The sequence below is a fragment of the Parasteatoda tepidariorum genome, chromosome 10 (assembly GCF_982258835.1).
Source record: "Parasteatoda tepidariorum strain Cologne lab strain chromosome 10, Ptep-v5.0, whole genome shotgun sequence".
In the NCBI taxonomy this organism is placed as follows: Eukaryota; Metazoa; Arthropoda; class Arachnida; order Araneae; family Theridiidae; genus Parasteatoda; species Parasteatoda tepidariorum.
The window spans coordinates 90,199,878-90,425,807 of NC_141764.1; the positions used below are offsets into that span (position 1 = coordinate 90,199,878).

Below are 225,930 nucleotides of genomic sequence, written 5' to 3' on the forward strand. Positions count from 1 at the left end.
TGTACAAAGTATTTTATGAATGAATTTGGTGCCTGTTACAGATGTGCATTTTTATGATAGATACCGAGGAAATAGGCTTTTTACGGCCCCTCGCAAAGATAAGTACAGGAGAAGTAGCTTCATTGTGGTAAATTTTAAATAACATGAGTTGTCTCGAGTAATAGCATTATGCTAGATGATACTGAATACAGTTTATCTTTATTTTGATGGGATTAACAGCTAAATACGTGTTTTGCCTATTCTAATAACGTAAAGCTATTGGGAAGGGCAGCAAATAATAGTAACAATAATAATTATAATAAAAAAACTGGAATTATTTAATTTTTTAACTTGTGTCGATATTTGTCTTGCAGTTTTGTGTATTGTTTTGTAGTGTTATTCAGTACTGATTTATTGATTCTTTTTTTAACCCCGTATAAGGAACAGTTATTCAGTCAGTATTATATAAAATGAAGCTAGGTAAATGTATATATTGTATAAAGGAAATAAGTTAAATAAATTTTAATATAGTATGTAAGGTTAGGTAAATATTAATATCTAATGCAACATTTAACTTATACAGTAGGAGATATTTTTCACGCAGAGGGGCATACGCGAAAAATATTTTTGGATACTATCAATAGAAAGCCATGTTATTTTTTTCCTACAATAAAATGTCATAACAGGTTCTCAAAGAAATTTTTTAACAGGTTTCTAAGCCGTTTGCTAGGGATTGTACATGGTACAGGTGTTGACGTGTTGCCTTCCAAATTAGACAAACAGGCTTGTTATTTCCTCAATTTGATAAAATGTTTGTTTTGAGCACTTTCAGCGACGCAGTTTCGTCGAAAGAGAAGATTTTTTTCCCTGTAAGTACTTGATGCAATGATAATAGAATTCCAAATAGTTATTATATAAGAAAAAAATTTGAAATTCGTTGTTTTTAAGCAGAAATTCTTTTCTGTAAAGAGGTTGTTTGGTGACATTTTTGATAATATTTGAGAAATGTATTAAAAAAGGAAAGAAATTTTTTAAAAGAGCTTTTATTCTTATTAATTACTTTAATATGCCCGAAATAAATTAAAGAAACATACACAAACATACATATAATAATAATATATATATATTATTATTCAAATTTCATTTTTATCTACCCATTTAACGATCTTATCATTGGTTTAATATTTATCTTGCTAAGAGTGTTTAAGTTATATTCGGGAATATATATATACGTATATATATATATATATATATATATATATATATATATATATATATATATATATATATATATATGGGGTAAAAAAGTTCGGAACCACAGATGTAAACATGAAAACTAAGGTAACCTGTCCAAGATGACCATTTGTGGTTCTTTGATGGCACAATTAGAACCTTGTCACCTTGGTGCCCAGCCTAGAAAGTAAAGGCACTATTTTGCCTTTACTTTTCAAATAAGTTGACACATAACGATCTGAAGTTGGAAGGGCATCAAACCACTTCCGGAGATAGAACCCTTGTCCTATATACAGTGATTGCTGAGTGCCTTGGACACAAAAATTTATTTAAAATGTTGATTGCATATGATTAACTCGAAAAAAGTTAAATAGATTGCCATCGATAACAGTAAATAAATGAAATTTAAGGCATTTTTTTATAATTTAAATTATTCTGAAATTATCCTTAACATTTTAGCCTTACCACTAAACCTTAAAGTTGGCCTTTACACTCGTTAAGGGTAATCTGAAAAGATCCTCTACATTGAGTATCGTCATTATTATGTAAAACTTGTTATTATGTAACACTTGGTACGCCAGCTATTAATAACCTAAACAATTTTCTTAGTATTTTAGTCTTAACATTTAGAGTGGAGAATAACCACGGATGGTAACACCAAACAGCTTAATACTTTTTACCGAAACGCTTTGGTAATGATTTTGGTAAAATTAGCAATATTGGATAATAAAACCATATTTAATATATGGTTTTATAATCCATAATGAAATTTGGAAATTTTTAATTACACCTTAGAGCATGGCAAAAAATCCAGTTATTTGGTTAAATTTATCTTTCAGTATTGTATTTTTTACTAAATGCGTGGTAATAAAAGCTATAATTTTGAAAACCGAAATATCAGGGAAAGCGTTACCATAAGAACGGAAAAATTATCAAATGAATAGGTTAAGTTCAGTCAATTTTGGTTTTATTAACCAAAAGTATGTTTTTTTAAATTTTTTTATGTACCAGAAATGTCATTACTATACAGTATGGTAATTTTAACAGAATTTTTTTTCTTAGTGCACGAATTCAAGTTCTTCTGAAATTAGCGTTTCTTATTTCCTTCATTATGGTATAACACTTGACAATAGGAAAACTATTAACTCTAAAATTTAATTTACACTTAAATTCATGATGTGTGAAACATGTAAGTAACTTAGTTAAAAACTGTTCCTTGTTTTTAGTTTAAATTCACTGCCATAAAATTATAGTTAATGTTAGTTTTATTCTGCAGCATTCTTTTCTATGTTTTAATGTTAGACTATACTTAGCTCCTGTGATATACTCTAAAATAATTGGTTCAAAGTTGAGTCGTAATATTTGTACTTTGAACTATATGCTATAAATTTTATTTAACTTTATTAAGGTTTTAAAATGAATTATGCTGTCATTCGTGTTGAATAAGGAAATTGTGCAATCTAATTTTAAATGTACGATAATTCTACTGAACATGCTCCAAAATATATAATTAAGTGTGACTCTAAATGTTCGAAATGGGGAAGAAAGAAAACGCTTACGAAATGTTTCGTATCAGAGTAAAGAAGGCTCGGAAAAAACAACAACGTGAAAACCAATTAAAATGCATGAATCTTTTTAACTTCAAATGGATAATCAAACATGTTTTTGGTTTACAGTCCAGTCTTAGTAGTGACTCGTATGTTTTTGATAACGCTGTTTTTTCCTTGCATAAATATTAACGTTTCTGACTCTTAATGTGCAAATGTTTTTTTTACACCATTTTTGAGAAAAGGTAATTGTATTAATTTGAATTGTATTAATTGAAGGCAATGCAAATTCAAGGTGAAGATTTCGGAGCTTGCATGTTTTATTAACAAATAGAATAAGGTGAAAAATTAATCTAGTGAAAAAAACTTCGGGTCTTTAATTGGTACTTTATTGGGATAATTTTTATTCGACTCTATATATCATAAGTTATTATTCAAATTATTAATGAAATTTATCTATTTTATCACTCTTTTATTGGAGCTAAAATGATGTTTAATTAGGATATTCACATGAACCTTGTTTAACATATTTATATGTTTATTAACAACATCAAAATAATTTTTTTTCGAATAGGTCTCTATGTATTTTCTGTAATTAAAATTTTTTTCATAACATCCGATTTCTATGATACACGGAGAAAAAATTCTGGTAAAATTACCATACTGTAATGACATTTCTGGTAAAAAAAAAAACGTAATTTTTTTAATGAAACCAAAATATTTGGTATTTGAACTGTTCATTTAGTAATTTTTCTTTTTATATGGTAAGGGTTTACCGGAAATTCTGTTTTTCAAAATTTCAGTTCTTATTATTATTTAGTAAGAAATATAAAACTGCAAAGTAAATTTAATTGAATAAATAGTTTTTATCCCATGCTATAACGTATCATGATAAAATTACCAAATTTGACCACACTTACTAAATTTTATCACATATTATAATAATATTTCTTGTTTATTTTACCAAAGCAGATTGTTAAAAATTAGTTTAATTTTGATGAGCTTATTAGTGTTTTCATTAAAACCAGAAACATGGCAACTTCAACACTATTCTTTTAGTTTTAACCATATTTTGTTTTCCGTGTTGGACATAGAAATTCAGTTAAGAGTGTTTTTCAGCATAGTACTTATCATTCTTTTGCAAAATTGTTGAAAACAATGTTTTCTTTCATGTTAAAATAAAAAATTCGAATGTTGGTTTTTTTTCACTCAAAAGCTGACAACGTGTTATTTTTTCATTCCTCTGAAATTTCAATTTTCTTACCCTTTTTTTTAAATAAAATAAAGTGATAAAAATTTATTTATGGAATATTTTTATTTTTATTTAATGTCATGCGAAGAGTGTTGTTTAAAAGTAGTTTTTTTAAAAAAATAATAAGTGAAAGTAAATACTTTGGAAATAATTTTTTCTGCGTGTTTCACTTTTGCCGTAAATTACAATAATCGATATTTTTCGGTTGGCCAAGGGCAAAGAAATTCAATTATTTTTATTATTCTATTTTATTTATTTATTTAACTTTTTTTTAAAAATTTTTTTATTTAATTAAATTTTTTAAATAAAAAAAAGTGAAAAAATTTTTGAAACAAGTAGGCGGAGGTTAATATTATCGACGATTTTTCGCTTACGCCCTGCTAACCGGAAAATTCTAAATATTCTATCTTGAATCTATTTTATAATTATTGTTTATGATATAGTAATTATTTAATGTGTTAAAGTAATTACTTAATGAGTGCAAAACGTTAAATACATTAGGATTTTCTTATTCGAGGTAAATGTAAATCAAATTTAAATTTGAGAAATTTATGGAGTATAATTTTAGAAAGATAGCATTGTAAATTTTACAAAACTATTGATTATTGTTTGCATGTATTTTATGATTCATGTCTGTGATGCAGTGATTATCTAGAGTGTTAATGTCATAAAACACACATTTTATTAAAATTGTTAGTTATTTATTACTTTTATTCATTCTAAGATGTTGTGTTTGTGACTTAATGATTATTTAACGTGTTTAAGTCACAAAATGCACTCAATTTAATGTCTTTTTCATCGTCCTTTAAATTAAAATAAAATTGAAATCTTTGAAACTTCATTAACTATTTATCACTCGCATGAATCTTATGATTTATGTTTTTAGTTTAATTATTATCTCAATAATGATTAGAGTGCAGTTTTTGAAAGATTGTATTTCAATTTCATCAACATAATTGAAATTTATCACTTGTATGAAATTTATTACTTGTGTTTGTGGTGCAATTATTATGTATTGTATTAAAGTCACAAAAACACACACAAAGGTTTTAAAAAAAGTGTATTTTATAACTAGGCAAATGGCTCAAACAAACAATAATAAGTATCCATTCCATAGAGATTTTAGATCATACTACTCAAACTGTATAGATAAATAAAAAATCTTTGTCTCACAATATTATAATGTACAATAACATGCAAATAATGAGGAAAAAATCAAATTCAATCAACGAACCTCGCTTAATAACTTAATATTAACAAGTTGAGAGTTTTAATAATAGTTAGATAAATAGTTATTACAGCATGGGTGCAAAAGTTCACAGTTAGAAAATATCAAATAATACGTATAATAAATTAACAAGGTGAAAATCACGTCTATTAAATTGAAAGGTATGTTGATTTCTTTAGCAAAAATAATGTTGGAAGCATGCTTGAAAATGAAACATTTAAAAATATCTGAAAAATAGAGTTATAAAAATATTAATGAATTTAACACTGATGAAATATTTTCAACGTTCATATTACTGAGTAACAAATGCTTACAAAACCTTAAATTTATTAATAATTAATAGACAGATAAGAAATATATAAAAAGGAAAACAATATTTTTAAACTCACAATAGAAAATAAATACTGATTTTTTCAAAAATAATTTAATTATTCTGAGTGAAAAAAAAGTTACAAATTTAAATAATTTTTGTGAAGAGTTATATAACAAACAAATAATTGATTTTGGTGTTGAAGTATAATTTAATCCAAATGAATGAAGTAACTTTAATAAATTAAAAGAAATATAATAAAATATTGAAAAAACTCAAAAATTCAAAAAATTTATGTTAGAATTCAACATAATTATTTAATATAATTAATGTTGGTTCTAATAATTATAGATAATTTATAAAATATTTAATATATTACTTTTTGAATTTGTGGAGAATTACATTTGAATTTCTTTATGGTCTAGAAATTGATTTAAAATTAAAGTGAAAAATATTTATTTCAATTAAGGTAAAATATAAATTATTTTTAACTAAAAGGAAATTAATCTATAATATAAACAATTATAAACTGAATTTTGAAAGTGTTATATTGAAGTTTAAAATTTTCAGAGATTTTTTCTGAATAATATATACACAAATTTAAAGTATTAGAATTTTCTGCATTTTTCCATTTCTTAGAAATACATAAAAGATTTTGTTATTACATTAACTAACAACTCTTTTTGTCTATTTTTTATTGGAGATTAGTAAAAATAAGCGCGTTTATTATTATTTATTTACTTTTCCTGAGTTTAAATACAAAAAAAAAAATAATAACTTTGAGGTACTGATTAAATAATTTATTAAAAACTGTTGATTGACTTAAAAGTATTAATAAAAACGGCTCATTGCGCTTAAAAACATGCATAAAGTGCAGATAAATGTACAATGTCAAGATAAATTTCTAAATTTCCATAAGATTAAACCAGAAAATTTAACATTGGTATTAAAATACAGGGAATAGATAAAACATATATTTGAACACATCACATATATTTGACTGCAACCATATCAACCAAATTTAAATGATAATTTTCCATGAAGTTACCACTTCAAAATTCTAATTTACATATTGCACATTTTTAGAAATTTTTCTAGTCAAATCAAGGCGAAATTTCTAAGATTCAAACCCCAAATCAATCAAGAACTCTAACAAAGTAGTAACCACAATGGAAGATCTAGGATAAACAACAGCATAATAAAGAAAAAGGTTTTAAAACTGGTAATAGAACAAAGAACAAGCATTCAATAAATTGAATTCTAATATACAAAATTTGCTGTTTTTTTAAAGCATAGTGTTAACGTTAACATTTGTTACCCAGCTCTTAAAATTGACTCATTTTCTTTTTCACTAATAGATGGCGCTGTAGCCCAGTTTGGCACAATGATTTGTAAAATTTTTCTTGAGTTCGTTTTGTTTCTATAATAAATTAAAGATTCTAGATGTTAACACTATGCTTTAAATTCAACACAGGAATTAATTAAATCTTCAATAAAGAAAGTCAGTAAAATGCGTGTTTCTAAACGATTTGAGCAACTTCATCAGGAATTATTTGGAACCATAGTTTTTATTCTTTGACGTCAGAAACGAACAATTCAACTTTTTACATTAGGTAAAAATTTGGTGTCAGTGAAATTATTGACAGAAAAATCACATTTAAATGCATCTGTACAGGACAGCGAATAATTCTTTTTTACACATTCGACACATTCAGTATGAAACACACCACACACGAAGAATTTCGCTTATTTGTTTTCTTTAAATTGGCAACAATAGTGCTAGATATTTACTTCATCAAAGATATTCCATCTAAGTACTTCGAAACGTGCAGTAAAAATAGATAGTAAACCATAAGAAATTAGACCATACACCATTATTATTTATAGATTGTTTAAAGAGGTAGGTTATATTAGTTTTAGCTGCTCTAAAGCACAGAGCAAACTTCTTTCAATGAGGTCCGAAATAGGAAACATAGAGTACACCAGCACGTTTTACTAGTTCACATTCACAAAATTCTAATTTTTGAAATCCGAATGTGATTTGAAAACGCAAAGTTTTATCTTTTTTATTAAAGTTAAGTCTCAGTCATTGTCGTTTGAAAATAGTTAAAAATTATTGTTTTCAAAATTTTAATTTAACTCAAACTACTGGGTTCATATGTTTTATAAAGATACATTTAAAATTACCCATTCTCGGGGAGATTTCATTTTAGTATATGATTCTTACTCTTTAATTGAGAATTTGAACTATATAGAAGTTTAAATTCTGTTGTAATTAACGTTAAAAATATTAGAATAGACAGTTTCGGGTATAATAAAATGGTCAAAATCTATAATTGAAATCAATGATTCAGGCACTGTAAAATATTTCAAGATTTGGATATTTAGCAATTGACAGGCATTTAGACGATCAAATACATCGAAAATTTCCAAAATTAGTTAAGATTTGTTTGTTATTTATTTCCACTAATGTTGCTGTAATGAAATGCTACACCATGTTATTATTTTTATTCACGATTTTATTTGTATTTTATAAATTAAAAGCTTATATTTTTAAATAGAGTTTAATTTTTAACTTTTGTACTTGAATTTCTCATAACCTATTAGCCCTTTTTTTTGCTTTCTTTTTAGATAAGTTATAATTTTAAATGTTGAAATGCTTGGTAAGAAGTAGTTAAATCTTGGCAAAACGTTTTGTAAAATCAATTTATTTAAGTTAAGATTCAATGTGATATTTTCAGTTTATATAAATTATTATTTTTATTAAAGATTTATTTCCGATTTTGTTGAAATAAAAGAAATTTTTTAAAATTTTAAAGCAAATAATATTTTAAGCATTTAATTAGAACAAATATTTACCACTGTTGACCTCATTTAAATGTGTTCCTAGATTAGTTTTTTAGTTTAATATTACAATGTTAGATATAAAACTATTATTTTTCAAACCACATTCGTTTTCTCCTCCATAGAAATAGGTGTACTCTTGTACATACCAGATAATAGGAATCTTTTGTCATATTCTAGACTCCAAGATGCAGCGAATGACCAACACCATGGCAACCTAGAACAGCAGAGGCAAAATTCCAAGAAGCATTCAAAAGGTAAACTGTATGAAACATATTTTTGTGATATCTAAATAATTTTTAATATTAGTTTATTGCATGAGAATTCTTTTTTTTCATTACTTATTTTTAACTTTCCTTCATTTCTGTAATACGAGAATTCAAAATTAATAATCTAAATTATGCTCATGCTGATTAATGTTAATTAATTTAAAAAAGTCATTGAAAATTCATGTATAAATAAGCATAACATCACAATATTTAATAAAATATAAGTTAACGAAATACATATTACGACGTAAATGTTATGTGACAGCATAAATTAAATTATAACAACATCAATAACACTAATTAATGAAATAAAATGAATGATTAATAATGTTACTTAGTAAAAATTACTTTATCTTAAATAATATTGTTATCAAAATCAAAATTATCTAAGTTTTTAAGAAATCAAATGTGATTATAACACATTTGATAAACTTTTTTAAACAAAAAAAAATCAATAAAAAAATTATTAATGATTATAAGAAAATCTTATACAACACATTAATATAGATGAAAAACTAAGATTAAACTTCTTTTATTTCTACTATTATCCGTCTCTTTGTGTAAACTCTTATATATGGAAAATAAAATTAAGAAAATTATGTTATCTACTTAAAATGTTAATATATTTTAATTTCCAAGATCAAAATATTTGAAATTAATGTTTCAAATTTACCATAAGCAAACCTTTTGCTAATCGGAATCTTGTCTAATTATAGGAATTAAAAGAGGTATTTGCGGTTTATAGTTATACCCAAAGAAACTGTAACCGTATACATGAAACTGTTAACAATGTTATTCCCACATTGTTTACACATCAGATTGAAATGTTGACAGAAGTTCAAAACACTGAAATATAAATATTTTAAAGAACTTGAAAAACCCACGAGTTCCTAAAATATTTCCTGAAAACATTTTCAGTATAATTTTTTTTTATCTCCTTCAGTAGGAGATATACAAACTGGTATTAATTTGCCTTCTTTTCTTGGAAAGCACGGTTATTGAAATTGTAAAAAGAATTATGTTCAACTCTTTCTTAATAGTTCTTAACTTTTAAACTCAAAATTTTTGAGTTAAAAGCACAAAACTATTTTGTTTCAAGCCGAACATATAAAATTTAAGGAAATATTTTTTTCAAAAAAGATATTCATTTTTTTTTTAGATTCCAAAAAACTGTTTTCTTCAAATTACATCATACAGCATGGCGTTTCATTCAAAATATATTTTACCACAAATGGCTATAGACACAACTGAAATAGATTCGTCGAATAAATATAAAAGAAAAGTGTTTAAAATGTAACCACCTCAAAACACGGTAACATCGGGCATTTAGTATTTAACTACAAAAAATATTTAACAGTTCTTTTTTCAATATTTAAAAATGTTTTTTAGACGAAGAATATAAAAGCATACTGATATGAAATTGTTTGATATGAAACAGAAAAAGAATAAACAAAAGGCAAAGAAGCGCTAAATGAAAAAGTTAAAAAGCCGCTTGGTCCATAGCTTTTGAAAAGAATAAAGCAAGAAAGGAAAATAAGCCCTTGTTAGAGATGTTAGTTTTGTTTCAAACTACAACCTGAATTTTTTATATCAAAACTCTAAAAAGACATTTTTCAAAAACTTTCTATAGCCTATATCTAACGAATCATCAAACTTATTTCATACAACTAAATACTCTTTACTTTTTTAAAGTTGAGTTTCAGTCACACACATAAAAAATGTGGTCATTATGCAACAGTGAGGGAAGGCTTTTTCTTAAATTTATATTTCTCTTCAAATATTCATAGGAGAGTGTGTGTGATTTAAAATTTAAAACCATCACACTAAGAACACATGCACACATAATTTTTCCAAATTACCAATGTATGGGCTAAAGTTTCAAGGGCCATCAGCCACATAAAAAGAAAATTCCACATCACAGAGAAATTGAAAAATAATATATATTTATATATTTATTTTTGTTCAATAAATTCTTGGAAACACATTAGACGTGAAGTATTTGTTTCATGTCAAGTCTTTTGAGTCTGAGTCTCTGTCCATGTAGGTTACACCGGTTGCATTTTGGTTCACGACACACTTCCTCATGTGTTTTTCCAAAGTACTCGGCACAGAGAACGGCATGTCGCAGAACCGGCATCGGTATACGTCTTTGCCAAGACGCCCATGCGTCTTCATGTGTCGTGTCAACTTTGAACTCTGAGCGCATGCGTAACTGCAAAGTTCACACTTGTACGGTTTTTCGCCAGTGTGTGATCTGCGATGCACGGTGAGGTTACTACAGTTCTTGAACACTTTGCCGCAATATTCACAGGTGTCGTTGCGGCGTTGTTCCTTGGTACTTGCGCCACTCTTAGAGGAATTGACCAGGATACCGGGAATAGGAGTGACGGATGCTCCACCTCCACTGGTACCTGGACGTGGACTCATCGATCTACTGCTCATATTAGTTGGGGTGACTGACTTCAAGGCACTTTCAGAAGAGGAAGATTTGATGTGGCGGGAATATTCCGTATCATATATTTCTCTGCTCGAGGATCCATGCACAGATGGTAACCATAAACCTGCGTATAACGGATCTCTGTCATTGCTATTCCTTATATGATCAGTAAAATCAAGTTTTAAACGTTTAGTCGCTTCAAATGTATTATTATGGTGATGATGATGATAATCGAAGGCACCAAATATACTATGCCCGAAATCCATAGAGTGTGGAGGCAGGGGCATTGATTTGTTACTTCCTCCGTGGCTATTGATGTTGTTATTGCCATCTTCTTTGTTGTTCAGTCGTTCAGGTCCATTCTCGGTGGCAAAATTACGTTTCTGGCTTGATATTTCTGTATCATCTTTCAGTGAATTTTTCAACGAACTCTCTTCTAAAGCTTTTTGATAAGCTTCGTTGTATTGTTGAATATTGCTTAACCCAATCTTGTCCATTACTTCACTCAAAAGAGAATGTCTTGGTTCAGGCTTAGAATTTTCTTTATCTCGACTATTGCTTCCATTCTCACCATTGCTAACACTTATTGTATTACTACTATTATCGTTATTCGTTGTAATATCAACTGTGGAAGGTTTAGATGTTTTATTTTGTTCAGAAGAAGGAGATTCTCTTGGAATAGGAGTTGAATTCGAAGGCCCTCTCGTACTTAGATCTTCTGCCATCATAATTTCATTGCTATCATCTAGATCTTCTTCGTCATCTAATTCATCTTCCTCTTCTTCATCTTCATCATCTAAATCTTCTTCGTCTTCCTCATTATCGGCTGTCTGACCATCTGATGCATCTTCCTCATCATCGAGGCTTCTCCCAACTTGTCTGTCTCTCTCTTTGCCTGTCTCAGAAGTTGAATCAGGAGTTGATCGAGGTGATTCAAGACTATTATTTTCAGAAGCATTTGTCATTTTCCCGTTACTACCTTGGTGCGTTTTCATGTGCCTTTTCAGTTTGCTAGCTTGACTGCAGGTATGTTTGCAAATTAGACATTTATAAGGTTTTTCCCCTGTATGGGATCGTCTATGCACAGTCAGGCTGCTTTGGAATCTGAAAGCTTTTCCACAGAATTCACATGACCAAGATTTGAGCAACTTAGGGGAGCCATCAGCAGCATCTGTAGCGCCACCACCTTTGCTACTTGTTGAAGAAGCGGAAGATCCCGAATGAGCTTGATTATTATTGTGCTGATGACTTGGAGCAGGAGTGATATTGCCACTGGAAGAATTGTGAAGGTTTAGCGCCGGTTGAGGCGTAGAAGTAGGAGTTGAAGGTTGTGATGAGGAAGACATTGTAGGATGTGTGAAAGGTGGGGTTAATTTTCTAGGGGAGGCTGCCACTGTTGTCGGACTTGTGGCTCCCGCTAGTTGCCTTAGTCTTTGCGAGTAAAAGTCCATTTGTGGCTCAAAGCCTAAGCTCATTGGAGGTGGTCTGTGTCTGGTATCAATACCAAGAGGACCCCTATCAATAAAAGGATTGTGTGGTTCAAAGTTACCAATGCCTAAACCCGGTAAAGAAGGAGCAGAATGTGGTGGTGGATGTGGTTGATGATGGTTTAGACGATGGAATTGTTGATTACCATCAGGGTTGTTACTGTTCCCACTTGTGGATGATGATGTGGCTAAAATATCAACTCGGAAGTCTTGACTAGAAGGTCGAGCAAATATATTCGGCGGATTGAGCGATGTAGGAGGAAATTGTCTTTCTCCGAGAGGCATTCTCAAGAGTTGTAAAGCTGGATGATTTTCTAACGATAGTGCTTGTTGAGGTAAAACATTATGATGGTGGGCATTATGATGGTGACTGGGGCCGTTCATGGTTGAACATGGAGGTAACACCGGGGGAAGAGGAATTCCAAGAGAACTACTGCTATTGATGAGGGAAGGTGGTGGACCAGTAGGTTGAACGGAAGATGAAGATGAATTGCGACTGCCATGGTAAGGAGTAACAAGGTAAATCTTCATTCCATGCATGTGTTGGGCATGCTGTACTAGCACCCACGCTGAAGTAAAGGTTTGCTTGCATGTACTGCAGGTGTAGGTACTTGGCTCTAAAAGAGAAGAGTAAGCGATTAGAAAAATTCTGAAAATTCATATTTTCTAATAATTACAACAGAATTGTTTGAAATTCTTTGTATCAAATTTGCATTTTGATCTGTATTTTGCATCAAACTATATATATATATATATATATATATATATATATATATATATATATATATATATATATATATATATATATATATATATATATATATATATATATATATATATATATATATATATGTGTGTTGTTTTATGCTGTTTTAAAATTAGCACACTTCCAGGTTATTTATGTTGCTAAGCAGAGATTATCACAAATCATGCAAGATAGAAGAAACAACAATTTCATTTGATTTTCTAGGCTTTATATCTCAAAATGAATCGATATGAAGTTAATGGCCGCTATTCAAATGATTCAACCATTGGTTACAGTAACAGTTAGCTAAAACAATAGAATATTGTGGATATTAAAAGAGAAATACCGTGAAATTGCTAAATATAATATTGTATATTATATGTTATTTTTTAACATATAATAAATAGACTATCAAACATTCTATTCTATTAATATAATTAGATTAATATTAATAATGTATATTAATAGAAATTTTCATCTCTTATACTTGTTTCAAAGTTCCTTATTGTAGCATTTTGACTTGCTCAATAAAAATAATTTCAATTCGAGAAGGATGAAATGTGGCTTTAAATTTATATTTTTCTATAATATACCATATTTTACTATAATATAGTAATAGTTTACTATAATATAATAAAGTACTATACTATTATATTGTAAAAACTATACTGTAATACACTATATTATAACAATATTATAAATATATATATATATATAAAAATGATTGGTAAATATATATATATATAAATGATTGGTAAATATATATATATATATAAAAATGATCGTATATGAAAGGAAATTTACATTTCTTTTACTTGTTTCAAAGTTCTTTATAATAACATTTTGACTAGTTCACTGAAAATAATTTCAATTCACGAAGGCTGAAGCGCGGTTTTCAATTTTCTCTTATTTTGCTCCCATCTCTCTTAATCTAGTTTCATCAGCAAAGTCGTGCATTTACTGGGCTATGGAATAGTGGGAGGCATCAATCAGATTGTAAGTATGAGCTAGAAGCTAGAGAAAGAACGAAGGGGGATAGCTTGTCCTTCTTTATAGAAGCAGCGAGCAACTTTGGATGCAAAAACGCTGGGACGAGTTTGAAAAAAGAGAAGCAGCATGTTGTAGGACCTTGTCCAGTACAGAAGGGGTAGCGCACAGGAAATTAAAATATTCTTCAGATCGCGCAGTGTACATCAATCACTGTCAGGTCGAGTCAGCTCCGTATTTGATCGCAGAAATAGTTTAAACGTACAAAATTGAGCACAGGCAAGCTTTTTTTTTCCAGTTGTTCGCCTCCTAAAAAATTTTTTTTTGGAAAATTTTTATCGCATTTCAAAGGAACTGTCCAGAGAAAATTATTTTTAAAATTTTCTGGACGTGTATAACGTTAGCGTAGTAATTTAAATAATATAACAACGATTCTTGCAAAATCTAGAAAAAAATTATTTCAGGTTAATTTTGAGTATGATCTAAATTAATCAATTAAAAATCAGAATCTTGTTAGGTTTTAAGATGATGTGGTTAATTTTTAGTAGTTCTGAAGAAAAAGTACAGCAAATATGACTGATAGATTTAGTGAATTATGACAATTTTGTGAAGTATGTAATTTCAAATTGTGTATGAATTTGATGGATGTTCTTTCTTAATCGAATAATTTCTTTCATTTTCTGAAGACGAAGAGAATGACCGTAAATGAATTGAATTAATAATTTAATATGATGCTTATTTAGCACACATTAGATAATGTTTTACAGAAAAAGAAAATGAATTTTGTAATTTATACTTTTATGAATAAATTTTATTTTATATGATCTATTTTTGTGAATTTATAAGTAATCATGTGAATTATTTTATAATAAAATAATTGTTTCCATAATTTCACCCAGATAATTAATAAATTTATGATATTTTTTAGATTTTCTTTCACATTTTAGATTCCCAGATAAAAATTTTATGTCGGGGAGGTTTTTCTGTGGTTAGAAATAGTACGCATTTATTAGTTTAACTGTAAGGATACACTGTAAAAAATTTCGAATTAAATTACGGTATTAAGTATCGGGGCTTTGGGTGCATCATCCGTAAAACTAAATAGTTTTACGGTGAAATTCATTTTTACCGTAAAATATTATCCGTAATTTTTTCAGCAATATTTATTTAATTAGAGCGATTCAGTACTTTTACTGTAATAATTACTGCATATCATATTTTTTGTTCCACAACATGTTCCGGTAAAATTGGATTTTACAGTAAAATGGAAACTTGGTGATGTTACTTTTACCGTAATTGGATTCGGAATTTTTTACAGTGTAGGTCACACGTTTAAAGTCTGTGATGAAATACATATCTTGATGCAAGTTTATTGGAAATAGATGTTCTCTTTTCTTTTGCGAATCAATAAACTCTAGATTATCTTGGTTTAAAAATCTTTTTAAGAATCTTGAAGAAGAATCTTAGAATCTTTCTTGGATGAAGAATCTTGTTTTAGCAATTTCTTATGCAATTGCATTATTTTATGCCTAGCCTTCCTTCATATTACATGTATGGCAAAAAGTAGTTAGTAATAGTTTCTTTGGAAGCAATAGAATTACTATGACCCTCTTTCAACCATGATTGAAGAAATAACTTAATTTATTGTATTGATTTATAATAAAGAATTTGGTTCAATCTCATTAAGATGAATTCAATAATGAATTCAGCAAATTTATTAACTAATTAAGTGCAATAATTAGAGCATTCGTTATATGCTTTTCAATCTTAATTCTTGTAAATTAGGTAAGATAATCTAGCTCAGCGGTTCCAAAATGGTGTTCCGCTAAGCCATAGGGTTCCGTGGAAGGGTAAAAGGGGTTCCGATAGTTAAGACTTTTTCTATATCACAGCGAATTTTTGAAATTTTATTTACATTTAAATCTAAATAATAATTTATTAGTTATTTAATATTTCGGTTGTTTTATGAAATTATTTAAAGTAAAATGGCAATGAAAAAAGGGCAAAACTTTTTGTTTAACTTATATGATTTTTCGGACAACAATATCTTGAATGTATTATAAAAAAGAAACTGCATTCATTAAAAATTGCATTGATATTTCCTATCGTGCTTTTCAAGTCAAAAAAGAAAAAAAGAAAAAAAAAAAAGACTAAATTCGTTAATGATACGTTTTCCTGGTGACCATTTTCAACGCTTATAACAGCTTTTTTCAGCTTTCGTTTCCACAAAAAATCCTCATATGGATTATTTGTTTCCTTTTCGCTTATGTACATGACCCAAAAACTAATTTAAAACTAAATTAGATATATTATCAGGATTGGGAATTCAACTGTCGGTATAAAGCATAATTTAAGATTATTAATGAAAAAAAAAAAACGATGAAAAAATTTCTTTCCGTTTTTCAAATATTTTCAAAACAAAGTAGTCTTTTATTGGTTAATACGCTCACAATTGCTTATACATATTTTAATATTTATAAATTAGAGGTTCCACCAAAAAAAGTTCTATCATTTAGGGTTCCATAGATGAAAAAATTTGGATACCGCTGATCCAGCTTATTGCATTAAGAAATATAGTATTCATACCAATTAATACAGTCAACTTATAACTCAAATACGTCATTGTTTATGGTTAATTTTAATGCCGTGAAAAAGTTGAGTCATTTGCAGTTTGCTAAAAACAACCCAAGTGTTCTCCATCTGTCCTTCAGAATTGTGGGCAGATCCATTTTGAGCTCTCGTCTCAGTCGCTGTTTATTTTTCATTATACGGGCACCCTCTTCTCTTGCATTAAACAGCTGCAGATCCATCGTAGAAGAGACAGTGATATGCTGGACAACAAATTGTCACACTTCACAACCAAAGGCAAAAGATTTCTCTTCCGGGCTGTTTTATTGGGGATCGTTTAAATATTGATGTATGGGTCCGTTACCGTTATCGGTATTACCATTTCTTGCTAAAGTGAACAAAAAACTAGAGTTTAAATACTAATTATTTAACGCTTTATGCTAAAAAATATTAGTCTTCATTTATTTGGGCAAACAATTTGTTTTCTCCAATTAAAATTACTTGTGGAGAAACAGCGCGAAAATCATATCTTGGCATCAGGTGACATGTATTTTTAAATTTTAATTATTATTATCTTATTTGATTTTACTTGAAAAGTAAGGAGGAGAAAAATAAAAATAATTGTTAATTAATTTAATAAATACAATCAGACCCATAAGCTACTTTTGAATTCAAAACACGTTAATTAATGTGAATAATATAATTGTGCATAATAATGTAAAAATCATAATTATAATGCGAAATGTAGAAAGCATAAAAAGCATAATTATGAAAATCAATTTTTTTAAAACAAAAATACGCCATTACATTAGCCTTTTAAATTTGAAATAAATATAAAAAATGATAGTTTAGAAGACAAATAAATTAAACTTAAGATTTAACCATATCGCTACTCTCAATCAGTGAAAGCATGAATTTATATGATCTCCCTATTAAATATATTTGACATAAATTTGTTTTATAAATTTTAGACGCACTTAAATATAGCTAAATGCATGCTTGTAAGGTTCATATTAAATTGCATTTAGCACTATATCGCTTATATCTTTTTTCAATTTTTTTTAATAATTTCTTTTTTAGTTGAAAGAAGAACGCGAAAATTCTTTTTCGAATAAAAAAATGTGCTAAATGTGCTAAAAAAATGTAAAAAACTAAACTTTAAACTCCGTTACTGATATTTAAAAACTGAAACAATTTTTACTGAATCTCTTACAGATGAAAATAAATTCAAAACATATCGCAGTTAACATTTGATATTTAATAATTTTTATAGGTGTTTTTTGTGTTCTGAACCCTAGAATTGCTTTTTTTATTATTATTCTAAAGGTTATCGGAAAAGCGTATCTCAAAATAGAAATAGAGTGTTTGACACAGTATGTCGGCTTTCGTCTCTGGCTCCACTAAGCTCTTTATTCTTCTTCTATTATTCTACATTTGAAGCAAATATTTATAATTTATAAAACTTTATATCAACTCAAACACGTTCAAAATGAGTTGAATGAAACAATTACTATCAACCTCATTGAACTTCAAATTGATGTTCCTCAAAACGTTCAAACTGATGTTCATATTTTTTAAATATCTAATAATCACCTTGATATTAGTTTGCGCAATAATGGAATCTTTTATCCTATTTTTATGTTTAGAAATTATTAATACTTGCTAAAGAAATATGCTATTCTGCGAAGAATGAAATTTTAATATTTTTTGATACTTTTTTATATTTTGCTTACAATTTTTTTTAAGTATATTAAATCAGAAGCAAGATTGGAATAATGTTTATAATTTCCAAAAACATTTCATGACTTATAGGGAAATAAATAAATAAGCCATTGCAATTCCCTTCCTTATAGTAGTACAAACATAGAAATAATTAGCTGTATTTTATATTGCAATTACTTTTCTCTTTAACAGTCTTAAACTCAGTACAAAGTAAAAAAAAAAAACTGTGAATACAATTTGGAGAAGCCCCATACATAACAAATCAGCACCCTAAAGGTGCAGGAACAAATATCCATTGCGTTAGGCATTTCTTTCCAATGATGCATGAACTTCAAGGTGCAGTACCATGTCCTTTTCGCATTTCAGACACCCCCGCCACCAATGTGGGCCATAGGTGATATATGGACAAAGTGATGGATAGAATGGTCGGGCCAGTTGCCCCCTCCTCTTCTCTATGCAGATTAATGATTTTGCCTTTTTGGCATTTGAATATAAAAAACACAAAGATTGGACAGCAGATGCTGTGGTTCTGGAGGATGGTTTGAATAGAGTGGGTAAGGAGATGTTGATGTTTTGGTGATGGATCTCTGTGATGATCAGACCGTTACAAATATCAATTGTTGGTCATGTCATACAAATGAGATGTTTAGAACCCTCTCCCGTGTTTATTAGTAGATTTGAAAATGTTGATTTGCTTATAAAAATCATTTTAGTGCATATAAGCAAGCGAATGGTCAATTTTGTAATGTACTGTAATGAGTGCGGCATTAACAATACAAATTTGATTTTGATACATTTTTAATTTCTTTTAGTTATTAATGCGTAAATAAATTTTTTCTTAAGCACTTGCGGAAGAAATTCAGAATTTTTATTGGAGGGGTATATTACATGATTAACACAGATTTAATCATTCTTCAAACATTTTTTTGAAGTTATGCCTTTTCTGCTGAAGGTTTATGCTATTCTTTATGCAACGGTCGTTCCTTCAAATGATAAAAATAATTACTATTCTTAACATAGGGGTTAGAACAATATTTTGTGCTGCGTAGAACTCATTATACTGCATGGAATGTTTTGTGGAAATAAAAAAGAAATTGAGTCGCATGCAATCTTGTATTAAATTTAAATATACTTCAAATTTGCTGCACAAGATGTAAAATGAATTATGCTTGTGTTTGGGTTTGATTTTGCAGTGAAATTTTACAGCAATTCGGGTCAAACTGAGTAATTTTTATAAAATTAATACAGCATCTAGTATGTTGCAAAGTGGTCTTATGTTTTTTAAGAAAAAAGATAATTAACATCTGAGTGACACTATTTAATTATGGAGGAACTCATAACATGACTATAGTAAATCATAGCTCTTTTGTACATTCTCATATAAATCGATTCGGAAGTGGAATAAAAAAATTGACTCTTAGAGCCTTTTAGGCTCTAAGAGTCAAGCGAAAACTTTAATGGGTCGAAATATATTTCAATTCAATTTGAACTCTAATAACGTGTAATCTAGTTTAAGAAGGATAAAACCTGCACTGTAAATTAAGAGAGTCATTGTGGCTCAGGGGATAGAGCATTGACCTTTCAATGAGGTGAACTGGATTCGAATCCCAGTGATAGCTGGTCGATACGAATTCCGCACCCGGCTCGCACTGTCCACAGTGCTGACGTGAAATATCCTCAGATGTAGACGGATTATGGGCTGAAGTCCCCTTGCCGTTAGAATAATCATAGGAGGTTTTCGTGGTTTTCCTCACGATGTAACGCAAATGCGGGTTGCTTCTATCAAAAGGTCCTCCCCGAATTAAAATTTCTCCCAATACTTTAGACAGGAGATCTCTTGTCTTCCAAATAGCTCTCAAAGTTACAAGAATACGGAGTTGAACATTAGTAGTCTTAAACCCAAAAATTGGGTCTGCTGTTCAACGACGGTTATAAAATGAAATGAGACGCAGATTTCGAAAATTGAAGTGAATTCGCGCAACATTATGACTCAATATTATTCTCACTATTGTTATTCTTATGCGAAACTATTTTTAAGTGTGTATATAAAATACGAAATTACAAATTTGTGTTACGCATAATTTACTATTGTACATTTTAAAGGACAGGATTATTTCGATTTATTGCATTGTAAATATCTTCAACTGAAACTGAAAGATTACTAATAGTGTAATATTTCTCACAACTCTTCAAGAATCTAACGCTGAACAAATTTGACAAGGGTGTGGAAGTATGGAAATAAAGATGTTCTTGAAAACTGTCCTACATAGCTACTGAAGCCGGACAAATGACCGACAGATTATTATATTCTCGTGACATTTGTCTGAGTGACCGGACATTCGGACTTTAAAAAGGCAGGAAGATGTCCAGAACGGACATCAAAGGGTGATCAGCCGTCTGTGAATGAAGGGTTGACAAAAGAGTGCCTTTTCTTCGATCGTTACTTGTGTGGCTCTCTTCTCCCTCTTTATATCGTTATCGTTATTTTCATGCAGTCTTTTCTGTGATTTTGGAATAAATTTCAGACATAAACTGAAAATAACGGGCGTTGACCTTATTTAAGTACGTTGTTTTGCTACTCAAATTTGCCATTGGTGCAAAATGGAAGTGTGAACAGTTTTAACACTAGAAAGACTGAAATGTAATATATACCTATATTGCCCAAAAGCAGTCAAAATGACTGGATTGTAAAAGAATAAATAATGTGTAAAGAAATTTGTTTAAAATTAATTTTCAATACTTTTTACATTATTTACAGTTATATGACAAGTTATTAGTAAATGTTAACAATAAAAAAATTAAATATTTTGCAAAATTCTAAGAAATTGTGTCATTATATACATCATTGTTTTTCTAATTGAAATTAAAAGCAATCGAAATGACTTCCTTAGGCAATTTAGTGTTAAGAAAAATACATGGATAAAAAAACGTATTGTCATAACTATGGTAAAATTTACCATGTTTCTGGCTTTTTGGAAATACCGCTCCATAATTTTTATCAAGGCGCCTTGATAATGATTTTGGTAAAATTAACAATTAAGTATGGTTTTATAATATGTGATGAAATTTGGCAAATTTATGATGATACCTTAGAACATGGCATAATTTTTTTTTCTTTCAGTTTTGTACTTTTTAATAAATGTGTGGTAATAAGAAGTATAATTTTAAGACTAGAATTTCTGGAACCGTTACCATATAGACTGAAAAATTCTCAAATATATGGTTTAAATACCGTATATTTTGGTTTTAATTACCAGAAAAAAAAATTTTTTTACTAAAAATATCATTATTCAATTCCGTAATTTTACATGATATTTAAATGGTCTACAACAAATACTTAGCTATTTATTCACTTGATTTTTAAAACATAATTTTATTTTAAAAATATCTGAGAGATTTTTTTCTTTCAAGTCACTACATGTTTTAAAAATATTTTACCGAGTCAATATTTTTATGATATTGGTGGTCGACATTTTAAAAGTAAATTGTGGGTGGAGGCAATTTCTAAGAGTTATTTTGGAATGTTTGTTTTTACTTCATCCTTTAAATTATCTATTTGTGGATTTGCTTATGCGTATTTTGTTGAGACAGAATTTTTATTCTAGCCTAATAAATTACTTTTGCTTAAACATATTGTTATTTATTTACTTTTCATAAAAAAAATCATTTATTGATTTTTATACAATAGAGAATTTCCACTGAGATGTCCAAAACGAGTTGCTTGAAATCAATATATTTGTCCAAAATAAGTTAAAAATATAAGTACAAAATATGAATACATAAAATTAGTTTTATTCATATTCATAAAATGAAATTCCTTAAAATTATAATTTCTGATTGCCCGTTCCCCGTGGAACCACCATGCATAATTTTAAATTATGTTATGGTTCTATATTGTTTCAAGAAATATTATCTATATTTCATCATGTATGGTTTTAAGTATTAGTTACGAGAAATATCTTTCCAATTTTTTCAATTATTGTAATGCCCGTAACACATAAAAGCTCCAAAAAAGGAAACTTTTAAAATACATATAAGTGTAGAATAGTCTTTTAATACCATGCGATAATTTAGATGTAATTTGTAATTTATATACGATGTAATAATAAGATGAATGGATACATATCGTATTTTCGTGGAATAATTTTGCCGAAAGAATCCTGTCCCGCAGTGGGCTGATCGTTAAGACACGGTTCCCAGCAGATCACCGAAGTCAAGCATCACTGGCTGCGGTCAGTGTGCGGGTGGGTGACCACTTGGATCAGCCTGCATAGGGAGCGAGGGTGTGCAGTATTGGTCCTCGTTAAACTGTTCTACCGTAAAGTGCTCGACTTCGCGTGCAGGTCGTCGGGCTATCGAAGCGGGGGTGCCATCCCCTCCGCAGAGAATCAAAATTGTGATGGCATGTCGTCGGATCATCCTCAGGGATGTTTCCCAGACCGTCGCCAATAGCCCATTGTGCAGCTCTAGTACGACGTAAATGGACAACAGCAACGGCCGAAAGAATCCTTTAAAAAATAAAATTTCCTTTCAAAGATTACAAACTAATCAAAAATGTTAAACTACTTGCTTCTAAACGTTTTCTTATTTTTAGAAACCACTTCGCTTGAAACAAGACAGGAAGTATATCAATTCACTTAAAATGTATTATCAACGGACGTGACATTTTACTAAAATAATCATTTGCGATGTTAGAAAAGGTTCAAAGGCAAAATAATTTCAATTTTGCTAAAAGAATGACGCTTCTCTGATTTTTAGCTTCTCTCTGAGCCTTATTCGACCATAAAATAATTTTTATTTACCATATTTTTATAGATAAAAAAAGCATTTTGAAAAGCAAATAGTCATGACTTACTTTGTCTTTTGTACATCAAATCAACAAATAATATTTAAGCTTTCTCATGAAATTAGAAATCAGCAATGTTTAGATTCACTTAAAAAGATTAATTTAATCTTGATTTAGACTGAAACTTCAAGTCAGTCATTTCAATTCGTTGCTTCAAAACAAACTTTCCATAGCCTTTAAGTCTCCCATATTCCATCTCAATTTAAAATTTATGCGTACAAACCCAATAGGAGATGTAATCCTTAAGGTATTTAGCATTCGATACGCTTTTTAATTGAATTATCACTTCATTTAATTAGTACTAAATTTAGTTTGAAGCTGACGTTCAAAGTACTTCAAAGTTACGTCTCACACTTTATTTTACTTAGGGAAATCAAATTAAAAAATTCCCAACAGAACTGAAAATTAAATTCTTATTTAACCGGCACCGTGTTTCACTTATGGAGAATGCTTTAATCTCCGATTCAAGTGATATGATGACAAAATTGATTTCGAATCCATCCCAAACACTTAACTATTTCAAACAATTTCATTGCCAAGAAGATTCAGAGGGGGAAAAAAACAACCAAAAACAATTAAACTCTTGTCTCGAATTGTATTTAATTTAAGAAATGTTTTAGAAAAGTTAATCAAACCATTAAATCTAGCTCTCAAGTTCGTCAAAGCATTGAAATTTTTTTTTTTGAAATCGGAGACATGTTTGATCAAAAGGATGCGAAAACTAAATATCTCTTTCAAAACATCCAATCTGGATGAATACTAATTTGAATGAAATACATTTGTACACAGTTAGACCAGGATCCAAACGTCAACTTAACATTTTGATTTTGAGAAGGCAGAAACCAACTTCACAGGTAAGAAAAATGCAGAAGATTCAAAATCGTTTTAAAAGCTTCTTAAGATTAAAGAGAATTTACTTCGATAATTGTCAAAGGATTGGAGACTAGATTAAATCACAGCCTTTATTTATTTTTTTTCTTCTCCATCTTGTCCCCTTCTAATTCCCATTCTCTTCCTATGCTAACAATACCGGCGAAACTAATTTCGCTTATTTAATGAAATTCACCCGAAAGCCTTTTCCTCAGCTAATTAAGTTTTCTCGTTTGGCTTATGATAAAACACGATTGAACGTTAATTAATAAAAATTCGAAGTACTTAATTATTTTTCACTAGAAGCTTCTTCTGTTTAAGGAAGAGCAACAGCAACTGGAAAAGAAAGACAAACCCGATAGATGGCGCTGATGATGTCCCGTTTTGCAATGTTGCCTACAGTGTTCGCTTCACTGTCAAGTCAAAGAAGGCTGGAAATGTTTTTAGTTTTGCTATTGCTCGAATACGTAATTAATTTTTCCAGCAGTTTGATACGTTCTAGAACAACAGGTAAATAATAATAACACAAAACGAAATGGAGAAAAAAGAATTGCGAATTATTTCATTTATTGTCTCCTATGCTTTAATTTTCGGGAGGCGTTGAAATTTTCTGTGTTTCGTGAAGAAAAGATTGTGCATTTCGCGTGAAAAGACGCAGAAAATAATGAATTCTTTATCTTCTTGAACTGAATAGGAAACAAAGATATTAAACACAGTTCTTTCATAGCATATTAAATATTCTATTTCTTTCTTTCTTAATATTCAAGACGAGAAAGAGCGAATTGAATTTTAATTCTTTAGGTATATCATGTCAAATACAGAAGTAAAAAAAAATAGTGATTTAACAGAAAAAATATACAATGCATTTCTACAAATTACATGCAACACATGCAAAAAGGAAACAGCATACATCTTTGATTGCATAAATGCTGCTCTTTCCAAAATTGCCTATAACCCTTTTTCTTAATTTGACTGTCGTTCTAATTACAATGGAATAAAAAAAAAATCTCATCCAATTTATAGTATCATAATTGGAGCGGATTGCTTCAGAAGCTATAGTGTCCAGAAATGGACACTGTTTATTGCGATTCGTATTCTCGTTATCATTGGTGGTTTTTATGTATTATTCTCCCTACTCGTAGCATTCTCAACCGGATGGACATTAACCTGGGGTGACTATCATAACTATTAATCGAAGGACTCTAATCAGATGTTGGTTAAAATCATACTGTGTTGGGTAAAATGAGGAATAGTTTTGCTGTTATCTTTGAATATCTGTTAATATCATGGAAAAAGTTTCTGACAAAAAAAGGTTTGGCCGGACACTTAACTTTATACTTCGTTTTTTCCTCTGAAATGGTTTCATATTTAAAAGAATTCTGAGGCAATTGTTTCTTGTCTTAAACTTATTTCAAAGACAATCTATTTATCGGCAGCAATAAATGAAATGGAATTAAAGTCTTCATAGATTTTAGTGCGGTAAAATTGGAAATCATGGTCATGGTTATATTTTTCCTACAACTGAACCAAAAGCTATAGCTAATATTGATTACGCTATGTATTTGCAGTTATCTCAAAACTCCTTTTCGTTGTAAAAGGCATATCACATTAAGTTGTGAAATTGAAACCAAAAGGTAGTCATAGTGGTTAAGGCTTTTTCAGATATCTCAAAACTCATTTTCATGGTAAGAGATTTATCGCAATTAGCTGTGAAATTGAAACCAAAAGGTAGTCATAGTGGTTAAAGCTTTTGCAGATATACCAAAACTCATTTTCATGCTAAGGGATTTTTCGCATTCAGTTGTGAATTTGAAACCAAAGGTAGTCATGATGATTAATGCTGCTACAAATTAATGCTGCTCTCAAAACTCCTTTTCAGTTAAGATCACTTTTTACTGTGCAAACTGAACCAGAAGCTAGTTTTATTGACAAAGTAATGTTAGTGTTGTAATTTCAAAAATCATTTTCAGAGTTTCATTTGTTACAAAAACCGTTTGTTACAAAAAAAGTCAAGTATTGGCTTACTAATTTGGTTTTCGGTTCATATAAAAAACGGTTTTGATGAGTATATGAACAAATAAAAACTTAAATTTGTTATCGGATGAAATTTATTTGAGTGTTTGTTTTAAACACGAAATAGAATTTTTATTAAAAATTTTTGACGCAATTTTTTTTTTAAATCAGCGTTTTCCTAAAATAAAAGAACTAAGTCTTTTGCTTTCTTGAACTAACACACTTACTTAATATAACCGTACTTAATATAATTCTTCGTGTTAATAGCTAAATGCACAGTAAAATAATACGAATAAAAATCAATAAATTTGTAATTAAATGGTTTTTAAAACTTAAAATTATTTAGTAGAACTTAATTTTTATAGAAAGCAAATCTGAAGTATTTCAGATACTTTAACTTTAAAGCCAAATCCTTTAAAATCGCTTTTAAAAGTTCGAATAAATGCCAATATGTAGCCTAATAGACTGATTCAAGTTAAATTTGAAGTATAATCGATACAAACTCTTGAGTCAGAGACAGTTTTTCCAATTTTCAAAAATAAAATGTGAAAGTGTCATTTGAGAGTGTTTAGTTATAAGGGGGATCACTCTGCATCAGGATAAAGGAATAGGTAATTAATGACATTTTATTCATGGATGATTGAAATTATTTTTTCATAACTTTTTATACTACATAATACACTGATATGGCGTGAAATTAATTAATACATATTTCCATTGTAACAGCAAGAAAAAATGTTTATTTTTAAACCTCATAATACATTCATTTTGCATGTCAAGTGCAAATTAAAGCGAAAATAAGTTGGTTTGATTAAGAAAATATTATGTATTTTATAAATTTTATTTTAAGTTCCATTCAGAAATAGCTAAAACAATAAATATGATAATAATAAGCATAATAACAATGAGTATGATAATAAATAAGAGAACAAAAAAAATTAATAATAATAATTATAAAAAATAACATTAATAATACTTAAACAGTTTGCAAAGCAAGCAAAATTTAATGCATATATTTATTTAAAATTATTTTTGATATTTTCTAAAATTGTCACCTGCTGGTATTATTTTGGTTATTGGGATAACTTTGACTATTTTCTAAAAACAAATTTGGGCTTCAAAAAGCAGTTACTCATTAGTTTTTGAATCTCAGTAAAACTCGGGACTTTTTGTAAGTATTTAAGGCAGAAGTATTTCTATTTCGTGACAGTTCAGTTCTTAATAGGTATTAAGAAAAAAAACACTAAACGATGCAAACAAAACAATTGATTCCGTTTTAAATTAACTAAAAGATTTAACTATTAGATAAACTATTTTTTATTACATTGAAATACTTGCTCAATAATTACTAAAAAAATTATAATGGATATTTAAAACTTTATAAAACTGCAGTTATTGTTGCAATGTTAACGTTTGATTATTTATGTTCTCATAAAAGAGACTAGTTCGTAAAAAAACTCGAAGCTCATAATTCTATTTCGTAATGTATTATTTTAAAGTGAGCTTTGAAGAAAAGAACTTAACAACTACCCATCACCACCTACCCCTCAAAATCCCATACCAAACCCATATCTCAGGTTTGTGTTTTGAGCTCGCATTAGGACTTAAGCAATGGCGAGAAGTATATATAAGAGTTAGGCTTTCACTTAATGCTCTCAAAAATAAAAAATAAAATAACAGCAAAATAGGTACGGGAAGAAATAAAACGGGAAACGATGTTTAAAATTGGAAAAGCCCGTTACAAATGCCGCAGCTGTCTTGTATTTTTTTTTATATAAACTAAGAAAAAAAAATGTTTAGAACCGGCTGGAGTGGACAAAACTGAAAAACTTTTTTTTTCTATATATCTGTCCATTTTTTTGTTGAACTTTTAGAATTTTTATTTTGTATCATCATTCCTTTTTCTGGACAAGGGGGGTAGGGAGAAAAAAAAATCTTGAAAAGCAGTCTTTGGAAACACCGAAAATCAATACATCATTGAAATTTTAAACACTTGTTAAATGGACATTTCTGTTGTCGGAAAAACTTGGGAGTACTTCCACAATGGGAGAAGAGGAAATAGAGGGGGGGGGGGAGGAAATAAGGGACTGTTGAAAAGGGGGGTGGAGAGGGAGAGTTAAGTAGAAGTATCCTACGGTTGGAGTTACGATCAAAAACAGTAATTCAATTTTATTTTTTTTATATTTGATCAAAACAGACACTCAGACAAACAAAAGTTTACTTTTTTACGTAAAAGCAAATCAGTTGTAAACTAAGGTGATTTAGTTAAAATAAACAAGTAAATAATTAAATAAATAAAACTGTGAATGCTGCGTTTTGCTAAAAAGTTTAATTTTACACCATCAATTCTCATAAAAATGGTTCTTTAAACCATAAAAGGTAGCAGAAAATTTTATGCAACCTTAAGAAGGCCATAAACTAAAACAATCTTTTTGTTAAATTTCTATACATACCTATATATATATATATATATATATATATATATATATATATATATATATATATATATATATGTGTGTGTGTTGTTTTATGCTGTTTTAAAATTAGCACACCTCCAGGTTATTTATGTTGCTAAGATATATATATCTATATATATTTATATATATATATATATATATATATATATATATATATATATATATATATATATATATATATATATATATATATATATATATAAATGACATCAAATTAAGAAATCTTAACAATAGTGTCAAATTAATATAATTTTCTTGGTGCTAGGTTTTTTGTTAAGCGATGGGCATTGAAGTTAGGAGGGGTTGAGTTGTGTCTAGTCAAATAAACCGTGGCATGTGGTTTATTTAGTTTATCTGGTTGTTTTGCCTATCTTAAGAAATGGGAAATACTACACATTTTTGTAAATGCTATACTGTTTTGTAATTTTGTTTCACGTGTAGGGGCCGCTTTATAGTGCTGCAGATCTATGCGTGAATAAGAGTATCGTATTATAATAGTCCAGGGTCACTAATTGGGGAATTCAGGAGGCTGGAAACTCTTTATGTGTTGAAAAGAATAAAGGAAAATTGTGTTTTCAACGATGGGACTGGAACTCACGAACAGTCGGCCATGAGACTGACGGATTAGCCCTCTCGGTTTATAATACATATCCAGCTGCAAGGAACTAAGTAGCTTCATTAGATGAACCTAGTTGGTGCGATAAAATTCTGGTTGTTTTATAGACCGTATTTAGTGAAATCAATTAGTAAAATATTTTTTTCACAGTTAACAGTTTAAATACCATCTTATTTACGGTCATTTCCCTGGTTTGTTTGAATATGGTAAAATAACAATTAAATAAATTGTTACCTAACCATTTTCTGAGTGATTTCTAACAATGTACCAAAATAATCTTTGCTTCTTTATTTTATTTAACTGAAGTTTTGATTATTAAAGAGTTTGCAAAGATTATTAAAGAGTATTTATTTAATTCAATTATTATTTGAATTAAATAAATTGTTACCTAACCATTTTCTGAGTGATTTCTAACAGTGTACGAAAATAATCTTTGCTTCTTTATTTTATTTAACTTGATTATTAAAGAGGAACTCTTCAGATTATGCAATAAAAATAATTTAATTCATTAAATGATTGTAACAGATAATGAAATACTTATGAATAATTTCAAAAGTGAAATCATCTTCAAAAATCATAAAAATTGTATCCTCAGATAGATAAAATATTAAGATAGCCAAGACTTTAAGCTTATGTTCAGATGTTTTAAAGCGAGTTGATTAATAAGTGTTTGATTCAGGTATCAATTTTACAATAACTACGGTTGCTTTATTTTTCTGTCATTTAAGTTTGGAGTTATATCGGATTCAATAAGTTATCTTTACGAAATTTATACATTTCCGTAGGAATACTGTTATGAGAATACAGTTCCGCATTAGTTTAAAACAGGTTTCATTGAAAAGTTGACTACATAACGAGGTTTGAATTTGAAATGCTGTAGAATTTACAAAAGTTTTAAGCAACTCGATATTCCAATTCGGTAATAATGACTTTTAATCAGAATTAAATCATTTCATTTCAATTTACTCTAAAAATTCATAATTTAATTTTACCCCTTTCTAAGTTAGAATTTCAAAAGAGCGATTTAAATTCTAATGTCAACATGTTCATTCAGAAATTATCGAATCTGGCTTTTAATATTTAAAGAAGCATTACTGCGGACAATTTCAACTCCCACATGATTATATTTAGTCATTTGAGAAGATGAAGTATTAATAATATCTGAATTATTTATTTACTAAAGGTTTCATGTCTGCATATTTTTTACTTGCTTAAAACTAATATTTTTGTTTAAATAAATGTTTTAAATAAGAACAATTTGATGATTTTAAATTAATAAAATTAAAAACGGATTGCATGCAATATTTTGCAAAACAGGAGAAACTGAATTCAAATTAAAAATCAAAGCTCTAAACTAATTTTGAAAGAAAACAAAAGTGATTTCCTTAACTTGATATTTTAGGTTTATTGTTTGCCTTAAGATACTTGTTTCGTATTTTCAAACATCTTATTATTATAACTAATTTAAATGAAGTAATTTGCGCCATATTCACTAGAATCCTGGGGTTTTTTTGTTAAGAAATCAATAGTGACTTTGGTCAGGAAGCCGAAATTTTTTGTCAAAATTTAACATTTCAGTAACAAAAATTTCTTTAATTAAAAACATTGTTATTTAAATCCAAAAACATTGTTGTCTTCAAGTTTACTTGATAAACACAGTTAAAAATGTACTAAGTTTATTTTCATGGCATATGATTTGCATTTTATTACTTTGCTGGTGGAAGTTATTATATAAATTTAATGTAAACTGGTTAAAATCTCAATTATTAAAATATTAATAATTGAGATAATTTCAAAAATCAGGGAATTCTGTGCTGGTTTGTCTTGGAAGGTTACTTAGATTTGAACCTCGTTAATGACTGATACTGCTCACATTAAATGACTGATCCGATATATTTCGTGTCGCAGAAGAATAATAGGTTAGAAGTTAGAATTCCCTTCTTATCGGAAAACCGTGAGAGATTTTCGTAGTTTTCTTCTTCATGTATCCAAAATGTGAATTTACTTTACTCAGAAAATCCCCAGTATCGACGAAATTATTTAAATAACGATTTTTCTTGTGGTTAGGTTAAGAATTACAGCTGCTATAGAGTAAAACAAATGTCACTAAGCCGTTATACGCCAAAGTCGTTAAACGTTCGCGATAAAATAGAAGTTCTTTCCCCCATTAGAATTCTTTGCTAGAAAATGCTTCTTAGCCGAGATTCATCACGTGATTGGAAAGTGAGAAAAACTTTAAAAGAATAATAAACGTTTAAAGGAATAAGGTGTTCTGTTCCATTTTGTTGTGAGCAATGCCTTATGCAAAAACGAAACTGAAAAAGGGACAAATATCAATAGATTACTTAGGGGTTGTGGAATCTGTGTTTGCATGAAGAATGCAAGCTCTCTAAAGGTGGTTTGTTCCATCTGAGAGTGTGATAAGTATAACTTTATTTGAAAATAAGCTTTCAGATTTTAGCTTGTTTTTGTAAGAAATTGTTAAAAGAAAATTTATTTCATAATTTAATTTACTAGCTTCAATATTTAAAAAAATAAAATTCAAAACATCATCGCTTCATTAAAAAATTTCTGACATAAAAATAAATAATAACAAAAAGAAAATGATTCTATATTTTGAACTTATCAGTCTACCCTAAATAAAAAATTAGCAAAATGTATAGAACAACTATATTTAAGAATGGTGTTAATTTATTTTGAAGACATTCTAATAAGTCAGAACCTAACGACAGCTTCAGTCTTTCTTGGACTTATCTTCTCCCTTGATAACAGGATTAAAATGAGAACCAACACTACACATTTGCACTACAAAACGCACTTCTTTCCTTTTTCTTAATTAATTCACTAACGAAGAAACCTTTTGATATTTTCCCCCAAAATAAAGAAAACGCTACTTCACTTGTCTCTTCTTTAAATCGATTACGATGAAATTCTGACTGCTTTTCATCGAACGTGAATATCTGCCACCAGTTGCAGGGCGGGCGGGAATTTCCAAGAAGGAAAAGAGAGAAAATGTCAGTAAGAGGCGGCATACAGTTGAAGTTTTACCAAGACTTAATCATTTTATCATTAGCGTAAAGGGGGCGCTGCGTGTGTGCCTATTTCTTTTGCTTTTAACATACACACCTCTTATGTTGATGCCAACTTCTCGTTCCAATAAACAAATAATAAAATGTTTGAGGGAAGTGCACCAGGGCCCTCTCGATTTCGCTTGGGTGTGTGCATAGGCGCCTTCTGTTTCTATAATCCTCTTAAAAGTTACTTCTCTACTAAATGTCTTTCTGAAAAACAACTCGCATTTTCCGAGTTGCGCCTCTTTCCTTAATTATTTTAATGATGTTTCTCTCAACTAGTTCACTCCCCTCGATCGCCAAGTCACAAACAAGTTTAGTGGCATTACCATCCCTGTCATTACAATAACATTACCAATGTTTTAATCGCGCCATACTTGTTCCCTTTTCAGAAGTTGGTGCGTATCTTTTGCACACATGTTGCTAAAAAGGGTGGGGGGTGGGGAAGTGAAAAATCTTTTGATCCACGCTCTTATAATTATTGCCAAGAATTGAGAAGAGGAATACATTTTCCAGACACTGTATTTTTCGTTAAAGAGATTAACAGACTTTTGTTTCCTCCGGTCGAGAAGGTTTTCTCTCATTGTTTAGAAATGCAAGGCAATAAAGTGTGTTTTTTTTTCCCTCTCCCCTTTCCTATAATTTCAGAAGCCATTCTGGCAATATCTCCAGACATTGACACAAATGAATTCGTAGTTCACCATAAGAAGAAATCCTCCTAACTTTTAGATTCCATCGGTAAATATAGAGTATAAGGGGATTTTTCACTCGTGGGTGAAGTTTTATTTCTGAGACAAAAGAGGTGCAAATTTCATTTTTGAAGAATTGTACTGCTGTAAGAAAACCTCACACTCTCCTAATAGTTCGCGGGAAGTTTGTATAACGACGAATTTTACAACTCTTTTGCTTTGTTAAAATAGAATAAAGAATGAGTTGTAATAATGTAGTTCTTAGGTGGGTAGGTACAGTTTTTAAGTAAACTTTAATTTTAAATGTTAAACACAGCAGATGGTAGTAGAGAGTTACAAGTATGTTTCTCACTCATAAATTTATCGTGAAGTTGACTCACCCGTACGCTTCTTTAAATAATATTCTAAGCCGATCTTTCGTTAAGTATTAAAAAGTGATAGTCTATTTGAAAAATATTTATCAGGCAATACAAAGTATTAAATTATATGAAATTATACATTAATTTAGTATTATTATTTAACTCATGAGTTTTCAATGGTTATAATTATGATGATAATTTATGCATTCAGACCAAAGTTCTTGACAACAGGATCACTTAAGAAAAATACTACATGTTTTAAATTTCATTTTAATGGTAAATTAGAGTAGCTGCCTACTTAATGAGACAAAAATTTCTGAGATCGATTATCTACAAATTTAGCATAACTTCATATTTTTTGATTTCACTTTAATTGTATATTAGAATAGAAGCCTATTTACTAAGACTGTAATTTCTGCGATCGATCTACCAATTTGGCAATGCACCCTATGATTCGCTTTCATTTTATGGGCATATTAGAATAGCAGTCTGCAAATTTCGAGATCGAGATCTACCATTTGCGCAAAGCGCCATATGTTTCGTTTTCATTTCAATGGTGTGTTAGAATATCCGATACAATAAGACTACAATTTCTGAAATCGAGATCTACCAATTCAGCAAATCGCCATATGTTTCAGATTTCATTTCGGTGTTATATTAGAATAACAACCTGTTTAACCATGCCTAATTTCTTGAAATCACTAATTTAGAGGAGTTTAATATGTTATCGATTTCATTTTAAAATTTTATTTAATGGTATATTAGAATAGTAGCCTATTTAATTAGATAATAATTTCTGAGATGAAAATTTGTAAGGGTTTCTAATGAACCACACTTGTTCTAATACTTGTACTTTTTCAGTAAGACTGTGTATTATTCCTACAGGATAATCTGTAAAGGAAATATACAAGTTGATCCACATTCTTCTAATCATTGTCAATAGATGAGCAAAAGAATGTACTTTATAGAAATTGAGTTATTCATTAAAGAGACTAGCAGACTTTTCATTATACTTTAAAATTAATTTTGTCAACTTAAATGTTTAGAATTAAAAGGATATATTACGAAGCACAATGTTTAAATTCTAATACTTTCTCCAATATATATCCACTTCATCTTGGAGAAATTAAATTCACAAATTTTAAAATCCCACTTATAACTATGCAATGATAGAATGTATATTTAATATTTAGTGGTTTAATTATTTTCGTTTGCGATACGTTTGAGAGGAAAAGTAATGATAGTATTGTAAAATGGGTTAACAATTTAACTTTACAGTAAATCTAAAAAAAATATTTTTTTAAAAAATAATAAAAATAAAAATTTGAACTTTCCATTCAGATGAAAAAGTAGACGTTTGTGTTGTCACTGGTAAAACGTTCGAAATCTATCTGAAATTGTTTTTGTAGCCGTAAATCTCCTCAGTGTTATGAATTCAACAGGTGTTTTGGTTCTTTTATAAAACAGAGCTCTTGTCAAATACAAGAAATGTGGAAACGAAAAAATAAAAATAAAATGAGTTTTATGTTCTTTTAAAGTTTGAATCTTTTAGAAGTTTTGATATTTACCTCAGTACTGAATTTGACTTAAAGTTTTCTTTAAATGGTGGACAATGTCTTAATTTCAACATTCTTGAACCTTATTAAAACAGTAATCTCTATATACAGCACAAATCAATTTCAAAATCAATCAGTGGGATTGGATTACCATTATTACTGTAACATTAGATAACTGTAAAAACTATGTAAAATAATTTAGTCAGTTGATAAATTATAACGATAAGTCTTATCTCAAAAGATAGTAAAAATCACGATCTGAGCCTTTAAACCTTTCGACGTTGTTAAAATTGCATTAATAAACCAATTTTAAATTCATATTGAAACTAATTATAGAAGTCTGATCTAACATCAATTAAATGTAAAACAATTACTACTACCTTTTTTTTTAACTCTTGCCATCTTTTTTATACAATCTATACATTTTGCGTTCAACAACTTTTCAAATAAAATCTGTACCACTGCTACTTATACCACCAGCATGTGTGTATTGATTTTTTTTGGGTAATTTGAAGCAAAAATTATTCGACAAAACATCAGGGATTTAAAAATTGTCTTTCTTTTTCAAAAACTTTTTGAGGGGAGGAAACTTTAAAAGCCTTCTCCCGCTGAGTTTAATTTTAAATTCCAGATTTTTTTTCCCTTCTTTTTTTTGTCTCTAGGACTGACCAGAAGTTTTCCCCCTCCTTATCCCCCTTCAAATGCATTCTGTTGAACAACCCCCGAAGAGTACATCCTTTTATTTATTTTTTTAAAGTTATCTCTCTCTCTCTCTCTTTTTTTAAGAATTTTCTCTCACTGTTAAAGGAATTACTGATCCTTCTCTAAAATTCGTTAATTTAAAATTCGTTAACTACGTTTTTATGTTTATAGTAGTAGCCACTTTAAATATAATGTCCATAATCTATACAAAAAAAATACGTGAAAAATTGGGAACGTATTATAAAAATGTAAATCATTTAAAAATATAAATTTAGTTTGGAGCAAATTTTACAACAAAATTCCTCAAAATATTACAATTTCAAATTATAACTATTATTTTATTTCAGAATATTTAATTTCTTTAAAATACGAATCCTTTGTAGAAATATTGTAACTCAATTTAAACTTAGGAAGTTCTGAGTTGATATAATCTAAAATTAATAGAATTTTAATGTAAAACCTTTTAAAAATTTTAAGAGCTTCAGTTTCAACGTACTTTGATATTTTTTAAGCAAGTTCTGAAACTTATAAAAAAATATAATTGTTATTTTTTTACTCTAAATGATTGATATATATATTTTTAATTTTTTTTTCGATGTATTTTTAATAAAGTTTCAAATTGTCTTTATTATTTTATTAAATAAAACTAATCTGAAATCGAAAGAGTTTACTTTCTCACAGAAATATCGTTATTTTAAGTAAATAATAAATTATTCACTTCAAATTAAATAATAAGTATTTTTTCAAGTGTTGATTAATATGGAAGTAATCAAACCGTATTATTTCAAACATAAAACCGTATTATTTCAAAGACGCTTTTGTAATAGAAGGTATTTTTTGAGCAAGTATGTATTTAATACTATCATTCATTTTTTGCCAGAATTGAATAAAAATTTTAAAATAATTTATTAGATTTACTGTGCGTTCATGTGTTTTATCATGTGTAAAGTCGATAGGAAATTGTTAAGCAATAAGTTCTAAAATTTATTAAAAAATATGAATATTATTTTTTTTACTTTGAATGATTATTATGTAGATTTATAATTTCTATTCGATTTATTTTTAATGAATTTCTAAATGATGCTTAGAATTTTATTAAGTAATGCTGATTCGAAATCTAAAGACTTTACTTGAAATAGTAAGTAAATAATAAATAATTTGCATAAAATTGAATAATAAGTATTTTTTTCATTTATTGATTTATTTAAAAAAAAAAACTTTTAATTCAAGACTCATTTATTGCCAAAAGTAAATAAAATTTTAAAATAATTTGCTAGATTTACTGTGCGTTTTTAGTAAAGTCTATAGAAATTTTTGAAGCAAGCTCTAACATTTATTAAAAAATATCATTATTGTTTTTTTTTTTACTTTGAATGATTATTATATATATTTATAATTTTTTATTCGATTTATTTTTAATGAACTTCAAATTATATTCATGATTGTATTAGATAATTCTAATCATAATAAGTAAATAATAAAAAGTTTGCATAAAATTAAATGATAAACATTTTTTTCAGTTATTGATTGAAAAAGAAAAAAGAAAAAAAAAGATAAAAAAGAAGAAAAAAGACCTTCTAATTCAGGATTCATTCACTGCCTAAAGTAAATAATAAATGTTTTAAAATAATTTACTGTTGTCGATTCTTAAAAATTATACATTAGTTCGTTTACTATTATTTTTTTAAATTTGATTAATAACTGTACATTTGAATTCTTGCAATTAAGTAGATTGTAGTCTAATGCTCAGATTTAATTTGATATCTAAAGAATGCTTAGAATGGAACAAGTCCTCAATTGACCAACAACTTTCGAATCCGCTTAAAATTTTCATTTTTCATCTTCCCCCTCCTGACCATCTGTCAGGGGTTCAATTTTCCCCTTCGATTTTCTTGTTTTTTCTTTTTTTTTCTTCAGATTTTGACAACTAACACTTCTTACAACTCTGTTCTATCTTACAAAATAGAGTACTCGATTTCTAATTCCCCTATCTTTTTTATCTTTTGCTTTAAACATTATTCCCGCACTCCTTACTAGCTAACTTTCTTTTCATAACGCAAATAAAAAATATATTTTTGTTTTAAATTTGAAAAGAATATTTTTAAATTTCGATCCAATAACTAACTCTGACTTTCATTATCAAACATCTTTCCCAATTGTTACTGTTTGAATTTTAAATTTTTTCAAAACTGGTAAAAATAAATACAGAACAATAATTACGAACAAGAAAAGGCAAACAAAAGAAGGTGGTTTCTTAATGCTTATTTCTTCCAGCTTTTAACCCGTAGCAGTTTTTACAAATCAATTCCGTTTTGGAAAATAGCATATTTGATTCCAAATTATTCTTCATTTTCGTCTATCGCCTCAAATATTATTCACATTTTGTTTTTTATTTTGCTTTTTTTCCCTCCCCATAACGCAAAAGTTGCTTTGTAAATGCAAAAGTTGTTTTGTATTTAAAACATCTTTTCAAAGAATTGATATAGCTTCAGTTTAAAAAAATTTTTTTTTAACCTTTATTAGCTTCGATTATCTAGTTAAAGTTGCATGGTGTTAATCGAAAATGTAAAAATAAATTATTGTCCTTCGAGTGTGATCAATTTTCTGCATTAACGGCATTTCTGTAGTTTTATGTCAAAATATCCAATTTATGGAATATCGAGCATAAAAAAAAGCCTGTTTATTTATTTATTTTTTTTTTTTATTTTTTAAAATTTTTTACTTGTGTCAATGAATTGACTTAAAAATGAATTTTGCTGGCAATAAGAGACACAAAATCTATAAAAATAGCATAATAGCGGATAATAATATAATGTATTTTCAAGTTTTCCATTGAATCGAATAAAATGAATATAAATGAATTAAAATGCAGAAAGCGGAAGAAAAAACGCATAGTCTTTTCTATTCCGCTTAAATCTAGGTTTACACAAATGGAATAATTTAAGAAAATGTAATTTAAGGATAATAATAATAATAATAATGTAATTTAATGACAATGAAATAATTTTAATAGCTCTCAAATTTAAAAAAAATTATCTAGCAGATAATATAAAGCGACTAACATACCAATAATATAAGTTTAATGGGTAAATTAAATTATATAAATAGACTGGACTTTCAAAAAGAAAGAAGATCATAATTCAAAATCATCCCAAAAATATTAAATGATGGCATACTGCGAAGCGAACCTTATCGGTAAAACCAGATAAAAATTTGTTTTTTGTTTTTTGGAAAAGATAAAACAAAATAAATGACTGGCACAATTGAAAGGCAGACCACACGAAGTCATGACGTTTGAGATGTTTATTTCTTTAAGGCGAAAAAAGGTTAAAGGTAAATGTTGGCTGCAAATATGCCCTATGATGAGTAAATCACACTTTTTTTATCACCCCTACTGTTGCGTCTCATTTAAGAATTTTGTTGTGATGTTGGATATATATATATATATAATAATAATAATTTTTGGAACCTTTTTTCTCTGTTTTCACATCTATGTGACCATGAATTAATCCTTATTTGTCCCTGTCTTTTTCTTACATTTTTTTGATCCGTATCTTTTTTAGTTAAGTTCAGGATGGTCATGAAAAATTTAATTAGCTGAGATTTTATTTGAAAAATCTATTGAGTTGAAGTTTTTTCTTAAAGTTAGATTACAATAATTTTTTCACCACAAAACGATTCTTCGAGTAAAAACAATGCATTTGCACTTTTTGAACTTCTGTGTGTCTTTCTTATAGGGCTTGTTAAAATGTTATTGCTTGTGACCTTTTTTTCTGGTTATTCATAATTTTTCTCAATTTTCAAGGTTCAGCAAGCTGCTTTAGGCAACTATTGTTGTTGTTTTTATCAAAACTTTAACTGATACTGAGGCCATAATTTAATAACATTAAAAATAATAATAAAAGGAAGTTCATTATTTTTGCTTGCTGTTATATACTTTTTATAGTTTACAATATCTTCACGAAATTAAAACCAAATGTTTTGTATATATATTTTTATATCTATTAATACAATATCTTCACAACACCAAATGTTACTTATCATCATATTTCACAAAATCTTGAAAAAAATCAATAAAATATTTTGAATTTTTTTTTATCCGTTTGAGATTGCAAAGAAGTTATAGAAAGTTTCGGATAAATTGAATTTGATTTACATCATGCAAATACTGTTCAACAATACATTAAATATTTCCCATCTACTTCTAAACATAGAAACATCATTGATTAAGAAAACTTTGCAATGAAAATAGTTATTAAGTTTAATAATGTTGCCTATTATAAACGTTTTTAACAGCTCCGATAAAAATTGATCAAAATTTACTCTTCCATATTCATTTTAAAAATATTCTGCGACAAGTAAGGAGTTGTTAAAATTTCACAGAAAATGTTGCAATTGCCATTAAATATTTATCGCAATTATAAATATCTATCGCAATTATAAATCACGCAATACTGAAAGAAAGAAAAATCAAGCCTTAATTATCAACATTTTAATGTAAGCTTTATTAGAAAATAATTTTAACCTAATCTTCCTTTTTTCATTCATTGCATTCGTTGGTGAAAGACTATTCATGATTCAAATTATTCAAGACGTCTTGTAAGTCAACTTTTAACGTTTACTTACGTTATACGTAACGTGAACCAAAACTCGTCTCTTGTATAAGTTTAGAATTTCTCAGAATTTAAAACTAATTTTTATTTCATTTTTATAAATTATTTTTTTGCCTCACAATAACGATCAAAAGTATTTATAAGCAGCGCCAAATAAAAAAAAGAAAATATCGCCAACAGAAAACTTTCTTAACAGAAAAAAAAAATCCGTTACATCCCTCTTCAATTTAAAGTGATCCCTGTGCCACGCATAGATCTTTCAGGCGTTCATTGCGACATTAAGCTTTCACATTTCCGAATGCACCTTGTGTTGGGAGAAAATAAGGTGCCACTAATATTTATGAGTTCACATTAAGGCATTCTATTTCTCACTTCGATTCAATCTCTCTTTCCAAAACGCCATTACTTTCTTTTTCTCTTACAGATTTCAGAATTGCATTAAAGTCGCTGACTTATAGCGTGCCTGATTTAATAATGCAGATTATTGCTTAAAACTTGAATTTCAAATCAGTATGCATATTTTTCTTTCGTTATCCGTAAGAATATGAATAATAGGATATTGCTTATAATATATATATATATATATATATATATATATATATATATATATATATATATATATATATATATATATATATATATATATATATATATATATATATATATATATATATATATATATATATATATATATATATATATATATATATATATATATATATTATTATTATTATTATTATTATTAAAAATTTCGTTGTTCCCATTAAACCAAAAAGCATTGCAAATTTAACCATATTCTAAAAGTTTTGACCATCCTTTTTTTCTCTGCGTAATTTTACCAAAGTTTGCAATATGAATGATTAAATCACTTATTTTATTTTTTTACTTAATTTAGATTTAAATTTAAATTCTTAGAATTCATCATTGCACTTCGATAAAAATCAGTTTAAATTTTAACCATCATATCGGTGTCTGAACAGTTAATGTTATAAAATAACAAATTTTCATAATAATATTGTTAAATTGGACACCGTATTAAAGCTGTTTGAATTTTTCATGATATTACGGTTCAACGTGAATTAAAATTTATAACATATTATATATATATCCCATAAAACCAAAAAGCTAGGCAAATTTGACCATATTCTAAAAGTTTTGACCATCCTTTCTTTCTCCGCGTAATTTTACCAAAGTTTGCAATTTAAATGATTAAATCACCTATTTTATTTTTTTACTCAATTTAGATTTAAATTTAAATTTTTATATTTCATCATTGCACTTCGAAGTAAATCAGTTTAAATTTTAACCATCATATCGGTGTCTGAACAGTAAATGTTATAAAATAACAAATTTTCATAAAAATATTGTTAAATTGGACACCATATTAAAGCTGTTTGAATTTTTCATGATATTATGGTTCAACGTGAATTAAAATTTATAACATATTATATGTTAATCAGGATTTGTTGGTTAAAAAATAAGACAGATATGAAGTTTTGAATTTTGTGTTAAGCATGTAGTCTAAAAAACTGCTACAAATTTATAATAAATATGATGATTTTGTTTAAATTTTATAGATAAAAAATTTTTTTTTGGAACAACTAAATGAATTGAAATGTATTTAAAAATAAAATGAAGTAAAATAAAAGAAAAAGCTTATGGGCTACTCTTTGATGGATAAGAAAAATTAAAATTACAATATTACTAACTTTTTTATGAATATAAATGAATAGTTATGTTTTGTATTCACACTTAAGTTGTTTTAGGTATAGAGATGTATTCACAAAATATTTTTCGACCAATTTATTACTGTGTCACATACGCTACAAAAACGTGGACTTGTGTTTATGGACGTGTTTGACATTTCTATTCAAAATAATTCAACAAAAACTATTTTTTAGAAACAATCTAATTATTTAACTTTTCTTTTTTAAAACAGTAATTTCAACCAGTATGTTCAGATACGTAGCAAGCTTAAATAGACCTTCTTTCATTTTAAGCATTTTTTATGGGCTCAACAATATACCTAAACACATTTTCTTAAAATCTGCCAACATATAAATTTTTTTCAGGATTAAAAATTTTTGAGTAAGTCAATCTTTTTTTCCAAAATAAAGGCGTCCAAATATGCACTTTTCAAAATGCTTAAAAAGACTTCCCTTCTTGTTCCTAATTATAAAAGCTAATTCACAGAAAGGATGTAAAATTTTTCTAGCAAACTTACTGTCATAATTTATTATTGAAATTTTAGTAAAACTGCTTTTCCATTTTTAATCCGTTATTGTGCAACTGATTGGCTAGACAAGGGAAAAAACATAGAAATCAAACAACTGAACTTCACATTGTAATGTTTTTTTTTTTCAATTTAAAATGAGACTGTCTAGTTAATATACATATATTTTTTTTACAATTAAGGGTCTAGACACGATGCAAACATTACACATTATATTTTGTACTAAAGTATATAATATTCTTTTTAAACACTTTCAGATGTATTTTTATCCCTCGAGAAATGGTTTAAAAGTAAGGAGTTTTTTTAGGACACAATATCGCGACAGCATTCATTTTAAGTTGTCAGCTCTAATTTACTGACCTTTAAAAATGTTAATTTTTTCCTGCATGTTTTCCCTCCATTTCTGTTTTTTCCCCTTTGTTTTCCTCTAATCTTGTTAAATCTGTACAAATTAAAGAAATGTAGTTAGAAGACTTTATTCGAAATTCGTGGGTATTAAATATTAAACGTTATTTCAGTTGTTCGTTTCAAAAATCATCTTATTTTTTTAGAAATCTTGGAGGACGTCTGAAAAAAAAAAGTGATTTTCAAACATTTCTTAAATTTTTAACACTAACGTCAAAGAATTGTAAAGCATGTCCTGCAAAACAATATGCTAAACTAACATAATTAGTTAGCCCTTATTTCTGTCATCTCTTTGACATATTTTCTCTAGTGTTGTGCTAAAAAAACGTTATGCAAAAAGCAAAATAACTGTAATTTTAAGTAGCTTAATCAAAAATATAACGTCTTTCACACTTGGCAAAGAAAAGACTCTCTAAAGCGTAATTTAAAATGCGCTATGTTTTTGCATAAGAAGAAATATGTTAATTATAGTGAATTTTTGAGTTGCGAACTCTTTTATTCAGAAATTTTTTTATAATTCGAATCCGGCTTAAATACGCAGAAACTGGCGAAAGTCTTGAGATTAGGATTATATTTTTTGTTTTCACAATCTACATAACAATAAATATATTTAGGAAATTTTTCTCAATATATTAAGAAAAATCAATTTACTTTGTATAATTTCTTAGAAAAATAGGATAAATGCGACTAGGATTTATAGAGATTATAATTATATAAAATGTATCGGAATCAGGAGTATCAAAAATATTTAATATAGATCAGGTTTTGTTCAAATTTAAAATAAACACTTTTTAGAAATGATTTGTTTTATTAGCAGATGTCAACTCGTTTGTGGAGAAACGATATGGAAATTTGGTGCAATTGAATTTAAACTTAAATATGGATTAGCTTTGTTAAATACAAAGATTTATCGGACACACTCAAAATTACATAGGTAAATAATATGTGCGCCGTCTTTTCCTATTATAGAAATACATGAATTTAATTGAAATATAGTCATTTATTTGCATTATTCCTTAATTACCTTCCCTTTTTCTCATTTTCTACCAATTTGTGATTATTGTTACCAAAGGATTTTTTTAAAGAAAAAAACAAAGTGTTAAGATTGACTTAATAAATAATAATAATATAACAATAGAATTGGACGAAACAGTCGTAATTGTGATGTTGAGAAGTATATACTAGTTAAAAACGTTTAACTGTAATATAATTATATAATTCTGTCTACTAAATAAGACTAAGCAATTGTGTCTTTTATTAGCCAATTTAAATATCGGATTCCAAACAACCAAAAATTTATTAAGTTAATAATGATTCCACTCTAAATAACAATAAACTTAAACCAGTCTTACTCCTGCAATTAGTCATTAATATATTTAATAATTATCGATTATTTTATTTAATAAAAGTTGAAAAGAAATTGAGTTGTATAGTACGCAAATTTACATATTTTTTTGAAAATTAAATTACAAAATCTGTATGAAATCGGTCAAGATTATAAATGTTTTCAGTTCGTACCAGAATTTTTCAATTCGCTTATAAAGTTCTCGAGATAAGGCGAAATACGCTAAAAGTGAAATTAATATTAAGGTGTCCAAACTTTGGACCACTCTTCTGGCCAAATTATTAGGACTATATTTCCCGGATTTCGGCTACCCGCTATGTTCTGAAGATCAAGAAACGTAATTTATAGAACAAAAGGTATGTTCATTCAAAGAGAAAGTACGTTTTTTGTGTATGGTATTGTAACTATAATTAATAGTATAATTAATATTAATTAATTAGAATATTTGAGGTCACCTACTTAAACCAATAGGATTGAGTCCTAGTACATGAAAATAGAACCATTGGATCAAAAGTTATTCAAAGTGTTTCGTTTACTTTTTTGAGCACTATACATTTGATTTTGAGAGGCCATTCATATGTTTTATATAAGTGTTGTTTTATGTTTGTTAAAACTTATTATAAATGGCATGAAAAGCGACTTAAAAGCGGAATAGACGTGAAATCACGAATTTTAATAATTTAGCTTATTAAATATGGCTTAATAATTGGTTCATTCTATGCGGCCAATCAAATTAAAGCAATGTTACGATTGCGAAATTATTGTAAAGTTAGAAGGAAAAAAGAGCATATGCACTTACCAGTGATGATGGTGTTCGTATAGGCATTGACCATAACCTTTGGACTGCTTCGTAAGGACAAATCCTTTGCTTCATCGTTGGTCCCAGGCTCCAACTTGAGCATGGTCTTTCCATCTTCAATTTCTTTTTTGAATATATTTGTTCGATTTTCTTGTGGGCCCCTTTCACCGAACCTGTAATTGCTCGGTGAATTGGGCAATGCAAGGTTTTTTTCTGCCCTATTTCGACTTCGGTGCAAATGATGGTGTTGATGATGGAGTCCTTTCCTGTTGCAAATGGGTGCAGAGATGCTTGGTGCCTTGGAGCCAGACACCAGAGATTGAGGGGGATTGTCCTCGCGATCACTGTCGAAGTCCACGGGACCTTCATCTTCCAGTATGATGAAATTGTTCTCTTTGTTGCAACTGTTTACTTTGTGTTGGATGAATTTAACAATCTCGGAAAGGACGAACACTTTCTGGCAGGAGCCGCATGTCAGTGTGTCCTGCAGTAGTTCGGCTTCAACTGTTAAGAGAGAAACGGAGAAAATTTTAGAAAATTATTGAGTAAGAGTTTTTCTACCTAATTTTAATGATATTTTCTTACAGCAATTAGCAATAAAACAAACTTTAAAACAATTTCAAAAGTATAAAATCATTTATTGAACACTTAATTCAAAAAGTGAAACATTGTAAGACATTGTGAAAGGACATGATTAAGTTTCCCAGTTATTTAAGTGCCAGTCATAATATATAATGTTATAGAATATACGCTCTTATGATAGTATTAATATATTATGGTATTAATATTATAGTATATTATAGTATTAATATATTATTATGTAAATAAAATTTGCAGCTCAATATATCTTAATAATGAAACACGTTTGACACCATGATTTTTTTCTTCATCTTTTTGAAAAAAACAAAACAAGAAGACTTATGCACAAAGGCGGTAAAGTTATAAAATATACTTTGAGAATCCTAATTTCAGAATTTGTGCATGGTTTTATGAAACTATTGAATGGAGGTAAGATGAACATTACAGTTCATTCATGGTTAAAACAATGTGTAATAGTTTACGTAAAAGTGCACCAAGAGTTAAAGATTTCAGTACATAATTCGAAAAAAATGTTAAACCAATATACTATTTAAATCAATCACTGATATTTCAAAAAGCAGCCTAAAAAGCTATTTATGGTGTGAAAAACTAAGTAACAAACAACGAATTCGGAGTGTACAGTGTTTATTATTTAATGATATCTGTTTGCGTATTAAACACAAAATCAAGATTTTACGGAGAAATTGTTTGCAACAAAAACGATGTAAATATCATGGTTCATATCCATTTCCTTAATTACTAAGAGTTACTAAAGATTTAAAGAATCGAATCTCTAATTCAAATTATATAATGTTTATTTTTGCAAGAGTTGGCTTTGCGGTTAAGAAAATAGGCATTAAAATCTTCTATTAAGATACTGTTAATAGTAAAATCGAAACCATTATTGTATTTTATGTCTACTTCTCTAACAACTGATTTAAGTACTAATTCACAAATAACGAATTCAGAACACTGAATGATCTAGTTTTGTGTAAAAAACACAAATTTAAATAAATTTACCTCGGAAAAAAAGAAGAAATGAAAACTAAATAAATAAATTACTCTTCTAATCTAAACTGACTTGGTTCTAAATCGTTTTAAGCGCCAAGAAGTCATTTTTCTAAGTCTCATCGGCGTAAGAATATTGTGTCATTATGGAACGCAGTAAAGCAGTGGGGGGAATTTTTCTGTGTAAATTATTCCGGATAACAAACGACAATTTCCACACTTCATGCAGAACGAACGATCAGGGTACCATTTATTCATCTTTCTATCCGTTCCATTGTTCCATGGCTTACATTACACGATAATAATAAAATTTTCTGTTCCCTCCGAAAATTCAGTAGCGTTCGAAAATGTCTGTCCGGACATTTTAGAAGGGAAGAAGGCATTGTGAAGTTGTTCCATTAATTGGTGAAAAGCTAGGAAGAAGAACAGATTGACTGGACGATTTCACGAGCTGTTAACCGAGTAATTAACCCTTTTGTCTCCGCCTGCCATTTTTGAGGCATCGGGGACTGTAATCAAATTGAATCATTTGGTTTCTTTTTTTCTTCTTCCCTTCTCTGCAACGGGGCTTTGTTTACGAAATGGTTTATAAAATGTAATGGAATAGGTAACAGAATATATGACATATTTGTTAGAGAATTTATAATACAGTTGCTAGGTTTAGAATATATCTTATAATAATATGATGAAGAGTTTGACTTCTTGTCTTTCCTCTTATAACTCTAGAACCGTCATAAAATTTGAACGCTCGATGATAGGGGCAACTTTTGTCTGGAGAAACGTTTGAAAAATAGAATTTTCTCATTGGCCATTGATATAACTTAAACTGCTGACAATTCTGTTTTTTTTTTCTCCAGATATTTTAATAATAAAATCAAGGATTTTTGCTAGCTTATAGCTCTTATTAATAAAAAAGGAACTTTTGCACGTTGTTTCATATCTAATTATTTTTTATTCATTGCGTCAGATAAATTAAATGATTAACGTGAACTTGATGACGCAAATGGTCTGCGCCACCAAATTAGTATTCCTAAAGTTATATGAAACCACGTGTTTATTTTGTTTAACTGTTACGTTATAAAATTAAATAATGGAAAATCAACACCTTTTGAAATAGTATAAATAAGTTATGTACTGAAAAGCAAGATTAATGGATTAATAGCACTAATTTGTTTAGAAGAAATGAAAAAATGGTTACACTGTCATTTCGCCAATGCAGCTTGATTGATTTCAATAATAGATACTACTTGAAATAAAAAAATAATAGGCTGTGTTCTAAAAAACAAAATTAATGGAGTAAGGGGAAAATAATCTAGGAAAACCATAAAAAAACTGAGAGTATATGGAATATACTATCTAATATATGGGCAATGTATTATTATAGAGTATTTGGTATCGGGTAAAATTGCATCATTACTGCACAGTTTTAATATAGGTACTGAATAAAGAGAATTTTAACGGCTCCTCGAAAGGAATACATACTGGAGTAAATTGCTTCATAGTGGTAAATTCATGAATTGACCTCGTGTAACCTTTGATAATTTCCTTTTTATAATTTTCATCAGGATAAGAAATAAAATATTTTTATTGCATATTTGCACAATAGTAGCACATTTACACATGCACAATACAATAGTTCTCATCAAATATTGTATAGTTAAGACAAGTTCCACACATCTATTAATTATCAATACTAAAAAAATCGATATTAATCATTAATGATGATAAAATAAAAACAATAATAATTGTTTAGTTGAGTAAAAAAATGGAAATACAAACTTTGTGAGAGATACAAACTTTGTGAGACAATAAATATAGAGTCTAGTAGTTTTCCTTTAAGTTCAACTACAATATTTTAGTACTTAGTTTTCAGCTTGAAAATGTGAAATAATTAAAAATTTTTTCCTAATTAATCCAAATTAAATTAGTTATATTACATTCCTGCAGAATCTAGTAGTTAGAAGTAATACATCCCATCAAATAATCCAATATTCTCTACTTATTAAAACACTAAGCTTCCTATTTTATCTAAACTGAACTCATCAGCCCATGAAAACCTAATCATTATGAGTTATCTACTATTTGGATGTTCTAACATTTTCCGTGCCGAAATTTAGGAAAAGCAAAGCAACCACTCCCCATCCAATTCCGGAATTCAGGATATAGAAGGTGGGAACCAGTGATACTGGACTGAAACTTTTCCTAACGATTCTAAATTAGGAAAGGCTCATTCTCTCCTGGAAATGCTGCATTTTATTTGCTTATTTTCCTTTTCATAGGCAAAGGCCATTTTTGATTTACTCGAGTGGAGGGAGGGATTGGAACGGGGATCGTTTGCAAATTTAATAAAATGTTAGAGAAGAATTTTAATTTAAATCAAGGAGGAAGAATTAGAATAGGGAAGTGAATATAAAGGGGATGTATAAAAATTTCATTGCGCCATTTGACTTGTTCACTATTGGAGATTTTTGAACGTGTTAAATTACAATATCCTTCAAATTAGTTACAGCATTAGTATGACGTCAACTGGAACTATACACTGTAGAAAATTCTTGATCAAATTATTGTAAAGTATCAGTTATAAAATACGAAAATGCATTTAATAATTTTCTATTTATAAATAAATTTATTTCAAAGTCACTTTCAGTTCTGAAGTTATTTTCGTTAATTTAAAGTAGTCATATGAATTAATTTATAATGAAATAGTAGTTCCCATAATTTCATCGATATAATTACTAAGTAAATAGTATTTTTAAGATTTTCTATCATATTTTAGATTCGAAAAAAACGCTTATGTCTGGAAGGATTTTTTTGTCAGAAAAAGTACCACATTCATTAGTTTAGTTGTAAGGACACTCGGTAAAAAAATCTGTATCGAATTGCTGTAAAGAGTACTGGTATTTTGGGTGCATGATCTGAAAAATCCATGTTACCATAAAATATTACACAGCAGTTTTTACAGTAATATTTATTTAAAGAGAATGATTCAGTGATTTTACTGTGATTATTACTGCAAGAATTACGATACATTAGATTTTTTTTCCGTAACATGTAACCGTAAAAAAATTTTTGTGGTAAAAAGTACTGACACCCTGAGTCGAAACATTCAAACGAAATAAAATAATATATGCATTCAATTCCAAATGAAAACATGGTTCAATTTAGCATCATGTTAAGCGGTAAATTAGCATTTTGTTATGGTACACTGTACCGGTATTACAGTTAGAAGTTTAATAAAATTTTTTGATAGTATACAATTATCAGATTACTACAGTGAGAAAAATTACTGATCAAATTATGATATATAGTGCTGGCATGGTGGGTGCATCTTCTGTAAAATCCATTTTACCGTAAAATCTATTTTTACTGTAAAATATTATAACGTAAATTTTACAGTAATATTTATTTAATTAGAGTGATTCGGAAATTTTTTGGTAATTATTACTGTAAAAAATTTCGGCAAATTAGATTTTTTATTCTGTTACATGTGAAAATAGATTTTACGGTAAAATGTATATGGCAGCCTGAGTGCCGATACTTTTTACAGTAATTTGATCCGAAAGTTTTGCAGTATATCAGAAAAATTGACGAAATGCTTTTCTCACAGTAATCTGATAATAAGATCTGATATAATAGCACACAATTATTAGATTTTAATGTATTAAAATTTAAAAAAATAGTTTTTTTAAAAAATATATAGTTTTTTAAGAAAATTCATAAATTAAGATTTTTAATATTAAATTTATTAACCAATTTAGTGAAATGTGTCAAAGGAAATTTTAATGAATTAAAAAAAAACACTTCAGAATTCATAAAAATATAAGAACAAATTACAAAAATCTTTCCCTAATTAATATCATCTTATTTGAAGGTGCAATAAACTAACGTTGTTAAGCGTGAAAAAATGTACCAAGGAAATGCATAGTGAATGCATATCGAAAAAGAAAAGACCGCATTTAAAAAAAAATATCAATAATACAAACATTAATAAAATTACACTTACTTAAAATTAATACGAAGTTTTATCTACTCACTAAATTGACATTTTAATTGCACTAGTGAGGCGGTTATGTTAATTTTCATAAAAGAATAATTTAATTTTTGTTTGTGATTACAAATTTTGTAAAATAACTACTAAAATTAATTGTTTCTGCAGGAAATAAATATTTCATAGAGTTATATAGTAAATTAATGTTAATCCATATAACTTTTTATACATATACAGTCGCAAGAATGGATTTATACAGTATTAGGATCTGTACAGTTTTATTTAATTAAATTTTTTTTCGTGATTGTTAGTAAAATTAAATTTGGTATTTAAGGTAAATCGACTATTGCGGATAGTAGTTCGTTTTCTTTTAAACATGTAATTTGAACTAAGCTCTTAATATATTACTAAACTATATTTTATTGTTAATTTTGAGCAAGTCATTACAAAGTGCTCCGATAAAAATTACCGACGTTTTTGGTGTTCCGATGGAACCAGAAACACTGTAAATTTAACCATATTCTAGTAGTTTTGACCACACTTTTTCTCAATGAAGTATAAACATAATTTTATGTATTTTTTTAAACATACTTACGTTTCATAAAAATACAATAAATTCATATTTTTTATCCAATAAATCTACAAATTTTAAATCAAAATCCACACTAAGTATGGTTTTTCTAAAGAAAAAGGTTAAAGTTCTATGTTCAGTAACAAATTTCTTAGCATGCTTAAATGTAATGTATGTAATTACTTTCATAAATAAAGCTTAAAACAATTAATATAAATAGCCGAATTATTGTATCACTAAAACTCAGAAACAAAATCGTATATATAACAGTCCGAAACACAAACACGTGCAATGCTCACAAACTAAACTTACATTACAAAAACATTAAAAAAGGCAATAACATAGAATTTGTTGACATTTAAATAAACTTTCGTCAACACACGCTTCTCTGTTTTAAGAAAGATGAAAAAGGTGCGAATAAAATTTATGCAGATTTTCGGTAGCATTTTTGCTTCCTCTTTTAATAATCTCTGTCGTCCCCTACTTTTAAACTCTAGGAATACATCATCTACGAGAGAGAAGGGTTACTGTGAGGAAGAAGGTTAAGTTCGAAGAGTGCATGTTTGTGTATGTTTGTGGCAATGGCGTTGCTCATTTGCAATTCAAATCAGGGCCAAAACGGGGTCTCCCTTCATGGGGGGCCGTGCATAAATATTCCCCGAAACTATTAGAAAACGCCCAATTCCTGAGGTAGCAGGACTCTGGCCGTAAATAAACCCGCAAGACCGAATCATGCTGAGAAAAAGATAGTAGGTTCGAATCTGGGAATGATTATTTATCTACTCATTCGAATTACTCCATTGATGTGAAAAGAGGGGGGTAGTGAAGAAATTCGATTCGAATGTCCTTTCGGTTTTACTTTATGGGGCAGTTTGGAGGAAAAAATGGCCTGATATTTTGTTTTGAAAGTGGTTCTTAGATAAACTGCGTGGGTATTTAATGCTGAGTGCATTGACTTTAAGTGAGGAGAAAAATTTTAATTATCGATAAAAATGATTATGGAATGATGATAATTTGGAAATTATGCCAACTGAAATGGTTTTGCTTTAAAAATTAGCTAGTTGGATTTTAGATTACTCAATTTGAAGAAATAACTTTTTTTTTACCTTCCTTTTTTATCTATTATGAGGTAATAAAGAATAATACACTCTCTCTCCCTCTCTCTCTATATATATGTATATATATTTTTTATTTTTATATTTTTTAAAGTGTACTAATCAGTGTGAATATTACGATACTAATGATATCAATACCATTTCTTTTTTTAATACGAATTTATTAGTTTAATTATTATTTTATTTTTTATTGGAACAATTTCTAACCATATGTATATATAAAAGTGTGGGAAAATCAGGCAAATTTTATTATGCTGGTTATTTTCTAGTAGTTTTTTAATTATTGTCTAGCAATTTTAAATTAAAGATAATGAATATTAAAATTAACAAATATTGCTACACTATATAATTAATTGTTTTTACATTCTTTAAGCTCTATTTGTGTTGAGCTATTTGTTTATTTTATTAGTCCCTATTTTTATCATTTTTATTTATATTGCTGTAGCTTTATTACAGCATTTATGATTTTTTTTATTAACAATGAAATCAGTTTAAGAAGTGATCAAAATAATCAATTATCACAAATTAATCAATATAGTAATAAGTAGCATGAAGTATGAGATACTTAATTCAAATATTTTTCTAATAACCCTACTTTAAAAAATTTTTTTTCAAAATCAGCAGCTTTAAAAATTTCTATTTTTGTTATATATAAAACTTTAGATTGATTTTTAAGAAAGAGCTATTTATTTGCTAATGAAACTTACTACTTTAAAAAATTATAAATTTCGATTAAAATGTACACCAAACAGCAAAATCTTAACAGTAGGAATATATCTGAAAAGTTAAAATTTTCTTAATTATTTTTTGATTTTAAAGTTTTTGCATTTACACTACTCCTATTGCCATTGTTTGGTTCTTCTACGGCTCTTCTAAATTTAATACGTACAGAAAAATCCTATCCTATAATTCAGTTCAAACTATGTTGAATGAATTCAGCTGTTCTATAAAATTAAAGCAATACTGTCTCAAAAAAACTAGTTTACATTGCAGTGTTAATAGAAATTTTACAGCAGAAAATCTTCTTTATAAGTATTTTTAAAAGTAAAAATTGATCAATAATAATGTTGATAATTACGTTGGTAAGTATGACTATAATAAGATATAATAATAATAATTATTATATATCATCTTAGGTATTTATTTTTCATAATGTAATAAAAATAATAAACTATATTCAGATAGGAAATACGCTTTAACTGCTACACTATAAAAAAATTTCAGATCAAAGTATGGAACAAAATACCGGCATTTTATACCGTACTATTCAACTTTACCATAAAATATTAAACTGTAATTTTTACAGTAATATTTATTTAATCAGAGTGAGTTAGTAATTTTACTGTTATTATTACAGTAAAAATTATGGTATAAGAGTATATCAGCTTTCTTGTTATTTCGTAACATGTTCCGGTAAAAATGAATTTCATGGTACCGGCACCTGAGTGCTGGTACTTTTTACTGTAATTTGATCTAGAATTTTTACAGTGTACTAAGTAGCAAACCATTCTACAGAACTACATAAGCTTAAAATATTAATGAAAGAATGTGAAGTATTTTACACTTCTAGAATAATAATTAAAAAAAGATTATAATAAAAAAGATTGAGTCATAATTATTAGTTCTTAAATAAATTAAAACGAATTAATAAAAAAATATATTTTAATTTAATAACAAATTAATTTCACTACATTTTAAGTTTTTATGAAATTTTTTTTTGATTTCAATTCGTTGTGAATTTATTTAAATGTATGTCATAATTTCCTAATTTATGATTTCAAACTCTGAAAGCTCTTAATTTATTTCGAGTAAAATCCCCTCAAAATAAGGTGATAAAGTCCTAGGCGTCCTTAACAGCCATTAACTTAGCATTTCTCTCCGTTTGCTTTAACATACAACTCATTAGCATACGGCCTTGTAAGGGGGAAGAATGATACGTAACCCCCCTCTTTCCCTAGCATTATGCTTTAATGTTGTTTTCTTTGCAAAAGGTATCTAGCGTTAAAAGAAATAGATAATGAACCAATTTATTTGATATATTTTGTGAATTGGCTCAGTATAGAAAAAATGCTTTGAAAAACTAAATTGAAATTTTATTTTTAAAAATATTAATAACGAAAACGTTTTCTTTTTTCCAAGTACGAAAAATATTACTCAAATGAAAAGAAAAAGGTTTATTTAAAATATTTTTCTAAGTGTTTTGATTCACTATTTGCCTTTATTTTAATTATCTTAATTTATTTTATTTACAGTCCATTATATACAACTATTGAACTTTAAATATTATGTGTATTGCAAATGTAATTTTATTTCATACGAATTAATTGCTTACTTTTTAATTTTTATCTTATTTAGTTGTTACTTTAATTTTACATATTTATTTATATTCAGTATTTTTATATAATAGCTTTTAATTTTTTGAATTTATTAATAAAGGAAGCATATATAATTCTACCAGTAAAAGTATTATTGTTTGTATGGATGCATTATATATATATATATATATATATATATATATATATATATATATATATATATATATATATATATATATATATATATATATATATATATATATATAAATATATACATCTGACTAAAAAACCAAATTCTTTTACTATAATATAAAGCTTTGGTTTAATATTGATTTTGTTTAAATTTAACTAATTTAGGGAACTATTTTACTATTTTTACTATTACTATTTATTTAAATTATTATTATTTATTTAATCCTTCAATAGTTACTATTTATTTAAGTATTTTAGGAAATTCTTTTATCCTTAAGTAAAAAAATTCAAGTATGGAATTTGTTACAGAAACGACATAAATAAAATTATAAATAAAACAAAATAAATGAGTCAACTTAACTATTTTAAAATAATAAGAATTAAAAAAACATGTTTTTAAAATCTCTAATACATGTTTTTTAAATTAACGTTTAAACCTTGTTTGTCTGGAAAACATTTCTAAGAATGAATTATTAACTTTTGCAAATGATTTATAGTTTATGTTGAAATAAGTATTTTATTAACAATAACACAGCAAAAAATAATTCCTTAGCTTTGACTATTTTTATGTTTATCTATTATGTATTTCAATTTTATTTTGATAATTACTTTACATCTAAATAAAATGCTTATACATTCGCATTTTTAAATAAAGTAAAACGATATCATGTTTTAGGTCGGCTGAGAACATGGTTAATCACGGAAACTAAGTTCTTGTTTTTGAATGATTCATGTTTAGAACTATATCAACCTAAAAAGGATATTTTGCCTTTATCACATAACATATAAAACATTTTTAATTCAAAAATAAAATTTAAAAAAAAATTAAACTACATTCAGTTAAAAAATTTAATAATAATGGGAAATAATAATGATGGAATTTACGAAATAAAACTTGCGATTAAAATATTGCCTTTCTTTTAGATAAATTAAATAAGCTTAATTTCGATAACAAACCTAAAAATAAATTCATTAAAAATTTAAAAAAAGAAAAGATAGCCTATACTAATTGGCTTTTCCCTTTATTTACTGAATGTTGAAAGTATATGAACAAAAAAAATTATTTAAAATTTTTTTTCTCATAAATATTGAAATAAAATACTTCCCCCCCTTTTTATCAAAGTAGTTCTGAAAGAAATTTTTTTGTGCAATTAACTTCGCAGACTGAAATAATAGATTACAATTTTTTGTATGGAATTACAGCAAGTTAACAAACGATTGTGAAAGAAAATGTCTTAAAGTTATTTCTACGAATGTTAGCGTTGTTAAAAAATTGTTCAAAAAGACAGCTTATTTTTGAGGACATTGATTATTAAAAAACCAATAAAAAACATTCGCAAAAACATTAACAAAACTTTAACAAAAGGAAATTGATGAAAGATTGTTATTTATATGCTTAATCACATTTTTTATTGAATTTAAATTAATATGTTTTATAAATGTTTGAATGGTAAGAGAAAAAAATATCAAACAGATAGCTTGTTTTAAAAATTATATTTATGTATTTAAAAGTCCAGCTTGGTACCTGAATGCTTAATTTTTTTAAGTAAATTTTATAATTTTAATTATTTTATTCAAGTTTGAAAACTGAATGATATTATTTTTTAATTCCCCCGTTTAAAAGAAAAAAAAAAGATTTTAAACTAGCGTCAAAAAATTCCATGCAATTTCGTTCTGTATTTTTTATTTAGAGTTCCGGATATATCAACAGTGAAGAGTCCTTATAAAGGAGACATCGAAAATATTGAAAATAAGTTCTGTAAATACGTTTTTTATTGAAAATAATTTCCATTTACGAGATTTACACTGCCCTCTCAGAACGTTGAACTATAATACGATACAAAATTTTTGAATAAGGAGTTAAAATTAAATATATTTCCGTACAGGTAGGAATTAAATTCCTGAACTCAAATTTACGAAGTACAATAGATTATTTTACTACTTCGCACGTTGAAGCGAAGACGTTGTAGCAAATTTAAACAATATCATGATTAAACCAGCAAGAAAAATTCGAATCGTGTGTTTAAAAATAAAAAAGAAGAAATTTATTCAATGCTTATTTTTTTTATATGTAAAGAGTAAGTGTTTTTTCTGCAGTGTTAAATTAATACAAAAAATATCACAAACTTTAGCAGCTGTTAAGTGTAAATAATTTCTAATAACGTATAGTGTTATACATGTATAGTGATACTCAGAAAAATTAGATCTAAAATCTATAAACAGAAGTTATTAACATTTTCAATATACTCTGTTTGTGGTTGAATGTTTTCACTAATTAATTAATTAATATTAATTACAAATTAAACAAAAGTAAGTCTATGAATTTATAGGTCAAATACTTCATTTCATATTGATATAATTAAATGCATACAATTTATTACACGTATTCGCTTTAGCATTTTTAGAATTCCAAGTTGAAATTTAACTTTTTCTCTAATGATTTAATTAATTTTTAACTAAAAAACTTGATGTTAACAAAAATTGTAACTTTTATATTGACATTTGATGCAAAAAATTAATTATAAGAATCGATCAGCAAGCTGTGATTTAACTTTAACTATTTAATATAAATATAAAATACTACCTTTTATACCTTACTATTCGACTTTTTTATCATTTGATAGATAAAATGTATTAATAATATCGGTATTAGCATTTTAAGGATAGCAAGAATAGGAAATAATATATAGATATTGAGTTGTGCTTGAATTTATTTTGATATTATTTAAATAATTTTTAACAAAACTAATTACAGTTAAGTTTGATTGATTTAATTCTAAACTACAACATTTTATAACAATAACATTTGATCTATAAAATTTATAGCAGAATCGGTACAAGCATTTTATGAAGAACAACAATCAGTATTAATAAGGAAAGACCTACTTGTGATCGAACTTTTCACGGATTATAGATTTTATTATTATTTTAGTGAAACAATTACTTTTAATTAATTTAAATATAAACTACTACCTTTCAATATTAAACATTTGATACATAAAATTTTTAGAAGAATCTGCATTAACATTTTAAGGATAATAATCGTCGGCCTAAATAAAGGATACCAAGATGTGTTTGAACTCTTTTTCAGTGATTATTGAACACAATAAATTTGATAAATAAATTTGATACTACCTTTTATAATCATATAATTTAGTTATAAAATTTATACAAAATCGGCATTAACATTTTAAGAATAACAGTGATCGTCTTCAATAAAAGGAAATCAAGTAGTGGTTAAACTTTTTTTTCTACTTATTTATTTAGTTAATATTTCATTAAAACAATTAGGTTTTACTTTTCAATATTAATAATTTGATGTACAAAATTTATAACAGATTAATATTTTAAGGATAACAATGATCGGCATTAATAAAAAGATATCAAGCTGTGGTTGAATTTTACCTTTAATTATTTATTCAATTAATATTTCATTGTAACGATTAAGTTCAATTAATATAAATATCAATTAATTTAAATATCAATTACTACCTTTAAATATTAATCATTTTATTGATAAAATTTAAAGCGAAATCGACATTAACATTTTAAGGATAATATTGATCATTAACCTCATGATTGATTCTATGATCATGATTGATCGACATTATTAAAAGGACATCAAGTTGTTGAATTTTTTGTCCAATTATGTGTTTAATTGATGTTTCATTGAAACATTTAAGTTTAAATATTATAAATATCAGCAATTATCTTTCAATATCAATAATTTGAATCATAAAATTTATACCAGAATCGGCATTAACATTTTAAGGATATTAATAATCGGCAGTACGAAATGATAACCAAGTTATGGTTAAACCTTTTTTCCAATTATTTATTTAATTAATATCTTAATGATACATTTTTAATTTATATAAATATTAATTATTATTAGTTAATATTTTAAGTAACTTAATATAAATTTTATTTACAATAAACTGAAACAATTAAGTTTAATTAGTATCAATATCAGTAACTATCTTTCAATATCAAACATTCGAATCATAAAATTTATGGCGGAATCGGCATTAACATTTTAAGGATAATAATGATCGGCATTAGGAAATTATATGCAAGCTCTGGTTAAACTTTTTCTCCAATTATTTATTTAATTAATATCTTAATGATATAATTTTAATTTATATAAATATTAATTATTATTAGTCAATATTTTAATTAATGTAATATAAATTTTATTAACAATAAATTGAAACAATTAAGTTTAATTATTATCAATATCTGTAACTATCTTTCAATATCAAACATTCGAATCATAAAATTTATGGCAGAATCGGCATTAACAATTTAAGGATATTACTGATCGGTATTAAGAAGTATTACCACGTTATGGTTAAACTTTTTCTCAAATTATGTATTTAATTAATATCTTAATGAAACAATTTGAATTAATATAAATATCAACTACTACCTTTCATATTGATATCCACAATGTGGGCACAGAACACACATACTAATTTGCAATATCAACTAACTATCAATATCAAAGATCGTTTTCCGATGAGTGACCAATAAAAATACGGCATTCGCGTGTCGGATGTCGGGCCTTCCTCACACTGGAAGCCGGCCGACAAGAAGAAAGATGTACCGCATGGGATGGAAGGAAAAAAAATGAAAAGCCACTGTTGTTGTCGTGTGAGGAGATGTGGATGAAAGCGGTGAGTGAGTGTACGGCTCGCGAATACGGTTTAGGGTGGCTGAGAGGTAAAAAAACAAAACAAAAAAAACCTGTTCGAAAATCACACACGCGCTGGGTCACACGTTCTTGGAGAAGAAATGCTCCTCTCGTTTCAGTTAACTGATTGTTCGTTGTTATTGTTATAATTTTTAACTTGTTTGTTTTTAATGGAGGGTATTTGTCTTAATGGAAGCTATCCCGGATGAAATATTGTCGTGCGGGATTTAAAAAATGTTGCAAGAATAGTTAATTTGTGTGAAGGAGAAACATAAACTAATACCTTATATATATATACTACCTTCTACTATCTTTCTTATCGATATCATTTGATACAAAGGCATTGACATTTTAAGGATGAAAAGGATCGGCATTGACATGAAGATGTCAAGTTGTGATTTGTTAATTAATTTTTAACGCTTTTTGCGATTTGTTAATTAATATTTAACAAAAAATTACACTTAGGTTTGATTACTATATAATAAATTTTTCTTCCTGCTTGTTTTTAATGGAGGGTATTTGTCTAAATGGAAGCTATTTCGGCTGAAATATTGTCGTGCGGGATATAGAAAAAATTAAAATGAAGGAATAAGTTGCAGGAATAGTTAATTTGTGCGAGGAAGAGACCTAAACTAATACCTTATATTTGTACTACCTTCTACTACCTTTCATATCGATATCATTTGATATATAAAATATCATTTGATACAAATCGGCAGTGACATTTTAAGAATAACAAGGATCGGCATTGACATAAAGATGTCAAGTTGTGCTTAAAGTTTTTTTTTTTTTTTTTTTTTTGGTGATTTGTTAATCAATTTTTAATAAAAAATTACGCTTAGGTTTGATCACTAAACTATCATCAATTTTTTCCCTGCTTGTTTTTAAAGGAGGGCATTTGTTTCAATAAAAGCTATCCCGGGCTGAAATATTGCCGTGCGGGGTCTAAAAGAAATTGAAATGAAGGAATAAGTTTCAAGAATAGTCAATTTGTGTGAAGGAGAAACATAAACAAATGTCTTATATATGTACTACCCTCTACTACCTTTCATATCGATATCATTTGATATATAAAATATCATTTGATACAAATCGGCATTAACATTTTAAGAATAACAAAGATCGGCATTGACATAAAGATGTCAAGTTGTGCTTAAACTTTTTTTTGTGTGATTTGTTAATTAATTTTTAACAAAAAATTACACTTAGGTTTGATTACTAAACTATAATTAATTTTTTTCGTGTTTGTTTTCAATAGAGGGCATTTGTTTTAATAAAAGCTATCCCGGGCTAAAATATTGCCGTGCGCGATTTAAAAGAAATTGAAATGAAGAAATAGGTTGCATATAGAGTATTTAATTTATGTGTGAGATACATATAAATTTCTACCTTGCAAAAATATTACTTTCTATTACCTTTCACATTGTTATCATTTGACACATAAAATTTATTAACAAAATCGGCATTAAAATTTTTAGGAGAACAAGGATAGTTATTTACATGGATATACTAAGTTGTGCTTGGACTATTTTGTGATTAGTTAATTGATTTTCAGCAAAAAAGATTTTACTTAGGTTTGATTAATATACTATAGTTAAATTTTTATTAATGTAATATAGATAATATCATATTCTTATTACATGCTATTGTTACTTTTAAAATATATTAGAGCTATTAATTGCCTTAATCGAAACTATCCCGGACTGAAATATTGCAGTGAGGGATATAAAATTTTTTTTAAAATGAAGAAATATGTTGCATATAGAATACATAATTCATATGTGAAAGAGATATTAACTGCTACCTTATATAAATACTATCTTTCTTATTGATATCATTTGATGCATAAAATTTATTAACAAAATCGGCATTAACATTTTAAGGATAACGAGGATCATTATTAACACAAATATACCAATGTGTTCTCGAACATTTTGTGATTAGTTAATTAATTTTTAACAGAAAATTTCACTTAGGTTTGATTAACATACTATAGTTCAATGTTATATATAAAATATTAAATATTTGTCTATTAAGTTAAATTGTCTATTAAATATAATTTCAATATTAAATAAAATATTTGTCTATTTCCTTGTGTAATAAGAGCAATATATATCTTAGTATAAAAAAATAAAGTAATAAGTATATATTAATATATTTTTTTAAATGAAAGAATAGGTATTCCTTTTACTCCTTAATAGGCATAAAAGCTTCAATTTGTCAACAAAATTAAATTACAGATGATATTCTATTTCTCAGTGGAAAAATAACTTTAGGATTTTTTAATGTTTAATTAATTACCAACTTTCGTTTCAAAATAAATTAAAAATCAATATTTTTTTAAATCTATTTTTATTAAAGAAATTTTTCTTCCAAATTTTAATGCTATAAATGCGTTACTTATTTTAAAGTTCATTGGAACTACTTCGCAAAATAGCTGTAATATTTCTTGTTCTATTCACGTAGTTTTTTTTCAAATTGATTTTTGGTTGAAAAGCAGGATGTTGCAGGTTTTACAGCACTAGTTTGAATTATTTAAACCAAAATTTAAGTGCGACTTTTCAAAAATACTTTTTTCGAAGACTTTTAATTCTCTTTTTTTCGAATCTTAACACCTTAAAACGTTCAAGAATAAACTAAAGTTTTCTCATCGAATCACCAAGAAAGATAAATTGAGAAAGCTTAACCCAACTAATCCAATAATGGCAAAGAAGACACCGTCAAAATTACATTTTCGTTCCCCAAGTCAGATATCTTTTTCTTCAAGATGCCGAAGACAAATCAATTACGGAGATAAAATTCCGTTAGCATTTTTGCTTCTAAACGGTTCGGGGCCATAAAAAAAATGATAATAATAACAAACAAAATTGAATTCATTACATGCAGGTAGTTCAAAATCCCCATCGGTGAAGTTTTCGCTCACCCATGCGAGGAATAAAAAAGCCGTCTAAGTGTGAATCAGGTCTCAAAGTAGACACATAATCAGAATATGTAAGAGGTTTGACTCAAAATGAGTCTATGGTGGCGTTTAAGATAACGCCAATTAAAAAACGCCTGCTTATTTTATTCTCTGACAAAAGCGCAACAAGTTTTCCAATTTTCCGGCAGGATTCTCTCCCAAACGCTTTTTGTTCCACTTCATCGTTTTAGGGGCCTACGACCGAAGATTTTTTTTTTTTTAATTTTTTCAGTCTTTTCTTTTTCTCAATCGAGTTTCCCATTTTCCAGTTTTTGTCTATTTTTTTTTTTTACAGATCGCTCGCGTAAGTTACGGTTGCGATTACAGTAGGATGTAAAATAAAGTGTTGTTTGAAGAAAAAGAAAAAAATATATATGTTGGCTGCCGAAGTGGAACCGTCAGAATGATTTCTTAGTTAAATGTGTTCTGTGTAAGCTGTCTTCCGTATGAACAGGGGGGGGGGACAAAAGAAAGAAAAAAAGAAAAAAAAGAAGAAAAAAATTTCCATTATAGGTGACAAAATAACAAGGATGTTTCATGTTTAATCACCGAGTAAATTGTGATCCTTATCATTTCGTGTATATTCATATTCCTTTCTTTTCGAAAATGGAATTTAAGGAGTAATTTTTATTTTCGATTTTTACAAGTCATTTACATGAATTTGGAAGAAAATAAATTTATTGTTAAATTAATTGAAACTTATTTTTTTTCTATTTAAATTTAACTATAACTTTTACAAATTTCTTTATTATTATGTTTAATTTTTTTAATATTATTGTAGCTATCATGATTTTTTTCTAACTAATAATTAATAATAATAAATAATTTTAATTTTATTATTGATAGTAATTTATTATTATGTTTTATACGTAATTTTATTTTAATTAATTATTTCAACTTTATTTTGTTTTTCATATTTAAATACAGTTTTATGCAACTGAGAATTTAATTTTTATCATAGTATATATTCTACCCATCCGTAAATATTTATTATAATTGCCATTAATAATATATTTATATCTGTGTGTCTTAAATTTAAGTTTTTGGCACTTTTAATTTCCAGGTTATATAGGACATTTTCTAATTTAAAGCACCTTCAATCGAGAAGACATAATATTCGTATTTCTTTTATTATTTTTTTTCCTAATTTCTTAATTATTTTTTAACCTTTTTTTAAAGTTAACGTTAAGAAAAACTCTTCACTCTTGTTTTGATTAAATTGATTATAATCCTCCATAATAATTCTCTAATTATTATCGAGTAATCCAATTACTAATTCTCGAATGTTATTTTTTTTTAATTCCATTGTAACCTTTAGGAATTTTTCTGCACTCCATAGTAGTTTCAAATTTCTAAATTTCATAGTGTTTATGTTTATACAATATTTTGTTTGTATGCTTATCAAAACAAAATGAATCATAAAGTTGAACACTCAACACTTCAAAACAGGCTCGATGAATTTTTTATATAAGTGATGCGAGCTAGCTTACAGCTCTGTTTAATATTGAAAAATGGAACTGAATAATGAAAAATGCAACTGATAACTGAAATTTTTTTTTAAAAAAAAGCTTGGTTATTTGTTAGGTTTCTAATTCATCGGAAATATTGCTTGTTTACAGTTAATGTAGATTATCCCGTGTTAGCCGCTATCTATAAATCGATGACATCATTTTTGATGCTCAATAAAAGAGTGAAGTTTTGACGTGATTTGATCAAAATGTAATTTCATTAGTCAATGCTCTGTAGTATCTGATAACGTAAAACAACATGAAAGAGTAACAAATAATAATTATAATAACAACAAATAAGAAATTAGAATTTATTTTAACTGATATAACTGTGCTAGTATATGGCTTTAAGTTTTGTACATAAAGGAGTAGTTTTGTTTGATTTCAATATATCAATATTTTTTTTAAACCCCTTATGAAGAACAAATATTCAGCTAGCATTTATGCATAGCATTATTTCTTTTACGCTCATTCGAAGAAAAAACTAGAGAAAAAAAATTAATACTCTGCTTTCTTTCTTTTTTAGGGTGTTTACAATACCAAGATAGTGAAAAAAAAAATCATTTTTTTTAAAAAAAATCCACAAGACGCGAAATTTTAAACTGATTTTAATGGCGAAACTTGATCATCTTTAGATTTCCTGAAGGATGATGATGAAGACTTATAAAAAGAAAGAAAAAAAAATAGGTATGGAGCACCGGGCGAAACCAGTTCTGAGACGTGTGGCGGCACGCGTGGCGGGGGTGTGCCATGGCACGCCAAAATGGGCGCAGGCCTTCTTATGATGAAAAAGAGGCGTCATTTTCTAAGGTAGATGTAGTAGCCACTTCTTCTTGACAAGGGTGATGAATAGGAAAAGAATATGCGGCCCTAGGCCTTCCCTGTTGAATCTTTATTTTATTTATTACGAGATTTTGAGCGAACACTCCGGTGGGATGTTTACTCGACTGTTCATTCGAGTCAATTGGAAAAGATACCTCTGTTTTTCTTGCCTCGAGGTTCATAAATCTTCATGGTGGATGAAATAGCCTTAGTCGAATTCAATTGTATGCGGAATATCTGGAAAGAATATTTACTTGCTCGAAAACAACCGGAGAAAATTTCAATGTCAGGTGCTGTAATGCCAAAGGAATCAAAAACGCTACCGGCGCTCAGACGCTGAAAACCAGAACAAACTATAAATTTCTAAATTTTTCTACGTATAACTAAATTTAATAAACAAAAATAGTGATATTTCTTTTGAAAAATTATTTTAATTTTAAAAAGTGGCTTAAATAACATATGTCCAGCAATATTTTGTCTCATGACGGATTGGTATAGTCAAATCAGATAACAAAATCGAGATAGTTAAAAAAGCTGCCGACTCACAGACGCAGAAAACCTTAGTTAGTCAGAACCAACTATTCAGTTTTTTCTGTTCTAAATTTTTCTATTTCTGAAGAAATTCAGTTGAAAAAATAGTGATATTCATTTAAAAAAATATTTTTATTTTAAAGAGGGGCTTGAAATACAAATATCCAACAACTTTTTGTCTCATGACAGATTGGTATAAACAAATCTGCTAACATGATAGTTAAAAAAGCTGCTGACGCACAAAAGCTGTAAGCTATAGTAGTCAGAACCAACTATCAATTTTTTTTACTCTAAATGTTTCTATACATGAAGAAATTCAATTACCCGTGAAAAAAATTTTAAAATCATTTTCAAATTTTATTTTAAAGAGCTGCTTAATGTACGTATCTCGAAATTTTTTTTGTCTTACAGCAGATTAGTATAAACAAATCAGCTAACTAGATCAAAGCGGAGAAAAGTATAATAAAGTATAACAGCTGTCTTATCATACATATATTTTTTAATAAATGCACAATAATATTTAATAATGTTTATTTATTATTTAATTAATCATGATAAGGTAATTTTATCATTATATCTTAGAGCATGGCATACAAACCATTTATTTGGTTAAATTAACTTTTCAGTTTTGTATTTATTTTGAATGTGTAGTAATGAGAACTTTGAAAACCAGAATTTCCGGTAAACTAATAACATATGAACGGAAAAATTACCAAATGAATGGTTAAAATACCGTATGTTTTTTTTTTTTTAAATTAGAACTTTTTTTCTTACGAGAAATGCCATTACCTCATATTTCGGTAGTTTTACCAAAATTTTCTTCTCCGTAATAAAACATTTTCCTGTTTCATTTAGTTTGAATTAAATTTTTTCATGTTATTCATATATTAAATAACATCGTTTAAATGAAGTTCCATCTTACTCATTGGTAGTATTTATTTTTCATTACTAAGTCGTACTATTATGTTTCAATAAGTTTAATAGCTTAATTTAAGAACTTCAGTTCAAAACGTAAAAGTAATTTAGTCTTCGTTTAATTTTTTATTTTTTTAGATTTCAGAAAGTGATCACTCGTTAATGACACTTTGCTGCAAAGCCTTTAATGAAAATTATGAAAGTAATGAAGCTGATATTTTAATTTTTTTATAAAAAAATTTCTACAGTTTAAAATTTTTAAAGTAAAGTGGTAATGTTTGAGTCACTTTGTGAAATAAAATCACTCAAACTATGTGTGTTGTGACTGTCTATAATAAGTATGATCTATTTAAATAAAAACTGATACATATTTATTTATAACTATGACAATTCTAGCTTAATCAGAAGAATTATGGCATCATTATCAGTACGTTTTGAATAATTTTGATTGTTTTGATTTGGGAAAATGCAGACTCAATGTCATTTATATATTTCTATGACTTAGCAGTTTCTTAAACTTTCTAGATTTAATCCCCACCCCTCCTTCTCTTTTTGTTTTGAAAACAAATATTTGTCTGCAGTTGACGGTCAAATTAATGGTTTAGTTAAATTTTATATTAAACGTTTAAACGAACGTTTTAAAAATGTGACGTAGATTTGTTCTTTATTCGAGACTTATTTTTAAAAATGTAGTTTGCATGCTAAACAAAATGTAATGAAAATGTATATCAAAAATATCATCTTATAACACTTTCAGAATGCGCTTTTAGCGTGTGTTTTTAAATGTCTTGATTTTTGTTTTGTTTTTGTTTTATTAAACAACTCCTCTTGCTCCACAATGTATAACACGAGGCTTACAGAAGTAAGTGGGTAAAGTACAAATGAAAAAAATAAAAACTACAAAGAAACAAAAGAATTAAAAGTTTAAGCTGCATGCAAAATTTCGCAAAATAGTAAGGTATTCAGTGCACCTAACTAAATCTATAGATAAAAGCTAATTATTATTTTTTTTATTTTCAATTTTTGGTTCGGAGAAATTATTAAATAGTTTTTGAATTTTAATTTACTTGGATTGTATATTTGTACAAAGTTAAATGGAATAAGGATAAACCCAAAAACACTAATTATTCATTTTCCCCGGATTTTGTCTTTTTTTCCAAAGAGGAAAAAAAGGGAAGGAGATCTTTGGCGATTTAAGAATTTATTGTTATGGTGATATATTTTTACGTGATTTGTTTTAAAATATTTGTGTTCAAACTATTAAGCTTATTTAAGCGAAAAGGCATATTAATAAAATTTATACTAAGTTACATTTAATTTAAACTGTTTTCAAAGCAAAGGAACAACTTGATTTGTTTATTTTAAAACAGGCTTATTTATTAATTATTATCACAAATCATTTTATTATTATAATTTATCTTAAATCGCAACGAATGAAAGAAAAATTCATTGCTAAGAGGATTATATTTATAAAGAAATTATTTATTTAATGTAGACTAAATATCCCCCTATAGCATTCCATAAATATTTCCTAAATGTAACAATATTATCTTCGATTAACTATTCAAATTTTGTTTTGAGCAATGAGTGTTATAATACTTGAACACATAAGTGAAACATTGTGTTCAAGTACTTAACGAATTAGTTTCTATACTTAGCGAATAATAAAATTAATATTAGTAAAATAGTTTTGATATTTTCAAATTAAAATAGTGCCATAACTACGAAGGGAATTTTTTTTAATCATTTCTATACTTAATGAATAATAAAAATTAATGCCAATAAACTACTTCTGAACTTATAATTGTCATAAGCACAAAACGAAAAAAAAGACTTTTTATCATTTCTATACTTAATGAATGATAAAAATTAATGGTAATAAGCTACTTTTGAACTTATAATTGTCATAAGCACAAAATGAAAAAAAAGACCTTTTATCATTTCTATACTTAATGAATAATAAAAATTAATGTTGATAAAATACATTTGAACTTTTTAAATTAAAACATTGTCATAAGCATAAAATCAAAAATAAAACTTTTTATCATATCCAGGCATAACGAATAATAAAAACTTATTTTAACTAAATAATTTTGAACTTTTTGAATTAAAACATTGTCACGAGCATAAAAGTAGAAAAAAGAACCTTCTATCATTTCTAGGCTTAATCAATAAATAAAATTTAAATAATAAAAAATTAAAATAATAATAAAAATAAAAATTAATGTTAATAAAATACTTTTGAACTTTAAAATTAAAACATTGTCATAAACACAAAGAGAAAAAAAAACTTTCTAAAATTAATGTTAGTAAAATACTTATGAATTTTCCAAATTGAAACATTGTCATAAGAACAAACTGAGAAAAAAAAATTCTTTACTCAAAAATAAGAAGTCGTTTAGTGTTTAGTACTGTCCACACTTCTTATCCAACAGTTTTATGTTTCTTCTTTTTTACACATCATTTTTACGGCCTCACCTTTTATAAAAGTAACCCCTTCGGTTATCAGCCCTAAGTTGCAAATGTCCATATTTGCATATGCGGACTTTAGTCACTCAATTTTTTTTAAACTTTAGCCTCGGGCATATTTCAAACATATTTCCTCTGCAGCCCCTATTCCCCAAAAAAACTTTTTTCTCTGCTACTAAACTTAAATATCAGGAATGGACGATAGAGCGAGGAGAGGGAAAAAATAAAATAAAAAAGGCAAATAACTAAAATACGGAGGGAAAGGCCATAAAAAGGCCTCAGAAGGTGTATGACATTTTACCTCTAGTACAGAAGAAAAGAAGGTTGAGGCCCGAGGGGTGTTATTGTTACGAAACCTAGTCCCAAGGAATATGCAGATATAAATAAATACAGTACTTTTCTTGCACGTTCTATCAGATAGACACAGCGTTCAAAAACAAAGTTTTGAACGATAATTTTTTGAATTGTCTAGATAAGAGTTTGGGTGTTAAAATATACCTTATAAAAAGTTAAAAGCTGTTTTGTCGTTTGATAAACTGTGTACTAAATAAATGTAATTATTTTTTAAAAGTAGAATTTTTAAAATAGGGTGTGAGAAAGTGTCATTCTTTAGCGAGGAAAAAAAAACTTGAAATTTAATTCATATTATTTTGTATTTGCCTTTGTAATTTATTTTATGTTTATAACTTCAAAAAAATTGTGTAATTTGAATGTTAAAGCAGAAAAATATAATGAAATACATTGTTCTATTTAGTTCAATTCGAGTTATTGAAGTTTTCTAGGACAATTTAATTAACTTTTTTTTTGTTAGCCTAGTTGAAAAAAAGGTTTTATAGATAACAAGTTTCCATTTAAGATAGCCCATAGATAAGAAAATATTAATTTCTTTTGAATTTATTAGCTGTTAGTTTCGATTGTTCGTTGGTTTCGATACATCGATTTCTAACGAATGCTTATTTTTTTTTAATTGAAACTGACATCGTTATGACTCATATTTAAAGTGTTTGTATAAATAATGGATTCAACAATTTTAATTTTAGTCAGTATTTTTAAATCTTTTTTAATTCTTAAAGATGCGTAAAATTAAGCCTACAAATAAATACGTAGTTAGACCATTAGTATTTTACATATTTAATAGAAAAGGCAACATCATTAATCATAATTCAGATAATTAACAGTGCTGATAGGTTGAGGTTAAAATTGGGTTTTGTTTAATATGAAACAGAAATTTAAATTTATATATTTTTGTACAATTAAAACATCCACAACATGGAGGTTTTCAATACTTTTTCTTACTACTTATTGTTTTTGGCATTTATTAAGGAAAAAAATGGATAGAAAATATTTAGCTAATTCTTATTCATATTATAGTTTCCATGTACACAATTTATTTACAATTTATAACTGACGTTAAACACCCGACCCAATTCTGAGTTTACGGCTATCAATATTCAACTCCTTAGCTTTGTAATTTTGGACTCAACCCAGAATACCAGGGAACACCAGTATCAAGCATTGGGACAAACTAGCCTTCGTGGATGACTTTCTTATGGAACTAACCAGCATTTGCGTTACACGGAGAGACAAACCACAAAATCCTCACATGGCTAGCCAGATGGGAAGGGGAATCTAACCCACCACCTATCTTCCACTCAGAATATTTTACGTTAGCACTGTGATCGGTGGATTCGGGAGCTGAATTCGTGCCAAACAGCCAACGTTGAGAATCAAACCTGGCTTATCTCACTGTGAGGCGAGCCCTCTGTTCCCTGAGCCACCGCGTCTTCCATACCCACAATGTTCGTGCTTTCTAATTTTAGTTAGAAAGGTTTGAGAATATATTTAATATAAATTATAAACTCTCCGCTGAGATAAATATTTGACGACAACTAAAATTGTGGGTAATAACCTCAAAAACCATTATAAACAAACGTAAAAAGTTATTTATTTATTTTATTTATAATCCAGCTAATCCTGAAGCAAATATCAGAGATTTACAAAGCTACTGTCATTTGCATTCTTCTAAGACATATCTTTTTCAGCTCTAGTCAAGCTTGAACATAAAAGCGATCTAATAGACAGCAATTTAAGTATTAAATAAATGGCATTCAAGCTATATTTGGTCCTTCTTTCAAAAACGGACACGCGCCTCTTGGCGAAATTGAAATTACTTCCGGCTTCGCAACTTGGACGATTCATAAGAAAATACCTTAAAAGCCAAACTGATGGAACGTGATGAATCCTAAAACTATCCAGTTATGATAAATATCACTATTTTGAATTTCAGATTCGTAACAAATTTATATTTTTGTAGGTAAATAATGAAACCTTTAGGGTATTTTATACTGCGATTTTTATTTTCTAAAATGCAAATTTTTTTGAATAAAATTACAAGGTGGTTATTTGAAAGAAACATACGGAACTTAGATCTCATTATATCGTTAGAAACAGAGTTTAGTCCATTTGTTATGCTTCGCGTCATGGTCTAATAGAATAACGAAAAAGTACTGCTGGGCACCTAGAGTGTCGTTAGTTAAATTTAAATTATATAAAAGAAGAAAAATCTTTCAGTTTGCTTTTTTTGGTTGCAATTTACATGGCCATCTTTAGAGAATAAGGGTTGAAATTTGTGGAGGAAAATACTCAAGCCTCATTAAACTTATAATGACATTTGTGATTTTTTAACTTTATCTTTATTTGAATAATCCTAGAATGACGTCAATATCTGTGAATGCAACTGCTGTTACTGCGATAAAAAATATAATCTAAATTAATTTAATTCAGTATCCAGTCACACTAATTTTTATCAAAGTACTTCTTCAATGAGTTTGATTGAATTTCGCACTGTTTTATCTAAAAATATTTTTATTTTTGTCAATATTATAATTTTTAATGTATTATTTAGTGTTTGATTTATTTTTCTTTAAAATATAGCTGTACCTACTACGAAGTCAAAATAAAGTGGTATTAAAAAAAAGAAATTTCTGTTTTCCCCAGATGATGAAGTTTATGTTATTATTAAACTAAAAAAATAATTATTATGTAACGGAAAATAGTGTTTTTGAACTGCATGTGCCAAAAAGTGTAACAGTAAATTTTTAACTTGTACAATTACTTCAGTTATTATATGCAATAATCGCAAGAAATTTCACAAACCTAGCTTAAAGAATTAAGAAAATATGGACATTTTTAAAAAATAATAATTTTTTTGTCTTACTTTTTTTGCTATCAGTTTAAAAATATTCAATAAAATTAAAATTTTGGTGCAGTTTAAAATTAATTACAAAATTATTGTTTTAAAATTTGAGAATAATTTGTGTAAAACTGCGCAATATATGAATAAAGTAGTTCCTTTATACTGCGCATGCACGGTAGAAATTTAAAAAAAAATTCTTAATTTTGTAGTGAATCGTATTTGGCAACTAATAAAAAAAAGTCGGTTTGAATGTCATAAAAATTTAAAAAGTTTCAAAGAAATTTTCTAAGTAGTTTTCTTACTTTTTAAAAGTAAGCTCAAAATGAAAAGGGGTTTTCCACAAATTTCATTTTGTACTATTAAACAGGATTTATTAAAAAGGACACCGGTATTGCTGGGGATCATCTCTCATAAAAGTATTTTTTCTATAACGCATATTCTTTTTCTTTTCAATCACATTTTGGTGTAAGAAAGTTTATTGTGAAGTATTATTATTTTCAAATGAATTTTGTCTTATGGTGCAAAATAACATTTGTAGAAAACCCCTTATCATTTTCAGCTTTCTTTTAAAAAATACAAAAAAGTTTTATTAGTTGCCTGATACGATTTACTACAAAATTCAGAAAAAATTACTGAGATATTTATTATTAAACTATGAAAGTAAGACTTAGGTAATTATTATGTAAGCAACATATTTGAAATTTATTTTAAATAAAATAAACTATGTAAAAAAATGATCGATATCAAACTAGAATAAATTTGTTTAAACGACCACGTTTCAGATGTTATACTAAAACTCAGATATTTATTTGTTACAACCAATACACACTAAAACTCAGATAATTATTATTAACCTAAAAGTGGAAGCCTCTGGTGATCATGATCATCAATACATGATCAATACATGATGAAACATGATCATCAATAAGTAATGATCATGTTTTTTTGTTTTAAACTTAATTTGTTTCAAAATTATTTAAAATAAAATAAATTATTTTAAAATAAATCAATATCTAATTAGAATAAATTTCTTTAAATGACTACTACAGATACTGTAAAAGGCAAACTTTAATGCATTAACGAATAAAACATGAGAAATGAATAGACTCAGTTGGTCGAACGCAATGCAATCAATTGTGTAAACTCTAGTATTGTTTTGAGTCATTTAATATCAATTAAATTTCAAGTTACATTTTATCTTTCCTACTACAGCCGTCTTTGGATTGCAGAAGGGAGTAATGTCGTAAATTTGGAACGTAATCAATAAAAAGGCAAACGTTAAAAGAATAAATTACTTTTTAAATCAAGTAATGAGAAGTAACAGTTACTTAAAGAAACTAGGTACTTTAACATTCATTGCTTTATTTTACTTATCATATATGCTTATATGTGAACAGGTACGGATTAAACGAAACACATTCCAATGGCCTAGTACATTCTTAAGGGTTAGGAGATAAATGTGAGAAGCAATTCAATTATAACCTTTATCACTTAAGTTATTTTTCAGATTAAATTTAGGTCAGCATTTATTTAGATCATCATCATTATTATTATCATTTTTAGGTTTTCTATCCTGTTTTGCTTAATTTAAAAATAAAGTGGAGAGTATTTTTCAAAATGTTTTTGAATATTTCTATAATTTTTTTCAAAACTAAGGCATATGACATTTTTACTGAAAATGTTTTTTCTATATTTTTTAAATGAAAAAAAATTTTCTGTTATGCACATGTATTGATTGTATTAGGAATTTATATCGATACAACAAAGTAGTTAAAAAGTATTTATAAAACCGAAATTCACTCTGAAGAAAATAGTTAACATAAATGCAAAATTTTAAAAAAAAATTTGAACTTTCATGAACTAGAAATAAAAAAACCAGCGATGGGGACAATGAGTAGAGAATTGACAGAATAACTATTTTGTATATACTATCTGTAATGATTTTATTTTATTTCTTCGGCAGGGTTCGAGATGAATTTGCGCATATCTAAACCATTTTTATGATAAAAAATGTAGCTGTTTTTTAGTATGTATTAGATTTTCGAAAAGAAATTGAAGTTATTAGAATATTACAAAATGTTTAAAAGTGAATGTGGCTTTACAAAAAGCAATAAAAAAGAGAAACAAGTTAGCTTTATCATTACATTGTGATTTTATATTGTTTTATTACTATTGTCATTCATTTGCTGGAAAGTGACCAGAACTAATTAAATTTTGTGAAAAAATTATTTCATTGTTCTAAAACTTACTTTTAATGCAAGGATTTGAGTTTGTAGGCCATTAAATATTTAAAAACATGTATTGTTCTTTTGGGTCAGCAGAATGACTTATGATTTATTTTATGATTTATTTTTTGTTTTGAAATGTTATCGGCTATAACAAGTATAATTTAATTTTTCCAATAAGGTTCAATAAATAAATTATAATAATTTAAAAAATAAAACATTTTAAAACAATCTATTATAATTTAAATTTTTTTAACGTCTGATTCTTTTGAAAAGCAAAAGTGATTTTTATTTACAATTAATTGGTTATTTAATGAAGGAAAATGCATATAAAAGCTAGAAAATTAAATTGTTTTGTTTCTACAACGATAAATTTATTGGCAAATGCATAAACAATTAGTCCTATTCTCCAACCACTTACACTAGCATAATTTTTAGTTTATGATACAATGTATTAATTTATGCTCTATAATTTTATTTTTCAGTTAAAATAATATTAAAAATTGATTGCAAAAAAATTTCTAATAAAACAATAATAATTTTAATTTTTCCTTTTACTGTTTCATTTGCATTTTTTTTTCAAATTTCAAATTTTTGCATTTTTCTGAATTACATCTTTATTTCCAAGCGAAATTTAGTCCGTCTAAAAATTTTACTTTAAAAATAATGTGGAATTGACTTTTATCAGTTTACCATAAAAAAGGAGAGCAAAAACTTTAACTAAATTTATGTTTTTTAATTAATTTACTAACTATCATAGTAATTATAACTCATTCGTAACAATTTATTCTTCAATTAGAATGATTTAAGAGAATGGTTTTCAAACAAGTAAAACCAATTATTATTATTGTTTTATTTTTTACCACCAAGAATTCTTTTTATTTCTTTTTATTGAACATAATTTCATCTAGAATAGGTCGTTTATCGTCTCGGTAATGTTGATTTATAGTAGTTTATAACCCCAAGATCGACGTACAACAAACGATTGAGTCATAACTCTCTCTACCACTTGGACACCTGACGAATAAATTTGAAAAGAGAAAAGAAAATCGAATTTTTTTCGCATCTGGAAAGGTGGAACAACACGAGTCCAAGCTGAAATGGTCTTCCCACCCCCTCTTTTGCGTAGGATGGACAGAACATCATCCATTCCTTCTTCTCTCATGTCACCAACATGTCAACTGCCATGTCGTCCATGCCATCTGATGCAGCCATCTCAAAAATCTGCCTCTGATGTAAAGCTGTATAGATCTAAAAGATTGTCCCCGGTAGGTGGCTAGTCGAAGAACTGCAGGCTTTCAGATTTTAAAACGTTTTTTTTCCCCTTGAATTATTTGTTATTAGGGAATTCAATGAAGATGTTTACATTTTTTTTTATTCGAACAGAATAGAATGTATTTTAAATCTTTCCCCTAGATGTCAATTTTTAAACTTCGTTTTACGTTTTTATGCAGTTTTATTCAAAGCAATGTTGCTTGCTGTCTCACAAAATTAAATGAAAAAAATATGTAACTTAACAATGTAGGCAAAATCAACAGTACAAGAATTATAAAATAACTAAAAACTAACTTGTGTTCAATAATAGATTAATTACTTGCATTTAATTTTTTGTTTTGTTTTGGTGCATTAAAGCGATAAATAACGTTTCAATATTTAGATGCGATAGCTTTTAAACACCTTGTTTTAGATTCTAGATACGATAATCTTCTTAACGATGATTATTGTTTTAGCATTTAAATTGCATAATTATCCTTTCAATTTTTCGATACAATTTCAAAAAAATAACTAACGCTTCTATTATCATTTCTGTCTCTCTTAAATTCAAATGATATAAGATTCAGTTTATTTTAAGTTTGTGGTGTAATGATACTTGTACACTGTAAGTAAAAATACTAATAGTAATACAAGGAGAAACAAATTCTTGCAAAATTACCGTACTGTAGAGTAGTGACAATTCTCGTTAGAAAAAATAAATATTTTTGGTTAATAAACCCAAAATATATGGTATTTTAGCGATTCAGTCGGTAATTATTCCATTCATATGGCTAAGTGGAAATTCTGTTTTTCAAAATTGTTCCTGTTATTACACATTTAGTAAAAAATACAAAACTGAAAAGTAAATTTAACCGAATAAATGGTTTTATGCCATGCTCTAAGGTATCATGATTAAATTATCAAATTTTATCTTATTTACCAAATGTTATCGAATATTATAAAACCATATTTTATTGTTTATTATGCCATAATCTTTTCCAATGCGCTTTGGTAAAAATTACCGAGATTTTCGGTGTCCCATGAAGTCAAAAACACGATAAATTTTACTGTATTCTGGTAGTTTCGATCAAAAAATTTTTTTCACTGTGTAATAATAATGATTATTTATAATAATGCTGAAATTTTTGCAATAAAATGTTCTTTCAACTAGGGAACTCGTATTTTTTCCTGTAAAATCAATGTTTACAGAAAATATAAACGGTAGAAATATGTGGTTTAAATATAGGAAATGCTATCACTGGAATTTGATCCGGGAACTTTTATTTCAGAAGCTTCACTCTATCTCAACTATTAAGTTAAACCGTTGAAATGGTTTTAAAAACAAATGAATGATCATAGAAAACCTCTTGAAATGTTATATCACAGAAAAAGATTTTTAAAAACCTAATTTTCCATTTCAAATTATTTCAAACTTTGAATGGTACAGTAAAAAATATATTTTACAGTGATATTTTCCATAAAAGTTTCTTAATTTTTTTTCAGCACTGTCAAATTAGAATTATTAATATACAATTTTTAAATTAAAAGTTACTTCTTTTGTTTTTCTCGTATAAAAATTATTAAAACTCTTTCTTATTATTTTATTCAAAGCATTTCACGAAGTATCGATAAAATTGACGCTTAAAATATTCACCTTCTTAAAACGCTATATCAACGCGCATTCAAAACAAAACATAAAGTAAAGATTTTCAATAATAATTTAAGATTGTAAAAATACCACGGAGACATTACGGATTCTTTTTATGTTTTATGAGGCGAAATTCTATCGCGTAAAATGAAAAGTAAGCCAAGCCGTTTCGTCATCGCTATAAATCTGAACAATTATGTAAAAGTCATAAATTTTGCCATGCCAAGTATTGACAACTATGACTTTCAAAGAGTATAATATTTAATGAGGCTTTGACGCTAAACGCTAGACATTACTTACAATATACTTATTGAACGATTTCTGATATTTAACTAATACTTCTATACATAGAAATAAAACAAGTAACTCAAGGGTTGCTTTGGCGAAATACTTGGCGCGTTCATTTCAACCATTCATAATATTTTATGCAGAGTATATTCAGTTCCTTACAGAAAATGTCACAGAGTACTTATGCACCTTACAAAATTTGGACTCTACAGAAAAAGTATCTCACAGAATATGGTTCTACAGAATAAGCACCTTACAGAATATTGTTCTACAAAATAAGTACCTGACAGAATATGGTTTAGCGGAATAAGTCCCTTATAGAATAACTCAATGCAAGACCAGTCAATTAAAAAACTACAAAATATTCTGAAAAGATTTTGGAAGTATTAAGAAAATAGCCATAAATAATTTTGTGTTTATTGCTTAATACTAATTCGAGGGAAGTAATTTTTTGTACATACAAGTTATACTTATGCAATATTTGTCGTTGTAAGTTAGACAATTTTACCCAATCTTTAGTCAAGCGTCAACATTCATTGTTAATGCATTAAGCTTCAAATATAATGATACAGATAAAAGAAAAATGTGCAGCTTTGTGTAATGTGAATTATAGCAAATATTTAATCGAATAGCCTATTTCTCATGCATATATAAATTAAGACCATTAGCCCTAAATTATAAATTTGGGACTGATTGCCTAAAATCATAAAAAAAGGGAAATAATGTCAAGGTTATATAAGATCCTCAATACAACTTTCAAATTAAAAAAAAACTTTAAAAGAAGAAGATGAATTCTAATTAAAAATAGATATTAATTTGTAAAAGTATAAGAATGTTTGACATTTTTGTCATGTACATAATTAATTATTATTAGACGTCTAATTACGTTTATCGATTAACATCCTTTATTCTGTATACGCTACCGGGTAAAAGCCAAAAGTAAAAAATAGTTTTAAGAATTGTTTGTGCAAAACTCGTGCAACTCTTAAAAAAAGTCTGTTTTACATTCAACAAATAAAAGTGATTTGGACATCATTTCCTGCACCGAGAAAAAAAAAGTATAGTTGAAACTACCGGACAATGGTAAAATTCGTAAAATTGCCTAAATTGTGTTAATATAATGTTCTTTTTACACGAGCATGTAGTATCATAAATTCTGCAATTTTATTACTGTAAATGGCTACATTGAACACCTAATTATCATGCAAACTGATTCTCCTTAAAATTTATTATGTGGTTATAATTTTAACAATTAACTAAATATTATAAATTAAATATTATAAATTAACATTTTCCCAGGATTTTAGCTAATTTGATTTGTTATAGACTAAAATGCAGGCATTACGATTGGTTAAATTGAATGATTTTTAATTGAATGACAAGTTAAAGTACATTATGATATTATGATAGGTAAAAGTGTATGGTTTTTAACAATATATGTTAGAATGTAAGCAATATAGGTTAAAATTATCTGTGTTTCAAACATAACTTTTAATTATGCTCATATATAGAAAAATCATAGAGTATTTCGAATAATTTGCGGAGAAAAATTTAATTTTCTGGATCAAATAGTTAGGTTAATCATGATAGGTTTTTTTAAATGTTTAATTGGAGTCATTTTTTAGTCGATGTATTTATATTCCACATTAAATATTATTCAAATTTTCATTGTAGTCGATTTTAAAAAAAAATTAAAAAATCCTTCTATATAGTAGTGATAATACAAAATAATTGATATTTTTTATTTTTATCTGAATTTTAAAATAGTGCTAATTCAAGCACAAAAAATAAGCGAAAAGGTTTACAAGCAGGAAGAAAAAAAGGCATCGTTAAAGTACTAATAGAAACATGTTATTTTAAAGTTCAGATGGCCAATTCGAAGTCTTTTCCACATTTAAATTTCCTTTTTTTCAACCCATATGAACAGGCTAAGATTCGCATCATTTGAATAATATGTATCAGCTCTGCTCAATTTAGTATCTGGCGTTTCTACTTTTTTCTGCTTATCTGAGCATCAAATACCTCGTGATACGATCTACTGATTATGATATATTATAAGAAATGCAAATATTTGTCTATTATATTTCTTATTTTTAACACGATTGTTTTGAATCTTTTAAATGATTGAGCACCTCTATCCATGCTTCCAAAGTATGTTTCAGTACAAAATATCTGAAATTGTTTAAATTATAATCTATTTTTAATTTTATTTTATAACCATCGTTGAACAGCAGCCCCAATTTTTGGGTTTACAGCTACTTATGTTTAACTACGTAGCCATGAAGTTTTAAATCCACCCTATCCAGAAGACGAGGGAACTCCTGGATCAAGTATTGGGAGAAATTTGCCTTCGTGGAGGACTTTTTGATGGATCTCTCATTTACGTTACATGGAGAGGAAGACCACGAGAACCTCCCGCTGTTAGCCTGGCGGCAAGGGGACTCTAATATATGATCCTTCTGCCACTAAAGATATTTCACGTCGGTGCAAGTTGGATGCGGAATTCGTGTCAACCAGCCATCACAGGGATTTGAACCCGGTTCACCTAATTGGAATACGAACGCTCTATCCTCTGCGCCATCGCAGCTCAAATTATAATCCATTGTTAATAACTACTCTGTTAAAAACTTCGAATCATTTTGAACTCTTATAGCAAATTTGCTTCTACCTTAATATGGTGCCAAATTTGAGCCATATTACAGTGAAAATTAATCCTTCTCAAGCATGACAATATGGTTCACTATGAAATGAAACTTGTTTCAATTCCACGCCTTATTAATATTACATAAAATTTACACTGTATTAAAATTCATAATATTGGTTTTAAGATTAAACTTCGAACCGATTTTTCAGAAAAAGTATTTACTTAGTTTTTGAACAACATTTTGTCCTTGAAAACAATTGTAAATTTATTTTCTAGTCGCCCCATATCATTAAACTTTTTAAAAATCCATTTTAAGTCTGCATGAAGTTTTTCAAATACATATATGTACTAGAAAGCATTCATAACAAAGTTTTAAACAGAATAAAAGAATGTTATTTGGCTTCTGGTACAAACCGGAAAAAATTTAATTCGATTTTCCTGAATATTAAGGTACGAACTAATGTTGCGCTGCGAGACCTAGTAATCGTTACAGCTGTTAAAAACTTTTAATGCACATAATGGTTTTCAATGTCTTTCTGGCTCTATGGGAACACCAAAAAGTTTAGTAGTTTTTACCGAAGTTCTTTGATAATGATTATGGTAAAATTAAGAATAAAATAGGGTTTTACATTATGTGATAAAACTTGGTAAATGTGGTAAAATTTGGTAATTTTATCATGATGCCTTGAGCACAGCATAACAACACCATTTTTTTTTATTAAAACCCTTACTTTTTGTATTTTTTAATAAATGTGTGGTAATAAGTATAATTTTGAAAACCAGACTTCCAGTAAACCGTTATTATATCAACGGAAATTTACATACACACACATATACACTGGTTATCATAAATTAAGGAAAATTCACAAAAATCGCGATAACTCAAGAAATTACACATGGAATTTTATGAAACTTACCCACAATATACAACACATAGTAAGGTATTAAACAACATAAAAAGAAATTATCAGACATTAATAGTAGTATAGAAATTAGCACATGTATAAAATAAACAAATTGGAAGTATCGGTTTGCAATAGAAAAAGTACCTTTAATATGGAATATGATTGCCTCTAGAAGCAATACAGCACAAACAGCGATGTGTGATGCTTTCAATTATGCGGTCTATCAGTTCAATAGGAAGTGAGAGCCATTGCTCTTGTAAAGCAGTTGCAAGCGTGGCAAGGGTCTGAGGGGGCGGATTGATGGCAGATACACGCCTCCCTAGAGCATCCCAAACGTGCTCGATAGGATTCAAGTCCGGGGATCGAGCTGGCCACTCCATGCGAGTAATTGTTTCCTGTTGAAGATAATCATCAACAATGCGAGCTCTGTGTGGTCTTGCATTATCGTCCTGTAACAGGAAGCAATCACCAATTGCCCCGGCATATGGGCGCACATAAGCATCAAGGATGTTGTCTCGATAAACCTGAGCATTCACGGTTCCCCTTGGAAAGACATGGAGGTATGTGCGCCCTCCTAAGGATATGCCTCCCCAAACACAGACACTGCCTCTTCCGTATGCATCTCTTTCACGGATGTTTGATGGATGATAACGGGTCCCAGGTTCTCTCCATATCAAATAACGTCTACTGTCACTTTCTAGACTAAACCTGGACTCATCCGTAAAGAGAACAGGCCTCCATTGATCTGACGTCCAGTGGACATGTTGTCGGGCCCACTGCAAACGGTCTCTCCTATGGCGTGATGTGAGCGGCACGCAAATGGCTGGTCGTCTCGCATACAGACCACCTTCGTGGAGCCTTCTGCGCACAGTTGACGTTGACACCAACCTTCCGGTGGCTGCAGCAAGAGAGGATCTAAGATGTGTCGGAGTAGCGGTTCTATTCCTGCGTGCACTTAATGTCAAATATCGGTCATCGGCACTGGTCGTAACAGTTGGCCGTCCTTGACTGAACCTCCTAGATGCCGAATCTGTGGTTTGAAATTGCCTCCAAAGTCTATGAACCACAGATGGACTCACATTTAGCCATCTGGCCACTTCTGATTGACTCTGCCCTGCCTCTAGTCTCCCGATGGCTCTCCATCGTAGTTCTTCAGGCAAATGATGCCTAGAGGTCATTATTACGAATTGGCTATCTCAGATTTTCAATGTCGCAATCACAGTAAAATTTGTGTGCTTTCTCTCAAACTTGGACTTTTATGCTCCAGGCAGATGACGTAAGCCGAGTGCAGCGCCACTAATTTGCATATTGCAATTTTACTCAGCTACTCTTAGTGGACAACATATGCAAATTTTGCACGGTTTGGCTTACTTTTGAAAGAGTTATCGCTATTTTTGTGATTTTTCCTTAATTTATGATAACCAGTGTATATATATAAAATTATATACAGTTCAGAAACCGAAAGGGGATTTTTTTTTGCTTAAATAAATCACATAAGTTAAAAAAAATATTCTGATGTTGCAAAGAAAAAAAAATCTATGCCAATTATGGCGATAAATTCTTTGCTTTAGGTTCTCAGTATGAAAAATCCACCCCTGTCTCTTCCCTAAGTTCAGTGTAAACGATCATCAAAGCATTTTATTTGCAAGGGTGGTTGCCGCTCATAAACGTGATTTTTATGATCGCTTCAAAGAGACGATTCTTGAAGACGGAGCGGAACGTAAAATATGCAAAATGGGAGGGCTGTCCAGAGTCCTTATCGTTGCGCAAAGAACTATGAAAATGAATTGGTAGAACTGGCCTTCTACAGTGCAAGGGAAGAGCCAGAAGAATGAATTTTCGGGTTGTCGGGCAATTTACGGGCACTCGTTAAAACGGTATTGTTTCAGTTCGAAATGGCCCAGAAATCGAGAGCGATCGAGTGATTTATGAATCATTCTTTACGTATGCCTCGATGGGGGTTTAAGTGTCTGTTTAACTTTGAATTAAAACTTCCAAATTCGTTCGTAAACTTCAGGACTAAGTCTTGAAGTCTACGAATGAATTTGTTAGAAAGAATAGGAAATACGTTTAGTCGAAAAAAAAATGTAAGAAATAGTTTATAGATTGAATGAAAGAAAATGTCCCAGAGTGAATCTACGTGAAATGTCAGTGAATTTCTACGAAATTTTTGTCAAATAGGATTCAGCTTTTTTTTTTCTTTCTTTTCAGAACAGATTCTAGTGCAAATTATCTAATAATATCATCTTTAGGCTTAATGTTTTATTAGATAACCAGGGTGTCTTAGCATGAGTGTAACAAATTTTTGGGAGAAAAAGTGCTCATTTAAGCTACGTTGAATCACAGTATTGAATTTGAAATGTAAAAACTAAATGAAATTATACTAAATACATGAACCAAAAGAGTAATTTACTAAACCTTAGTTCCGATTTTCATTAATTTTAAGCAATGGAATTTCGTTATATTTAGCCGTTACTTTTGAAATACGTTTTACGTTTTCTCCAAACTTACAGTGTGCGTAGTAATATGTCAGAGAAATAAGCCTTAAAAATATTTTATTTCATAACCGGCTTTGAACGATGGACCCAGTTCTGAGTTTACGACTGTCAATGCTTAACCCTATCGTAATTTTGAATCCTACTCAGAAAACAAGGGAACTCCTGGATTAAGCATTGGGATAAACCTTTCTTCATGGAAGACTTTGTGGTGGAACTAACCCGCAGTTACAGTAAATGGAGAGGGATATCCTCATGGTTAAACCAACTGCAAAGGGATTCTAACTCTCGATCCGTCTACAACTGAGGATATTTAACGCCAGCACGATAGTCGGTGTGAGCTGGAAGCAGAATTCGTATCAGTCAGTCACGACTGGGATTCAAACCTGGTTCACCTCATTGGGAAGCGAACGCTCTATCCCCTGAGCCACACAGCAGCCCATTAAAAGATGTTAGTATTACTTGCATCCTTGAGCAACAGATGTAAATGAATGTTGCGTTAAAAGCATACAAAGAAGCAAACAGGAGTCAGCTGAATAGAACACCAATAGATTTCCAACCACAAAAACCGAAATAAACGACATGTATTTAAAGTAAAGTAAAGCAATCTCTTTTTTGGCTAACTTGTAATTTAACCTTTCCTAAAATTGAAAACAATTCGTTCTTCCAACTATAAAATGCTTCTAATGTTCATTTTCTATACAAAAAAATACTGTAAGTATTGAAGTCTTCTTAAGTGATAATTAGTTACATAAATTCCTCTCAGAAAAATACGAATTAATTTTGCGAAATATGTAACGAAATGCAGTCATAAAAAGCAATTGCTTAATAGTAACAACTATTTAATTCACCGAAATTGCATGATTAGATGATGATTCTGGGATACTTTATATAACATTTAAACTCACATGGGACTATTACTACACGCTAGTTTATATCATATTGCTATTGCCCATTGCATTAAAAAAACATACATTATTCAGTTCTTAACGAAATTTATCTTAAACGACAATTAATTACATATTTTTCTTCCAAAACCATTGAGAATTAATGCGGTAAATTGGGTAATGAGATCTACTCGTAGGAAGAAATTGCTCAATAATAAAAACTCGTTTACCCGCCAAAATGGCATGATTAGTTGGGGATTCTGACACACTTTATATCACACCTAAACACGTACATAGCTGTTGCCACACATTTGTCTAAATAATATTAACGTTGTCCATTACGACCCAGTGTGGTAAAATCAAAAGTGCGTCATTCCCTTTAAAAGTACCACACCTTTATATTCTAACATTTGGAGTCTGCTGAAAGGGAGTGGGAGAGAAAGTTGTTGAATTACTCATAGACATATAGAAAGTTGCAAGGCCTTAAATGTCCTCCTACACCACCATGGTTCCACATAAAAAACAAGAATTATAAAACCATCAATTTCTTCCCCTTATTATTGCAGAGGGCGGACGAGGCAAATGGATCCCTTGAATGACATTACTAAAGGCTGCCACGGCCCATTGCAGATGGACCTCAGGTAAGCGACACCCTTCTACAAGAAGTTCTGCCTGACCTCTGGCATCATTGAAGAGTGGCTCTCATTACGCCCTCTTTCCTCTCGTCGTCGGACCTCGCCCTCATTGTCCTACCAGGGTGTCCCCACCTTATGCCTCTCTGACCGTGAACCGTGCTGACAACGACACAAAATCTGTGTCCGAATACACCCGCGCTTGACCTGGATGGCTTCAAGACACCCAAGGAAAGTAGATGGAATTCTGTCACCCAGAATGCGTCACTGACGATGTACAGGATGTCATTGAGGAAAAGAAATTAACAGATGTTTAGATTTGTGGGATGCTTAAATGATTCTATTTAATTGCTTGGCATAGTTTTGTCTTTCAAGTGGCAAATGAACCAAAGCCTTCTAATTGTGTTTATTTATGAGTGATGTGAAGTTTAGCGGTAAAGATGGATTCACCTCAGATGTTGTAGATTCGATCTCAATCTCACATGCCAGAGGGGTTGGGTTGTTTTAAGTGGTTGATAAACTTTGCCCTAAAATACGTGATGGTTTCTTGATGATAATTCGTATTTTATTCTAGTCATATGAGGACAACGCTAGAATTCAAGTATAAGGAAATCCACTTAATAAATAAGCACACAAACTGATTAGAATCATATCTTTGATAAAATGTGTATTATTCTTCCTATCTGTTACCAAATGGGCAACAACACACTCTTTAGTAGGAAACCTTTCTACCTTTGCTGCAGAATGCTAAACTGTTCACTTCCTTCATATATAACGTCCTTCATATATAACGAAGTCTTTTTTAAAAGTTAAAAAAATATACAACTTAATATTATAAAACTATGCAAACAGATAATGTGATTGTTGTAAAAGAGATTAATAAACGCATCTCGCACCGTATGACTAAAACCTTGCGACACATTTTCTATTTGATTTGATGAGGATATCTTTCGTCAGCACAGTAGTCGGTGCTAGTCAGTTGCGGAATTCGTATCGACCAGCCATCATTGGGGTTTGAACCTAGATAACCTCATTGGGGAGGCAAGAACTCTATCCCCTGAGCCACCAAGGCTCTTCATTATAATTATTGAAAATCTCAAGTAAAATGTTTTATACCCAGCATCTACCAGGAGAAGTTCGTCTATAATTTCCGTAAATATAGGCAACGCGACAGCATCAACAAGGAATATTTAATACATTTGCTCATCTTGTTAATGTTCTATTATGTAACATCCAAAATTTTTAAATCATTGTTTTTTAGAAATCTGCTGAATTGCACATTCTATAAATGTTGATTGAACAAAAAACTTTAAACAAATTCGTAATGCAAGAAAAAATATTGTTTTTTTTTAGTAGTAGATTTATGGATGTAAAGTTATGGAAGAGAAAGAGATAAGGAAAGAGAAGAAATAATAAATAAAAATGAAGCAAAATAAAATTATTTGAATAACTTCGTCATAGAGCATAATGACATGAATATGTTACTCCGCACAGACAGACTGGTAGAACGAATAATTTTTTTCGGAAGATCTTAATCATGCAAGTTATCGTAATAACTCCATCCCCAACCCCGATGTGCTATTATTCTTGTCTCAAGTGCTTCGTCCGCACACCATCTAAAAAATCGTCTGGTTCATCGCACATGCAGATGCGGTAGACAAATGGTTAAGCTGAATACCATTTTAATAAGTGGGTTATTTGAAAAGTAGAGTGTGTTAGAACAATTCATCAGAGAATTGCGAATCAATATACTTTCCTGAATAATCAAATTAATAAGTTAATTTTAGTAATTATAATGGATCATGTGAATATTGAATCGAATCAATAGAATCAACTCTTCGAATCACAAAACTGTAGAGCAGTGATTTCTCAGGGCATGGAGCACTTGCCACCCAATGATGTGACAAGTGTTCAAATCCCGGTCGATACGAATTACGCGCTCAGCTCGCGCCGACCACCGTGCTGACATAAAATATTTTTTGTGGTATAAGGATTACAGGTTTGAGTCCCCTTGCCATCAGGCTAATCGTGGGAGGTTTTCGTTCTTTTCCTCTCCAAGTAACGCAATGAGGGTTAGTTTTATCAAAAAGTCCTCTACGAAGGTAAATTTCTCTCAATATTTGATCCATGAGTTCTCTTGTCATCTGGATTGGGTTAAAAATTTGTCGGTTGTTCGATAGTTATAAAATCAAACAATTGTGCTTATGAACTATTTTGTGTAATTTCTTGCATTTCTGTTGAAATTGTATGCAAAAAATTTTTTTATATATGCATTCGGGGTGTAAACTTATATAATAAATTAATTGTTTCGAAATATTTTGTTTGTGCAAGATATCGTAATCAATTCAACTTCTGTGTTTTAGTTCATTCTGGAGTATTTCATATAAACACCACTTTAATAATCACTAGATGCATAACACGTGCAGACGCGGTTTATGATGTGACGATGTGGGATATATGAAAAAATGTGTAATAAGGAAAATGAACCAACCGAGTATTACAAGTAAAATAATTAGTTTACGTTCGATAATTAAAAAACTAATTCAAATCATTTGAATTAATTCATTTTCGTGACTTGAATCGGATATCGGTAAAGCGAATATGTAATCAAAAGATTTCAACTGGTGAATTTTAGTCAATGAACTTAATACGAATCAAGAAATTCGAAACTGCTAATTTGAGTCAAGAGATTGAAATTATTGAGTTCAATTAGTTTTAAATTGAATCAGGGAAGCATATGGGAACTAATAGTTCAGCTTATTTAAATGAGCAGATATAAAAAGATAAAATCAGATGCAAAATAATGATTCAAATCAACGAACCACTTCAATAAATTAAAGTGTTTGAATCTCCAAAACAGTATTTAATTCTATATCATTGTGGAAATTTTGAAAAATGAAATACCTATTTGGAAAAATACTGCGGAACAGTTTTAGTATAATTGTAACATTTGAAAAAAGTGTAGCTAACCATTTTTTTGCATTAGAACTTTACATACTTTAAACAACTTATAGTCAATTTTTGATTAGCAACTACATCAGTTGCCATTTTTTTTCCAAGTATTTTTAAAACTTACCTAAGTTTTTCGTAAGCGGTCATTTCATTATTATTACAAAAATTAAAAACTATTGGAAAATGCATATATATTTATTGACACTTCCTAAAACTGTATTTAAAAATTAAAATTACACGTTTTGGAAACCAGGTTTTACTTTATGAGGTAAATGAAAACATAAGTTCTTTTTATTTGATGAAGTAAAGGCTTTTTCTTCCGGGACGCGTAGTTGCTTAAATCTGTTAAAGGTGCTATAATAAGTGCAAATAATTTTTTACTTAATTGTTGTCCTTTAAAATACAAGTTTCAATAAAAGAACTATTTTTAAAATGTAAAATATATTTTAGATATAAATTAGGCTATGTTAAAAAAATTTGAAAAAAAAAAAAAAGAAAAAAAAAACCGAAATAGATACAGACTTAAATAAGCAAGATTTATAAATACCTGCTAAAATAATCTAACTATACAATTAAAATAAAAGTTTTATATCCTAAAATATCAAAATAAATGAAAGTGTGCTCAAAATATTAAATATTTTCTTAAAAATATAATTGGTTACATCTCATTAATTGAAAATCTCAGGAATGAAATTAACTCTTACGAAGTGCAAAAGAAAAAAAAAATTGAATTTCAGCAGTCTATTGTTTTCAGAAGCTTTGTTCGTTTTTCTTTTATTTAGTCTAAACTACAGTGAGATCAATGTAGTTTTTCTTCCATTAAAGTGCAAAATTTTCCAACCAATTTGAGATCTCTTAGTCCGGTAACTTGAGATCGGTGGACAAAGGCTACGAAGTTCCGCTTTTTACGTCTTCTAGGTGGAGTAGTTCGAAAGGTCATGTCACGCTGGCAGCTTATTTTTGTTTTTCATCAATTTGTACAGACAAAAAGCTGGCGAATTTTTATTGATTCTGAAAACAAAGTTTTATTATTTTTTTTCGGAACTAGTGCTATTGTTAGAACGAGAAAAAAAATTGCTGATCAAATTTATATCATTTTGGAAAGAAGAAATTATGTACAAAATCCTGAATTGCATCCTCTTTTGATTATGTAACCAAACCATTGATCGAATTTAAAAACTGTGAATAATCAAATGCAAAGTTACATATTTTGTAGGTGTTTTTGAGGAAAATAAATATGGCTGATTTATAAAGAAGTAAATTTTCATAAAGAAAAAGAAAATTACAAGGCGTTTTTTTTTATCAATTTAGAAAACTACATCTAAAAATTTTCCCCACATTATAATTCAACAAATTAAATATTTAAACTTATGTTTATTAATACTTTCGATAATTAATAATAATAAACTTTCTATAATTTCTTTAATTGATATTTAATTCTAAGAATCAATCTTCTTCACGGAGAAAAAAATTCTGGTAAAACTACCGTACTGTATGGTAATGACTTTTCCGGTAAAAGAAACCATAATTCTGGTTAATAAACCATTAGTTCTGGTAAACCGAAATATACTGTATTTAAATAACCCATTTTACTGGAAATTCTGGTTTTCAAAATTATAATTCTTATTACCAAACATTTTGCAAAAAATATAAAACTGAAAAGCAAATTTAACCGAATAAATGATTTTTATGCCATGCTTTAAGGAATCATGATAAAATTACCATATTTTACCACATTTACCACATTTTATCACAAATTTTAAAACTATATATTATTGTTAATTTTACCAAATACTGAATTTACCCAATACCAAAACTCTTCGATAAAAATCAACAAGCATTTTGGTGTTCCCATAGAGCCAGTAACTTGGTAAATTTAACCTTATTCTGGGAGTTTTGACCATATTTTTTTTAGTGATGTTTCATTTAAATTCATATTTAAAAAATTTTTTTTATATAAAGCAAATTTTATATTAAAACTCTCATGCATACATTATTTGCGCAAAAAATAATATTAATAAAAAAATACTAGCTGAATTTTACAAAATTTTGACTGCATGTAGTATATGTAAGGAAAATTTAGAATTTTTTTTTTTTAACAAATTCAAACACTTAATATTGCTAACTTAAAACTTAAAACTTTAAAAAATAATTCATTACACAAATTTCACAGCACTGATTTTTCAGTATCTGAATTTTTCAGATTGGCTTTGAATATTCTTTGATAAAAAAACAATAAAATAAAAAATCCGTAGTTTACAAATGATCCTAAGGAAGAAAAACACACTTTAAAGCGCCGTATACTCCTAAAAGTTTTATTAGTTCAAGCCGCATTGGGAATCACTTCAACATAGATATAGACGACTAAAACATAATATTAATATTTGAGCAACGGAAAATAAAAAAAGAACTAAGTAAAAAAAAAAGGAATTCTAAATCACATAAAACATTTAAAAACGAACGCAAGAAAAACAACGGGACTAAAAGAAGTAAAAGAAAATGCAAATTACACAGTAAAAAAACTGCTCAACAGGAATATACATATTTAAAAACAGTAAAAAATAATATATTTGCTTATTCCGTATTTTAATGTTATCTAAAGACTTACTTAAACGCCTGATAAGTCACGCGAAAAATCCATTATAAACGATTCGGGTAGGACTCAAGTTTAAAAAATAAACGAAAAATTGCCAGCTAAATTTCTCGTTTTTTGATCATTTTATTCTCTATGTATGCTAAAATGGAGAATTTTAAACGAATGAAGTAAAAAGAAAAAATTGTTCACGCAAATGAAAACGTAAAAATCCCCCCCTTCTGTTTTTTCTTGGCGAGGAGAATTCGTTTTGAGTTTTCTAATACCTGTTTTTCGTCCCAATGAAAAATGTATTATGTTTACTGGGTATCCTTAAAGCTTTTATTCGTAGTTGATTGCAAGAAATGTTAAGTAAAGACGAATATAAACAAATATTTTAAAGAATATTTGCATAATAAATTGATCAAAGGGCATTTTTTATGGTAGTCTGTTTCTAGGTTGGTTAATAGAAGTTACATAAGGTTTGAATGTTGGCTTTAAAGTCAACTAAATAAATTACTATTGAATTATAGGAAAGTTTGATTAAGGCTGTTGATGCATAAGCTGATTTTGCATTTATATTTCTATATGAAAAAGATTAGCACTAGACTTAAAATTTTGTTCAACTTCAATCTATTGTCATTTTCAGTAATCGATAATATAAAAGCTCAATTTTTTTTGTTATTCGAAGTAGAGATAAGTTTAGTATTCATATTTTCTATATGTAATAATTTAAAACTACAAGGAAAAAAATTTCTGGTAAACTTACCGTTCTGTATGGAAAAGGCATTTCCGGTAAAAAGGATGCCATAATTCTGCTTAATAGAACCAAAATATACGGCATTTAAATCATTCGTTTGGTAGTTTTTCTGCTCATACGATAACGGTTTATCAAAAATTCTGGTTTTCAAAATAATAGCTCTTATTAGAATACACTTAATGAAAAATGAATACTGTAAATTAAATTTAACCGAATAAATATTTTTAGTGCCATGGTAAGGTACGATGATAAATTTACCAAATTTTATTAAATTTTATCACATATATTAGAACCATATTTTATTGTTAATTTTACCAAAATCATTACAAAGCGCTTCGGTTAAAATTACCGTCCTATTATGGGGGCTCCCATATAGTCAGAAAAACGATAAAGTTTACCATATTCCAGTAGCTTTGACCATACTTTTTTTTCTCAGAGTTCTTTCATATTTGATACATGAAATACTTTGAACTATCGTTAAAATTTTGCTCAACTGGCAGGATGGTACTTTTCATGCTGTTTATAATCATAAACTGCATGAAAAGTTCCTTTTTTATATCTACAAAGAGGTTAAATTAATATGATCCTGATATTGAAAACGGTCATTCGTTTTCGGTCAACGGTCAACGGTCTTCCTCAGAACCTAACAGCTTTAAAACTCCCGAAATTATTCAAGTAACACTAAAATAGGGCATCACTAACTTCTTAATTTTTTTCCTTTTGAAAGAAAAGTAAATTAGTCATTTTAAAAAATAAAACCATTGCAAGTCTCCTTGCTAAAACATTGGAAGGAAAGGAACATGAACTGTAAAAAATTCCGGATCAAATTACAATATAATTACATATTACAATAAATCATCCGTAAAATATATTTTACTGTAAAATACATTTTTATCATAAAATATTGTACCGTAATTTTTAGAGTAAAATTTATTTCATAAGAGTGATTCACGGTAATTGTGCAGTAAAAATTACGAAACATCAGATTTTTTGTCCAGTAATATATTGCAATAAAAGTGATTTTGAACAGTAATTTTTTACAGTGAATCTAACATTCATTATTATCAACCAAACTTACGCATAAACATTTGATTTAAACCGTATAAATAGATTGAGAACAGTCCAGAAAAGTATAAGAAACTTACAACGCGATGAAGTTGGAAAACGATACTAAAACAATTCGTCGTAAGAAGTTAACAAGCATTGTTAATTAATTTAAGTTTAGTAAACAATAATTATTTGATAATTTTTAAATTTCTTAAATGTGTTATTTTTGTATAAATGTGCTAGAGTATTCTTTTTTTTTTTTTAACTTTTAGTTACTTTTTTATTTACTACCGAAGAAAAATAACAATCGGTTCTGATGTTAAGAACAAATATTCGCGTTTATTTTAAACCCCAAAGGCTCTTAGACTTAATTAATTATTCAAGTAAAGCCACAATCGGCTCACGTTAACTTCTTAACACTAACAGCATTTTCTTTTTGAAAGAAAAGTAAGTAAGTCCTTTTAAAGACTAAAACCACAGATCCTCTTTTTGCTACAAAATTGAAAGCAAAAGAACATCTTTACGTTTATCACCAGAACTTACACACACTTTTGTTTCGAATCGAATAAAAAGAGTGAGAATAATCCACAAAAATAAAAAAAATTAGGAAACTGAGAAAAGTATATATAAAAAAAGAAAGAAGAAGAAAAAAAAAAGAACAAAGCGTTGAAGTTAGAAAACAATCCCAAAACGGTTCGTCCGAAGAAGTTTAGAAGCTTGTTGAATTAATTAAAGCTTAGTAAACGATAAATCAGAAGAATTCGTAGTCAGAAAGCGAAGAAACACGAAGAAAGGTAAAGAAAGAATTTTTTACAATAAAAAAAGATAGTAGAAACAAATAATAATAAAAAAGTATAATAACAAAGGAACCTCGTACGAACATGCTACGGAAGAAAAATATTCTTAAGGGGCCGTATACAATCACAATTACGAATACCGTAAAAGTTAAAAATTGCTTGTTTTACTTGCATTTCTTTATATTAGATGGAATTGATTATCTTTTATGTAATTTTTGCACTTAAAAGTCAAACGCAAAAATGAAATTTAAAATAAGGGAATTGGGGAGTGTTTTAATAACCATAAGTTTTTGAAAACTGTAATAATTCAGCTACTTAATGGTTAAATTTGAATATATTGATCATACATTTTTCATATTCAACGAGGGCAATTTATTTTGTAAAAAATGTGTCATTTTTCTAAAATAAAATTTTTTTTGGGTGTGAACAATAATATTATTAATATTTTACTATGAAGAAAGAAATTAAGAATAATTTCAGGAGACATATCTAACATTGTGTTGTAGACAACTCTGGTGCTGCAATTCTATCGAATAAAAACGTATATTACTCGTTAAAACTTCATATTTGTGTTCTGTGTATTTTTATAACGCAATGATATTCATTTTGAAATGATTTGGAGCAAAAGTATTAGCACCTTTGGTGCCATTAGAGGTAATAATTTTACTTTGAGTGTATTTATAATTAAAAAAATTATTTTTTAATGTAGCATAAATATTTTACCTTTGATATGAATTGAAATAAGATTTTTAGATTTTCTATCTTTTTAAAGTAAAATTTTGTCTGATGAAAGCCTGATGAAGCAAATTTTGTAAAAATTGCTTAATTTTGAGCAAATTGAATAAAATATTTTAAATAATGTTTTCTTCTTTTTTGGAGCAAAGCAATAGGCAGAATGAAACAGGATAAAAGAGATGTTTTGCCAAAATTTATTCATCTTGTTTTGAAGTTTTCATAGAACACTAAAAATTTTTATCAATTTTAAATGTGGGGTTCGGGATAACCTGTTTGGTAGGGCGTTGGACTCGTGTTCGTGAGAACGGGAGTTCGAATCCAGCCGGTCGAAGATTCCCCTTGTTTTAAAGTTTTAAATGGTGACTGGTGCACATTAAATCTGTCAGGGTTACAAAGTCCTGCAAGTTTCCATAACAAATCAATATTGGGGGTGCTAATTCAGGAGTTCCCTTGTCTTCTAGATTTTGTTCCAAATTACAAGGCTGCGGAGTTGAACATTGGTAGTTGTAAATTCAAATTTCGGTTGGCTGTTCAACAATAAAATTATAAATCACAAACTTGTTATTTGACAATGTTAGTTATTAGAACCATGGTTAGTTATTTGAGTCAGGGGATAGAGTGTTCACCTTCCAATGAGGTGAATCTGGTTCGAATCCCAGCTATGACTGGTAGATATGAATTCCGCACCCGGCTCGCACCAACGACGGTTATAAAATAAAATGTTAGTCATTAATATACCAAGCATTTCCACTAAAAAAATTAACCCACATTTTTTAGGTATTCCTATACTACACTACAGACTGCAGTGAATTAAGATAAGAATTTTGAAAAGCCTGGTCTTACATTCAGCATTACATATAAACCAAATATCTTATGCAATTGGATTACTAGTGAATTCTTAAAAAATTTAATGGAAATTTCAGCAAATTAATCGTAAGTATTAGCAAATAATAAGTAAATTTTAGCAAATTAATAATGTTTCATTATCAGAATCAGTGTAACTGCTATTTTTTAGATGTTTCTCTGAACTATTTCGTCACATTATTAAGATATTAATTATTTTTATAGTAAACACATTACATTTGTATTCATATTTTACATGTAATAGTTTTAATGATTTCTGTAGAAATTAATAAACATTTATCATTTATAAATACCACGGCAGTAACAAGAAACTATTATTTTGTTAATAATTTATTATGTAGTGTTAAATATTTTTAATTGCTTTTACTGAAATATTTCTGTAATGAACTTTCAAAATAAAAATTAAGTTTAAAATAAAAAATGATTTAAGTTATTTTTTATCTTATTAGCCATAATTACAAATTTATGAGCATTATTTTTTCGTATATGCTACATATAGTGAAATAGAAATTTTGAATTTTATGTTTCATTGAATTGTTTGTTTTCATTGTTAATCAAAACGCAATTTTTTATCCTTTAATCCAGTAGAGATACGCTATTTTTTGTAATATATTTTCGGTACGTTTTAAGCCCTTAAATTTGTTGAGTAGTATGATTTGTGAGGAAGAATTTTCATTTCTTAAAAAAATGTATATTAACTAAGATATAGGAGAAAAATGGACTTCTAATCAAGGAAAAGACTAAATCAAGAAAATCTGATTTGTTAAACCAAGTAAAGAAATCTTTAAATAGCTAAAAACTAAATAAATAATCCCTGTAAACAAAAGCGGTAAGGTATTATTTAATTAAAAACTGTTTTTACTTCAACAAAATACAAATTGGAAATGACAGTCGACGTGTTTCAAGCTCTCAAAAACAGGCACCCATTTTCAAGACTTGTCAGACGTGAACATTCACGTGAACATTTTTGTTATACGTCTAGTTCTTTTCGTAGGCTATTACTCATTCTCAATAGTACACGTTTTACTCATTTGCACAAATAACCAAGTGTAAAAATTGCCATAGCAATAAATAGTCACAAACTTGATACATCGTTTTTTTTTTATATCTTCCTCACTTATTTTCGTGTGTTACAGCTCATTTTTTCTCTCTCCAAAGACTTAATCAATACTTATAATTCAGCAAAAGATTGAAACAGTTCACGTTTTGCTCATTTGAATAAATCAGAGTAAAAATAATCATTGCAACAAATATTCAAAAATTCAATACCTCAAAATTCATCACTACTTTTATTTAGACATAATTTCTCATTGCAAAAATAACAATGTAGTTGTTATTTTCAACAAGTCTCATGCTAATTAATTTGCATAACTCTACGACTCTCTCTCGAAAAGTTCTCTTATTATTTCATTTAACGAATTCACGAGCTTGATGTAAGTTCTTTACATCTCTAATGCAAACACATGAAACAAAAGATTAAAACAGTTCACGTTTTATTCACTTGCCCAACCTGTGTAAAAATAGCCATTCCTATAAATCAGCAAAAATTTTACAAATAATCTATACTACAATAAATCAGCAAAAATTGCAAATTTTTTTTCTCTTTCTTACTCATTTACAGGTGCTATAGCTAAATTTTTACAGACTAAATTAATGTTTATTATTTCAGTACTCACTGGTTTTTCACATAATTTATTAAAACTTATCCCAAATTTAATAAAGTTTGGTATATAACTATTCTTACTATTAATTAATTTCAATGATTGTCTACTAGTACAGTATTATTAAATTTTAAATGACTAAACCAGTAAGTTTACAGAATCCATCCTCGAAATTCATCACAACTTTTATGCAGACTTAATTTTTTACTGCAATAATAACAATGAAGTTGTTATTTTCGACAAGTTCCATGCTAATTAATTTGCATAATTCTACGGCTCTCTCGAAAAGATTTCTTATTATTTTATTTAACGAATTTACAAGCATGATCTAAGTTCTTTACGTCTCTGATGCAAACACATCAAACAAAAGATTAAAACAGTTCGCTTCTTACTCACTTGTACCAATCAGTGTAAAAATAACCATCGCAAGGGATCGTCTGAGATTTAATTAACACAATTTTTTTCCTTCCTCATTCCCACCTTCCTCTCCAAGGACAACAAAACAGAATCGCTCTTCCAGGAATTTCCCGGAAACATTCTAAGAGCAATAGAAAACTAACAAGAAACTTACAGCTTTTCCTCCACCATTTTATCGACGTCAATTATTTTGCTATCGTTTGGAATGACGTCGGACAAAAGGCGCCCAGCAAAAATCTTAATTTTTACCGAGGTATCTGGCAACAGCTGTTTGAAACGCTGGTATCAATTCTTTCTTTTTCCTCCCCACCGGTCTCTTTTACGACATTTTCTTTCTTTCATCTTCCCCTCCCCCTTCTCATCTCCTTTTCCTTTTAATTAAGAAGTCATTTGCTAAGGTGGCGTAAAAATAAAATAAAAACATTATTATTATTTGACAAACTTCACATGTTCCATGACAAACCGTTATCAAAATAAGTGAAGTCTTTTCCTCCCACCATATCATTGGCGAAGAAATTGATTAATGCTTTAACGCCCGGTATTTAGTACATCTAAAGGAAATAAAATATTTTGACATTTTCTCTGAAAGTCGTGAAGTTAATTATGAAATTTTTTTTTTTATGTGTACACTTGCAGTTTTACAATAAGAAGGTAATTAGGTGTAGGGCATTAGTTTTACTTTGGTGGTGTATTGGAATGCCTAATTTGGTAATACTTTAAGTACATATTCTGAAATTTATTTTTAAAGGTTTCTTATGTTCTTTGATTTGAATAATTATCGGATGATTGGAATTTAAAATATTTTTGAGAAGTGTCATTTAAATAATATTGCTAATTAAATATTGATGAATAAAAATCGCTTTCATCTCACAATCGCGCAATAAATTGAACTTGTTCAAATCCTGTCATGTTCTCTTAGTTCTTAAAATATTTTTGAATTAATTGTTTACCTGCGTTAAGAACCCGACCGTTACACACTCATGGTCATAAATTAAAGATAACGCCAACTCCGGAAAATAAAGGTTCAGAAACAAAACAAACGGGATAAATAAAAGATAGTGGACAAAAAAGGTGGTGTATGTATGATATTATTCGTAAAAACTACTATTTTCACTTCTTAAAGTAATTATAAAAAAATCTCCTTTTCAAATACTACTGATATTGCATGATTAGTGTGATGGTTAATGCATCCCATGCAATGAAATACAGTTCGTACAACTCCTAGGCATGCTGAGTGTTAAACTACCGTGCTGTCTATTGCTTTCCGAATTACCGATACACATATAGGAGGTGGTTGATGGATTGCTACTCGTCGACCAAGCATGCTCCACCCATGCTCTATCAGATTCAAGTCAGGTGAGAATGTTAACCATTCAAAATGGGTGATATCTTCAGATTGAAGACATTCGTTTACGATGTTTGCTCGGGGAGTGTGGCATTGGCATCCATTAACAATTTCTGTAACCATAGCACCCCTAAAGAAAGGTACAAGTTCTTCGTGAATGATGTTCCGGTAAATTTGGGCTGTTAATGTTCCAATTTCAGAACGCAGATCTGTTCTGGTATCCAACATAATTTCATTTTCAAACGAGCAATCTTGTATAATCGTAACGACTTGTCATTAATGATGTTGTCTTGGTGGTAACTATTACCTGGCGTTTACCATAATAAAGTCCGACGTAAATCAGACTGCAAGCTAAACCTGGACTCGTCGGAAAACGTCACACACCACTGTGACGATGTCACCATTACATTTTCTCTACCCCAGACAACGATTAACAGGACTACGAGCATATAGACTAACTTTTCCTTAACGTCTGTACATGGTTAGCCTTGAAACTGCGATACCCGTGGTTGCAGATAGCTGGCAAGTCGGATGCTGTGCTCCGTCTGCTTCTTTTGTCACTTACTGCCAATTACCGGTCTTAAGTCGGCGTTGAAACTCGGGAATGACCTGTACTGTAACGTCAACTTGCTTTTCCATCATCTTAGAATCGTTGCCAAAGCCTAAGAATGACACTTCTATGTTTCTTGGATGCTTCCATCTGAGTACGCCCACGTTCCAGGTCACTGATAATACAGCCACAAAAAAAAACTACCCACAGGCGTCATATGTGTCTTAACTATTCGGTTATAGCCCTCAACGGCTTACATTTACTTCTTTGACGCAATTTCCTTATATACCTTCTTCTATTCCATATATTCCTCTTACACTCTCGGGATTGTAACGTACTATCGGTGTCATCTTTAGGCTTCCTGTAATTTTCATATTATTTTTGAATATGTTATATTATATGATAATTCTACAGGTGAAAGTTTTACTTTAGAGTCTAATCTCCGTCCCATTCTGAAGAGTTCGCAATTTATGGACAATTTGAAAAATGTTTTTATGATACGATGTTTAGGATACTTTTACTCTCTTTTTATGTAATTGCTTCCGTTTAACTATAAATTTATATTTAATCTATGATTTTCTTTTCATTATGAAACTTTTTATTTCAAACTTTTTTCATCAGACATATATGAAGCATGAAATAATTTTCTCTCTTTTTTTGTATAATATACATAATTATTAAAAAAATTAGTTACAAGAAAAAATATTTGTAAGCAATAGTGAGTGACATTTATAATATTAATGGAATAACAAATTACGATATCGATGGGACCAAAAACGCGTACCGTTTATTCAGACGTAGCTTGTCTCCGTTTTATTTCGTGTACTCGTTCTATCTAATGTATTCTTTTAATTACATAAAAATGATTTTCAGACTGAAAAGGTAACCGAAACAATTAAAGTTAGCTATGTAATTCTAACAGTGCTGCATAAAGTTTTCATTTTGTGTGGATTTAAACATACCAGATTTAAAATTATTGTAATGAATGTAATTACCATTTTAATACAAAGAAACAGCGATTTATGGATGCATTAAGCGATTATGGAGAAAATGTGAAATTTGAGTTTTAAAACACTTTTTTGTGATCCTCATTTAAAAGGTTATTCTTTTCTATTTTGAAGAAAAGTCAAACTTTTCATTTATGAATTATATAAACCAGATATATTGATATTAGCTTCCAAATTTGAAATAGCTTATAAATAATTATATAATAATCATATAAATGAATGTAATAAAATATAATAAAATAAATATAATAATCATATAAATGAGTTTAACTACTTAAAATATGTTTTAATCCTTCAACCTTTATTCAGAAATGAAAGCTCAAAATTGATAATGAAAACAGATATTAAAAAAAGCTTTTTTTTTCAAAACTTAGCAGTAATTTTTATTTTTTAATGTGATGAAAAAGTTTCCATAAGATCATAGATTCTGATAATTTATATATCTACATCTATTATTAATATTCTTCTTACGAAAGTTGGAAAATGGAACTGACAGATGTAATTTTACTAAAGTAAGGTAGGCTTCAAAACTCTCTAAATCTGAAAACAAAACCAGTCAGATGATTTTTTCGGAATTTTTACATAGAAATTCATATCAACATAATGTTTGCAATCGTTGAATGAATCGTTAATGTCAACAGTTTAGAAAGCTATTGTTTCCTAGCAATACATTATTTCGTTTTTCAACTGCTCACCAAGATGTATTTTATTTACATAAACTCTGCGTAGGCTTCTCAAAGACCGAATCGCCCAGAAGAGCTTGTAGTATGTGAGCATCAGTATTGCGTCGCTATTTCGTGAACGCAAATATAAATTAGCCGCTTGAAAAATCTGCCCAGCACGCGTCGAAAAAGGTACCGACGACAGCCAAATGACAAAACAATGAGACCATTTTGGCAAAGAGTTATAATATCCTTGACCAACCAAGTCTGACATCTTCATAAACTAGCTTCTACTTGCATACCTCTGAGCGAGCAAGCCGGAATCTTTTTAAACAGCTAACGAAGTTGAATGTTATAATATAGAAGAAAGAAAATATAGTCTTGAAAGGAAAAGAAAATTTTCGTCCGTCACGGATATTTAGACAAGCTAGGTCTGAAATTTTTCTTTCAAGAGATGAAAATTTGAAGGGGGAAAAAAAATGGTTATTCTGACGAGTGAAAAATTACGAATCCGTGGAACGAACGATTCGTCACACTTAGAAGACGCTCTGAAAAAATTCCTGAAGTTCGAACAGACAAAAGTCTCATAAAGCAACGATTAGTGATATTCTACGATGCATCAAGGGAGTTTTTTTGCATTCAATTAAGATAGGGTATTTTCCCACGCTAGAAAAATGGTCAAATAGAAGGGGAAAAGAAGAAAAAAAAAAGAGCAAAAGAAATTGCTAAACAACTTAAACTAAAAACTGGACAAAAAAGCACTAATAATTATCCCAAAATTTTTAAAGTTTGATGTTGCTTGGTTACGTAACTAAAGAAATTCTTCAATATTACACTTTTTGTTAAAAAATTAAATTAATTTACAAACGAAACGAGACTTTACCAAGAACCTGATATTTATTGGAATATTGCACGTTTAATTAAAAAAAAGTTTTCAATTATCTAAGAATTTATTATTTTTTTTAATTGCTGTATCCTACTTCAAATATCTTATTCATATTTTCTACAAAAATTATTTTTGCTTTATATCGCTTTCGCTTATTTTTGCTTTATATTTTTGATTTAAAATCGCTTGAAAACAATACACATACTTTTTCTAACGAAAATGAATTAGCCTTTCGTTGGAATTATCGTTAAAGAAATGGATAAATATTTAACGAAAACTTTTTAAAATAATAATTATAGTTATTATACTATAATTTTTGGGCAAATAGAAAAAAATGAGAGTACAAAATCGACAAACAATTTAGATTTAAAAAAAATGGACAAAAAAAAGAGAACTAATAATTATCACTTTTCTAAAAGTTGATATTTCTTGGTTGTAAAACAGAGAAATTCTGCAATATTATACTTTTTGATAACGAATTGAATAAAATATAAACAAAAAGAGACTTTGTCAAGAAGTTGATTTTTATTGGAATATATCACGTTTAATAAAAAAAAAATCATCAAAAATTTAATTTAAAATTTCTTTTTGTATTTGATGCATTCTAATGTAAATATCTCATTCATAGGTTCTACGAAAATAAATTTTTAGCTTTATACAACTTAGCTTTATAAATTTTGCTGCAAAACAATATTTTTACTTTTTCTACAGAAAATTAAGTTTCCTAGTTTTATGTAATTCTTATGTGTTAGAATTTTCACTGAAGAAATTGATAAATATGTAACATAAACTTGAAAAAATAATAATCATCATCATCAATTCACTGGCATTTTTTGGAATGTTATGAGTTCAGACGAAAGTTATCAAATGATTACTGCATTTGTTAAAGTTGTTGTTTCAGTACTCCTTCATATTTTCTAATTAGCATAATCTAATATAACCTAATTAGCATTCCAATTTTATACTAATTAGAAAATTATGTTGTATAATATAGCAATTGACAAGCAAAAACCATTCTTTTACGCACTGATAAAGTTTAAAAATGAAAACTTGAATATGAATTAAAAAAGTCGTGTTTAAAAAAATTTTTTCATTTCTTTAAAATACTATAATTTTACTGTTAAATATTTTAGCAAAAAATTTACATTAAATTATGAGCTTCACGTTTAGTAAATTTCAGTTTGTGAAAATAACACAAAAAACAGTTTTCACTAATAATTTTGTTATTTAAAAGGATATTTATTTTTTGCTAATGTTTTACAAAAATATTTATTATTGCAAACCACATCATTTATTTAAAATATTTATGCTTGTGTTCTAACAGCATAATCATATTCAATAAAAACATAGTAATATTTACTAAAAAGTCTTATAACATTTATTATAAATATAATAATATTCATCAATTAACTTACAAAATTTATTAAACAAAGTTATTTATATAATTTTTATGAATACTTCCATATCACTTTTTTAAATTTACATATTCATTCATTGAGAATTTTCATTTTTACACCATTGAAGCATTTTAAGTCAAAAAGTCGTGGAAAAAAAACAGAGTTGTGTTCAATTTGTGTTTTGGTAAAATATTGCCCATTGTTCTGTTTTAAAATTAAAATTAATTCTTTTAAAAGGAAGAATTAAATAATAAATGTACATAATGTAATTTGAGTTAAGAAATGAATTGGTTTTTCCCTTGCTTAAATTATAATGATTTCCAATTTTATGTTATGTTATAATAAACAAAATTCAAGACCTAGGCTCCGCAACCTGTGGCTCTAGAATGGTCTATAAACAGTCCACCGTTTTCCCCTTCAGCTAAAAATTAGCTAAACCAATATAATGAGAGTAAGCAATCTTATAGCCGATTTTATAACTTAAATCCTTCGACATTGTAATTGGAGAGTTTTCCTTTAAAGCTCACAAGTATCATCAGTTTGAGCCTCACCCAGATTCAGATCGACGGGTCTGGGAAGTAAAGGAGACCTGTGCGCACTGCTGGCCACATTGCAACAATCATGTCATCGTTTATGAAATTGTAAAGCCTCAACCTCCATGACTCCCTAGCTCACAACGGGATTTTGCGGGAATGCTTAACTTTACTTTACAATTGAAACAAATGAAGTTAGATTTATTTAAAAATTAAAGATGCAAATAATTTATTTATAGTAAAAGATTAAACAACTTTAGATCCACTCAATTTTTTAAAGAAAACAAATCGAGCAAAACTTTAAATGTTCATAATTATTGTTATTGTTTGAAAATATTTAACAAATCCTTCGAAACCACTATATACCTTTCTTTAAAAATATTTTTCGTTTTCATTAAGGCAATGTATACCGTCATTATTACACTAAGGAATAATTAAGTTATAATCCATTTGCTAAGAAAACTGAATGCAGAATTTATTGTAGCTTCGGAGGCATTGCTGGTATAGAGGAAATTTCTGGTACTTATGCGTTTTTAGTGATAGAGGGATTACTCTGGAGATTCCGAAACAAAAACTCGATTTATTAATAAGTATTTTAAAAGTTAAGCAAATATGGCCATAACAACGAAACAAAATAAGAAGTAGTATCTCCCTTTATAGTAACGTAGAGATCCTCTTTTATATCGAGGATTTTTGTAAATAATAACGATCGGACAGAGGGGCCATCGGGGATCCAACAACGCTAAGGGTTCAGAACGCTACGAATTTTAAATTATCTGTGAATAAATATCTGCTAATGGACACTTAGGAGCATGGGAAGAGATCCAAAGTTGGCTAGTTATCGATAGATAATACAGCCAGAAACAAAGCCAACGATACGTTATTAATATTAAATTTTAAATAATCCGGCTACAACTTAATCTCCAAAAGGACCGTAAGAATTTAATATAACCACCCTATAACCAAAACATTTTTTTCGTTAGAGAAGTAAAGCAACCAAAGTAAAATAGAGTTAAAGATAGATTTTGATATTCGATTAGTTGCGATAGTAGATTAATGATTTATAACACTTGCATTGAATTGAAAAGTTAGCCGTTATAAAGATTGTTAAAAAGAGAATAAATATTTATATCCGCTTTTTATGAAATGTGAAAAAAATTAAATAATTGCTTTAATTTAATTACAATTGAATTAAGAAAGATTAAAAAAAAATTAAAGAAATTTTAAAAGCTAGGAAATATGTAATGCCTATAATGGAATCACAGTGGCCCTGTTCCGAAAAAGGCTATGCACTCCTAGTCTAAACAAATTGTCTGAATCTGATGAAAAAATAAATATATTATAAATTTAGAAAAACTATCCACAATTGCTTATAAAAAAAAACAACTTGTAAGTCAAAAGCCTTTGAATTATTTGCTACTTTGTTTCGCACTGGTATAAGTTCAGTGAAACCGGACGGGCAATCATACCATGTTCAATAACTCAATTTATTTCTCACTAGGCCAACGTCTGATGAGACAGGAAATAATTTTAGCCAAAACCTTCTATAGCCAAGGTCGTTGAAAGTTCTCTTTCTTTGGTGAGAGGGGAGAGTACTTTGCGTTGGTTACTTTCTCACACACGAATTAGCGATGCATCACGAAAATTTCGAATCTTCCTCCCTTTATCGTTCTCGTTTCTCCGCCAAACATGTGTCATTAGAGACATTACAAAAAATGCCATGGCGACGAAAATCACTGAGCTTGGGTCACAGAAGAGCGATCCACACTATCCCAAGATGACGGACCATCGCACATACTCGCCATATGAAACTATCCCTGTGTGAGAATTTTCCTTGCAGATAATCAACCCATTGAAGCATTTCTTTTAACCCTTTAGCGCGAGTTAAACTCCCTCGATCCATGAGAGGTTCAACAATCGGCTGATACCTTCGGGCTTTCAGGAAGCAATTGATTCCTAAGTTTCGGACAAAGCTGGCATATCGATAGCGGCGATCGGTCCATGAGTAAGCCTTACTTGCCTCGGGTCAGTTATGGTCACAAGACATACTGGAACAGACGAGAGGCACACGCCCGGCATGTGGCTGCAAGCAGTGAAGCGATAATCTGGAAGTAGAATTTCGGAATGAATAATGGCAATTGTTTGAATATGGCATTATGACGATTGCTGAAATTGCAAACAATTCCAGATAACACAAGGTACTACTCCATAAAAGACCAATTTGACTAAGTCTAGATGTAGTTGATCGCATAATGGGACTTGGGTGAACCAGATTAAGTTATTTTTTTATGACTTATCGTTTTCAGAAAAACAGAGAAGAATCCAGACTGGTTAGTTTTCATAAAAATTGCCGGCTAACTGCAGAAAGAATGTCAGTGGCAAAACAAATTAGCTCAAATAGCGTGAAAATGGTTTAAACTGATTTCTGAAATCTTGTGAAATCTCAGTAAAGAATTCGATTATATTAAATGAAAGGATTGAAATAAAATGGATTACACGAACAGTTCTAAGGCTTCAATTTTGTTATGATATGTAGTTCTTAAAGAAGCGGTTATCAAATATTCTAACTTTTCAATATGGCTAAAACTTAAAATATTTATCTTCCAAAGCTAAGAAGACAATGATAACTAATCAGACAACATAATTTCCTGAAAATTAACTTCCTATTTTGGGCTTTATAATTTCTATCGATGTTAAACCGTAAATTGCGAAATAATATAACTTATGAGCATATATAACATCGCTTAGTTAATAGCAATCGTAGTCCCTTAAAATTTAACTACCTGTTTTTGGACTAATGAATTACTGTAACATAAGGGATAACAAACCTATACATGACTGCAACATTTTGACTTATAATATTAACCTGAGTATAATAGTAACATAAGCTAATATATATATTGTTTAATTGCATGAAAATTTTTTCACGTAAAAATGAAAACAGATAATATGCAAATAATTTTTCAAAATTAAAATTGGTAGACAGTCTTGGAAGCAATTTTTATCATATTTTATCATTAATATATTTAGAGTGCAAACCGAAATGGAATTTTAAGAAAGGGGAAAATTTAAGATTCATCACATAACTGAATTCAAATGAATAAAATCTGATCTCTGATTATATGATTTCAGGATTCATTTATTTCTTTAAATAAAAAAATAAATAAGTAAATACTTATAATCTATATTTCATTTCCATCATAAAAATTGTTTTACGACTTATTGAGAATTACTTTAATCGATAAAATAGTTACGTTTTTTCTTCTTTTTTTTCAAATTGCTAACGATCTTAAATTACTTATTTTGTTGCTAACCATTGCTTGACTAATACCGATAAATGGCTTTAAGCTACTTTTTTTAAAGGAAAATTAGAGATATCAATCGTACAATTATAGAACACATATTCTCACGCAGCTTGACATTATACAGACAGGATAAGTTTTTGCGCTTTGATGTCTACATTGCTTGAGGTAGTTTCTCACACAAGTTATAATTAGTTTTCGTTTTATGTTTGTAAAAAAGTAATAGAAACTGAACTATAAAACCGACTTATTTCCATTATTCCTTTTTGGAAACTGCAACTTGAATAATCCGGTTATAACTTTAAAAATCTTAGGTAATTAATATCTTATTTTAATTAAATTTCAAATCAGCTACTTAATTAAAATATTTTACCGATGAGAGATCCCTTTTTAACCATCAGAGCATTTTAATCCGTATACAACTAAATACTATTTATTTCGAGCAAGCAATTATAATTCAAGAATTTTTCACTTTAAATTTTTTGATATTTTTCACTCGGTAAGCATGGCTTTGAAAGTGTTACGTCAGATATTTGTTTTGATATTTGGTTTGAAATGTATTTACCTCAGTAATTTCATAATTTGATCCGTGTGTTTATCTGTGTTTACTGTATTTGTGATGTTGCTTTTAGTATTCCAAAAGTTAAAAGGTGCTTTTTTGTTAAAATTAAGCAACAAATCAGTTTTTTAGTGAAGGGAATTAATTTCTTAGTGTAAAGTATATTTTTCAAGGTGCAAAATATCAGTTTTTTTTCTTCAAATTAAACTAGTTTTTACCGTTTTACATGTGCGAACAAATTATATTTTAATGTCGAAATATTTAACTTCATCTAGGATAAGTTTAATAGCAGTGAAATGATGATATTTTGTGCGAAATAATTGTTATGAAGGCAGATAAAATAAATTATTATATACTTCAAGCTGAAAAATGAAAGTGGGTAAATTATGTTTGTATTTATGTTGTACTTTGTGCACTGTAAAAAGTTCCTGATAAAATTAGGATAAAAATTACCATCACCTTGAATGCCGGTGCTTTTCCTGTTAAATTCTTTTTTATCTTGAAATTTTATGGAACAAAAAAAAATTACAAAAGTAATTCTTCGTGATAAAATTATATTTTAATAAAAACAATATTTAAAATCACAAACGGGAAAAATTTTATTCACAACCTATACGCATTTCAATGTTTTCAATGTTCAATGTTTCAATTGAGTAGGATACAATACAGAAATGTTAAAAACAGAGATAATTACTAAAAAGAGTTATACCAAAGTGATAAATATACTATTAAAAGAGTAAAAAAATGAAAAAATTAAAAATTAATGATTTCCAAACATCAGACATATATAGTATAGCAGCGGGATCACTTACATTAGAGCTTTTGATGAGTTACCACATCCTCAAATATAAAAGCTCTATTGTTAATGAGCTTACTTCTATGTTATACTTGTCTAAAATTTGGAAACCCCTAACTTTTTGATTTTTAATTTCCCGGCTCTTAACTGAACATTTACCTCTATGCTATAACGTAACCTGTGTTGGATTTTAATCATCTCTCTTTTTACCATTCCTGTATTTTATCCAACGTATGAAGCTGTATTATTCTGACACCGAAAAGCGAAAAGATTTTTTAATAAACGCAAACCCAAAATTGGGTCAGCTGTTCAATGATGGCTATAAAATAAAATTTTAATACACTAAAAATATTAGCTTTCTAAAGCAAAACAAATATATAGTAGATGTTTTGTAATAGATTACTTACACTGATTCTCCAGTAATCAAAGTAAGCAATCTATTTTTTTCCCAAGAGTAACACTTTTTAATTTTATTTTTAAAAAAGTACTATTTTTTTTTCAGAATGAATAAATTTATTTACAATGAAATTATCACTTTTTTAGAGTTAAATACTTGTAATGAATACAAATTTTTATTAACGTGAATTCGGTTCTAACTAGAGTGTAAATAATTACCACCTCTCATTAATTTAGTCTAAATGCTTGAAAATCACTTTCTAGCTGCACTGTTGATTGTTTTGGGGGTCCAGTGATTTATTCATCCCCAGCGTACTTGCGATCTTTACATTTCACTAAGCACCACCATTTTCTTGCACGCATGCGTAATGTGGTGTAGTTTTCCCCTGTTTTTTCCCTTACTCTCTAGTTTGTAAATGACGTAATCGGGTGGATGCTTTTTTAGTAATTAAGAAAATGGATACCTGGAGGACTGAGTTCTTCCGCGATTAGAGAGTTATTATCTCTCCCTGCTTTATCGGAAGGGGGAAAAAACAAGTTCTTATTTCATATTTGATACTTAATCTGTTGTAGTTTCGAAGTATAACAATTTTGCTTAAAAACTACGATATAAATTAATGGAATGCGCATTATATCAAAAATATCCGTCATTTTTTGTAGTGTGTAAGACAATATCAAGTAAACTTAAAATTTCTATTGTTTGGATATTTAATTTAAAAAGAAAAATAAATAATTTTACATCTCTGTTTGGTCGAAAATCAGTATAAAAACATTAAGAGTATTACGAATATCTTTTTAATACAGAAAATAGCCGGGGCAAAGAGCTCTATTTACTTATTTATTTATTTAATTTTATTCCTGGTGGTGCTGGCTTCCTTTTCAGAATAATACTCCTTACATATTTCGATATATATTATTCTAATAAAATAACATCTTTATAGCATTCTTTATTATTTATTTTATTCGTCGAGTTACTCAAAGATTGTCTTACATTATGAGGAATGTGAATTAAGAAGTTTTTTGAAGCTTTTTCGCGAAAGAAAATATATATATATATATATATATATATATATATATATATATATATATATATATATATATATATATATATATATATATATATATATATATATATATATATATATATATATATATATATATATATATATATATTATATTTAGTTAGATTAAAATCGCTCAGATTAATAAATAGTTCTTAATTTTCGTAGATTTTTATAAAAGCAAACAATGGAATGTTAGAGTAGTTTCTCAAATATTAAAATGTTTAAATCACGAATTAATCACGGTTTTTATTTCTTTAAAATTAGAGCTTATGCTTCCATTGAGATTTTACACCATTTTCATAATTAATATTAGAGATAATTAACATAATAAGATTGTCTAAAGATTCACAAAACTTAACCAAACGGATGAAATCAAACGTAACGCCTAACTATTTTTTTCCTTAATGTCTTTTTTTATTTACGTAGGACATATTTGAAGGGTATGACCATATTGCTTATTTCAACAGAGTATGGCATACTATACTATTTTACTTAATGTAATTGTTTTCTTGTAATAAAAAATTAGAATTGAAAAAAAATGATAATTCTTGAAATTAATAACTGAATATTACCTAGTTCAAACCAGCGAAGATGTGGAAATAACAAAGGATTCTTACCTAAAAATAAATAAATAAATATATTTAGATACATATGTGATACAAATTTCATAAGCCAGTACATTATGAGTACATTATGTCATAAAATAACTTCTTTTTTCATTATTTTAGGTAAACACATGTATGAATTTACATTTAATGATATTATATTTAAATAGCAGTTCATAGAATAGGGGTAATATCTTTTCAGAGGGAGATTGCAGAAATAGATTGAGATCATAAACTCTTTGAAGTAGTATTGCAAAAAACCCAAAAATATGCGAATGCAATCAAATCTCTTATTCTAGTCAACCGTAAAATCGCTTCAATTATATTTGCATTATTGCAATACGAAGAACACTGATAAAAAAAGTTCAACTTATTTTGAATAACCTATGCATTAAATAACAATATTTTGAAATTCAATTTTTTTAAAAATAGAATATGTAATTATTCGGAATAGAATTTTTATACATTGTTTGCATTGCATCATTATTTTATACAAAGTCATACATATTTCTTTTTTTACTTTTTTTTGCATAGCAATGTTACCAAATTTAGGTTACATTGATTCAATTAGTAACGAGGCTTATTGGTGAGATAAAAAAGGAGATGTAGTCTGCCAATTGTAAAATGAACCTTGTATTTAATACCTTGTATTTTAATATTAATGTATTTAATGAACCTTGTATGTAAATGAACCTTGTAATTCGAATAAAGGCTTATATAATGGGATAAGTAAGAGTAATATGCGCGTAAAAAAATTTATAATAAGCAATATTAGATTACATTAGTCTTATGAGCAGTTAAGGCTCTTATATACAGGGTAATAAAAATAATAAGACAATGTTATAAGAATTAAAATTGATAAAAAATAAACTACTGCTTTACATTTCAAAAAATATAAATGACAACGATGTAAAAAATAAAAATGCCTTAAAAGTAATGAAATAAATTTTTTTTTTACATTTGAACCTTTTTTCTCCTAAAACAACAAGATAATGATATAAAATTTCCAAATAACAATAATAAAAAAAAACACTGCTTTAAATTACTCAAAATATGAAAGAAAACGAAGTAATGAATAGACATACTTTAAAACTAACAAAAAAATTTTTTTTTTACTAAAACTAACTTTTTTAAAAAAAAAAATAACAAGAGAATATTATAAAATAACAATTATTAAAAAAACTACTGGTATACATTACAGAAAATAAAGAAGACAGCTATATAATTTCATATACATTTTCTGAAATGCGTTAAAACTAATAACATTAAATATGACCACCAATATAATTTGTACCAATAAATGAACTAAAAGAAAATCCATTCATTTTCTTAAGTTTTTAGTTAAATAACAGTTATTTTAAATTAGATTGACTGTACTTTCTCTCCTATAATTATCAGACAAAATATCAAAACACCTACCATTAAAATATTAGGTGAAAGATAATTGAAGGTATGATTTAATCCTTCATACTATTTACTTGTAATGAATGAACTTACAAAAAAATTTATTCAGGTTTCCCAATTTCTCAGTTTAAGTACTCTATTTTGTAATTGGGCGGATGCCATTTCTCTGATATGACTGCCCACCTACCCGAGAGAATATTAAAACATCTATTAGAATTAGCTGACACATTTAGATTTGATCATCAATACCATTTATTTGCACTGAATAAACTCAAAAGAAATTTCATTCATTTTCTTGAATTTTCCAGTTTAATTACCATTATTTAAAAATTTATTTTATAACCATCGTTGAACAACCAACGCAATTCTGGGTAAACGACAATTCGCGTAACTCCACAGCATTGTCTTTTTGAACCCAATCCAGAAGACAAAGAAACTCGTGGGTCAAGCATTAAGACAAACTAGTCTTCGTGGAGGATTTCTGGATGGAGACAACTCACATATGCGTAACATGGAGAGTAAAGACACGAAAACCTCACACGGTTTGTCCGATGGCTAGAGGATTTTAACCCTTGATCTTTCAACCACTAAGGATAATTTACATCAGCACTGTGCCCGGTGCGTGCTGGGAGCAGAATTCGTATTAATCAGCCACTGCTGAAATTCGAGTCCGGGTCACCTTTTTGGGAGGAGAGTGCTCTATCCATTGAGCCACTACTACTCAAGTACCCTTTTTTAGGATTGATCTGGCAGGACTTTGTCTATCTGATGATTATCTAACTGTTCGACAGATTGTGAAAAGAACTGTTAACAAGAAAATTGATATATGATTAATGGTATATTCCAATTTGACCTTCTATATTGTTTACAAGTAATGAATGAATTAATAAGAAAAAAAAATTTTTTTCAAAGTTTTTTAACTTAAATATTTTTTAAAAAAATTAGGGGTTGGCACTTTAAACCTTAATAATTGCCTCAATTCGCGAAATAATGTTAAACTAATTAAAAAAATTAGTTGACTTACACCTGAGGGTGCATAGCAATTTGATGAAGACAATATGGTAATGCAGGGCTTTTTTTTTCTCTTCTTCTTCGTGTCCCGAATTCCCAGTCCACGTGGTTGAGTAGCCAGGGACAGGGCTAACCTGAGAAAAGGAAATGGCAATTTTTTGACCCTACTTTTTTTCTACAATCACAGAAAGTAATCCCACGGGTGGGAGCCAGAGTAAGTGTCAGCGTATTTAGTCATGGCTAACAATCCTCAGACTATCGCCGCGATTTACGTTAGTGCGGGAGGGAGGGGGATCTAAGAGATTGCCTCAAATGGCCCTTCATGGATGACCGCTCACTCACTGTGGGTAAATACAAAATTCAATGTCGCGATATCCTGTACATGTTTGCATGGATCTCCATGGATTGCTCATTCATAAATCCAGAAATTCATAAAAATCCAGAAATCATGCCAGGACTACGGAAGAATATGTTGTGCTATAATCTTCTTTATGTGAAAAAGAGTTAGTGAAGAAATACAATAAAAATAGAGCAAATAGCTTTTGGAAAATAAGAATAATAAATAAAACATAATTTATAAAAATATTTAAGACCAGAGACAGACTGTATTACTCCTGCTATTAATTGTATTTTTTAAAAATCTTACGTCTTTCCTTTTATATATATATATATATATATATATATATATATATATATATATATATATATATATATATATATATATATATATATATATATATATATATATATATATATATATATATATATATATATATATAAATAAAAGGAGTAATACAGTAATACAGTCTGTTTTGCGGATATAATCGTGTGGGCTGAAGAAAAGATTATATCTTTTTTTTTTCCGGCTTTTTTTCCGGTTTTTTAATTAAAATTTCACATATTTTTTTTTTTTTTTTAAATAATATGTTGTTTGTTATTTTTTTACTTATTATTTCCCACCCCCCTTTTTTTCATATATCTATAATTTTTCTTTGTTTTATTCTTCATTTTGAACTTATATATATATATATATATATATATATATATATATATATATATATATATATATATATATATATATATATATATATATAAAGTCAAACCCCGCTATAGTGAACATGGATCATAGTGAACTCCCGGATATAGTGAACGAAATGTTCGCTCCTGTGCCTTGCTATACACATATACTAGTATTTTTTGTGGGTATAGTGAGCCAAAAGAAGAGAGGAAATTGGTTATTGTGAACTTTTTTCTATCCTCGACTAATATTTTTTTTCTTCATGTTTTGGTAATTTTGAAATTTCTACATAAAATACATATACCGATTTTTGAAACCATCAATTGAGTGGAATGTTATTTATAAGCATTTTTCTCCTGTTTGCTTCTTCTATCTCAGTTTCCCATCCTTGAATAAAGGCCATCCCTAAATTTTTTGTAAGAAAGTCGAAGAGCAATAAAAAATAGAAGTAAACACATTTTTTGTTACTACATATATTGCTTTTTAATAATTTTTGCACTTCTTTTAATTGGACATTTATTTAAATAATGAGTAATAAAAAGGAGCAGTTCGGAAATGATAAAGTCCCGGTTATAGCGAACTGAAATTTGGGTCCCTTGAAGGTTCACTATAAAGGGGTTTGACTGTATATGTCTATATATAATGATTATTAGAGAAATGTTTAAGTCTCATTTATCACAAAAATGGGGAATGGGGAAAAAAAAGCAATTTCATAAGACATTATTTATTAACCAATTTTAAGTCCAGCTGCATACAGTTTTGGAATGAAAAATGGCAAACACTTAACTTTCTGATCATTCATTCGTTAAAAATAGTTTGTTTTAAAACTATTTTTACACCCAACGAAAACGACGGAAATAATACACATGACGCTAAATCTAAAGAAAACTAAATGTAAGAAATACGCTTTGATGAGGATGTCTGTAAAAGTTTTGAATTATATTCCCCTGTCTGTTTCAAACTTTTAAGCTAAGATTTTTAAAACTGCATTTTTCCCAATATTTTTAAAAAATAGCTTCATGATGACAAAGATTTGATGATGAAAATTGTATTGAAATTTATTTGGATCGAGGGAAGCATTAAAAAGGGCAAAAATAAGTACCCAAAAAAGTGAAGTATACTTTTTCTTGATATTAAAAATTTATTTTTAAAGTTGCATAAAAAATCGCTGTTTTCCCAAGAAATTTAAATTTTCTTCGACCTAAAATGACTATTTTAAGAAAATAAAGATTTTCACGCATTTTGTGAGTTCTTCAGTGTCTGAAATTTTTTTTATTATTTTGTTGTCGTGCAATGCCTTTTAAGTTTACTTTCTTTTGTTTTTCTGTAAAATTTATCTTCCCTTTTTCTGAAGTTTGAAGAGAACATTTGAATTCAAATTATTGGAAGAAATCAAAACTACTCCTAATATGGCATTTTCCTATGTAAATTAGATAAAACTATATATAGATAAAACTATATAGATATAGAAGAAAAGAATTTGACGAAATGACGAAAATGGTGTTGAAAGGAAGTATTAGAATGGGCAAAAATTATTGCGCGAGTGAAAGAAAGATAATTTTTTTTTTTGATTTTAAAATAAATTATTTTTAAGTTTGCATAAAAAAAAATTCGATATTTTCCCAAGGAATTTAAAATTTTTTTACTGAGACTTAGAAAAGATTTCGACATTTTTGTATGAAATAAAAAATTTCCTGTATTTTTCGGGTTTTTCAAATGTCTAATTTAAAAAAAAAAAAAAAAAAAAAAAAACTCTTAACCACATTTTTTTAGTTTGCTAGATTACAGTTGTCATCGTACAATGCCTATTAAGTTTATTTTTTTCATTTTTCTTGGATGATTTCTTTATTACTGCCTAATGTTTCAAGAGAACATATTAATTCAAATTGTGGGAAGAAATCAAAACTATTCATTGCATTCTTCCTATGCAAATTAGATTAAATCTTATAGATACATTACAATCACTAACGATTAAAGGATTACACGATAAAATAAACTGAATTATATTATAACATAACTACAGCTTTATGCTAAGTAATAAAATATACGATATGCTTTTAATAATTATCAAATGTCCGTAAAATATTAAACTCAAAAATGCGATTCATGATCCGGAGTTATAACCAGCGTGTAAATCTCCCACGATGCCAAATTAAAATCAAGACATAAATAATAAAAAAATTAAAAAAGACAAACAAAATTGCGTGATGTTTTTTAAGAACGCTGTAGGCGCGAATCGTTTTGCAATAACCGCTCACTGAACTATAAAATAAATGATCACGAAGTTTCTTGAATTATATATCTCAAGAGAGTCTGTTTACACATCTCTTAAACTACTCAAGTCTATTTATTTAACGGGTTTAAATGCAGCTTAGAATACAATAGAATTCTCAACTGTGCATATTGAATACAAAAAAATGGATTGCAAAGGTGGTAAGGATGATGTTAGGGTATTCTGAACATGAAAAATCATTGAGGTATAAGATGGAAAAGTACATATGGCTCATTTACTTAATCGTATTTTTTCGAAGTGAGAAATGTAAAATGTTCTTTTGTTTAGGAAAAAAAGAGCATCTTAAGTGGAAAGGATTAATCCACAATTAGATTATTCTTGATAAGAAGAGTCATTATTTCAGCCTCATTTAAGATAATATTTTTTTTTTGTGATCGGAATGGATTATTTATTGATAATAAATTCAATTCAAAGCTTTTTTTTATTTATAATGCAAAGTAAAATGTGTAACTTTTGTCTCATAATCAGGATTATTTGTGGGATTATTTATTTGTTACATTTAGCTAAATAGCCATTAGTTTTTGTATGATTCTGTAGGAATGGATTTCCACGAAAAAAATCTCATGTTTCAAAGACAAAAAAAAAAAATGCTTGGTATCTCAGCATTTATGATTAAGATTTGGTAGAGTAACTAAACCTATTTTGTTATTGCAGCAGTTTCAGTTTTATTTCTAGCAATCTAAATTTTTATTTAAAATGCTTTTAAAGTAACAATCAGTTTAATTTACACGATTTCAATTTAACTATAAATTTTGTAAACTATTTGAGATTAAAATCATACAATGTGACGCGAACGGCTTTATATTATATATATATATATATATATATATATATATATATATATATATATATATATATATATATATATATATATATATATATATATATATATATATATATATATATATATATATATATATATATATATATATATATATATATATATATATATATATATATATATATATATATATATATATTCATTAAAAAGGTTTTTATCTATTATAGTAGTTAGTAGTTTAATCATAGTCAATTAAGTATAATTTTTTTAAAAGTTTTCTCTTTTATTAACTTTGACCTATTTTTTAAAATTCAATTACAGTCGATTTTGGTAATGCACAAAATCGTTATTAGATATTTTCTAAAATCATATTTATACACAACAAACGCTTTTGTTCAATAATCTATGCTGAAATAATCTTAAAATTGTTTTTAAGAATTAGTTGAACTATAAGTATGGGATATATATGGGATCAAGCTAAAACTATTTTTACTATTTTAATTATGTTTTTTTGGTTCAAAATAATATATCTTTATACATTATCTGTAAGGTAGATATATATAATATATTAACCTTATCGATCTATCACTATTATTGTATCAAATCTATTAATCTAATATATTAAACGTATCTTTAATATGGGAAATATCGAGCTATTTTGTATATTATATTTTCAATTGAGTATTTTTTTGGCGTGGGGGGGGGGAGTGTTGTGCTCTTAGTATCTGTAAGCGTATGATTATCAAAATCTAATGACTAAAAAAAAAGCAACTTCAAACTAACTAAGCTAAACCAGCAGCCGAATCATACCTCGATCACTTCGTCGTTTCGTTAATTTTAATTTATAACCACAGGTAAGCATCTTATTTATTTTACATTTGTTACAATAAACATTTACCTCCGGACCATAATAATTTTCGGCACTGACAATTTATTCTTCAGCCGAATCATACCTCGATCACTTCATCGTTTCGTTAATTTTAATTTATTACCATAGGTAAACATCTTATTTATTTTACATTTTTTACAATAAACATTTACCTCCGGACCATAATAATTTTCGGCATTGACAATTTATTCTTCAGCCGAATCATACCTCGATCACTTCATCGTTTCGTTAATTTTAATTTATTACCATAGGTAAACATCTTATTTATTTTACATTTTTTACAATAAACATTTACCTCCGGACCATAATAATTTTCGGCATTGACAATTTATTCTTCAGCCGAATCATACCTCGATCACTTCATCGTTTCGTTAATTTTAATTTATAACCACAGGTAAGCATCTTATTTATTTTACATTTGTTACAATAAACATTTACCTCCGGACCATAATAATTTTCGGCATTGACAATTTATTCTTCAGCCGAATCATACCTCGATCACTTCATCGTTTCGTTAATTTTAATTTATTACCATAGGTAAACATCTTATTTATTTTACATTTGTTACAATAAACATTTACCTCCGGACCATAATAATTTTCGGCACTGACAATTTATTCTTCAGCCGAATCATACCTCGATCACTTCATCGTTTCGTTAATTTTAATTTATAACCACAGGTAAGCATCTTATTTATTTTACATTTGTTACAATAAACATTTACCTCCGGACCATAATAATTTTCGGCATTGGCAATTTATTCTTCAGCCGAATCATACCTCGATCACTTCATCGTTTCGTTAATTTTAATTTATTACCATAGGTAAATATCTTATTTATTTTACATTTGTTACAATAAACATTTACCTCCGGACCATAATAATTTTCGGCATTGACAATTTATTCTTCAGCCGAATCATACCTCGATCACTTCATCGTTTCGTTAATTTTAATTTATTACCACAGGTAAGCATCTTATTTATTTTACATTTGTTACTATAAACATTTACCTCCGGACCATAATAATTTTCGGCATTGGCAATTTATTCTTCAGCCGAATCATACCTCGATCACTTCATCGTTTCGTTAATTTTAATTTATTACCATAGGTAAATATCTTATTTATTTTACATTTGTTACAATAAACATTTACCTCCGGACCATAATAATTTTCGGCATTGACAATTTATTCTTCTTCCGAATCATACCTCGATCACTTCATCGTTTCGTTAATTTTAATTTATTACCAGAGGTAAACATCTTATTTATTTTACATTTGTTACAATAAACATTTACCTCCGGACCATAATAATTTTCGGCATTGACAATTTATTCTTCAGCCGAATCATACCTCGATCACTTCATCGTTTCGTTAATTTTAATTTATTACCATAGGTAAACATCTTATTTATTTTACATTTGTTGCAATAAACATTTACCTCCGGACCATCATAATTTTCGGCAATGACAATTTATTCTTGACTCCACATGATTGTATCTATTTCTTGCTAAATACAGTTTAGCTTCATCGAAACTCGTAAATCAGAAACGCCCTGAAAAACCCTCAAAGGGCGCAAGTCCATCCCAAAACTAACTAATTTGAATCTAAATTAAACATCCTAAAGACAAGAGCCCACGTTAATGATTGGAGAAAGAAAAAAAAAAGTCTTTTCAGTATCCCACTTCCCAAGCAGCAGCAGCAGCGATGACTTATGTAATTCGCTGACCCCATATTGGCATGAGGTCACAGTATACAAACTTACCTACCCGATGAATCCACACACCTATTGAGGTATGCCAAGATCTTCTTCTGAAGGGTCAGGGCGGTTGCCTATTTTTGAAGTCTTCCAAGGTGAAGAGGTTTCAACCCTGGGCTGGACTCAAAGGTCTGTTTGACTGGAACCACAACGCCCCACGGTCAGGTGGGGTGCTGAAGATTCTATACATTTGTTGGTTTGTTATATAGTTTTTTATTCTTTGTCTTCGGGTGTAGGTCGAAAAATGTAGGGCGAGGTACATTTAAAGATATTCAAGGTTAAAGAACTTTTTTTATGTGACCACGGGTGGGAGTTTATAGGTTTTTTTTTGCTCTTTTGTGGTTCTTTTGTTTTAAAACATCGATAAGTGATTACGGTAATATGGAATTTAAATTTAACTACAATTATTTAGAAACAGTTAAATTAAATAGTGCAAAAAAGACTGATTAAAAATTAGTAATTTATGAATAAATATCGGAAGGTGTTTTTATTAAGAAATGTTGTTGTTGTAGTTCATTTACGTCACACTAGAGCTGCACAATGGGCTATTGGCGACGGTCTGGGAAGCATCCCTGAGGATGATCCGAAGACATGCCATCACAATTTTGATCCTCCGCAGAGGAGATGGCACCCCAGCTTCGGTAGCCCGACGACTTGCACACGAACTCGAGCACTTTACGGTAGAACAGTTTAACGAGGACCAATACCGCACACCCTCGCTCCCTACGCAGACTGATCCAAGTGGTCACTCACGCGCACACTGACCGCAGCCAGTTATCCTTTACTTCGGTAATCTGCTGGGAACCGTGTCTTAACGATCAGTCCACTGTGGGACTATTAAGAAATGCATTTTATGGATTTTATGTACCTACACTAATGTTACTATTATCTAGAATTGATGCAGAGAGTAATACTTCATTATTGATGCAAGCAATTTATTTAAAATTAAATTAATTTTAAACATGATTATTGATATGAATAGTAAGAATAAAATTAAAAACGTAACTTTAAATTTAAAATCTGATATTTTAATTACATTAATTTTATTTTTATTAAAGTCTGAAGATTAAGGAAAGCAAAATGTTTTTAAGTAAGCAACAACTAAATCTTCAAAGGATAGTAGCATATATACGATGTGCTTTACTTTGTTTCTACTGCAGAAATACTTCTGTATTAGTTATTTATGAAATCCGAATTTTTCTGACTATATTTTAATTAGTTTCAATTTATTTACTTATATTTAATCTATTAAACTCTGTTTTTTCATTAATGTTAACGAAAGTTTTTTGTTTCTAAAGGGTAGTTGGTTTGGAAATTTTATGTAACACCTGTTTTAAACAAATTATTTACAATATTCAATGTACTTTCATTTCTTTAAATAAAAACTCTAAATTATATTTCTTTAAAAAAAAACTCAAAAATCAAAATAAAAAACAGTGCATTCAAACATCTTATGAAAAATTAAAAAAAAAACATCTTATGAAAAATTGAAAAAAACATCTTATATTACATTTAAAAAAAATTATTACTTCAGATAAGAGTTTTCAATCACTATCAATTCTGAAGATATTTTTCCTAAAACCGTTACATCAGTAGTTTATTTGAAAAATATTCTTTTATTTTCATGAAGAAAAAAAATTAAAAAGAAGTGAAGGAAAAATATTTACAGTTTACTGTAAAATCTGTTTTTTCGATTTTTTTTTCTCGGAAATTCAACTTAATTAATCATCCAATTAAACTTCAATCTATTCCAATGATAACTTTAATGCCAAACAAATTATATTTATTTCTTATTAAAACATATTATTCATTAAATAGGCCACAAAACTAGATTAAATTAAAACGTTTAAATTATAATTATAAAAATAATAATAATAATGTGCTTTATGCAATCAGGTGAAAGGATTTCCTTTTGTAAGTAATGTTGTATATCCGCGAAAGAATATATCGCTTTTAAATTTGAGGAAGAACGGTGATATTAGAGAAAGAAGAAGAAGGAGGAAGAAAAAAAACCCCACTTATTCTCATACTTATTCAGTTTAATTTATCGTATCATACTTTCGAATTTCTCCGACAGATGGCTCTTCAGTTTCATCATTCTCGGAGGAAGTTTTCACGAACTGATTTACGACCTCATCAAGAATCAATGAAAATAACGATACAAAAAAGCGTCATCATTTTGAAATGGTTAGTATTTTTAGAAAATTCTAATTCATAGCAATAATGCTCTTATAAAAGGAATTCAATTTAACTAGAAGTCAGTTAGAAGGTTTAGTTTAACTTGTAAGATTCGAGAAAATTTTGAAAATATATATTTATTTTTGGTCGTTGGGAAGGATTTCAAACTGCAAGAATACTGGAATGTTTTCATGCGTTTAGAAGGGAGTGTTTTCCAAAAGTATGGATTTGAGTAAAGATAAATTCAAATATATAGCGTTTTTCCCAATTTGCTGGAAACATTTTAAATTATTATGAAATATTTGTCATCTGCATATTATAGTTAAAAATTTAGGGTTACAGCAAATTTAATTAATTGTTGCTTACTTATAATATACATCTGTTTGCTTGCATTCGTTTTACTAAAAAGCACTTTTAATTGTAAACAAGAACAATATTAATTTAGTGCCAATTATTTTTTTAAAAAAAATTGAAATTCTATCGATTATTTAATAACTCTAATAAGCTTTAATTTTTTTTTTTTTTAATAAAAAGAATTAATAAAGAAAAAAACAAATGGCTGTTCAAATATTTCGAAAGCACCTAACAGGGATAGAGGTGTAGGTGATTTGCTTATTTTTGTTGACAAGGGGTGAGGACAAAGGGCTTATTTTTGTTGAGCAATTTTTACGATGGCATTAAAATCTCCTTATTTTCAAAATTTTATTAAAAAGGAATAAAACAAATTAGCGAAAAATGACACATGGAAGAATTTAAAATGTGGAATAGAAGTTTAATTCGGAAAAAGAAATAATTAGAAAAAAATTCTTAGCAGACTTTCGGAAGTTATCTTTGAACACAAAATATTTCTAATGAATATTCTACACAAAATTTTATAAAATGAATTATAACATTAACTTTATTTTATGCAAAGTTACAACTTTACATTTGAATTCAATTCTAAATCTAGATAACTACAGTAAAAGTCAAAGTTAAAGCAAAAACAAGGTGGTGGAGTGTTAAGCATGGGGGGTCGGCTGTTATTTGCTTATTTTTGCCAATGTCCAAAATAACAGAAAACATGCTTGCCTAATACTTGAATGGCCCCAAAATGTAATTCTAGTTTCTTTATAATTGCTCATTACTCTATTTTAAGTGAGTCTCTATTCTATAAATATGGTTTTTCAAATTTAATATATCATATATATAAAATAAATTTCATGATGTAAAGTCTAAATTTGAAAAATGTTTCTTATAAATATTTAATGAATTTTTTAATTACAGTTTTTATTTCTTTGCTACTTCTTAATAAACACTTTGTATTTCTAAAAATTTGTGTTTTTTTATTAAACACAGAAGCCATTATCCACATTTTTCCTAAATATTTTCGTGGTTTTGATCTTTATTGGTGATAAGCCATTGGCCTCTGTTATGTTAATTGTTTGAAGTTTTTTCTTGGTTTAAAATTAAAAAAAATTGAACTATTAGTAAGTTAACGTTTACATTTTTCGTTCAAATTTAAAAATGATAAATCGATATTTTGTAAACATAAGTAATATAAAAAATATTATGAATGTTTTTCATAAAATGCTTTCAAACTTTTGCTTCATTGTACTACATTTTTTTCAAATAAAAAACATTTCTAATATTATATGAAAAGAAAAAGATTTTTCAAGTAAAACTCTTCATTTTTTATTTCTTTTTAATCATGGTTTGAATATTTTTCATTTTATGATACTCTGACTTTTATTTCCTTACTGATTTTATTCTCTTTTGAAACCAAAAATCAATATTAAATACTTTTATAATACAATACAGTAATAAAAAAAATTCCTTGAAATTTTAGTGACCTTTTCTTACTAGTCACACACCTTTTTTTCTTTCATTTGTAGAAACAGCTTAAAATATGCTTTGCAAATAAATGCTACAAAATGGCATTTCTATTTTATTTATACTTTGCTTTAAATTTTTTCAGATTTATTTTATCTGTCTATATTTGCGAATAACAATCGATAAAGTTACATTCGTTCCCCTGTGGTCAAGTATATAGCCTATTTTCGAAAGCAAATTTTATTCAGATGTTGAAAAGGGAGAATAAGCTCTTCTACGGTCTATCTAGTCAAGATGTTGTTATTCCTGAAAAAATAGAAGGAGAGTGACGAATTTCTTCAAAAGACCTACATCAAGTTATTTTACATCTTTTAGGAAGTGTTTATATCCAGAGGGACTCCGTGTTTTAAAACTATTTTTCTGTTTGAAATACTTCAATTTAAAAAAAGAAATTAAAAAAAAAAAAAATTTATGCTTATGATTTTAAAAACATTCGTAATGATAAAAATCAAGCAGTAACCGTTGATAAAATACTTAGAAGCATTAAGAAACCTGACTAATCTAAAATCACTATTTTCGACGAAATTTATGATATTTGAGTTCATTGTCAATTTGTAATCATTGGGAAAAATTTTATTTCTCAATTTTGGTGATCTCTTACTCAGTGGTACATGAAAATTTTTCTAAGATAAAAGTTAAAAATGAATGTTATATACATTTTATTTTTCAATTTATAGAAAAAATTTTTCATTTTGAAAAATTTTATTATTTAGTTTTGTTAATAGTTTTCTAAATGCAAGTATGGTTCTCTAAATATATTTCCATAGATTTTTTATATTCTATGCGATTAAAATGTTTTTAAATTTATTTTTATTTGTTTATTTATTTTTCGAGTTGTTGAATAGAAGAGTTAACTCTTCTATGGTCTATCTAGTCAGGATATTTTAATTCCGAAAAAAAATAGAGGGATAACGACAAATTTATCCGAAAGATCAACATCAATTGTTGCTTAACATCATGCAGTAACTGTAAACGTCCAGACAGACTGCACGTTTTAAAACTATTCTTCTGTTCTGAATTTCAAAACTGTTTTTATGTTAGAAATACCTTTGATTTCTTTAAAAAAGGATGCATGCTTATAATTTGAAAAATATTCGTAATAATGAAAAATCAAGCGATATTCCACTATTGATTAAATATTTATTGAGAAATTTGATTACTTTATTTGGACTCTGTTAATTTGGACTCTATTTCAGATCACGCTGAAGCATAGTATCGTCTCAATCAAGTTTAAGAAGTACAATAATATGACTCAAATCAGTACCATGTTAAGGTTGTTGCATATTTTGGCGAAATATATGGATTCAACATCTTTCAAAGTTTTTACATTGCATACTTTAAAAAATTCTGTTCTGTACTGTGTAAAATTATTTTAATTACATAAATATTACAGTAAAAATAACGGTATAGCACTGTAAAAATTACGGAATACGGTAAAAATGGATTTTACGGTAAAATGGAATTTACATTCAGGGTCGCTGCATTCAGGGTGACAGTACTTTTTACCGTAAATCGACCCCGAATTTTACAGTGTAGCGATACGTATTACATGGCAGAAATATATTTGATTAAGTTTCGATGTCAGGAGGCAGAATTTCTTTGGTAAAAAGAAAAAAATATATATAAAATGCCATGATTGCATATTTTTTAAATAATTAATCTTTGTTAGGTAATTGATTATATAATAACGCATTTTTAATAAAAACATTAATCGATAGGTGCCTCCTAACAAACAGCTTTAAGTGACAACTTTTTTTTTTCAATTAGTGCTCAAAATAAGCTTTGAGCATAATCAGGTTGTAGATAAAAACTTGTACAGTTATGTGAGTTCTACTAAAGGTTGATAGCAATGTGCAAGGAATCCAAGAAAGAAACTATTACACGAATCTATCACGTACTGCGAACTTATTTATATTATTTAAATCATGAGTTGGATGCATAAAATGGAAAATATCTAAAAGTTATGAGGCTAATTATGGCAAACATAACTGAATCAAAGTAAAAGATAGTTCATAAATAAACATTACTCTTTGTTTAACTTATATAAATTAATAGCAATATGTAAAAAAAGGAAGGAAAAAGAATAAACACATACTGGTGACATTAAATTATTACAAGGTTAGTACGGATAAATTCTGTCATTGACACTACCAAAACTTTGACTTAAACAAGTTTTCCGATCGAAACTTAAAAATGTTTAAAGATTTTGCCTATCATTCCTAACAAAGCATTCACATCAGAATTTAATTATCTAACACAACCATGCTTTATCCATTCAAAATACGCGCAATCAATTATCTTTGATTCAATGCATCAAGTTCTAACAATTAGCAGTAATTCATAAGTGATTGCTGTTAGGTCACAAAGAAAACAAGTTTTTTAATGTTGTTTCCCATTTAAAAAGAAACTCTTTCTCTCTAATTTTAGTTTTAAAGTAGGGGCGATTTGGAGATCGCACAGAAGCAAATTGCGTAACGGAGAAGACAGCTACAGACTAACGCAGCTGCTGCGAAGACAGTCTCTTTCGATTTTTTTGTTATTTGCTTCTGGCTTACTCTTTTTGCTCTACCATTGAATTCTCACTTTCTTCCATTTTGTTTTGTCCTAACTGTCACAAGACTTAAGGTCTCGGTGAAAATAGCACAGGATTCCATCGAGTTTCTTTTTACTTTAAATCCACCCTCGCAGAAATCCCTTGTTTGAGTTTAAAAAAACGCAGACTGAGAATACTATCTTCTGAAATCTTGAACACCTTCTTACAATAATACATTAACTGATTTTTTTTGTATTTTACAACTGCATAGTTAAACTTAAATAATTGCTATCCTGTCATTTTTTTTAAATGCCTATATATTCAACAAAAATGTATTGTTTGTAACTAACTTATTATTTTCTTTATTATAAATTCTAAATTATTTTCAGTATTATAATATTCTATATAAGCAGTCTTTAATGCTTTCATATCTTTAATTTCAAATCTGCAATCGGCTTCTCTCTCCAAGCTTAAGTTTTTTTTAAAATTAAATTTTTAACCTATTTTTTGCCGAAAATGTACAAGTTTATAAGCGCTATATATAATAGGGGAAGCATAAATGTTGCAGTACACTTCTAGTGGAGTTAGAGCACATCTGGATTAAAATTGCATAGAAAACCATGTCTGTAAACGTCGTCATGTGTTGCTAGGGGTGCTTCCCCTATTATGAACTGTTTTTTCGTGTGATTCAGAACAAGTCACAATAGGTATACTTATGGTCCTGAGATAAACTTGAGAGGTACTTAATATTGCATCCAGGTATAGATGCAATCTTAATCCTGATGATTAGCCCCTAATCTTGATGATGAACTCCCTTAGAAGTTTATTGCAGCATTTACGCAACCGACTGTTGGATCTAACGTTTTTAAACTTGTTTATTTCAATAAAAAAGTAGATCAAAAATGGCATTTTAAAAATTTTGTAGCTTTCGAAACAAAACTAATTTCAGATTTGAAATTCCCCACTCTCAAAATAGTCAAGATGAAGTATTTGTATAAATGTCACAAAACATTTGTTCTCTAGTGTAATTTTTTTTAATTAATCGGTTACATCATAGGAGGTGGAAAAAGCAATTAAATAATTCACCACACCATCGAATGAATACTTCATTATGTTGAATAATAAATTCTTTTTAATTGCATTTCTTTTAAATACATATTGAAGTATTAATTACTCAACGTGCTATGTGAAGAAAGGAAGAACAAAGCAAACATCAAGGTAGATGCAATATTAGAAGACGACTTGCATTTCTCTTTCAAAACAATACCCTATATCTTAATTGGACAAAATAAAAGTTACAAGCACATTTTTATCGAGTGACCCAATATGCAAGTGGTTCATTTAAGAATTTTTGCTGACTCGTTGCTTGTAAGTGACAAAAACACTTGTTTTAAAGAATTTTCTACCCTAAACTACATGACCAATAAACCATGACCCAAACACATTAGTTTTGATGACACAGCCAATTAAGATGAGTCGCCACAATTATTTTTATTTTTGTTAACTCATATACATGACTCGGTAAATTACGTTTGTTGAAAATTCATTAAGAAAATAAGAAACATGATGGAATTATACATAATTGATACGACACTGATAATGCCCTTACATAGTGATTATGGACTTGCTTACGTCACAATATATATTAAAATGTTTCAAATTTTCAAATTAAACTAGAGTTTGAGTTCCGATTTACATTTTAAGTAAGAATTTTGAATTTTATAGTGGACAGAAATAGTTTTAATGATTCGACAAAAACAAGCCAATAACTAATATGCAAAGTATATGTTACGCTCTTAAAAATTATTTATGTAAACATCATCAATATTTGTCTATGTTACTTATAAGATGTATTGGAAAAACTTACAAACTCTTTATGTTCTACTTCAGAATATCATTCTAACATTTTAAAAACCGATCGGGTATCTGGAAAGTAGACTGAGATATGGGCAGGCAATAAATTGAAATTGTATGATGAGTGCAAGCTGAGTTTTAGGCATAGGCGTGAAAAAGACGCTTTTGTGAAAAAAGAATGGTTTATGACTAGGTAATAAATTGAAATTGTATGATGAGTGCAAGCTGAGTTTTAGGCATAGGCGTGAAAAAGACGCTTTTGTGAAAAAAGAATGGTTTATGACTAGGTAATAAATTGAAATTGTATGATGAGTGCAAGCTGAGTTTTAGGCATAGGCGTGAAAGAGACGCTTGCGTGAAAAAAGAATGGTTCATGGCTAGGTAATAAATTGAAATTGTATGATGAGTGCAAGTTGAGTTTTAGGCATAGGAGTGAGAAAGACATTTGTGTGAAGAAAAAAATGCTTTAAATACCTTGACAACTGGTAACTTATTTAATTATGATGACATTTTATCAATGGCATCCATTTCAAATCTATGGTTATATCAGTGTTTTACCTCGTAGCCTTCACTACAAATAATTCCTGTATAATTACTGTATAAAATACTTCGAGGCACTTAGGATGCATCATACATGAAATCAATTTTACCATAAAATTTATTTTTGCCGTTAGATAAACTAATTTTGGAAAACACATGAATATTACTCCCACATTGTAATTGCAATACAAGTGCGACGTGCTTAGGTTAATTCAAATTTTAAAGGTAACTAAGAGTTATTCAACTTTTAATCGTATTGACTTATCAAGAGTTTTTCATTTTTTGTGAAACACGATGAATACATTACTCAGACTAACTTTAAGTTGGATAGTTGAAGATTTCATTACGATAATGATCATAATTTCCGACGAAATTTCATAAGTATCTAGCGTCGATGAAATTACAAAAACTCCGAACTAAAGACAGGAATCCAACTTCCAACCTCCTTCTGATCTTATTTTGTTGGACAGGGGAACCTATCAGGAAAAGTCCTTAGGTGAACAAAACTACCGAACCATGAGCACATCTTCATAAGCTCTTCTCGCAGAAAATCATCTGAGTCTTTCACCTCTTTTGCTTTAGGCTGGGTAGAAAACAAACAAGCTGTCTAGAAAATTAACTTCGGTGCTCTAACGTTCTGAACATGACAGAAACGACAGCTCTGTTCTTTCAGAAAATGCATCTACGCATGCATATTCGCCTTGATAGAACTTAGATGGATTCACAGGCTTTTGCCACATCAACGGGCTAAGGCCATGTTGAATTTTTAAACATTGGGTTTTGAAGTGGAGGAGAGGCCTCCTCTTACTTTGGTTGGTTCTCAACTAGGCCATCAAGACTAATGGTGAGGTTTTGGGAATAAGGATCTTGAAAGAAAGTTGAATTTTTCTTGGGAGTTTTAGGTTCTTGAAATTATACACTCTTTAATTTGAAGATGGGTTTCTTGTTTTAGTTACTTGCAATTATTCTGTTATTTGTGGTACTTTGAAAGGCTCTCTGTGTGCTTTAATAAAAATTCATTTTACTTGCCAATGATAAAAGTGATTAAATGTAAAGATTTAAAGCATATTCGCAGATTGTGTTTTGCTTATAAGTTATTCCTTCTTGGCTTTCGAATTAAGCAACTATTTCCATGGCATTATCTTTATTGAGGACGTTGTTTTTAAGGTTCCAATAAACATCTAAGAAATGATTATGTCTATCCAGAATTGCAAATAAAAGCTATGTTCAAATAATGGTCACTAAACATCAGTACAAGCTAAGGTGATTGAAAATATATATTGTGAGAGTCAAATGAAAGTGTATAACTTTTTCATCACAATACGAAGAAATAAAGCAATTTTTTTTCACTAGTTGGGATAGTTGAGAAAACAAAATTGCTCTGACTATTGGAAATTTTCTAATAAAATACGAATTTCGTGCGAACTAAAATATTACCTTAAATACTGAATGCTTATGCCTGCATTATTCTTTGCTTTTTCAGAATTATGTTTAAAACTACAGAGTGGAGGAAATAAAATTTTCTGAACAGTACTAAAAAGCCCAATAGAAAAATTAAACCTATAGATTAAATTTATTCATGGAGGTGGACAACTGTAATAACGGGACCATTTGGTATTAAATTATTCTCAAAAAAAATTTATTCAGTCAATTAGATTATTGTAACACAAAACATAAGTGATAACTTTTACAAAACTATTTGATGACTTTAAATGTTTTGAGGAAATTATGTAAATTGTATGTGAGTTCAATAAATATTCAATATAACATATATTAAGTAAAGGTTTAGATACACAATTACTGTGCAGTTTTAATTCATTATAATTTTAAATTCTGAGTCCTTTTGAGAATAACCCACAAGGGAATAGTTGGTACGTTTTCCTTCAGTGCCTGAGCAAATTAATTGCTTTGGCTAACTAATGTAGCCTAATTTCGAAACTTCGAGTCCAAGGTCAACTTTTCAATCTTGGTAATAACTTTTACTATGACCGGCGTCAAATGAACAATCCATTTTCTTAAACTATGTGGAACATCGTATAACTGACGTGGATGCTTTAAACTGGAACCTTAAAGAGAAATAATTGCCCCCATTTATTACGCAATAGATCGCCATCCAAAGCGCCAAATATGCATCCTAGTTCCTTGATGTCAATGATCTATAACATAAGCATAACCTTGCGAAAGTAAGGTACTCTATTTTAACAACATACACCTTGAGATTTCCTAGCGGTTTCTTAAAGGTCAATGACATATTAAATAGCCCCCTTTTTTACGCAAGGGCATATACTCAGCGGGGCACCCCCTAAAGTGACGTCATACGACTTTGGGGGTTGCTCAGCAGGTGCACCGGAAACTAGAAGAGGAAGTTTTTTTTCTTTTAATATAAGAGGAAATGCTGAAGGTAAAGTGGCGAGTAGATGTTTATTGATAGGATGTGTTTGTTTGTTTATCTTTTTATTTAATCGAGTAATTCTTGGAAAATGAAGAGAAAAAATACAAAAATGGAAAGGTGATAGGGTTATCTGACACAACGGTTGATGAAAGGTTGGATAAGCTTCCTATGGATTCACCGGATTTAATGAGCTATTCGCGTGAGTTGGGTAAATGGATAATAAATAAATTAAAAACATGCTTAATTTAAACTAGGGTGAAACTCATTAAAATAAACAAAATGTTTAGGAAGCATCTGCTTGAAAAAAATACGAATAAAGGTTTTTCTTAAAAATTGAAAAAAAAAAATTTCGTGTTAATAAATTTGTTTAAATGGCTATTTTAATACTAAATAAGGCTTTTGAAAAGAACTATACTTTTATACGTATTTCATAGGCTACTTAGAAGTAATGCGTAGTTAGGAATCATAATCAAATGCTTGCTTATTTGTTTTTTTCAAAAGCTAAGGAGAATGACAGATCTCTCTCTCTCTCTTTATATATATATATATATATATATATATATATATATATATATATATATATATATATATATATATATATATATATATATATATATATATATATATATATATATATCACATAACCGCATTTATATTTATAACATGGATAGATAGATGTAAATTATATCATTTATTTATATATATGTATATTTATATGTATAGATCATTATGTATATTTTTGTGTAAAGATTATCTGTATAAAAAGATCCCAAGTTGGAACTTTTTACGTGAAATAAGGATGATTACGTGAAATAAGGATGATTATGGATGAATAAGGATGATTACGTGAAATAAGGATGATTATGGATGAATAAGGATGATAAGGATGATTACGTGAAATAAGGATATAATGAAATAGTCTACATGCATTATTGTGTTTATACTAAAAACTATTTATGGGGGGGGAAGGTATGATAAACAGCACTGTAAAAAATACCAGATCAAATTACGGTATAAAGTATCGGCAATTTGGGTGCATCATCCATAAAATCAATTTTACCGTAAAATATTATTCCGTAATTTTACAATAATATTTATTTAATTAAAGTGATTTCAAGGTAATTATTACTGTATATTACATATATTTTGCTCTGTAACATGTTCTAGTATAAATGGACTTCGGTAAACCTTACAAACTACTTCAGTTCCGGTACTTTTAATTACTAATTACTCAAAACGAGGGAAAATGAGCTATAATGTTTTATCATTGAATGGTGAACTATCACTATAGTGCTTTGTCATATAGTTTTATCAATAAATCGTAATAAATACCATTCTTTTGTGTGAATACTTGATGAATTTAAATGCTGAATAAGCATCATTGCTATTTTCAACTCAAATAAAAAAAAAACTGTAAGTATTTTTTTTAAAAATCCTTATTTATATTTTGAATTTGAAGCCATTTATCACTATAATCCTTTATATTTTGAATATTGATTTACAACTATGAGGATTTTTGTTTAATTTATTCCACAATTATAAATTTCCTATATATTTAGGACTTTTGAAAAAATTTTGAAATTTGAAAAACAGTATATGAAATTAAAAGTCATACAAAATGTAAGAGTTTATATTTAAATACTTTAAAAATTTGATGGTATAAAGAGGCACACGATTAATTATCAAACAGATTATTCTGATAACTTTCAACTGCAGCATGTCAAATAAAAGAGAAGATATAGAAAATTATTATATTTTTACATCCATTGAAAAACATTAAAGGGTAAAACTAAAAGTCATTAAAAAATATAAATCAATATTTCTGTGTTCATTAAAGAGAAACGCGAGAGTCTTATTTTAAAATCACCAAATCACTTAAAATTATTTTAACATTTTCAAGATTTACTTAACCAAAAACTGACAAATGTGTCACAAAATTTGATACGTTTGTATGAGAGTTTAGAAAATTATATGATATTAAAAGTTCTATGGTTTGTTAAGAAGTTGTATTTATTTGGTAGCTTTCAAGAAAAGCGTATAAGACAAAATATCATAATTATTCGTCCATTTTACTGTCCATGAATTCTTAGCAAGATATTATGTATTGAGAAAAAAGTATGCTCGAAACAACTGGAATGTGGTAAAATTTATCGCGTTTCTGTCTCTTCAAAAATCTTGGTAATTTTTACCGAATCTCCTTTGTAATGATTTTTGTGAAACTAACAATAAAATATTGTTTATAACCTGTGATAAAACTTGATAAATTTGATTTGATAAAATTTGGTAATTTTAACATGATACCATAAAGCGTGGTATAGAAACCATTTATTCGATTAAGTTTATTTTTCTGTTCTGTATTTTTTACTAAATATCTGGTAGTAAGAGATATAAATTTGAAAACCAGAATCTTTGATAAACCGGTACCATACAAACTGAAAAATTACCCCCCAAAAAATATAGTTTAAAAACAGTATATTTTGGTTTTACAAATCAAAATTATTATTGTTATTATTACCTAAAACACCATTATCATACAGTACGCTAATTTTACTAAAATTTTTTCCGCCGTGAATTTTCAAATAATTGATCAATTTAGATAAATATAATGCAATAATTTTCCCCCCTCTATTGAAAAACCCTAAAGAACAAAACTAAGCGTCAGGGATAAAAACAAAATCAATATTTCTATTTTCATTTAAGAGAAGAGCGAGAGTCTTCTATTTTAAAATCATCCTTTTCTGGTACCCAAAGGGATGGGGAACGTTGCCAAAAGAGATCTCCCCTTTACAACCCCTTTCTTTCCATGTCGTGACTCACCACCCCCCTTTTCTGTCAAAAACCCCGCCTACGGAATAGCGTCAAGGAAGCCAGAAGTGTGGCAGGTGCTAGACAAGGCTGATACTTGTCTTGGCAGGTGGAAGAAAAAAGGATGATTTCTTTGTCCACAATGAGAAATCGTTGGAGATCCTCAAAAACAATGACTCTTTTAATTATTTTTAAAAGCAAGGTACTAAATAAGGATATTAGAAATAGATGTGTTATATGAAAAACGGTTCTTTGCAATATTTTATTTTAGCATTTCTCTCTTTCAAATTTCGTAAGCTTCTAGCAGGAAATTATATGGCACAGACAGAGGTATAGTAAAGAAAGAGTGACATAGTGTTAGATATGAATAAATGTTAGCCATAATAAACCATAATAATATCCATAATAATAGCCAAAAGGGAAATAAAAACTACGTCTCATTGCCATAATAATAGCCATAATAAAGACCACAAATAATAGCCCATAAACACACAAACTGTAAATCCGTTTTTATAATGGAGAACATTATTAATGCTGAAGCGCAGAAGGAAAAAAGGAAGCACACAGAAGCAGAAGATTATTAAAAACAAGTTACAACAATCAAAAAGGGTATAGATCTATTAGGGTAAATGAAACAAGCTGTTGCAAACTGTCATAATCAAGTTATTGCCATGTTTTTTCGACCCTATTGGTCTTAATAATTTGTTAAAAATTTTCTTCTGCATTTTTGTGTTTCTCTATTTGAATCTGTGTTTCGACAATGATGAAAATTCTTCATAATTTTGAAATTAATATTGCTTGCAGAGTGAAAAAGGCAGCTAGAGCTTAACAGTTTCTTTTAAAAATCATAATTTAAGCAGTTCCATTTTTTTTTCTGTCTTGCAATGAATTGTAGTTTTTATTTCCATTTTCGCTTTTCTTTTTCTGGGTTACCATGCTTAGAATAAATACTGCAGTATGCATTTGTAGAAGCTAATGAAATTAAAAAAAAAAAAAAAACAAGACACTGTGAAAAAAATATGGTTAAAACTACCAAAATATGGTAAAATCTCTATGAGAACCCCAAAATGGTCGATAACTTTTACCGAAGCGCTTTGGTAATAACTTTGGTAAAATTAACAATAAAATATAGTTTAATAATGTATAATAAAATATGGTAAATGTGGTAAAATCTAGTAATTTATTCATGATATCTTAGAGCATGGCATAAAAAAAAATTTATTCCATAAAAGTTACATTTCAGCTTTTTTTCTTCCTTTTCTTTTATTAATTATTTTATTTTATTTTCTATTTTTTTATTAAGTCATCATCCATAGAGCTATCTCACATACAGAAATGTCACATTTATACAGCATGGTGATTTTTTTCTGTGCAAAAAGGAGCCTTTTGATACCCATAAAATTTCTCTAACTACCATTCAAATTTCTCAACTGCAAAATAAATAAAATTTAAAAAAATTTGCACTTAAATTTTACCTATGGTGAGTGCAGAGTTTTATTTAACAGAAATGTTACACGATACTTCTGGTCTGATAAAAATAAAAAAATGAAATTTCGATCAAAAAATTCACCAATAAATAAACCTTTCATTTTCCTTTAATACACTTAAAAACATTATATAATAATAAGAAACACCAAGAAAAGTTCATTTCTTTCACTACTTGAGGGGTTTCACGAACTGAATTGAATCAACATCAATTGATATTACTCTGAATTATAATTTATTAATATAAAAGTTAGCTAATGTTGTTAATTACAATCGCAGACCACTATTAATCGAATTTCAATCAAACTGTCAGTGGACAATTAGAAATTTTACTATCCATCTGTTCCAACATCCTGAATCATACATATAAAACACATTACTTATCGAACGATCAAAAAGAAGCTATTCCACCCTTATCTGCAAGATAAAGCAGCATTAGGCTAACAGTTATGATTCTGCCCCTCAATTACATTTGTAAATGGTCAAAAGTCCCTCATCATTTGGCGATTAACCGCAACAAGTCGATGCCTGCTGGTGTTTTCTAATTCAGTTAAATACACGTGGACGGCGATAGAGGTCATTTTAGTGACTTCCGCTCATTAAAGGTATTGCAGAGCAGCTGCTCTCATAAACACGCAAGATTTTTTTTTATGTAACTGACACTTTCCAAAACCCACTTAATGCCCACTGTCTTTGTCTTCTAAAATGAATAAAAAGGAGTCTTTATAACGTCTGTTATTTAACCATTTAAGCGGTAATTTAGTTATGGCTGGCAGAGTTTGCATCTGGGAGGAGATTACAGTTTGAAGCAGGGACCGACATTACTGGAGAAAAAGAATCATTTTTTGGGTTTTATTTAATTATAATGAACTACATTTCATTCAATATAGATTTTTTTTTTTTTAAGGTTATGGCTGTTTCTTGGTGTTACCCCTTTTGCCAAGGAGAAAGAAAACCCACAGTAAAAGCCATAAATTCGAAATATAGTTATTCTCTGAAACTACATGGATAAAAAAATTCTGGTAAAATTACCGTACTATACTGTAATAACATTTCTGATGAAGAAAACTAACATAATTCTGGTCACTTAAATCAAAATAAAAGATATTTAAACCGTTCATTTGGAAAATTTTCTATTCATATTGTAAAGGTTTACCAGAAATTCTGGTTTTCAAATTTATAGTTCTTGTTGCCACACCTATAGTATAAAATATAAAACATAACAATAAATTTATCCTAATAAATTGTTTTTATGCCAAGCATTAAAGTATCTAAATAAAATTACTCAATTTTACCACACTTACCAAAATTTATGATGGATTATAGAAGCATATTTTATTGTTAATTTTTCCAAAATCATTTCCAAAGAGCTTCGGGAAAAAATTTTGAACTTTTTGGTGTTCCCATAGAGACAAAAAGATTTGAAAAAGAATTTTACCATATTCTGGTAGTATCTTGCTATATATAATATCTTGCTAAACTTTTTGCACCGTAAAACAGATAAATAGCTTAAAATTAAAAAAAAACTGAATTATTTTAAGAACACTCGATTTGGTGAGATTTCTTTTTACCTAGATCCAAATCATAAATTTAAATATATTTATTTTGTTCAAGAAAATAAAAAAGCTAAATTTTTCTTTCATTTTATTTCAGGAGAAAACATTCTTATTTTCTACAAATATTGAGATGTTTCAAACTTAATCATTTGGGACAAAAAAAATCTATTGTATGTGATAAGTGTTTTAAAGAATCCTTTTATTAGTTTAACGTTTTCATAAAGTAGAAAAATAATTTAAAAAAAGATGATAAAAATAAAGAAAAAATAATATGAAATTGAATTTCCGTTCAAAATATTGAAATTAGAACAAATTTATGAATGTAGAAAGAAATTTGCTTGCATCAAATTGCAACAATATTAATATTTGAAGAAGAAATATTTCGAAGACCAAAATGAAGTTTTTATTCTACTTTGAATTATATAATAGTTACTCTTTAGAAACAGAAAACGAAAATACCCATATTTTAAAAGAATATTTTCTTGCATTTTTCTGAAAATGAAATATTATTTATTTATTTTTTTTACTTTTTTTTCACAACAAGTGACATTTTATGCATCAAATGACAAAAAGCACTTTTATGTTATTTATAGAAATAAAATCATAAATCTAAGGGACTCCACTGAATTTCTAGTGTTGAAATTCTCAGGGTTCAGTTATGTTTTTTTTTTTTTTTTTTAATAATGGATGCACTTTATCAGTCGCAATAATTTTACTCATAATCAAATCTGATATAGCTAACGTTAATTGATAGTTTCTAAAAATTGCGAACCTAAAAATAGGAAACATTTATAAACAAAAAGTATTTTTGTATATGAAGAGAGATATCTAATATTCCTTCTAACAGAAATTCTCTTGTGTTAAATAGATCCCTTATCTCGGTTTTTAAATGCTCTATGGTGATATGTCATAATAATTCATACATGTTCTTGAATATGAATGATGCTGTAAAATTAGATAAAAAGAAAAAAAAAAGCGCTTTGTCAAACTTTTTAGTGAAATCAGAAAGAATAGGACAAAATTGTGATTTGTTCTCTTTAATTCATTATTTTAGCCGAATATAGTATTAAGTCTAAAAATGGTGATTAAAATTGCACACTTCAAGCAATTATTTTCTGCACAATCACGTTTACAACAGAGAAAGTAATTAAAATTTGTCCACGTTGATAACATGACAAACTTCAAGCAATATTCTTTGTAAAAATATTTTGGCAACCTTTAGATCACGTTACGAAATGTATGAAGATTACCACATTGTAAAAAATTCAGGTTTAAACTACGATAAAAAGTACCATCCTCAGTGTGCCGGTACTTTTTACTGTAAAATCCATTTTTGTCCGGAACATCTTACAGAGTAAAAAATCTGATATACCGTAATTTTTACAGTATTAATTACCATAAAACAACTGAATCACTCTAATTAAATAAATATTACCGTAAAAATAACGATACAATATTTTACGCTAAAATTGTTCTTACGGTGAAATGAATTTTACGGATGATGAACTCAAAGCGCATACTTTGAACCGCAATTTGATAAGGAATTCTTTACAGTGCAGTTCACTTGTGATAAGCCACATAAGCACTTTAAAGGCATATTTTTTTTAACAATGGCGCTTGGTACCCATTAATTTTTCAATTATTCATTTACATTAATTACTTATATCTATTTAGGTGAAAAAATGAGTTTCTTTTTTAATTAAGAAACAAACAAACAAAAATTTCTGACTCATTTATGAGCTATTACAAACTGAAGCAAGTCTAGAGTAATAGGATATGCATGTTTTATTTGAATTTTTTTTTTCAAACACATTCATTTACAGTTTCTTGATTGATTAAAATTGCCTACCGTAAACAATAATTTTTTACACACTGATGTCATCAGAAAAGAAAGTCATTACATGGAAGCTTTTAAAACTAGAAATCGACAAACAAATTAAAAAAAAAAAATCATTGTGACACATTTGTGTGCAAACTTTTATGAACAAACTACAGAATATTAGGAGGTGTATGCTTTTATTGATTTTTATTTCGTTACACGCAATCGTTTACAGTTCCTTAATTGATTAAAATTGCCCACTGTTAACAATTATTTTTTCTCATGCGAATGTCATCGGAAAAGAAAGTCATTAGGAATTGCCCACAAAGAAATTTTTTAATTGATTGATTTTTTTAAAATTTTATTTCCTAAAACACAATAACTTACAGTTCCCTAATTGATTAAAATTGACCACTGTAAACAATGATTTTTTCAAGCTAAAGTGATTGAAAAGAAAGTCAATAGGAATCGCCAGCATGGAAATTTTTAAAATAATAAATTAATAAACAAATAAAAATAATTGATATATTTATAAGCAAACGAGAAGTTACAAGTCGAGAATTTCTTAGAAGATGCATGCATTAATTAATTTTTGTAAATTTTATTTCTTCAAGCACAATCATTTACTGTTCCTTAATTGAGTAAAATTGCCTGTTAAAAATTATTTTTTTCTCATGCGAATGTCATCGAAAAAGAAAGTCATTAGGAATTGCCCAAAAAGAAATTTTTGAAATAATAAATTAATAAACAAATAAAATAAAAATTGACACATTCATGAGCAAACGAGAAGTTACAAGTCGACAGTTCATTAGAAGATGCATGCATTAATTGATTTTTTTTTAAATTTTATTTCTTCAAGCAAAATCATTTACAGTTCCTTAATTGATTAAAATTGCCCATCGTGGTCAATTATTTACACACCAATGTCATCATAAAAGAAAGTAATTAGAAATTGCCCACATTGATAACTTCTTCATGTAATAGTCTTCTTAAACAAATTGCTGTCAGTTTTTAGGTCACGTGTAGAGACGAATGAAGATCATCAGTATGCTTGTGATGAGCCACATTAGTACTTCAACCTGTTCCGCGCACCCATAAAGGCCATAAGTCAAGATAAATAAAACACAGAAAAATCAAAACCAACCCCGACTGAAACAGTAGCCTATCTGTTTTTTTTCTTACTAAAGACGTTGACCTTGCTTAAAAAGAATGGGATCGTCCAAGCCTTGGACTTGGATGTTTTCAAGAAGTAATTCAATTTTATGATATTATTTCTTTTTTTATTATTTATTTTTGCATGAAGATATAAGATTAGAAAAGGTGAACGAATTGCTTCACTTTACACATTATTTAAAAAAATAAACAAATAAACGATGCTTTTTTGTTGTTTTAGTTTTAAAAGTCTAAGAGTTTTTGACGTTATATTATTTGAGTTTTAATTTATAATTCAAAATATATATACAAAAAAAGATTATTATTAAAATTTAAAATTATAACTAAATATTTTAGGGTAGTATGAGCTGGAAATTATACTGCAAAAAATATTATATTTAAAACAGTTTTTAATCTTATGCAAAACTATAAATAATTAAATGAAAACTAAGATACTATGATAACTTAATAAACAACTATATCCTAATCTAAATGAATAGGAAAATATAGCAATTACACGGAGAAAAAAATTCTGGTAAAATTACCGTATCGTATAAAAAAAACCTAAATCTGGTATTAAATATTAAAACGGCATTTAAACCATTCAATTAGTAAATTTTCCTTTCATTTGCTAACGGTTTACCGGAAATTCTGGTCTTCAAAATTATAGTTACCGCACATTTAATAAAAAATGCAAAACTGAAAAGTAAATTTAACCGAGTAAATGGTTAAGGTAGCATGATAAAATAACAAAACTTTTCCATATCTACCAAATTTGATCATACATTATAAAGTCATATTTTATTTTTAATTTTACCATTACCAAAGTGCTTCGGTAAAAATTTCCGAAATATTTCCCATAGAACTAGAAACACGGTAAATTTTACCATATTCAAAAAAATTTGGACCATACTTTTTTTTCTTAGTATTATTATTATCTGCAAGAAAATGATAGAGTAATATATAGTACATTTAATTAGTATTGATGTTCTAAATTATTATAAGATGAAAAAAAAAAAAACATAAAATAACCACAAGGAAAATATTTATTCAATTTTTTCCTCTTACTTCACACATTAAAATTCTCTTTTTAAACATTATATCTATTATATATTAGCCTATAAGTATAATAAGCTAAAAACTTTAATGAACAAAAAATAAAAACTATGACTTTGCTTGTATAAAACAAATAAATAAACAACTATATCAAATTATTTTGGATAAATATCAAAATATTGTGATTTCAGATTATTATTTACATAAAAAAATATTGAATAATGCAACTTTTAAAATTAAATTATCTAATCTTATATTTTTATAACAAAAAAAAAAATGCTAAATAAGCTAAATTATCAGACTTCAGCAATTACAGAATGTTGGAAATGAATTAAAACAGATTCCACAAAATATTACTCTTTACAATGATTTATACATTTTCTTTGTTTAATTATCAATGTTCGAAACCTTAATAACTTTAATAACACCTAAACACTGTATAATCACATTAAAGAAAACATCGTCCAATATTAAAAATTAAACACTAAGAATTTTCTAATGTTCCATAGAACATTGAGAAAGGTAAGATTTCCTTAATTGTTTGGAACATTTAAAACAGAAATGGCAACAACTTGCCATTTTCTTTAAAAACGTTTAGCAGGCCCCCTTCCCCATACCCCCAGTATCCCACCTCGCACCTTTCTTTTCTTAAAGGTAAACTAGTAGTTGCACTTAATTCCCACTGTTCCACCCTTTCTTCTACCCCCTTTTCGAATTTAAGCTGGCGAGCCTTATTTCCATAATGCTTCTTTCTGAATAAAAATGAGCCTGCCTCGTAATCGAGATCATTAAGGAGGTTGCACTAACTTCATTTTAAATTAATTTTTGAAGTGTAAAGTATGAGTTCCGGGCGGGGGAGGAAGATAATGGGGCTGTTCTTTTCTTAATTTTCTTTTCTCAAATTTTTATTCGTTTTATATTTCTCAATTGGTGTAGTGAGAAAAGATAGAAAATAGAATGATGGTTTGAAAAAGAGTGACGAAATTGTGTCAGAAACTGAAACTTTATCTACACGGAATAAAATGTCGGAATTTTGAAGGAATAAATAATTCAGTTTACATTTGGAGTTGAACTTTTTCTAGCGTTATAACCTTATTTCTAGAAAAATACAAAGAATTCTATTATTTAATAAAATCTTATAAATTACTTTTTTTTCGTTAGCAATTACCAGATTCTGCATTATTTCATGTGAACTGCACTAAAAAAAAACTACCGAAATATCATAAAAATTGCTGTGTTTTTGGCTCTATGGTAACATTAAAGTCTCTGTAATTTTTACCGAAACGCTTTGGTAATGATTTATGTAAAATTGATAATAAAATATGGTTTTATAATATCTGATAATTTAATCATAATACCTTGGAGCATGGCATAAAAATCATTTATTCGGTAATTTTTTTTCTTTCCAGTGGTAATAAGTATAAAAGATTAAATATGTGTCAACAGGTATGCTACATATTTATTAAATAGGTATAATAAATATGTGGTAATAAAAACTATAATTTTGAAAACCAGAATTTCCAGCAACCCGATATCATACGAACGGAAAAATTACCAAAGAAATAATTTCAATTCCATATGTTTCAGTTTTTATTACCATCAGAATTAAGTTTTTTTTCTTCTTTTCACCAGAAGTGTCATTATCATACTTTATACTTTATGGTAATGTGTTTAAATTAAATAGAAAACTATATGTGATCATCAACATGTGATGAAAGTTTAATTGAATAATTGCGTGAAAATAGTTGTATGCTTTATCAAACATTATTAAATTGCAATCGTTGCCAAAACAATTAGTAGAAAATTGGTCAAAGCTTTTGTGATGCTTCTTAACAAACTATTTAATTAAATCTTTTACAAAAATCAAAAGAAATTCTGTTATAAATTTTGTTTTTATTCAGTTCGCTGTTGACAAACACTTGTTCATATGAAATATGACAAACTCTTGTCCACATGAATCACATGAAGAATTCTTAATTTACTGTGATAAAATGCAAAGTTATTTTCTCGATAAGAAATCTATCACATTTTTATTTTATTTTCTCGAAAAGAAAAAGAATTAAAATGTTTTCATTCATTTTGTTCTTCTATACCTCAATTTTCAGTACCGGTTTGCTAAAGGCTATTTTAAATGTTATTACTTTTTAACAAAGATGATGCAACTAGATATATTTAATAGGGTAAAAAAATTTCGTGATATAATTTTGATTTCTAATAAGATTGATTTACATTCATTTTCTGCGAGAGCAGAAAATATGAACATAAAAAAATTGTGTTTAACAGTGCTGTAATAAAATAAAATTTGAAGACAGAGCTGTTGCTATATTTAAGGAGATAAAAGCTAAAGTTATTTCATTAAATCATATTTATCTTTAAATTCAATTCTTAGCAAAAAATGAAGAGAAATCTCCTGAATTCTAAAAATTTATAAATAAAACGAAATTTAAATTACGTACTTGGATGAAAGCGGAAAAATTGTTTAAATGTAATTTACTTTTTTTTAAACTCATATATATCTTCCAAAATTCAAATATCATTTATGCACCACCAAGTAAAATTTTAAAAATTTTCTAACGTAAATATTTTGATCCAATGTCTTAACAAAATATATATTTATATAATAAAGATATATTGCTATATAAATATATATTATTAATAAATAGGTTAGGAAAAAATCAAAACTTTTTCTCTTAATTTTCTTTTTTGACTTAATAAAATTATTAATAGCATCTGCCATCACATGATAAGTTAAAATTTTAAAGAAAATCATACCTTACAATATTTTTGTTGCAAAGGAAGAAAGCAGAATATTTTTCTTACCTAGAAAAGAAAGAAATTGAAATTTAGTATATGAAGGATAAAAAAATATATGTATCAATATTCTTTCAGAAATAATAGTGATTCAATTAAAATTAATTACACATGGATATTTTTTGGAATTCAATTGCTGATTCATTTATGCTTTTATGATTTCTGTTTGTTTATGATTACTATATGTTTTTGTCACATTGCTATGCATTAATATATGAAGAGATGTTTTTATAATATCGTTTTTATGATTTTTGTGCTAAAAGATGAAGAAAAAAAATTATTTCTGCGATAAATTATTCTTTAATAATTGAAAAATAATCCTTTTTTGATACTTAATAATAATATTTTTTCCTTAATTTTTACTAATTAATTAATTTAACTTATTATAGATACTGTATATATTTTCGTCTTTAAAGCATCTGAATTTCGAAGAAGTTAAAGAAAAAAAAATTGAAATTACTATTGGTTTGGAAGTAGATTATTTTAAAAGGCTTAGAAAGATTTCAGCTTTCTCACAAGTAGAGTATTTCTACATAAAAAATCATATTTTTTTTTAAAAAAAAAATCTTATTAAAATTAAAGTCTTTCAATTTTAGGTAGGTTGAAAATATGCGATTGAAAATTTTTGCAAATATTTTTCGTATAAGAAGGTAGCAAAAATGTTACATTAGAACAAATTTTTTAAAAAAAGAAACAATTATAGTTATTACTATTATTTTATATATTTTTTTAATTAAAATATATTATACTATTTACGTCATATTTCACTTAAGATTATTACCAGCATAAACCAAGTTATTATCACTGAGAAGTTAAGTCTGCAATATTAGAATCAAATTCGAAAGAAGTGAGATGTTTAAAATTAGAGATGTAAGAAACTATTCGACCAATTTCGTTCAAATTTTATATCTTGATGTTTAAAACTATATTCTTTAAAATGATGTTAAAATTTGTACACCTTACAATTTAAAATGTTTCTAAATGTTGTTAAATAATATTACAAAAAATAATAAATAGTTATTAAAAATAATTTTTTATGAATTATCTTAGAATATTCGAATTTTAAAGTTGTAAAAATTTTAAAATTTGCTCAAAAAGTTTCAGAGATATGGCGAAATACACAAAAAGTAAAATTAATATTAAGAAGTTTAAACTTTGGACTGTTCTCCTGACCTAACTATTGGTACCATATTTCCCTGATTGTGGCTACCCCCTATATTTGGGGGTCAGATTTCATAATCCGTTATAAAAGGTATATTTATTCAGAGAAAGTATGTTTTTGTGCCTTATCTTGTAACTTAATATATCATCTGAATCATCGGATCAAAAATTATTCAGTGTTATTCACTTTTTTAAGAAATTTGTTATTTGTCAAAAACTTATTTTTATTTATTTTTTTTTGTTGTAAAAAAAAATGCTGATTTTAAAGTTGATTTACGTTAAATTGTGCTTCTTTAAGAATAATTTTACTTACAGGTATACCTTTATTTATAATCATATGCTTTGACATTATTAGCATTTTTGAAACCAATTCATTGTTTCCTAATTTATTGCTTTCATAATGATAATATTAAAGTTAATAATGCAAATTTTATTGATATATTAGCCGGTTTATGAAGCCTCATCTAATGATCTTTCATCATAAAGTATAAAATATCATCCCTCCCCCTTAATATAACTCCCGATCTTCTCCTCATTTCGGACAGATGGCGCTCTTCCTCTTCCATGGAATCCAGAGTTTAGCTAACTCGTTTCTTTGTATAAGGAAATCCAGGATATTTTATATAGACAACTAGCGATAACTGCAGGCGTCGAAATTATCTTTTCCGATAGAAGTTTATGGAATGTAGCTTAAATATGGTTACATCGAAGGCATTCAGCGTCTGGAAAAGAGACCATTTTAGAAAGATCGCTATTTAAATATTCATAATTTTGCTGCCATTCGATGGAGTTGAGACGTTCAGGGATGAACTAGACATTGAGAAAAGAAGAATGCAGATGTATTATTTCATTAAAGAAATACTATTCACGTTTTAATTCAAGAAAGTTTTTTACGTTATAGCGCGTAGAAAAAAAATTCTGGTAAAATTACCATACTGCATAGTAGTCATATTTCTGCTGTAAAAATAAAAGAAAAAAAAAACATAATTCTGGGTAATAAATCCAAAATATATAGTATTTGAACCATTCATTTGGCAGTTTTTCCGTTCATAGTGTAACGTTTTACAGGAAATTCTGGTTTTAAAAATTATAGTTTTTATTATCAGACATTTAGTAAAAAATACAAAAGTGAAAAGTAATTTGATTAAATAAATGGTTTTTATGCCAAGTTCTAAGGTATCATGATAAAAGTAACAAATTGTAACACATTTACCAAATTTTATCACATATTATAAAGTCATACTGTATTGTTAATTTTCCCGAAATCATTTGAATAGCTTTTTGGCAAAAATTACGTAGATTTTTAGTGTTCCCATAGAGCCAGAAAAGCGGTAAATTTTATCACATTCTGGTAGTTTTGACCACCCCTTTTTTCAGTGTGCAAATATATTTCGAATCTAGTATCGTATTTACATGCATCATTAATGTTGTATTTGTTTACAGCAGGAGCATTTTTATTTTTTTATTTTTCTTCCTTAGTTTAATACTAGCCTTTAGATACCGGAAGTATTTGTTATGAACAAAAATATCTAAATAAATAAATAAATCATTTTTGATCCCTTCTAACTGAATCACAATTTGATTTTGCTTTGCATAATTAAGATCTAGATCTAGATTAACCTTGCTACTAATATTTTCATATTAAAGTTACAGTATCATTTTTTGCATGGTTTGAGACATTCATACAAGATCCAGAATTTAGGGGGAAAAACTTATAGCTTGCATCGAGAAATAAACTTTAAGGATTAAAATGGAAGTTAAAGTGAAAGTGCTTGATTGATTAATGAATAGAATGAAAGAGGGAGAGACTGACTGTGTAATGAAAAATATCACACAGATGATTTGATTTAAATGCATAATTTTTTAAATTTACGATACTGTAAAAACATTCTGTTTTTTAATAATCTTGTATTATGATTTTTCTGCAAAAATTTAAGAACGAACAAAGCCGTTACACATTAAATTAATAGTCAAAATTGTATTTGCTTTATATTTTTGTTTTAAAGCCAATGATCTCTAAATTCTTGTTAATCAATGATCACTAAATTTTATTCATTTTTATTTTTAAAGGGGAAAAAATGTGAGTAGATTTTAAAATATAGAACATTTAACAAAACAGAGTCATTTAATTGAGTTAAAGTCGAATTTTGTATACCATATTGCATTTCGAAAAAAAAATACCCCTGATTAATTCAGGCCCTATACAACCAAGGAGAGTTTTCAATAATCAATTGACCAATAAATTAATGTTATGTTTACTAGAATCAGTGCAATATTTGTTTCAATTTTGATAACTTACACTTCTTGAAAATTTCATCACGGGAATAAACTCTTACAAATATTTTACAGCTCCTGTTTAACAATAAGTAAATCAGTAAATTTTATCTCTTGAAATTCTGGTTAACAAAATAATATGTTTTTCAATTTTTATACTTTCCCTTGTTTGGTGTTCCCCTTAAAAGTATAGGCGAGCTGAGGCAGAAGTTAGTAAAAGCAACAAGCCCTTATCAATTCGGCGCCATCAATTATGGCAAAACATTTCATCTACGTTTCAAAATTACTCTTATTCAGAATTACATAAAATTATTTTCTTATTTAGAATTTAATTTTTGCATATTTTTACTCGAACTGGTAAAATTTTTAATTGATTGGAAAGTTAAATAATTGAAAAAAGGAACAATAAATTGTTCTATATCCATTAAATATTAATCTAAGTTTTTTTTCCTTCTTAATCAAGGCAAAATCATATAAGATAATCTATAAGTCGTTGTCATGTGATTCCTCTTTAAGTATATTGTATTACCTACTTAAACCTAACACTTCTAATAAATCTTGTTAATGTTAATAAATTAAAAAAAAAATGAAGAGAAATAATATTGAGCATCGAATTTTTTATTCCTTTTTAATTTTGCTCACATTTAATGCATTTGTTTATTTTATTAATTGAAAAATACATTAACGGTAAAATTATAATTTAGAGTGCACAATCAAGCTTTTTCAGAATTCTTTTATTAAGTAAATGCTAATATTTATAATAACAGTAATAGCACATATTAAATCTAAGTATCAAGTAAATAGTAAAACTGCTAAAAAATTATTTTGATTTCTAAAAATTAATTTCTTAAAACTAATAAATTTACAGTTTTATAATTTAGATTTAAAACATGCTTAATTTTCCAATGTGGTACATACCATTAAATTAAATTAGATGAGGGTAGGCGATTGCTGCTTGGATAAATTGGGTTAAGTTAGTTATGTTTAAATTTGTAAAAACTAACAGATTTGATTTTTTAGAATTTTTCTTTAAATACGTTTATATTGTAATTTCATGAATTGAGTTTATATAGAACTAAAAATGTCTTTGCTTTAGGAACATTACTTTTAAAACATTGCTTCAACTTTAAATAATTTGGTTTTTTAAGTTAGTATAAATGTAATATTTACTTTAGAAGATTTCAAAAAAGATAGTAAATTTCGTTCAATTTATTTTTTCGTTTAATTAATTTTTTTAACTTAATTAATTTTTTTCATTTAATTTATTTCACTCATTTAATTGATTTTTTTAATTTAATAAATTTTATTCATTTAATAATTTTTTTCAGTTTAATTATTTTTTTATTTAATTTATTTCTTCATTAAATAAAAGATAATTTAATTCATAAAAGATAATTTGATTCTATATGATATTTTGAAATGAATGAATTCCTTAAGAGCAGTTGATTAACAATTAATTTCGCAGAAAAAATTATGGCTCAAAAAATAAAGAACTATGGACTCAGGTTTTAAAACTAGGTGACAGTTAGTAAATCCTTATGCTGCTCCCAGCTTGCACTGTCCACAGTGCAGAACATTTCCAGAGGTAGATGGATCACGGTTTAGAGTCTCCGTGTCGTCGGGCTGACCACGTAAGATATTTGTGCGTTCATATAATGCTAATGCAGGTTAGTTTCATTCGAGAAGTCCTAAGCGGAGACGAGTGGATTTCGTTCCTTGATTTTAAAGAAACCTCGTTTCCTGGATGGGGCATAAAATTATAAGGAGTCGAATTCCAATTGAACTTTATAGTCATATATCCGGTATAGATCGGTTTTTCAAAGCGGTGGATGAAAAATAAATATATACATCATAATCTATTATTTGATAATTCTTTTAAACAATAAATGAAAAATCGTATTTTTCAATATTATTGTTGTTATTAGTTTCACTGCCGTTATTATTGTTATTATCACTATTATTATTGTTATTAGTTTCACTGTCTTTATTATTGTTATTATCACTATTATTATTGTTATTGTAATTGTTATTTTTATCATTATTTTAATGTAATTGAATATAAATACGTTTCGTGAGTTATGTTTGCAAATAAAATAAATTAAAATCAACAAACACTAAGTTTATTTTATTTATTTTTTTAAAAAAGGCGATTTTTTTAACCAAGTAAAATCAACTAAAGCTGTTTTAACCTTCACCTCTTTCACACATTCGATGAAAAATAATAACGATAACAATAAAAACTTGTAATTGCTTACCACGATCTCCTCTTTATAAATAAGGAAAAGCACCGAAAAAAAAATCAATTTCGCAAATCTTCCCACCCCACACCATCTTCCAATGAAAAAAAAAATAAGAGAGAGATAAAATTAAAATAACAGAAGCTCGCTCGATTTCAAAAACGCAGTGGAATGTTTCCTATTCCCAATTAATGAGTCGCATCCAGGAAAAGCACCCCCACCCCCAACAACTTTAGCCTCTACCTCTACACTGTGGGAGAATCTCCAATTGCCCCTCATGCATCCCTCTACAACCTCCCATTCACAACACAGGACTTCACTAATCTGGCGAATTCACCTCAGCCCCACCCCACCCCCCCTCATTTTACTCTTCCATCTCTAAGTTCGTTTTCCCAGCATCATCATCAAGCTTTGCTGTTCCCAGCGCCATAAAGCGCTGTAAGAGAAAAGGTGCCATTATCGATCTTCTCTTGGCAATCAGTTGGAGCGGACCTCTGGGTTCCTCTGTCCGAAGGTTCCTTTTACAATTTCGAAGTGTGCCAAAAGAGAAAGATTCCAATTTATGCATGACCAACCACGATGCGGCCTCTGTTTTCACTGCGCAGCACCCCCCTTCTCCCCTTTGCATCATTCCTCAAACTCTTTTGCCTTTCACATTCTTAAACCCCCCTTTCTTTTACTTCAATCCTTTTCGGAAACTATTTGATTTTTATCTCCTCCTACAATGGCCATCAGTTTTTTCGGTTCTGGTTCTTGAAAAGTTTGCGACTAGTAAGGAAGTCTAGACAAAGATATGTTTTTTTTTAAATGCTTGCATTGATAATAAAAATAATTAAGTTAAGATATTGTTACTTGGCAGTTAGTTTCGTATTAAAGATTACCGAATGTATATACAAACTGTGCTTAAGAAGTAATAAGTGGGAGGTTTTGTATGAAGGTTGGCAATATTCTCTCTTTAAGGTGACTACTTCGAAATCTAGCTTTGGTTGGGTTCTGTCGCTTTCTTAAGACCTTTCTCTTACTAAGGGACGTTTTTTTTTTTTGCGAATAAACGCATTTTATTTCTTTGCTTTTAAAGTTCCCTTCAATGAAAATAAATGGATTGAAATATAGCCTAATAGTACAGGTGAAATTGAGGGGAATCAATTCGGATTTATGATACAGGGTAGAATAATAAGACAGAACCATAATTTTCCACAAGAAAACATCACCAGTTTATGTCAACCAGTTGAGTCTTTGCTTTGCATTTCTCAGTTTAAAGCTTTACAAATTTTCCAATTTATTTCTTTTTAAACATATTTTAAAATAAATTTTTTTTCCTAAAATCTCTCTCTCTCTCTTACTTTATCTTGTCTTACGAAAACAACTGCCAAGATTATATATATATTTTTTTATTATGTTTACGTAAAGGACCTAGTAGATAAGAAAGTTTAGACTTAGGGAAAGATTTTTTTATTGTCCAACTAGTTTGCAAGAGCTGTTTTTGTGTCGCATCCGAAAAGACTGTTTTCAGGTTACCCCCAAAGTGGATTGCGACCGATTCAACTAATTGAATCCAATGTGTAAAAGGAATCCAGTATCGTTGAATGGTTGGTAATGAACGTAACTTACCAAAGTTTGAAAGGTGATGGTCACAACTCGCCAAATCCGTCAGTTTAAGTGTTTGAGTTACATACTGCTAGCGCATGTATACTTTGCCCATTTTAGAGCCAATTAAAAAGTAACAAAGAGTACCAATTTTTTTTCCTCTTTTTTTTTGGGGGGGGCGGTCATTCTCTATTTATTTTGCAAAAGGTTTCAGTAGAAGCGCCAATTACGATTGCTCCTTGGAATAAAATTCAGCAAATTATTTTTCTTAAAAATAAGGCAAAATATAGCATCTGATTGTACAGTTTGTACATGCCATTCTTTGCAGCAAGTTAATATAAAATATTAAATGTAATTCGTACAAAAAAAAAATAATGCAGCTTCAGCAACGGATGTAGTGCGCTCATATAAAATGTAGCACTACTACTTTTGCTCTTAAATTCAGATTTTTAATTATTAGGATTTCACAAGAGCTATTCATACTAATTAATCCATTCTACCTATAAATTACATTACAAATTTAAATCCAAAATGTATTATAAGTTGTTTTGATTTTTTTTTCTTCTTTCTTTCTGGGAATTTTCATTGCAAAAGTTTTCGCACAATCAGTTGCAAGAGTCATACAAAACGTAAAAGTAACATTATTGAGCTCAAAGGTTTGAGCCACATTTTTTAAGGCTGGTTCCATCTTCCTTCTGTTTCGTAAGTCACAAAACTAAATCCGTCAATAATAAATAGTAGGGAGTCGCGATGGCTCAGGGGATAGAGCGTTCGCTTTCCAATGAGGCGAACCGGGTTCGAATCCCAGTCGATACGAATTCCACGTCTGGCACCAACCACAGCGCTGACGTAAAATATCCTCAGTGGTAGACGGATCACGGGTTAGAGTCCCCTTGCCGTCAGGCTAACCGTGGGAGGTTCTCGTGGTCTTCCTCTCCATGTTACGCAAATGCGGGTTAGCTCCCTCAAAAAATCCTCCACGAATGCAAATTTCTTCCAATACTCGATCCAAGAGTACCCTTGTCTTCTGGATTGGGTTCAAAATTACAAGGCTACAGAGTTGAACATTACTAACCGTAAACCCATAAAATTGGGTCGGCTGTTCAACGACGGTTACAAAATAAAGTAATAAATAGTAGGAAATTTATTTCAAGAAGTACGATAGTATGGTTCGACTTAGTATCATATTAAGGTAGCTGAAAATTTAAGAGATATTATGGTTCGACGCATTCCAATTTTTTTATAACTAAGTACAGAAATTTCAATCATCAGATTGAAATTTATTCAGGGAGTTACTTTCATTTGTAAAATATTCAATGCAACGAGTTTTAGAATTAGTTGCTTTTTAAAGAAGGTCTATAAAAATGGTTAGGCTAGTTTTCTCTGTTCATAAAATAAAACCATTTCGTTCTTAATGTACCTTTGAGGTAAAAATAACAGAAGAATTGTGCCTATGTTTTTTTGAAATACTAATGCCAATTAAAGCACACATGTCGCAAATGGGAGTGTCATCATTTCATCATACAACTAATAAACAAGGAACGATATCTAAACTGAATGGGCTAATCTTCCGCCATACTGAAAAAAAAAAGTCTTTGTCCTCATTTCAAGAATGCCATGACATCTATTTGATTGGGCAAACTTACAATAGCCACTAAACAGATGGCAAACCATTTGCTCATCAATATAACGGGCAATGGAGTATATGGCCAGCTCTATTAAGTGTTTTGCTTTAATAGACAGCAGAATGAGACAGCTTGTATGTTTTTTATATCTTCTTTATGACGACACTTAACGCATGTGGCATTGCGGGTTCTTAGATACCTGGGTCTAAATTTTGTGAAACTAGTTCATGTTTGCATGAAAAAGTAATAAGAATTATAAGTCATTTTTAAAGACAATAATTTGAGAAGGGTTAGTATTAATGATATAAGAAATTGTTACAGTTGGATTAAAGTATAGGATAATTTTATATTCCTTTTTCTATAAGAAATGTGCCAAAAAAATATTCAAATTTTAAACAGCTTATAGAGACAAAAAGGAAAACAGAGATTAACAGAGAAAACAGAGATTAAGAAAATTAAGAAAAAATAAGAATAAGTTTTATTTACTGCACATGAGCTGCAAGTACATTAAACCAATAAATTAAGTTAAAATACAAAGAAAACAAGGAAAAAATTAAACTTTAAAGAGGAGGAGAAAAGTTATTAATAAATAAAATGTTTTCCAAAATATTTAAAAAATATTTAAAATTTTTTTTAAAGAAAATCAGAAAATATTTTTTATAATGCCTGAAAACAAAATAAGGAAAAGATATAATGTCGTCGTCAGCTCACACTACTATATTCGTAAAAGCGTGTGCCTTCTAATATTGTATTAGAAAAACGAAAAACATTTATATATACAATAGTGTGAGACGCACCAAATTGAAACGAAAATAAACATGTTAAGCAAAAAATTCAAAATGAAATACAAAATGAAACGTATAAAGTCAGTAGCGAATTCAATTTAAAAAAAAAAAGCAATGCAGCAGTTTCTTAGATTTAAAATACGGAAATTTATTAAAATATGTAAATTTAACATTTAAATCGAAACAACGCAAATATAATGAAAACAAATGATAAAATTGATGAACGAGATGAAGGAGATTATATAAAAGCTTAAATGGCAATGAGTTACAAATTCAAATCGATGCAGTGAAATGATTACTTCTACATTTAATGAGTATTTTCATAAAGCTTTGAATTTAATTGATTTATTCAAAGCAAAAGTGAACACAAAACTTTGAAGCTAAGCTCTTTGTATCTAGCTAAAGCATTGAATGCAATATATTCTGGTGAAATTTAATACTTATATAGTTCATTTAAGTTTCGATTCTTTCAAAATCGAAGACTTACTGAAGTACAAATATTAAAAAGTACAAATATTAAAATTTGGTTTCAGATTAATGGTTTTCAAACTTTGGAATTTTAGAGCTACTTTAAATTGTGAAAGTGTTTGATAAATTTTGATTTATTTTAAACAGTTCGCAAGTTCATGAAAGTGCTATTTACAAGTATATTCCTACTCAGTATCCCCTTAGAGTTGCTGATCACAATAAAATATTGTAATTTATATTCATGCTGAAATATTTAGGTTTTTCAGGCAGTCTATTTCCACTAAAATAAAAGATATTTACATAATATTAAACGTAATGGCGCTATGTTAAAAACACTTAAACCGCAAAAAATTATCAAATCATTGACATTTTGCAGATTTTTGCCACACCTGTGGCATTCTTATTTTGAAAATATTTCTCTTCCACAGTTAGTTACGTATATGGAGTTATTATGAGACTGCAGAAAAAAATCCCTTTTCTTAAAACCTATTAAAGAGAAAAATAATTGTATTTTAAAATTAATGGAGACGATACCATAAATTTGATTAATATTTCTTTTTTATAAAATTGATTTTTAAAGCTTGTTGTTATGTGTTAATATATTCATGGGGAAAAACAAAATAGGCAAAGACAATTTTTGGTCTGGGACCAATAATGAAACTAACTTCGATGTTTAAATCGTTTATTCTTAGCAATTCCTGCTGATTTATTAAAAATTTACTTGGATGACAAAGAACGTAAATTCTCTCTAGTAATTTTTCCTTTCCTTTGTACAAGAAAGTTCCAATCTCCATCGGCTACTTTTAAAGATTTGAAACTTGGCATTCATAGCGTTGATGAAAAATATTATCTGCTGTCATTATTTTGCCTATCCCAGTGACGGAAAAAAAGCAACTGTCGCCAGAACACGACTTTTGACCTATCTGACGCTGACTTATGTGTCTGTCCACCCTGAGAGTCAGTCTCGATCGAACTACGATGGAAAAAAATAAACCTAGAAACGTGGTTTGTCGACCTTTTTGACTGGGACCTGTCCAAATTTGGAAAAAGCTGTTACGTTTTTTTTTTCTGGGTGCTCCACAGAATTTCATTTTACCCCCGCATATGTTGACCACGCTGGTGGGATTCATGCTGGAAGTAGTTCAACGACCCTGGTCGTGTGACATAGGCCGGGGGGGGGGGAGCCTTCTAAGGGCAGGTCTATGAAGTGACAGCACCTGGTCACGTAACAGGGGACAGTAAAATAAATGAAAAAGAACCACCTGCCTGAGGTTTTTTTTCATCAGAACCTTTTTTGAATCTTTTCCCTCCGTCATTGAGATGGCGTTTTGAGCCCTTTGAGCACAAAAATGACGCGTGTTTGCAGATCCTTCAACAATAGGAAAAGTAGGAGGGAGATTGGGTAGAAAGGATTAACGGAAGAAATGTTCGAATCGAACAGTCGCCTTTTTTTGAGGTGGGAGTAGGTAACGGTATATGGGGAAAGGGGTGGCAATATGATGCGATGGGGATGGAAGGGTTAAGGGAAAAGAGTGGGTGAAGAACTATTGACTCAGTTTGTATTCGGGTATGTTCACCTATATTTTTTTTGTAAGGGTGAAGTGAGGTATTTTCATGCCTTAGGAGTGAATGAACTTTCAAAATGTCATATTTTTTATATAGCTATCTATATTTATTTATACATAATGTAACTGCCTTAAATCAAAACAACAAAATTATAAAAATTTCGATAATTAATCTGTTTTTTACAGAAAAAATTATTTAAGCCAAAATTAGGTGTAGATTTAAAAAATTTAATTTAAAATTATTTTCAACAGTTTGATAACCTACTTTTTTTAATATATGTTTTGAATGGGTGAAGGAGTACATAGAAGGGTCTAGAGTGAATGAACTCTGGTAAATACGGTGTCCGACTGCTGTATTTGTTTGGAGAAATAATGCATCATATTAAAAACCTTTGGAAAAAATTAGAAAGACATATATTTCTTGGTATTTATTAAAAATAATTATTTAAATTATTAAAAGAACAATACTGATATAGTTATCACCCTTACATTTATTTATTACGAAAATAGTTATTTATGTTGAAATAAATTTGGGATTTAAAATATAATTTATAAGTGTTATCTGCAGTTTGGTAACCTACATTTTTTTAAAATGTGTTTTGAATGAGTGAAGGAGTACATTGGGGGTTTTGGAGTGAATGAACTCTGTTAACTATGGTGTTGAGCTGTTGCATTTTTTAAAAGAATAATACACCCTATTAAAATGCTTGAAGAAAAAGAAAGAAAGATATTTTTAAGTGTTTATTAAAAAATTACATGAATTTTTAAATGAACAATATTGATAGAATTATCCTCCCAATCAATATTTATTTATTTCGGAAATATTTATTTAAATTGAAATAAACTTAGGTTTTAAAATAAAATTTATAAATGTTTTCAACAGTTTGGTAACCTACATTTTTAAAAAAAAATATGATTTCAATAAGTGAAGGAGTACACAGATGGTTTTGGAGTGAATAAACTCTGTTAACTATGGTGCTTAACTGTTGCATCTGTTTGGAAAAGTAATACACCCTATTAAAATATTTGAAAAAATTTGAATTTTTTTTAGTATTTAGAAAATATAATTATTTAGGTCATTAAACTACGAATTTGAAATAATTATCACTCTAAATAATATTTATTTCTTACGAGAAAAGTTATTGATGTTGAAATAAACTTAGGTTTTAAAATAAAATTTATAAATGTTTTTAACAGTTGCATTTGAATAGATCAGCAGTATAACGTGTACATAATATAACTATGCAAAATCAAAATTATGAAGTAATCGAGAATGATATGATTATTTCAATAATTAATATAACTTTCTTATGGAATTAGTCATTTGAATTGAAATTAAATATAGGCTTAAAAATATAATTTTAAAATGCCAACAGTAACAACTTTTTGTGAAAAATATGCTTTGAATGAGTGAATAAAGTATATGTAAGTGAATGAACTTACATATACTTTATGAACACACATATACTTCACACATATTTCACATATACTTTATGAACTTGGTGTAACACTTATGAATGGTGTAACTCTGTTGTATTAGGATTATACCAGGCAAAAATATTTAATAATTTGAAATGAAGTAAGTTTATTTTCAGTGTTAAAAGTATTCACTTAATTTTTTCAAACCTTACATTTCAGAAATTTAAAATTAAATATTTTTTTAAAATGTAGGTTAGAAAAAAACAATTATAGAATGTTTCTGCAATTAGATAACTTAGATTTAAGAGAATCAATATTTTAAATGAGTAGGTTGAGTATTTAGAAGAGTTTAGAGGGAATAACTCTGGAAGGAAAGGTAATTTATTCTCTTTTTACTTTTGATTTAAGGCCATTTATCGCCTTTGTATAGAGAACAATTGTACCACATTTAATAATTGATGAGTTTCGAAAAAAACTTATTCACTTTTTTTAAATTAATTTCATTATAATACTTAAAATAATTATTTATACTATTCAATAACTATCACAGTAAATAACCTTTTTTTAATGAAATGGCTATTTAAATTTAAATTTTAATATCGGAAAAAAATGCATGATTTAAAAAGGGTTTCAGAAGTTTTATACACTTCATTCTTAAAAAAATGCTTTAAAAGAGTGAGCAATTTGAACAGGTCTAGAAGGCAAACTCTAAAGATGAAGTGAATAAGATTTAAAATGTCATTCAAGCAATTTTATTCTATTTATTAAAAGTGATATTATTTTTTGTTGAATTTTAAATTTTTGAATTATGAATGGAATTTGAAGAGGACATATGTTTGTTATTTCACTAGTTTATTTTTAAATAAAATAATTTTATTTTTACACATTTCCTAAACTTATTTTTAGATTATTTTTAAATTAAATAAACTTGATACAAAAAGAAAAAATTGAATAAATTAAGCGAAAATTATTCTATTTATTTTTATGTATAATCGAATAATGTAAAAGATTACTTTTGAAATTGATTAAAATTAATTAATTAAATTATAAAAAAAGGAAACTTTTTATTGAAAGTTTAAAATTATTAATTATATTCATGAAATGTGGTAACTAATTTTTACTTTGAGTTAAAAGTGTTTACTACTAATGTTTTTTTCCTTTTTTTTTATAGAAAAAACAGAAGAAAAAAAAAACAAATAAAATTAAAGCAAAAATAAATATTGTGCAATGGATGTTACATATATAAATAAATTAATCATATTGATAAACATAAAATTTAAATCATATAGCTTCATAAATTAGGCTAATTTTTCTTATTGCTTATTTTCTTATTTCTCACAAAATGATAATTTAAACGAAAAGAAACATTGTGCAAGATTTTATTCCAATAAATATTGAACTTTAAAATACATTTGAAAAGTTCGTTCAATAATTTCCCTTACATTTTATTACGTATTTAAAAGAAAAATTAATATTGGGCTACTATTGAAATCTATGAAAAAGAAAAAATTTAAAAAATGTAGTTTAATAAATTTTTTATTTTGTTCTACATTTTTCAATTCATTTCCATTAAGTTAATATAGAGATATTTGGGGTGGTTGAACTGTGTTATTGTAGTGTTGGGCCGCTTTGTTCGAACAAAAGAGCAACACAAAATATCAGAAATGATTACATGCCTTATACTGCATTTCAAAGGTAAATGTGTTTCAGTATCTAAAAATAATATGAACAATTGAATAAATCTTAAATTTCAATTTCTTATTTACATAATTTCTGATTGAATGCACCTTAAAATGCTATATCTAGAATCGAAACGTTTTAAGTAAGTAGATGAATAGCATTTACAGATCTTACTCCAATCTCTATTTAAAATCAAGATCAGAAGTACTTACTCTAACACATTTAAAATTATGTATAATTTGAAAATTGCAAACTTGTTTTTAAAAAAAAATATAAAATATATACTTGAGCATTATTTTTATAAGAAATTTTAAAGCATTTATAATCTAGTATTTGAAGCGCGCACTGAAATATCAATTAGAAATATATGTAGTTATTCTAAAATATACTAACTCATTTTGAGTTCTCAAAAATTCAAATGTATTCATTACAAATTTTATAAGAAACTATATCCTATACTATGTTAGTCACATTCTTTTCAGAAACTCACCCACGCAAAAAAAAAAAAAAAAAATGTAGAATAAGTTTTGAAAATCGACCATCCTGAAAGAAATAAGGAAAGTTATCCTAATTATCTAAAATATTGCTTAAGTATGAAGAAAAAGTAAGAATAACATTAAAATCAGTTTAATACAACTTCAACATTTCCGCGACGACACCCCAAACAATGAGGCCACCTTAAAGTTGCCAACAACATCCCTATACTCACACTACATTAACGATAATTATGCTGTCAAAAAAACATTGATCTTGTCTTGAGACTTTCAGCTACGCCTGTTAGTTCAGAAGTAACACCATTATTTGTCAGCTTTTTTTTATGTCGCATTAAGTTGTGGTATTTGATGTAAAGAACTTTAAAAAAAGAAGAATTAAACAAAAACAAAGGTAGACAAAATACTTTTATCTGATGACTAGATAAAAAAAATAATATCTAGTTTTTTCTCTTAAAAATAAATAATTTGTTAAAGCATTAAAAATGCTTAGTAAATTTGAAAATATAAACATATACTTTCAGAAAAATTAGTTCAAGATTGAACCCTCATACCAATAACTAGACGCAGAATACGGTGCAAATTTTGTTGCAACCTAAATATGGTGCTAAATTGAATCATATTTTGGTACCATTTAGCATAGTATCGTGTAATCAAGTTTATGAGGTGAAACATCATTATTCAATACAGCACCACACTGTAAAAAATTCCTGATCGAATTACTGTAAAAAGTACCGGCACTAAGAGTGACGATAATTTTTAACGTAAAATCCATTTATACCGGAAAATGTTACGAAAAAAAAACATCTGAAATAACGGTATAGTATTTTACAGTAAAAATGGGTTTTACGGATGATGCGCTCGAATTACCGTTACTTTATACCGTAATTTGATCAGGAATTTTTTAAAGAGCGTATTAAGGTTGTAACAATTGAAAACTATATTATGGTTCAACTCTCTCCAAAATATTTAGTGAAATATTTGAAAATATCTGAAAGCATTAATCGATCGTAAGATTTTAAATAACACAGCAGTGACACAGAAGTTTCTAAATTGAAAAAAGTGGCAATATTAACAGAAAGAAATATCCCCTTTATGTGCGGATATCATCCTGATTTTTTTTTAAACTTAATCTTTACTTTTCTGCGTTTTCTGGAAGCTCAGTTTATAAAATTTGATGTTAAAATGAAATTCTGAAATTCAATATTTTGGAAAATTTATAGCTACAAACACAGAGTTCTTTTAACACGCAACACGCACATACACAAATTCAATAATATTATTCTGTAAACCTGACTTATCAGCATCTTTGTATCTATGCGGCCAAATCCATTTATTCGATTCCTGTTTCCTTTGTGTGAGATTATAGAAAATCGAAATCGTTAGCATAAAGCCTTTTTTTTTAAAAAAAAAAAAAAAAAAAATGCTTAGAAATTCATTTTTTTTTTTTTTGAGTAATTGTTTTTTTTTAAAAATTAAGATTAAAAAAAATCTGTAGTTATTCCGATTATTGAATCATCTTTTATCACTCAAAACGAGAAAACAGGAATTGAATTGGATAATTACAACTTCATTGATTGATTACAACTTCATTGAAAATTTTATTGAAAACCGTGATTGTAGTTCAAAAGGGATGTATGTTACAAATGTAGGTAATCCCTTAAAAATTCAGATTCTGGAAAAAATAATTTAACTTATGGTCTTACATACTACAAGCTTTCAGAAAATAAAAAGTAGAAAAAGTCAATTTTGAGAAAAAGTTATGGATACGCTCTCCTGAAATAGAAACTTATAAACTTTTTTTCTAGTTTGGGGTTTAATTACAGTTACTTGGAAACCAATAAAATATGTTGGTTTATGATGCTTTTTTATTGAAACATCAAACAATTTTACTCATGTTTGTCCAACATAAACTTGCTCCAATACCTAACATGGGGTGTTGGTTAGTTTTGATAATACCCTCAAAAAGCATGATGGGTTTTGATGTTAACTTATGAATGATGGTGATCAACATATTCATGTTGGTCTATCAAAAGAAACTATAAAAAATTTAGCCTTGGGTACACGCATAATTGATAATTTTCCAAAGAAATGTGATCAGAGAACATTGCACAAACTGAAAACGGAACAACTTAATAACTTATGATCTTATCATCTGATTATCTCATACTCTCATTAATGGGTTCGAAGAGCTGACCTTATATATACTAATTAATTAATGAGATAAGAAATATATAAAAGAACAGAAAGTTTTTATCTTTAAAAAAAAAATATATGAACAAAAGACGTATGCTTCAAATTTGTGACCGTCATGTGGTTGTGGGGCTGCCGCAATCTAGAAAGTATGGATTCAACAGCTGTAAAAAGTTAGAATTAATGTTAATTTTTACGTTTGTCGCCATATCTATTTAACTTTATCAGTAAATCATACATGTTTTACTCATACTTGTTGTTGCACATTTGACATACTTGCAAATCGTTTATCCAAACATAACTAAATACATGTAAAAAATTATTTGTGATTACATATATATTTATATAGATATTATATATAATAAATGTTGTATTGTAAGATAGATAAATTTTTAAAACATTTCTATGAAAGTTATTTTAATAACAAAAAATCATAATTTTATGACGTAATTTTAAATGACATTATAAATAGAATTATTCGCTTCGTAAAAAATACGATTAGCATGAAATTAAAATTTTAATTATTATAATGATATATTGAAAAAGTATAGTATACTCTTGATATCTGAAATTTGAAGGGACGCTAAGAAAATTTCGAGATAGTGAGTTTTCGAGATAGCTAGTCCAGAACTAAATATGTTCTAAAAAGTAGAAAAATATATTTTAAAATACTACTCTAAAAAGTGGAGTTCTGAAACATAAGAATAAGTACTAATAAATGTGTATGTATAATAATATATAATGCCAAGGGAGAAAATATTTTTTTAACACAACAAGTTTTTCGAGATATCGAAGTTCGAGATATCGAGAGTATACTGCATATAATAAATGTGCAATAATTATTACACACTATTTATTATTCAATAATAAATAATGCGTACTAATTACCTCTAAGTAGATAAAATATTTAATGTTTCACAATCTTTTCTCTGCTCGTAATAATTATATTTTAAAGGCTTATTAAGATTAAACTTTTATCTCATAAACGTAAAATAAATTTTTTTAATAAGTCAATAACCAAACATTAACCTTGTTTTTTTATAATCTGCATTTGATTATGCAAAATAAATAGTGAAAGCATTAAAAATGGTTTGTTTCATCACCCACAAAGGAATTTATTCGCTGTTATGCTCTATCGAGTTTTTTTCAATTCTTGGAAGAAAAAAAAAGTATTGTAGAATTTAATCTTGATTCCAAGAAAGGCTATTATTAAAGTCGAAGAAAACATTGAAAAGTAAACATTGGCAAACAAAAAATAATTAAAAGAATAGAGAGAGAAAAAATATTCAGAAATACGAAGGGAAAAAAAGAGAAAGAACAATTTAAAGCACTAAAACAATAAAGGATAAATTTAAGGGAAAAAATTGTAAAATAAAGAGAATCTGTAGTTGTGAGAATTTTAAAAGCTAATTTCGAGAAGTGTGTACCACCATTATCATGGGAAATTCAGATACCATTGTCACTCACAAATGAAAAAATAAATAAATAAATTGCGTGGAAACTTTAAATTTTCTTTAGAAAAGTGAACTATTTTTGAGAAAAACACAGCGTGTGATCGCTATAAAAAATTGTACGAACGAATCAACTAAGCTGAAAAACGTAATTGGAGAATTTATATTTGATTTTTAAAAAAAAATATATAAGTTTATTTGAGAATAAAATGAAATATTTGGTCTTCATCCTACGTTTGTGTACAATAATTATTTGGTAAAACTTATTTCTAAAGCTTTAGGAAAATGCATTTTTATTTAACAGCGTAAAAAATTTAAAAATAAACGTTTCTGAATATTTACAGTAATTAGGTACGATATAAATATAAAAGTTTCAAAAGAATTAAGGGTCGTAAATTAATCTGTTTAAAAAAGCACATAAACATTTTTCCAAAAGAAGTTAAGAAATATAATTTTATAGCTTTCCTAATTTTTTAATAAAAACGGAAGTAAACTGATATAAATTGTAGCATTATTAAATTTAAAATATTATTTAGAAACTCGATAGCACAAGGTTCAGTGCATTAAGTAAGTAAACAATTGATTATAATAAACGTAAAGTAAATAAATTATTGTGCGATGGTCAGGATCGATCGAAGTTTTTCAAGATCAAATTAGTAACCTAATCAATTGTTGTAGTAAATAATTAAAATCATGTACTAAAATGCACTTTCTTGCTTTAAGTTTTCTTTTTCCTACGAACTCAAATTTTTCATAAACTAATATAATGTAGACTTCCCGTTTAGAAAATGGTGACTGGTGCACGTTATATCTGTAGAGTCACAGAGTCCTCCATGTTCCCATAGCAAATCACATCTATAGGGGAATTGGAGATTGATCATTCTCTAGTTCTCATCAAAATTACGATCTGTAGATGAATGAATGGATGTATGACTGGGTCTGCCCCATAAACGGACTGTGATGTGTGCGTGTGGCTGGAGTCTTATTCTTAGCCATAGATGGTGCCACTAAGAAAAAGACACGCACTCTCAGGCTTAAAAAATTCACTAAGAAAAATTTTAAAATTTAAAAAAAATTTAAAATTTTACCAAACCTTTACCAATTTTATCAATTTTAATAAACCTTAAATTTTTTTCCAAAATCATTACCAAAGCGTTTTGGTAAAAATCAACGAGATTTTTGGTGTTTGTTCTCATAGAGCTAGAAATATGGCAAATTTTACCATATTCTGATAGTATGCCCATACTTTTTTTCTCAGTGTACTATTTCCTGTTCTTTTGTCAAGTAAACTAGTTTTAATATTTTTTACGCGGTTACAACTGCAATTAATCTCTATAATAATTGGACAGTTTTTTTTAAATAATTTTTATTTACTCTGCTTTAAATATCATTTTATGATTCCTTAGTGCGTACTTTCAAGCCATAATATAAAATTATGCATGTTATTGAACTGTGTCAGAAATCCAAATATTATTTAAATTATTTTCCTCCGAAATTGCAACATTGTAATACTTTTTGATAGATGTTACATCTTTAAAGTTTCTTTTTTCTTTAAAAAAAAACGCCCAATACTGTTGACATATGCGTATTTTCCTAGGAAGCTCCCATGTTCCAATTAAAGCAGATTCATTTCCTTGATTTCATATAATCGGCCCATTTTTATCCTACTACGATATAAACGGCAATTAAGTTGAAAAACACGAATAATGTTTAGGAAAAACATTAATAGCAAGGTAAATAGTCTACACTGTTCGAATATTTTATCTAAAATTACGGTAAAATAACCGACAACAGTCTGTCCATCCAAATAACCGTAAAGTTTGCGGCAAGAACATTTTTTACCTTTACGGTTTAGAAACCGTTTGCAACTAGTATGGTTAAAAAAGCTTTAAATACAAAACTATACGGTATCTTAACCATTTACAGCCAGCGTGTTTTCAAAACCATAAAAAAATTAATTTAACTGTACATTGGAGCTAGTCCTATCGTTAGGTAATGGGCATTGAAGTTTTGAGTGCAGGACACTGGAAGTTCTTTATGCGTTGAAGGGAATGGAAGTAATATTATTGTGTCAACGCTGGGTCAACTTCCATTTTGTGTGTCCTGAGTCCGAGAGATCAGACTTTTCGGCTATGACGTGTGCAAATTTGCAGGAAACAAAGTGGCTTCATTCGGTGAACCTAGTTGGTGAGATAAAATTCTGGTAGTTTAACCGTATAAGTTAAATGCAATTAATAAACAGTTCTTTTCCCCAGTTAAGTGTTTGAACCATCATATTTAAGGTTATTTGACTGTTTGGTTTGAATATGGTAAAATAACAATTAAATAACAATTAATAAAATGTTATTTTACCATATAACAATTAATAAAATGTTATTTTACCATATAACAATTAATAAATTGTTATTTTACCATATATTAATTATCAAATTGTTATTTGACCATTTTTTTCCGAGAAATTTCTAACTATTTGTTCCTTTTTAACAATAAAAAATCCGCATAAAAATAAGAATGTTATTGAACTATGACAGAAAGCCAAGTATACTTTCAATTATTTTCCTCCAAAATTACATCACTGTTATATTTTTCGATAGATGTTACGTCTTTAAAGGTTCTCTAAAAACGCCCAAACTGTTGACATATATTTTCCAGGAAACTCTTAAGTACCAATAACGCGGATTCATTTCCTTGATTTCACGTAATTGGTTCATTTGTATCCTACTTCGATGAAAATGGCAAATGAAATTGAAGAACAAGAACAAAGTTTAAGAAAAACATTTATAGCAAGGTAAGTAGTCTATGCTGGCTGAAAAGTTTTACTCCAGAGTGCCAATTAACCCAAAATGAAGTTCTCATTAATAACAATAAATGTCCTCGTTAGTAGTGGGATGTTGTTTTGTCCCCGCCCAAGAAATGACACCCATAACATCTGTGATGGCTTTCATTTGTCTTTCTCTATAGTTTCTTTTCCTGTAACAATACAGAAATTCTTGGAAGTCTGTCATTAAATCGTCAAAGACAAAAAGCATGGGAATGCTCAATCAAATATGCAACCTTTTTAAATATTGAGGTGTGACTAACCCTGTTTATACATTATTAATAATTAAACTGTTATGCAAAGTGTTTTGTTTTAAGATTTATTATTATGATCTGAAATTAGCATAAATAAAAATCAAAACATTTGCTACGTAAGTGTTACAGACTGTTGTAGTGGCAAATTCTTTAGTCACAGAGCTATGGACATTTTGTTGTGAAAATTAGATGTAGAATTGTTATAGATTTTTTTTTGTTTCTACACTGTTAAAATTTTCTCAGTAAAAATTAATCAGCAATTTATTTAGTTGTTATTTTACCATATCCAACCAAAACAGTCAAAAACCAGAAAAAAAGATGAAATTCAAACTGTTAAGTGTAATAAAAAGCGTTTATTGATTGTGTTTACTTAATACGGTTAACAACCCGAATTCTATCCGTTCCAACAAGGCCCACATTTTGAAGCCATTTTGTTTCGTGCAGTTGGTGCATACTTTGCACCAACCATACTTTGTTGGTGCAGCCGAGAGGATAAATCAGTTAATCTCACGAGCAGCTGAACAAGGGTTCGAATCCCGATGACACCGCAGTATTTCTTCAATTTCTATAACGCATGAAGAGTTTCCAGCGTTCTGCACCTTTTAATCAGTGATCCTGAACAATACGAAACTATCATTCACTATAAAAGACGCATCTCCCACTGAACTCCAATATCTTCTTAAGTTTTATTTTTATGGTTTAGAAATTATGTTAGTAGTAAATGGTTACAAGACCATACATTTTTGCTTTTACGGTTGTTTGACCATACCAGTTGTAAACGGTTTCAAAACCGTAAAGGTAAAAAAAAATTCGAACCAAAAATTTTATGATTAATTAGATGAACTGACTGTTCCGGCTATTTTACCGTAATTTCAGAATTGAACTTCTAACAGTGTAACTTCATTGGGTTCAAAATTCCCAATCACTTTAAAGTAAGATTTTTCTAATTTAATTTGAACTCAAAACATAAGTTAATGTTGAATAGAAAGTAAGCCATTGTTACAAATATGAACATTATATATTATATTAAATTTAGTTTTCAGTTTCTGACAAAGATTTTAATTTTATTTTTGAAACTTTACTTTTACTAAAAAGTTGCAAAATAGTCAATAACAAAAAAAATATTGAAAAACCAATTGGAAAAAGCATCCCCTATTGTACCCCCTCCACTATAACTCTTAACCGTATTTATAATAGTTTTATGAATTTAATAGATTTAGACAACTAAACAAGGTTATTTTAAAGATATTTTCAAGAAACGGAAAACTTGTTGTTGTGCTTACTGTTGTTATTGTCTACAAATGGTAGAAGAAAAAATTTCACGTGCTGAAAGTTTATTTATTTATTTAATGTACAGTCTACAAAATTATTATTTATTGATCGGTATTGTAATGCAACCTTAATGGTTCAAAAGACAACCCTTTAAAATTCTAATTTACTTGTTAAAATGATTTTAAGTTAAAAAATCGCAATTGAAAATTTAATAATTTTGAAACTTAATATGCTAATTAATTTTTACAGACAATATTTTAAGTTTATGTTACCATACCCATGAAAGTTAACTTTAGTTCTCGAAATTCAGTCACTAGATGAAAAGTTAAACAGTTTGTAATTAAAAAATTAAATTATTAGAAAAACTGAAATGGGATTAAAAAAATTGCAAGATCTAAAATCTTAAAGCTTGTTATTTCTTATAACATTCCAAGTTATTCAAATCTTTATAAAATATAATTAATCAATCTCTTATAAGTTATTTATTTATAGTCCATAGATATTATAAAAGTTATACAAATAGACATGAAACCTTCCATGACTTTATTTGTTCTTCTATTTCTTTATCTGTCCGCTAAAAGTACTTTTTAAATGATCTATTATTAAACCTTTTCAGAGCAAGAGAAGTAGGAAGGCAATGCCAGAAGTGCGTATACCTTATCAATAACAGGATACTAAATACATTCTTTGTGGCAAAATAATGCATTATTCAGTGTTTTGTCACACGGATAATTAACCATGAGTTATTAGCTGAAAGTTGATAGCTGAAATTAATTAAGATATAACGTGTAAGTATAGACCTATCAAATAAAATCGACTTGAAATAAACTAGGCGAAATGGAAAGAACAGTTAGAAAATTATTAAATAAAGTTAAATCTTTAAAATTTACTGCATTATTTTATATTTTTGAACCATCTGTGTTTTGTGAAGTGTTGCGTGTTCTGTGAACTTAGAAAAATGTTTTTCCAATTGGATAATTTACAATTGGATTTACAATTGGAAAATCAGTAAATTTATGCATGAAGTCAACTTATTTTTTTAATAAACATACTTGTTAGGGGCCATTCAAATCAAATATTACGTAAGCATATTTTTTAATGATTTTAAATCTCCATTCTTAGGGTCTGTAAACATCAGCAAATCGCATATACTGTAAAAAATTCTGTATCAAATTACGGTTTAAAATACCGGCACTTTGGATGCCTCACCCGAAAAATCCATTTTAACCTAAACTTCATTTTCGCCGTAAAATATTATACCATAATTTTTACTATAATATTTATTTAATTAGAGTGATTTAGTGATTTTACGGTAATTATTACTATAAAACATTACGGCATATCAAATTATTTATTCGTAACATATTCCGATAAAAGTGGATTTTATGATAAAAAGTACTGGTACTCATTGTGCCAGTACTTTTTACCGTAATTTGATCAGGAATTTTTTACAGTGTATCCTATCTCTATTAAGGTGCTTACGTCATATGCGAACTGTGCCTAATCACTTTTTATTGCAAAAAGTGAAAAAAAAAACGTTCACGTTTTTATGGGAAGTTTAGTTAGAAAAAATTATAAGACACAAATGAAAGAAATGTGCCTTTCTTCTTAAAATAAACTCTAAAAAAATATTTATCGAAAGCGAAAATTTGTGTGACGATAGGGGTTACTAGAGTTTAATTGTTTAATCGTAATTAAATGGTTTAATTGTGAAGAATCGTGAATAACTATAAATATTATAGAAATGAAAGCAATTATTTCATACATTCAAAAGATCAGATATTACAATCATCAGCAAAAAACCAATGGATTAATGTATGTTTCTTATCAAAACATTGGAAAGCTTTCTTTTCAATCATTAACTAATTTTTTCCTTCTGCTGTTGTGAGCTGTAGTTATAACGGACTTTTAATGTATTTGTAAAACTCAGAGTTTGATAAATACTTAATAAATGGCAAAAATACATTCATGTCATTTATTAATATCCTATGAAATTCTAAGTTCGCGTTTTTACATGCATTTAATTTCTTAAAATGTCTATAAAGATATTTAAAAAAATTTTTTATTTAATTATATAAAAAAAGCAGAAAGAGATTTGATAAATGTGAAGAGGTCATTAATTAAAATGTGATATATCATTGCTAAATTCACAGTAATATATTTCATGTATTTTTTTTTACTTCATTTTGTAAATTTATTTTACATTAAGCATAAAGTTTTCTAAATAATTTCATTTATAGGAATTTTATTGAAAATTCTTTCACCCTTTAATAGGTGAGTATAGATTTCAATTATTATTGGTATATCAAAACCAATTATGATTAGTTTTTTAATTAAATACTGAGGATTGAGTTACTAAGGAATTTAATTTAAATTTTATTGTATAGTGACTCGAGAAATTTTGAACATATTCCAGTTTGTGTGAATCTGAGCAGTTACTAAATTACCAAATAATTGAACCAGCAGGATTAATAGTATCGCGATTTCTGTTTTGTTAATTATTTTGAAATTGAAGATTTGCACTTAGAGCAAAAAGTGATACAATTGAGACAGCGATTTCTACCACTATTTGAAAATATCATGAATTAAACAACATCGCGACATCTAAAAATGCAGTAAAACTGTTTCATAAGACTTGCGACAATTTTCCTTATTTCATCCTTCGCGCTACCAATTACATCCATTTTATCAAAAGCCTTTTCCATAAAATTTCCGGATCCAAATTCTTTTCATCCCGAAATTTCCTTTTGTTGTCTAGAAGTGAAGAATTCTCATCTAATCCTGCAAGAATCACTTCCTTCGCCTATCTTCCCAACTAATCATTCTTTGCATCTTTTCCCTCTAAAATATCCCTAAAAGAGGATGTTTCTGGTTCCTTTTCCTTCTTTGGGGATTTTCAACGTCTGTTTCTCCCTCCCAGATATGATTCAAACATTTTGAAGACAAAACGGCTACACAAACAATCTACTCCTATTCATGGTTTTCGGGAATCGAAGCCATTTTCGTTTAATTGCTTCCCGAACTCATCAAGATTCGAGATTCGCCAAACAATATTAGCTATTTTCGACGTCCTGGAGTCTGATCGGGATTAGGAGTCCAAGCTCCTCCCTTTGTGAATCGTAGGTTGCAACTTCGCGATCCTAGTCCAAGCACAGCAGGAAGGTTAGGTTGAAATTTAGTCGAACAGCAGCATGTGGGTAAGGATAGGCTTTACATATGCAAAACGGTATAAAGATCCTTTTGCAAAACTGTTAGAAATCCTCTTTAATCCTACCTCTTGCTAAGTGGGGGTTCGAAGACGCCTCATCGAGCCCCGGTGTCGAAGCCTTTAATTAATTATTGGTTCAAACACCGTAGCCGAAGCATGTTCACTCTTTAAATAAAAATGTTCTGGAAAATTTTCTACTGCGTATAAATTTTGTGGAAGATTCACAGATATCAAACGCTTGGTACCTTAAAGATCAAAGTTAACGTCGGAACGAGCTTTTCTTTAAGGAGAGATTAAAAACCAGTCTGCATTTAGTTCTAACAATATGGCTGGATTAAAATCTAATTAAAAATGTCGCTATTGTATCCTGTGTTATTTTATACTAGAAAATAAGAAGACTTTTTATAATTTAATAGAATTTTTAAAATAAAATTTTTTAAAATTTAGATGAGCTAAAAAAATTAAAAATTATACAAAGCTTTCATATTACTGAAAGATGGGTAATTTTATATGAAGGAAAATATAAAGAAAAACCACTGAACACTGTGATATGGTTTCAGATAACACTGAATCTGATGTCTGTAAGACCCAAGAAGATAACACTGGACTGCAGCAATAATTATTAGAATATATTTTTATAGAAATCTAAATGGTTTAAAAAGTATATCAATGTAAAAATCCCATGAAAAATCAATAGTACACAAAAATAATTAATTCACTTAGGTTTAAAAATGTAAAAAATCATTGTAAACTGCAAAATGTTTACTAAAAAAATTTAATTTGAAATCTGTATAACCCAGAGGACGGCACATGAACAGTATGAGGATTTAATGATGAATACCATTATTGTATTTATTCCCATGTGTTGAATAAGACAATCAAAAATGTAATTAAAAGATCAGTGGATTCTATCTAGTTAAACATGTGCATTAGTCTGGTTGCTTTCAAGAAAACTTCTTTGCCAACAGCAAATTGCATTTTGATTTTTTTTGGATACACAAACACAAACAAAATATTCACATTGCGAGCCCGACGACAATGGACTAAAGCCTGCAATGCATCTAACATAAGAATATTTTAAGCACTGTAAAAATGTTTCTCAAAATTGAGTAAAAATGTGTCAAAATAGCTGGCTTGAAATAGATACATAATTGAAATTTACTATAAATAAGCATTTTATAAGACAAAAATAGTGAAACTAATTTTGTCATTTTTCTTATTAAAGTTTCCAATTTTGTTTTATTTGTTAAAACCTAGTAAATATTGCTAAAAATGTTATCTAAGATCTAAAAATGTGCTTTATGTGTTAAAAGCAATTGTGAAAATTCTGCTAATAAAAGCACATTTAGTCATTAAAAAATTTCGTTTAAATTTCTACATAGTAACAATATGATTCATAATATTTATTTGAACAAGATCTTCCTATACAGTATTCTAGTAGTTTATTTGCATTTTTCTTAAAAAATTTAAAATAAAAGGAAAATGTTTGGTTATGAAATAAATTCAAAATATATGTTTATCATATAATAGGAAAACAAATAAGTCGTGTATAAGCAAAAGCGATTATTTTTTTTGTTGGGTCAAACTCTGAAATCGAGTAGGAGTTTTCAAAAAAAAAAATACTATTCATTTTAAAGAGGTTTTCAGGAAAAACAGTTTCTTCTTGAAATGGAAAGCTCGAAAAGCAATTCAAATCTACCCCTTGTGTCAGCTTCTCTTCCTGAAAAGAAAATCGCTGAAAACACTCGTATCTCAAAGTTAAAAATTGACCGTAGGGAATATTGGTTCTTCCATAAAGTGACCATACTTTATTTTTCCATCTAAGTTTCGCAAAAAATATTGTTTCGTGAATGCAAATACAATCAATTACGGAATTTTTTGCTCTCGTTTTTAAAAGTAATGTTCTTATGATTATAAAACATGGAAACTATGAGTGATTGTAATAATATATATGAAAATTTGCATAACACTAGGAATAACTTCATATTTTCAAGTTTGTATACTTCGTTTAATAATATTTATCATATAACAGTAATTTCAAATAGTTTTCAAAAATCAATACGCAAAGCTTGAGGACTTAAAATATGACTGAATTTTTTATATTTTTTTTATGAACATTGATATTTTACCATAGAGAGCACTCGCAAAGCATTTGAACAAGAAAAAATTATATCTGTGGAATTGCAGTTTGTTTTTTAACCCTTTGACTCAGATGGGTCACCGGTATCACTTTTATATTCATTTTTAAAGCTTTAAATGCAAGTAAAAAATATTTTGGTGCTTTTCAAGTATAAAAAAACTGTCTAATAGTTATTAAAAAAATCTGTTATGTTATCGGAATTATATTTCCACTAAAATATAAAAACGAAAATAAGTAATTATTAAAAAAATTAATTTATCAATCATCGATTTTTTAAGTTAAAGAAATTTTAATGGGGAATTACTGTTTCTCTTAGATCTAAACAACTGCAATTATGAGAGCAAATTTGAAACTTTTATGAATTGAATTAGTATTTGAAAAAGTGTAGAAAATGACACCGGTGTCTCACGCTGTGTTACCTACCTATAAGCTATTAAAGTGTTAAACATGATATTTTTCACTTCTTTCGACCTAAGGTAATACAAAATAACGAAAAATATGTTTAAGGAAATTTCTGCGTCAAAGGATGAAATGCATTAAGCAATTGCATTAAGCAATTGCATTAAGCAATTGCAGTATGCATGACTGACAACTACAGCACGCTTATTTTTTCGCCAGAGGATTGAATGTTGAGTTTAAATCTAAAAAAAGTCCACCCTTATCATCATGCTAAGCAGGGGAGATTATTGCAGTTTTTCTCTCCACGTAACGCAAATAAGAATTACATTTGACTCAAGAAAGTCCATCACAAGAGCACTCTGGTCCCAATGAATTCAATAGTCCTCTTGTCTTCTTGGTTGAATTCCAAATTACATGGCTACAGATTTGAACATTGATAGCTGTAAATTTAATTATGAATGACTTTTCAATGCTGTTGATAAGAGTACCATATGAAGTCAGACGTAAATGGCATTGCATACTTAAAATATGCTAATAACTGAAGCCCTTGTTTGAAGAAAGCAAATCCATAGAAGGATCCACTTTTCCAATCCTATCGCTATTTATAAAGTATGGTTTGTTAAGCTTCAAGATCTTGTTGTTATTTTTGTAATTGACAAATACCCAGCTTTGACTATCATGCCATTGACTCTCGAACTCTTTAATACTTTTGAGGCAGATCATTAAAATTTCTGAGTGCTTCGCACTCAGGTACTAAGCATTGAAAACTTGTCCAGAGTCACATTAACATAAGGGAAAGTCTATAAATTTGAAACGAAACAAGTCGGCAGGCAAACAATCATGCCAGTTCAAAAGTCTATAACTTTCAAATGCTGCAGATCTAGTTGCAAACTCTTATTTTTTTAAATTTCGGAACGTGGCATTACTTGAAGTCCACTTCTTAAGTTGAAATCATATAGAACAATCCTCTATCCTTCCCTTTCGGAATATGCAGTGACGTTTACAAAAAAATAAATAAATAAATAAAATAAACTTTTAAAGTTGGACATCGATATTTTTAAGAGTTTTCGAATCAATCACTGCAGTGTCATTTAAAAAGAGAAAGAAAAAAAAAAGCATGCCCGCGCAAAAAGTTTTCAAGAAACACAGTTGGAGATGTTGATTTCCACATCAATAACTGCATTGTATTAAAGACTAAAACAAATATACACGTGAGAAAAAACTTTCTTTCTCAAGTTGGAGACGAATATTTTGAACTATTTTAAAATCAATCACTGTCATTAACTCATTTTAGATCAAGCATAGAAATTTTCTAAAAAGTGGTGTTATTTTCATGGAAATGCGCTTAAATTACATTCATGAAGACACAAAAAAGTTTCATGCATGAGTTATATTTTATTTAAAAAGTAAAATGGTGCGCATATGTACCATTGGCCAAATTAATGGACGAATCCCTTAGTCGAACCCTAGTTTTTTGTGAAATTTGTTTTGTTTTTACTTCTTTGCAGAGTTTGCAACTTTAATCCATCATAAGGACATCTGATTAACCTGAAATGGAATAGTTATAAATTTTCAAAAAGTCGAAATTGTTAGTAACCATTTCAAGTTAATAGACTATCGTAGTTTAAAAATTTCTTAACAGAAAGTGTTTACTCCAATTGAAGTATTAATATTTTATAGATGTCTGCAGAACAAAATAAATAAATAAATAAATAAATAAAATTAGTGGAAAATATACGTCACAGTGTTAATAGAAAAATATTTATTGAAATAGCGAGTTTAACTCACCTTTGGCCGAAAATGGAATAAAATACAACTTCAAATTTACAACCATCGTTTTCAAAGTTCAGTTCTCTTTATCCTGTTATATACTTGTTATTTATTGATTATTGGTAGTATTTTACACCGGAATTGTTTAAATTATAACAAAGCTAATTAAAAATTAAAGAAAATAATGATAATCTAATTAATAAATTAACGTTAATTGATTAGTTAAATTAACAGCTTTACACTTGACTAATATAAATCTCATTTATTCGTTTCTAACATCATTTGGAGTAAATAAAAAAGAAAAGAAAAAACTAATGCCTTTTATTTATTTACGAATTTAACTATCTTTTACACTCAATGTAAATTTTTTTTTTTTACATAAATTTTTTTTTATCGAAGCATTACTTTCATTTTAAAGATGGTTTTATTTGATTAAGAGGAAGTCAGTGAAAAAAAAAAAACTTTTTCTCCGTAAATTTTCTTTATCCTTTTCTGGAACGCAGCCAAATTTCTCGCCGATTTTCTTTGCTGTTTCCATTTTCTATAAAGTTTCTATCTCTTTTAATAAAAGCCCAGTTCATTTTCCTCATTTGAATCTTTAATGATACCGCAAGTGCTTAATTTTTCATTTATTTAAAAAAGAAAGAGAGAAAGGGATCACTTGTTGCACTCAAACTAGACGGAAAAATAGAAAAAATCGAATGCTTCACACATTTTAGTAATGCCAGATTAATGATTCTAAATTTACTTTATTATTAGAGAATTATATTATTTGTAAATTTCTTTTTTTACGCTTTGATTCTTTTTGTACGTCAAGCTGTAGAAGCTACTAATATATGCAAATAACACTTAATGCTTTTAGACAGTAAGATTTAAATTAAATTATTTACTAGTATGGATTAAGTTAAAATTGAGTATAGAACAAGTCAAAACATGCAGTTTTGGCGCTACGATATTAAAATTTTTGCAACGTGTTGTACCATAATATTGTTCGAATTTAATGCATCCTTAACTTGAAGCTAATTTGAACCATATTATTGCACTTTTCAAAAGGGTTGAACAGAAGGTCAAAATAAAACTTACTTACTTTTATAAGGTTAAAATAAAAGTAAAAAGAAGGTCAAAATAAAAGTACTTACGTACGTTATATATATATATATGTTCCCGTAAATGACCGAAATCTGATGAATGCCAACAATCACATTGTCGCTTTGATGAAAAGTATTTGTTATACCGATTTGATATTAATTTATTCTCTGATATTTTAATATTTATTCGATACTTTACATCCGATTAGTATGGATAATGAAAAACATCAGTGTTCGGAATACAGATCAAATGTATACTGGGCAGAGGCTCTTGACCTTAAAAAAACATCAGTGTAAAGAATACCGGGCAAGTGTAATTATCAAATTAATATCAAACAAGATTTCCCATATATTTTTGACATAAGCAACTATGGGATTGTTGATATTCGCTGCTGAAAGTATACAATCATACATATACCTAATACTTTATTGTTGCTTTTTTATTTGAACTGCTCAGATTTTATGCAAATGGTATAAAAATTATTGGATTTATCAAGACTGTCAGTTTTATTCATCTTAAAAGAAAGCCTTATATTACCATCCCAATGAGTAATTTCTTTCTCATTATTTGTTTATTAATTCGATTCAAAATTAGTTCAAAATATGTCGAGTAATGTTATCAATAAAATCGTCAAGAAAACGCGCCATTTTTTAGACAATCACTCTGGGTTAAATATAAGTAAAATATTCTTTGAATTTAATGATTATCCAGTTAATATTAGGTTGCAATATCTTGGAAATTAATGTCTTTATTTTGGTTTGTAGAGTACAGTTCGTACAGTTTTCAATTGTGTTTTTGCTGCATTAATTGCGATGTTGGGGGAAAAATTTCTTCAAAATCTGGGTTCCTGTTTTTACTCAGGAAACTATTTATTACCCCTCTTCAGTGTCAGGCAATATTTTGAAATACTTAACTACACCAAAAGGAGTAAATTTTACAGCATAGTTAATTATATTAACTAATTAAACATAATTGAAAGCACTGGAATATTTAAAAAATAAATATATATGTTTTTATTTACTGCGCAGTCCTAAAAATTACAAAGAAAGTGTATCTTTTTATTTAAACAACTCTTGTCGTATCCCCTTTACGAACTCTATAAAATGATTTAAGAAATAAGAAAACTTTTCTTTTGATCTTAAGATTAGATAACTAATATTAAGTTACAATGCATAAGTAACAGACGACTTAATCACAATCTGTGAAACATTAAAAAAATAAACGTAGTTCCCCCACTATATTTTTGAAATATTTCTTCTTTTATTTGTCAGCAGTGTGAAGGTGGGAGAAATATTTATTCTAAGTCCCGTTTTCTATTTTTTTTCTGCTCGTCAATGTCTGACAAAATTTTAAAATAATTTTAAAAGACCAAAATGACCACTAATTTTAAAAGACCAAAAAGACCACTATATTTTTGAAATATTTCTTCTTTTATTTGTCAGCAGTGTGAAGGTGGGAGAAATATTTATTCAAAGTCCCGTTTTCTATTTTTTCTCTGCTCTTCAATGTCTGACAAAATTTTGAAATAATTTTAAAAGACCAGAAAGAGTAAAGCGAACCACATAATTAATTATATTAATTAATTTAAATTTAGTTGAGATGCAAAAATAAATACGTATGTTTTTATTTACAATGCAGTCCTAAAAATTACAAAGAAAATTTATTTTTTACAAACAAATATTGGGGTGCTCCTTTAACGAACTTAATGGTTAAAAGTTGGTTAAAATGGGTTAAAAATTAAGATTTTTTTTAAATCTTAAATCTTTTCAATCATAACTATAGGTTACATATTATGAGTAACGAATGGTCTTATCACAATCCGTAAAAACATATGAAAAATATATGTACTTCCCACCTAAGTTTTTGTAATATTTCTTCTTTCATTTGTCATCTAAAACATAACATGAGTGACGGTGGGGAAAAAGTTCTTCAAAATCCTGGTTCTTACTTTTTTTCAGGTAATTCTCCTTACGACTCATTAATGTCTGGCAAATTTTTGAAATAATTTACAAGACCAAAAGGGGTAAAGTGAACTACATAATTACATATATTTAATTTAAATTTAGGTGAAATGTAAAAATAAATATGCAAATATGATACAGTTCAAAATATTACAAAGATAGTGTCTTTTTTTTAAAAATCAGTCATCATGGTGCTCCTCTTCACGAACTTTATAGAATGGGTTAAAAAATAAGAAACCTTATTTCTTCAATCTTAAGGTTACACAACTAAGACTAGGTTACATAACATGAGTAGCGAACGGATTTATCACAGTTTTTAAAACATATGAAAAATTTATACAGTTTCCGACTATGTTTTTGTAATATTTCTTCTTTCATTTTGTCATCAGTGTGACGGTGGGGGAAAAATTTCTTCAAAGTCCCGGTTCCTATTTTTACTCAGGTAATTATTCCTTACGCCTCGTCAACGTCTGACAAAATTTGAAGATAATTAACAAGACCAAAAGGAGTAAAACAAACTACATAATTAACATAATTATATTGACTAGTTTAAACTTAGTTGAAGTGTAAAAATAAATATAGTATATGTTTTCATCTATGAAACAGTACTAAAAATGACAGAGAAATTTTTTTTAACGATTATTGCGGTGTTTCTTTTTACGAACGAATGGGTTAAAAAAAATGAAAAAAGAGCACTTTTTTTTTCTTTAATCTTAAGGTTACACAACTAATATTAGGTTACCTAACAAGATTAACGAACGGATTTATCACAGTCTGTAAAGCATATGTAAAATATATGTAGTTTCCGACTATGTTTTTGTAATATTTCTTCTTTCATTTGCCATCAGTGAGACGGTGGGGAAAAAATTTCTTCTAAGTTTCGGTTCCTATTTTTACTCAGGTAAGTATTCCCTACGCCTTGTCAACGTCTGACAAAATTTTAAAATAGTTTACAAGATCAAAAGGAGTAAAACGAACTACATAATTAACACAATTAATTATATTAACTAGTTTAAACTTAGTTGAAGTGTAAAAATAAATATAGTATATGTTTTCATTTATGATACAGTCCTAAAAATTACAGATAATTTTTTTTTTAAAGCGATTACTGTGGTGTTTCTTTTTATGAACGAATGAGTTAAAAAAATGAGAAAAAAAGCACTTTTTTTTTCTTCAATCTTAAGGTTACACAACTAATATTAGGTTATCTAACAAGAGTAACGAATGGATTTATCGCAGTCTGTAAAGCATATGTAAAATATATGTAGTTTCCGACTATGTTTTTGTAATATTTCTTCTTTCATTTGTCATCAGTGCGACGGTGGGGGGGGGGGGAAATTTCTTCAAAGTCCCGGTTCCTATTTTTACACAGGTAATTATTCCCTACGACTCATCAGTATCTGACAAAAATTTTAAAATACTTCACGAAACCAAAGGGAGTAAAGGGAACTATATAAGAAATAGCGCATAGGTAGATAATAGAGGAAATATCCTAAAAATAAAACGATCTCCCGTTTCCGGGTACCTCTGGGGACTGGGGGGAACTTAAGGGTAAAAATGGGGGAGGCCCTTGTGTTAGGTAAAGGAAATGAAGGGAAGAACGGGGAAAAAAAGGGGTAAAAAAATGAATGGGCTTCCACCTGAGGGCGAGAGGGTAAAAAATAGGGAGATAGAAAGAGTAGAGTTTGCTGCCAATGACTCAGAAGTAACATTTTGATTAGAAATGATGTTTTAACGATGCATTCTTCTTTAAATTGTCATGTTATCATTAATTTTAAATTTTCAAAGCAGAAAGGATAAATTAAAAAAAATTGACTTTGAATTTATCATGAATGTTATTTATGAAAAAAGCATTCACATTTCTGAAAATTACATTGCATTAAAATCTCTACGTGCTGAAAATAATAGTTAATTCCATTGAAAATAACACAAAAAGAAGGAAGGGATTTTGCTAAAACGTATGAATTTGTATCGAATTAATTTGAATAGCTTGTTACATTGCTTTAAAAATAGAAAAGAAAATTACATACAGTTGTATCAAAACAAATATCAAACGTTGCGATCTAACTATATCTATTCATAAAAATTTGTAATAATAATAAGTTTTTTTTTAAATTATTTTTTTTTAATAAAAGTGAACTATAGATATATTTGAACTGTTAGAAATTTCATGAAAAAAATAGTTAAATGACAATTTATTCAATTGTTATTTTCCCATATTCAAACAAAACAGTTAAATAACCATAAATAAGATGATATTGAAACTGTAAAAAAATCCGTTTAGTAACTGCTTTCATTTAACGCGGTTAAACAATCATAATTTTATCGTGCCAACTAGGTGCACCTAATGAAGCCACTTTGTTCCTTGCAAATTTGCACATGTCCTAACCGAAAAGGCTAATCTGTAGGACTCAGAATTGACAAAACGGGAGCTGGCTAATCCTTGCAGCTACGAACATATTATAGCCGAGAGGGCTAACCTGTCAAGCTCATGATCAACACCAACAGAACATGGGTTCGAGTCTCAACGTTGACACCACGATATATCCTCCATTTTCTTCAGCACATCAAGAGTTTCCAATGTTTCGTGTCCCCAATTTGAGACCCTGGACTATTATAATACGATACTCACATTCACGCGTAGATGGCAGCACCATAAAGCTTTTTAACCCAAGAAATTCTAGTATTCCCCTTATCTTACGATAGGGAAACAACCGGATAAACTAAGTAAACCACATTCATTTGATAAAACACAAAGCAACCACAACCTAACTATAGTACTCATTACCTAAAGAAAAGCCTAGCTCCAATATCCAGTTAAATTTCTATTTATGGTTTTGAAACTATGCTAGTTGTAAATGGTTAAAAAACCTTATAGTTTTGTATGCATGGTCTGCGATTATTAGGATGATTGGAGACTGCTGCCTGTTATTTTACCGTAATTTTTGAATGAAAGTTCTAACAGTATATATTTCCTAAATGAGAATGATTATTCCAGATTTAAATCATAAGTTCATTCAAGCAGCGTCCTTAAGCCGTTCATTATTACTTAAGTTCTCATCTAAGCATCTATCCCTAATTTTATTGCAAACTATATCCCACAGTCGAACAAATCCCAGAATTTGAAAATCTCAGACTATTTAATTTACACATCGCTCCTAGCTGACCTTTAAGGACAACGTATGGAATGTCGAATTTTAATTATGGACGACATGGAATTAAATATTTCAAATATGCCAATTCATTTAAAACTAATTTTGAAGGTGATGTCTGGACTTTTACATTAGTGGCAACATCCCCAGTGGCAACTATGAAGTATTATGTTGAAGTATATATTCTATTTCATTGTTGAAAAAATATGTGTAAAAAGAAAATAAATAATTTAAAACATTATTTTACAGTTCGAAAAGCTTTACATAAATTGAAGATGGAAACTTCGAAAAATAATACAGAGTCACAAAAAGACTTAAAAAAAAAAAATTAAAAAAAAAAAAAAAAAAAAAAAAACACTTGCGTGTATAAATTAAAATTATTTATTTCCCTTGAGGCACTCTAGGTTCAAACCTTTTCGATTACAAGTCGATGCATGTACATGGGTTAGGCATGAATTTTGGTTAACATTGCCATTGAGGTAACAGTGGGAGATTCTTAAGTTCATGTAACATGCAATGAAAATGTATGTTAGATGCATGCAAGAAGGATTGATTTAATCACACTGCTTAACCACTGATTGTGCATTCAATTTACGTGCACAAATTTATGCGGCATTCCTACCATGACAGTTAAAAGATAAAGTTCTGAAAAAGGAGGCTAGATGTTTGGCTATGGTTTGTTAACTAGCCACATATTTTATATTCATATTTCATATTTTATATCCACTTTATTATTCGGACCCTCATAATACTCAACACAGAGTAGAGGTGGCTCAAGGGACAGAACGCTGACCTTCCAGTGAGGTGATCTGGGTTCGATTCTTAAAGATGGCTAGATGGCTAAAAATCTAATTCTGCTCCTGGCTCGCGGTGACCACAGTGCTCACTTAAAATATCCCCAGTGATAAACGATGGGTTAAAGTCTTCTTGCCGTCATGCTAGCTGAGGAAGGTTTTCGTGGTTTCCCTTTCCATGTAACGCAAATGCGGTCAAGTTCCATCAAAAAGCCCTCCAAGAAGGCAAATTTTGCCCAATGGTATTGATCCAAGAGTTCCTTTGTCTTCTGGATTGGATTAAAAATTACAAGGCTGCGGAGTTGAAAATTGGTAGTCGTAAACTCAAAATTGGTTCAACTCTTCAGCGACGGTTATAAAATTATATAGCTGAATATTAATAGCCAAGCAGCCCTTTTATTGCATGAATCAACTATTCAATGGTGGTAAAAAAAAATATATTGTATGTAGGCTTGGAATATTTAGAGGGTATAGTGCTCAATTCCAGCTGAAATAACATAGGTTCGATTGTCAACAATGCCTAAATCTTATACTGGCTCTTAGCTTTTACTTTCCACAGAGCAAAATTATGAATTTAAATCTTTTTTGATCATCGGACTGACCGCGGGAGATATTCGCACTTTTCTACGCAAACACAAATACAGATTTGAAGTCATCTACGAAAATAAATTTGTATTTTTCTTGAAACAGGCTAAAAGAAGTTCCCTTGACTCTCACGTTTTGTTCAGGATTACAAAGTTGCAGAGATAAATATTGAGAGTCGCACATCCTCTTTATGTGTCAACTGATCAACCCAGATAATTATGGAAAAAAAAATTATTTTAATATGTATTTTAAAAATCATCATCCTAACAAATTATCAGGAAAAAGAAACTAATCGACATAATAAAAAAAAAACTCTTTTGTTAGTCTTAATAACTCACACTAAATTTGCGGAATTCAATTTTACTACGATCCCTATGAAAAGAATATAAGAGTTTTCACAAATATCCGAACACCGTGATCTAAGAATTATAAAAGAAAAGGCACAATCAAAATAGAGGAAAATTCTTTCTCGAGGCAGAATTCGACAAAGCGAAAATTTAGCGCTTTTAAACTCAACGTAAGAAGACATCTCAACCCAGCTCGATATTAATGGAGCGACAAAATTCCTCCCATCAACTCAACTCCGCTTGTCAGCTGTCGTGTGCTTAATAATGGAGACCCCTTTAGCTCGATGATCAAAACTCATTAAATCAACCCTGTGACAAGCTTTTTTAAGTATGCTTTCTTACGTAATTAGATATCAGCTTAGAGCTCTTTAGGCGCGAAACAAAAAGAAAGAAAAATAATAGGTGGGGATTTTTTATTGTTTTTTTTTTATCCATAAAGTAAAAAAAAGCAAGTAAGGTGTTGTAAAATTTTTTCAAGTGTTTTTTTTCCCTCCATTTAAAATAATTAGTTGATGAGCATAAATAATACCTAATTATTATTGCGTGTGTTATGGTTTACGTAAATTATTATAAAAATTAACTATTTCGGAATGCCTTTTTTAATTAATGATAAAATGTCTTGGGGTTCATTAAATAAGGTGATTCAACGATAATTTAAGAAGAAAGTTTAAATGCTTAAAAATATAAATTAAAGTTATAACTATTTCAAGTTTTAATGACTCATTTTTTCTATTATCATAATTATTTACTCAACAGATTTCCATAGGTTAATTATTAAGTCTTTTAAGTATCGATTTCTTTTAAACTTTATCAATAGCATCACGCATTATACTTATGGGTGCCTCGGCACCTTTTTTTTTATTTTAAAATTCATTTTTCCGTATTTATTTACTTCTGTATTAGAGCAGTTTAAATGCTACGTAAGCATGCTTTTGGGCATTTTTGGAGCCCCCATTCACCTTTGACATCAAATATAAGCAAATGACAAACCCACCTCTCTTGCCGGCGTGAGAAATTCGTAACCTATAACCCCCCTTGTTTTTTGCTTTATCTTAGCCTTTAATTATAGTAATCTAGTTTTAGGACTAAATGCAAATAAAAGATGTAATTTTGCTTCAAACAAAATTTATGTTTTCTTTGATTTTATGAAATTTTGAGCAGAATATTTTTATACGAATCTTTTGTGTTTCCTACCTGTAGTCAAAATTCTTGAGCCCTGGAACTCTTAGAAGAAACATTTTTTCCAACTATTTCTCTTCGAAATTTAATTTCAATTCCAAATTTTTAATTTTTCCAAGTGTAATTTTCTTTACATACTTTAAGAAAATTTTTAAAATTAGGGGATCGATTAATAATATATTATAATTAGATTAATATATTTCATGTTTTGTAGCAAATTAAAGATAAATAGTTAAACGAAAAGAATTTAAAATTAATTTTAATTTGGTTTTACAAGATAAAAATTTTGACCAGAAAATATTCAAGACTACTATAATACTATATCCAAAATAGTCATACTATAAAATACTATATCCAAAATAGTAAATATTTCTCATGAGAATATTGAAATTAATCATTAGTTTTTAAAGTAGCTTAAAAAGAGTATGGTTAATAGTCGTAAAAAAATAATATGGTTGTTTTTTACTATCTGGCAATAGCAATATTACCTCTCAGTGAGATTGTTATCAGAAAGGACGGGGTCTCATCTCGTGAGAGCCAGACAGTACAACTTATTAAAAATTATTGATGCAAATTCTTCAGGTGCAAGAGTTTATACTTCCTTGTAGAAGCATTGCATTTATTTAATCAAAAATCTAATACAAATTATGCAAAATTATAGACGTTTTCTATCAGATACCATGATATAGAATGAAACATATCTTCCATTTAAAGTGAATAACTTTTTTTGAAAAAATTGTTCCTGAGTTAGAAAAATTTAAAAAGTACCTATTATTAAAATGTGCAATTTTTTAAAATCCTAAAATGTATATGAATCTGTACTTAGACTGCAGGAAAATCTTATTCATTCTTTCTCCATTAAGTTTAAGCTCAAAAGTTTTCTTAAACTTACGTAAGTGCACTATTTCCAAGAAATAGTAATCTTATTTCAAAACTTGAAATCAAATGTCATACTAATATGATTAAATGAACTTTTAGAATGATATTTTATGAAATAAAGTTTTTCGAAAATTTAAATTATAAAATTAAAAATATGGATGACTTGCTTGAGGGACTAAATACATATTGACAAATAATCAAAATGTTGTCGGTATACTTCCAAAAGTGACCAGGTCAATAATTGGAAAAATTTAGATTATGTAAAATTGTTTAATCGAATGTCACCTTTTGTTCAGGAAAGGAAGGAAGCCAACGTAATACACATACATATACATTGTAAAAATATGCATACATTGTAAATATAATTTATGTCGTATTTTTTGCCTCAAAAGGTAACAGACACTTAAACGACTGAAGTTCATGATCTCATTTTTTTCCGAATGTTGACTTGGTCACTATCATAAAAATTATTTATCATAGAAAATGTGTCATAAAAACTAAGAACGAACCAATTATATATGAAAAATAATCAAATAATAATCTAAAATAATAACCAAAAATAATCTAATTTTATGTGTCTTTGCATTTAAATAATTTAACAACGAAAATAGAAATAAAAGAACTAGATATAGTTTTATATAAGCCTATGCTGCATTTTCAATGCAAAACTTACAAATTTAAATTTATAAGTTCTCACAAAATTTAATTCCCTAGCTGACTAAGTAAACAGATAGCAGCTCAATTGTTCTACAAGCAAAATAAACCAAAACCTAATTGCTGAAAACTAGTATAATTGTATGTTTCCATTCATTTAAATAATTTGACAACGCAAATAGAAATCAAAGAACTAGGTATTGTCTTCTATCAACTTATGCTGTGCTTGCAATGCAAAGCTTCGACATGAAAAAGCAAACAAAATGCTAACCTTCCAAATGTAAAATCTTCTGTTAAAAAGTATATTTTTTTATATTTTGCAACAAATTCTTAAATTTGTTGGAAAAAAATTATATTATTAGATATAAAAATTAAAATGCAGTTTTTTGTATACAGCCCCGCTGTAACACACTTTAATGTTTAGCCTTTGTCTCGCGAATTAATTTTTAAAAAGTCTGAGCTGATTAAACAAATCAATGCACAGAACTTTTCCCTTTTTCTTTTTAGTGTCACAAATAACCAAAGTAAGATTTTATCAAAGTCTCTAAATGTTCAATCGTATTTTGAATTTTATTTCTTAAGATCTTCGAAAAATCGTAAATGAAAATAAAGAGACTATAAGCAAGTCGTTTATTAACCCAAGCTGTGTCATTTGGCTTTATTTTTCCGGTGCGTAAATAATTTCCATACTTTTTCCGTCATTTTTCTTTTCATTTTTGTAACTTCTAAAGCGATTATTGAATCAACAACTAAAACATTTAAAAAGCGATAATCCTTTATGTTTCCTTTTTACTTTTTAGTTCGTTGCGCCTTAAAAAGTGATTAAATTAGTTTTGAGAATTTATTTTAATTATTGAATTCATTCATGTCATTTGCTTTCTTCTCTTTAGTTTTTCTATAAAAAGCGTTGTCTTTTTTCTCTTCTTTTTATCTATTTGTATAGTATTTTTTAGTTCTTAATGTTTCTTAGATTGTTAAATATGTAAAAATATTTTTTCCTTCATGGTAAGAGTAAAATCATTTTATTTACGATGTGCAAAATAAAGAAATTTTGTGTTACATTTTTAAAATAGATGGTTCTGATTGAGTTTTATCAATTACGGAAGAATTTTATTAATTTTGACTAATTAAATTATGTTTAATTATTTTTGAGTAGTAAGATTACTGAATCGGTCAAATTAAACGATAACTAAGATTCCAAAGATATCCGGCAATGCACGGTACTTGTACCATTAGGAATATAAAAATTAATATACCTTGTGAATAATGAATGAGAGGAATATAAAAGTAAATATTTCCCTTCTTATAAAGTCAATGAAGTTTTTAGCATAAATGTTAGTATTTGTAATTTCTGTATTTATGGTCAGTTATAGTATAGTATAGCAATTTATATTTAGTCATAGTTACATATAGTTAGTATTTTTAGCATAGTTTTTAGCTTAGTATTTTGAGATTTTTTATATGATATTAATAACACTAACTGCATATTTTTTTCAGAAATCGTAGCAATATTAGTCTTGATACTAAACAAACACTTAACATAAGGCCTGGAAAAATTTCAAAGACAAAAACTAAAATTAAAATTTAATGCAACAAATGTAAAGTAGAAAGTTGAGTGCAAATATTGTTCATAATAAATAATAAATGATTTAAAACTCATTGTAAGATGAACAGAATCATGATGCAATGAAATGCACAAGATAAAAAAAAACATGTGTTTTTCAATAAATTAAATATTTTTCTAATTAATTAATTAGCTAACGCTTTAAATTTGTTTCATTTGAAATAAAAGACGCTTAGAGTCCATTCATTTCCAACACGGGTAATAAATTTTTAAATTAAAAAATTACAAATATATCACTCTGCTAGAACGCTTTAAAAAAACATTTGCTGGAAAAAAATTGGAAAGCATACATCAATCTTGATTAACCTAAAAAACAACAACAACACCTGAAAAAAGAAAGATAGCACAATGCCATTGAATTTCATTTAGGAGAAAAAAGGAATAAATCTAATAAATGTCCAAATAATACTAATAGATACATTCGTTTCTATTATAAATATCTAAGTGTATAGCAACTTATGGTTTTGAATGTTATATTTGTGTCAATGCATTAAAACGCCCGAATAAGGATAGGAAATACAGTACATTTAATTGTCTGTATGTAGAAATGAAACAGCTGTCTAATCCAGTCTTTTTTTCTTCGTTTTAGTTTTAAAAAATTTATTTACTTTTCCTTTATTTACTTTTTGTTTCGATTTGATTTTACAGTTCTTAGTTGGTTTTTGTATACTTAGTTCGCCATTAAAAGTAGCATCATATTAAAGTAAAAGTTTATTAAGTAATATTATTTACAACTCATTAATTATAATTTATTGCATTATTTTAGTTAATTGACATATGTATTTGAATGCATAGAGGATTCTAAAACTTTGACACAAATTATGGTACTTTCTTTTTTCACTATAGACTTGGCATCGATGGTAGTAAGCTCTTCTTAGGTTTTTCAAAGCTCTTTCGCCAAGAAAATTTTTAAAAGAAGTCGAAATTTAAGAGCCTTATACCTGAAGCAAAGCTATAATTTTGAACTGTATATGCTATCCTGCTGTGAAGAAACTGCGCTTTAGAACGGGCAATAAGAAATATATTTTAAAAATTAGGAAATTTTTTTAATAATCGCCAATTTGGTGACAATTATCAAACCTAGATGAAAATTATCAAAATCAATGCATTATTTCTATTCTCTGCATATTTGTATGAGCTCAGATAATGCAGCATTGGAGTTAGTTCTTAAGTATTTAAAAATTAGACCATAAACGCTTTTGACTTTTCCGCTTATTGGCGTTTTGAATCACTTCAGAATGAACCAAGAGGGTGCTGGCTTAAGATAAGCTAAACTTGACATAACAGTTATGAAAATAGTACATTCTTCGTAAAAAAAAGTATTATATCATCAGATTAGTGAGACTTTGAAAAGCAACCTTAAAAACTAATCGTAACGATTTATTTAGAAGGAAAGTGCATGTAAGCAGAGCACTAAATCAGTCCGTCTACAAAATAAAATTAGGCTTTTTTTTTTCCTTACGTTATTTTTAATACTATATTTTAAGATAATTTCATTCATATAAGCACTTTATTTATTTTTATACAATCCTTACCGTAATAATATGATTAAAGTTTATTATACTCCCGTTATTTTTACATCATAATTCTTTTCTTTTTTATTGTTCGTCGACTTTGACCTTAAGCTGTGTCTAAAGGTCCACATCACTTTCTCTCATACCCTTATGATTATCGTATGACCTTTGGGACAACCCTCTTACAGGTGTGGAGGGTCTTGACACACCTGGCGGACAGACTCCTTAACAAGAAAATCACCGTTATAACCTGCTTATCACACGGTTGAGGGTATAGAGAACGAAAATGGGGTCTGATGTAAGGGAAGTGTGTAGTTTGAGTAAAATGTTGCGTTATTCTTTTGTGTGAGAAACATAAAAAGCGTTGTCTGACTTTTAAAGAGGTTGTTTTACTAGAGAAATGTCAAAAATATATCGAGTATTTGAAGACTTCTGAATACCAATTCACCGTTAAATCTTTAAGACCGAACGTCTCAAATTTAACATATCGTTTTAAAAATTCGTATCCTTTTGCATGTTAATTTATGGAGAAATATATGAAGATTAATTTCTCATATTTATTTACACACACTGCAGAAAAACATACATTTACTATGATATAAAACAAAACAAAAGTAAAAAACAACAAAGCAAGTTCATCAAAATATAAAACAAGTTTGTACATGTTTTAAACACATTAAAAAACGCATTGATTTTTTGTAAAAATACAGATTTATTAATGCACCAAATGATACTTTAAAATAATCTTACTAATTTTGTTCCTCAAAACCTGTTTGATGGAATTGCTTTAATATTTAAAGTTCACAAATTTGAAATTTATTAAAAAATGCTTGAAAAATTAATTAAAATCTTCACAGCTTAAGAGATAAGCAGAGATAATTAAAGTATAATAATTAATACGATCATAAACATGACTTTCACTGTAAGTCACACTGTAAGTTCACTGTCTAAAGGAGATAAGGTTTTAAAGATCAGATTCTTCCCCGAAAGGAATACGGAAAAATAACTTTTAAGTTATGAAGATTCTCAATTTCCTTTAAAATTTTATGCATGTAAAGTTTTTTTTTAATGATATTAAGATGATTTTATGAACATAACACCAAAAATGCATTGTCCGATTATGTTTTATTCTTTATATCTTTAAATTTGTTCATAGTTTTATTATTATTCGACCAGTTGTCAGCCTTCATAAACTCAGTGCTTTTAGTTTGATACGGTAACATAGTAAAATAGATAAATAAATTCCATGTAAGGAGGATCCCTATAAGTTTAAGAAATGCTTTCCAGGTAGAAATTTTTGACAATTTTGTGATAATTTATTGCATTAAAATCTCTTTTTTTTCAAAGAAAAAAAAACATTGCTTATGTAAATTTGACTACTGATTATTAACTAAATTTATAGTTTATTTGTTATATGCTTATAAACTTAACTTTCTATCAGCTTATTTAATTTATAAAAAAAATACAATTTATTTTATTTACCATTTTAAAAATAAATGTCAAACTTAATAAAAAAAATGACTTAAAATAAATGCAATTATTTTAAAATTTTGATCTGTCAAGGAATATTAAAAAATATTTTTTAGAATACATTTATAACTTAAATAGTTTTTAAGAATAATCACAATTCGCGGAATTTAATTTTCCGACTTATCAAAAACTAAATAACCGTCTTAATACATACATATTTATTTTTAAAGGCAAAAATAAAGTACGTAAATAAACTCAGTTGAAATTTAGATGTTATTTTAGGTGTACTTATTTTAATAAAAGTAGTAGTTAAACATTTAAAACATTTCCTTCACCTCTTATACAAAGCCAAATTTATCTTTCATTGATAGTTGATATTTTTGTTTTTAACTTTTCAAAACTCTTCTCATCGTTGCATTCCCCCAAATCCAATTTCCTTCCAAATCTTGCCAAATCAGAGCCAAACCAATTGAATCCCTTTTACTCTTAATGAAATGTTCGGGCATTATTTCTCAAAATGAAGCCAAGCGAAGATGATGCTTAAGCGTAGACATTCTTTACTTCATGAGTGAACCTTATTTCATCACCTAGAAGCAGGCTTTTGTGATTCTTGAACAGTACCTTAAACGAATATCGTTTATTTACGCATCCTTACTCGAAACATTTTGCTTGCATCACAAAACACGCCAAGAGACAGATAAGTAAGTTATGAAGACTTGTCTTAGTAAGTTGGCCATTGCTTGGCGATTTTCCTAAAATCCGCAAAAATGTAAATAATAATTTAATTTTTATTTTATTGCTGCTTTTAAATTGCAGTCAATTTTTTCGTTGTTTACGAATTTTGTTTGTTATGTTTATAGTTTGGTTTCATATTTCGAATATTTTTTTTTCAAAATTTAGTCTAGTTTTCTAAATAAATTATAAATTAATCAATAGCTTATTTTATCGATTCTAAATAAGGGAACACATAATTTTTCTACTTACCTTTCCATAACTTTCATAACATTTAAATAATGAAATAATTGTGGATAATGAATTATTCTTTCTTTATTTATTTTCTCAACTAAAATGGTTTATGCAGTTTATGAAATATTAAGAATTGTTTACAAAAGTATAAATAGCCAGGATATAATGAAATTTTTTTATTAATATATACCTATCTGAGTCTTACCAATTAAACAATGCTTTCAAAAGCCTAATCTGATTATCTTGTTTAACTTTTCATTATATGTATGTAGGGGCAGTTAAATAACTAATGCTATCGGTTTATTGCTTGTTTCATAATTTTCTTTTTGAAACTTCAAGTTAAATGGACCTTTATATTTAACCAGGATGTTTGCAATCAGTAAATCCTGCATCTGCATAATAATTTAAATTTCTTTTCAGGAATTATTATGATTTAAGTATAATTGTTATATTTTTAACTGAAACTTTATAATGTTGGGTATAAAAAATAATGTTTCAATTAAATTTACTTTTCAGTTTTGTATTTTTTAATTAAGTGGAGGTAACAAGAGCTATAATTTTGAAAACTACAATTTCTGGTAAGCCGTTATTATAAGGACACATGAACGGAAAAATCATAAATGTATCATTTAAATACTGTACCTTTTGGTTTTATTAACCAAAATTATGTTTTTTTAAAAAAATTTTATTTGTCTTTTTTTTTAAAAAAAAAAAAGAGAAATGATAGAGTACAAATAGATATTTTAGCAGGTGAGCTTTCTAAGAGATTTAAGTCCTTCAATAGTTAGGTTTTGAAAAATATTACAAGAATAAAACCTCTGCTGAATTAAATGCTAAACCGTATTATTGAACGAAATTGCTACAACCTTAACAAGGTGTTAAATTGAATTGTATTAATATTCAGTTTGAGCCTTAGCATCGTGTAATCAAGTTTAAGAAGTACGATAACATTATTTAACTTCACCTTATTAAGGTTACGGTAAAATTTCAATATATTATGGTGCAACACGTTCCAAAATTTTCTAACTGTGAAAGACAAATTAAGCGGTTAGCAAAAATCTTCCATCTGTTTGAAATAATTTGTACCTGATACACAAGTAACATGCCAACTGTCTCCAATTACACATTGAAATTAAAGCAAAATCATAGCATTCATAAATAAACTTAACTCAGTTTGTAATTTTCTGGAGCTTGAATGTAAAATGTGTGTTCAAAACATTGGTCATGAACATGTTAATAGTTACCAAACATTTTTCATCGGTTTCAATTCTGTAAAATATCGCAGAAAAATGGGTCCAAAATGTCTTTAATATTAGTAAATTAAAGGCCTGAATGTCAAGTAATTAAAAAAAATTATCTATAATTACAAAATTACTAGCATCTGGTAAGAAAGCACGATCAACTGTCTTCTTTTAGACATTAAAACTAAACCAAAAACACGATATTATAGCGATAAATTTCAGCTAATTTGTCAATTTTTGGAGCTTGCATGTAAAATGTGAGTCCAAGAAACTGGCCATGAACCTGTTAATAGCCTCCAAACGTTTTTATCAGGCACGTTTTCCTTAAATCTTATCTATGGCAGTGCCACTCTACATATCTGAAGAATTTAAAGCAAAAACCACTATCACCATAGACAACTTTGACCGTTTGGCATTCTGAAGTGACAAACTATTCCACCATTTGAATGTTAGTATCCTCTTTGGCCTCCCGAAATCGCCCCATCCTTGAACTCTGGACAGGCATAAAAAAAACTCACAAAATCAAAGAAAAAATCTTGTCCATCCTCTGGAACCTGTCCCGCATATCAGATTTAACTGTCTCCTGAGTAAAACAGTTCACCTTTACTTGACCCCTGGGTTACATAACCACTTAGGGGGGAAACAGATGGTGGTATCCCTCCCACCAAAAAAAATAGGACTGCCCAGCTGCCTTGCTTTTTCCCATCTAGTGTATGGTTTTTCTCAGGACTTGGAAGATGTCTCTTGAGTTCGGGAAAAAAAACGGGTGTTTTTTTTTTGTTTTTTTTTTTGTTCGAAAGTAAGAGTTTTTTTTTCCCTTTCTTCCGATCATTGCTTCGATTGGACAATGGAAAGTTATTTTTTCTCACACAATTGTGCAACAGAAGTGGACTTAACGGGCTTCTTTGACGAGTTTCGAAGAAAGAAGAGGAACGTGTAGGTGTTCCTCGCTTCAGCAAGCAAGTCTACGTCTAAGAATTTTTTGCCCCTTCAGTTGAACGTTGCCTTGTGACGATAAATAATGAATTAAAAAATGAAGAAAAGAAATAGGCATGACTAAACCACGCGCAAAGTGAAGTAAACTCACCTATTTCTAGATGAGGCTTAAAGAATTCTGCAAATTTTCCACAGAGTGGCAAATAAACATTGTTAAGTCTGTACTATTTATTTATTCGATTTGAAGAAAAGCATAAAAACACGTAAAAACATGTTACTGATATTATAACTACTTATATTAATCCTGAATTAATATAATGCATCATATTATCATACTTTCAAACTATTCTATTTTTTTAATTTTCAGTTTAGAACTAAGAAAAATGAAAGAAAATGACAAAAAGGTGCATATATCAATTTGCTATTATCATTTTCTAACTTCACGCATATTTTAAATAAAATAAATTTAAAAATCAATGTTTGATTTCAAAAAATTTTAGTTAATTATTTTATTTTAGTTTTTTAAATCTGCTTTCTTAATATTTTACTTTGAATTCTTATAAATCTTGAACTTAATGCAGTTTACTTAGAAGTTTAAAAAGAAATATTTTATGTTTGTGCATTTAAAATAATTTGAATGTTTATACAACTCATTTTTTTCGGAGTACAAAATTTTATGTAAAAAGGGAAAAACCTAATCTCAGAGTAAGAAGAAGAAAAAGCATGCAGAATATATTATATAAACAAAAAATTACAAATGCTTTAAATTTGCCAAAAGAAATTTAAATAAAATAATAAATAAAAAGTGAAAAAATTATATTTCATATTTACGCATTTTAAAAAATATACAAATGTTTATGCAAATGATTTTTTCGACTCACAAAATTTAATCTCAGAAAAGGTGAAAATCAAATTTAAGAGTAAGGAAATATATTATAGAAACAAAGCCCAACAAATAATCTAAATTTGTCAAAATAATTTTTCAATTAAATGAATAAATAGTGGGAATAAATAACATTTTGTAGTTATGTATTTAAAAGAAATTTTATGTTTATACAGCTTATTTTTTTTGGAATGCAAAATTAATGCAAAAAGGATATACATCTAATTTAAGAGAGAGAAAAATTTACAGAATATAGTAAAGAAACAAAACTTTACAAATAAACTAAACTTTTCAAAAATTTAAAAAATAATAAGCAGGGAAAAATAGGTAACAGGATTAAAAGAAATATTTAATTAAAGATGAAGAAAAAGTATAACTAATAAGCTAGATGTTGTATAACTAATAAGCTAGGAATGGACAGCTAGTAAAGAAACAAAACTTTACAAATGAACTGAACTTTTCAAAAATTTAAAAAATAATAAACAGGGAAAAATATTTAAAAGGATTAAAAGAAATATTTAATTAAAGATGAAGAAAAAGTATAACTAATAAGCTAGATGTTGTATAACTAATAAGCTAGGAATGGTTAAAAAAAAAAAAAAAACTAAATGTAGAAGTTTAAAAGAAGAAAAAGAAAATACTGAACATTAAAACAAACAGAATGATACCCAAAAACGTAAATAAATGCCAACAAACGTAAATTAAATTGCAAATGAAACGAACGTGAAATATAAATTTCATAAACTCCAACAAAACAAAAATTTCACCAAGTTTCTCGAATGTAAAATTTATTTTAAATTTTTTTTTCCAATCGAAAAAGAAAAGGTGTTGAGTGGCAAATAAATCCAATTGAACCATTATTCAAACGTAAATCTCGCAAAAGAAGAAAAAAAATGAATACCCCTTTTTGAAATTATTTAATTCTAAAATTCCTTTTTTAAAAAGCTGAATAGTGAAAATAAATAGCTGCAATTATCACTTTTAATTAGAATGAAATTAAATCAATACACTCTACAGAATGGATTTCTTGATGATGAATCAAGAAATGTTACTTCGATGTTTCATATTTCACAATATACCGCATCGAAGAGAAAATTAAACTGAGCCAATTCAGTAGATATCCCAAGGCAACGAAAAGTCCCGGATTTTGTACCGTCTCTCTATGTGTCGCGCTTTTAATTGCTTATCAACGGGATATGTGGTAGCAATGTAGGATCTAATTAGGAATTTTTCGAGCAAGAGCTGATATCTCTTAGAGTAAGTAGTTGTCATTATTTGAAGTTTTAGAGAATTAACAAATTTGCAAGAGTACCTTTGGTTCACTAGTTTTTTCAAGATTTGAATGGGATATGAACTAGACAAATGCTTTTTTTAAAAAATAAAGTACATAAAAAAGGTTTTTTAAAAACTTTCTTTAAAAAAATACCCAAGTTCCAGATTTGTCCTTTCTGTCTATATATCTCGAATTTTATTGCATATCAACTGCATATGTGGTAGCAATGTAGGATCTAATTAGGAATTTTTCGAGTAGGAGCTGATATCTCTTTGAGTAGTTGTCATTATTTGAAGTTTTAGAGAATTAACAAATTTGCAAGAGTTCCTTTGGTTTACGGGTTTCTTCCAGATTTGAATGGGATATGAACTAAGCAAATGCTTTTTTTAAAAAATAAAGTACATAAAAAAGGTTTTTTAAAAACTTTCTTTAAAAAAATACCCAAGTTCCAGATTTGTCCTTTCTGTCTATATATCTCGAATTTTATTGCTTATCAGCGGCATATGTGGTAGCAATCTAGGATTTATTTAGGGATTTTTTTGTACACGGCATTGTAACTTCTAAAATAGTTAGTATTATTTGAAGTTTAAGAGAACTAAAAAATTTGCTAGAGTATCTTTAATTCACTAGTTTTTACAAGACTTGAATGCAATATAGGCTAGACAAATTCAAATTTTTTTTATTTTTATAAAATACCATTAAATTTTTAAAAAAACAACAACAACAACAACTACCTATGTCTCGGATTTGCACTGTTCTCTCAATCTATATTAACCTCAAAGCTTATCAGCGGAATCTACGATAGCAATTTAGGATCTATTTAGGGAATTTTGTACACGCCATGACATCTCATTTTTTGAAGTACTAGAGCAAGAACAAATTTGTAAGAGTATCTTTAGATCGATAATTTTTCATGAATTAAAAATTAATCGAATACAATGTTGTATAAAAATACTTAAAGCACAAATGCTCTAGATCCATGGAAACAATTAAAAGTGCGATATATTTATATCAATAAAAATTATTTGCATACGTAATTTACAATGTGCGTAGTTTTGCATCTTTGAATAAATTAATGAATTTCAAAGGTCTATTGAGTTTTGTAATTGTAAATAAATGTTTGTTGACCTATCAACAGTGATTTTTAAGCTACACATACCTTAATTAATAGAATAAAAGAGCTCATAATAACTTTTGATTTAATGATTAGATCTTCACGTATTAGAACTCAATCTTAATAGTTCGAAGGGGCTATCTCAAAAATACTAATTAATTAGTGCAGACGATAATTTAAGTTTCAAAATCAGACAGAAAAACTTACTTTCTCTGAATGAGAATACCTTTTTATTTTTATTTTTATTTTTATTTTTGACGTATTCGGATTTCTGATTCTCAAAATTTTGAGGTAACAGCAATCTGGGAAACATGGTAGCAATAGTTTGGTCAGAAGAGCGATAAAGTATGGACGCCTTAATGTGAATTTCCTTTTTTGCGTATTTCTCCATATCTCGAGAATTTTTCAAGCGAATTGAAAGATTTTTGCATTCAGTAATAAAATTCATTTATCAAAAGATGCTTATGCTTCTATGCAAAAAATAACTTTCAGCAAAATATTTATTATTTTTCATTACATTTAAAAATAGTCGAAAATATTTTGAGTTACAATAAGCATGAGTTGAGGCTTACAATTTCTTGCATCATTTTAAGGAATGTAATTTTACATGGCAAAATACAAAATTTGAGCATAATCGGTCAAATAGGGCCAGAGAAATCGAATTTTAAAAATACGAGTTTCATATTTTAAAGAAACAACAATGACTTAAAACATTCCCCAAAAGTAAATCTGCAATCAATAGCTAACTCAATGGACACTTTTAACTAAACTAACTGGAGAATCTCAATCTTCAACCTTCTGCTTTAGTGTGCAAATCGAACTTAAATCTACCAAAATCGTGCACCCAGATCTGAACCCCCTCCTCACTCCTATGTCTGTATTCGATCATCTGGAATGCACATATACACTCCTGTGTCTCTCTGCGTTCTGGTAAACCCATGGGGACAGAACTTATTTAGACTGTTGACAGTTGGCTAGGATTTTACTCCATTAAAGATGAAAAGGATGCTGAGGAGAGATGGATGTGGAAGAGGAGTAAGATTTCCAAGTTAAGGTGATCTTTCTCTCTATTTCGAAATTCATCACTCAATCTTTTTATTTCTCCCTTTGTTCCCTTGTTTTCGCAATCTGAATTTATAAAAGTGATAGTCTGTTTTGGTTATGGTTATGTTTAAAGACCTGAGCTATATCGAACTAAGTGCACCGAGGAAAAATTATGGTGAAATTACAGTTTTGTATGGTAATGTCATGTCCAGTAAAGCAAAAACATAATTCTGGTTAACAAAAGTAAAATATACTGTGTTTAAACTATTCGTTTGCCAATTTTACCGTTCGTATAGGGACGGTTTACAGAAAATTCGGGTTTTCAAAACTATAGTTCTTATTATCATACATTTAATAAAAAAAAAATACAAAACTTAAAAGTAAATTTAACAGACTAAATGGTTTTTATGCCATGCTCTTAGAGATCACGATAAAATTCGCAAACTCACTTCGCCACATTTCACAAATCTTATCACATATTATAAAATTATATTTTGTTACAAATTTTACCAAAATTACTTCCTAAGCACTTTGGTAAGAATTATTGGGTTTTTTGGAGTTTCCACAAATTTAACCATATTTTGGAAGTTTTGACAATACTTTTTTTCTCAGTGCACTATCAAACTAAATTTAGAAGAAGTAAATAAGAAAAATGTATCAATAATAGTTAAAACAAAGACGTTCTGACTACTGCAGATTGCATTTGTTATTTTTAAGGCTTGCATGAGTTGAAATACTTCCGAGTGCTCTTTTTTTGCCAGCCTAATATTACATTGTATAGATACTACATTGTATAAATACTACATACTTTTGATCTAGATCTGTTTACCTATTACGTATTTAGGCTCTTAGAATTTCTACTACACATCAGTAAAAGCGTTTAAAAGCCCAAAAGGGATAGTAAAGACGCATAGAATCCTGCTAAGCATTATAACTCGCATCCAGGTAAGCATTATAACTCAAAATTTTCACTGAAAATCAGTAAAGTGTAAAATCCTAACGATAGGTAAGACGTACCTGATGCTTTAAATAATGGATATCGAACTTTGAGCCTATCGTTTTTAGTGATCACGAAACTAATGATTTTCATATGAAAGCCAAATGTGAATCATCAACAATAAAAGAGAATATTACTTGGCAATATTGCTAATTATAATAATGGCGTGAACTTCTCTTGATCAAAATGATTTTGGCACATATTATTAAAAAGAATTATAAAGTGCAAGAAATTTTTATTAAGAGCAGAAAAAATTTATTAAGTGCAAGAATATTAGGTTGTGAATTGAAGGAATTTTTTAAATTGTTACAATACAACAATCCTAATAAACTTTTACTATTACGCTTATAATGAAAACAAATAATAATAAACTGTGTATTTTTAACTGAGTTCGGAGAAAAAATTTTTAAGTTTTTTTCATAAATGGCTAGTTTTTCCTCCGTGTTATTCAGTAGAGAAACGCTAATAGGCAAAGATATTTAAATTCATTAAAGATATTTAAATGCCTTAAATGAAAATTTATGGCCAATAACTACATTAAAAAACCAAAATTAATTTAAAAAATTTAAAAAAATTCAATTTGCGATCCCATAAATGAAAATAGCGAAACGTTAATAGGCGAAGAGAAGTAGTAAACTCAACGGTTAATTTTTAAATATAACCGCAACGCAAATTAATTGATTCGTTAAAAATGCTTAAATAGCTAAATCAAAATTTTAGTTCAATAAGTATATTAAAAAAACACAATTAATTATGAGTTTAAAAAAAAATAATTTACGATCACATAATCTTCATCCTCTCTCTTCATTATTAACCTATTTGTAAATAATCAATATCGCATGTAATAAGGTTTGGAAACATTTTTCAATTAGTGACTGCTCCCCGACAAACTCCCATGCAGCACGTGACTGTGTCAAAAGCTGCTGAAGACGCGCAAGAGGGGCCGAGGCACTGTTTGGGTGTCTGTAGGAGAAAAAAAGGTGCAAGGTGAGAACTAGCGAGCCAAAAGGGCAGAGTGCCAGGGCGGACGAAAACAGAGACAAAATCGCGACCATTTTTTCGCCCACCACCCTAACATGTCCCTCACATCTTCTTGTTTTACCACCGGAAATAGATCAACCGGTGCTGGATAACGCGGCATCTTTGTTGAGAAGAAATTCGTTTTGGTTGTCTTTTTTCCCTGCAATACTTACTCGCATGAGAGTGCCAATTTTTTTTTATTTCTTTTTTTTTTTTTACGGTTTGGGAGAAGTTTGCCCTGCAGTGCTCACAGAAGTGTGAAAAAGATATGTTTGTCTGACCGTCTTAGGCTGCTTTCGACTGTAGGGGGAAAATAACAGTAGATATTTTTTAAAGCATCACATCACTGTAGACCAGTGTTTCCCAAACTTATGACTTTTGTGTACCCTTTCTAAATTTTTCGTATTGCTGTGTACCACTAATAAAGAAAATGAATGTATTTTTTACTATAAAAAAACTACACAAAAGTTAAAAATCACAACTGGCTGCTGACACTACTAATTATTAACTGTTAACTGCAAAAAAATAGCCAATAGAAAAATACGTAATAGTAAATTTTCATGGCTAGATTTGTTTTTAAATAAAATGTTTTGAAAATTTGGTTAGTTGCAAGATATTTCGCATAAGAACGCGTACCCCCGCTTTGCTGTTCCCGTACCCTCGGGGGTACGTGTACCACACTTTGGGAAACACTGCTGTAGACAAATATTCAATTATAGATTACAGTTTAATGCAGATAATGACACTGGAATCTAATTTCATAATTAATTCAAAGAATTACTGATATTATTATTTAACCTTGTAAAAAATAATAGTCTGATAGAAAAATAAGTTTTAAGCATAAGTTGTACATTTTTGGATGAAGTATTTTAAAATAAAATTTTACTGCTTAAGAATTCGGTTATCCAATGGTAATTCTAATTTCAAAAAGGCAACCATTTGTTTCAGTACTCCATAATGAATACTATCAAGCAATGGCGGCTTTAAAATAGTTTTTTGGGTCTCAAGCAATTTCTGGGTGATGAATTTGAGTCGCATCTAAATAAGGTTGGGAACCCCTTGAAACGAATCAGCAATATTTAATAAACTGTGAATTATAAGAAAAAATTTTCTTATATGAAAATTATTTTTATCTTATTGTAAAAAAATATTATTATAACATTCCTTAATTCCGTTACAAAAGTTATTCTTATTGCAATGAGGAAAAAAAAATTCGGGTAAAATTACCGTACTATAACGACGTACCGTAACGACATTGTTTGTAAATAAAGACCATAATTCTGATTAATAAAATTAAAATATACAGTATTTAAACCATTAATTTGGTAATTTTTCCGTTCATATGGTAACGGTTTCTGGTTTCAATTCTGGTTTTCAAAATTATAGTTCTTACTTCCAAACAATATGAAAAAATACAGAGCTGAAAAATAAATTTAGCGGAATAAATGTTTCTTTTTTTTGTCATGCTTTAAGATATTATGATATAATTAGCAAATTTTAACACATTTACCAAATTTTATCACACGTTATAAAATAATTGTTTATTGTTAATTTTATTAAAATCATTACCAAAGTGCTTAAATAAAAATTTCCGAGCTTCCTGGTGTTCCCCTAGAGCCAGAACCACGGTTAATTTTATCATATTGTTGTAATTTTGACCATACTCTTTTTTCTCAGTGTACAATTCACACACTTCTATCCCATTGATAATACTACCACTTAATCATTTGTTTATCTAATGGTTATTCTAACTTAGAAAATCTATTTAGAGTTCACTTGAAACAAATCAGAAAAATTTAATATACTGTAAATAGGACGAAATGAAGATTATCCTATTATAAATATGATTTTTATCTTATTATAAAAATACTATAACAAATTTTTTCAATCCTGTTATGAAAAATAATTCTTATTTCAATTCCCACTGCTCTATTCTTTATAATCTCTATGCTCTATTCTCTATAATCGTACCACTTAACCATTTGTTTATCTCATTGTTTTGCTAACTTCGTTAATTCACTTTTTATATACCCATTTTATTCTTTTTAATTCTAGGTGACACTTTATATTCTAGTTCATTTCAAAACAATTCTTTGAGTCGCGATTAAATTTTAATCGATTATATTGGGATTTGGAACTGGACTTGACTTTCCAAAGCTCAAAAAACTTTGAAGTGAGCTAATGCACCAGTCAATTAAAAGCCATTAAAATCAGTGTTGACTGTGTTCATGAAGTTGGAACTAACGGGTTAAAAGTAACGAGCAATCATCAACCCTATCAATTGCAGGAAGGCAGAAAATAAAAAAGACAAACATTACATATTACCAATAAACGCCTGCTATAGTTGTAATTCACCTAAAACTGGTACGACAACAGTTAATGCACATTAGATACGCATTATCGTGTTAGTACGAGAGGAACCATTTCCTTTCAATACATCTGCTTTTTCTTTTTTATTCAAAAGAAGAAGGGGAAAAAAACGAAAGTGAAAATACTTGTTTTTTCTTCGTTTCGTTTTCACGTGTGAAATTGAAGCAAAGTTTTTTTTATTTATTATTATTTTCTTTCAGTTTGATGTTCAGTAGATTATTTCAAAGATGGACCGTCTTTCTCAATCTATTCGTTTTGGAAGGTGAACTTCAATAAGTGCGTTCATTATTTCAAGTACGAGCTCGGCTGGACAACCAGACCAATAGACCATCGTTTTCAAAATGAATTTGTGAATGAAGATTATATCTTAGATCCATAAGAGAATATGCCACGCGAAGTAGTTTTCGTAAAATAAATATCTTTTTAATTATCCGTAATTTAAATCATAAAAATTCTGAAGAATGTTTAAAGAAGGTGCTTATTTGAGTGGGAGTTCATAACAAATTATTAACCCAAAACTAAACAAAGTCTTTTTCCCAAACAAACTTGAAACTCCCTTTTTGACCCCTGAAAGATTTTATTTTCACTGAAAATAACTGAAAAAAATGACTGTGAATCCAGCCAAAGCATCAAGAAATGGCAACAAAAGAATATGCATAATATTCTTTTCTGTAAAATTCTATTATGACAGTTTGTTAATGTTATTCCACTATTACTTTTAAATTTCTCTTTACACATGTGCAACATATAAGGCAACAAGTTCAAGTGAGGCTTCACAGGGAAGTTGACAATACGCATGGCCACAAATAAGTTTAACTGCATTGGTTTCCTAGGTGCTGATTTATAACGTTCTACATTGTTAATTTAAAAAAATTATTCGGCACAAGTCTTTAAAATTGTTCATTACTTGATGTATAATGATTTTCAATAATTATTTTCTGATTTTTAATAGTTACTGCTTAACGCGCTGAAAAAACTAAATAAAATTTGAAAAGAAATGTTTGTTAAATATTATTCATAAAATGACTGTGTGAATCAAAAATTGGTAAGCTTTTGACAAATATGTGACTTCTAAGCTTACTTATTAAATTAGGGTTCTGAGATGTGTGTTATTTTGATTCAATTTTGTAACGCTGTTAGTTCATTGATGTGCACTGAGCAATGCAATTTTGAGGGACAAAACAAATTGCTTTGGAAAATAGAAGTTTGTGTTACATTACTTTAGGACTTGGGAACAAAAATGTCTTTTTTAAGGATGCCTCAGCGCTAGAAAGTTATTTCATTCATTGCAAAAACTAAACAATATTGCAAAGGTTAAAGAGAAAATGATAAATTAGTGTCCTGATAGGAAACAAAAAGTTATTTTAAATCAGCTAAATTGATATCAGTCGGTGATCTGCAAAGTATAGGCATGAAATTCAAGCTAGAAACTTATAAGAATATAATTAGAAAGGATTCTTAAAAAACACATGTTTCATATGTCTACGAACTAAGTAAAATAAAAATTCACTGTTAATCAAAAACTAAGATAGTAAAATGTCAAGGACGAAACCGTTAATTTATGATGTATTCTGTGTACTCTTTAAAAGTGTACCTTTTTGAATTGTCGTTAAAAACAGAGTAATTTTTAACAGAGACTTTTCTAAAATTATTTTTATAAAATCTTTATAAAAATCTTTACATCTACAAACCTTGAATAAAAATTTAAATGTTCACAAAAAACCTCATCACAAAACTAGTTTAATTACTTCAGCTGGAAAAATTAATAACCATGAAAAACTAAGTTTTTCCAAACAATATTTTAACTACATGTTTTAATGTCCACAAAAGCAAATGACGAATCAAAGAACAAAGACTTTTTACAAATAAAATATCAATTGAATTACTTTTTTACCCTCTTTTTTCTTTCTATTTAATATTCCGCGTAGCTACAACATACAATACTTCAACTGTATTTTAAATAAATAAAAAAAAGTCTAGATCTCAATTCGTTGTTGAATAATGTCCCCTCCGCTATTCAATATAGGTTCACATTCCATCATGTCTGCGTGGGCAAGACCTCTGCGAAGTAGATGGAGTGACCCCAACGTATAGTCCTTTGGAAGAGGAAATAAAAAGTGCTTTATAACGGCTTCAAAATGAATGTTTTTATACTTAAATATTTTCAGAGACAGAATGCTCAAAATCAGCTGCTGCAATGTAAAGTATGCAAGCTTTATATTATAGGAACTTATTCACCGAGTGTGTTACGAAGTTATTAAATCATATTCAAAACATCCGAATTTTTATTATTTGTTATGGCGGAGAAAATCTCTATGTTTCCTAGCAGGTTTGATGGGGATATAAAAAGCGAAAGTTTAAAAAATAATGTTGTCGTTAAATATTAATTGCACTTTCAATGATCGGAAATCAACTTTAAATTTTCAGAAAAATTTGTCCTTTATTGAATTATAGTAACTTGAGAATATTAAATACAATATTGAATTCGAATTGTTTTTATACTTAAATATTTTCAGTGACAGAATGGGCAAACTTAGCTACTGCAATGTAAAGTATGCAAGCTTTATATTATAGGAACCCATTCACCGAGTGTGTTACAAAGTTATTAAATTATATTCAAAACACCCGAATTCTTATTATTTGTTATAGCAGAGAAAATCTTGATGATTCTCTGTAGGTTTGATGGGGATATAAAAAGCGAAAGTTTAAAAAAAAAATAATGTTGTCTTTAAATATTAATTGCACTTTCAATGATCGGAAATCAACTTTAAATTTTCAGAAAAATTTGTCCTTTATTGAATCATAATAACTTGAGAATATTAAACACAAGAGTTTGATTGTTTTTATACTTAAATATCTTCAGTGACAGAATGCGCAAAATTAGCTGCTGCAATGTAAAGTATGCAAGCTTTATATTATAGGAACCCATTCACCGAGTGTGTTACAAAGTTATTAAATTCTATTCAAAACACCCGAGTTCTTATTATTTGTTATGGCGGAGAAAATCTTGATGATTCTCTGTAGGTTTGATGGGGATATAATAAGCGATAATTTAAACAATAGTGTTGTCTTTAAATTTTAATTACACTTTCAATGATCGGAAATCAGCTTTAAACTTTCAGAAAAATCTGTTCATTATTGAATAGTACTAACTTGAGAATATTAAATGCAATATTGAATCCTATTATTATTGACTCAGTAACTTGAACCATAATACAATGCAAATTTACAGTGACTTTAATAAGGTGTTAAAATGATGCATGATTCCTTTCTATGCAAACCATAATATCGTGAAGTTTGAGAAGTTCAATAATATGGTTAAACTTATCACCATATTGAGGCTGCAGCAAGTTTGATTGATACTAAGGTTCACTACGCTCTGAAATTTCGAACAGTGAATACGGTTTTTGAAATAAACAGCTTACAAATTAAAAATATCACAGAGAAGACGAAAAATATCCCCAATCCAAAAATTTGAAAGGAAAAACTTATAGATAAAGTTTTTAAGTTTTTGTAAGTATATATTTCTTTTTAGAGCTGAAAATTGTTGATTCTGATTGGAAAAAATGCCTTAAATAAGAACAAGTTTTTTTTTGTCTTATTTGATGCAAGTAGTTATCATTTTTTAAAATCAATTTTATTTATCTAGTTTTGGTATGGATCAATTAGAGTTTTTAATTCTGGTAAGAAAAATCTCAAAAAATATTTTAAAGTAAACTAATGTATTTGTTTTTAAAGTTTCCTGCATTAACAAAAAAGTTTAAAATAAATGAAAAATAAAATTGGGTTGTTTCGGATTTAAATAACTTAGTGATTAAAAAAAAGACCGAAAAAGAAAAATTAAAAGTTACAATAAAACTATTTAAAATTTAACTGTTTATGCTCTTCTGTTTTTTTTTATATTCGCGACAGTAATATTTACTCAATAAATTCATTTGCATATTTGCAGTATAAAATAAAATAATAGAATTACTTATGAAGACTAATTTCCATTCTATTAAAAAACTGACTATGAAGTTTTGTAGCTTTTGATCATATAATATTCAATACAAAAGTTCTTAAATAGGTTTTTCTGCAAAAACAGACTACATAAAAATAATATTTACATGAAAAAACGTGGTTTTAGGTTAGGAATTCGCTATTTTTATTTCTTTTATTCTCAGTACTTTAAATTTTGGAATCATTATTAATAACGATACATTTTACTTAAAAAAATTAATAATTCAGAAATGTGTATTAAACTTTCAAATTGATAGGATTATAAAAATTGAATCAGCGTTTTTTTTTCATTTTTTCCCCTTTTTTTTAGTAAATGTAATATTTTTTTTAAAATCTATTAGTTGTGAAATTTAGACAAGAGGTTTTAAAAAATAGAAATATAAGGATTGCATGAAAATATTATAATTTTAAATTTTGAAAGAATGGAAATTGGTGTCAGCTTTAAGAGAAGAATTTTGTTCATTGCTTTCAAAATTTTTAATTAATTAATCTACCTTGATAAGGAAAAAACATTTGCTAATTGAAGAAAACATATTAAAATGTAGAGCAAATGGAGGCCATGATGATGTTAACATTGATCATGTATTCATCATGAAAATGATGTATTATGTGATATGAATTGTTTCAGACAATTATTTTCAGTGCTTTGCAATGATTATAATTTTTTAAATCTAGATTAGCAAAGAAACAAATTGATTATTTTTATAAGAGATCTGCACTTTGAAAGCATTATATTTTGCAATAAAGAAGCTTGAGGATAAGTCTCTTATTCTCAAATCCGTACTCTCGTATTCTCTAAAGGCTAACACAACGAATTTAAATATTTTGAGCTTGTCATAAAGTGGAATCCAATTTTTCTTGAATAAATATTGCAGAGATATGCTTAGGAATTGATTTCAACAGCTTCGGAAGATTATTCCAATATTTTTATTCATGATAATTAGATCAACAAATATAAATTTTAGAATAAAAATAAGCTAGAATAAATGATGTTAGTTAACGTAAATAAATTCAAATATTGAGCAAATAGAGGCTGTTTGTTGTAAATGTTGATATTGACATTGAACAAGGGAATCTGTATTCATTTTGGCTAAGACACATTAAGCATTTCTTCATTAAATTAATTTAAGAAAACAGCTTTAATAATTAAAATGTAATAATTAATAATAATAAATTAAATAAGATTACAGCTATTCTGAAATTTTTAATACTTGGCATTAAAAGAGATAAATGTTACTTCATCTTCAGGGATTGTCTCATATTTTCAAATACATATTCTCGAATTCTCTCTAGGTTAACCATACGAATTTAAATCTTGTAAGGAATATAATGAAGTGTATTGCCTTTATTTTCGAATAAATATTATTTAATCATTTCTATTGCTTTATTTGAATAGCTCTGGAGGAACTTCCAGTAACAGGGAACACTGATTCCGACTTATCTCACAAGTCCGGCAAAAAAGAAACTTTGTGTTTTCCGCTTTTTCTTTCCAAAAACTTGTGAAATCAGCACACCCATTTTGTCGTTAGACTCGATAAAAGTCAAACTTCCGTCCTGAAAACATCCGGTGGACGTACAGAAAAAAAGGTCACCTCGAAAAAGTGCTGAATAACTGAATATCGACATTGCTTGCATCAGGTGTATGCGTCATCACGTATTTACCCAACGTCTATCTACAACACGAAGACAGGAACTAGATACATTCAGTTCCTCATTTTCGAACGAAAAGTGACCAATAATAATCGAACATGATTATATTTTCGAAGAAGAACATTTTTATGAAGAATAATTGCTTCATGACTTCTAGGAATCGAGGAGAGGATCGAGATATGAGTGTTGAGTAACGGGTGAATGCAGAGAAACTACCTTCAAGGAATTACTGTAAATTACAAGATGAAAAGAATATTCAACGCACGTTTTAATATATTTCATTCTTCTTTAATTAAGAATTAACATTGAAAGATGTATAAAGAAAATCTCTTGATCTTTAACCACTATTGATGTATTTTTAACCATATTTTATTTATTAACTTACGTAAATTTGTATTTTTTTAGAATTATTCAATGAAAAAGATGCCTTGGTAAATGTTTCGTCGAAACATACATGTCTGCTTTAAATATTTAAGGCATTTTCTTGTAGTTTTTTTGAGAAATACTATGGCAAAAACTGGTTGCAGTTTTCGCCATAGTATTTCTCAATTATTTTATTGGTTTTTAATCATGAATTAATTATGAAAAGAAAATATACAACACAAAAATATGATACAAAGGAATATAAAGGAAGACTGATATGAGCTTTAAACATAGTTAGAGTATCTTCATCTACATTTTCTTCATTAACTTAAATAAGTTTTTTTGTTAGAATCATTTAATGAAAGAGATACCTCAATAATTGTTTCTTAGATACAAACATCCCCATTTTAAATATTTAAGACATTTTCATGCAGTTGGTTGAAAAATATTATGATGACAACTTGCTGCAGTTATGAATTTTATTCATTTTTAATTATTAAATAATTATTGAAAGAAAATGATACTACAAAAAGTATGATACAAAAAATATAAAGTAAAGCTGATTTTGAACATTAAAAATTGTAAATGTTTTTTTATTTTAGTTTCTTATATTGGAATAAAAACTAATTAAATATTTCAATTAAATTATTAGCATATTGTGATATTTTTTAAAATAATATAGTCATTTTAAAGTTTTTTTTTTGGCAATTTATTTGAAAACCGCTCGAGGGGTAAGAATTTTAAATTATCAAAATTTGAATAAAAATTTGAATAAAAATGATCGTAAATTCATTGCTTCATAGCTTTGCTAGAATTTCAGATTTTAGTGTTATGAAAATGGATTTTATTCCCATGCTTAAGTAAATTCTTTTGGATAATTCATAAGAAATTGTATAAAAAAATTGAAAAAGTTAATTACCTAATAAAATTCCGTAAAAAAGTGAAATCCCCATTTGTTAGAATTTAATATGCTTTTAAAGGAAATTTTCTACAAATATATCATAGGTGTGAAAGGATGAGTCCCAATTATTACTAAAAATTAGATAAAATAGACATTGCAAAATGCCAGTTATTTCAGTTCTTAAAAGGATGTTATATACATAGGTCATAAAGAAGTTTTTTCATATTTTCTTCCATTTAACTTACAATTGTAAAGTTCTTTATAAAAATAGAGGATCAAACATTTTAAAGAGATAATAGAGGATATCTTTCATTTTAAAGATGAATGAAATTTTATTTAAATTTTAAAAATTTTGCGTCATGAAAATGCTTAATTAATATACGAAATTAGGTCCCATTATCCGTCAACGTTCCTTATTTTAGCTTTTGTGCAAATTTCAGACGTTTGAGTTATTAAAACAATTCGTAAAATATACTTTATCTTAAAATCATACCATGTAATTGCAGGTACTTAAGAAACTATAGTTTGTAAAAATATCTCAGTTATACTATTTTTCCAAAATTAATATTTTTTAGTTTTCATAAGTATTATAATCATGTAGTACAAGAAGTTCCAATTACTATTATACCTATAACAAAAGGACAATGTTATGAAATATTGTTATCTTAGCTCTTATTTAGATTTAAATTTTGTTTTAGAAAAATGCTTAGAAAAATATATTCTTCCTTAAATAACGGTAGATTATCTATTGTTATTTTATTAAAAATCATTTGAACGAAAAAACTTTTATCACCTCTTTTTAAATTTTATGATAGTTAAAGTTCGATTCTGGTGCTAAATAGCAAGTAATAGAAAATGGGCAGGAGCAATAAATAATGAATCAAATTTTGGGACTCACACAAAATCGTTATTAATAAATTCAGCTTAAATATTCAATTTCATATAAGAAAAATAAGTTGAGTATGCAATTCATACCTTTGAATTGAATTATCCATAGCAACTACATTAATTTAAAAGACTCAAAAGAATTAATTGCGATAAAAAAATTACAATAGCGATAGCTGAAAAAAAAACAGCATGAAAATACAAAGCAATAAATCGATCATGCACCTTTTTATACTTTACATAACTTCAGCATTATCAGTTTTAATCCCCCAGAACATCTAATATAGTCTCCCAAAGGAAACAATTACAGCGTTTTCCAGCACTATAAGCCTAATAAATTTGTATTTACAACTTTAATACAACAAATTACAAATATTCAAAACAATATAGTCTTGGCATCTCTTGGCATGCAATGTTTATATTTTCGTAGTAGATTTTCATGAAAAACCTTTCTTCCTGATCACAAATCTTGTTAATAATCAAAGGAAACTATTGAAGAACTATCATTAGAAAGATAATCCAACGAAGCAATGAGGCAAGACTTGTGCCAAACGTGTGTTGTTGGCGTCAAGCACGAGTGACCACGCCAAACCGAATGGTTTACGAGCAAAGGCATTGTTCAATTACAATGTTTTGTCTCATTTTCTTTTTATATTATGTTTGCAAATTTGGAAAACGTGCCGGCACGCGTAAGTTATATCTATAAATTAGAAAAAAAGTTGACATAGTTTAACTTTTTTCAGTAACCAAATTTTTTAAGAGAAATTACAGGTCAAAGCTAATTTTTTCACGTAAATGTGATTTTAGAGGGCTGAAAGATTTCTCTTTGTTTGAAACTAATAAATATAACTTCTTCATTTTTTCAATTATGCTATGAATATACGATGAATGAAATTGCAGTCCAATAGTGTTTTAAACAAACAATTCGATGCAGCAGATTTCTTTAAGTAAATTTTCTTTTGTTATACAATTTACAGATTTCAAATACTTTTTTTTAGTTTTCAGATAATTTTTTTACTTTTATCTAATTATTAATTTCAATTAAAAAAATAATAATGAAAAATAAATAAACTGATAAAATGGTTATTCTATTTATAGTACGTAGAAACTTTTTATTGAAACCTCTAAGGGTTTTGAATGAATTAAAGCGTAAAAAAAAAAGTATTTTGAGCATGGACGAAAATTTTTAATTAAATTGCATTTAGTGAAATTTAAGCCAATCTTTTAATAATATATTTCAATTCTCTGTTTTGCAAAAAGACTCTCATTAAAGTAATTAAATTAAATACCACAATCGTATGATTGGTAGAAAAAATAAAACCGAAAAATAAAATTTTAAACAACACATAAATAAAAAATTACTTCATAAACTCTCTTTTTACTTTATAAGAGATACGTTTTTGCAAGTCTTCTTACAGATTAAATCTAAACAACCAAAAAATATTTCTCTATAAAATCAAACAGAGAAGCACTGAACTCAATTAAGTAGTCAAACTAATTACTGAAATCACGAGTTGTGTACAAAAACGGGGAGAAATTACTTTTTTAAAAAATCTGGATGACTAAAAAAATCCATTAAAGATTAAACTTTTAATTTAATCACTTAATGGGAATTAAAACAAGAGGTGAATTATTTCCCGAACCATGGGATTGATTAATTAAATATTATTTGCAATAGGAATTTTGATTATTGAGCAAATTTTTTACCGTATTATTTTTCTATAGGTAACTCCTTATTAAATAATAATAATGGATAATTTATTTTCGAATTTTTTTTTTTTTTTTGCATAAAGAAATTGTGTATTTATCGAATTTTTTTTAAACAATTTTTAATAAAATTCACGAAAATGCAAAGTTTTCAAAAACTGAAGCTTAGATAATTTTGAACAAAAAACTGATAAAATATTGCTGCCATATCAATTTAATTTATTGGATGAAAGTAGAAAACGTAGATTTGCTTTGCAGGAAAGTGTACTTCTCGCATGGTGTACTTTATTCACGGATTTAAAATATTAAAAGGTTTTACAAACACTATTAAAATATTGAACTATTTGACATACACTGTTAAATATTAAAAGATATTAAATAAAGTTCTGAAGCATAAAATGTCACTGATAATAAGATGAAATATAAAAATTCAATGTAAAATCTCTACATCATGTTAACGTAACTTTTTGTTACGTTATATATATATATATATATATATATATATATATATATATATATATATATATATATATATATATATATATATATATATATATATATATATATATATATATATATATATATATATATATATATATATATATATATATATACGAAGTACTGGTGTCACTGCAGAAGTTTCATTTTTTAATATATTTTTTTATAAAATATGTTTATTATTTATTATGGTGGCTAGTTTATTAAAGTGGTAAAGATGCGTCATTCACCAACTAATTGAATACATCACACCATTTTAAAACGATACATTTAGTTGTTTCAGTTGTTTTGCTAGTTGAAACGGGGAAAATATTCATCGTTCAAATGATGCAACGCACACAATTCTTTTTCAATAGATTGTTATTATCAAAACATTCAAGAAAAGATAGACAAGTTTTAAAAATTAATCTTTATATCTAGAATCAGATGCTCAGGTTTCGGAATGATAAGCATTAAAAGAAATAGTTCAATGCTAAATTCCTAAGTTAAAGATAGAAAGATATATAAAAGGCTCTTTAACACAAATACATAACCAGAACAACATTTCATGCGCACAAAACCGTAAACTAAAGACGCTAATTATCTGGCAACACTAATTAATAAGCCATTTGTGATATGGCACATGTTTTTGCGAAAACATTTACTGATACCGTTAAAAGTGTCAAAATCAATAAAACCGCAGTCTACTATTGTGCCATTGGCGTGATTTTTTAATGAAAAGCGATACAAATTTTTCTCCTTTTAACTCAAATAAATGGGATGTTATCAGAAAAGCAAATCATTCAATAGAGTTTCTTGGCGAACATCGCTGCCAACTGATTAATGTCACGTTTAGTGTTTTATAATGAAAGTTGAGCTAATTATTCTTTTCAGAATTGCAAATTGTGAAGCAATTGAGGCCATTTATCATTATTTTGGCGGGCTTCTCTCTTCTAGAAGAAACAAAGAATCTAAAAAGATTTATAACGCAGCCGACGGTGAAGCGACGTCTGCACAATACTTAACATTTTTAAGATCATTTCCCTGTTTGGAATGAGTATTATTTAAAAAGACGACAATTAAAGAGAATGAATTTTTTTCACTATAGTTTTACGTCTTTGGACAATTGTTGTTTATGTTTAAGCACTGATGAAATTAAGAATTTATTACGTACTAAAATGTTTGCTTTCATCTAGCAAATGTTTATAATTTTTTTTTTCAATCTTGATTTTAATCAAATTTAGAAATTTGCCGTTAAAAATGTGACATCTAAAAGTAATTTAATTACAAATCATATGTCAATATTTTATAACTGTAAAATGTATAGTGTGTATAAAGAAAAGAGTTTAATTAAAAGTCTAGAAAATGTCCAAATTTAAATTTTTGCTAAGTAAAAAATAACAAAATAAAAAAACTTTAAAATATGATTACAGGAGATCTATTCAAAAAAGAGTCAATTCCCTTTTTAACAAACATTTATTTTTTAATGATTTATTTTTTTAAAGCAAATTAATGTTTTTGTAAGAAATAGTTTTTTTTCTTTTTTTGCTACTGTGTTGCTACTGTGCTTTCGAACTGTGCTAAAAAAAGAGTTAAAAACTTTTTTCGGTTAGACTTTGTGATACAAAACACAAATAATTATAAAAAAAAGACAGACGCAATATTTGTTAATGAGAACAACTTGGTTTATGTAAAAACCTTTTTCCTTAATTCACATAACAATGAATCATTTCCAAATAATCATGAGTATGATTTGTAAATACCTAAGGAATATTTAACAAATTTAAATGCCAAAAAAATAGCTTCTTTTTTCTTGACCACAATAGTTAAGATTTTGAAGTAGTAGATTTCACTTATTAGTAAAAAAAATGTCTATGATTATATTTTGATTTCTGTAAATAAATCAAAATAAAAAATTATAAAGCGAAAAATTCGATGCGATGCAGATAAATAAGTTTATCATTTACTTTTATCAAAAATAAATTAAAATGTCTATCAAAATCATTGATAAACTAAAATTAATATGCACAACAGAAAAATAATGTAAATTAAAAGTGAAATAGATAAAAAAAATTTAAATATTTTTTTTGTACTTATTAATAACTTTTCCAAGATTTCAATGTGAACTAATATTAAAAAACCAAAATGAGATAGATTGATTACCGTTTTCCTTTACATGCAATTGTTAAAATTTAAATAAAAAATTAAGTTTAAAGAACTGAGAATTATGGAAATAATATAAACTATTAATTTAATACAAAAAAATGAAAAACACATAAATAATAGCTTTTTATTTACAATTTTAAATTAACTTCTCTCAGATTTACAAATAAAGCATTAAAAAAATCTGGTATTTTTATGAATTTTTGCATTTTTGATAGCAAATCAACTAATAAATTTGAATTCAGCACGCGGAGGAAAAAAAATTCTGGTTTCATATATTTCATTGTTAATTGTAGCAAAATTACTACCAAAGCGCTTCCGTAAAAATTACTGACCTCTTTGGAATTCCCATAGAACCAGAAACAAGGCAAATTTTACCACATTTTTGCAGTTTTTACAATACTTTTTTGCATAATTAGTTAAAAAGGGGAAATTTATATCCAAATCCGCTAACCATCCATCACATGAAATTATGTAAGACAAAATACGAAACAATTTATAGGAAATTTTTTTCTCAATAAATTAATTTAAATTCCCGCCAATAAACTTATAATTTACTAAGAAATGTATTTAATTAAGAAGATAAGATTAAAGTCAATTGCTACCATGAAATACATTAGCTAGTTCAGTAATACTTTTAAGAGTTAAGGCATTCAGGTCAAGAAAAAAAACTTATAGGGGGACTAACATCTGCCTATTGGTTTTGCATTTCACCTATTTACTTCATCCTGGTAGGAAGGGGGATTTACTAAAAATGGTAAAAACCTAGGAAATCCGTATAGGTCATGTTAAATGGGTTAAACTATGAATAGCCACTTTGATTAACTGCTTAATTAGCCGTTATTTTATATAGTAATGCAATATTGCGGATTTTTCAGGTCAAAGATATGGACTTATTATTAATTCAAATACATTACCTCTAGTCATGACATAAAAGCGATTGATTAGTATAAATTAAATGATTAAAAAATAACTCTTATTTTAGAGTTTTATATCCATAACATTATTGAAATATTAGATAATTAATTCAAGTTAATAAAAAAAGACATTAACTTCAAATGACAAAACTACAAATCACAACTTCATTCATGCTTTCACTTTTTATTTTTTAAGTAAATTATCACAGTTTTTAAGTTTTCTTTTGTGGTGTATAAGAGAAACATTTTATAGCAAAAATTTACTTAAGCAGTATCTTTTTGATTGGATAAAACAATTATATTAGACAACTATAAGAGTTGTCAAACCAAACTAAAATAAATAGAGAATTATTTAATATTTCTCTTTTAAATGTAATTTATAATTTATTTAAAAAGCAAAATTTTGAAACAAAGTTTAACTTTAAAGTTACTTACTTTCTTTAACAATATCATTATACTGTTATAAATAAATTCGATAATATAACTCGAGGATTTCCAACAAAATGAAAACATCAATTTATAAATAGTAGAAATTTTACAGTTAATGCAGTCAGGAATTATCGATACAAAATTCTAATGAAGAGTGACCTTTTAATTAATACAAACATTTACATTTTTAAAAAATTGACACAGAGAAAAAAAAGGATGGTCGAAACTATCCAAATCTAGTACAACTTTGAGTATTTTTGTCTTATGTGTAAACACCAAAAATATAAGTAAATTTTACCTAGCAAATTAGTAAGGAATTTGGTAAAATTAACAATAAAACATAGTTTTATAATATGTGATAAAATTTGATAAGTGTGGTAAAATTTGGCAGTTTTATCATGATACTTTAGAGCATAGCATAAAAATTATTTATTCGTTTAAATTTACTTTCCAGTTTTGTATTTCTTTACAAAATGTGTGGTGATCAAACTATAATTTTGAAATCTGGAATTTACTGTAAGCTGTTAGCATATGAAAGAATAAATTACCAAATACCATTTATTTTGGTTTTATCAACCACATTTACAGTGTTTCTTTTTTTGCTACTAAAAATTTCATTATCCTACCGAGCTGTAATTTACTAGAGTTTTTTTTCATGTATATTTACTTGGAAGCATAAATATGGTTGAAAAATTTGACATATATATATATATTATATATATATATAATATCAAACGTTACTTTTCTATACATATAAAAAATGACAAAGAAAAATCGTAGTTAGCGAAAATTTTATCAGTAATTATCAATTACATTTTACGAATTTTTTGAAATGAAACATATGAAAGAACAATTACACACTAGACCTTGCTAAAAGCAATAAATTAATTGTTGGCATGGTGAGATTACATCGCTGTTATTGAAATAATTTCAATGAATCCTATTTTTTAAAATATATATTTCAATTATCAGAACAAAATCGATTAAGAAATGCTCACTCAGAGGAAAAATCCTATAAATATTTAAATTACAAAACCAATAAATTCAATATTATCAACATATAAATACTTATAAATTAAAATTTGTGTTTGGCGTGTTCCAGTTCCTTGTTTGTGCAAATAACAAACAAAACATGAAACGATATTATATAAATCAAACGTAATACATCGGCAAAATTTTAGTTAAATGTTTATAAAATTGATTATTTTTGAACAATTTAAATGCGCTTTCAGTTCTCATTTAATATTTTGATGGTTTATCAATATGTTCATAGTATGAAGCTTTTATTAGTTTTAATATTTGTTTACAATATCTTTTTTCAATGATTTCATTTGTTTAACATATCACTATTAAAATCTAAAGTAGAAAATTATGTATACATTATTAAGTTTTTTTACCATTTATTTTATAATGCTCTTAAATTAAAATATTTCTGCTGCTTATTTTCCTTTTTAAAAAATTTTTTGCATTCAATCAAATTTTTTAAACAATTAAGTTCGAGTGTTTTAATTTTTAAAAGGAGTTTCTGCTGAATTAACCTGAAATTTTAATGAAATAATCATTAAATTTAGTGAAATATTTATTTCACTAAATTCATATGTATTGGCTAAATGCTTTACTTATAGTTTTTATTTATTAATTTAAAAAAATAATATTCGGGAAGAATATAAGTTTGGCATTTTTATGAAAATAAAATTTGTTAATTTAAGATGATTATAATTTATCAAAATAATCTAATGTCTTAGAATAAAGTTGAGGAAATAATATAAATATTTGAATTATAAAGATCAGTTCATTAGATAAACTGAAAAATGCATTTTATCCAGATTTTTTTCAGGTAAATTTTAGATTATTAACTATTTCAAATTATAAGTACAAAGCAATTAACAAATATTGTAGCTGTAGTTAATAAATAGGCACTTTCTTAAACGTTAACATTTAATGGCTATTCGTTTAATAGTTTTTTTAAAAATATTTTGTAACAGAATTTAGACAATTCTTATATAAATGTTTAGTAGTAAAAATTGTATAATGGCATTTATTTAACTATTACTTAAATATTTTGCAATACTCTCCTGAATAAATTTTTCAAACTGATAGAAAAAATCGCAATAAATATGCAAATAAAATAGCTTGCAAGCACCAGCTTTTTTCAGAAACTGAAATTAATTTCCATAAGTAAATACTTTTCAATAGATATTTACACGGGGCTTTAAAGTGGATTTAGAAAGAACCAGTAACAACATAAATACCCTTAAATTTAAATTTAGTTTAGTCATATATTACTGAATTCCAATATAATCCTTATATAATAATTTTAAATATGTTTAAAAAAATAAATAAATTTATTTATATTTCTTAAATTAATTCTAGAATAAAGATACATTAATTTAAGTCAGTAATTTTCTTTTTAATATAATGTTAAATTAAAGATACATCAATCTAAGTAAGCAATGTTTCAAAACAAAATTACTTTCAGTAAATGATGCATAAATCTAAGTAACTAATTTTTAAAAACTAAAAGCAAATTATATTTAATTTAAATATGCAATAAACTGAGTAAGACAATTTTTCTTCAATATCTTCTAAGTAACACAAAAGGGAAGAAACGTAACGTAATTTTTAACTTGTCCCTCAGTCACTCACGTGGTTTAGGAATATAAAACAATCGTGATGAGGGTGAAAAATAAAATATCAAAAAAATTAATTTCTATAAATGAAGAAACTTGTTAATGTTTTAAAAATTCATGGTCTCTCATAATTGAAATTCTCATATAATAAAATAATTAATTTTTTTTTACTTACCATTTATCAATCTCTTTCTAGGTTGAGGATTTTCCTGTTTCCTACGAGACATGGCCAGAAGCAGAAGTCATTTGTTGATGAAGGTGCAAAAACAAAAACGAAACAGTACACAAATAATAAAAAAATAAACAAAACAGAAACGAAACTAGTCCTCCGAACTAGATGTCCAAGTACTTTCAAATCTTCACATTTTTCTCCGCCTATTTTGCGGAGAAATACAACTCCTTTCAAAACATCATGTCCGCTCCAAATGCATGATGGGAAAAAAATCACACCGGCTTTCGGGATTCTTTTAAAACATTTTTTGACAGTTTCCGGGATTTTTCCAGTTTTTCTGTTCCATGTTTTATTGTTGCACTTAAAAATGTTTCAGGAAATATTTTTCCCTGTTTTTAGTATATAATTGATGCTTTTTGTATATTTATTAAACAGAATTAGGCTTAACTTTGGTGAAAAACAATTGTTGAGTACTTGATTTGTTTACTTGCTGGTTCTGGTTTAAAATTCTTTGTTTCTTTCAGTATAAAGGAAGCTTTAAAATTACTGAAATTTCTCAATTTTATTTATATTTTAATAAATAAGCTGAACAGATATTGAGGTTGATTATGAATATTTAATGGGGTTGTTTGTATATTTCTTGGTGAAAATGACTAGTGCCTAGTTTTTAATCAATTGAATTTCCACAACTTGACTAGTGAATTTAATGACAGTTGTTTTTAAAACAGTATTATGCTTGACTAGCGAAAAGGAAGTATTTTTTTCTTATCACTAATTAACATTAATGAGAGATTATTTATTCTTCTTAACGAAATATCTTATCACAACAACAAAAATTGTTCACATAGTTTTGAATGAATTTCACTTACTTCTGTTTACTTTTTTTTTTTAATACAAACATTAACATCCTTAGCAATAAATTACAACTCAACTCATATTCCAGTCTTCTATAGAATCCAGAGAAACACTATAAAGAGTAACGAAACAAAAACACTGTCCTTAAAAACCGAATATTGACCACGGTCGAAAATCGAGTTTCTTTACGGCGATGGATAACCATGCACGCCGATCTTCGATTCGTCGAGGCGCCGTCCGTAGACTCGTGCGACGCGCAGACCTCGCGAACCAGCACTGTTAGGAAAAATCATTCACCGCAATATCTCCCCTCTATTTCGAAGACAGCGCGCGCCGCTATTCCAACTCGTCCAACCATCCGCTCGCAGAGGAGTGGTCAGGAGCTCGCGACGCAGACCAAAGGTCAACCCACCGCTGCTTGATTGGCAACACCCCCCTTTACACAGCACCCCTGTTTTATTTTCTGTCTATCGCTATGTGATGCAGTAGCTTTAATTCTGTAGCTTCTTCTCTTACGTAATGTTCGTTCTATTTTGGGGGAGGGGGTGAGATTCCTCCCCTCCACTGCCCCACTCCTGCAGGTTCGTTTCTATTTTCCGACTTTCTGGATCTTGTCATATAACAGTAACCCCCCAGTTTCTAGTCGACACGCCGTCTAGCTGATTCTTGAAGAACTATTTCACTAGACATGGTCCCACATTCAATTATCCGCCAAGTTTGAAAAGGGAGCCTAATTTATACGTCATTTTTTAAAAAAAAATAATTTTGATGTTTTTTTTTTATTTTTCTTCATATAATTTAATCGTGCTGCTCTTTCTCTGTAATAAGTAGAGTATAGAAAGCTGTTATTATCACTGTCTCGTTACTTTGTATTCATAAAAAGCTTTATTAAGAGCCGACGATATTTTCTTTACATTCCCTTCTTTCCCCTCTTTTTTCTTTTTCGTTTTGTGCTTCTTTTCTTTTTATTATTTATTTATACTCTTTTTCTTTATTTATTTCAGTGGAAATGAAATTGCTATTTTAAATTGATTCTACTCACAACTACTTATTTACTTTTACATGTATATATATATATATATATATATATATATATATATATATATATATATATATATATATATATATATATATATATATATATATATATATATATATATATATATATATATAAATATATATATATATAAAGAGAGAGAGAGAGAGATTACTGTTACAATTTAAAACATTTAAATTAATCAGATCTTGAGACTTGAAATAAAAATGAGTGCATTTCTTGGTTTCATAAAGGTAAGTGCAAGGAATTAAATATTGATACGAGGATATTCCGCTATATTATTTTTAAAAGGTTTTGTTTTTATTTTTTATTTTTTATCCTTACAGTTTTTTTTACATAATCTGTCCTTCATTATTTCGGAGGGAAATAAAATCACTTTTTGAGAAGATTATACGAATAAATAAAACAAATTCTCAGAAAATTTATAGCTGCACATTAATAATTACATAAATAAGATTTAAAATGAAATTTCGAGTATTTTGGCTAGTCTTTATAGCTCTAAAAATTTATGGGAAATAATTAAAATAACCATGAAGATATAAGAAACTCATAATAATTAAATAATATTTAAGTTGAAATATAAAGTAAAAAATTTCAAAAATTGAATAAAAAATACTGTAAATTTAAAGTCCTATAAATTAAGATCTAAATAACAATATTTGTGATGAGTAATAATCTATGTGTTTTTTTCAATATTCCTAGTGGAAATGAACTTAACATCGATGCTCGGTTTATCCTTCATCTCCTATTTAAAGTTTTTTTTTTTGCTTATTTGTTTATTATTATTATTATTTAACACATCCTTCATTACTTTTGAAGAGTAAAATAAAATCACTATTTTCAAATATTTTTTACCAGAATATTTTTTTCTATGTAGAAGATAATGAAAGTTATTTTGATGATTCCTTGTAACTCTAAATGGAAAGTAGTTGAAATTGCAATTACTTAAAATAAAGTAAATAAAATTAATTTTAGGTTTTAAAATACTATACAAATAATAAAAAAATAAAATAAAAAATACTCCAAAATAAAAATCTCATAAATTAAATCCTAATTTATTAATTAATGTATGAATAGGTGTAAGGAACTAAATATTTATGCTCAGTTTATTCACTATCTCATATTAAGAAGTTTTCTTAATCTATTTATTATTATTTTAATTATTTAACTCATCTTATTCAGCCATATTTTTTTTTATACATATGTTATTAAGAAGAAAATAAAATCGTTGTTTGTAAAGATTGCACTCATTATATTTTAGACTTTTCATCAACAATTTTAAAAGTTAAAAATTTATACTAAAAAATTATGTATAATTCGGCTGGTTTTAATAACACTAAAAGGTATCTGAAACTAATGATAATAATCTTGTACCTGTAAGAAACTAATTAAAATAAAATAAACCTTAAATTTAAAAAACGATAAAAAATATAATAAAACTGTAAATTAAATTCAAAATAAATAAAAACTTTAACTTAAAATAGTTCTGTGTGGTGGTTTCAGTCTCCATTTCTTCAAGTGAAGGAAATTAAATTTCGTTTTATCGTTTAGAATTTTTTTTAATATTATTTTTACAAATTTTACAATCCTCTAATACTCTCTTTTCAATTTTTTTATTTTTACTAATTTTACAATCTTCTAATACAATCTTCTTAAATTTTTTATTTCATTTTTACTAATTTTACATTCTTCTAATATGATCTTTTTAACGCTTTTTAAATTAAAATGACATTTCCTTTTTAAAAATAACTGCGTGAAAAGGAGTCCATTCCCACTTACTATTCCTTAAAATTTTTCCACAAATATTTTTGTAACTTTTTCTATTTTTTCTTATTGTTTTCCTTTTATTACTTTTTTATTATTTATTACAAATGTAAAACTTAGATAAAGAAGATACTGAGTAACATTCCATAAAAAAGAAGGGGAAAAAAAAAGGAGAAAACTTAACAATTTGGACTTAAAAACATCATGAGACCAGCTGTATGAATTAAAGGTTTTGCTTTTCCCTAACAGGCGCATAACATAGAACAGTTTTTAAGAGGAAAAGAATTTAAAAAAAAAAAAAAATTCTGTTCCTGTACTTCCCAAACTAAGCTTTCCAAATTCGCAAAAATACTACTCTTACTAATCTCTTCAAACATATAAAGTATAATTTTTATTAAAAACAGATGCGTGTTTTAAAATGTCGATATCGGGATACAGGAAAAAATATTCAGATTAAAATAAAAATTACACTAAATTATGTTATCACTTAACAATAACAGTTACATAAATTAAGACTTTAATTTATATGAGGTTCTGTTAGGCATTTATATTGGTAATACTACAAGATAAATAAATAAATAAAAAAATAAAATAAAACTATCTGTTACTTTCATGATTTTGAATTTTTAACCTCCTCAACATTCGTCTCCTCTTATGAAGAAAATAGAAATATTGTTTAAAAGTTTTTTTCTCAATACTTTTTTTGGTCATTCAAATAACTTGTTTTGCTTACCAGCCACGATGATACCTCTGCAGTCATTTTTATTCCTCTGTGATTAAAAGAAGGGTAACGACAAAATTAAACACTTTTCAGTAAGCAAAGATAAACTAAAATATAGAGAAAAAAAATATTATATTAGCTAAGATTTGTTCCACAATCTCAATTCTACTTTTATTGGGTTAATATTTATGCCCATCATTTCGCTTAGCTGCCATTTCAATTTCATATATATTTTTTTTAATTCATGTTTAATTCTTGTTCAATATAAAAAATTCATCACACATTTTTCGTCATAGAAATTTTTTAGAAATTTAAAAACATAAACACACAAGAATAACGGCAGAAGGGATGATTATTGTTCTTAAATAAATAATATACGAATTAATACAGCAATAACGTTTATTAATTTTATGCTAATGATAACCAACGAATTATAATAATCATAACGTTTCAACGATTCTCATAGGCGACACCATCAACAAGTTTGTAAATGAATTAGATATTTTATATTATGGTTACTAAAAAATTAACAAATTCGTACAATGAAGAAAAAAATTATGATCAAAACTACCAGAGTAAGAGGAATATGGTAAAATTTACAGTGTATTTGGTTCTATGGGAACACCAAACAGCACGGTAATTTTAACCGAAGCATTTCGGTAATAATTTTCGTAAAATTAACAATAAAATATGGTTTTATAACATGAGTTAAAATTTTGTAAAGTGGTAAAATTTGGTAATTTTGACATGATACCTTAAAGCATGTCATAAAGACAGTTTATTAGGTAAAATTTACTTTTCAGTTTTATATTTTTTACTAAATGTATTGCAATAAGAACTATAATTTAGAAAACCTGATATTTCCTATAAACCGTGACAATATGAAAGGAAAAATTAACAAATAAATCATTTAAATGCCGTATATTTTGGTTTCATGTGTATGTTTACAAATGTTCAGTATTATGTTTATTTATTTATTTTTTGTTTGTTTTTTCTACCATAAATGTTATTACGATTACACTAGGGTAATTTTAGTCATTTTTTCTCTCCCTGAAATGGAGAGTAATTAGAGAGTTAGTGTGTCTATGCAGAAGTATAGATATAATTCTAATTATATCTACACTTCTATAATAACATATAATTATAGATTATTGTAAATAATTTAAATTATGATTATTTGATAATATAATTTAATTTAATTCAATTACGTTATTAAATAGATATAATTTAATTATGTCTTCGAAATATTTATTTCAAGATTTGAAATAATTTTTTTTTTCAGCTTTAAATGCTTAAAAAAAGAGAAGTTAAAGGCAATTTTTTAAACAGATTGTTGAATAGAATGAAAATATAAAATGATAACTTAATGTATAATTGTATTCGGACAGATAAAAACTAAGCAATAAAAATTCAGTTTCTGTTTTTAGTTTCAACCATCATCGGTAATAACTGTCTCGAACTATACAGATTGGTTCGAATAATAGCTTACATCTGCATTTTGTTTTATTACATTTTGTTTCAAAAAATTAAATATGGTTTAAAATTTTTATGCATGCTTTTTTTTTCAAAGCAGATCATATTATTTTTTATCATTATTACTGAATTTTGCTAAAAAAATCAACGCTACATTTTCAGAGTGATATACATTATTAAAGAACATTACAAAATGACTCAAAATGATTATGACAAAAGGAATAGAAAATATGTAATTAGGATGAAAAAGAAATAAGATTATTTCAAATTCTTACGTTTAAAATTAAAGAAGAAAGCTAAATAAAAGCGGTGAACCGATAATAAACTTTTATTACATTATTTTATTACATTTCTATTATTTTTTGACTTTTTATTACATTTCTATTATTTTTTGTCTTTTTATTTTATTTTATGTATTATTATATATTGTTCACTTTTATTAGTTCAAAATAGGGAGGTGACTTTATGGAAAAATCTATACGCCTGAAATATCTTTTTAAAAAATTGTTTATGATGAAAAAGGCCCTTCTTAAAAATATTTTGACAGCAGCATCTTTTTAAAAGAAGGTGACCTTAAAATCATCATCCCAGTGTTTCAAGGATTTTAGAAATCTTAAAAGCTGTAATGATAATTTTTTATGTACTTTAGCAGATGCAGTTTCACAGGAAGCAGTTTAACTTGTTTAAGAGTTTGGACAGAATATTGCTTTTCGTGAAAAAATAATAATTTGTGAAACTTTAATTTTTATTTATTTTAGTGTTCAAATCTTTTTCGTGAATTAAGTTTTGTTCTTTTACTTTCTTCAACAACCTGGATTTTTAATGCTTATGCTTAGCCCAATATTTGTTTCTTAGTAAAACGCTGAGATATTATACTGTAAAAAATTCCAGATCAAATAACGGTATAGAGTACCGGACTTTGGGTACATCATCTTTAAATCCATTTTACCGAAAAATCAATTTTACCGTAAAATATTATACCTTAATTTTTACAGTAATACTTATTAGAATAATTCAGTGATTCAGTGGTAAAAATGGATTTTACGAATAAAATACGAATTCGGTAAAAATGGATTTTACCAATTTGATCCTGATTTTTTTACAATGAAGTGACGCTGTAAATTCGGTCTGCCATCTCATCACCAACTTTAGGAAAGATGGCCGCTTTTACTTAATGCTTATTGACGCATGAAAGAACATAGATTACTTAACAAAATAAAAAATAATTAGCAAATGTAATAAGTAAATAAGATACATTTAATAAATTAGTCTTCACCGCTGAACCTAATATCTCCAAATAAATATATTTTGCTGCGAAATTTTAGGATGAAAGCCAATAAAAAAGAACTACTTAACTTTTTTATTACAACATTGAAACCAATTTTTTATAGTTTTTGAGGACTGTATGGACCTTTATTACATTTTGATTCTACTGACCAAACCAATTATCTGTTAAAACATTTAACTTACTCGATAAAACTCTGCATATTTTCCAAATCTGCTCACTCAGGATTTAACTAAACACTATCATTCCTTACAGCCTATTTCATGTTTAACAATATGAAATGCGTTAATTTTCATATTTTAATTTCTCACTTCCTTTACTTTATTAGATGGCCATCTCATCTCGACATTAAGGAGAGGTGGTTACGTATTAGTTTGATTTCCAATGAATTTTTATATATTTTGTTCTCAATGTTCCATTATTTTTTGCTCAGCATTTATGAGAATTCGAAATATGTATAAGCATTTCTTTTATCGCTATTCTTGATTCTTTCATTTCTATTTGAAAAATAAAACTATGGTTATCTATTCTATATTTATTCTATTATTATAACTATGTTGCAAGTTAAGAAAAAACCATTATTCTTATGGAGAGAGTCTGTTTGCATCTGAGTTGACGCTAAATGGACGTCAAGCTCCCACCGCGAACGAATATCAATATCAACTCTTACGAATATCAACTACTATCAACTACGAATACGAATATCAACTTTTGAAACGACGTTAATCAGCCTCCTTTTTGCTTGCTTTCTTACTAACAACAATAATCAATTAACAAGTAATAAAAGTTATTAAAAATGATATCTAAAATCGAAACAAATATGCGTCCTTCTCTTCGCATCCAAAGAAACTGATGAGAGAATAATAAATATTGTTTCTTGCAGAAGATTTTCTTCTACAGCGAAACAAAAGTAAAAATTCTTTATCTTGCATTTTATTTCTTAAGGGCACGTCAGCATAAGACGCGCCATTTTTAGGGGTCCAATCAAATCCGATGCTTTTGCTACATCGTATAGTTGTTTCTTTTTCAAGAACGAATGTTCTCCTTATTTATCGAACTATGTTGCCAAGTCTAGGATTATAGCAAGACTACGAAACTGTAACTTTTTTTTAAATAATTCTATGATGTATAAAAGATTGCTCGAATGAAATTTCTGCCTGACGTGTTTAACTTTTAAAAGCTTTATTATTGCTTTGAAAGCATACTTATATAATTTGTTAACTGAGTAGAACAGAACTATATGCAGTCGTGGATGATTACTTGAATCCTATACAGCAATGGTCTTTTCTTAACTTGCAGCAGAGTGCAGAGTAAGTATGATATACCTCCACACATTCTTATTACTTAGTCCGACGTAGACAGCGAAGTTAAAAGGAATATTTACAAGTGTAAACAATTTCAGACAACACCAAAAATAAAGTGATAACTGAGCAACTTATTAG

The 225,930-nt window shown here is 28.0% G+C and overlaps 1 protein-coding gene across 2 annotated transcripts; it reads right to left on the reverse strand.

Moving 5' to 3' along the window:
• Positions 1-10,434: 10,434 nt before the first annotated feature.
• On the reverse strand, positions 10,435-218,903 carry LOC107438166 (BCL11 transcription factor A). Of its 2 annotated transcripts, none has more exons than XM_016050376.4 (3): positions 217,337-218,903; positions 45,203-45,706; positions 10,435-13,203 (listed from the first exon to the last, which is right to left on the reverse strand). In XM_016050376.4, the coding sequence occupies exons 1-3, from the start codon at positions 217,386-217,388 to the stop codon at positions 10,667-10,669; spliced, it is 3,093 nt and encodes a 1,030-aa protein (XP_015905862.1). In that variant the 5' UTR covers positions 217,389-218,903; the 3' UTR covers positions 10,435-10,666. The 2 variants fall into 2 exon arrangements, with proteins under 2 accessions (XP_015905862.1, XP_015905863.1); XM_016050377.4 differs by lacking the exon at positions 217,337-218,903 and adding an exon at positions 59,400-59,652.
• Between the last annotated feature and the right edge of the window lie 7,027 nt (positions 218,904-225,930).

What these genes read in the sequence shown, in the direction of transcription:
- LOC107438166 (XM_016050376.4), bottom strand. Translation starts at nt 217,388, where the DNA reads ATGTCTCGTAGGAAACAGGAAAATCCTCAACCTAGAAAGAGATTGATA. An exon ending in TAGAAAGAGATTGATAAATG is followed by an intron (nt 45,707 to 217,336) that starts GTAAGTAAAAAA and finishes CTCTCTTAACAG; the next exon opens with TTGAAGCCGAACTACTGCAG. An exon ending in TACGAACACCATCATCACTG is followed by an intron (nt 13,204 to 45,202) that starts GTAAGTGCATAT and finishes CTTCTCTTTTAG; the next exon opens with AGCCAAGTACCTACACCTGC.